We start from the raw sequence: 230,766 nt of genomic DNA, 5'->3' as shown, positions 1-230,766 counted from the left end.
CAAATGCGCTGCGATTTGTGATTGCTAGAGCCCACATATGGATCTTCAATGACTGGAAGAGTCATTCTTTCATTAAAAAAAAACAAAAAAGGAAACCAAGGCCCCACTTGGGAGTTAGGACCTCTCAGACGAAGCAGCACGACCCACGAGCCGAGGATTGTCCAAGAGGACTTGGGGTGGATACACCACGATGTAAGCCTTAAGAGTCTGTACTCCGCAGGGAATGAAGAAAAAACCACAAAGAAGGCGATTATAGATTCAGCCCGCAAAACCATTATAAGTTTATGGGATTTATTCACTGTGGCAATACACCGAACACTTGGCGGTTGCACTGGTTGCATAAATAAAACAGGCCAAGTAATCTTATCGACTCATCCCAGTTGTAGACTTGTAGTTTCATGTACAATGAATGAAATATGCTATTATCAGTACGGCTGGATCCCCACCGTGCAATGGGGACCAAAACGTTTGTTGGTTTGGGATCCACTTACCGTACGAGTGGGATAGTGGGTTCCCAGCCGTCTTATCATTTTATTGTCCACTTGGCCTTAAGTCCCATCTCCCGAGTCAAACCATGGAGAACCAAAAGTCTAACAAGGGTGTTAAACATGTCAGAGTAAGCTAAATGGCAGGACAAGAGGGCAAGAGAGCAAGAGATCGCTGCCTGATGGTGTTTATATGTCTCGGTGCAGTACCCATGCAATCAGGGTAAGTAATTTGGATCAACATCTTATGTTCTAATTATTTTTTTTATTTAAGAATTTTAAAAGGGAACGGGTTTCCTACTATGTCAATGTGAGGAGGAATCTGCATACCACACCAAGGGTGAAGTAGAGAATGGTATCATCTACTTGGAGTCCACATGGATCGAAATATGAGAGAATGTATAACTTTGAGCTCCATGGTTTATTGTGTGAGAAGATGTATGAAGAAATCTATACTCGGACGTTGTATGCTTTTTTTTCCTATTTTAGAATTAAGTTAATTTGCTTTGTTTCTCAAAAAAATAAAATTAATAAGGTCAATTTTTTTTTATTTAATTTTTGTGGTCTGACTAATAAGGTCAACTTACTCCAATGGGTGTTATGCAAAAGAAGGATCTCATATAATGTTTGCATTTTAGTGCAAATATAATATCTAAAAAAAATAAAGACTCATTAAGATATAATATATAGCATTAATTTTTTTGGGGGGTACGGAGAAGATATAATAGCATTAAGTTGCATAAGTATATGTGTCCAATAATAATTGTCCTTAATATAAATAATATCATAATAACTAGTAATATAATTGAATACATAAAATAATTAGTGGTAAATATGTATTATATGTTATAGCTTGTGCACTAGAAAACCAAGTTATTTTTCATAAAAAATTAGTATTGTTTGAGAACATTATATTATTGATAATGTATCAATTTAATATTCAAATCCATATATTTATTCTGAATATCATAGATTAGACTTACGTCCATGAAAAATATCTTTTATCGTAAGGTGAGGATACTCAATCACTCATTCTAACAATCTTGTGAGATGATATTAAATTTGTGTAAAATGCCATTTTTAGAAAAAATATGAGTTTGGAAACTTCTGTTTAGAATGATCTTCTTTATCATGAATACCTATTTTCATTTCTCTACACCTACAAATAATTGAAGAGCACCTTAAATCTACCTATATATTAGTTGAGCTCACTTAAAAGGATCAAGACTTGCAGCTAAATGTATCCCATATAAGCATTTATGAGTACAAATCAGTATAATGCATTAATCAAATGATCTCTAAATGTTCAATCTTTGCATTGCAATTTGAAGCTTTTGGAAGGTCTATTGAATTTTCTTTTCAACTTTTGAACCTATAAGAAACATAGTTGATTGAGATTTTATGATTCTCAAGCTAAACGACCCATCTAACAGTGGTGTTTTTTTAAATAAAGCACCAAACTATGTTATTGATGACATTCGAGAACTGAGTTCTTCTTTAGTTTCAATAACTTTTCTTTTTGTTTCACGGACTATGAACTCTGTTGCTAATGTCCTGGCAAGGAAGGTCCTGTCTATCATGTGTATGACAGATTAACCAATTTTCACTCTGTGGCTTGACAACCTTTGCTCGTCCGATGCCATTGGTTGTACACATGTCTTCCATTAGTAAAGCTTTTCTTTACCCAAAAAAAAAAATAAAAAAGATAAACATATAAGAATATGTTGCGAGTCATAAATGCATCAGACCATGCTATTTATTTGACAAGCATATTGACGAGTTAAAGAACTTTAGAACCCATGCTAGGTATAGTTCACGTATATACAAAATAATGGCAATGAAGATGATTTAGGGTTCTAATACACAAAGGAGTTGTGTCCATGTTTACTTACCACACATCGTCTCCATCTTGCTACATAACACCAATTCCAATTCCTTTCTCTTTTAATTGAAATTAGTATAATAAATGTACTTGGCTCCACATATGCTTTCTCATAGTTCCATCTTAATATTTCTTTTATGATTCTTAAAGGAAATATTAATTCATTTATTTGCTTATTGATTAAAGCTAAACAAGCTAACTATTTTAATAACTCGATCATTTTTTTTTACACTTGAAAAAGAGGGGAGGATACTTATATTCATTCCAACATAAAACAATTCAAAACATTCTAAGGGAGAAGTGGAGCATGCAAAACATGTGATATATGTGCCTTAGACTTCAATTTTAAAAGGGCACTAATGGTGGTTTTGAAGTTCCTAGCAATAATTTTCTTAATATGTTTTGATTTTATTTATCATTTTAACCTTTGAATTTATCCCCTTGATCTCTTGTTTAGTGCTCAGGAGCCATATTATTAACATATCATTCATAATAATACTACAATAAATTATCTTTTAATGTTTTATTTAAGTAAATGACTATATCTAGTAACATTTTAAAGAAAATTAATTGCAACTATCTATCATATTTTATCTTATCATTTTAAGTGAATTTATATATTATTAGTTAAAAGAATATTTATTTAAGCAATATGACATTTCTTTCCAATCAATTTGACTATATATTCATAAATTTTAATTTTTATTAGAGGTTAGAGCACCCAAAAAGAATGATGAAAAAGAAAATGTTCTCATGCACCAAACATCTCCAAGTGTATCACTCGCTCTTAATAATAATTGTGTTATCATCAACACAATTAATAATAATTTTACTGGTAATAAAATTTCAATTAGTATTTACCTCAAAATCATCTTAACCAAGTGCCTCTCCTCTAACCATAAAAAAAAAAAGTGCCCCACATGAGTGTAATATCATTTAAATCCACATTCGTCGTCATTATGTGGCAGTTTTATTGGCATTTGCAAATGGTTCCACACATATCCCATGTCACGGATCTGGGTCTTCTTCAATCGTGGCAAGAGCTGGAGGGTCCAGCATTCGAAAACCACCCTACAAACAGGAGATTGGTCATTTCAAGGGGGGGCAGGTGAGACCCACCTGTGAAATGACCAACCCATCCCTGTTTTTGCTGTCATTTAGTGGGGTTGGACCCTCTAGCTCCCACCACCATTTTCCTGTGTCACCCTTTATTTATGGAAAAGATTTCAAGTACAAACATGTGGCAGACTATCATATTGAGAGATGATTGTACACTGAATAGGCAAAAGGTTTGTGCAATGATTACCGTGCACACAGTCGTCCGATGGAATAGAGGAGGGTGCACCAGATTCTCAACTCCAGCTAATAGCTTTGTGCATGATCGAACACCATGCACGGCCGTGCACAAAAATTTCCCCCAAATCAGTATTTTGTAAAATATTGTTAATGATAGAAGATGATAAGCAATAGCTTAACAGTAATTTTAATACATTTCCAACCTTTTGGGTGCTCTATCTATCCAATAGTTAAAAACACATTTTCTAGGTTTTGTCTCATTTAAGAACAAGATGCCTTTTATGAATAAAAGTAATATTTTAACTGATGCTCTTGTTACTGATAAATTATTAATCAAATTTATAGTGGAAGAGATACCAAAGCAGTTGACTTTCTAGTTAGTTCCCATTGATCTCTATCCAAATGTAATGTTGGTGGGGTAAGTGGGCTTCCACTTCTACCAATGGCAGGCAATTATACTCTATTTTACCTCCTAAAGAAGGTATATATTTAGAGAAGTTTCCCCCCCCCCCCTTTATGTGGTACCCCTTTAAGGTAACTTATGCAACAAAAAAGAAAAAACATATAAAATATCAAAGTAGAAACTAGTAGATGAGTCACCATATTATCAATCTACATATTCATCAACACTATTGCTGATGTTGTGATTATTATTATAATTGATCCCCTTAAAATTAATTATCATTTTTGTAAGATACTTTGGTAATGTTTGTTCTAAAATAATATTGGATATATTCATCCCATCAACACTACTGACGATATTGTGATTTTTTATTACAGTTGACCCTGTTAAATTTAAGGTCAAATGTTCTCTGTGCCAGGGATGCAGTCTGCGTCCAAACACACGGGGGTGGGCAAAATGACCACCCTGCCCCCTTGAATGATAGGCCCATGTGTCTGGGCGCAGGCTATGCTGCGGCACATAGAACATCAATCCTAAAATTAATTATTATTTGTATAAGAGACTTTAGTAATGTTTGTTCTAAAATAATATTAGATATAAAAAATTACGAAAACAATGGTTGCATCAAAGGAAGCAACAAAAAGTTGTTTGGATGGAAGGTAACATAGGTCTGTATAGAGAAAGATGCCCTAAAATTATATTTAATGGTGTAGGGGATTATGAAAAAAAGAAAGCAAGAAACATGAGAAAACAAATTTGCCAACAAAAGAAGAAGCAATAAACAGCCAAAAGTTGGTAGGTTTTGAATTTAATCTGTTAATGATTAGTAGTAGTCTAGGTAGCACAATAAATTTTCATTAAAACAACTAGTTCCTGCATCTTAATAGAATTTGAACTTCACAACTTCTGGTGGATATTTTGGTTCCCATCAGGCATGCAAATTGAAGCATGAAGCATGATAAATATGTAAAACTACAGTATTCAATATAAATCACTTTCTTGTTGTTGGACTCAGCTCTCACGATTTCAAATTGATCCTATTTTAAGTGGATGTATACTATGGATTTTTTCTATTCCTCATTTGAATTAGAATATAGAAGTACGAAAAAAAATTTCTGAGCTGTCGGGGCAGGGTATGCTAGCACTTTTGTCTGTGTCTCTCTCTCTCTCTCCTCTGCAAATGAAATTACCTCACTATCCTCCTTTGTATAATACCATTTTACCGTATCTCGTTGGTTTGCTCCTATCCTACCTGCTCCGACAACTCTCTCTTATATAAATAAAACTCCTATAATACCCAATTGCTCTCCCGTCATCTAAATTTTTTATTATTATTTTGGTGAATAAAAATATATTAAAAAAATAGAAAATGATACATCAGTCATGATGTCAAGACCAGTGAAGAATCCCAAAAGAAAGAAAGAAAATCTCCCAAAGATGAAACATAACTCCAACTACAAGCTGGAATAACAAATTAACTCAAAATTTTGAATTTGTAATCCACAGCTTTAATTATTATTAGTCTTGGGTATTAGAGCACTAAGAGTTCATATATAACTCCAATGATCCTCACTTCATCCAACTTAGATGAATATTAAATTCTCAATAATCCAAACAAATGCTAAACTTATTGTTTCCATTTTTATCAACTGAAAAATGCCTTCAATTAATATAAAGAGAGTTGAACAAGAAAATCAATATGCACATCTACTAACGGAAGTTCATCAATGAAAAATGCCTTCTATAGTGAAAATTTGATTTTTTTTATTTATGTTTTTTGGATAGGTTAACTCCAAGAAGAGTTGATCTCATAACTTCTTAATTGTGAGGTAATGGTCCTTGCCAACTGAGTTACACTTTAGGATTGAAGATTCATCATGATTACATATGCCGGATATCATTTTTTTAGTGACATAAGTCCCTTATAGAACAAGGAAATCAACATGCACATCTCCCACCTGAAATGCCTAACCAGAAGAAAATTTGGCACTCCAATGTGTGGCATCCATCAATTAGTCGTAGTAAACAAAAAAAGGTCTCTCTCTCTCTCTCTCTTCCTTTCTTTCTCTCTCCCTCTTCCTTTCGAATGAAATGATATCTTGCTTCTCTCTTGTGTAGAAAACCATTCTATCATGCTTCATTAGTGAGTTTCTCTATATCGTTTGCTCAGAGAACTTTCTCCCTAAAAAAATATTAGGTTTATATTTGAAATTGTGATAGATGTCATCACATTTTGTGACATTAATTAGTAAAACCTTTTTTGGGCCCATGAAAATGATGGCATCCATGGGTGAAGTCACAACTTTCTTTTTTATTTCCATTGACTCTAAAAATGGACTACCATAGAGGGAAGGCGTTATACATCAGCACCAGCTGGTCTAGGCATACAAAAGGACCCAGTTTTGTTAGTCTACCCTATATACACCTTTTACCAGTATTCTAAAGGTACTTTTAGAAGAGCAAATGAAAAAGAAAACCCACCATTACCCTAATACAGATTATAAAAAATTATGGGAAAAAGATCTCTGTCCGGGAGTGTGGCCTACTCTAGCACTCCCATGAGTCTATCTCTCTCCTTCCTATGTGAAAAGACACCTCTGTCCTTTTGTTTTAATCAAGAGAGATAGACACACGGAGATGCCTTGACATAGAGCACACTCCCGCATTGCAAAACCTGCTTCCCAAAAATTATATAACACAACCGAATCTATGATCCAGGAAATTTACACAATCCATGCCAACATGGCCACGGAAACTCATTGAAAAGAAATTAAAGAACCCATTAACAAGATCAAACTAAACAACGAAAGATGAAAGATAAATTCGAATTACACTAATCACAAAATCCAAAACCAGAAGATGAAAACTGTACAACTTAGAGGGACTTTATAGTTCACACCCCCGGCCCCCCTTCTTCATCCACAACCATTGGATGATGTGATCTTCATGCCGTTCGCATGTAATGGTATCTCTCAATCAAGTCAATGAGTACACAAGAGGGATGTCTCATAATCCGTGTACAAAGTGACCCACATGATTAGGAAGGAGAGAGAGAAAGAGATTGTGTGTGAAAGTGATGTACATCTGTAGGAAGAAGTGGCAAGAACCAACACCTCATAATTTAACGCTCCTATTCACTTTAAGAGTACTACTGATAGGTCTTTCACTCTTTATTGAGTTTTCTTAATTCAACTTCTAATCAAATTTTTTGTAATACATACCATTTAGGAACAAACTTATTTCAATTTGTACTTGAAAAAGAAAAAGAAAAAGAAAAAAAAAATGAACAGGAGAGCAAGAGAATGGCAGTCTGAGACTTGAGAGCAAGGTTTTTTCACCCAAAAAAAAAAAGAAAAAAAAAGAGTAAAGACCAAGAGCAGGCTAGCTACCGCTCAATGCACGATAGCCACGCGAAAGCACTTGTAGTTATTGATCAATAGAAATGTTCTCTTTAAGGTGTTTAGAACAATTAATCAATAGAATTGTGTTCTTTAAGGGTTTTAAAACAATATTTTGCAAATATCTTGAATATTGGTTAATTGTCTTGAGCTTTGCTCATGGCAATCCTTCTCAATTCCCTCAATTGGGTTCTAAAGCATAGCAAATGAAGATATTTTCATTATATACTTCCTTGGTTTATGAACGTTGTGTGCTAGTCTCCCACCCCTCCCCCTCTCTCCCTCAAACTTAACTTCTTCAAGGGAAAAATACTTGGGTGTCAACAATATGTGATTTGCACGCCCACACCTCAGATTCTAGCCATATGTGACTGACACTGATTCTCTCTTTCCTTCCTGATCACATGGGTCCCATGTTGATGAAATCATTTCCTAAGCCATGATTGATGTGACATGAGAAATTCCTCCCACATTAGCAGTGCCGGAACCTTCTCCCTTTGTTAAACTATCAAAGGCTCTAGTCATTAATAATAAAGGAAAGAACACACTATTTGGTTTTGTGTGGTGCACGGCTCCTGCATCTACACATAAAACTACACAAAATGATTGGCACACCTTGGGGATTTTTATCTATCCATGGAGATACAATGACCACTTTGTGCGGCCCAATGTCTAGGGACAGGAGTGGCACATCGCACACGACAGGGTAGTGTTCTTTTCCCCTATTAATAAATATCTTGCATGTTTCATGGGTCAGGATAGATTATGCTATCCAATATTTAATGGGGTTTGACTCATCAGATGTTGAGTGTCACCAACTTCCCATTTGCTAGTGTAATAGTGATTAAAAAAAATGACAGAGATCTCACAACCTTTTTATATGTAAAGATTCACTGTAAATTTTAAAATAATTGATAAAAATGCCTTAAAAGCGAGGTTAAAATAAATAAATTTTATAGAAATGATATTAGAGCACTACCAAAGGGTTCCCTACAATGGCCTTCAAAAGTCTGTAAATAAATTCCATGGCCCTTGTGTATTTTTTAAGAGGGCAGTTGTTAGGAGTTTTATCAAGAAACCCTTCATGGTAGTGGCAGTTTCTCATTTGGAACTCATCTTTTACCAATTTCTATAAGTTTGCTGAAATTTGATCAATGAAGCACATTTAAGGTTCTCTATCACATAGACCTAAGGGTGTTAATGATCGGTTCAGTCTGGTTTTGATTAGATTTTTTTTTTAAAATTTCATATGTATTGAGTCTGACCAAAACCAGACCAATAAAGGGTCGGTCTATAAAATCCAAATTGAAACCAATAGTCTTCTAGCAGTCTCTTATTGGTTTCTTTTAACAGTCTTTTATTGGTTTATTATGGGTCCATTCGATCGGTATTGTCAGTCAGTCCGATCAATTTCAGTTTGTTGCCGATAACCCAAAATTGAAACTGAACCGATAAAAATTCGGTCCTATTTTTTTGGTTCGGTCTTGTCTATCATTATCCAAGCTATATTGGGTACCCTCTTCTCCCCGAGTAAATGATTTAAGGGGCGCTGTTCTCTGTGCCTTAGCACAGCCTGCGCCCAGGCACATGGGGGTGGGCGCAATGACCACCCTGCCCCTGCACAAGCTGCCCATGTACATGAGTACACGCTGCGCTGAGACACAGAGAACATTCTCCCATGATTTAATGACAAAACTCATAAACAAAGAAACAGTGTAAATATGAAAGTAATGAGAGGATAGGTATTTTAGTTCCCTTGAGTCACTCATGAACCAAAAAGACTAAACAGACTAAAGAGTCTCCAACAATACTGACGATATATAAAATGATGTCAGGATTCATGAATCACAGGACCATTTCCACCAAAATGTGGCTTTTCATGGACGCTAAAATCACATAAACTGCTGTCATTTGTGTGAGGGAAACAAGAAATGCTCTCACACTAAGAAATGGGGTGGTTTATGAACATCACCAACCACCCTTCCATTTTGCACGTGGGTTTTTTGAATGTGAAAATGAAAACTGAATTATCAAAAGATTAAGGAAATCTTCAAATTTCAACTTCGCGATGCAAATGGCAATGATTTTTCCTTGTTGGAGGGTTTAACTCAAAATCTTAAGGTATTAGCTGGAAAGAGCTATTCAAGTATACATAGACACCACAGATCTGAACAAATCGTGGTAACTATATGACTCTTTACACTTTCCATGTGTAAACTGAAATGAGATGTTGTCGTACATGTGAAAAAATAACACGGAGGAAAAAAATATATTAAGGGGAAAAAGTTTCCGCATGCCTAGTGTTGATTTCTATACATCATGTCATATGTTCTTTTAACGTGAAAGAGTGATGTGGTAATTCCAAGCGCTAAATTACTAGGGCATAACGTGGATCAGCCACTCTATTGTAATTATGTCACCTGTGCATACTTTTAGTCATTCTAGATTTTTTGATTTCTTGTTTGAAATTTGACATGTGAGCAAGGGGTCTTGGGATCCACTTGTTTATAGAGTTTTTTCTTTATTTGAACTTTGAATTTTGATGTGGAAGTAACTTAAAAAAGGGTCATTCTTATTGAAAATTTGCATCAGGTGGGGCAAGTCCCCGCTCACCCATGAGTAATAAAAGTCTATGATCTACCTACCACTACATTCGCCCATAATCCTTGTGATCTCATGAAAAATTTTCTCCTCAATCATTAACTTAAGGGATGAAGTTTTCCACGACGCCAGTGTATTATGATCACTCTCTCACATGGGTTTTTTTTTATTATTTTTTTCTCCTACCCTAATTATGTGGGCCCCATATAAATTATACCATTCTCCACGCCGCAATTGACCCCCACACCACACCACACCACACTGTCTTCATGTGGAATCCTTCTCTTTAACTTGTTCAACCCTTGATTTTAGTTTTGATTTCATTCATATCAATGTAAAATGGGCAAAATTGAAAAGGAGGGACATACTTTTCAAGAGTTTGTCTCATTAGAATTAAAAATATCTCATCGAAACAAATGGAGCCTCCTTATGAAAGATCCAAAGTCCAAAACTCCAACTATTCTTTGTTTTTGGCAATCAAACAATAAAACTGTCAGTGCCCAACTTTATCAAGTCTGGGTCACCCGTTCCTCCAATATCAACTACGACCTTGCTTTTGTTAGCAACCTAAAATCAAATAAGGGAAAGTTAGTATTCCTCTTGTACATAAATTTCTTTTACAATTAAGTCAGCTATTTTTTTTTTAACAATCTGGATTCCTTAGTCTAAAAAATATTTAGGGGTTTTTTTTCACGTACCTCTCCTGAGGTTTGTCTTATTTATGAAAATATTTTTCAGTTTTAGAAAATTCTGCGTGTCCCCCCTGAGGTTCTTAAAAGTGAATACCCACCCCTATTTCGTTAATTTATGTCTAATAGTGTTAAAAACAAGTGGTGAACTGATAAAAATGCCCTTCTAAGAAAAAAAAATCTGTAACTCATCTTCTCCAAATTGTTTGGGGAAGATGAGTTGTAGGTTTTTTTTAAAAATTTTTCTTGTAAGGGCATTTTTATCAATTCACCTCTTGATTTTAACACTGTTAGACCTAGACTAACAAAATGGAGGTAATCTGTTAACTGTTAGGAACCTCAAGGGGGCATGTATTTTTATTTCTTTTTAATTTATTTTTTTTTCTCAAATAATGAATAAGAAGCACTTGTAGCTCAACACACAAGGGAGTATGATCTATAGATCAGTTTAAGGCTTCGGCCTTTGGTATTGTGGGTTCGACTCCCACTAGGTGCATATTTTTTTTTATTCTTTTTAGATTCATTGTTCTTGGGGGTCACTAACTTAAGTCCACATATGGTTTTCCTTCTCTCAAATCCAATTCAAAATTATTTTCCCATAAAAAAATAAACCAACAAGGAAAGCTTCGATTTCGGGTTCTTATCCATTTCTTTAACTGGTTTGTTATTGGATTAGTTTGGATTTCGATATGTATATGTATACCAACTCATACGATAAAAAAGTGGCAACTTTTTTTTTGTCAATAAAGTAATTTATTGTATTGAAATTGATCTGATACGATCAATCCATATCAAAATCGAAGGTGACCGATAGCAACACCGATACCGTGAACTAAAACCTTGATGGTGAGGGGTTCTGTCTGTTTCACAACTTGACAATCCTTTTCTCCAATATCATGTTGGATAAGGGGATCATGATTCCTGATATTGCAATACTGAGTTTTAAATATCCTTGGTTGCGTTTGTGTTAATACAAAGTCCAGCTTTACAAAGTCAGCTTTTTTATTTTTCTTTAGCCCAAAAGTCTCAATCAAGAATAATTGCAAATATAGAAAAAAAAGGGTTAAAAAACCAAAAAGAAGTTTAGCTTTAGAACTACTTAGTGCTGCAACCAGCAATGGTGGATAAGGGGGCTTTCCCAGTTCCCACCTATATAAATAATTGGGTGTTTCATGGTTGCTGCACTTGCTGGTGCCTGGTGTGGGGCTCTCTGTTATCATTTGTTTCTGGAGTAACAAAAGGCTTTGTTCACATTCAGCTACTCATCATTGTCCTCATAAAACAACCTTTCTATATATGATCATTTTCTGATACATGTTGCCGTGGCCGGTGGCCGGTGGCCGGTGGCCGGTGGCCGGTGGCTCGTGGGCAAGTCAAGAAAAACCTTTATACTTTATACTTAAATATCAATTCCGATGCTAATTCATTCTTGATCTCTAAAGTTCAAGGCTATTCTGGCCGATTCCACTTACTTGAACCATGCATCCTAAGTGGTTAAAAAAACACAACTCATTTGGGGCTGGGCTTTACTAGCAACCCATGTATGGAAGTGGGCTTCCTTTTCTTGATTTGTTAAGGTTCATTTGGGTTGAAAGTTGAAAGAACTTTATCTACCTTTAAATCATTCCATATTTGGTTATTAAATCTTACTTTACTTTGCATCCATTTTCCTTTGATTTAAAATGTAAAATAAATATGGGTGGGTGGTAGCAACAGGTACGTCGAAAAAACTTATTTTCACGTTTTTTGACGTTAACCGTACATTTGGCATGAAGCAATCTAAGCCATCAATTGATTTTCTTCTTGTCACCAGTTCTTAATTTTTTCGGTGACAGTTTTATAGCCATTATCGTTGCTCGCCCTCGGCCCTTCCCTGCCTCTTTCTCTCGCTCTCTCTCCTCCGTCGTTGCAAACCCACAGCACCTTGCTCTATCTCGCCAATTTCCCATTCTCTATTAAAGTACGGAAAATTGTTATAATGAAGTTCTTGTATGCAGCGAGCCAGAGAGAGATACTTTTTTGGGCTTACGCATTGGGGGAATTTCTCCCTATATTTTGCAGGCTCCGACACATACTTGGTTCCTCTTAGTTTCCATAAGATTTTGAACAAGTTGAAGGCCGTCACCAGGGCTTAAACATCAGCCCTTAAGCCATTCTGTGGGCTCCCTTCTGCAAGTGAAGAGCTGATAACGTTGATTCATTTTGATCTTCCATCAATCCAACCCACCCTACATTTGCGCCTCCAGACTATACTCCTCATCAACGCCAAGATCGAAAGAGTTTGGCAGCAAATTTGCTATGTTGTCGTCATCATTATCAATGCAGTTCGCTGATGAAGCTCGCCTCTTCCTGATGTTGGTAAAGCTAGTAGTCACCGAACCATGTAGAGGTCTTCACCAACTCCCACCACTCTGCAGAAAAAGCCTCTACTTGGCGGAAGGCTGTTGGAGGCATTGGAACGAAGAAAGAGGCATCTGGGTTTAGCGTTAATGTTCATCCAGAAGCTAACTGACCAAATTACCATTATCACAGAGACTACACCTTGGTCCAGTAAGAATCTCACGAAATTAGGCTTCGAAAAAATAACCATCAATAATTTTCGAATACTACCTATTCCATATGCAGTCATCTCCTAAAGACCCAAGCATATATCAAAAAGCTTGCAGCTCTCACTAAGAAATCACAGTCCTTCATACTCTAAAAACGAATAGAATAAGAGAATCAAAATCAAGGAAGAAAACCATATCGACAAGAAGCAAAAAAAATGAAGTACAAATCTAATAAAAAGCGATGACATTAGGGAAAAAAAAACTCGATTGATGAAGAAGGCAAAAGGAGAGAGAGAGGCTGCCGGGTTTGCAATGGAGAGGAGAGAACAGAGAAGAGAAGAGAGGGCAGGGCAGGGCGGGAGATGGAGAGGTACGGAGAGTGGAGAAAGATCACCGCAGCCGGTTTTAGGTAAATAGTACAACGACTGAGATTTGAAGAGACTAAATCAACAGATATCAATTGAAGAACGTCCTGTCAAGCTATTATTACGTACGTACCGCCACCTTTTAGTCAATAAATATTACATGTAAAATGTATCTTTACTAGATATGGTAAGAAATTTAAGTAGTTTATACAATCACATGGGGAAATGATTAAAAAAGTTCATTTTTTAAGTATGAAAATTTCACTTCCCTTCCCTTTAATTCCCCTTGCAACCAAACGGAGCCTTTCTATAAAAAAAATATAGGAAAAAATTCTCTAAGTTCTCTATTAGGGAGTGTGGCCTATGCCAGCACTCCCATGAGTCTATCTCTCTCCTCCCCATGTGAAAAGACATCTCTACCCCCTTGTTTTGAGGAGGAGAGAGATAGACACATGCGCCACACTCCCGGACAGAGAACTACTTCCCCAAAAATATATATATATTTGGGTTGAAACTCCAAAATTTTGATGATAATAGTAGTGGGCCTAGGCTTCACTCGCAACCCATACAAAGGGCTGGGCCTATTCATCGGGATCAATGTTTTGTGCATGTTGAGATGTTGAGAGTTATAAAGGTAGTCCCACCATGGTTTTGAAAAATGGTATCAAATTGGCCACCCAATCGTTGGTGTCGATTGTGCCTGATACCAATACCTACTTGATCTTGTATCAGTGGAATGATTCTAAGTTGGGGTAAATCTGTCCAAAAATTGATTTTTTAATCGAAACATGAGAACAAAGTCATCTGTTTCAACTTTCAACCCAATATGGTAGACTGTATTGGTATTGATGCTGATCCTAATACTTGTTTTTTAAAATCGTGAGTTCCATAGCGGTTAAGTTCGGTCTGTTGAGCGTTAGCAGTGTTTGAGGTTTATTTGTTGTCATTGTTGGCAACTGTACATTAGTGATGTTGGAAGTGTAAGAAATGAATTTGGAATAGTTGCATATGTTTTTGGTATGATTTTGATGCCCAAGGGCATTTGGTAATTCTACTCGGGCCTTAATTGGGTCCCTTTGTTGATGGATTGATTGGTTTCATGGTGGTTGCAATGGTTCAGCATGGGATTTTATTGAAATGACATGTATTTTAGTGTTTAAAAGTGAGTGGGGCCCACTAGGGCCTGATGAAGTGGCAGCATTTGTTTGGATGATGTGGCAAAATATTAAGGCCACATGACCTTTTGAAGCAGTGGCAAGGCCACTTGGGGAGAAGAGGTTTGAAAATTTACGGTGAAAGCAGCACCTGGGCAGCATCAAGGGCCCTAGGGCCCTTCACGTGGGCGGCACATGGCCACACAGGCCCATGGTGCATGGGCAGCAAAAGGCCATCAAGGGCTAGGCATGTAGCAGCCGCAGCAGCAAGGGGCATGGCCCCCACGAGCACTGGGCAGCATGCCCGCAAAGGCCCTCGTGCGCGCGGCTGGCCATGCCAGGCTATTGCTTAGCTTGGCGTGATTCTCATGCCTTACAAATTTTTTAAGGCTTTTTCCCTATGGGAACTTTGGGCCTGCCTCTCTAAATAATAGAAATCCATTTGTTAACACTAGTTCTTTTTTTTTTTTTTTCTGAAAATGAATCGGGATAGGAAAAATTGTTGAGAAATAAAAAAAGAAAAAGAAAAAAAGAAGTTACAATTCGAACCTTCTTTGTACCCTAAATAACAAGAAGAACCAAAATAGGAAAAGTTGATGAGAAATAAGGGGGAAAAAAAAGTTACAATTTGAAACTCTTTAATGAACATATGGTTAATTTGATGGGCAAAATAGTAGGTTCAAATAAAACACCACTTCCAATGCAACTTCAACCACCACCACTGATGTTGGTACTAACGCCTCCATGCTACTACCACCTCCTCTACGATCGTCAGCACCATCACCACCACCTCCACGATCGCCACCACCATCACCACCACTGCAATGACATTTTTTAAAATTTATAAAAGTTCAATAAACAAAAATTTTTGTGCATAATAAATGTGTTTCTATTTGTCTCTTGGCCTAGAAATCAAAATTACTATGTGTTATCGATCGTATTTTTTTTTTTTTTGTCAAAAAATTCAGACCAATAACAAAAATATAGAAAATCATTTCTAGAATAAAAACAAGGCCTAGAAGCAAAAGTGTTCATGTAGGCCCTTTATGTACCAATTTCCTACAAACAATGAAAGATTCAATTTGGGTTATAATTTGCAAAAGTCGGCAGGGGCAAAAAGTAAAATTGAAAACGCGGTGGGAGCCGTATGCAAATTGCACGGGGCTGCGTGCAAATTTAAGAATTTGATCGATTTGAAGTGAATGGGTCGGATTAGCCACGTAGAGTGTGATTCCGATCGAATGGATTCCATTAATGGGACTGCGTCAGATCCAGGAGCGATTTTATTGGTTGAGTGGAAATGAACCTCAGTAAGCCGCGATTTATTGAACGCTTGTTTGGATCGAGTTTGCCATGGTGACATCCAGCTCATCAGCATTAAAGGGACTTTCAATTCTGAATTTCAAACGTCAATAAATATCTAAGGCTCTTGTTACCTCAGGCTCAGTGTATTGCAGCGTATGATAAGCATTAAAGTTGCTTTCGACGTTTGAATTTTAATTGCCATCAATAAATATCCAAGGTTGTTACCTCAGTGTATTCCACCGTACTATTTACCTTTTTTCAAGATGCCATTGATTAAAATATGATTGGTCGTGTAAGTTATTCTTCCATGTGCAATGTCACATCTAACAACTGTATCAGGGCTGAATCTTATTCTATGGAGCGTCAGTGTAATAACTTGGGTCTGATAGATTCTATTTTATTAATTGTTACTCATTGATCTTCGCATGTTAGAGATAATAACATCTAGTGGCTATAATGATTAAAGCCGCCGGAAATCCTGAAGATCCGACGACTCCTGTGACAGCAGATAGTGTAGTGATGCGTGGAGTGTAATTACTTTAAGGGGCGTTGTTCTCTGTGCTGCAACGCAGGCTGTGCCCAGGCACATGGGCCTAGCCTGCCACTCAGGGGGCAGGGTGGTCATTGCGCCCACCCCCATGTGCCTGGGCAAAACCTGTGCTACGGCACAGAGAACAACGCCCCTTACTTTAAATACTGAGTTTCTATTTGTCACTGAAATGGTCTAAAATTACAAAATACCCCTCAACTTATGTTGGCCATAACTTGTTCATTTCAACTCGGATTTGGGTGTTCCAAGTTGCATCTTCACATTAGATGTGCTTGAAGGAACTCGTGTGCTCAAGAATGCGTTTTGTGAGGGTTTTTTATGTTAAATGTTTTTAGGTGTTTGGATGGACTTGAAGATGGCTTGAGATCATCATTTTGAAAGGTCTATGAGCATTGCTTTAATTTGAGCTATGGGGATGACATTGAGCTTGTATCTTCAAGTGGCTAGTATACTTAGATGAATTCCCTCTGACCCTCTTTTGTAGATGAGGTTGTGTAATGATGATATATGCCTAGTGAATCACATTGGGATTGAGATTCTAATTTCCACCACTTTATTGCATTGTAATATCTTTGTGAGTAGTTGGTTAATAAAAAGCCTAGAACGATTAGGTATTCACAGTTGGGGTTGTGAGTGTTTAGGATAGTTGCCCTTCGTCTTTGTACGATCAAGGATGCGAAACCATTTATGTTGCTGCAACATTAGAGAGTACTCGTGCAAATGTGAAAGCCAACATGGGTATTGCACCGTGGATGTAGGTTTATTGTTGAACCATGTATATTTGTGTGTTGTGATTTATTTCTTGTATCTTGTGAAGTGTCGTGGTGGGTGCAGAGTGGGTGTGTTACTTCCAGTTGGTTTAACCAATTTTAGTGGAAGGCAAAATACACACAAATTATTGTTGGCAAATATATAGAGTGTCCCAACCAGTGCTGTTTTCAGGTTATTTGAATCAGCTCTTGGTAGCCCGTTGTGTGTATTTGAGTTGTGGTGACCATCAATAGTGTTTTTTTAAAACGTTTTTTAGTGACTATTGATTCACCCCATCTCAATAGTGAAGCCTAGTACAAAAGGCCTTTGGTGACTTCATATACTTGGGAAGTTCTCTCTATTTAATGCCTTTTAAGTCTTGGGTTAGACCCTCCAACAGTGCAGACCAATATAAAACTCTGAGTAGTTCACTCATCAAAGCTGTAACAATCGGCAATAAGCTTATAGTTTTCAACAATAGATTAACACTGAGATTTCTATCATTCTTTCTTCTACCCTCCAATTAGAAAGATTTGTTTCAACCAATCACGCAAAGGGCAACTCCTCCTCCTCCTCCTGACTACAATACCATCTATTTAAAGCTCTCCTTCCTTGTTACATAATAAAGACTACTACTTCTCTCTCCTACTTGCAAATACTTTCTCCCATGGCCTTGTGGTATCTTCTTCACCTCTCCCTTCTCTCTTTCTCTCTCTCAGGTAAGTTTCAAATCCTTCTTTATCAACTTCTGTGGGATATCAATAATTTTCTGTTTCATATATTGTTTTTGAGTTTCAATTCTGGTTTCTGATGCAGGTACCCGAGCAGCTGTTTTCACATTAAAGAACAATTGCAGGACCACAATATGGCCCGGCATCCAACCAAGCTCTGGTAAACCTGTCCTAAACAATGGTGGATTAGAGGTAAAACAAGGGCAATCTGTGAATATCTCTGCACCGATCGGGTGGTCAGGCCGTTTCTGGGGTCGACGTGGATGCTCTTTCGATGATTTCGGCGAAGGAACCTGTCTTACAGGGGACTGTGGGGGTGTCTTGCAATGTGCTGGTGCCGGGGGAGTGCCACCAACCACACTTGCAGAATTCACCCTTGATAGTCCAATGGATTTCTATGATGTCAGCCTTGTCGACGGCTATGACCTTCCGGTCTCAATTGTTCCCGTCGATGGTGGTTCCGGCGAATGTAAGCCAACCAAATGCGTCTCAGACCTGAACCGGAACTGCCCTAGAAGTCTGCAAGTGAGGAACAAGAAAGAGGTGGTTGCATGTAAGAGTGCATGCATGGCTTTCAACACCCCTCAGTACTGTTGCACAGGGGAATTTGGGTCTCCAAATACATGCAAGCCAAGTAATTACTCCATGGCCTTCAAGGCCTCTTGCCCAACTGCATACAGCTACGCATATGATGATGCCACCAGCACTTTTACATGCAAGGGAGCTAACTATTTCATCACATTTTGCTAATTCCATAGCTTTCTTTTTGGGTATACTATAGTATGAACTGAGAATATGAAATACATATATTTCATATCTGGCTCCGTTTGTTTCTATGTAAAATTTTATCTGAAAATTTGTACGTGATAAATGATTTTACTTTCTAAATGTAAAATTTTATATGTTGAAATTTTTTTCATTTTCTAGAGTCATATCATGAAGATGTTTAAATATACTCTTACCTATTGAAAGCCAACGAATCTACAATCGCACGGGTGGGGGGGAGACAAATGGTGCCTTAATATGGCACAAATATGACCAAGAGAATCAAACTCATGACTTCTTGGAAGCTAAGCACTTCAGCTAGTAAGCCTCCAATCAACTGGGCTAGCGACTGTTCAATCATATCCTACATTCCTATCACAACGCAACCCTCCTTTTTTAACTCCAAGTAGAAAACCTCTTCCCGTGATAAGATGGATTAAAGAAACAACTAACCATTTAGCATAACAGCGAGAAAAATAAGAAAAATTGACAGCCAAAAAAAAATATTTGGAGTCTTCAATCACATGGTTGATCCTGCAATCCTTTCTTCCAACTGTTATGATTTAAAAAGTGGTAATTTTTTGTCTCTTAAGAATGGAGTTTTATATTGGGAACTAAAAACCTTGATAGTGGGGGGCTTCTGTCTCTTTATACCACTTGACAACCCTTTCCTCCAATGTCATGTTTGGATAAGCGGATCCTGATATTTGCAATTAGCAATTTACATGTATTTTCCTTAAAGTTAGGTTTAATTACAAGAAACCCTCTGTTGTTTGAATAATTATATTCGTATCCACGAAGGTTGACGGTGTTAGTTTTGAGAAGTAAAAGACAACTTTGCCTCTTCTTTCTTCTTTTTTCGATCTTCTTCCTCCTCCTGCAACTGCTGCCGATCCCACCTCTCATCCCTGCCACCACCTCTATTGTGGGTTCCACGGGGCTTGATCCAATATGTGTATTGAGTAGGAGTTCGCTATTTAATTTGTGCACAAGTCTTCAATCTCCATTGTTGGCTCCCACAGAATCTCACCAGGAAGAATGATGGAGCTCTGTATCGAGGAGCAGAACAAAGCTCAACCCTGAAGGGTTTTTGTGCTCTTCATTCTGGGTTTCTTCATGGTGCTCAAGTCAGCCTCAGCTTTTGTAAGATGGATTTACATCTACTTCACTCTGCATCTTAATTTTGCTGGCCCTAAAATAGGAACCAGCTCCAGCACGCATTAGACAGCTGAACGCGCTGAAGAGGATCTAATGTTTAAAGACCCAACCGGGTGGCCGGAGAAGAAAGAGATGAGATGGAAGATGAGGTTAGAACGATGGATAGTTGAGGAGATGAGTTTGGGTTTTATAATGTATGGGTAAAAAGGTAAAACTACACTAATGAAGGATAATATGGTCATTTATGAATTTTTTGTTTCAATTTAACAGATTGGGATTATTTGTAACTCCCACCATAGTCCAGGCCTCCAGGGGAGGTACATGTAATTGTTCAAACAACAAGGGTTGCTTCTTGTTATTGGACCAAACTACAGGAAAGGAAAGGTACATGTAAATTGCTCTGAGTTTCAAATCCTTGGTTGCATTTGTGTTAATCCAAAGTCAGGTTTTTTGTTTTGTTTTGTTTTGTTTTGTTTTGTTCAGCCCAAAAGTCTCATTCAAGAATAATTGCAAAAATAGAAAAAGGTTTCAATACCAAAGAGAAATTTAGCTCTAGAACTGCTTAGTGCTGCAGCCAGCAATGGAGGCTAAAGAGGCTTTCCCAGTTCCCACTTTTCACCTATAAATAATTGGGGAGTAAATTGCACTAACCTTTCCTGATCTTTCTGACAATTACATAAACCTCCCCTGCATTTTTGATTGGATGATTTACTCATAATTGGGTGTTTCATTGTTGTTGGTGTCTGGTGTGGACTCTCTGTCATCACTTTTTGCTGAGTGACAAAAGGCTTTGTTCACATTCAGCTACTGATTATTGTCCTCGTAAAACAACCTTTCTATATATGAAGCTTTTCTAATACATGTTGGCATGGCCAGTGGTGTGTGAACAAGTGAAGAAAAACCGTTATACTTTATACCTATATATATCGATGCCAATGTTGTTCGATTCAAATCAGCTAATTTGTTCTGAATTTCTAGGGTTCAAGGCTATTCCGGCCGATTCCATTTACTTGAATCATGCACCCAAATGCTTAAATGTATGTATCTCTGTATAATAATTGTTATACGTGAGGATTTCAAGCTTCACTGATCCTAAAATAATAAAGGATGGAGATCAGGGTAGTAACTAGTAAAGCAGATCCTCCTTTTATTATTTACACAGTATGTAATGAGAGCCTAAGACTCTCCAATTATTTAAGCTCCTCTGGATCTGGGCTTTAGTAGCAAACCCATGTATTGTTGCGGGTTTCATTTTCTTTACATTTGGGTTGAAACTCCAAAAATTTGATGGTAATAGTAGTGGGCCTAGGCTTTAGTAGCAACCCATATAAAGGGCTGGGCCTATTCATGGGGATCTATGTCCTCTACATGTTGAGGTGTTGAGAATTATAGAGGTAGTCCCACCATGTATTCGAAAAACGAGATCGAATTGGCCACACCATTGGTGTTGTTCGTGGGAATGATATGGTTGTGCCTGATACCAATACCTGTTTCATCCTGTATTAGGGGAATGGTTCTAAGTTGGGGCAAATCTGTTCAAAAAAACTATTGTTTTTTAATTGAAATATGAGGACAAAAAATCGAGAATGGATCATCTGCATATACGTGCAGGTGAACGTACACCTCTGAACCAATCATATGTTTATCTTGTTTTCATAAATATCCTTCCTTCCATTGTAAACGGCAAAAATAGGACAGTTGGTTTGCCTGTTTCAACCCAATATAACCGATCAGTATCATAAGTGTAACAAGGGTTAAGTTCAGTCCTTGGTGGCTTCATAACAGTGCAGAATATAAAACTCTGGGCAGTTCACTCATCAAAGCTGTAACAATCGGCAATAAGCTTATAGTTTTCAACAATAGCAAAACACTAAGATTTCTATCAATTCTGTCTTCTACCCTCCAATTAGAAAGACTTGTTTCAACCATTCACGCAAAGGGTAACTCCTCCTCCTTCACTGACTACCATCTATTTAAACCTCTCATCCATCCTTGTTAGAGAACAGACACTCCTCTGTCATACTTGAGAAGGCCTTCTCCCATGGCCTTGTGGTATCTTCTTCACCTCTCCTTTCTCTCTTTCTCTGTCTCAGGTAAGTTTCAATTCCAACCTCTTTCCTCTATCAACTTCTGTGGGATATCATTTTCTGTTTCATATATTGTTTTTGAGTTACTATTCTGTTTTCTGATGCAGGTGCCCAAGCAGCTGTTTTCACATTAAAGAACAATTGCAGGACCACAATATGGCCCGGCATCCAATCAGGCTCTGGTAAACCTGTCCTAAGCAATGGTGGGTTAGAGCTAAAACCAGGGCAATCTGTGAGTATCAATGCACCGGCCGGGTGGACGGGCCGTTTCTGGGGTCGGCGTGGATGCTTTTTCGATGATTCCGGCAAAGGAACCTGTCTTACCGGGGACTGTGGCGGTGTTTTGCAATGGGCTGGTGCCAGGGGAGTGCCACCAACAACACTTGCAGAATTCACCCTTGATAGCCCAATGGATTTCTATGATGTTAGCCTTGTCGATGGCTATGACCTTCCGGTCTCAATAGTACCCGTCGGTGGTGGTTCCGGCGCTTGTAAACCAACCAAATGCATCTCAGACCTGAACCAGAGCTGCCCTAGAGGCCTGCAAGTGAGGAACAAGAGGGAGAAGGTGTTTGCATGCATGGCTTTCAACACCTGTACTGTTGCACAGGGGAATTTGGGTCTCCAAATACATGCAAGCCAAGTAATTACTCCAAGGCATTCAAGGCCTCTTGCCCAACTGCATACAGCTACGCATATGATGATGCCACAAGCACTTTTACATGCAAGGGAGCTAACTATTTCATCACATTTTGTTAATTCCATACCCCCTTTTTGGGTATATTTTGGTATGAAATACATATAGTTCATATTTGTATCCAGATCGTCTACAGCCTGCTGCCCGTAGCGGTCATAGCAGCGCACTAATGAGGCGAGGCATAATGACCACCTTACCCCCACTCGGATAAGGCGCTCGGACAGGGGTAAGGCGATCATTACGCCTCACCTCATTAGTGCACTGCCATGGCCGCTACGGGCAGGCAGGCCGTAGATGATCAGGATCCTTCATATTTCACAGCTTGGCATAAGGGTGTCTTGGTCGGTTTGGTATGTTACCGGGCCTACCTGAAACCAAACCATGAATGAAGTTCCCGTTTCGGTCTGATTTCTTATCGGTTTGTAATCGGGCTACTATTGGGTTCACTCAGATTCGGTTTTGGTTTTACATGTAAACATAAGGAAATCAATGGAAAATTTCAGCTTTCTTTTCTTGAGGGGGGGGGGGTTTCAGTTTCTTATCAGGTTGCCGATCCGCCTTGGTTTTTTATCACATTCGGTAGGTCTGATTTGATTTCAATTTCTAATGCCCTAAACCAAACCGATAACGTACATTCAGTTTGGTCCAAGCTAAGCCGGTTGTTTCATCTGGTCCAACTAGTTAGGGGTAAACTTTGCCACCCTTAGTTTGCAGATGAATAAGAAAGCCTCAGAAAATTAAATTTGCTTAACCTATTCAACTGTTTTTATTAGTGGTAAGTCTGGTAGTTATGACTTCGATTTCCCGCTGGGTTTTTGGTGGTTCATGGTAGTTGTATATTTGTATTAGTTTGTAAGACTAATTGCAAGAGGAATGATTATGAATTCATGATAATATTATATCTTCATGCAAGTGACAAATGTGAACCTTAATATATATTGGACTGATATTTGTTGCACATCTGTGATCTAGATTTTCAAACAAATTTCAGTATTTCACCAACCAAAGACCTACCTGTTGGGCAATCAGAAGCTTCCTAGTCTTCGTTGAAACTCGTCTTCCATGCTTACCATAGACAGATTAGCACGGAAATTGCATAAGATGTTTTCTCACACCTGATGAGGCATCTTTTTCTGTTTTGAGTCATGGCTGTCGAGGAGCCTTTTCCCTCAAAAGGGTCATCCCAAAGAAAGGGGTTAAAGGCTTAAAAAGCCATCAAAAAGGCCACATTCCAGCACAGGGAAAGGCACTAAAAAATGGGCATGAATTACTTAATTCATGAAGACATAGTTTAGCAAAATTTCAACTTGAGGCATGCATGTTCCAAGTTTGAAACATAGTTCAGAAACATTTGGTAATGCACAGGTTCTTGATCAGAGTTCTTCAATTGCTGATGGATCCTGGAAACTTAAAAAATGAGGAAGACATTATGTATGCTATACTAACCACATATCACTCAAGAGCAGTGAATTTTAGGTGCCAAACAAGGTGATGGCATGATCCAGGCTCTCAATTTCTCTCCCACTCAAAATACTTTCTTGGTCACGCAGAATCTTTTAAATGAACAAAGTTCAGAGACAGATCCTTACTGAAACGGTTTCCTTCCATCCCCAGTAAAATGCTGTATAACAGATATATATAATCATCAAATTTTATCAATTCCTACCATAGAAAACCTCCTAAATGGAATATTTTGGATGCTAGACCCAGGATCCAAAACTCATACAACCTCCCTGTTCATAGATAACATTTCTAGTATAAATTTCCTAACTAGTAGTCTTCTCAGAGTTCACCATATCAACCTTTACAACCCATTCAGTCATGTGCAGAAAGCTCACAGTTTGCATCACCATTGCACGGGCAGCAGATGGGGTTTACTAGCACTTGTATTGATAGATTTGATGACAAAGAGGCATAACCATTAGATCCATCACATTGCTGCAGAGACAAAATTGGAGACAATCATTTTTGTCCACATCCCTTCCAGGTGGAAACATCAACTGTCAAATATTATTTGCTGCAACCCAATTTGTTCAGCAGCTACCTAATAGGAACACTAAGAATCCATTAAGATTCAAGAACAATATTGATGGGTATTTTTACACAAACTTAAATCGGACCAACAGCCAATCTGTTCAACAGGATGTAAACTACTTGAGAAAAATCAGTCCCATTAGTGTTCATGCTGCAAAAGCCTGAAGCCAGTATCTTATGAATGGAATGATATTGAAGACCATGATTTCCATTAGATCCATCACATTGCTGCAGAGACAAAATTGGAGACAATCATTTTTGTCCACATTAGCCAGTTTCTCACTTTCCCTTCAAGGTGGAAACATCAACTGTCAAATATTATTTGCTGCAACCCAATATGTTCAGCAGCTACCTAATAGGAACACTAAGAGTCCATTAAGATTCAAGAACAATATTGATGGGTATTTTTACACAAACTTAAATCGGACCAACAGCCAATCTGTTCAACAGGATGTAAATTACTTAAGAAAAATCAGTCCCGTTAGTGTTCATGCTGCAAAAGCCTGAAGCCAGCATCTTATGAATGGAATGATATTGAAGACCATGATTTTCATGAACTATATCATGAAACCAAGCACTATCTCAATGGAAAGGAAAAGCCACAAAAGAAACAAAAATAGCGCAAAAGATCACCTATTTTTATTGAATGATGTTAAAAATCATACATGGCCTAAGAATTTCTCAAGTGATGAAGAGGAAATGCCCCTATTTACATTGTTACAAAATAATGTCTACTAGTAGTCCTAAGTCAAGACCCTCAGCCCATGACATTGAGAAGCAGAACCTGCCTACTAACGCTACAGAAGACCTTCAGCAGAAGACATTAATGGCCTAAAACAAATCAGAAGAAGAAAAAAATCTTATCTACCCAATAGATCAACTTCAAAGGCTAAAGTAGAAGATCATCAGAAGATGATCATAGCCCTTCTCTCACCTCCCCAGCTTCCTTCCCTTCCCTGCCCATGCTCTATTCAGTCATCTCATTGACATTAATGTGTGCACCTTCTTTTGTCTTTCCAGCTTTCTTGCGCTGCGGGAACATTCATGTTTCCTGAATTCTTCTATCACAACCTTCTCAACTTGCTCAATGGAGTCGAGAAGCTTCTTCTGTGGGGTGATGAAATCAGATCCTTCCGCATTCTTGCTATCAAAGTTCTGCAGAACCATTGATTGGTGACTACTAGAAGGCATGCAGGGCTTCACAGCTTTTTCTGGGTTTGGAGTTTGCAGATTTGAATTGTGCTCGAGGGGAGCAGGCAAAGGGGTGTGGAGTTGAGCGGGCTCAGGCTCTATATGATGGGACCTCCTCTCAATGGCCTAAAGGAACAACAAAAGCAAGCTCTGTTTTAGATCCACAAGGGACAGTAAAGAGAGAACGAACAGACTCATGAATTTGGATCATAGCTACACTTCTGTGAAATACCCATCTAGTTTTTGCACAAGATTACACTTCATAATCTTATCCAAAGAATTTGGTAGAAAAAGATCAACAGTTCTTCCCGAGATTAGTGAAGGACCAAATCTAGATTTTACAGCAACAGATCCAGATTACCATGAAATTGAAGCAAGAAACCCAGAAAGGCAGAGGAATCCAATAGAAGGCAAAGAAAAATAAATGGCGGTTCATTTGAAGAATTACAAGAAACCTAATTAAACCTTCCACTCTAAAATCGAACAGAAACTGAGAGAGAACTTACTAGCACAATCTCTGTGATGTCACGAAGAGGCCTCCTCGGGTACCAAGAAGGCAACGGACTATTATTCGTGGCACGACCGCGGCCTCGCTGAGCTGACCCTCCTCTACGGCCTCGTTGAACTTTGTTTGCGGTTGGCCCTCGCCGCCGGGTGGAAGCAAACAAATTCCTACCATCAGTGGTCCTTGATGATGAGACGAACAAATTCCTCCCATCAGGCCTTGAAGGCGAAGCAGTAAACCCCCTCTGTGGTCCGGTATCTTGTGGGATACCTGCACCCCATCGACGAGTAACGAATAGCAACTCGATCGGGTCCGGCCTTACTATTCTGTCTCTGGGTTCCGGCATTATTCTCGTGACCTGAAAAATGGAAGAAAATCATCATAACAACAGATTAACAAAAGAATCCACTCGGTTCTCCGACGACCCAAGAATCAGATTTCCGTAAACAGATTAGAACCGATTGCTGAAGAGAAAGAGAAGATTGAATTGATGTTACCTTTCAGGTATTGGGAATTCAGGGATCTACTTCCTTTGGAGGAGAGGAGAAGAGGGTTTCAAATTCAGCGTTACAGAGCCTCTCTGCATTGGAAGAAGCGGAAGAGCTAAAAAATGACCTCCGTTGTGAGAGGCTCGCTCAGTGGCGAATTGATGAGATTTAAAATTTCAAAAAAAAGAAGCGGCCAAAATCTTGAAACTTCAAAAAAAAAACACATGAAAAAGTTGAGCTTAGCTTACTTAATCATGGTTAAACATAAAAGCATTTCGCTGACCAATCTTTCCACCCGAGGATCGATAAGCTAGATTGATTGGCCGATCTATGCTAAGGATCAAACCTGCTATGTCCTCTTTTTTCATGCAGACACAAGGGTCTCAATATGTTGGTTCGATCCGGTCTGGTTGGTTTGAACTAATTTTGGTCTAATATCGGACCAAACCATTAAGCTGAATTTTCGATTTTGGTTAGTTTAGACTTTGGTCTGGGTTTTAATTAACTTTTTATCGGGTTATTATCAGTTCGATACTGATTTCATTCTAGTTTGAACTAATTTTGGTCTAATACCGGCCCTAACCATTAAGCTGAATTTCGATTTTGGTTAATTTAGACTTTGGTCTGGGTTTTTATTAATTTATTTTTATCGGGTTATTATTGGTCCGTTATGGATTTGTGTCTCACCTATTGAAGCCGAAGCAATTCAGGAAGTGGTGCTCTTGGCTCGTAACTTTCAGACTACTTCTATGGTTGTATCTTCTGGTTGTCTACCTATTATCATAGCTCTTAATGGGGTTGATTAGTCCCTTGACTGGGCTACAAGGGCTACTGTCGATGATATTGTCTCACTTTCTAGTTTCTTTTCCTTCGGATACTTTTTTCCTTATATATCTTGCAACTATGGTAGGGAGGCTCACTTTGTGGCAAAGGGTGACTATCTCATGATTGTTGCCATCCCCCCTCCCCCCCATCCTTTTCCTTATATATCTTGCAACTATGGTAGGGAGGCTCACTTTGTGGCAAAGGGTGATTGTTGCCATCCCCCCCCCCCCCCCATCCTTTTCCTTTTCAACTGCATTTGTTATGCACTTTAGCTTGATTTCACATTCTAGAATGAAACAAAGTAGTTGTTTTTATCATCCTAGAATGCCAAATCAACCTAGAATGCATTAAAAAAATGCATACCAAAAGCAACAGAAGTGAAGAGTGCTCTTTTGAAGATTTATAAAAAGAATTCAACTCACACTTTTGGTCCAAACTTGTTTTCCTTTCTGATAGAGATATTATTTTTAGTAGACAATGAAGAACACAATAGTAAATTCAATACATGATTGGTTATGGCTAAGATGGGATTAAAACTTTACATGTGGCTAATTCAATGGTTGAGTACTCATCCAACAATTGGTTTGACTATATCAATCCTCCACATGGCTCCTAGTGGTGGACTATGAAGGAAAGGTTTCTCTTCACATGTTGTTGAAAAGCTTTTTTCTGTTATAATAATACATTCGTGTTTAGTTTATAATATTACAGGGAAGTGGTTCTTTGTCCGGAAGCATGACCTACGCCAGTGTTCCCTATGTCTATCTCTCTCCTCCCCCAAACAAAGAACAGAGATGTATTTTTACATGAGAAGGAGAGAGATAGACACATGGGAGCACTAGCATAGGCCACACACCTAAACAAAGTTCTCCAATAATATATTATAGGGAGAGGGATTGCTATGACGCTAGAGTACAATTTTTCACTAATGAGAGGGTGAGAAATCGAATCATCCACTAGGGAGTGGGTTTTAATGAAGAGAGTGTGTGTGAGGTCCTCAGGTGGGATGTTAGTCTTTTTCCTATATTATAATAGGCAAAACTTGTTTGCGCAGCCCACATCTTTTTCTTGGGTGGGAGGGGATGGAAAATTATCTCCTCCAGACTGTCTGGCCAATTCCTCAGTTCCTCTAATAGGGGGTGGTGGACCCCACCCGAGCAGAGTGTTTGGGCAGGGGTAGGGTGGTCATTTCAGCCCCCCCCCCCCCCCCCCTTGTTAGAGGAACTGGGGAACTGGGCCGGACAAGGAACTGGAGGTGATAAAGATCAGGGAGGGGATACCAAGACAGCACCACCCTATGGAATTTTTATCCTCTCAAATGCAGTGCACTGGGACCAACGGTGGCCAAGAACATGTTCTTGGATTTTAAAGGTGAATAGGTGCACTGCCCATCGTTGAATGCACTTTAAGGTGCACCGCACTTGAGAGGGTAGAGATCCCAGCCCTATGTATTAAAACCTTACATATCAGTTGCAATATTTTTTTTTTTGTTGAAATGTCAATTACAACTTATTAGAGCTTTAATCTCTCTCTCTCCTTCGTACCAAAAAAAAATCTCTCTCTCTCTCCTTTGTACCATAATTGCATGGACTTATTTCTATTACGTTTTACTTGTGCCCCTCCTCCTCTTCAATGGATTTTGGATTCTAAAGGTTCTGAGCAATCCTGCTGTTCTGCAAAGTGAACCAGACCAGCACAGAGGTATTTGAAAATATGCAAGATTTTTGATCGAGGAGATACTTCCAGTAAATTACTTTATTCATGTCTTACCAAAAAAAAAAAAAAATTACTTTATTCATGCTCTGCTCAATTCTTTTTCTAATCTCTGAACTGTAATTTTCTTTTTCTATTTCCTGTAGCTGTTATATTTTTCCTTTTCTGTTTTTTTGGGAATTGGGGGGGTGGGGGTGTTGTTAATACTTCTTTATTGTAATTCTTCAAAAATTTCATTATCTGACTTTGTTCTCTTTTATTCTTAACCATTCTTTGTTTATTTATCGATCCTATTCTATTTTTGAACTCCATTTGCTAGTTCTAGTCATCCCCCCTTGGATTATAGGTTACAACCAATACAACTTGTAGAATCAATATAGAGTTCAGTTCCATTATAGCAATTGCCAATAAACTAAAACCTCTTATGATACTATGACTCCATTTCTGAACTTAGTTTGTGAATTTTTGTCAGTTGTCACCAGTAAAACCAATAGAAGAACTCAGTTATTTTAGCCATATGCCATTGAACAAATAATATCTTATAATAATATTGTGGCTTTTTGTTCGTCAATGCAATCGAATTTCATTATGATATGAATACAGATTAATTTTATTGAGATTTGTTTGTCTATTATTATGTGAAAGTATGACTTCCTTTCTTGGAAGATGTAGGTTTAGAGTATTCTAGTTCAATATTTTCTCTAAAAACGTAATACAAGAAATCATGTTCTCCAGAAAATGAAGCCATACCGAAGGCAGTGGAGAAAGCAAAGCATGATGGAGCTGGGAGGAAATAGCAGTTTTAAGGGACAACATGAAAGTATATGGTCACTGCTGCTTTTGACTGTACTTTGCTACCATGACATATTAATGCTTCTTATTATAATATCTTGTATTGAAAGCTATATTATTCTTGAATTCTTTCTAGATCATTGTCCAACCAAAATGAAGAGCCAAACCCAACTAGAAGACTGAATGTTTCTCCTCATTTCTATAGTCAAGAACTGATCATATGATTCTAAATTGCTGCCCTTCTTCTATTTCTAATCTTTGGATCTCCTACAATCTCTTGTACAATTACAAACCAAGGCTTACAGAATAAGATCAGAAGAACCTTACTAACAAAGAACCAGAAATTTCTCCAAACCATTTGTTCAAGCCCTATAGATAGTGAAACTCACTCAGTAGCATAGGCTCAAATAGTTAACACAGAGTTAAATAATAAGCTCATTTTCTCATCGTTTTCTTTCTCTTGTTCTCCATTGGAGAAGGAAGTTCTCTTGAACTATTGCAATCCATCCCTGCATTTATTACATGTATGCCAAATCAAAGTCCTATTACCTCTCTCTCTCTCTCTCTTACAGTTAAGGACTATATATGGAAGCTCTTCCTACATGGGTCATGCAGGAAACCGGCCCACACTTATAATATAAAAGCATGTTTAGAACTATATGACCATGTATAAGATAGAAAGCACAAGGGACAGAAAAAACACAGACAAATTAAGCTGAAAATTGAATCACATAAAAGAAAAAATTGCACAACATACTATGACGACAGGGGTTTCTTCTCCACATTTAAGGTGGATAAAATGTTCTATTAAATGCGAAGTGATCTTTTATGCATAAACTCTTGCTGAACATTTGCCTTACACAAGATGCTAAAACTTTTCTTAGTTTGAACTGTCGCTCAAAGTTGGTACTTTTTCCCACGAAATGGAATATGGAATAGATTATTTAGAAGTTAATTGTTAGAGGGAAGGGTGTTATGGTTGAGCTCATCTTAGGGACTTAACTGTGGTAGAAATGAAACATGGGACCATGAATGCATCACAAGCATGCAAACTGAGTACACAGTGATATGAGATTATGTGCTAATACCTAAAACTTCGAAACCCAATGTGAAAGGCTCTATGCTGCATTCATCATAGTGGTGTTGTACTACATGCACTTGGCAGATGTAAGGTGTCTATATTTTGTATTTGATCCATACTCACCATTTCAGTCATCCAAAGAAACTTAGCACTGGAACCCACAAAAGAAGGTGCAAATACTGATCCAATATTTTCATCATATTCCCCTGAAATTCTTTTCCATGAAAGCATTCCTTACTTTATTTCAATCTTGTAAACTGCTTACTTTATTTCAACCTTGTAAATATATAGTTTTATGTTCTTGCGTGGCATAATGCAATTAGCGGAGATCAGGATGTGTTCTCATGGGTGAAGATATCATAATAAGAAACATGATTATTCTCTCTCTGTCTCATCTTGAAACATTAAACTCTAGTTTCAAATTGACTTTCAGTGGTATCACATTTCTCTAGATGGATTAATTTTTTTGTGTTCAGCTGTTTTTTTTTCAGACAATCAGTGTATAGTTCACTTGCAATGGCATGCGTCAAGAACTAGAATGTTTATAAGACCGATGAACTAGAAAAATGATAATATAGTAGATTGGGATCCACTGTTAGTGCTAAAATTGCACCTAGATCTATGCTAATATCATTAATATTAATGTACGGCTAAATAAAGGTAATATAATAATGGGAAAAAAAAATTTCTTAGCAGCCCACTAAGAATAGGTATCTCATGATGGCACACTTCATTTCTGCAACGTGGAAAGTGATATGCCAATTACAATCATTAGACATTTGGGAAATGGTCTGGATAAGCCACGTGTCAACTTTCAGACTCAAATTCAATAAAATAACCTCCCCAAGTATGTTTATGTATCCTTATATTTTTCAGCTGTCCCTGTATTGGCAAGCACCCTCATGGCAGTCGCAGACTTTCTCTGTTTCCTCTTTTCTGTTTACCTTTCTCTCTATTATATTTTCACTTTCACCCCTCGTCTTGATGACCGGACAAAATGATAGAAAGTCAGGTGAGAGACTGTGATAACTATGCTACTTCCCTAAGTTGCTATCATAATGGTTGGCATCCCCGCAGATTGAATTATCTTAGACTAATCTACTCATGCTAGGTTTGGTCTTGAAAATCTAAAAAGGCAGCCAGCCCCATTTACAAGTAACATACATGTCAACATGGTTGCTTAGAGGCATCTGATAGGATACAGAATATTCCTTGACTAACATTGTCTCCTACTTCAACAAAATAACAATGGTTCTCATGGTATCAGGTTACAATACAATCTTTTACAATTGTCTCCTACTTCAACAGAATAACAATAGTTATTATGGTATCAGGTTACGATACAATCTTTTACAGAGCGCAAGCACACAGACATGCAAGAGAGAGAGAGTGCTTGTTTTCATAATTTAAGGTAATGGCCAACAAAGCAGAAGCATTCTAGATGCCAAAGCTTTAAACTGAGAATTTGACATACATCACTTGGACTTTTAGCTGTTACAGTATCACACCAAGTTACACCAATCCTTCAACTTACAAGAAAGAGAGAGCTGGAAAAAGATGACTTGACATACCAAATGGCATGACTCATTCTCTCCTAAAATATGATAAACAAGAAGAGGGAAAAAACATGGAAAATATAACAAAAAAATTCCAAAAAAAAGAAGTGTATGAAAGCTCAGGAGAGTTATGGATGATTCTCACCGTAAGTTTTGGAAAAAGAAGTGTAAACCTAATAAGAGGCACAGCACGTGAATTTCCTTTCACTGGATTCTGGCTCCTGGCCGGGCACAACAATCTTTGTTCCCTTGAGAAGTGCTGAATTCCCTCCAGATTCTGGTTCATCATTTGCAATTAGAGCCTTCTTGCTGATGATCCTGTATATCTCTGTAAGGACGGTCAGGAAAGCTGTCTCAACATTGGTAGCCTCAAGGGCTGATGTCTCCATAAAGAAGAGGTTCTCCCTCTGGGCAAACTCTTTGGCATCCTCAGTAGGGACAGCTCTAAGGGATCCAAGATCAGACTTGTTGCCAATGAGGATAATGACAATGTTCTTATCAGCATGGCCTCTAAGTTCCTCCAGCCATCTTGTCACATGATCAAATGATTGACGCTTGGTAATGTCATAAACTAGCATTGCCCCAACCGCTCCTCGGTAGTATGCACTTGTCACTGCACGGTACCTGAAACCACCACCATGGCCTGTTTAAGCAAATAAAACTAAATAAAGAATGCTACACAAAAAATCAATTTATTTGATAAGATCGAAAGAAAACAGACAACAAAGTAATAGAATATATATTTCACTGTGGGAGGATGGCAGAAACTTGAAACCACTCAGTTTGTGCATGAGTATGGTAAAACAGTAAGCATTTCATGGACATGTCTTCTAACAACTCAACAATAAAAAGGGTGCTAAACTTCTTATATTTCGGGGAATAACATTGATGCACTTGCCTTAGCCTGGCTGGACCGACATGAACCACTTTGGAAGCCCAAACCAAGGACTGGTCCTAAACTGGTTTTCTGTTTTGGCAAGGGCTGGTAGTTCATTTAGGATGCAATATTTAGTTTAGTTTATTTTATTTCATGGGTAGATTACGTAGGAGCTTCTTAGTTAGTTTCCTTTTCCTAGATATGGTTTATGTTTGGTAGTTTCCTCTTTGGGTTGTTTCTACTTTAGTTAGGTTTCTATTCCTATGCAAGACTATTTTCTATTTATTCATTGTAATCGTAGGAGAACACAGATTTGAAAATTTGGGAATGAATTGAAAGTTGAGTTTGAAGTGCCCGTGTGGCTGTGGCTTGTGCGATCTCCTTCTCCCCCCCCCCCCCTCTCCTTTCTTCTTATGTGATTTCCTCTTTCCTCCTGCAACTCTAATTCTTCCAGATTTCCCCTCTTCTCCTAACCGGCCCTCCACCAAACATATTCATAAAGTTCAAAAAAACAATGCTTGGAACAATAAACAAAAAACATTTCCAAGTATATTTTTTGTGTAAATCTATTGGAAAAGACCAAAGAAATTATATTTCTCAATCATTTTCCTACTCCTGGCAATTCCTTATTTGATTCTAAATTTTTTTTTAAAGTGGAACAACTATTGTCAATCACCCTAAGATTTAATTCTTCCCTCTCATAATTATTGGAAGAGAACAACCCTCATGGGAGTAATGAGAAGGAGAGACATTAATGAAAGGAAGAAATGAACAAAAGGAAGCCAAAGGGGTAAAATCAGTTGCAGTTTATTAGGAAGTTTGGTAGAGGGTTGGAGGGAGAAGGGTTTCTCGAAAAGAAATCTGGTGGATAAATAACCCTATAGTTGGTTATATAAAGATGATAATCCAATGGATTAATACGATAGACTAAGATTAAATAAACAACCAGTTACACATTAAAAAGAGATAAAAATAATTGCACAGGGTGATGAGGGTGCAGTTGTGGAGAGCAAGATACGAAATTGGTATTCAAGAACCCAAGGAAAAAATTAAATACAGAAAAGAAGATTACATAAGAGAAATAGAAAGAGATAAAAGAGAGAGGAGAAGTTCTATCAAGGTTGTTGGCCAGGGTTTCACATGGCTGGCACAGAGCACCATAAACTCAAACATTATTTCATTGACACTGTACCATATTTGTGGATTATATCTCTATTTGTAATTATAACTAACCACTAATATGACTGAACAGGAGAAAAAATAATTCAATTAGCCCTAGTTCTTAATGACTAAAGACTCATGGCGTTGCAAGTTTTGATAAGGCTCATCGAGTTGTACTTATGGACACCAGTATAGAGTGGATCAACAACATGATCTGTTAAGGGAAGTAGACCAACCAAAATGCAATAAAAGGTCTTTTCTTACACAGCCCCCTCTCCAAGAAGACTTAAGACTTTTCTTCGCACCAACTGCAACGTGGATGAGTTCCTTGACCATTCCCAGGCATGATTCCATGTACAAATATCTCATAAGTAACATTTCCTTTGCCAAGGACTCTATTGTGGTTATAAACATATTACAAGCCTTGATCAAGAACTGTTCCTTTCAGCTGTTACTATTCTGTGCTTCAACAATTCCAGTTGGGGTCCCACACCAGCAGATCTAAAAATTCAGAAATATTTACCTTTTCCAGGCTACACTATCAAAGGAAAAGGTATTTGGGGAGCCTCCCACTACTTGGGCTCCTCTTCTATTTGTATGTAAAATTATACTTCCAACACAGTTGAACTGCTTTTCCTATGATTGGTAATCAAGTAGAAAAAACAGAATTAAAAGTCAACTAGATTTTTAAACAAGTGTACTAACCTCAGAACACAGACCATAGTTTAGCCTACATCCCCAACTGCAGCAAAAGCGAAGGTTGGTTTTATCATACAACCATAAGCAATCGAGATTAGTTTCCTTCACTAAATTAATTCATTCAAAAAATTCCAGGGTGTGAGGGCGTTGTATTTATAACCGGCTCTACTCTGTAACTTTTACGTCCTTGAACAAGGTCATGATCATCAAATTTTTCATGATTACACAAACAAGGACATATCAAAAACGAAATTTTAAACTTATAATACGAAAAGCAGGAATTCAGTGTATATCGCAGCTGTTCAACCGATTCCATACCCCTAAATAAAAGAAGATAAATAGATGAAAAAAAGGCGCACCTTTCCTGTCCAGCAGTATCCCATATCTGTGCCTTGACAGTTTTGTGATCAATAACAAGCGTTCTCGTCTGGAATTCAACACCAATCGTCGCTTTTGAATCCAAACTAAATTCGTTCCTAGAAAACCGAGCAAGAAGCTGGGATTTTCCGACTGCCGAATCTCCAATCAAGACTACTTTGAACACGTAATCAATCTTCTGATTGAAATCTCCTCCATACAAATTCGACATCTCTCCCTATCTATCTCAAATCAAATCAACCCCCTCAACCTAGTCTTTAAATTCAAACAAAATGAGAGAATAAAAAAAAAGGACCAAAATCTTTGATAAATTAAACTAGAGAGGGATCGAGCGGGGAGACCGAACGTGATCTAAAGCTCCAATTGCTTTGGACAGAAGAGATTGAGAGAGGTAAAGAATTGTCATGAGGTTGTTTCAGTCAGATAGAAAGAGAGTGAAAGATAGAAGGCTTTCAGTGAAGAGATGGAAAGTACAGAGAAAGAGAGAAGAAACAGAGGGTTTTTCACATGGTTTAGTATTGTTAGAAGTTGGGACATGGAGGAACAGCTTGACCTGCTTTCCTTTCCCAGAGAGAGAAAGAATGAGAGAGTGGGAGCCGCGTCAGAGGAGACCAACGGCCTGTAGCCCTTAACTGTTTCTCACGCGCGCTTTACTTCTCTACAAAGAAATCCTATGGTGTTTTTGGGTATACCGTAATTTAGAGAGTGAACGGTTCAGATGACGGACATAGAGATCAGAATATCTAATATTTTTCCATGAGACCAACAACTGCTTAGCTCAGTTGGTGGGTGCACTTCATGCCCATGTTCACTAAGAGGTCTTGAGTTCGAGACTCTTGGCTGGTATCTTATCCCTCTCCGGTTCGATCCCCCCATTCTATCAAATATATATGTAAAGCTCCCAATTACCAAAAAAAATATTTTTCCGCAAGGCTTAGATGGATATATAGATCACCACATGATTAGACTCTTCAACTTTGTACTCTATTGTGGTTGAATCTCTAATATTGCGACAATCATTCATGATATTGTGTTGGGGTTGGATATGTCTTGTATCATGCGAGTTTACATAAGCGGTGAAAAGCAACAGCACAGAATGTAATCATCTTCGAATTCAATCTTCTACACTATTGGGTCGGTATTGTAATTGGGACGGGTTTTGGGTTCATTACATGTACGGGGGTAGAATTATAATTATATGGGGATTAGAGTTTTGGGCTTCTTTATATGTATTGTCTCTGTGTGAAAACTTTGGTCACAAGCAAATGGAAGCATTTTGTGAGGTGGAGAGTGGTGTAGAGGGATCTTTATCTGCTCATTTCTTGGGCAGGTTCATTTTCCCCAAGTTTCTCTAATAGAGGTGCCAAAAATGACCACCCTACCCCTACCTAAACACACTGCCCGGGTGCGGTCCACTCCCCTCTATTAGAGGAACTTGGGGAAATGGAGCAAGCAGGAACAATGATGTTATGGATTATCCAAACCAAATCGATCGAACTCATTAACAGCACGATATTTAAAAATCGAATTAACCCTAAACCGTATTGGACCAAAGCCAAAACGATAAAAAACTGAAAATTCTTAACAGTTTGGTTTGATTCACTCATTTTTGGACCAAAATCGAATCAACCCGATCAAAACCGAGCTGAACCGACCATTTGACACCCCCTACTCGGGAGACCAACTCTTTCCATCTCTACCCCCAACAGCTAACAAAATCTTCTTCGAAGTTTGAGGAACAAGATTTTAATAGGGTGAATTAGAACAACTATAATAATAATAAGGGTTAAATACGTATATCCCTAAAATAGACCCAATATTCCTCATGCACCCCTAAGGTTATGACAAGTCCACACCCACCCCTTCAAAACTCCAGGTACAACTCCCTACTTTTCAACCTAAAGTCATTTAAGTCCATGTCATCGTTAATAGGCGTTAAATGCTAAAAACTTTTTTTTGATTGGCCAAACTACCCTTTCTTCAAACCACTCCTAAAATTTAAAAAGACCTTATTGCCCTGACCTATTTGTTCATAATTTGAAAAGACCTTTTGCTCTCCCCTATATCTTATTGGATTTGGCTCTTGTCCTGTAGTGGCGGGAGCTGGAGTGTCCAGCCCATGGAAACCACCTAAAAACAGGGGGTGGGGTGGTACCTGGGACCCACCTATGACATGACCACCCCACCCCTGTTTTTACTGTCGTTTAGCTGGGCTGACCACTCCAGCTCCGGCCACTGCAGGACAGGAGCCAAATCCATTTCTTCTCTGCTTCTCCTTCTCTGCTCCTCAAAATAATGCTAGCAACATTAAAATGCATTACTGCCAACTAGCAAAGCCAAGATGAATTCAAAAAATTTCCAAGTGATTCATGTGCACATGTACAGGGAAAGAAACCAGTAAAAGAACCACCGTCCAAACCATCCACCTAAACCCTTTAATCCATTCATGTGCTACTTGTCCAGCTCCTAAAGGACCCCTCCATCTTCTTTGATTTTCTTGTCTATCCACATTTCTACCAACATCCCGGCACCAACTCCAGCAACACAGATTGCTCCTCCATAGACGGCAATGACAGAGGGTATGGATCTTCGGGGAAAGAAATAGTAGTTTGGGACTTGCCTTATTTTCTTGGGGAGCCGTTTCTTCACAACTGGTCCACCGCTAGATCCATCAATTGAACCACCACCCACAGTTTTCCAATCCACACCCTTTAGTAAGAACACTGATTAAGGTTAATTTCGTGTTTCTCCAGCGAAGGCACCGCGAATTTCTACACGAGACCCTTCGGATCTCCCACACTGGTCGAGGAATCCAAATTCCTACCGCCAATGACACCGATTACCGCCACTCAGCACAGAACAAACCAGAGGAAATGATGAAACCACTTAACCCCATATCGATAGAGCAACCCAAAGGGCCAAGTTTCAGCGTAGAAGATGGACACATGGTGAAACGGGCCAACTGGGAAAGCCCCAACTGTTGAGTTCGATCTCCACCATTACTGAACTTTTTGGCACGAGATTTTGGTCGAGAGTAGGGTTTTCATGTGTGAATTGGTTTTGTCAAAGTAACGGTAGTTCTTCCGCCCTTGCTGTTTGTGGGTTCGGTGGTGGCGGCGGTGTTGGAGGTGGGTTTGGTGGTGGAGCTGGTGGACGAGCTGGGAAAGGAATTGTAAGTTGCAGGTTCTTGGTGTCGTCGTCTCCGACGAGTTGGAGGTCGTCGATCGGGAAAGGAAAAGGGAAAGGGAAAAAGGGCGATTTGGGTATTTTACTTATTTTAACTTATGTCGTTTTTATGTTTTAACTTAAAGCCATTTTGGTAATTTAACCCTCGAAAGAGTATAATTGTACATTACCTTATTCACGTTAGCATTTTACACTAGAAATTAACGGCGTTAATTTAAATGACTTTAGGTTGAAAAGTAAAGCTAAAAGCGTGTATGTAAAATTTTCAGGGGGTTGCATGCAGAATTATCAGAACCTTAGGGGCATGAGGAATATTGGGTGTATTTTAAGGGTATGTGTATTTAACCTTAAAATTAATTGTTTGATGAATAAAATTGCCATAAATGGGACTCAATGTGAAATGAAAAAACACATGATTGGTGTGTTATAGAGTAGGCCTAGGGCTGCAACAGGGTCGGGTTGGGTCGGGCTTTTTGAAACCCTAGCCCAACCCTAATTCCCCTTATCTAGGCCCAAACCTGCCTTGACCTTGACTCAGGGTTTTAAAACCCTGACCCTGACGGGCCAAGCCCAACCCAAGCCCCGCTTTGATTGGCCGATTGGGCAGAGCCAGGCCGGGTTGGCCCTGACCCTGAATTATGATGCTTCTTTTTTCTCCTTTGTTGAATGAAAAAAGAGAAAAGGGTTTAAGAAATTAAGAATGCTCTATCCGAAGCTGATTCCATGAAAATAAAATGGAACTTCTCTTGGAGAAATCATGTGAATGGTTTGGAGTCTTGTAATTAGAACAACTTTAAATGAGAGAGAACCAGACCAGAGAAAGCATCCCAGCCTGTCCTCTTTTCAGATTTTGAAGGGTGAACCTTTCAAGTGACTAGGAGGTGTGAAGTATCTAGCATCGGTCGGTCGGTTACTAGTATTTCATCAGGCTAAAATTAATCTGACTAACCTGATTGTAAACAAGCAATCTCAAAACCAAAGCACATTAAACATTCAATAAAAATATCACAAGGAACAACAAGAAATGCCAATCCAGTTGCAAGGGTTGGAATGAGAAGCTCTACAATTGTTGATAAAGACAGTAAGAGAAAGCAGACAACAAAGAAGAAAACGAAATGTTCTTCGACATCTCCCTGGCCGGTGCCAATGTTCTATTTTTCTCTCTCTACAATGCTTCTAAAATTCTAAAGTCACGAATAATACGCCAGATTTCCAACAATATGCAGCCTGGAAAGTGGAAACAAAGAAAACAAGTCAAATACATTAATTACAACTGAAAAAATAGATAAGAATGTGAAAGGAATGGCGAGAAAGACTTACCAGTTAAATTAGAGAGGGTTGCAGAAATTGCAGTAGCTGCGAGCAACAACTCCGTCAAGTCGTCAATGTCAAGGGTTCGATTGAGAAGGTGTGGAGGTGTAGAGACGATGCCAACAGGGAAAATGAGAATATAAAAGGGGTTGGTGCATTTTTAGGATTAGATTGGAATATTGTTGGGGTTTAGCGACTAGGGTTTGGGTATTTTAGGAACAATGCATGTAATTTAAGGGCAATTGAGTAAATAGGTTGAAGACAAGCTGTAAGCGGGAGTAGTATTTTATCCTATAATGGGTAATTTAAAATTCAAATGCGAATTGAGGCCATAATGGGGGTAATTTAAAATTCAAAAGCTATCTAAAGGGTTTGTGAGTTGTGAATTTTATTTCGCTTTTTTTTTTTTTTTTAAATAATATTAAAAACTGAGTGAATGTATTTGTTGGTGAAAAATCCAATACCTACACACAAGGGCACATCACACGTGGTGGAGGTAACGCGGACGTGCCAGAGCCTGTGACGCAGGTCCAAACGGAACTGGAAACGACCTGTCCAGGCTTCCAACCAAGACGAAACAACCTGTTCCAACTTTTGACCAGGACGTAACGCCCTGCTCCATCTCCCAGCCAGGACGAAACGACCTGTTCTAACTTCCAGTCAAGCCGAAACAGCTTGTTCTAACTGGCAAAACGACCTATTCTAAGAGGCCAGAAACCGCCTATTCTGACTTCTAACCAGGACGAAAAGGGGATCTTTTCGTGCCTGAGTAGCTCTAAGGTCTTATGGGTGAAAGAAAATTGCGATGGACGAAGCAAAGGAAGAAGATTGAAAATCAAAGTTGCTTACTTGCAGTCTGTATCTGATTGGAGTCAGTACAACTTGTGAAATCCGACAATGATGAGGTTTACAACTTGGTATTTACACTACAACTATTCTATGACCAAATCGCATAATATCCCAAAAAACGGATTTGATGAAGCTTCCACAACTCTGTCAGCCATGGATTGATGGAGCTTGCAATTTGATGTTAATGGTTGTCTTCTGAAACACGGGCCAAAAGACAAGATTGCTTGAGTTATTCGCCAAGCATCTTCCAAAAACGGATTTGATGAAGCTTCACAATTCTGCTAGCCACGGACTGATGAAGTTTGCAACTTGATGATGATGGTTGCCTTCTGAAACACGGGTCAAAAGATAAGATTGCTGGAGTTATTTTCCAAGCAAGACCTACTTGAATGCCCCTTGAAACACGAGCCAATGAGACATCGGTGGCTGAAAGCCAACTCCAACGAAAATTACAAGACAAGATAAGAGATCTACATCTTGAAAGATAAAAAATGAATAAAGATAATAGAGTGTTGTGTAGTTGATTGTGTCATTCTTCGTATTATCTTCTTTTATAATAGCTCCCTTGGCGGTTGTGGTAGTTCCAACTACTCCTATGATGTGTCCAAGTGGCTGACCACCATCTCTTGTACCACCTTCCCACTTTGTCATTCAAAAAAGAGAACCTCTTTGATGGCAACGTGCAATGCACGGCCTTAAGGCATCCATAACCGAAATAATTTTTATAAGTAAAAATGGGGTGTAACAGTGCCCCTCACAATCCCATTTGAACGAGGCCACACGAGTTCGAATGGAATTGTGGATATGCCTTTATATTCTCAAATTCGACCTACTGACCGAAATACGATGCCGCTGTCACTACTCGCTCGATCACCTTTTTTTTTTTTTTTTTTGGTTTGAGACCGATTAAACATCACCATTCATTCACATACTATCACTACCATCCCAGTTATTAATCCAAGTATAAACCGAGAAACCGATCCTACCCTGTAGACGTTTCACATTTAACCGGCCATGTTCGGCTAGAGAGACCAAGGCCGTGCCAATTTTATAGACCGAAATAGAATTCGTTCGGTCTATATTCTCCTATGTGGGCGTGCCAATTGGTAATGCCTAATATTGGTTCAGCCTGACCAAGCAAGGGGCGTGATTTAACAAAACTAAATCACCACGACACCATAAGCATTCCTTCAATTCTAAGTCCCCAAGAAAAGGCATGACTCGGTCTAGTTTCGTTGGCCCACAGAGCCTTATTTTGTTATCAATAGATAATAGGGAAAATTACTTGGACACCCCCTGTACTATGGCCTAATTATTTAATTTCTCCAACGTTTGAAACAATTACTTGAACACCCCTTGTAGTTTACCATTTCTTTCAAGTAGGTCAAATCCGTTAGTTTACTCAGTTAAATTTTTGGTAATGCCTAAACTACCCTTAAAGGGTAGTGAAGTGACCCTTTTACCCTCTTCTTCTTCTCCTCCTTACAACCCACCGATTTCATATTCAAACCCTAAAAGATTTAAGAAAATTTTTTTTTCTTAACCAAATTTCAAATCAAAATAACCCAAAACCCTTATTCAATTTGAGATTCAAACCCTAAAATAATCCAAAACCCTTAATCGACTTCAAATTCAAACCCTAATAAATCTCTTTCATGGTTGATTCAGGTACAAAAAAAAAAAAAGCTGAGATGCCGCTACCTTTGTTGCCTAGAAAACAATCAACAAACTTTGGACATCTTCTTCTTCCTTTATTTTTTATTGTTAAGGGCTGAAAAAAATATTTAAACAACACATTGATTGCCGGTTCTTGAAGCAGCAGCCATGGCTGCCCTTTTTTTTTTTTTTAATATGTGCATACATATATTTTCTGTTTTCTGTTGGATATTCGAAGACCCGAATCTCAGCCATCATACATCCAATAGGACTGAGATTTGGAGGGTTGTTCCTGCCCCACTCAAGAAGCACTCAGACCTGCCTTTGAAGGCCTGTTGAACACAGATCTATTTGATCTGGAATTTTCTCTTGGGATTCATATCGGCTCACTGGTTTTAGGATTTTCTCTGCTGCAATCTCAAGGTGCAACTTCTCTGCAAGTATTCTTTTGATCAGGCCCATATTCGAAGGGTTTATTCTTTCTCTAGAGAGCTCCACTCGATCCAGGTTAAAGTTCTATTTGGCTGGCTGGTTTAAGCCCTAGTTTAAACCTTCTAATTCTGATTCTCTTCCTATTTTGGTGGACTGTTAATCGATATCTCTCTGCTGGTTCTTTGGATTTGCTATTTTGCGTGATCTTTTGGGGTTTGGCGAAGAGAGTGAGAGAAAGATTCTGTCGTCGTCATAACGAAAATAATGGTTTGGGTTTTTTTTTAATGGCCGACGGTAGGATATTCTGGGTTGCTTGTAATAAGAAGAAGAAGGGTAATTTAGTAATTTAATCACTATTTTCTTTTTTTAATGGCTGGCGGTAGGATATTCTGGGTTGTTTGCAATAAGAAGAAGAAGGGTTATTTGGTAATTTATTCATTCTTTTCTTGTGAATAGGTGATAAGGATAAAATGGACATTTTCAATTAAAAACTAACAGTAGACTAACACCGTCAGGTTTCGGGGGCTGTCAAGTAATTGTTTCAAACGTTGGTAATCGTAAGTAATTAGGCCATAGTACAGGGGGTGTCCAAGTAATTTTCTCTATATATAATAACAAATGAGGTCACCCGACTTGAATTGATAGTCATTATAATCGAAATATTCATGGACGATTTCAAAAAAGGGACCCTCTTTGATGGTGATATCCATAATTGAAATAATTTTTATAAGTAGAAATGGGGTGTAACAGTATTATATGTTCTTGTTTTTTTTTGGTACGAAGCGTATTAAACGTTCACTGTGAAATTGGCAAAGAAATAAAACCAAACAACATCCCAATTATCAAATATAAATCACTCTATAAAATTGAAATAGAAATCATACCAAATCATCTCTTAGGCTATATTTGGTATTATTTCTATTTCAATTTTGGATTGATTTCATGAAATAGTCAACAAATAGATTTTTGGTCAAGAAAGTGAAATTGTATTTCATTGAAAATAGGTGTAAAAATCAAACCAAACAATTTCCAAGATAAAAATCACCCCTTGAAATTGAAATAGAAATCATACCAAATCAGGCCTAAGTATGGAAAACGTCTCTTCGGAGACATCGGATAAAATAGTTCACATGCACCGAGCAACATAGTAACACACTCAACACTAACATATTCACACAGAGAGAGAGAGAGAGAGAGAGAGAGAGAGAGAGTGTGTGTGTGTGTGTACAAAAACCATTTATGTTTTTTGTTGTTCGCTTAGGTATAGTTCAGAAGTTAGTGTATTAAAAATAGTGTACCTAGTGCATGAGGCTCCCGTTATTGCAAGGTATGGAGAGAGTTATAATGTACGCAGCCTTACCTGTGACCACTTGGTCACAAATGGAGCAACCTTACCGTTACACCAAGCCTCGCATCTCAAACCCATGAGGCTGTGACCACTCCGGAAGTTTGTGTGTACTATAAGATAAAATATGATATAATTCTATTATAACACAGACCGGATCAAGAGAATTTGAATCACAAATTCTTGGTTTATGGCTTGTTCTTTCTACTCGCTCAAAGGCTCGTTCTCGTCAGACAAAGAAAGGTGTTTTGTATGGTCACTCCTCCATGACACTAGAGTTGGATTAGTCATTACACTTTTGAGTGGATCAAACTATGAGATAAAAAAAACCAAAATCTCTCTTTTGGGCAATATTGGCAAAGGTTCATTCTCGTCAGACAAAGAAAGGTGTCTTGCGATCGATCCTCCATGACGTTAGAGTTGGATTACTCATTACACTTTTGAGTGGCTCAAACTATGAGATAAAATAGTGACAATCTCTCTTTTGGGTAATATTGGCAAAATGATGATGTTTTTAAGACGTTTCCGCATGACCCAAACTTGGGCTGATCTATGTTTTTTTGGTAACACGTTATAAGTGTTAATCAAAGACGTGAAACATAGATGGATAAAATGGGCATAGTCATCAAGGCATCGCCATGGCCAAGGCGGTTTTATAGAATCATTATCCTCTACGGTTTGCTGACCGATGCGGTTCCCTAGTTCCTCTCACAAGAGGGGATGTGGGACCCACTTGAGGTAGCTGACCAACACTTTGCCTCGGGTGGGATCCACTCCCCTCTTGTGAGAGGAACTAGGAAACTGCACCGGTCAGCAAACCATAGAGGAAAAAAATTCCGGTTTTACAAGAGCAAGGCAAGTGGGCGTCTTATGCTCCTTTTTTTTTCTGTATTTTTATTTTTTTTATGTTGTTTAAGTTATTTTAATTGCCATAATTTTATTGCTTTTATGGTTTTGGTTCCATGCTCTGACAAGCATGGAATCATGTCTTAAAAAATAGGAAAAACAAAACCTAAATCGATCTCACCTGTCTCATCGTCTCACTCTCACCCATAACCTTTTTTTATTTTTGGTAAAAACTCTCACCCATAACCCATTTGACCGAAAAGAGAAGAAAAAAAAGAGATTCTGCGAAAGAGATAGAAGCAGCGGCGACTCACGAGTCACGACTGTCGCGACCTCACTTCCCTCTCAGTCCCAGAAGGTTCCACCGGCGTCCGGCGACTCCGGCGAGGCCGCGACAACTCCAGCCTTGTACCTTGTAAGTATTGTGTTTTTTTTTTTTTTTTTTTTTTCCGTTCTTCCTTCTAAACCTAAACCCCTTCTAACTTCTCCACTCTCCATCGACGTCTCCATCTCCAGCGGTCCAGCCTCAACCTCCACCGGCGTCCGGCGAGGCGGCGACATCTCCAGCCTTGTAAGTATTGTCTGTTTTTTTCTTCTTTTTTTCCTTCTAAATCTAAACCCCTTCTAGCCGCTCCACTCTCCACTCTCCACTCTCCACTCTCCACTAGTGTCTCCAGCCTTGTATGTTCTTTTGTTTGTTTCTATAGAAGACTGGGGAGTAACAAACAGTTCTTTTGTCTTCAGTCAATCTTGTCTTTCTTTATTTATTTATTTATTTATTTATTTATTTTTTATAGAATTAAATGATTTCTTTATTGGATTAATTCAATTCTTTATTAGATTAAAATGAAGTAATCACAACTTGTAAATATTTCATATTTATGAATGGTTTTGAACTTTTGATTGGGCCGCCCTCTTGATTACATTTGGATGGACTTTGGAGAGGTCTTTTCTTTTCATTTTTAATTTTTGTATTTACTGACTCTATATCATTATATATAATCAAGGTCAAGAGAAAGAGGCAAAATCAGGGTTAAAATTAGGATCGGACTGAGTCCGAGGTCTCAATCCCGACCTGTCCGACCCTGACTCAGGGTCATGAATTTCTGGCTCTAACCTGTCCTCGGCCGTGTTCGAACTCAGGGCGGGTTCGGGCCGATATGGCCAAACTTGCATCCCTTAGTAGGCCAATTGAAACTAAGCACACGGATCGTGTGCTTTTGGGCGGGGTGGTTGAGTTTGATTTCCATCCATTTGTTGAATTGGTTAGAAGGGCGGGGGTTTTAGGTTTTAAGTTTTAACCAAGCCATGTGAAAACCTCATCTTGGGCATCATCTCCTTCCTCTCTTCTTTACCCCTCCAACCATACCATTAATCACTTTCATTTTCGGCAAATTTTAGGTTTACTCCCTTTATTTTTTTAATTTTATTTCATTTGCTAATAATATAACTTTCCCATTTTGATTGTTGATTGAGTTGTTTTGTATAGGTTATGGCAGACGAACGTAAGCAAATACTAGAGGCTTTGGAGGTACTTCGTCAGGATTTCGTTGCCTCTAATACGATTATGCATGAGGGCATGAACAACATTACAGACGTTCTGGATGAGATTTTTGTGCAGATGGATTCCATTGAATTTAATAGGTATGCAAGAACTCATAATTCCCAGGCTAACCCGGAGACAACTATTGAATGGCTGAGAAACAAAAATGGAGACCTTCCACCAGATGCTCCTCTCACGAAGAATGATGTGATGTTCAACATCAAAGGACCCAAAATCAATTCACTTATGGCATTCTACAATTTAAGGGTTCAGGGAAAGGTTGAAGATAGGCATTGTGTACTTGCACAGTTCTTAGGCTTACAATTTGAAGCTTAAAATTGTTTTCTAATTTCTATGTTTAAGACTTCAATTTGGCACATTACATTTGATTCTATGACAATTTGTATTTTCTGAAACGTTTATACCATACATATTGCTGATCCTTTCTATTTTCTGAAACATTTATTTGGGTCTGAAATTTTTGCAATTTATGATTTGTAAAATCCATTATCATAAGTCTAGCTCATTGGGTAAAAGAGAATTGTTTCTTTTATGGCTTGATTTACTTGTATGTGTGCCTCAATGTGAGCATCTGTGGATTTTTCCAAATGTCCTATTTGATGGAATTAGGTGCCTGCTATTTACTTGATCTATCCTTCCTGATGAAAATTTGATTGATGAGAATTTGTCAAATTGGACATTCATAAGTATAGTAAGAAAAAACATTGACTATAGCTCGGTGATTGATCTTTTTGGTTTTGAAATTTATACATAGACAGTGGAACTTAGATTTTTGTTGTTCCTCATGATTTGATATGTTGCTGAATTTTGAACTGTGCTCCAAAACTCTATTGGGCTGATACTTGATATGTGAGCAAGGACCTATGGGTCTACCTGTCCACATAAAAATTTTTTTTTTTTTTTTGGGGGGAGGGGGGGCGGAACAGATACTGAAGTTCATGGCTGCTAGCATTGCTTTGAGAATCAAGATGATGGGAAGGGGGAAATTAGAGAAAGGAAAGGAAACCAAATGCAAGTAATAATGTCTGATCATGCAGTGGCTTGAGTAGTTGCTTTGCTGCTTTAATGTGCTTGTGCAGACTATTGTGTTGCTTGCTAATGTTCATCAAATGAGTGATCTCCCTTTGAAGACCAATTATCTGTTTTTTCTCGGCTCATCTGCTCTCTAAGACTGTTGCGTTGCTTGCTAATGTTCACCAAAAGAGTGGTCTTCTTTTTGCTATACAAATGAGTGGTTTTCCGTTTTGAAAAGCAATTATCTGTTTTATATCAGCTATTCTGCCCTCTAAGAGTGTTGCGTTGCTTGCTAGTGTTCATCAAATGAGTGATCTTCCCGTTTGGAAGACCAATTATCTGTTTTATGTCAGCTCTTCTACTCTCTAGGAATGTTAGTGGTAATAATCATGATCTTCCCAATTTTTGTGATATTCCCATGGTTTCAAAAAATGGGATTCAAACTGGCTTAGTAGAGATTGAATCCTATTTCTTTTGATTTTGTACAACAAAAACTGGATTGATCAAAGTAGGAAAATTTCATTTTCTGGTACTTTCTTTTACCATCAAAACAAAAACCTTATCTCATGGTTCTAATTTTGTGATATTCCCATGGTTTCAAAAAATCGGATTCATACTGGCAATTGCTGTTGCATTTCTATGGTCTTATTACATTATCACCATGGAAACTGATACCATGTTCTTACCGATATATTTTGTTTGAGGAAGAATATTTGCGAATTCTAAGGACTTATAATTATTCAATGGAAGAAGCTGGAAGCAAAAAATACTGGTTTCAATATTGGCGTTAAGACTTGCAATTTAAAGACTCAAAAAGCAAAATGAGTCCCACAACAGTCGGGAAATATTGTAATTTCCTGTCAGATTGTTCATACTTCATAGTCATATTTCATTAGTTTATTTAAAAAAGAATCTTAATTTGAGTGGTGTAGTTTATGCCTTACCACCAAAGCAAAAGTGTTGAGAACTCACTTGCTTGGTATTTCAAACATGTTAGATGTGAAGGGTTCTATACTCCTTTTTGGCCAATTCTGACTGATTTGAATCTGAATTTATGGACACCAATTTGATGCCTGTTTCTGAGTTTTTAAACATTGGTTGTACTCTGTAACTTGGAGGAACAAACTGCTAATTAGATAGAGGTTTATTGGTATTCCCCAACCCTTGTTTTTGTGAGGCATCTCTCTTGCACTAGTTTCCACTGAAGTTACAAATTTTCTGACCCTGGTTGCTAGGTTTTGGTACTTGGTCAAGCGTACAAAATAAAAACTCAACCCATGCTGTCCAAGTCTTAAAGCTTATTTTGGTTGCAAATATCTAATTCCCAGTTATGGCTTTTAAGTTGGTTACTTGAATTGTGAAGTAGTGTTGGTAACTAGAATTGTTAAGGTGTGTTAAACTGACTTGTAAATGTAGCTATCTGTCATAGGACTCAGGCTTCTTTGGCAATGTTTGTGAGACGCTAATGTTTAATTTTCCTGCCTTTCCCTTTGTGGACAGACCCTTCCTTATTTGCTTTAGAAGGTTTAACAATTTAAGGCTAGTAAAACAACAGATCTTACTCGGTTGCAGCTAAATGGCTACAGATGATTGTTAGGGCAGGTATACATGTGGCAACAGTCTTCCCCAACCCTAGTGATTGTTTGAGAGGGGGGTTGGGGGGTTGGGTTTCTACAACAACATCCAAGCCTTGTCCTAACTTAATGGGATCGGCTACATGGAACCTATAAGAGATAATAGAAAGATAAAAAGTATATTATAGCTATTAATAGTGGTTTTGCTGCGAATTCTACAGAAATGATAGTCCAAGTCCAAGTCCAAGCTCATGATCCAATCCTAAGGTGTAACTTTGAATCTTGGGATCGGAAAACCTATACATAGGTCATGGGGATAGGGTTACAAAAATATTTTTCTAACATTAGTTGGAGTGTTTTTTCACTCAATCTCACTATGTAAAATATTATTCATTTATTTTGGGGTAAATTTTACCTCTCTCTATCTCTCACCCCCCATGGGTGGTTGGGAAGAACCACCATGCCCTTTCCATCCCACCCCGCCCATTGGTCAAGGCTGCCCGCTTACCTGAAGCGCAAGGCTGCCTGCTTACTTGAAGCGGGTGGCATCCTTTGTCTAATGTCAAAATTGGGAAATAGTAAGAATCACTAGGTTTTCTTTGTATCAGACTACCAAATTGAATAGTGATACTCAGGATTTGTTGTAGAAGATGTTTATAGGAACTCCAAGTACGTTCTGTATTAGATCAATTAAAATTGAGGGTTATGTACTTATGTTATCACTCCACCCCAGTGCAACCAAACAAGATAGAACCCAGCCCAAACGCATACATTTTAAAACCTGGGCTGGCTCGGATATAAAAGCCCAAGAAGCATTTTAGCCCAAGTCAATACAAATATAAAAGCCCATCAATTTGCAGCCCATATTAAAATTAGAGATAGATGGGTATTCTAATCAGCAATGACAGGTTGCTAAGTCAGGGAAGAACGTACCAGGGGGAACACTGGATCTGTTTGTCTCACGTTACCATTAATGAAGATGATGCAAACTGAGCCCAAGTTCAGTGTATGTTGTTCAATGCCCATCAAATCAGTTTGTTTATTTGTATTTTTGTGCTCTAAGGCTAAGGCTAAGGCTAGTGGTATCTTTTTCCTGTTCAAACCGGTCGAATCAACTGAAAGTGATCGAGATTCAAACCCTTATCGGTTTGGTTTTGTTTTGGTTTTTTATGAAACCGGTAGAAACCAAAACCAAAAGGAACCGACCAAAAAACTGAAAAAAATTTGATTAAAAAATCATTTCCATTATGTTTATATGAAAAATCAAAACCAAACCAATAACTTCCCGATAACGGAGCGAGCCATTAAGCCAATCTGATAAAAAAACAAAACAAATTTAAACTGATCGAAATGAACTTTGGTTTCACGATTTTGTTTCGGTTTGATACAATACCAACTTGAAAATTTATTCAACTCAACTAAACCGGATTGAACCGATCGATTGACACTTTTAGATTAGACTATAAATTATAAAAAATCTAGATAATGTGTGAGACGATAGGTTTTAGCAATTGGTAACAGAGCAGAAACAATCATATCGACAGATTCATATCCATATCAGCTATTATTGACACTGATACCTGATCGATACGCTATCAGTGCCGATACCATGTGACATAGAAACGTCTCACTCACTGAGTTGAGCTTATGGGAATGAACCTCTCACAGACTCACACAGTCACACTCTCGTCTGTCCACCACAGAATCACATTCTCTCTCTCTCTCTCTCTCCTTTGTCACTGAATGGGCCCCATCATGGCTTCTATCCCTCTCAGGGTGACGAATGAAAGCAGTTTTAGCTTTCGTGGACATCAGAAGTCCATTGCGGGAGAACTGGGGCAGAGAATGACGTCAGCATCGACGTGGCACTCACTTCCATGCTTATTTTGTAGGCTGTGGGCCACTCGACCCATTTCCACTAGGGAAGTTGGACCCGTGTGACCCGTGAGTTGGGTCCAGCTACGAACAGTTTACCTTCTCCGTGACAGTTCAGTTTCGGACTTGAGAAGTGGTTGAGCTTTTATTCCATATACATGTCGGACGTAAAAGCCTTTTCCTCTTCAATGAGTATGGTGGAAATGAATGCTCTCATCAATGTTTGGTTCTTAAAAAGCTAAACCCAGCTAGTAGTGTTGTGTTCTAAGAATTGAGATCATAGATAAAGGGCTCGTATTGGTCGATACGTATCGATATTCTCGAGTATTGTCGATATTTGATATCGATATGAATCAAGAGTATCGGGTAAAAAATGAATCGTTTTTTAATTTATACACGACTGAACAAAGTTTTTTTTTGACATTCCCATTTTAACTAACTACGATTAGAATTGATAGATACTGAATTTCTAGGGTTAAGGACACATTTTGTCTGGTGCCGATCGATCCAAATCGATTTGATTCCAAATCAAAATTAAAATCAAAATCGATAGAGATTTGATTTCCTATTCTCGAGCATTATCATTCGAGAATGCAAAGTCGACCTAGAATGTATTCCATAAATGTATACCAAACACCGTCAAAGTGTCCCCAATTCTGTAGTTTTAAATCCTGCCAGCAGCTAGGTTCATTTTTGGGTCCTGAATTTGGAAAAGAACCCAATTTTGAATGGCTGGAAACCCAGAAGTTGACTCAGTATCAGCTTTTAGCAGTCGATGTATTTGTCTAATCTAATCTAATGTCTTCCTCTTCCCCACCTACTGCCTCCTACTGGGCCACTATTCTCTTTTGGTTTCTTGCCTCCTCAGAACCAAAACCAGAAGAGTATACCTAAAGAAGCAGAAATTATTTTTATGGTTTTCCTTTTGTCATTTTATAGATAATGGAATTGTGAGTGGTCCATTTAAGTGGATCTATATGCCATGCTGGAGGAATTTGGCCATCTCAAGAGGGAATTCTCTTTGTTCAAGTCTCAAGATGTGCTTCAAAATATGGTTTTACTTTTGAAATTCCAAAACCCTAATCGAATTATTGGTTATGCAGGTGATTACTTGTTGAGATTGAATATATATGATCATGAAGACAAAATAAAGTAAACAATCACACACAACATGATAGACTTAACGTAGTTTGACACAAAAGCCTCTATATTTACCTTATAGAACTACAAGATTTTTTTACTAAGTCAAAAATATACTCTCCAGGACTCTGCACCTCATAATGTGATTTTCCTTATTTGTGTCAAGGACTCAATGGTCTTTTCACAGAGATAATATATAGGAAACTTTAAAAACCCTAATCCCCACATAATTACAATTTTACCCTAAAAATATATTGGACCCCAAACCCACCTATACATATATAAACCTAATAATAATTATGTAATTTTTGTCTTTCTCTTTTAGTGAATTTTATTATCTACAAAGGTGGAAAAAAACTTGAGTATTCCATCACACATGGTGAAGAAAGAACCTCTGAATTGATGAGATCTGACCTTACGATTGGACTGAGAAAGGGTAATTTAGGCCTTAAAAAAATGTATGATAATAAGAATTAATGATAACATTCATTATTTTGAGAGTCCAATCATAACGTGAAATCACCTTGAATGAAGAGGTTCTTATGAAAAATTTTCTCAAAAAAAAGAACAGTTTTATTAGAGTAACCAGAGGAACTTCATTGTCACAATTCAACACCAAAAAAAAATTCAATACTGAACGCCTTACCTTGTCTTTTTGTTAGAAAAGAGACTAATTGGATCCATTTAATTGAATGACAACAATATTTCACGACATTTGTTATAGAAGCAATTGAAATTGTATAAAACAACTATTTTACTAATATGCAATACAAAATATGAAAAAATCACCTTCAATTTTAAAATTTTTGGATGTCATTTTGTCAAAATCGGATGGTTGGATTCTTTCCATCACTCAAAACGCTCAAATGTACTTCCTTTATTAAATATAATTCATAAAAAAGAGAAAATACAAAATCTCGAACCAAAAGTAGCTGATTTTTATTAGAAAGAAATTTTTTTTGTTGTTGTAACAGCATATGCAACACCATAATACAACTGATGTCATCTTATGGATGTTTTTCAGTTATTAATCATGTCATATACATCTAAGGCTATGTTTACTATGTATACTCGGAATAGATTCTAGGTCTACAACGCATTTTGAAACCCGATTCTTCTATATTTTCACATTTCGGAATAGATTTTAGACCCAAAATCTATTCTGAAAATACATAAATATAGCTTAAGTGAATGCTTTCTATTTTCAACCGAAATATAATCTGTGTACTAAGGTGTGAAGATGCTAAAGTTTATTTCACAAGTTTTAACCAGCATGGAACAAATAAAGGCTGATTAAGACATGGCCTGAGGGCCTTAGGTTATAATTGTCATTTGGAAGAGACAAGTTTGAACATTTCTGTCAATGGGATTGGCAGTGAAAAGTAAAATAATTCTCATGTCTATATATGGAAAATAGAAACCCAACAAGCATTGGAATTTGGAAGCATAGGATAAAGCTAAAAAGTTCCATTAACTCCAACCCTCATTGGACCCCCACCTCCCTCCATTAAATATAAACTCAAGGTTAAGTTACTTTCAACTGTCCCCTTCAGTCCCATTGAGGCATTAAGCAATTGAAAACCCCACCATCCACTGTCATGGTTTTAGTGCACGGTATCGGAACAGGTATCGATAACACACAAAACTGATATGATATCATTATGGTATCGGTCTGGATCGACTGTATCAGACAAAATTACTCTTAAAATTTTTTTAAAAAATGAGTTTTTTAAAACTATTTTACCCTTTGTCCGTACTGCATCATCGATATGGTATTGATACGGTATCGACATCGGTGACTGACAAAACCGATACGTATTGTCTGATACGAGCGATACGATACCGATACTTAAAACCATGTCCACTTTAGTTTTTTTTTTTTTCCAAACCCAGTATAAGATGAAACAAATTTTGGAGGGGCAATGCCTAAGAGATGCATCCCACAAGCCTATCCATTCAATTTCAATTTCTTTCTCCTTCATGGGACCATAAAATTAATTATTAGATTCCCCCAAAATCGAAAACAATTTGTGAAAATGATTTTAGTTTAAGTTATTATGAGGTATTATTAAATCAACACAAATATTTGTCATGAGGTTAGTTAGATAGTGCCAAAAATTTTGTTGACAAAGAAATCCCAAGGTTATGAAGAGTGATGTTGGGAATTAATCATAGATTGAGTTCTAGCTAAGAAAGTGACAAATTATGGCAAATTATGGAGAGTGACGTTGGGAATTAATCATATATTGGAAACTCTTTGATCTTGGATTGACTTCATGTACCTGTTGGGTCTTATCATTAAATAATTTAAGTTTTTGGTCGGTTGGATACTTCAACAAGTATGTACCAATATATATATGGATAAAAGTTTTCTGGGGGACACAAGGGCCACGCCTAGACATAGTTGGGGAAAAAATGACTGCGTGACCACTTCACTCCCCACAAAGAATGCTCCCTAGGGAAATAAAACTGCCTAGGAGGGTGGCCATCGCCAACACTCCCATGAGTCTATCACTCTCCTCCCCATATGAAAAGACACCTCTATCCCCTTGTTTTGAGGACAAAAATAGACATACGGAAGTACTAGTGTTGGCCACATTCCTGGACAAAAAACTACTTCCTATATAGGAAAATCTTACTATATAAGCGAAAGTTTTCCTTCACCATGCAATGACGGTTCACCATACCATCCTAGAGTTCACAAACCCCTACAGGGTTTTAGTATGTTCCCTAAAATACTATCCCAATACCCTCCTGTGCACATGTGAAGCCCCGCAATGAATGAAAATCCATTCACTGTGGCTTAAGAAAAACACGGTCTTATTATATATGTACATTTAAGAGTATGAGTTAGACTCTTAGAGTGAATTAAAATATCAATAATTTCAGGTCATTTAAAAAAATATCTAATGGTAAGAATTGCCTTATCATTTTGTTAAATGGTGAAAACTAGGTGGATTGTTCCGTATTATAGCAATTGACATCCCCTAAGGTGTCAAATAATTTGCATTGTAATTTTTCTTATATTGTAGCCAACTTCTTCTTAAAACTCAGATAAAATCTTGTCATTTCACAAATGTATTCGAAATGTGTGTAAGACAACAATAACTCTTAAAAATAATATAATTGTGAGTTATTTTTTAATTATTTTGAAAACCCACCTCATTAAAAAGAAATTTTAAAAATAAGGCAAGAAATAATAAAAAAAGAGTTACTTATTGTAAATACAGCTAGTGTCATTCAGAGAGATGCTAATAGTATGAAAGAGAGACTTAAACTAAAGGAAGAGGAAAGCTTGTGGGATACTACCAGCGATTATTTATGGAGGGATTGACGTATTAAATGAGACGCATACGTGGTGGTTGTTTGAATGTCCAAATGAACTCACCCATAACTACTTCATTGGGAAAACAAGGAAATGCAACAAAGAAAACAACTCGACGTCAAACTGTTAAAATTGGAAAGCAAAACTAAATTCTATAGCATTTCATGCTCTACTGGTAATTGGTGGCTGCAGGAAGGAGAGAGAGAGAGAGAGAGAGAGAGAGAGAGAGAGAGGTTTGTTTTGTGGGGATTTAAGAATCCCAATCGATCATACACGTGCCCATATAGACTTGGAACACCATAAACTGTGAATCATAATTAACATACCTTGTTTTAATGGCAGTTGTCGATCCTCAAGCTTTTCCTTCCCTTTAGTCTTCCACAGCCTTTTCACTCTTTCTCCCGTGAGTAGGAATATAAAATAAATAAAAAAATGACGGTTGTGAGGACTTTAAGGTTGAATATATAATATTCTCCCTGACCCTAACCACACTCTCACAATGTGTTAGGTCAGATATACCCCTGACTTAAACCTAGAGTGAATTATCAATATTTACTTTATAGGCTCAATAAAGATAAAATACAGAGAGACAGAGAGAGATACTGCGTCTTCTTCTATGTGCTTTTGTGTGTCTCTGTGTATGTCTAATGTATCCTGTCTGGGTTTAAATAGGGTCCTGATTTGGTTCGATTCTGTAGAATCAGATTATTTGTTTACCCTTCCCATCCCACAGTAGCCTCAAAGTAGAAACATTGCGTGCTCATTGACCTATTTTGTGGGCTTGGACACTTCATTTTATCCCCATTTGTGAGGAACCACAGAACCAATATGGACTCCTTTTACTATGTTATAAGAGCATGGATTTAGGTATTGATATCATATCTGTATCAATGGTAAAAAACCCTGATCGGTATCGGTATCAGTATCAACGGTGACCAATACCGGGTGCCCTACCGTGCACTAAAATCCTGTATAAGAGTGCATTGATTCCAATCTGACGTTGAAAAAATGACCCACTTACAAGGGCCTTATATGAATCATATTTCCTCTCCTAATGAGTATGGATCATTATTAGGTATTTGACTATTGACTAACTATTGAGCACTTGAAAGATCAAGCCAGATACTCTGGGCACGTGAGTTCTATTTCTATATGCTCCTTATGTGTTGGGCGATAAAGAAACAATTAAAAAAAAAGGTATAGTTAACGTGAGAATGTTGACTATAACCTTGATTAAAGAAAAAGTTGCAGAAAAGATGTTTAATGTGGCTTAAACATTTGCAGAGGCGGCATTAGAGTACAGTGGTAGGAAAAAGTTGTCTCACCAAGTATTCAAAACACAGAATTGAGGCCGATTAACCGGAATTGGTTTAAAAAAATCTTAGAATCAGCCCTCAAATCTAAAACTCAATGCTTATAAGGTTTTTGACTTAGAATCACCCTGTCAAATCATAAATCCTTTGAAAATTGGTCATGAGAAAATTTTGCAATTCTTGGCTTCTTTCTTGATATTGTTGAATAACCTAAGCTTGATAATTAACATGTCCTTAATTAGTTTGAATGAGGAATCATTCATTTAGCCCACCCCATTCAGTTGGAAAAGGCTTAGTTGAAGTACCTTGAATTGAGTGTATTTCTTATGTGAATAGTGGAGGTACTCTCTGGTCTGGCTCTGCTCTTTCTACTCTTTTGAGAAATGAGAATTGATATAAAGAGGTTCTACTCCTCACTAAGCCAGTAAATGCATACAAAGGTATTTTGCCAAACATGTGCTATACAGTTCTATCTTTGTCTTTTATGGCGTCATCGGTAACTTTTGTTAGCCTAGTGGACATGGATCTTTTTCTGCAGAAGAGATGCATAGCAGCCCCCCCCCCCCCCCCCACATCCACCCATCCATAGTCTCTTCTTCTTCCTCCTCTGATGTTGTCCTACAAAGAAGAGTCAGCTTTGTTCACTATCTCCTCTGCCATACATTCTTCTTTTATTTACTGTACAGAAGCAAGTCACACCACAGGACTTGAGTAAGGCTTCTGCTTACTCGAACAGCTACAGTTAGCTTGATTATCCGTGAGCTTCTGCAAGAGAAATGGAAATTGTTAAGGGAAGACCAAAAAATATATATATCTTTAGTGAGAAGGGGTTTTAAACTTATGATGGAAATTATTGTCCTCCTTACCTTGACCTGTTTTTGGAGTTCTTTTATGTAATCCACAGCCAAGTCTAACATGTCTGCTGTGTTGGTTTGCTGCCAAGAAGAAAATGTGTCTTTGAGGCCTTCAGCTTCAACAACATAAAAAGCATAATTTGTTTTAGAGGGAAGTGATGTCTGAAAAAGTTTTACCTTCTCCATGTTGGGGACAAGCTCCTGCAATTTCCTCATTCTTTCACTAATCCGAGTTCTTCTCACCTGCAATGGGGGATAATAAACCCACCAAGCAATATAATATCCTCACTGATATATTGAATTTGAAACCAAGATTAATAAATATACTAAAAGCTTTTAAAAATTTACCCTCTCTGCGATGCTCCGTGGGTGAGTGGCACAACCCCGCTTGGCTCGGATCTTACAAGGAACAGAGTCTTGGAAAAAACTTTTCCATGGCAGCAATCTCGGTGGAAGTCTTTGGCAAACTTAAATGATGGGTCAAACCAGGTGGGCGGTTCCCTGCTTCTCCATTCTGAGAAATAATACATGGCATCAGGGAAACGTTAAAGGAAAATGAAGAAGTACTCAATCCATGCAAAATTAATCAAAAAGCATTAATAGTTCTACCCGAGTCTCCGATGGGTTTAAACCAGAAAGCATCTTTCCATTATTAACTCTAACTCTTTTCAGGCCAGAGAAATTCTCCGAAACAAGTGCAGAATCATCCCAAGAACCCATCGGGAAGCTCGGGATGTAACATCGGCTGTTTCCCAAGCTCCCATCATCCAGGCTATTAGCTCCGATGCTTTCGTTTCCAATTTCAGAGATTTGAGACATTAGCCCCGAGGAAGAAGGTGGCCCAGATGAGAAATTTATCTGATTCTTCAACCTGCTCGTTGCTGGAGCTGCTTCTCTATTAGCAGAATTCCCCGCTCTGAAATTCCCCAGTCCTCTCATCAAGCCGTAGCCTGCTATTTGCTAAGAAGTTCTCAGTAATTCATTGTTTAAACTATTAAACATGAGTTCATGACTGAAATTTTAAATGCCCTAAAAACTTGATCTATTGCTAAAGTGTAAATTTCTTACGGGATTTGCATAAAGCAATAGATACTTCGACTGGGTTTAAGAAAATTGTCTGAAATTAATTAAGGAAATATAAAAGGATGAGTTGAGAAGAAGTGAAAAGCTGTACCGTTTTCCACGTTTAGGTGAGAAAAAAGCCCAGCGGGAGAGCTGCTATGCCTGATAAGATTGGAGTTGGCCTTCATCTGAGAAGGATTCTTGTGTTCCATGGTCATCGAATTCACCATCCCGTAAGAGTTATCCATGGTGGCTGAGCTCTGACTAGGCAGAGAAGCCGGTAACGCAGCTTGATAAAGCATCTGTCTAACTGGAGGGTACCCATTCTGCTGAGGAACAACCTCTGTTTCGTGCTCCATCGATGCCATGAACTGAGATTCCCTCTGATTAATTGCTCTGGTGGTCGGTGTCGATACTGCTGGAGACTTATCACCTATCTCACGAAGATCAGGTGAAGGAGAGCCAACGCCACCACCACCACAAGACATGAACCTTGCAAACATGCTCTCTGCCTCGGGACTCGACGAATGGGGCTGGAGGAATTCCTCGGATCCTCCTTCCCCCTCACCGCTGCTACCGTCCACGTAATTTTCAAGCAAAGAGCTCGGGGCAGAGCGCAACCGCATAGGACCGGAATTCAGCTGCTGCTGTTGATGGCGATGGTGGGGTTCCGAAGCCATGGTTTCTCTGTTCTTATGTTGCAGTTTTGCTTCCGAATGCTTGAAGGTCGAAGGAAACAAAAGACTAATGTCTTTCGAGGATGCTAGAGACGCATACATCCCCTGATCGGGAAATGGGAAAAAAAAAAAAAAAAAAAAACCCTAAATCGTAAATGGAAGAAAATAATCACAAGTGATATGATTCAGGTGAAACTGGCAAATTCTGCTCTCTTCTTCAACTTTCTATCAACAGAAGAGCTCTCGAACACGTCAACATAGTTAGAACTCCAAGCCTCAAGCTGCTTCAGACGGATCGAACGCTAAATCAACTCACTATATGTAACAGAATCCAATTAAACTCTACCTCAACCGAAAACTGGAATCCTCCCCATTTCCGCCTCTTCGCCATTGGAGCACCAACAGAAAAGCACTATCACCCCAACTACCACCCTTTCCAAAAGCTACGTAATCTTTCTCCTGAGCTCCAATAATTCAGTCACGAATCGAGAAAAAGTAGAAGCGCTTAAACTGGAAAAAAAGCCACCTTACTCCCCACCTCCCTTCCCCCCAACCCACCACTAAAAACAGCACAATCTAAACCTCCAAAAGAAACAGAGAAGAAATCTGAAATCTCTGCAGTCCAAGCTTTCTATTCCCGAAATCCAAATCACTGTGAGGAACTAAAGCTAAGAAGTAAAGTTCAAAGCACAAAGCGGAATAGAAGAGAAAGAGATAGAGAGAGAGAAACATATAACAAAGAAAAGGCAAATAAGGCAGAGAAAGAAACCAATCCCTTTCTTTTCCTCTCTGTATTTCTACAAAGCACCGAAATCAAGCAAACATTTTAGAGCCTTTAGCATCCACAGAAAGGTCGCTGCTGTATCTGTTCATGGCAGCAAGAGAGCTTGATAAAGATGAGAGAGAGAGACAGAAGGATTGGGGATTTTAGCTTTTCTTCTCTGCTAAAGTGGAGCCAATGGAGACAGAGCAGTATAGCTGAGGAAAGCCGCAATCTTCGCCACACGGGCCAGGGTCTAAATATTTATTCAGCTTAGCTTACCAAAATGGACGGATGATTGTTTAATATTACGAAGATACCATAGTCATGGAATTGGAGCGAATAAGATTGATTGGACAATCCTATTACTTGTTGTTTTGACCACAATGCCCTCAAAACATGTAGGGCTTTAATGGGGTGTACGCAGTCGAGAAAATATGGATCATGGATGCTTCCTTAGCTTCTGGCCCAACCGAAGCGAAGCGAAGCGATTGCTCCTCCTCGGAAGTTAGTATGTTGTCGGCTACACGGGTAGCAGGGATTTAAATTACTCTATCGGATGTTGATACCGATACGTGGCTATCGCATCAGTTCAATGTTAGTATTAAGTCCAGTCGAAATCAATATCGATACCGATACACTAACATGATACTGTGTTTTAGATCTGTGAGGGGGTGCCAATCGGTAGGGCTTGGTCGGTTTTGGTAGAGCCTAATCGGTCCTTACCAATTTAAGGCCCTACAATACTTCAACCGTTCAAGTAATCGGGTCTCGTAAGCTTGAGCATGGATATGTTTCTATTCAATTGATTGGTCACCAGTTTAGAATTGGGTTAATTGACTAATCAGACTATAATTGGGTTTAAATAGGCAAATCGGACTATAAATGGTCTATTAACGATCGGTCTAGGTTGAGTGACTGTCAGGCTAGTACCTTGCACCGGAACGCCTGATATTAATGGATTAGTAATTGAGTCCGAACTTTAAATAACCAATTAGACCGGTCTTGAGTTTCAACTGATCGATTCAGGTCAAGCCTACCGATGTGAACCAGTTTTTGACTCCCCTAACGGGTAGGTAGGTTATGACGAGGTATCTGCCGTAAAGTGTAATTGAGGATCACGATTTTAATCATGTATAATTAAAGTTACTTTGATTAGCAGTGATTATGATACTTAAAGAAGGTAGTCAAATAGATACTTAAAGAAGGTAGTCAAATAGAGTAGATTCAAATTTAAGGTGAATCCTGTCATTTTTTTGAGAGAGAAAATAAAAATTATTTTCCTAAAAGGCGATTGAAATTTAGGGCTCATAAGAATTAAAATCTGTAAGTTTAGAATTTATTTATTTTTGTTTAAACATCACAAAATATAAATTATAATTACAAAATTTCAATAAAAAAATTTGCAAAAATACCTTCGTGGGTCCTCATGTCGAATTTCTAATTTATATCGTGTGAGAGAAAAGAAATTAGAAGTCATTGAATAACCCAAAAAAAAAAAGAAGGAAAATTTAACACAAAAGAATGAATAACCCAAGAAAGAGAAATTATGGGGGATTATATGTTTTGAAAGACTTTCGATGAAATGCCATCCAAACTTGAGAAACAGTCATTGATTATGTGAATTTAAAAAATCTGAAGCATAATACTCAGTTTATATTAAACTATGCAAATGTTTACAAAAATTTTATTTATACTAATCCCTATTTATTTTTGGTTAACTAGTTAGGGTAGAAGATAAATTTCATCATTTCTCAAACTTAGTTGAGTATACTACAGAAGCTATTTTTCTCAAATGAACATTTTCAAAAAGTTATTATAATAGCACCTATATTCTTCTTCTTAAATGAGGTCTAGGGGTAGGAGTGTTAATCAGTCAGTCCGGACCAGTTTCGGTGGGGTTTAATCGATCCTCCCTATTTTTGGATCCCTCATAGTGACTGCCTCATTTAAGTAATCGGTCCTCATAGGTTAGGCAAGGTCTTATTTATAAACAGTTGGTCAAGTACCAGTCTATAAACGGGCTAGAAACGGACTTAACGTGCCTATGAGTGGGTTCATACTAAGTGGTCCTCAATCAACGTATGCAAGTTTGGTCCAAATAGATCCTAATGATATTCAAATCTTAGGAATGGAACAAGAACTTATTTGAGAGAATGTTCTTCACTGGACTAATGGCTAAATAAATAAAGGGCAATTGTTCTCTGCCTGGGAGCACAGGCTACGTCCAGACACATGGAGTGGCCATTTAGAGGGGCGGGATGGTCATTTCACCCACCCCCATGTGTCTAGGCGCATCCTGCAGCCCCGACACAGTGAACATTTGGCCATAAATAAATCTCGTGCATTTGGAGCTCTATAGGTCTCAATCTCAATGGACATACATATGATGGCATTTCGAACAATATAAATGACTTTGATACTGGTGCAAGAATAGAATTGATACCCCTACCTACGGGTGTCAAATTCCAGTTCAAGCTACTTGGACCAATCGAAATTGATTAGAAAAATGAATAGAGCGGAATGTTTACTGATTCGGCTTCAGTTTGGGTATTTTAGAAATCAATAAAAATAAAAATCGATTTGAAGGGCCGAAATGAAAATCAAACCCCAAAAGGAGAAAAACTATTAAAACAAAATTTTCAATATAAGATATTGAGACCCTTCTTTACATTAGTGACAAGGGTGGGGACAATTTTGACTATTTATGAGAAAATATAAAATAGATAAGGAGTGTCAATTGGTCGGGTTCGGACACTTTTGGTTGGGCTTAATCAATCGGTCCCCATCAAGTTAAACTCCCGCACTATTTCCGCTTGTTTAGGTGATCGACCTTTGTAGGCCAAGCATGGACGTGTTTCTATTTAATTCGTCGATTACTGGTCCATAATCAAGTTCAAGGTAATTGAGTTAATTGGGCTATAATAGGGCTTTACACGGACTAACTACCTAATTGGGCTATAAATGGTCCCTAAACGGTTATAATCTAGCTAGATTGACTTAAACAGGCTATAATCAAGGTACAAATGCTCGGTAATCAATCGATCAAAATATTCAATCACTATCGATTGGGCAACCATGGGACCACTACCTCTATGGCTCTACCTTGCATTAAGACAACCTGATTATTAAGCAGTCAGTGCTTAAACCCAACACGTTTAATAATCGAACCAAGCCAATCACGGACTTCAACCGGTAAAGGCCAACTTTTAATACCCCTAAAATTGATGTCCTTTTCACTCCTCAACTTTACACCCACCCCAGCAAAAGAAACTTTGAGCCTACTCAGATAAGTGTTTGAATCAAAATAGCCTTAAAAAATGATTGGTGTCAACCTCGCTATAAATAGACCTTAGACAACATTATTTCTTAATCTTTATTAATAACTGTATGTTTGAGACTTTGAGTGACCAATAATAGCCCAACTCTAATTTACCACTAGGTAAGAGAGAGAGAGGCTATGTAATCTAATTAGGGAAAATTTTGTCTTTCAACCATAAAGGAATTATATATCCATTTAGGAATTGAAGACTTTTTATTTTGGGAAAATAACATGATTAGCTATTTTTGGATTTTCATTTACAAAACTGTCCACTCTATGTTTGAGTTAACAAAAATAAACAAAAACAACTCCTTCCTTCCTCGAGAGTTCGCCAGTTCCCCTCTAAAAAAATCTCTTTTTTTGCCTTTGTTACTTGGGATAGCAGAGAATGGTGGTGGCTGGGACAAGGGTAGGGTTGCAGGGAACGGAGGATGCCTGGACAAAAAGGCAATGACAAGGGTAAAAATGTCTAAAAAAATAAATGTGGGAGGGAGAGACACTATTTTGTCCAATTTTGTAAACCTTAACTTGTTTTTATCTATTTTTGTTAACTCAAATATAGGGTGGACAGTTTTGTAAATGAAAACCCAGAAGTAACTAATCTTGTAATTTTTCCTTTTATTTTTCATTAAAGTTTAAAGTACAACTTTGGTGGTGGGGCATTTAATAGGAGCACACCCATATCGATGGATCAGTGCAGTCTTGTTGAGTGGCGACTTGAATGAACTATTGTTTTTTACTGTGTGGAGGCAAATCAAGAGCCGTCCCGCCAGTACTGCAGAGGATTTTAATACGGCAAATCCAAGTTAGTTAATGAAATCAATTATAGTGGCAAAACTTTCTTTGGGAGCTCAGCCAACCTAGAATTTATAGAACCAGAACCCCATGAGAGATACTTTATTTCTTGCGAGAGTTTGATTTACTCAATCAAAAGCAGAGATTTTTTTTCATAAAAAAAAAAACCAGAGATTTTACCCCCCCCCCCTCAAAAAAAATAAAAGAGAAATATGATAATGATTCAAGTTCTTGTAGGAGAACTATACACATGCGTCAGATGACGCACAGAAGGAATTCAAGAAAGTATTCTCGTATGAGAACCTGATCTAGCCTCGAGATATATTTGTTTGCTTGGAGGCTTTATAATTTCTTCTAAATTTTTTGAACATCGCTGAAGCTAGCCCTTTCTGTTCTTACATATCTTCATGTTAAGGAACTCTTTCAACAAGAAATTGAAGCTCATTACCTTGAGAAAGAAGTGTCCAAATACTATGAGAATGATTCTCGTATGAGAACCATTCTCATATGCCTAACGATGGTACACAGATGGAATTCAAAAGAGTTAGTGGATTCCATCTAGGCATACGAGAGTCTAATCCAGCCTCAACACCATCTTGTAAGAGTATGGCAGATTTCTCGACTTCATTGCTTCCGTGTAACTCTTGTATTTCATTCTATATCTGTATTGTTTTAGTATCAGGTACAACGGATAACATATATTAATACTAGTGATATTGAAAGTATCAGTCGATACAATACCGACACCTTGATCCATGGCGCCGAAGAGTAGTGTACGCAAGAGCAACACAGCCAACATATCATTCACACGTGTAAGCTTTGTTCTGATGCCCTAATGGTCAAACTTGATCTCTAAAAGTACTTTAATTTGTTCTCCTGGCAGAATGAAATTCTAAGAAATGGTTTGAAAGTCGTCGATCAAATTTGGGTTTAAATTGTTTTTTTGGCGAGTGTTAAATGCAAGACTACCGGTCAAGGTTACTCTTTTCAAATGGCTTCCGATCGACCCCTATTGTGCCCTCTATGGGAACTGTGTGGAATCATACTAGCACATATTTCTTTCATGCAATTGGGTTAAACATATTTGGGTTGCTGGTCCGTTGGGATTGAGAATTGAGTTTTTATCTCAGACCTCTCTACAAAATCTCTGCACCTCTTTTTTGCTCAAATACAAGTTGGATAAACCTACTCTGAATTGGTTTTTTGAAATTTTCATTATTACCTGCTACTTTATATGGTCTATTAGGAACAAAGTTGTATATGGTTTGGAGAAAGCAAATCCGATCTGGGTCATGAAGAATATAAACTTATGGATATCAGATTTAGCTTTATCCCCTCCCTCAATTGCCTCTCAGGATGTTTATCCTCCAGTTGAGGAGATCCTTAGCTTAAATATCTATTCTCATTTGCCTACTTTTGACTTTCCTGTTTTGATCAGTGTAGGATATCAGGTCACTGGAGTTGATTCTGCTGGATGGTCTTACCTTCTTCTACTGGATGGAAAGCTTATTTTGATTGCTGCAGGTCCCCATGTATCGTTCTATGATATGGAACCAGAGCTATTCAGTATCTGTACAGGGCTTCAGCATGCTCGTCGGTTAGGGTTGAAGGTGAACGAAGTAGGGTGCTCAAATTAGCGGATTGCCGATCTTCTTCCATCTCCATTTACTAATCCTTGGCCCTGGCCATTACTTAAACTTCTTTTAGGCATCAACCTTATAGGTCAAGTTATGAACTTTAGATTTAAGAGGGATCCGTTTTGTTCGGTGGTCGGTTCTAACCTAGCTAAAATGGCTCAGCAATCAAACATGGCATTTGTATATTCCTATCTTAATTTGTAATTTATTTTGCTTTTTTTATCATTAAAAAAAAAAAAATTTGGGTTTAGCAGAACTGGTTTGACGCTTTAACTAGAAGCGAGAAAACAAGAAATTTAAATACTAAATTAGTTTAAGATTTGATGCCAACTTAACTTTACATAAATGAAGGGAAAGTTTAAGATTCATGTTTAAGAGCAAAAAAGATATTTTCATGAAAGACAAATTTTTTGTCTTGCTAGATTTTTATTTCTACTTCTTTTTTTTTTTTTTTAATGGTTATTATGGATGAGTTGTGAGAAAATGAGGAGGTTACTTGAGCCATCACCAATTTAAAAGACGACGTTCACATTGTGGTTTTGTTCTATCTTTTAAGTCAAAAACATCATTTATCAATCTACGTACAAAGAAGGGAAAAAACTATTTAATTCTTTTTTTTTTTTGGTAGAAAAGGAGCTGATATTATGTAATATTAAAAAACAGTAAGATGATTACAATATGAGATATCTCTTCCCCCTAGCATCATCTTGAACTAATACAGAAAGAGCCGAAGGGAGAGAGTCACAACAAATGGAAATTTCCACGGAAGAACCCACCAAAGATGCCAAGAAATCGGCACATCCGTTAATCTCTCAAATCTGGTGCGCAAAGGTTTGAAAGGGACATGATCTTGGGATCACCACTAAGGTTCGTGGAAGCGGAATCAGAAACAAGATCATCTTCTGTCGATTTTGATTTGGTCAGAATCCATCAAGAATTGGCCAAAATCGGCCTAAACCCTAGAAATCGGCCGATGCATGAGGTAGTACTTAGTTCAGTATGATTCTCTCTTTCATATCATCAGATGTGTTATTGTCTGTGTTGAAATGTTGGGGGTTATAGATGTATATAGCTCACATCGGTTAAATTCAATCCTTGGTGCCCTCATATACTTGTATACATAGTTATCTTCACCTAAAGCCTTAAGATTTTGGATTAGACCTTTCAACATGGTATCAAAGCGAGTTCTAAGCCGCAGTCTAGGTCTTCATCAATTCAAGTGAAAAATAATTGGATCTTAAATGGTGGGTGAAAGAAAACTTTGTCCTATTGAATTCCCCCCACCAAATCGTTAGATGTGTTTTTCATTTAAGATCCAATTATTTTTCCACTTGAATTGATGAAGATCTATTAAAAATAGTTGTTTTTGTGCCTAAGAATGCGAAATCGACCTAGAATGCATACCAAACACAACCTTAGTGTTCTAGAAGGCCAATCATATCAAACTGGGTGACAAAAAACTTTCATCTTTATAATATGGGTGCATCCATGACAAGTTAACTAGTTTATAAATAATTAATAACAAAAAAAAAAAAAAACTAGTTTAGAAATAATGCGAGGGTTAGATGGTGAGGGTAAGGGTGTCAAACCAAAACTGTTTATCAAAACTAAATCGAGCCGTTTACACCAAAACCATTTAATAATGGTTCAATTTTAGTTTTAAAATTGGAACCGTGTAGTTAAACGGTTTAAAAAACCGAATCAAACTATCTAAACCAAAACAAATATTAGTAATATGTAATGGCAATAATTAACCATTAGTGCCTTCATACAATAAGTTGTTGCTAAATTTGAACACAATGAGAATCAAACATGGATTTGTAGAAGTGTATATGTGGAATTTATCATTGGGTTGGATTTATTCAAATACATTAATATAATAGTATTCAATGTTTCTAAGAATATTTTGGCTTTTCTATGAATTCGAATCATGTCCTTTTCAATGTGGCTTGTTGAGTACATCCAACAAGCATTAAATTCAGTGTAAGACAGGTTAGAAGCCAAGTATCTAAAACCTTGACCGAAGCCATCTGGGCCTGCAAAACGAAATAGTTTACTATGAATGGTTTTGGTTTCAATAATTGAAACCGTTTAATAAATTATTCGATTTTTTATTTCACGTACAAATTTTTTAATCGCATCAATTACACCGAAACCAAATCGTTTAACACCCTTAGGTGGAAGTGTACATTTTCCAGGCCAATGGCATCCCAATGGTCTGATCAGAATGGCAAGTTTGGAAGGAATGTGGGAGGGGTAATTTTGTTAATTTGAGGAAGATTTAATCGTAATCCTATGTACAGTCTAGTCCAGAGGCATTTCCGTAAATTTAGATAAAAATGGGGTCACTTTCGAATTCGTAATTCCCATGCCATCTCCCTTTCGATGGCATTTTCTTAATATCAAAGCCAATAAGATGGTGTTAATTGAATGTCGAATCAGATGCCGTTAACCCCGTTACATTTCTGTTGGAAGTTGGAACCAGGTACTGATCCTTTGGATAAGGCAATAAGCTGCTGCTAATGCATAAGATTTGGCAGCAAAAGATGCTTGATTGCACCGTTTAAATCCCGTGAACATCAACTCACGGAGTATCAGATTCCGTTGCTTACCCGTCTTCTCACGGTAAACCGTTAGATCATATTGTTCATTTTAAGTAATTTAAAAAGTAAAATTGTGGTTATATTTTTTACGGAAGGAGTTTTCTGTCCAGGAGTGTAGTCTATGTCAGCACTCCTATGTGTCTGTCTGTCTTCTCATCAAAATAAGGAGGCAGATGTGTCTTTTCAAAAAGGGAGAAGAGAGAGATAGACTCATGGGAGTGCTGGTGTAGGCCACACTCTCGAGTAGAGTTCTTTTTCCTTATTTTTTATTTGGGCAAGAGATTATTATCTGGTCATGTAGCGCCTACATTAGCGTGGGTGCCAATGAGAACATACATAGGAACATCAATATGTACATGGCTTTTGATTTCAAAGGGGGTAGAGCGATAATTTTATGCGCTCCTTTGTCAATGCACACAGCCCACGTGACCAGATAGCGTTCTTTTCCCCTTTCAAGTATTCCAAAGGAGAAATGACATAATTGATTTCATATGTTGAATAAAATGGAGTACACCTTTGGGGCAAATTTCTGCTCCTGTTTTCTCGTAATAAATTCCGTTTTGCTTATGATAAAAAATTAAAAAAAAATGGAGTTTTTTGTGTGACAATGGTAAATATTAAAGAAAAAAAATGTGACAAAACAAGATTTGGATAAATAAATATGGAAAAAGAAGCAGTCCTTACGCCATCTCACATGGGGCACTGAAATGACCTTCCCACCCCTCCCTTTGGATGTCTATGTGCATGCTCCCATTGGCCCTTGCACTAGCGAATGGCTATGCAGCAACCCCCTTCCCAATAAATAAATAAACAATAGGAAATGATTCTAGCAAAACAACATAGAGAAGCACACCAATGAAGTACAACAGATTGATTTTATACACAGGAGGGTAGCAGGGTCATTTCATGTAAGGAAAGAGAGAGGATCTTAGGTACCCATATTGGTCTCAGCCGATACTAATATTGATAGTTATATTGATCGGTCATATTGGGCTGGATTGGACCATTTTGCCCCTCAAAATATCGAGAGAGAGAGAGAGAGAGAGAGAGAGAGAGAGATTAGGTGTCTATATTGGTCTCAACCGATACTGATATTGAAAGCTATATTGATCGGTCATATTGGGTTGGATTGGATCATTTTGCCCCTCAAAATATCGACGCGTTACGCTTTTTTGGACCATTTACCATATACTGATAACATCACTATAGTATTAGTATCGTATTGGTATCATATAATGATTATTCCAATACATATCAATCGATACGAAGCAATCCGATAGTGATACTTTGAATCATGAGAGGTTGCTAACGTACCCTCCCCTAGTGACTCAGAGAGTCTTTTTCCTATAAATAAAAAAGGGCGTATTCAATGCAGCTACAAGGCTCCCGTCACAACGGGATTTGAAGATGACCATAATATATGCAACCTTACCCCTACTTTCGTAGAAAAGCATAGCATAGCATCCATGGAGCATACCATCTATCCAACAGTTAAATCAGCCATAGCATCCTAATTCCTATAAGTGGCTCATATGAGCTTAGAAAAATATGCATTATGTTCTTAACCATGAAATATTCTCCCCAAAAAAAAAAAATCTCTCTTCCTCACTTTCATATATCTAAAACCGTACTTATAGCTGAAAACAAGAATATTTCTGTAACTTTTCTAGGAAACCTCTAGAAAAATATTAAAAAAAAATAAAAAAAACTTACAATATTCTGGTGTTGACTTCTGAAGTTAACGAAATGATAGACTTCGAATATGCATCTCTTTCTTGGCAATGAAGACTTAGACGAAGGGGAAGAGAATGAAGAACAAATACAAAATAGAAGAATCCATTATCCAAAATTTTGGGAAGAGAATGAAGAATAAATATATAAAAAGAAGAATCCATTATCCAAAATTTCTCAAGTAAGATCAGATATGTACAATTTCAAGGAATATAGGATTATTCTTTAGATGGTAGTGGGTTGTTAGTGTCATCTAAGTCTTTGGACAATCATTTTATAATAATAATTATTTATAATTAAACCGTAAAGAGAGTTGAATTCATGACCTCTTAATTGTAAGGTGTTGGATCTGACCAACTGAATTACCCTTTACTTTGCCAATCACCTAAGAGAGTCTGTGGTCTAGAGGTTTGGAGCTTTGCTTTCATTATGATTCCATTTTGAAGCATCTTTCCTCCCCCCCCCCCCCCTCCCCTCCCCTCCCCTCCCCTCCCCCCTTCCCCCTCCCACTCCCAATCCCAATCCCAATCCCAAAATTTAGCATGATTTGATGAGTATTATTTGAGGTTCATTTGGTAGTTTAGTCGTTTAACATTTAAACCATGTGGTAAATTGTAGCCCAAAAGCATTGTATCTTGTAAAATAATGAAAAACCAATTTTGATAAAGATTTAGAGACCTAACGATACAAGAAAAAAAGATTCAATGGTGGGCCATATGACGGAGTTTGCTTCTCATTCGTTAAATGATGAATAATTGAGCCCAAATCTATGCAATGGGTAAAATTACCACATCAACTTTCCATGAATGAAAAGTCTATTTTTAGTGTACATTTGAGATACCTATAAAATTTTTACACAAAAGTGTTAATAAAGAGTTGCTCTATCTATCTTCTCATGGTGGATATGAATTAGTTGTCTAGAGATACTATTTAGGCTTGTCGGCTCATCGCAAAAAACTTTTGCATCTTTCTTTTGCCATGAAAATTTCAAAAAAATGATTTTATTCCAAGATACCAAACAAATGCATCTTTAAGGGGAAACTACAAATATTCCATGAACAGATGCCCATGGTGGTTTTCAATCACTTGCATTTTTTTTTGAAAGGTCCCTTGCATCTTTATGCTAATATATATGCCTCCATAAGAGTAACCAAAAGATGTAAAATGTCTCATATATTATTCTTAAGATAAAAGGAGAAAAGGAAAAGAGGGGATCAATGATAAGGTATAAATCTAATAGCTCAGCCTGTCAGTGTAATGTGATTTTCTGCTACTGACATTTCTTGATTCCTGACCAGACATCATTGAAAGGATCCCAAAAATAAAAAAGGAAAAAAAAAACACTTTTGTTGACTATCAATATATTCCATGATTCCATGGTTCTTTATTCACAAGACAATACTCAAAAATCAGAAGTTCATCACAAAAATCCTAGTAAATTCAAAGTATGTTTGGTATACATTGTTAGAATGTATTTTAAGTCAATTTCGCATTTTTAGGCGATAAAAACAACAATTTTTATCATTCGGGAGTACGAAATTGACTTAGAATACATCTCAAGAATGCATACCAAACACTGCCTCAGTGACTCTGACTTAAGATAAAGAAATTTTTGTGTCTCTCAATTTTGTTACTGAATATATTTTTTTTATCCTCTACTAATATAAACTTGGGAAAATGGATTCTGTTAGGAATTGCCCCCCCCCCCCCCATTTAATGACAAAAACCCCATGTTCAGTAACAGAGAATAGGGCAAAATGACTGCACTCCCGAACAGAAAACTCTTCCTCAATAAATTTTCACCTCTACTTCTCCCTTGGCTTTGTAAAATATCCAGATTACTCCAAAATGGCACATTTTCCTTTTTTATTTTATTTTATTTTAAAATTTACCTTTTAAGTATATATTAAGATGACCGAATTATGTTTTCCCTTAATAATTTGTCACTTCCTCTGTTCTATTTACTCAGAGTCAGAGCTGTGTAGTCCAAAAAATATGATGAGACCCTCAATGCCGTCGTTGCTTCTTTCCGTTCTTTCCACTCTCCAATCTGTTCCAAGTCTTAGAACATGTGAATAAAGCTCTTACTCGCTTGCGCAATCTCAAGACTGATTGGTTCTTTGGACTTCCAATATAAAATGGCAACAATTTGAACCTGACGCTCTAATTTGCATCAAAGACAAGAGTTTGATTCTTTTGAATGAATGGGAACTTTCATTTCTGTTTCTCTTTGGGATTAAGTTTTCCTTCCACAGGATCAAATCATCAATGAGAATTATGAACAACTGTTCTACAATTTCAACCACAAAAAGAAAAACAACTGTTCTACAATCATTCTCTTTCAATCAAAATTAATAAATGGGAGATAGAAGTCCACACCAGTGTGCACATTACTGTGCACGTCCTCTCATATCCCATTTGTGGATCCTACACACACTTCTCACATTAAACGTACTGACTGAACGATTCAATCACCCACACTCTCATTGGTGGGAAACTACACTCTGGCATTGTAACAATCCCTCTCCCTTAATAGATAAAGAATCCTCATTCATTCTTTTTGGATTTGATCCATCTCTCTTCTACTAATCCCCTCTACGGCCCTAAGTGATTTTGTGTGTTTGTGAATATGTACTCACATACAAGAACACAATGGTCAATATTCACAACGAAAAAGGAAGCATACGTCATTCTCGTGCAGATTTCAATAAATAGTGAGACCCACATCGAGACTTTCTTTCCAATTCTGACCATGTGTGTCCCATATGAATGATATCATTCTCTAGATGTTTGTTGGTGTGGCTTTCTTTCCTTTTTCGGCATATCCAATACCCATTACTAAAACCATCAGTCGAATAGGGATTTTCTTTCTCATGCTTGAAGTGATTCATCTTTTGTTGTTTTGTTACCACTTCTGGGAAAAAATAATATGTGTGGACCCAATTGTAACTTAAAATCAATGTTCAGGGGATTCTCTTGTCCTGTGAGGAGCCTTTTGTTTCCTCTAGCTAATTGTTTATGTCTACTTTTTATTTCTGAGATCTACAATAGATTTTGTAATATTCCCCTTGGATTTCGTCGTCAAATTCTCAATGGTTGAAGTTGATAAGGATTCCATGGCTGGGAAGTCATGGTAGACCCATATGCTTATGAGACTGGTATTCAGCAGATCTATTTTCTTCGTTTTTTATATGGTACATAGCATGGACAAGATCGAAAGGCAATCTTGAATAGTTAAATGGCACTTATGTTCTGCCATCTGCAAGGCTATCGGTATCGGTGGCCGTATCGATCATCATCAATACTGATATGGATTCGGCCATATCAGGTCTGAATCGAGTAAAACTTCAAAAACCCAATCCATTTTTAACTGATACTCTCTAAACTGTATCAGTATTGATATGACCGATACGTTACTAATACCTTGATCCATCTTCATCCATGACACCATACGAAGTAATGATTTTTCACTCACAATTGGCGAGGACAGAGAAATCCTTAGGCCATATGTCAAATATGATTGCCTGTTTTGTTAAGAAGCCATCATGTACAAGGCTTTTCACCTTATTTGTTCAATCCCAAATCCGATTTGAGCTTTTAAACCTGAATACCCTCAAAAAATTAAGGTGCAAACAAAACTGCGCGGTAACAACTTCATATGAAAACAGAAATGATACCCAGAAAAGGGAAGCTATTTGTACCATACCCTTCTTCTTACAACCCTTGGAAGAAGCCAACCACACCCGTCCATCCATATACAGATTGGGCGATCCAGCCAGACATAGGCATATCTTAATCGACCTGCTCCAAGTTCCAGCCTTCCATAGGAAGTGGAGACAAGGGTTTTAAAACTGGGAATTGGGGACGGAAACAATCGATGAATCAAGAAAAACCCTAATTCACAATCCGATTCACCGATTTTTCAAGTCCTGTTGGAAGCCTAAGTATTTTCACAGAAGCACCAGAAAGAGTAATTCCGATATCCAACAAAGCCTGCCTGATAACTGTCAAGATGATCGGGTGTTCTCAATTGAGCTTTTAGATGGCTAACTGGGCATGTTTCACACACACTTAGGAACCAATCAAAGCTCGTGGTTACGAACTGAGAATAGATTCCGAAATCCAACTTAGCAGTGAAGTCAAGGGCTGTGTATGGTTTGGTATGGCATTCCAGAAAAGATTCTGGGTCTGAAATGAAACCCAATTCTCCTCTATTTCTCGCTTAAAAATGCATTCCAGACCCAAGAATCAATTCCAAGAATGCATACCAAAGACATCCTTAAAATTCCAATATCCAAATATATTCTCAGATTTATATTCACACCGTCTCATATATAATATAACAGCAGGGAAATAACTTGGGCAGGATAGCCTAAGACCCAACCAACAATCCAAACCCAAGGTCAACATATACCAGAGGAAAAGGGCAATGAGATCGAGTCAGCAGCAGCTCAGCATCACTGCTTCATTTTGTAGCAAAAGCATAACAATCTTTTTGATTGAAAAAAAAAATGGCTAAAAATATTGTTCGCTTACAAATATCAATCCGATTTTCTGAACTTCCAAACGAAAAATCTTACAATGCATTTAGTCCCTCAAGAAAGGCTACATTTTGACCTGATGAAGATGTCGGATGTCCTGAGACAGCTCTCTAGTAGTATGCTTTCCGGGGATTGTTCTACAAGAAAAAAGCATTGCAAAATTCTATACACTTATCTGACAGTACAAGCTTGGAGTCCTGGAAAAAGTTGATATTTCGAATAAAAAAGAATAAAGAAAGAGGGAGGTCTTACCAGAGGGTTGGGTCTGTAACGGTATCCAAGCATCATCCGTTTCTTGTACTGCTCATAAATATCATCCTCAGGGGTGACCTCACCAGGCTGCGAAGCTCCAACTCCTAAATTGTCCTTCTTTACATTTCCAGCCATGACAGGATCTGCACGACCACTTCTAGAGCTCCCTAAACCCTCACCTGCAATTGTCACATTCAGGTTAATGACGAATGCACCAGATTCTCTCTCTTGACATCTAGCCAAAACGTGCAAACCGAGGATTAATAAACTAAAAACCAACAAGATGTTCATTTATGTATTAATTGCTATGCAAGAAAGCCTACACAAATGACAATTGAAGAAAAAGAATGACTAAATCAAAAAATGGCAGTGAGAACCCAGGTGTCAGAGATTCTAACTTGGGAAGTCGTGTGCACATGCCTGTGTTAGTATCATTGATACCTAATGAGAGACTGGGTAAAAATTTATATTTACAACAAACCATATAGGAGGAGAAAATGACATGGTGTGTGCTACATGCTCAAGTAACCCAAATAAACAAAGGAAAGACAAAAAAATTTGTGGTGTCACTCAAGGAAAAATAGAATCAGAATCCAATACGCCAGCAATGTAGATAATTCATCCATTTCGAGAGAAGGAAAGAGAGACAATTCAGCTCTAGTGAACAAGGGAATTGCAAGAGACTGGTGCTGATACATATGTATTACTTACATCTTGAAAAATGTGCAAGCAAGTATATGTTTTCTTCAGATTAAATGACATGCATGGACACCAAATAAGGGCTTTTTTCAAATTGAGAGAGAGAGAGAGAGAGAACATGCTTTCAATTACTTGCTTAAAAATGTGTTGAACTAAGACTTGTTACAGACTTGATTCAAAGTGCATAATTGCATCTCAGCATTAAAATACCATAGATACACATTCCAGTGTATTGATTTCATCAAAGCCTTATCTTCATCCTTGAAAGTTCCATTTAGAGAGAAAGAAAGAGAGACGACTCAGCTCTAGTGACAAGGGAATTGCAAGAGACCTTGTGGAGCTAATACATACGTATTACTTTACATGTTGAAAAGTGCAAGCAAGTATATGTTTTCTTCAGAATAAATGATAGGCATGGACTCTAAATAAGGGTTTTTTTCAAATTTATAAGAAAAAAGAGATCCATTTCAATAATCAATAACTTCCTTAAAAATGTGTTGAACTAAGACCTAGTAACAGACTCAATTCAAAGTACATAATTGCATCTCAAAATTAAAATAACATAGATACACATTCCAGCATATCGCATTTCATTGAAGCCATACCTTCTTTCCAGCCCATTTTGGATAGAAGTCTATGCCCAACATTGTCAGCTTGAATTTTAGCCTTTTCCGCAGCCTCTCTAGTAGCCTTCTGACAAGCAGCATCGTTGCAGCTACTCAAGAACTTCTCAAGCTCTTCTGGTGGTATATAATCTCCCATGTGATGTCCCTTTTTGACAGGAGCTGCCATAATGAAAATGTCAAAGGAACCATAATTAAACAGAAATTGATAGGGTTTTTTAGAACATATAGGTAAGAAAATTTCCACATCGGCAGCAGCCTTGGATCATTTTTAGCTAATAAAAAACAGAATGAATAAGATCTAGACCTTGAAGGGAAGCAGGAGGTGGCATCTCATCTTTTGACTGTTTAGGCTGTCTCCTTCGCTCCTCTTGTGCAGCCTTCTTCACATAGAATTCCATAATTGCAATAGGATCTGCAGCTGGTGGTGCACTGGATTCACCTACAAATCCGCAAAATAACAAAGATGATTGTCTTCTTATAGTCTCTCTGAGATTCAGGCTTGAAGAACTAAAAATTAAGTATCATGATGATTGTCTTTTCTTTTTTCTTTTTTTGGGGGGGGGGGGGGGGTAGGAGAACTGGTCCATTTTGCCAAAAAAATTTAGGCTCCGTTTGTCTCCATATAAAAAAAAATTTGCAAGTAAAATCTTAAATATTGCCCTGTTTGTTCCCACGTAAAAGAGGTGGGAAATATATTATTTTTCCAGCAAAATGGGATAACCAGCCATTTGTTCCACATAAAATGTGAAAAATTACATTGAGAAATAAGATTCATGCAAAAATTTACTTCGAAACGAACAGGTCTAAAAAAAATTCAATGTTTCCATCAGGCAGAACTGAGGCCAACCTGGATACAAGATTGTATATACAGTGTCTGTTTGGCCTTGTAAAGAACTTGTTATTCAGGCACATGTTCATTTCCAATTCAAAATCCAGAGAATGCAACAAAGATAAAATCTCCATCATCCATTCATATGCAACATTTTGGCTGCCCTCTCAAAAGCTAAGTCACTTCTTCCTCTCACAAGATGGTTGTGCAGAGAATTTTGATTGAGAACCCTTTTTTTCCTGAATGATTGAGAGCCCAATTAACAACTCCAGGCCTACAACTGAAAGGAGTTATTTGGTGGCTGCCCCAAAGAGTTCTTTGAAGTTGAACTTTAATGATTGCATGGTACTTGGTGCTCATTCAGATTCTATTGGGGAAGGTGAGTCATCTATTCCTTATTCATAGTTTTGAACTTCTCTCTCAAGGAGACTTTTGAAGGCATTGTTCCTGAAGGAGATCCTGTGAGTGTTCTGGGTAGGTAACTGAGCTATGACTAGGCCTGGGACCTATAAAGTTAAATGCAGATTGCAGAAAACACATGATTTCCTTAGCAAATATCTCATCCAGTGGACCAGTGGCGGCTGAATCAGCAGCCAACTTTGCAGATGATGAGCCTTCTAAACAAGGAGTAATCCACATATTGAATCTAGAATTCCTTTATGAGGATTTAATATTGCTGATTCTTAGTGGTTGTAGCTCTTTTATAGTTTTGGGAGGCACTAGGCCTTGCCTTTGCTAGGAAGTACCTACTACAGTTCTTTGTTTACTCAAACCAAAACAATTAAAAAAAAAACAAGGTATTGTACAAGACGTATACCTTGGGAGTTGGTTCTCCCCATTGAAGCTGCCTGAGTTGATGATACTGAAGAGCTTGTTTCATCATTGGCTTCATATAATGCTGAGGCTGGTATTTGATAATTAGAATGTTGCTGAGGAGGCCTCTGAGAACCACTTGATCCTCTTGAAGAAGAGCTTGCACTGGCTGGAATTAGATTGACAAAGTTACAATTAAAAAGTCAAAGAGAAAAGGCTAATAAATCAAAGTTACCAATTAAAGTAAAAGAGAGAAGGCGAATAAATATCAGATCTCGGCAAAATTAATGAGAGTCGGCATATAAATGAAAGGTAAATAGATGCTCAGTTTCAAGATCATGTTGCATTAACTTATAAATTCCACAACATGAATAATGACGGCACACTAGTCTGAAGGAAAAAAGAAAATAAACATGTCAATTCTGTAAGAGTACATCACTCTATGCAAAGGCCTCCAAGGGTCAGCTTCCACTGTGAATGGGAGGACAATAGTGCATGTCCCCACAAATTTAAGCATGTGCCTTACTGCAGGAAGACATGTCTGAGTTCAAACAGCTAGAAACATTCACAGAACTCCCAACATTAAATCCCGATTAATTGTATTAAGATATCAACTTGCCTTGGTCTTAAAAAAACCTCATACCCATCCATTTCCAGATCTCCATTCAACTAGGAAATTTTCCAGGAGACCAGTCAGGCTACCACTATTATCCACACCAATAAGACACCATGGTACTAATAGATCTTATAAATATCCATTTATAGATTGCTATTCAACTCCAGATGTCCACTATGGCAGATATAAACTTCTAACAGGTACTCAGATAACTACCACATTCCATTTTATCAATGCAATTACACAATCTTCAAATGAGTATGTAATCAAGAAACCATCTAAATTAAGGAGAGCCTAATTTTATAGAAGTTAAAACACCAACCATTGTGTGATGCTTCAGAATCTACATTCTGTGGAAGAGCCTTCTCCTCCTCAACAAGTCGATACTCATAGTATTTGTAATCCGGACAAGTAACATCATATAGAAACCTACAAATGGTAAATAAAACAAATACATTATGGACAAATGAAAATTCAAGATTAGAAAAATAACATATTGGGTATCGCTTCGCACACACTAAACAGGAATAAGATACAAAACTAGAGGCAATCAGGAAAATAAAATTAAATCCCTCACCCAAAAAAGTAAATAAAACAAATAAGAAAAGGAAGTTTTCAACAGAAATAAAGTATCCACAAATTCACTACATCAACCCAAATAACACTTCCAGAATATGCTTCTGACAACGTAAAATAGGAACTAATAGAAGGGATTAAAAATAAAAAAAACTCAGCCAAGACTGACACCATCTGCTCAGTGGTTGGCAAGACAATGTCTTGCAATTCCACTTTTCCATTCTATATCTCAGGTTAACTCATAATTACTAATGTTTCCTCCCAGCTCAACCCAATTCTTTTCCAGCTCTTCCCTTGTACACCTACCATTACCAACTTTAGCTATATCAATTATTTGAAGTTACCATAAGTTGTCTTTGTTCACTAACAAAAGCATCCAATTGACCTTCTGGCTTCCATCATCTTTTGACTTGCTGGTGCTGCTCCCAAGTGCACTCAGATGCATCTGTCTCTTATTCTGTCACGCTAGCATTCATTACTTCATATATTTCTACCAAACAACTTATATTCGCAAACAAGAAAACAGAGAGTAGCACATTAGGATTTGAAAATCCAGAATCAAATCCGTATACTTGACGTAAATATCCATCAGATACAAGACAAATTCAAATATTGGATATGCTAATTCCAGATATTAGCATATCCACTTCAAAATCGATCCATTTCCATCCAAGACAAGTTTGGCTGCCAACATTCCAACTAACTCTGCACCAATGACAAAAACCACTCCCAAGTATCCGACTACTTACAAAAGAAGGATCAAGGATTAACTTGCTTTCAAAACTAAAAAAAGAAGGAAAGAAGAAATCAACAAACATTTGATGATTAACTTCACTTTCACCACCTATGTTTCAACTAATTTCTACAACTACTATGGAAATGCACGTTAACGTTAAACTCGAAATTAACCACACACCTATTTGTGACCGTAACCACAAGTATGAAGAATCAAGTCCTCAGCAAGGCATTTCCTTCAACAGTGACTTGATTTAGAAATCAAAAGCAATTAAAGATAGTACTGAAGACACAATAACCGCAAAAGGAACAACAACAACATCCAAGCCTTATCCCAACTTAATGGGGTCGGCTACATGGATCCTATAAGAGGAAAAAGGTAAAAAGAAGTAAAAAAGGAGGTGGGGGGGGAAACAACATCGACACAAATCTCTAAGGTATCGACCCTTCTTAACTACGTACCGCTTCTTAACTGCCCAACATTCTGCACTAGGTCTCAAAGAGGGGTGGATACAAACAACGGCAACACACAACAAAGACCAACTAAATGGGGTCGACCGCATGGATCTTTGATCTCCAATCAGCTCTATTAGAGGTCATACTCAGGGCAAGGCCTAAGCTAAGCATGTCTTTCTTCACCACTTCTCCTAAGGTTATCTTGGGCCTGCCTCTAGTTCTTTTGGTTCCCTCAATCAGGATCATGTCGCTCCCCTCCGGACTGGAGCCCCGGAAGGCTTCCGTTGGACATGGCCATACCATCTCAAACGATTCTCTCTAAGTTTATCATGGGTAAAATTGCAAGATGAAGTTATAGAACCATGCAGCATATAGTGACAAGCATGAATACAGTAAGTTCAAGCATAATTTCCAATACAAACAACAAGGAGATTTTACACAGTGACCATTAAAAATACAAATAAGGTAGATGATAAGAGCAGCAATAGAAGAATTATCTTGTAGCATTCAGGGATTAAACACATAATCATAGGAAACTTACTTAAAAGGTGTATCTCCAGGATTTCTTTGACGAGTAATGTGCTCAAACTGCCTTCCATTTTTGGCTACAAAACTTGCTAATTTGTCTGCAACTTTCTTCACTCCAGGATCGCTTGGGGAAGGTGGTGCTGCATGTCACTTAAAGAACTGATTAATACCAAGAGCATGAACAGGGGAATGCAAATTACTCTTGTAGCAGGGTGTGCCACATTTTCCAATTCTTTCATTCAACATCTCTTTCCACCAAGGTCGATAGAGACTTAAGACATAAGCTGCATTCATGAGACAAGAAATGTTCAAGAATGTTCTGTTTTCACCATTCATCACTTTATGAACAGAGAAGGCATAAATTCCCAGCTGGGTTGAGGAAAACACTTTCCCAGGTGAAAAGGTAGTCTCGAAGCGAAAAAAACATAATGAGGGTAAACATTCTTGTGCTAACATAAAATAGCCCAAAATTATCAAAACTATGATTGATATGCCCCTTATATTAATATAGATGTCTACGATCGTCAAGCTTGGAGTCAGGACTAGCCATAGCCATTGAGGTTTTGTTTAGTTGAGTGGTAGGCAGAGGGGTTCATGCAAAGCAGAAAGCCCCCCTTCCTACTTTTTCATCTCACCAGTCTATAAAGAGGTACTTGCATACTAACCACTAAGCATTTTACCTCAGTTTTAACCCATGCGCTTTCACAAGAATCACTCCACTTCCATGAAAACCAAACACATCCCAGGTTGCAACCACCTGAACAATCATTCTGACACCTTCCTAAAGCACTCCACCCCACAGCAGATCACAACCTAAATAAGATAATAGCAGCCATGAAAATATATATTCATGTCTCCTGATGCAGATATATGAGAAAAGATGGCATTATTTTAGTGCAAATATGCCTTGGGTTGGGTACCTATACATTGGGCTTTTGTTTCTAAGGGTTTTCTATGTAATAGCCACTTTAATGAACTTAAAATAAGGGTAGGACTTAGGAATGCGGGATTTAACTTATAGGAGTCGTTAAGTCTTTTATTAGTCAATTAAGTAGCTAATTTGATTACTAGTTGGTTTAGGAAATTTTTAGTCATGTTAGGAGTCATATTTTAAGACTTAAGAGTCTACACACACACACACACACACACTATATATATATATATATATATATATATATAAATATATATAGCCTGCCCTTCAGGCACACGAATTGATGAAATAAAGGTTTCAGTTTCTTGAATTTTTGGCTCTATGGATTCAGTACTTATGCCTGTGGATTGTGGTGTTACTTGGTGGATTCCAAGTGAAGACTGATGTGGATTTCTTAGTGGAATAGTGGATTCTCTTTGCGGGCTTTGGTGGGCTCACAGCCTGTTATGTGGATTCTTAACCTGTTTTATCTTTCTATCTCTGTTCTATCATTCAAGCAAACTTCAGCTTTTAAACTTTCCAAGTGACGGTAGTTCTATAACTCAGGATCCAACTATCAGAATTGGATCAAAATTTGAAGACTTCTCCCTGTTGGAGTGACCCTTCGATTACTGTTACTATTTCCAACGATTGGGCAAATCTCCCACTGGATTTTCCCTGGATCGGGATTAGTCTTCATAAATTTCTTAGGAAACCCTTCAAAGCCTCTCTTGTTCCCATCTTGGAGGTGCTTCCTGGAAAAGTTTTAACCATTAGAACGACAAGCTTTGCTTCTTACTTGATTTCCCATGCAGCCAATAACTATGAATCAAACATGGGTTGCTGTTTAATAAGTTGACAAGCATTGACAACATTAAAATTTTCTTAAAACAAATCACAGTTTCATGAACATTTTGTAACTGAGACCAAACATAATGCAGAGATTAAAAACCGCTTTGTAATACACACGAGCAAACACAGTGCATGCAAATAATGAGAGATAAGCAAAGATCACTCACCAAGGGAAAATGAAAAACATTAATAGAATTATCAGAAAACTTCATACTAGAATGAACTCCTAAGAGCTTCAATGCAAGTTTGCAAGAAGATAAAATTGAACTTGAGACGGACTTGCAAGTAGGTCATCTGAATGCAAAATATTTACACATAAAATCTATTATCCAGAGCTAAATAGCACAACAGCCTCATTACTATAGAAGAAGCTTCCAGAAATATAAACATATAGTGCTGACTTGCCCATGCATTTCATTATAATCAGTGGATACATACCTAGTACAGAAGCAACATCAATCATTATGCACGAAAAGAAGGATGTCTATTGGATAACGAAAGCCAACCTAGTTAGACGCTCAGAGGAATGGAATTTTTTATCCAACAGTAAATAAGGTTGCTCCATTGCAACCTTGTGGTTGCGGGTTGAAGTCCGGAAACAGCCTATCTAGAAAGCGGGTGTAAGGCTGCGTACATTATGGCCATCCCCAAACCCAGCAATGGCGAGAGCCTCATGCACTAAGTACACCCTTTAGTAAATTTGGAATCTAAACAATTCTTTACTTTTGCAATAGAGAGAAAGCACAATAGGGAGAGCACAATGGAGAAAGAACCAAAATGCACTCAAAGAAGATAAAGGTATGTATTCAAGCAGTTATTACCAACATCCCCTTTACATGGCAATGGAACAGATGCATTAGGTTGATCCAACTTCTGCCGCTTTGGCGGTCCATCTACTGACCCATTTTCTGCATCCCCTTCATCTTCATCCTCATCAGCACCCAACTTAACAGGGGCTGCCGCAAGTTTAGATTTCTGTTTCAAGCTGAATGCAAGTTTGCCACCTGAAGCAGCAGGGACAGCCTTGCGTGTCTCAGGTGCTTTTGAATCCATGCCTGTTTTATAAATGGAAGGATTGGCCCTCATAGTCCCAGATGTATTTATGCTTGACTTAGACTCCTCCAATCCAGCTTCCTTTTCTTTCTCTTGTTGAAGTTGTTTAAACCTTTCCATGAATGAACCATCATTAACAAAGAGGCTAGAAGCTACTCCTTTCTTCATTGTGAAAAAAACCAAGTGCTTTACAGCCCCCTTTAATGGGCAACTGGTGTTTGGACAAGAAAGCCTTCCAAACTGCTTATGCCTTGAAACAAAACTTCATATGCTGAATTTCGTAATTGAGAGCAGACTGCATTCCTTAATCTTCAAATCAGAAAAAGACTAACTTGAAAGCATTAGAATAATGATGCGTACAGTCGCTCAAGTTAAATAACAAATAAAGGGTTAAAAATGAAAACACTGATCAAGTGATGCAAAAGAACCCAAAGGCAAATAGGACCCACTCCAAGGGTCAGAAATTTTCTAATACAACCAACCGAAAGGGGGAATGATTCTATGCCAAAAGACGCAGGAATCAGCCAGAGTACAATTAATGAATTGTAATGTAGAAGTAAGGAACTCGATATTTCTACATTGGATAGACTACAAATTGTCAACGACCAAACATAAAGCACAAAGCACATATAAAAACTGTGCATGGTTTATTAAATTTCAAATTGTTTCCAAAACTCCAATAGATCCAAAAGCAGCACACCAAAAGAAAAACAAATAATAACCACAAATCAAAGTATTCTGATTGATTTTCTTGAACTATGAAGGTGATTAAATAAAAAAGAACCGCAATGAATCGTAATTTGATACAAAGGAACATGGTATGGACTTTTTTTTTTCCTGAAGAAAATGGGTACAATAAAACAATGACATGGCTTAACACCTGCTCTCGTAACAAAAGGCTGCTTGGCTTCTAGGGGCTAAGAACAGAGAGAAGGGAAAACCCTCCAAACTGTTCTAGCACAAACTCGATTTTATGATTTGATCCTATCATCCTCCGAGGTATCGAAATTTCATTATGCCAAAGGGAGGTTAAACAAAAGCCTAAAATCAATGAAGCTTCGCCAATTTTCTTTAAGGAGGAGAGTAAAACTGACGGAAACAAAACCCAAGAGAACCCACAAGCCTGCAGGCAACGCCAGCCGACCACCACCAAGAACTCTAAATCAATCCCATATCAAATTAGAGGAAGGAGCGAGCAAAACATGTAATCAATAACAAAGGAATAGAATTTCAGCCCTTAAAAAACCTTTCTGAAACCCTAATCGGTTTGAAGGAACTGCAAATTTTTTTTATAACCAGTGAATCATAGAGTAAACCCTAATTCCGAAAACTAGATAGATCAAACAAGATATCAGCTTTAACAGAATTCAATTGAAAATCTCTCCTCCATACCTATTTTGTGAATGGTTTAAACGAATAACCAAATCTCAGATCGCCGATTTTGCCCTAAACAGACATGGGGAATTGAGAAATGCTAGAGCTCCCACGTCAAGAACAGAACGTATTAACGGATCGTCCTGCTCGCAGGATAGAATCAGGGGAAGAAGGTCGAGTCATTTACATCTGCCTTACCATGGAAGGGTGCGGCTCTTATGCGTTGACGCATTGTCATCTTCATTCGGTTTAATACACCGAAACAACAGAACATGATGGTGTAGCTTTATGGATTAATCTAAACCGCTCAATACGTGGGCCATCTCATGAATCTGATAGCTTTAGTCCGTCGATTAATCAATTTGAGCCGTTCATGGATACCTTTCCATTTCTCTGAGGCTTGGCTTTGACTGATTAGCCGAAGTATGTCGGTGTAGTATATTCCTTTCAGGTCTTTCAGGTTCCATTGGTACACCAACAAACCTTCTTGTTAGTGGTGCAACTCGTCCGGTTGGGCCGGGGCCGGGCCGGGTGTGTGGCAAAATCATGATTTCAAAAATCGGAATCAGATTTGTTGAATTGGTCGATTTAAATCATAATCAATCATGTTCGATCCTGATTAATCGATTGTTCTAGAACGGCTGATTTAGAGTTTTTGGGACTGATTCCGTTAAGATTATCCGTAGGGACCAATTTGACCCTTGATTCAGAGTTAAAAATCCTTAGTGCAAGCCTAGGCTAGGTTGGCAATACATACCTCACACCAAACCAATGGCTTTAAGATTTGGCAAAATCTCAACTAAACTTTGAAAAAGAATAAGGGATTGACTTTCTTCCCGTTCCATGGTTGGGCAAAAATGGCCCCTCTCTCTCCTCCCCGGTAGTGGTGGATTCTCTTGTAGTTGATAGCTAAAGTCCCAATGGGCAGATAGATAGGATAGGACCCGAAAAAACAAAAACAAAAAATCTTGTGAGGATACATGTCTTTCTGCTTCCATAAATGCCCATCCATGGTGTCACTCAAAATTTAAAAAAGACATGTGTTGTCATGTAACCATACGTGAAGAGTTGCTACTCTCCACGCACTAGGAGTTGATCCAGACATAGAAATATTTGAGTACTTGAAATTTCAACCAAAACTTTGAAATAATTACGAGGGAGAGAGTTCTCTGAGCAAGCGACATAAAGAGCTCACCAATGAGGAGCCATGAAATGATTTCATACATAGGGGTAGACAGCCCATTTCATGTATGGAGAAGATAGAGAGAGGGTGAAGAGTAGGATCATTATCGTCTCATGTTCCTTGTCTGGTACAGTGGTCCAGTTCCTCTCATAGGGGGCGACAGGAAATGACGATCTAACCCCCTATCCGAATACACTGCCCGAGGGAGGTTAAAACGTCATTTCCACCTCCCTATGAGAGGAACTGGATCACTATATCGAGCAGAGAACAGGACGGGAACAAAATTCTGAAGTGTACCCTTCATCTTTGGTTATGAGTATCTTTTCCCTCATTATAATATGGGTCTGGTTTTTGTGTATGATTGTATATGTGCATAACTCGCGCTTTGGCCCTTCGTCTTTAAAAATAAAAACTAAGAGAGTTAAATACGTGGAGAAAGTTTTCCTTCACTATGCGATGAAGGCTCACCACACCATCCTAGGGTTCACAAACTCTTACAGGGTTTTAGTATGTTCCCAAGAATACCATCACACGGCGCATTTGAAGTCCCACGGTGAATGGATTCTCTGTGGCTCAAGGAAAACTTGGTCCTAAATTCATTGTCTGATATTGTTTAGTCCCATTTTCTCAATTCTACCCTTAGAAGCCAACTTATGGGCAATGGAAATAACATCCATTCTCTTCCTTTGAGCATTAATATGATCAAAGGATTTCATCAACATAGTAACATCTACCAAAATATTAGACACTTCCTATGGCCAACCAACCTTCTTGAGTACCTTGCGTGAGCCACTCAACTACTTTTTGCAATCTGTCCAGATGCCCAGCCCTGCTCCTTTGCTCTCTGCAACCCTTGTAGCATTCCCCATATGTCTGGTTCTTGTGACGTTCCTAAAAGACCATGGTCCATTGAAGCAGTAACAAAGTGGGACAGACACAAAAGGATTGATGCCTAGCCTACAGTTTGCGAACATTGCTCATAACTACCATCACAAGTGATAATCCCTAGTAATCCTCTAGGGACATAATAGTATCATGAAAAAGGACCAATCACAGGATACTCAGAATGATCAATCGTTGTAGGCAATAGCTTTAGATGAGGATTGGGTTTAGTATTCTGGAGTAGAACATCATTCCTGCAAATCCAAATGAAGTAGAAGGATATAGCCATCACTGAAATAAGAGTTTGTTTGTCCTTCTTTAGGATGGAGGGATCAGATATAAAGGAAGCAACCAAATCATAAATCGACAGAGCAGAAAAGGCCTCAATCCTAAAATTTAGTGGCCCCGCAGCAAATATTCTTTTTGTAAAATTATATGAGAGATAAATGGCACCCTGTTTTACTGCATTCTTAAAGAAACAAGAGTATGGATCTACATTTAGGAAACATAGTAACTTATCTTTTGTAGTTATAGCATTGACAAGAAATTTTCATCAAAACAAAACAAATTTAGGTTGGATCTTGAGGTTCCAAATAAAATTCCAGACTTTCCTGCTACTGTTATCATTCACAATATTAGAGAATCAGGTATACTAAAATTAGGAAGAAAGGGTATCCACGGATCCTTCCAAATATCAATGAGATGACCATTACCCAATCTTCTACAAATCATGTCTTAGCAAGGGTACAACTTTTACAATACTACTCCAACCAGCAGAACCACGTTTCACTAGAAAGATTATGAAACAAGTCCCTTATTAGGGAAATATTTCCTTCTCAATACCTTAACCCACAAAAGATCTGGTTGGGTAAGGATTCGCCACGCCAATTTAAGAATTAGCACAAAGTTATGAATAGATAACCGTCTAAAGCCTAGGCCACCCAATGATTTTGGTTTGCATAAAACCATCCACCCAATAAAACCATTTCCTCTTATTATCATCTTCCCCTCTCCATATTTTAGCAGAGATTAGAGTCAAGCTTCAAACATAATCTTGGGGGCATAATGAAACTTGACATCCAATAAGTTGGTATAGAACTGAGAAAAGGTTTTTTTAGTATCGATCGTCCAGCCTGGAATAAAAGAGGAATCTTCCAGATTCAACAGCATGGGGGGCCATGACCACAGTACTAGGTTCTCTATGTTAGTGATAGAAATGATGTGCCCAATAGCCTATACAGTACAATGAAGTTACAAAGATTTCTGGGAGCTTTCCATTTCTTCTGCTGAGGTGAAGAAAACTGACTTAGTTGGATGGTCCCTCACAGTCAAGCTTAGTACATCAGGCCTTGCATAGTGCCCGACCACATCAAAATCAAACTTTGCCCGTACTATTTCTCCAAGATCTGCATATCATTTGAACCAAAATATGAGACCTTCATTGATCACAACAATTGAAAAAAGAAAACAACATGAAGGTTCTTCACATCAACAACCCAACCCCCCCAAAAACAAAATCTTGATACTGGTAGGGTTTAAGATGGTCCACCAACCCCAACAATTTGTTGTGAACCAAGTTGTTAAGGGCCTAATCTGAAACATTGCCAGCAGTCCTAGGGCTTTTGGTATATTGCTAGGTTCCTAATATTTATTTGGGTTCAGAGGCACAGAGAGTCATGAGTTCACAGTCACAGCTGGAAATTGAGAGGGTAATCTGGATTAAGTGAGAGCAGACATAAGACGGAAATCCAGAAGGGATCTATTTAAACAAAAGGCAAGAATGAGTGATATGAACGTCAGCACTAGAGCATGTGGACTGTTAAAACCCCAAGAGGTTAAGGACCTAACTTCATGTTTTGATCAGTCCTAGGGATTTTGCATTGGTTAGGTTCTTACAACATGCTTGCCAAGGGAAAACCAGCCAAGATGCATAATTTACAGGGTCTCTAAAGGGACATCATTAAAGCAAATCATCTTGATCAGATTATCCTAAGCACCTTATCCAAAGAAGTTTTTCTTGGGAACTCGATCCAGTGATGTACCGTAAATCACTGGAGGTTAAGATCATTCAGTGTATAAGCCTTCAGCGTAGGAGAAACTTTGAAAGGGATCAGCCAGAGGCTGGTGTTCTATAGTAGTATAGTACACACCCCAAGGTCTAAAGTATTCACATGCATCCTTTTGTTACAATCTGATAAGTAACTACCCTAAACAAATAAAATTTGATAAATTCACATTTAAGAGGTTTAAGTACCAATTAAATTGATTTCTTCTTTTCTTTTTCCCTTCATTGGGGTGCAGTGACTTGCATTAAATTCACCTCGAGGAGTCGAGGTATCTATTGAAAAGTGAAGTCTTCCCACAAAGTCTAAGTATACTTCATCTCTCCCCTTTTTCCCCTTCAATATTTATTTTGGGGTAGGGGGAGGGGGAGATAATTGATGGTTTTGTTGATCCCACCTTACTTGTGTAGTTTAAGACAGGCCTATGCTGAAGTACTTGCAATCAATGAGGGCCTGTATTTGCTTAAGATAACACCTTGGCTGGGAGTGAATTCTACAGTTGCTTGAGTATAACTTCCATCAGTATCTTATTACTAATCTAATATGTTAATTTAACATGTATTGACAAAATCATAAGATTCGAATACATTTCCCGTTGCAATAATCTCTGACATTTCCAGTACATCCACATGTATCCAAGACATGGTTCTTGAAACTGACTTATGATACTTTTATCCACACTGATACTTTAAAGTTAAAACCTTAAAAGTATGCATTAGTATCCTATGCTAGGTTACAGTCCAATATGTATCAGTTTTTCCAGCCAGTTAATTTGACATTGACAGTGATAGGATAATAAAAATTTCGTAAAAAAACTGGCGGAGTGTCAAAAGCATCAGTACTGATGATATCATTGAGTTACGATACATAAGAATAACACTTCATACATAAGCAAAGCATCCAAGAGAGGGGCTGTAATAGTTAAAGCCCATCCTATTTTAATTTTTTTAACACTCGCTTCCTTTCCGTTCAACTCTTAAGAGTTTTCTACAGCGTTCTTCTCCAAATGACCAATGCTTGTGGTCAGGGTTGGATTACATTGAATTTGAGGTACCAACACAGAAATAAACAAGGTTGGTTTTTCACCCTTTAGGTTCACATTTATTACTTGTTTTAGTCCATTAAGTCACTGGAGGATCATACTCCCATAGATAATGTAGTGCTAAAGTAGTAATAATAAGTGGATTCTAATGTATGCTCTGGATCCATTCAATGAAATGCTTATCCATTTCACAGGTGGCTTAAGCATCCTACCTTACTACTAGTAAGCACATACTTTGACATGACATCATGATAGGTTACTTCAAATTATTTTTGAGAACCTTTTTTAACCCCTAACTTAAAAAACATTTGGGAATAAGACAAGGGGCAATCAAAAGAGGTGTCAAGTTCTAAATACACCTATAGAGGTGTCATTTAGATGGTCCCTATATATATATATAGAATTGTAAGTCATTTGTCTTGATTGAAGGCAGGAGGAAAGTGACTGTACCTAGATCAGCTGAGATGAGGGCCTCCCCTTCATAATTTGGTCCTGCCAAAACTGCACCTGATGGTGAAATAATGACACTTCCCCCAGCACATACAACAGAATTTAGTGAGAGTTCTTCATCTCTATTCACAAATACATAATCAGGTGGAGGTGGGGTAGTCCTTCCTTTGGCAGAACTGGTTTGCAGCGAGAACAAAGCATCTACCCTCAAGAGCGATGTGTGTCATGGATGCTTGCCATACATCTCTCGCTTCAGCATTAGGTGCGCAATAGATTTCAACACCTAAAGAAATATGGATCTTGTGAGATTAGTGAATAAGAAAGGGCTTCAAGATTTTTTCTTTATTTTTTAAATAGCAACAAACTCCAAAAAAATTAAAAAATAGTTGTTGTTCCAACTAGTAGAAAAGCAAAATTGCTTTAAAATGCATGAGAATGATTCATCAAGGTCAGAAAAACATGGAAATCCAAAACTCTGTATCCTAAAGTGAACATCTTTGACTTGACATTTACTAGTGTTACTGGGCTTTAAATGCAAACAACTTTCATACAAGAAGAGCATTAAAAAGAAGGCATCCACGTGTCTCACCGCTGCCCCAACCCAGCAGTGCAATAAATATGTGCAAAAGACCTATCAAATTTCTGTGTCACAATGGCCAAAAGTTGAATTGGTCGGACAAGTATCTAATACAACCCATTCTGTTTGGACTGTTTGGCATATCCCCATTATTGCAATGATTTCACACCACAAGCAGTACCATTTGGGTTGGATCTTACACAAGAGTTATATGGGTCAAATTATAGACCACTAGATCCTCCAAATCAGAACTGCCAAGTGGTTGTTCTCAACCACTATGCATGTGCACCATGTGTGTTCAAATGCAGAGGATGTTCTCAACAAAGAATATTAATCTACAAACAGAGATAAGTTTAATCCTACTCAACAACATGGAAAGTATCAAAAAACACAATTGCATCTACCAAACAGGTGAAAAAAGAATTTTTTTTTAAAAAAAATCAGAAAAAGTACATCTTCAGAAACAAATTTGCTTGGAAAGGAAAGATACAATAGCACAAAATGTAAAATTCTAATGCCAGAATGTTTTACCTTTAGCATACATTGCTGTTCTTAGTAGAGGCATTCTATTTTCCCAGCAAATGGCGGCACCTATCTTTCCAATAGGAGTCTGATACACAGGAAGAGTTGATCCATCTCCAGGCCCCCATATTACACGTTCCAATCCTGTTGGCACAAGTTTACGGTGTTTTCCAAGGTAATTCCCAAGGGAATCCAGAAAGAGAACCGTGCAACAGAGTGTGTATCCATCTCTCTCTATCACACCCATTACTATTTAAACTTTATACTTTCCAGAAATGGATGCTAATCTCTCAACTTCAGGACCTGAATATACAAATTCATCACCAAAACTGTATATGAATGACAATATAATCTATACTCAAGTACCAGCCTGATGCTACCCACCTAGGCTCAATGAGTTACACTTTCACCATCTTTCATTAGATCAATGCAACAGTTTAGAAAGGATGCTAGCATTAAAATATAAGTTTGTGAGGCTTTGGGAGAGGTAGACCAAATGGATTCACCAAGTAGGGAATCACAACATATAATTTGATGCGGGGTTCATCAGTTTCCATGAAAGTTCCTCAATACAAAGAGAACTGAAAGCCATATCTATTGCACCAATTCCAATGAGAATGGGAGTCACTGCAGATATTTGATAGCATACTTATTGCAAGCAAGGATCGAGATCTCGGTTTTGGACCTGGTTTCAGGCTTGACGTGCTGGATCTCATTTCAAGGTTTCGACGCTGGGTTTCGTCCATGGACCTCCCTGGGTCGAACCTTGGGTTTCAACCAGAAGTTTCGACCTTGGGTTTCATTTCAGCCAACGCCTGAAACCAAGACAACTCGAAGATTTTGGTCAGTTTCAATGGAGATTTAGTTCCATGATTGCAAGTGATTGTTTATATTCACAAATCATCAAGGACTTTACAAAGTTATGGTGCAAGATAAACATGGAAAGATTTGCAACAGCTAAACTGTAACTTTTGTATTCTTTTTTTTATTTTTATTTTCAATAAGTAGAACTGCTCTTTTCATTTTCTTCTTTCTTCTGGGGGGATAAGCAGGGAATCCTAGGGCTCTATAGAGATTATCATATATAAATCCTTATTTACATCCTGTAATATTTATAACCATTAGTAATGATGTCATTTTAAGAAGATAATATATCTCATACCATAGAGCTGACATACCCATCTTGCTATTCTTTTTTCCAGTATAAGGAAAGGATTAAGAGGAGAAAAATATCACCTGATAGCATGGAAGAGGATATGTTCACATTAATGAATTGGGGGAGGGAGTAGAGCATGGTTTTGCTTCATGAAGTATAAATAAGGTGCTTCCAGGTAAATGGCCATTGAGATATACTACAATAATGGTGATACACGAAGAAGGGCAATGTCAGGTAAAAATGGGTGTACGAATATGGAGTATGCCGACGATGATATCCCCAGTGCTCACATGATTAGTATATGGAGAAGTAACCTTAAAATATTAGTAGAGTTCATGAAAACAGTATGTCCACAAGTGTCTACATGCTTTCATCAATACCAGATGGAAAGTATTTTATTCATTTCCTGAAGTTAAAAGCGTCAAAATTTTTGGCTTCCAACTTTCTTAAGGAACTTAAATGACTGTGAGCTGCAACTGTTGATATGTTCTTCAACAAGATCGGATGGATATGCTTTGCTTCAGAGCAACTAGACACAAAAAGGTTTGGACATGCAACTTCAGAGAAATCTTTTCTATCAGATTCGCCTCCTGCTGCTCTAGTAGCTTCAGAACTACTTATTTCTCAGTTAGGTCATCAGACCCTCCAAATCCTCCCAAATAAAACTTGTTAAGGAACCTAGTAACCTACTGCTTAAAAGTGGCCTGGCATTGATGAGTTACTAAAAGAAAGAGTAGCATCTATAGAAAAATGTATACATGCATTACATAAAAAATAAAGAGAGGGAAACATTTTAATCATCCAGATCCATTTGGTGACTTCTCCGGACATTCTTGTAGTTCATTGTACATCCTACAGATTTAGTGAATATGTTTTCAGGTAACATGTGATGCCTTTTCACCAAAATAGAGAATTTATATCAATTCATTTCAGTATGATGCAATCTATCTACTGAGGAATATTTAACCTTTCTTGGCCGTGACTCTTAGAATATCTTTGGCATTTCAACAGATATACTACCAAAATTTGGGTGGACGGCCAAAAAGGAAAATAATCCGAAGGATGACCTTTTTCTGTATGTTGGAAATTATGGAAGTAGATTTGATGAACTTTCAAAAGTAGATTCACTTCTTGATCTTCATCATTATGTCTACTTTTCCTCTAGGCTGCTTCTTCACAATGTTGTGTATGATTGAGGCTTGGGAGTCTTTTCCTAGCCCCCAATGGTATAGAGATAAGCATGAAGCCCATGAAGAGGGGATTCTACACTTTTTTTTTTCTTTCTTTGCACTCATTGGAAAAACTTCATTCACAAAAAAGAAAGAATGGGAGATAAAGACCAGAAAAGGTAGGCACTTCAACTTCATTGACACTAGCACAGCCATCCATAGACATGTTGTTTATTACAAAGGCAGCCTTCTTACAGAGCCCAGGGCACGGACCTTCAACTCCTGTAGAGTATAACAATGTAACCATAATAGGATTAAAAAATTTAGAGAAAAAAAAAGTATCTCAGTGCACGAGACTCCTGCTACTGCAGGATCTGGGGGCAAATGTACACATCCTTAACCTCGCTCCGCAGAGAGGCTGTTTCAATGTTTTGAACCCGCCACCTGATGTTTGTAATAGTGCAACTAAACCGTTGCACCAAGGCTCGCCCACTCATTATCAGATTCTATATCTTCTATAAAAAAACACTAAGACATCCCATTTTCAACAATAACTCATAACAGCATTTCTAAAAGGGGGGGGGGGGGTAACAGGGGAGCTTTGGATTCACTAAATCCAGCAACACATTCTCATGCAAAAAGGTCAGAAACCACCATTTCATGGTTCCTGCCAAAATATCACCTGTGCCGAAACACAGCAGAAAATATATTTCTATACACTTATGCAGATAAATATCCTAGAATTGCCTACAGAGTTAAACTTTAAATCCTTAACCATATAAATGAATCCATTAAGAACGTAATTGTTATCATTTGATAATGCTGAATGGAATCACCAATATCTTTGGTGAACCCATTAGATATGGGTCTTGATCCTCTAAACAAATGAGCCACATGTTGGCCAAACAACGGTCCAGGGATCAAACCATGGTTCCCTAGGGAGACCAAGATATTTATCTTTAGGGTTTTGCACGCTGGGTTAGCCCATGGTGTCCCATGGGTGCCCCATTTTAATTTTAGGGTTTCCCATGGTCGCCCATGGGAACCCCAGTGCATCCCTATTAGGGTTTCTCCTTCCCTATTGCATTCCATAAAATTAATTATCACAATAGGGACGGAGAAATTTGTCTCTAGTCCATCACATGGCAAGAGGGATCCATCCCATACTCGAATGCGCAGCGAAATTAATCGATTCGAGTTTCTTTCGCATCCCATAAATATTAATAATCAATGAGCGAGAAGGAATTAATAAAGAACTGCTAACCTGGTGAGCCTCAAGCATTGCTCCTCCAATAGACAGTGGTTCTTCCTCCATAAGCGCTCCAAGCAAACAGTCCAACCTCCAATGGTGCTACCAAGGTTCTACACGCCAATCCCGGATGCCCTCAAACTCCTCGCCACAGATCTAGGGTTTCACAAACCCTAACTCTCAAACACAGTGAGAAAAGCAAGAAGAAGAAGAGAGATCACAAGAGGGAGAGAGAGAAACCAAAAACGTAGGAGAGAGAGTGTATCTGCTCCAAAAACGTGGAGAGCTTCTCCTTACGCTTTTTATGGTCCCCTATTTATAATAATAGGGTTTAATTAAATCCTAGATAGATTTAATAGAGCCCTAGTGAGAGTCGACTCTCTCTCTCTCTCGATCGCGTTCTGTTTAAACTCAAAGTGCTACATAGGTGAAGAAGCGAGAATCTAATAGGGAAAGTATTAATTAGATTCTTTATTTAATTATTAATGGATAATTACAATTAGCACCAAATCCATTAATTAAATAAAGAGCCAATTAAATTAGCAAATTCCAAATAACTCCCTATATGATAACAATTTATCATATACAACCCCCACTACTCAACACCATCATTATGGAATCTAGGGCATGTACACATGTCTTGCCAAACCCCAATCCATAGTACATGTCCATATAAGAGCGTATGTGCATCCGATCGGGTCCCGCAAAACTCGATAAAACACTTTATTTGAAATAACTATAAATAATGTATCATTTTATGTAAAATAAAATTTGCAAAACCATTTCCAAAACGGCTCGATCCAGTTACGATCCGACCATGCACGAGCAGTCTCTATCTTGGTGTTCCCCAATCGGGCGTGGTGACCGTGTTGGATAACTCCTTCACTCACAAAGTGTTCACGCATTCCCGAACACCGACTTTGACTCGCTTGAGTCTCGGTCATTGATGAACCAAAGAATGCGATCACACTGCGGTGGGAGGTTCCCTCAGTGCGGTGTCGGTGACACATGTCTATCCCTTCCTACATCCGGCGAATACATGAGGAATCGACAAAGTAGATTCTTCGCCAATGCACACATCAAACATGTGAGCACTCGCATTCGTCACGACATCACATGTCTAGGCATACCCAATCTGACGACCATATGATAAGGTGCCACCCAAACCCTAGTCGTGACTACCATTTTAAGTATAACTTACGGACACATAATGCTTAAAAAGTTTATATCGCATGTGACAATATTAAACTAAAATGTATAAATGTTCAATACAAAGGTGAACCGGGTTGAACCGGACCGAATCGGGTTTGATGGACACACACTTGTCCAACACCACATGGTGAGATGTTGACAACATACACCATGAAGCAGGTCATGTAACTTCATATCAAGGATTAAGATTCCCTTTCTCTTATATTTGGTTCTTTTAACCCCATCTACATCACTTTTCATGAAAATTTCAATTTATACAGTAACTGAAATCTTAACCTTCTCGAGAAGTGGTAACAAGTCATTCTGAGTTTGACTTGTTGTAGACACCACATTTTGACACCTTGGAAGTGCGTCCTGGCAATGATGGTAAAGTTCGTAACTCGTGTGGTGACTGAATGGCAAGAATTACCAAATTACCCCTACCCCACCTTTTGTAACCAACTGTCCCAAATAGAGCTTAAACCCCTAACATAGCCGTATTTAACCATTTTAAGTCCACATTTGAAGTTTCACCCAAATCCAACACCTTTGTGAAAATGATCGTTTTGCCCCTGGCACGATTCTCGGTATCTATACCACCCGATTTAGTCTGAAACACTTTGGATGACCTCATTTGGTCATATTAAGCTTTCACGTAAAGTTTCGGCCAAATCGGGTAATTTTTGTGGAAAATGACCGCTTTACCCCTGACATGGTTCTTGGTACCCGAGCCACCCGATGTGACCTGAAACCATTTGGATAACTTTATTTGGTCATATTGTGCTTACACGTAAAATTTCATGTAATTCTGGTATCATTTGGACCTTGATCGGCGTGAAACACCACTTATGTGTTTTTCTCGATATCCGTGCCATTTTTAGGAAAAATCAGGCCATATCTGCCACACGGATGGAAAGTACATGTTGAGACCTTCGCGGCGATATGTGGTGCATCAAAATCAGCCATTCGGTTTTAAAGATATTAGCATTTGAACTTGGGCCTTTAAAATGGAATCTTTAAATGGTTTATTAAAAAAAAAAAAAAAAAAAAAGGTGGGGCAAACTGAGTTGACCCGAACCGAGTCAACCCAGTCTGACCCGGCCCAGCTGGACTATCGGTAGGGGACAAACCCCCACCATTTAGGCTGAGCCACACAAGGCCCATCACCCATGCCCAGGCTGCACAGCAAGCCTAGGCACAGCAAGCCTAGCCACACGCAAGCCAGCCCATCACTCCTTATCCTAGCCATTAATGCACCAGGGGTCTTTGAGACCTTTCCTCGAACACTTTTTTCCTATAAATAGGAGGTGTTTTAGATAGATTAGGGACGGAGGAAAATTAGTGAAAAATTACCTTCACGTAGTCCTTGATCCCCTCTTTCCATCCATGGTTTTCTTATCCATAGGTTATGCTCCATTACTGATATAAAATTCCGTAAATACCCCTTCTTCACCACTCTTGCCATTCGGAGCAAGTAGAGGCTTTTGGAGGTTTCCGGTGATACTTACGGTCAAAAAAAGGTTACTCAACTGAGCCCAGGCACTTCCACGCTTCAAGGGTATTTTTCCATATTTTTTACTTATTTCTAAGTATTTGTTTTGATTTTCTTTACAACAAAGGTTGTTTTTCAGTTATAAAAATGTTAAAAATAATTCAAGAGTGATAAAAATATGAAATTTTCAGGGATGATGCCTGTCACTATGTTTGACATTCATTAATTTGCTCAAGCTCCAAATCATTTTTTTGTGACATTTTTGCCCCTATAAAGGTTTTCGGATTATGTAAAATCTGAACATGTGGGTGGGTATTTGGACAAAAGTGTTATGACCATGTTAAAGATCATGTTTTGATTAGTGGGAATGGGCTCTGGTTTGATCCAATTCGGATCTGTGATGGGGATTTTGTATTTTTCTTTGTTTTCCCTTCTTTTTTAGCATTTCAGAAAATATTAAAAATAATATAAATGCATAAAAATTCACAAAAAAATTATGGAATGCATATTTCATCATGCTTGATTTTATGGAATCATTATCCACTGACATGCATGTTTGATAGTTTTTATACATTTCCCACCTCATTTAGGGGTATAAATGTCATTTTTCTAATTATAATGAAAAATTCTGGAAAAATAGGAAAAAATGTTTTTATGCATGACATGCTGTTTTAGAATGGTTTAGGATGTTTTCATATGCATACGTGACCATCATGCTTGATAGATATGCATACAAAGTCATTTGCGCCCTCTAGGGGCATTTTGGTAATTTACCAAACGTGAGCCTAGGCTATCATTCTGGAAATATCATTTGGTGTGCTCAGTCATCTTAGGATGTTTAACATCACTTTCAATGCCTATAATGATTCTAAGTGTCTTTTGACACTTTTGCCATTTTTCCCTTAGGGGCATTTTGGTCATTTTGTGACCAAACCTTGCTTAGGACCCCGGAAAGGCTCCTGTTACTTTTGCCGCATGTTTTAACATTTAATAAACATGTTTTAAGCATAAGTCAGCATTTTCATGAATTATCATGCATTTTCTACATGTTTGCCATAACAGGGGCATTTTGGTAATTTTTACCACCCCACATTTCCTTGCCATTTCATGTGCTCTTGATGATCCAAATGCATGATGTTAATGTTATTTAATCATGTTTTGCTTAGTTACAGCATTTAAATATGATTTCATGCCTTTGTACATATTTTGGCCCTCTAGTGGCATTTTCGTAATTTTGGCTATTTTGGCCTATAAGCTGTTTTGTTTATCAATATAATTGTCCTTCTTCATGATATAATTAGACTTGGTTTTCTTTTTTACAGTCAACCATGTTTTAGACCATGGAGTTAGGCTTTCTAATTTAGGTAAAATCCATTAATTAGCTTAACTAGGATGCATAATGTACATAACTATCTAGCCTAGTGATAGTAATCAGGATTAAAACATTCATCTTAATTAGCCTAACTAGGTTCATAAATTTCAATTAAGATAATAAAAAATCTTTAAAAAAAAAATAGTTTAATTAGGTACATAATATGTATAAAACAACAGTACACAACAGAGTTTGGTCTAGGAAGACCGGCCGTCGGCCGAGCGGTTGCTGGGTGCCTAACACCTTCCCAGCCCGTAACTTGACACTTACCCAGAGATTTGGGGCAGACCATCCATTGAGTCATTGGAGTTACTTTAGCGCCCCTTCTGCGAAGGAGGGGCACCATTCATGGGTCCTAGACCCTAAATCTAGGTGGCGACTCCCATTTTCCCATTTTCTTTCTTTCCCCCTGGGTGCATGCTCAGCGACCCTCCGTCAACTGCACCTACACTTGTCAGCCGATTTATCAAGCGAAAAGTGACTTAATCAGTACAACAACCCTTCAATTGGGTAGAGGATTCATCATTTATCACCTTAATTTACCTCTCACAAATCTAGATGCGTGTTCTATTTCATCTTCCAATTTTGATTCACAATGGTTAAAACACAGTACCATCCCCCTACTCTCCAACAATACTTTAAGGTCTAAAACCTCCAACATCAACCCAATTAAGATCCCTTATTTGCCCATATGTAATCTTCACTAACCTTCACCAGATCAATCAATCCCCTTGAACAAGATAATTTGACACAGAAACAACACACTAGCAGAAACTGGTTGCCATCTTCATCGGCTTCATAATTCAATGCTGGATTTCTTCTGTATTCTAGTGGATTAGTGTTTAGTATATGCATTCTGAGCTTGAGTTAGCATTTGGCTAACATGTAAAGAAGGTATAAAGTTTAACCAAGTCTTCTTTCCAGTTTAAAATGTCTACAAGATTAAAAGGGAGTAGTATTGTGGGAGAGGTGAAGTAAAGGATTTCACCAGGCACATCAATGGCTGAAGCATGATACTTCTGGAAATCCTCTTTGCCCTTGGCGGTGCGATAACCAAATGTGACACCAAAGTTGGATCCACGCGGATAACCACCAATAAACGCTTCAGGAAACACAATTAATTGCGAACCAGATGAGGCAGCATCTGCAATCAATCTTTCTGCCTTATCTGCTCATAAGTTAAATGAAAACGAAATGTCACTGTAATTCAGGATCGATCCAAACTTATCTCTTCATAACGTAGTAGTGTTCATGATCTTCCAAAACCCTATAAAACGTCATAACGAAAATTCTAGGGGAAAAAAAATTTTAGTACCTAAAGTGGCGGGAGTGTCGTAGAATATTGTTGAGGCCTGCCTGAACAACGGTGGCTCGAACCATTGGTGCATTAGAATCGACGCCCATGTCAACATCGCCAGCGAAGGGTGCTCCGATCGTTGGAGATGGGACCGGAACCAGAGCCATTGCTCTCTGTTCCTTACCTTCTGGTAGTGTAGTTTCTAATTATTTACTGAATCTAACCTACTCCACAAAATAGAGAAATTCAAATTAGGGGGGTCATTTTTAATATTTTTCATGGAAGGGGCTTGTTCATGAAAAGTGTCTCTCTCTATTCATGAAACACAAGGGCTCCACCAAATTTCTCTTTGCTCTTTCTTAAAGCAAATCAAATCTGAAACCCTTTAGAACTACATCCCCAACCTTGCAAGGCGGATAATTAAAAATCGAAATCCCAAGATCATCTGATTTTTCTGAAATTAGTTCACTCTCTTAGTCTATCTTGCTCCCTCTCATTCACTCTCTTCTCTCTCTCGCAAACATTGTCGAAGAACATGGAGGGGAGAGATTGTTGGATAAGATGAAGGTGAGAAATTGCTTAAGACGGAGAAAGAGATCTGGAAAAAGGGTGAAAATCACCGGAAAACATCGAGAGAAGTCGTCGGAGAATGTAAACGGGAAATCGCTGGGAATATGCATGGGAACCAGACGTTTTTTAAGGAATCGGAATCGGAATCGCAATCGCATGAGTAGAATTGCCTTTACGGATCACGGTTCCTTTCGATTCGAATCCTGTGATTTGGATCAACCGATTCAATCGACGATCTGGATCTGAATCGGACATGATCGGAATATATTTTGGAGCGACGAATTCTTACCTTCTTGTGGGATTTTGGGAGTGGACCCAGCAGGACCGGGTTGACACCGATTGACACCGATTGACAGTTTAAAAATTTTGATTTAGATCTAAATCATCTAGAATTTCAGGATACCTCCAACTTTTTTTATTTATTTATAAATAAACTACCGAAACATGACTTCGGAATGTTGGGTTTTGGGTTCGATTAATGTGCATTGATTTATTGGGTAAATATTGAACTAGGTCTATTAATTATGGGATTGACTAATCCAATCTGTTGTGGGGTTATGAATTACTATTATATATAGTTGCCCTACGTCTCTGCCGTCTACCATTCGATTAATCGTAACTTTACTCACGCAGCTATACTGGGAAATTATTACGGAAAAACAGGTTTAGGGAAAGAAAAGGACGACTGAAGTAAAGGGAAATGTAAAAAAAATTGCATCAGTAATATTAAATAATCGAAGAAGTATCTTAGGCATCAGTAATATTAAATAATTGAAGAAGTATCTTCTTCATTGAAGGTTCATATATATTTTCATGAATTTTTGCGGGAAAATAAAAATTGAAGAAAACTGTAAACAACCATGGAAATTTATGACTATAATTGTAGGGTTGTCCTTACTCCTTATAAATTTGGCACTCTTCATTAAATTTGGCATTTATCAACCGGCCTTGAACAATGCCCAACTACGTCAAAATCAAAATTCGCCAAGAAAATGGGTAGATAATGTTTCTACACCACTCGTGCATAACTCTTTACTCTATTGGAAAGCAAGAAAGATTACAAAAGGCTCCATTTAAAAGTTCCAGCTCCCTAGACATGAAAACTATGAGAAATAATCATCAGATTCCACCAACTGCAATTCAATGGTTTGTTGAATGTATGCATTTTTAGAATTGACTAGCTAATAACTTCCATCGCAATCAAGTTAAAGAGAAAACATACAAATACGACTTGGATAAAAGACATTGTTTGAGCAAACATTAAAAAATACGAAGAAACAAAATACAGCAAAAAAAGACAGAGATTTAACGTGGTTCACACACTAATATAATGTGCTACGTCCACGGTCGATGCTGAAGATGATTCACAATGTAATGGAAGAAAAGTACAATGGAGATCTCTTATGAACACCAAAAATTGCAGCAAAACCACTCCCCAAAAACCCTAGCTCGAAAATCCTCAAAGCTCATCCGTTTTACTTTCTTACACAACAAGACAATAAAATATATAAATACTCCTTAAAGATGGGCCGATCTATCGAGTCGGCCCAAGCCTTCCACTATCATCACAGACCTCAGAGAAAATCTCATTCGGGTCGCCATAAAAATTGTTGGAGCGGGTCAATCTTCGAAAAGGGTACAAGATCGAATTCAAGACACACATAACAGACACAATCCCCAACATCAAGGTTATTATGAATCCATGATCCTTGCTATTTGTTCAAAGCATTATAAAAAAAATAGAGAGCAGGAATTCAGCACTGATAACAACATCGCCATATCACCAGTAAAATTCCAAAGGGGCGCTTGGTCAGAAATCCCAAATTCAATTTGGATAAGAGGCCTGGAGTTGCTGAACCCGCAAATAACACCACTCTTTTTAGCCACTAATACTTTGCTGCCACAGTTTGCCTTGCTCTTCCACAGGACCACAACCATCTATCAACAAGTGCGCAGGATTTCCATCTCTTATTAAAGTATAAAACAGTAAAATCAACATCATTAACTTAAAGACAAAAGATACAGAACAAGACTGAAACTCTACCTTCAGCTTCCCTTGAATGTATTATGAAGGCTTGAAACTTTATGTTCATATCCAAAAAAATCATTCATCATCAATCAAGAACAAAACTCAATCACCAACCCCAATTTCAATGAAGATAAAGAGGCACGAAGTTGTTAAACTCAGACATAATGCCATTCTGTTTAGCTATTATGATTTGTTGCCACAACTTGCCTTGCTCTTCCGTCGGTGCCATAGTTACCTGTCAAGAAGGGCAGTAGATGGTTTATAACTTCATTTCCATTTTTCATTTGCAAAACTGGATAATTTATCAACTGCAAAACATTGCATATAGTGAAATTGGTATATAAAATCTTAAAACTCAAAAGACAAATAAATCTATCATCATTTCTGACAAAATGACAAAAGCATTGTCCTTAAATAAATGATACAAGTTAGAGAACAAGCCTGAGACTCTCACCTCCAACTTCACTTCAAATGTAATATGAACGGTTGTAACTACATGTTCAGATAATTATTTCATCATCAAATAGCTACTTGTTCACTTTGCCTAGTGATTTCCATGTCGATATTATGTCAAACCTACACATATTATCATCACTCAACAAATAAGAAAACAAATACTCTGTTTAAGTCAATATATGAGCCAAAAAAAAAAAAGTAAATTTACTATAGAGACATAAAGATTGCAGGGATATGTGAATTCTGCGTCTCTCATGAATTCATAACAATCCAAATAAATTGATTTTGAGAAACTAAGCAGTATGTGTAATCAACCAACTTAAATGAACACAAATATATTGCATAACATAATACAAAATTAAGGAAGATCAAATATTTTAGATGAAAACAGGGAACAAGTAGCATTTAGCCAGATAAGTGGGCAAAATGAACATTCAAGGACCTAAAATCCAAGAAATCCAATATAAATCTAACCTTTTTATTTGATATAATGACATAAGTGCACACTCAACCTTTAAACATAATGTGCAAACTCTATACAATATTTTCAACCAAGAGGTAACTCGTTCAGCCTTATTAGAATTTGAGTCCAGTCAATATAACGAATATACTTACCGAAAAAAATAATATATAACGAATATACTACTGTCTCCTAGTTGAATTCAATGCAAACCGAAAAGCTTATCATCATATTTTACCCACTGTTGCAAAACAAATATTCTTTAATTTTAACTGAAGTTAGGGAGAATTGTGCTTGATTTCATTGCATTGGAGCGCCACATATTTCAAAGCCAACTGAAGTTGCATTTTCTGAATATTGAAGTGCAGGGTTGAATCAAATTTGCATGAGTTCCATCGGGTAGCTTTGATTCATAGGAGCTATAGCTAAAAAATTGAAGATGCAATTACGCTTTGCTAATTTAGCCTGGTAGTCATACCCTAGACCTGATATGCATTCCCATTTGCACGTCTAATGCTCTAAAAAGTAAACACCATCTTACATATCCCAACATCCCTTGGACATAAAAATAAAGAAGAAGAAATCTTAGTGGATACCTTAACAAGGGTCAGAAAAGGATGTTTTGCAAATTTCAACATTTGGGCTGGTGTCACTGTCACTGCCAATACACAGATGAGATAAATTTAGAGTCAAAATGCTATTAATAATATAGGCCTTGCTCTTTCATGCAACTAAATAAAAGGTATATAGTCTTAACCAAAAATAAAATAAAATAAAATAGAAGGTATATAGTTGTCTCTTTCACCTATAAAAAGTAAATGAAGTTGCCCCACTAAAAACGCAATGAATATAACAAGGGGAAAAGAACGCTACTTGGTTGCGTGGCACCTACGCCCAAACACAGGAGCATGTGAAAGTACTGCCTTGTCCCTCATGAAATAAAAAAAAACCGCATCTATGTTGATGCCCTTGTGTGCACTCTCATTGGCCCCCTGCACTGGTGCAAGCGCTACACGACCAAATAACAATCTCTTGCCCATATAATAATTTCAATTGTTCACTTGATCATGCAAATAGCTCTCTATAAGATCTGCAACCAGCACCTCTGTATTAGGGGGCTTTGGATTATCCCGCTACTCAAAGAAGAAAAATTTACCGGAATATTAATCCTAGCAGCTCACCCACTTAGACCAAGCAAACCTTGAACTTGTTGAGTAGTTTTGTTGACTGGTTAAGCTTAAACTGATGATCCAGTAGGCTTGGGCCAATATTCAGAATAATGAGAGACACATCTGCTGCAGGTGTCTTGTCATTAGAATAGTCAGATTGCTTTTTTTATTTTATTTTATCATCATCTTCATTTTTAACTGGATTAGATGACCATTGATTTGGAAGATCAAAAAGTGGGTGAAACATTATCAAACGATGGTACCACTGTAAAATAATTTTCTTTATCAGATGATATAGATATGGGTTATGAAATCCAGACAGGAAAATGATGAGAACAAAATTTTCCAAGAAAAAGGAAAGGGGGCTAGGAAGAGAGAGATATTGAAAGAGCACTCTTTGATTGAAAAAAGAGAACTCTAAAAAGTAAATGCATGCAGAATATATATTCACGTTCAAACCATAATCTTCATTTCTATTTTTCGAAGTACGGGGAAAAATCTTACCCAACTCCTTTAAATTTTCCCACTATTTGGATGGGAAGAGGACAATGCATCACAAGGAATGGACTTGTTCCAATAATTCTGGTTCCTTGCACATTTCTCAACTGCAAATTAAAAGCAGAAGGCACAGACGTTAAAGAAGCAACTGTTTCCCAAAACTAAAACGTGTTTAAAAAAAAGAAGAGCCAGGGAGAGAGAGAGAGAGAGAGAGAACCGGACCTGAAGAAGATCAGAGGTGTAATTTGTTTTTGGATGTCCCTTAGGTATCTTTAAGATTCCTTGAAATAAAGAGGCTTGAACCTTAGGGAGCAGCTCAGTTGACATGAATGAAGGGTACGTGAGTAGTAGACGTTAGGAAATTCCTAAGAAGACAGATTAGGACAATTTGAAATCTGAAGTACACCACGAGATGCGAGGTGCTGAATCCCTTCAGGCAGGGATGACAAATTATAGCAATCCCAAATCTTAAGCTCTTCAAGCGATGAGAAACTTCCCAACCTCTTCGGTAACGTCTTCAGAGCTGGACATTCAAAAATTTTCAGCTTTTTAAGTGCAGTGAGGTGCTGAATTTCTTTTGGTAGAGACGACAAATTAGAGCAATTCCTAATCAGGAGCTGTTCAAGTGATGAAAGACTTCCCAAGCCCACCGGTAATGTTACCAAGCCTGGACATCCGCCAATTTGTAGCAGTTTCAATGTAATAAGGTGTCGAATTCCTTCCTGTAAAGATGTCAACTTCTCACAATCTAAAACTGTAAACTCAGAAAGTGACTTGAGATGATCAAAGAAGCAGTCTGCAAATCTCAACAGATTCGGACAGTTACTGATGGTTAGCCTTTCTAATGTTGCTGGAGCAGGGCAATCAGGCAGAGATGCCAATCTTTCAAGATGTTCGATTCTCAATGTTTGAAGAGAGGTTAGATGGCTTATTCCTCCCCCCGAAAGAATTGGCACTCTTGTTAGCTTATTGCAACGACTGAAAGTCAAGTGGGTGAGACTAGGAAACATCGAAGACAGCCAATGCAAATGATTGTTGCTATGTTGTGCTTCTGTTGCTTCTACTGAGATTGTCCATCTCTCCAGATTTGGTGTAGAGTAGAGATAAAGTTTTTCTAGCGATGGAAATAATACCAATGGTTTTCCTTCTCCTTCTCCTCCTCCTCCATTATTGTTTCCCAACATCTCCACTTTATTGCATATGGACTCCACAACATCTAAATGCGTTAATTGGAGATTTCTAAGGCAAGGGAATTCGCCAATTAGTGGCAAACATTTGAGATTATAACAATTACAGAGGTCAAGTTCCATTAGATGCGGGAGCAGGGAAGAAGAGAGCATCCAACGTGGCATCTCGATGCCTACGTAATTTATAATTTTAAACTCCTTAAGATTTGGGTGCGGCTGGAGATTCCCCAACACTTGAATCCCTCGTTTTATGTCTTCTAGACATCCTTGCCCTCTATAATCGAATTTCCCCTTTTTCCAATCCAATTTCAAAGATTGAAGCTCCGACTTTTCCTTCAAGTTTGCTTCCTCTGCATCTCTAGCATCTCTTACATTTTCAAGCCTTCGGATGACTAATTTTCCTCGAAGCTGGTTTAGGCCATGCAACTCCCCAAGTCCAGCCTTCTTCCTTCCCCCTGCCGCCACAGCGAAATATCCCAAAGTTTGAAGAGAAGACAACTGCCCCAACCCACGTGGCATGTATCGTATATTTAGACCCTCATCCAACTCAAGATGTCTAAGGCTAACCAATTTTGTCATATCTCTGGGCCACTGTTTAAATTCCCCACAACCCCCAAGTCTTAATGTTTGCAGATTATATAACCTACAAATAGAATTAGGGAGTGCTTTGAATGAATTGCCGGAGAGGTCAACGTACCTTAATTGTTGCAGCTGGTAACCTATGGACTTCGGCACATGTTTGATTTTTAAATTTCTTAACTGTAACACTCGCAAGCCTTGCAAAGGTGAAATGAATCCAACACTAATTCCCAACTTACCATAATCATCATCATCGTGATGCCAATAAAGTGTCCGTAACTTTTGGGGCTTGTCATTCAAGGGTATCACCAGAGTTTGATGATTTAATGTGTCAGCCTTCTTAACATGAGAAACGATGTGTCGCCGGACTCCCCCTTGATGAGATATTATGTGATTACTACAACTACTACTACTACTACTATCTCCTGAGTAGTCGTAGTAGTAATCTTCTACCTTCGACCCTGCGACCCATCGTGCAAGATTATGCACCAGGTCATGCATTTTGCAAACCCACTTTTTCCTGCCAAAACGATCTACTTCTCTTAGCTCTTGGAAGAATGATCTCCATAACAATTCCCTGAAATACCTATTCCCAATGTCTTCTAATGTAGAGTGACTTCCCCCTCCTCTATTTGGTGGTGGTGGTTGGATGAACCCATGTGCCATCCATTGATGGATCAAATCATCAACATCTATTTCATGATCTTGTGGGAAAATAGAACAATAGGCAAAGCATTGCTTCAAATGGGATGGCAAGTGGTTGTAGCTTATCCTTAGAGCAGGTAAAATTTCTTGTTCAGGTTCGTTTTCGCGTTCACATAGCTTCCAAATTTCAGTATCTAAGACATCCAACCACTCCTTTTTGTTTCTTGTATGGCACAATAAACTTCCTAGTGCTTTTGCAGCCAAAGGCACTCCTCCACATTTTTTCACTATATCCCTCCCAATCTCCACTAACTCAGGATGATTGTTGTTTGCTTCTTCTCCTTTCCCGAATGCCCGTCCATTGAATAATGATTCACAATCCTTTTCATTTAACCCTTTCAAAGGGTACAATAATTTAATCGGTTCCATGATTTTTGCAACCTTTTCACTGCGGGTGGTTACCAAGATCATACTTCCCCTTGATGCCCCATCATCTATTAATAGATTTCTTAAACTCTCCCATTCACTTTTTTGTTCATTCCATACATCATCTAGGACAAGTAGATATCTCTTCCCAGAGAGTTTTTCCCTAAGTTCAGATACTGCTTTATTTTTCAGAGTTTTAAAATCAAATGAGACACAACCCACATTCTCGACTCAAAATGAGTCTTCACCCTTTCATCATTATAAACAAACTGAGCTAGTGTTGTCTTCCCTAAACCCCCAATCCCAATTATGGCAATAACCATCACATTATCCTCTTCATTACCACCACCTACGGTTAACAATTTAATTACATCTTCTTTTTCCTTATCTCTACCCAAGACCTCAGATTCAATTACAAAAGGGTAGGTACCAGGCCTCCTATCGTCATCATTGACGTCCCTATCCACCCTTTGAAATTGAGCAAACACAACATCCGCTCGAATACGATCAAACCTCTCCATAATATCCTTTATTTTATGACCCATTTTCAAACTAAATTCAAGTGGATTTGAACTTGAACAGTATCTGCGTACCTCTTTTGCTACCATGTTGTTCGGAAGCTCCACTTTCTGTCGTAAGGCTTCTGTTGCGAACTCATCCAACAGATCTTCAGCATCATAAGCTACATCTTTAAGCTTTCTCAACCAATCTTTGACCGCATGGTTCATCGCACCCTTCGTCTCTGCGTCCAATAATATGGCATTGATTGCGGATAAAGAGTCCTTGAGTTTACTCAGTTCCTTTTTCGCTCCTGATGCTAGTCCAATCTCTTGGACAACAAGAGGAGTGCCCAAAGCCACTAAGATTTCGATTATAAGTCCAGAAACGATTGCTTCTGCCATCCTTAATTTCTTGGTTAGGAAGGTCAAAGATCGAACTCCTGGACTTACAACAACGGCAGGAAGACAATAGTAGGAGATGGAGGATTAGAAATTATATGGGACAATTGTATTAAAGAGATAGAATAGAGCTCACAAATTGGGAATTTGTAGAATAGAGGGAGAGAGATCAAAATGGGGCAATTATTGTCCGGTTCCTCTACACTGGTAGAAGGGCACCCACGCAGACGCGTCTTTCTTGGCAGTCAATCGCTTGGTGGTAGAGGTGTTTCTCCGGCTTCTTTTGATTAAAAAAAATAATAATAATAAAATAATTAAAGAATCTTTTGTAAGATGGGAAATACTGAGTAGGGGTTGAAAAACTGTGGAGATCGAAGAAATTTGTAAATAACCATGGAAAATTCAACCCAAAATACAGCTATTGATATACCTTTATTAAATTAGCCATTCAATAGCATGGGGTAGACTTTGACTTTTGGGATCTTTCTGGTTTCGATCAGTTTTCATGAAAGTTCCTCAATACAATTGTAATGCATATATATTGCACCAATTCCAATGATAATGGTTAACTTTTTGGGATTGATGTGTGGTTACACTTTCATAAAAAAATTAAAAAAAACTCCAATGAGAATGGGAGTCACTGCAGATATTTGATAACAAGGATCGAGATCTCGGTTTTGGACCTGATTTTGGATCTAGTTTTGGATCTGGTTTTGGGAAGACATGCTGAATCTTGTTTCGAGGTTTCGACATTGGGTTTCATCCATATTTCGATCCTGTGTTTTGTTTTGATCAAGGCCAGAAACTGAGACAATTCGAAGATTTTGATCAGTTTTGACAGAGATTTAGTTCCATGATTGCAAGTGATTGTTTAATTTCACAAATCATCAAGGACTTTACAAAGTTATGGTGCAAGATAAACATGATAAGATTTACATCAGGTAAACTGTAACTTTTGTAATATTTTTTTGGGAAAAAGTTTTCTGTCCGGGAGTGTGGCCTACGCCTACACTCCCATGAGTCTATCTCTCTCCTCCCCATGTGAAAAGATACTTCTGCCCCCTTTTTTAAGGATGAGAGAGATAGACACATGGGAGTGCTGGTGTAGGCTACACTCCCGTACAGAAAACTGCCTCCCTATTTTTTTTTGTATTTTGAATAAGTAGAACTTCTCTCTTCTTTTTCTTCTTTCTTCTGGGGGGATAAGCAGGGAATCCTAGGGCCCTATAGAATAAATCCTTTATTTACATCCTGTAATATTTATAACCACTAGAACCATCAGGTTGTATACCAGTTACTTTATGGGAGAAATCTACAAGCTAGGAACAACCTTACCTCTACAAATTGTGTGTAAAATAAGGCAAGGCCATCGGCCATTCTACAGGACTCCTTAAAATGCCTTCATAATAATCAGAAGAGGCAACCCAACACAGGGTCAATTACAGGCTTACAGAAAAGCTTGCCATACTCTACAAAATCTAATCATCTTGAGTACATCCAAAGAAGGATATATAGGATTTGAATACAATTATGAAAGAATTACTTATCATTAGTAATGATGTCATTTTAAGAAGATAATATATCTCATACCATGGAGCTCACATACCCATCTTGCTATTCTTTTTTCCAGTATAAGGAAAGGATTAAGAGAAGAAAAATATCACCTGATAGCATGGAAGAAGATATGTTCACATTAATGAATTGGGGGAGGGAGTAGACCATTGGTTTTGCTTCATGAAGTATAAATAAGGTACTTCCAGGGAAATGGCCGAGGGTGGGCCTTGGTGCAACGGTAAGGTTGCTCCATTGTGATCAAGTGGTCACGGGTTCGAGCCTGGAAACAGTCTCTCTGCAAAAGCAGGGGTAAGACTGTGTACATTATGACCCTCCCCAGACCCCACAGTGGCGGATAAAAATGGGTGTAGGAATATGGAGTATGACGACGACGAGATCCCCAGTGCTCACATGATTAGTATATGCAGTAGTAACCTTAAAGTGTTAGTAGAGTTCATGAAAGCAGTATGTCCACAAGTGTCTATATGCTTTGATCAAGACCGGATGGATATGCTTTGCTTGAGAGCAACTAGACACAAAAAGGTTTGGACATTCAACTTTAGAGAAATCTTTTCTTATCAGATTCTCCTCCTGCTGCTCTAGTAGCTTCAGAACTACTTACTTCTCAGTTAGGTCATCAGACCCTCCAAATCCTCCCAAATAAAGTTTGTTAAGGAACCTAGTAATCTACTGCTTAAAAAGTGGCCTGGCATGAGTTACTAAAAGAAAGAGTAGCCTTTTCACCAAAACAGAGAATTTATATAAATTCATTTCAGTATGATGCAACCAATCTACTGAGGAATATTTAACCTTTCTTGGCCGTGGCTCTTAGAATATCTTTGGCAGTTCATCAGATATACTACCGAAATTTGGGTGGAGAAAGTTTCAGGTGGGATATCTTGGCTTTTTCGATTTGATGCACTTTCAAAAATAGATTCACTTCTTCATCTTCATAATTACATCTACTTTTCCTCTAGGCTGCTTCTTGACAATGTTGTGTAAGATTGAGGCGTGGGAGTCTTTTTCTAACCCCCAATGGCATAGAGATAAGGGATAAAAATCCTCTGCAGTAACGGTGGGTGTGCGGTGCCCATCCTGTAGCACGGCAGAGGCCATGTGTGCCATGTGTCCCCTGCTGTGCCGCAGGATGTGCACCACACACCCGGCGGTACTGCAGAGGATCCTGGTCCAGAGATAAGCATGAAGCCCATTAAGATGGGATTCTACACCTTTTTTTGTACTTTGCACTCATTGGAAAAAATTTACTTCATTCACAAAAAAGAAAACAAAGGGAGATAAAAGGCCAGAAAAGGTAGGCACTTCAACTTCATTGAAACTAGCACAGCTATCCATATACATGTTGTTTATTACAAAGGGGGCCTTCTTACTGGGCCCAGGGCATGGACCTTCAACTCCTGTAGATTATAACAACGTAACCATTATAAGATCCAAAATATTTAGAAAAAAAAGAGTGTCCCAGTGCACCAGACTCCTGCTACTGCAGGATGCTGCAGTAGGGGCAGATGTACGCAGCCTTACCCTGGCTCCGCGGAGAGGTTGTTTCCATGTTTTGAACCCACCACCAGATGTTTGCTATAGTGCAACTAAACCGTTGCACCAAGGCTCCCCCACTCAGTATCAAATTCTATATCTTCTAACAAAAAAACACTAAGACATCCCATTTGCGACAATAATTCATAACAGCATTTCTAAAGAGGGGGGTGGGGGTGTAACAGAGGAGCCTTGGATTCATTAAATCCAGCAACACATTCTCATGCAAAAAGGACAGAAACCACCATTTCATGGTTCCTGCCAAGATATCATCTGTGCCGAAACTCAGCAGGAAAGATTTCTATACACTGATGCAGATAATATCCTAGAATTGCCTGCAGAGTTAAACTTTAAATCCTTAACCATAGAAATGAATCCATTAAAAACATAGTTGTTATCATTTTCTAATGCTGACTGGAGTCACCAATATCTTTGGTGAACCCATTAGATATGGGTCTTGATCCTCAACAAATGAGACAAGGGTGTAATCAACAGAAATTAGAAGGAAGGGTAGACAAGGGTGTAATCAAGGGACCCCCTGTTCATGAAACACAAGGGCTTTCTGGAGCTTTTCTGCTTTCACCAGGAAAATGGGTAGATGAATGTTTCCATTTTTTGAATTGACTAGCTAATAACCTCCATCACCATCAAGTCAAAGAGAAAACATAGAGATACAATTTGAATAAAAGACATTGTTTGCAAAATATGAAGAAACAAAACAGAGCAAAAATGACACAGAGACTTAACGTGGTTCACACACAGATATGATGTGCTACGTCCACGGGTGAAGCTAAAGATGATTCACTATGTAATGGAAGAAAAGTACAGTGGAGATCTCTCAAAAACGCCAAAAGTTGAAGCAAAACCACTCCTCAAAAAACCCTAGCTCGAAAATCCCCAAATCACACTTGTTTTTCTTTCTTACACAACAAGACAATAAAATATATAAATACTCCTCCAAGATGGGTCGATCCAGAAAAGATCGACAAAAAAAAGTCAGAGTGGGCCAATCTTCGAAACAGGAACAACAAGACACACATAACAGACATCAATCCTCAACATCTCTGGCACCAAACAAGGTTATTGTGAGTCCTTGCAATCCATGATCCTTGCTATTTTGTTCAAAGAATGATAAAAAATAGAGAGCAGGAATTCAGCACTGATAACAACATCGCCATATCACCAGTAAAATTTCAAATTCAATTTGGATAAGAGGCTTGGAGTTATGTCACAGCTTGCCCTGCTCTTCCCCCGCACCACAACCTCTATCAACAAGTGTGCAGGAACATGTCAAAAGGTAGACATATCTATTACAATCTCTTATAAAACAAAAAAAATCAACATTATTAAACTAAAGACAAAAGATACAGGACAAGACTGAAACTCTACCTTCAGCTTCACTTGAATGCATTATGAAGGCTTGTAACTTTATGTTCATATCCAAAAAATCATTCATCATCAATCAAGAACAAAGGTCAGTCAACAACCCCATAATGCCATTCTGTTTAGCTATTCAGATTTGCTGCCACAACTTGCCTCAGTCTTCCGTAGGCACCATATTTATCAGTCAAGAAAGGCAGTAACTGGTTTATATCTTCATTTCCCTTTTTCACTTGCAAAGCTGGATAATTTATCACATATAGTGAAATTGGTATATAAAATCTTAAAACTCAGAAGGCAAATAAATCTATCATCATTTCTTAAAAAATGACAAAAGCATTGTCATTAAATAAATGATACAAGTTAGAGAACAAGCCTGAGACTCTCACCTTCAACTTCACTTCAAATGTTATAGGAAGGGTTGTAACTACATGTTCAGATAATTATTTCAACATCAAGTAGCTAGTTGTTCACTTTGCCTTGTGATTTCCATGTCGATATTATGTCAAACCTATGCATATTATCATCACTCAACAAATAAGAAAACAATTACTCTGGTTAAGTCAATATATGAGAAAAAAGTATTTTAACTATAGAGACATAAAGGTTCCAGGGATATGTGAATTCTGCGTCTCCCATGAATTCGTAACAATCCAAATAAATTGATTTTGAGAAACTAAGCAGTATGTATAATCAACCAACTTAAATGAACACAAATACATTGCATAACATAATATAAAATCAAGAAAGATTGAGTATTTTAGATGAAGACAGCGAACAAGTAGCATTTAGCCAGATAAGTGGGCAAAATGAACAAACAAGGAGCTAAATTCAAGAAATCCAACTGAAGTTATGGAGAATAGTGCATGACTTCATTGCATTGGAGCTCAATATAATTCAAAGCCAACTGAAGTCACATTTTCCGAATATTGAAATGCAGGGTTGAATCAAATTTGCATGGGTTCCATCGGGTAGCTTTGATTTATAGGAGCTATAGCAAAAAAATTGAAGATGCAATTATGCTTTGCTATTTTAGCCTGGTAGTCATACCCTAGACCTGGTATTCATTTCCATTTGCACGTCTAATGCTGTAAAAGGTAAGCACCATCTTACATATCCCAACATCCTTTGGAAAAAAACATAAAGAAGGAAGAAGAAATCTTAGTGGATACCTTAACAAGAGTCAGAAAAGGATGTTTTGCAAATTTCAACATTTGGGCTGGTGTCACTGCCAATACACAGATGAGATAAATTCAGAGTCAGAGTGCTATTAATAATATAGGCCTTGCTCTTTCATGCAACTAAATAGAAGGTATATAGTTGTCTCTTTCACCTATTCTTAAAAAGTAAATGAAGTTGCCCCACTAAAAACACAATAAATATAATAAGGGGAAAAGAACGCTACCTGGTTGCGTGGCTCCTACGCCCAAACACAGGAGTGTGTGAAAGTACTGCCCTGCCCCTCATGGAATAAAAAATTACATCTATGTTGATGCCCTTGCATGCACTCTCATTGGACCCCTGCACTTGTGCAGGCGCTACACGACCAAGCAACGATCTCTTGCCCATATAATAATTTCAATTGTTCATGAATCATACTCAAACTAAACAGCAAGGCTTGATCATGCAAATAGCTCTCTATAGGATCTGCAACTAGCACCTCTGTACTAGGGCTTTGGATTATCTCGCACCTCAGGAGATAAATCTACCGAAATTTTAATCCTTGCTCACCCACTTAGACCAAGCAAGTCCTGAACTTGTTGAGTAGTTTTGTTGAGTGGTTAAGCTTAAACTGATGATCGAGTAGGCTTGGGCCAAGATTCAAATTATTGATGAAACATCTGCTGCAGGTGTCCTGTCATTAGAATAGTCAGATTGCTTTTTATTAGACATATCATCTCCATTTGTAACTGGATTAAATGAACAATGATTTGGAAGATTAAAAAGTGGGTGAAAATTTATCAAAGTATGGTACCACTGTAAAATAATTTTCATTATGGATATGATTATGAAATTCATAAGACTTCTTTTTTTTTTTGGGGGGGGGTAACCAAATTCATGAGACTTCAATAATATTTGTAACTGGAGATCAGATTTGCCCCTTGATTTTCAGTACGAATCAATTTTAAATATTACTTGGGTCTAGGACTACGAAAATGATAGAGCAGATTGGGGTTGTAATGATTTGCAATGTATGAAAAAAAAAATCAACTAATAAATAATTTTGAAGAAAATTTATAGAAAATAAAAGTGAACAGTATATAGAAGACTATGTTTGGATGAGTAAATGCACAAGGTTTGGAATACGATGGCTGCGATGTGGTGGATGACGCTGCCACATCTCCCAAATGCATCTAAATGCAAATAAGGAAATTGCTTTAAATTTTTAAAATTAATCAATTACAACTAAAACAATATAGGGTAAAAAAAAATTAAACTGAGAAGCCAAATCCAAGAGTTTTGTGAAACTTCATAACTAAAGGAAGAGATATGGCATTAAAAACAACTTAATAAGGCTAAAAAAAGCAAAATTAGAATTTTCAAAAGAAAATGGTTAGTAGGACTTGTAAAGAAAAGGACACTCTTAGCAATAATCAAGTCAAAGAACAACATTTTAGTATAAATAACAAAAGATGTTTGAGCTAAATCTGAAATCCAGTCAAGAAAATGATGAGAACAAAATTTTCCAAGAAAAAAGGAAATGACCTAAGGAAACGAAATGGAGATAGGAAGAGAGAGATAATGAAAGAGCACTCTTTGATTGAAAATACAAAACTCTAAGAAGCAATATTCACATTCAAACCATAATCTTGATTTCTATTTTTCAAAGTAGGAAGGAAAAAAAAATTCTTACCCAACTCCTTTAAATTTTCCCACTATTTGGATGGGAAGAGGACAACGCATCACAAGTTATGGACTTGTTCCAATAATTCTGGTTCCTTGAACTTTTCTGTTATGCAAATTAGAAGCAAAGGGCAAAGAAGTTAAAGAAGCAACTATTTCCCAAAACTAAAACGCGGTTAAAAAAAAAAAAAAGAGCGGGGAGAGAGAGAGAGAGAGAGGGAGAGAGAACCGGACCTGGAAGATGAGAGGTGTAATTTGTTTTTGCACGTCCCTTCGTATCTTTAAGATTCCTTGAAATAAAGAGACTTAAACCTCAGGGAGTAGCTGATCAGTACATTCTACGATAATCTTTTTGGAAGAGACCTTAGGAAATGCCTCCAAGACAGTTTAGGACAATTTGAAATCCCAAGTACACCACGAGATTCGAGTTGCTGAATCCCTATTGGCAAAGATGATAAATTAGAGCAATCCTCAATCAAGAGCATTTTAAGTGCAGTCAAGTGTTGAATTCCTTCGGGCAGAGACGATAAATTAGAGCAATCGTCAATCCAGAGCTCTTCAAGGGATGAGAGACTTCCCAAGCCCTCCGGTAACGTCTTCAGACCTGGACAGCTTATAATTTTCAGAGTATTTAGTGCAGTGAGGTGCTGAATCCCTTCTCGTAGAGACGATAAATTAGAGCAACCCCAAATCGTAAGCTTTTCAAGCGATGAGAGACTTCCCAAGCCCTCCGGTAACGTCTTCAGACCTGGACATATCTCAATTTCCAGCTTTTTAAGTGCAGTCAGGTGCTGAATTCCTTCTGGCAGAGACGATAAATTAGAGCAATCCTGAATCCCAAGCTCTTCAAGTGATGAAAGACTTCCCAAGCCCTCCGGTAACGTCTTTAGACCTGGACATGTCTGAATTTCCAGCTTTTTAAGTGCAGTCAGGTGCTGAATCCCTTCTGGCAGAGACGATAAATTAGAGCAACCCCAAATCTCAAGCTTTTCAAGTGATGAAAGAATTCCCAAACCCACCGGTAATGTTGTCAAGGCTGAACAGTCGATAATTCGTAGCAGTTTCAATTTAATAAGGTGTCGAATCCCTTCCGGTAAAGATGTCAACTTCTCACAACCTGAAACTCTAAGCTCAGAAAGTGACTTGAGATGCTCAATGAAGCAGTCTGAAAATCTCACCAGATTAGGACAGTCACTGATGTTTAGCCTTTCTAGTGTTGCTGGAGCAGGGCAATCAAGCAGAGACGCCAATATATTTTCAGGACCATCGATTCTCAATGTTTGAAGAGAGGTTAGATGGTTTATTCCTCCCACCGAAAGAATTGGCACTGTTGTCAGCTTATTGCAAAAGCTGAAAGTCAAGTGGGTGAGACGAGGAAAACTCGAAGATAGCAAATGCAAATTATTATTTTGTGCTTCTTCTTCTTCTGCCGCTGCTGCTACCGATTCTTCTTCTCCTTCGTGCTTCTCCTCTTCCTCAGTTAATCCCGTCATCGTTGCCGCTTCTACTGAGATTGTCCATCTCTCCAGATTTGGCATATTTATTAGATCAAGTTTTTCTAGCGATGGAAATAGTACCAATGGTTTTCCTTCTCCTCCTCCATTATTGTTTCCCATCATCTCCACCACTTTATTGCATATTGACTCCACGGATTTCAAACTATCTAATTGGAGATTCTTAAGGCAAGGGAATTCGCCAATTAGTGGCAAACATTTAAGATTATAACAACGCCAGAGCTTAAGTTCCGTTAGATGTGGGAGCAGGGAAGAAGAGAGCGTCCAAAGTGGCATCTCGATGCCTACGTAATATTTAATTACCAACTCCTTAAGATTTGGGTGCGGCTGGAGATTCTCCAACACTCGAATCCGTCGTTTTTCGTCTTCTAGACATCTTCCCCTTCCACTATGGCTTTCCCAATTCAATTCCAAAGATTGAAGCTCCGACTTGTCGTTCAAGTTTGCTTCCTCGGCATCTATGGCATCTCTCACCTCTCCAAGCCTTCGGATGACTAGTTTTCCTCGAAGCTCGTGGTTTAGGCCATGCAACTCCCCAATCCCAGCAGCAGCAGCCTTTTTCCTTTCCCCCGCCGCCACGACAACGAAATATTCCAAAGTCTGAAGAGAAGACAACTGCCGCAACCCACGTGGCATGTATTGTATCCTTTCACACTTCCGCAACTCAAGATGTCTAAGGCTAACCAATTTTGTCACATCCCTGGGCCACTTTCTAAAGCAACGACAACCCCCAAGTCTTAATGCTTGCAGATTATATGACCTACAAATAGAATTAGGAAGTGCTCTGAAAGGATTCTCGGAGAGGTCAAGGTACCTTAATTGTTGCAGCTGGTAACCTATGCAATTCGGCACTTTCCTCATTCCTAAGCATCTCAACTGTAACACTCGCAAGCCTTGCAAAGGTGAGACGAATCCAGCACTAATTTCCAACTTACCATAATGATAATATTGATCATCATGATGATGCAAGTAAAGTGTCCGTAACTTTTGGGGCTTGTCAAAGGGTATCAGAGTTTCATGATTTAACGTCTCATCCTTGTCAAAATGAAACACCATGTGTCGCCTGACTCCCCCCTGATGAGATATAATGTGATTACTACAACTATTACTACTACTATTTCCTGAGTTGTAGTAGTAATCTTCTACCTCCGACCCTGCGACCCATCGTGCAAGATTATGCACCAGGTCATGCATTTTGCATACCCGCTTTTTCATGCCAAAATCATATTCTTCTTATCTTAGCTCTTGGAAGAATGATCTCCATAGCAATTCCGTGAAATACCTATTCCCAATGTCTTCTAATGTAGAGTGACTTCCTCCTCCTCCTCTAGTTGGTGGTGGTGGTTGGATGAACCCATGTGCCATCCATTGATGGATCAAATCATCAACATCTATTTGATGATCTTCTGGGAAAATAGAGCAATAGGCAAAGCATTGCTTCAAATGGGATGGCAAATGGTCGTAGCTTATCCTTAGAGCAGGTAGGATTTTTCGTTCGGGTTCGCTTTCGCGTTCACATAGCTTCCAAATTTCTGTCTCTAGGACATCCAGCCATTCCTTTTCGTCTCTTGTATGGCACAACAAACTTCCGAGTGCCTTTGCAGCCAAAGGCACTCCTCCACACTTTTTCACTATATCCTTCCCAATCTTCACTAGCTTAGGATGATTGTTTGCTGCTGCTTCGTTGTTTTCTTTCCCAAATGCCCGCTCATTGAATAATGATTCACAAACATTATCATTTAACCCTTGCAAATGGTAAAATAATGATTTACTCGGTTGCATGATTGATGCAACCTTTTCACTACGGGTGGTTACCAAGATCATACTTCCCCATGCCCCTCCTACTAACAGTTCTCTTAAACTCTCCCATTTACCAGGATTATTTTCGTTCCAGACATCATCTAGGACAAGCAAGTATCGCTTTCCAGATAATTTTTGCACGAGTTTTGTCTTTGCATCAATTTCCCCTGGTTTTTCTATGACTTTTGACTTTGCATCAATTTCCCCGGTTTTTTCTATGAGTTTTGACTTTGAATCAATTTCCCCGACCGGTAAACCACCAGAGTTATCATCATTAGGTAGGGATTCTAAAATTTTCTTAGCAAGATGGTCAACATCAAATTCAAATGAGACAGACACCCACATTCTCAACTCAAAATGAGTCTTCACTCTTTGATCGGTATAAACATACTGAGCAAATGTTGTCTTCCCTAAACCCCCAATCCCAATTATGGGAATCACCATCACTTTCATCAGTACTTCATTAATACTGCCACCTGATGATGATGATGATGAAGAAGTTAACAAGTTTACTACATCATCTTTTTCCTTATCTCTACCCAAGACCTCAGATTCAATTACAGAAGGGTCGGTACCAGACCTCCTATCATCATCATTGATGTCTCCCCCATCCACCCATTGATTTGTAAATTGAAATCCAGCAAACACAACATCCATTCTGATATGATCTAACCTCTCCTTAATATCCTTTATTTTATGACCCATTCTCGAACTAAGCACAAGTGGATTTGAACTTGAAAAGTATCTGCGTACCTGTTTTGCTACCATGTTGTTTGGAAGCTCCATTTTCTGTCGCAAGGCTTCTGTTGCCAATTCATCCACCAAATCTTCAGCATCATAAACTACATCTTTAAGCCTTCCCAACCAATTTTTGACCCTATGACTCGTGGCACCCTTCGTGTCTGCGTCCAATAATATGGCATTGATTGTGGATAAAGAGTCTTTGAGCTTACTCAGTTCCTTTTTTGCTCCTGATGCTAGTCCGATCTCTTGGACAAGGAGAGTGCCCAAGACCTCTATGATTTTGCTTGCAAGATTAAAAAGAATTGCGTCCGCCATCCTTTTCTTGGTTAGAAAGGGCAAAGAACTCCCGGACTTAATTGCAACAACGGCAGGAAGTAAGAAAATAGTAGGAGACGGAGGAGTGGAAATTGTATATAAGAAGAGATAGTAGATAGAGCTCACAACTGGATATTTATAAAATGAGTGGTCACAATGGAGGCAATGAAATGGCAATTTTGTTAAATAAAAATTACAAAAAACAAGAAAGAGATAAACAAAAGCCATTCGCCGGAGAAAAACAACAAAGTGAAATAATTACGCAGTACTGAGTAGGGACACACAAACTGAAATAATTAAAAGCATCTTTTGTGAGATATAGGGACAACTCCCTCTCACATTGTATGCCCAATTTCAACTAAACTTTAATCTGATGATCTCAGCAGCAGAAGTATAGTTCCTGGAAAAAAAAGAGCAAAGGAAGAGATCGAGCCGAAGAAAAGTTTAATTGGTGACCCTCACCACCAAGAAAAAAGTGAAGTTCCTGGATAAAAGAGACTCATCAATCAAGAATTTAGTTCGTTTCCATGGAGTCCAGCACGCCCAGATGCTGCCAGCCCCGTTGGATTGTCCCACACACATCCCTAGAGGTGTAGCGAGATGTGTGTGGCACAGCTCAACCAACCACTGGATGCTCTTTGACAGCACCCTGGATGCTTGGATGGGTTCCTGGAGACACGATCCTGATCCATCAGTCAATCACCTTAAAAGATCACGGGAATCACGGGGTTGATTCGGAAGAAATATGTGGAAAGAAGTCGTCGGAGATTGTATGAGGTAAAATAGCTAGCTGGGAATATGGTGAAAATTCTTGATAAACCCGAAAGCCCAATTGTGGGACCAATGGGTGGGGATTTGGGAGTAATACTCCAAGTGATAATAATCTCAGCAGCAAAAATAAGGCTGTTTGGAAGCCAAGAAAAGAAGATTGGTTTTCACATTTTGTGATTGTTTTGCTGATAAATTTAAGAAACAAAATTAAAAAATCATAAATATTTCAAAAGTTTCCGTCCTGACGTCAGAATGAGAGTGCACCCACGAACAATCTGTCGTAAAGAAGGAAGCTGGTATGCATATCCAAAGAGAGGTTGGGGGAAAGACTAGAGGAAACTTTTCTCACTGTGAGAAATGGTATGGAAAGTGAAACCCAAGCATCTCAACCTGTAACCAATGCAAGAAGTGTTGATATTATTAGTTACATGAGCCATCAACTAGGTACTAGCTAGGTAGGTTTCATAGTTACAAATTTTGTTTGATATTACTTTGAGAATAAGAATAAAATCTATTTTTCTTGGGGTCGATTCGGAAGAAATATTTGCTTCATGCATGTTTGATCTCCAGACTCTCCACTAGTTTGGATGAGTTTGACGCCTGGAAGTCAAAAGACCAATCGCCTACTTTCACAGTGTTTTCCAATTTTTGTCAAATAGCTTTATTGGTGGGACATTTTAAGTATCTTCTTTTTAAGATTGTTGTATTTTCTTCAATTTGAGTTTCATTTCAGTTGAAATTTGAAAATATAAAAGGGTCTATTGGTTTTTGTGTTGGCACAGGAACTTCTCTTCCTTTTTTTTCTTTTTTTTTTGCACTGAGATCATAATTGTTTTTGTAGTTTCATCAATTAAATTGATGACAGGAGCTAGTAATCTTTTTTCTGCATATTTAACTTCTGCATTTTCTTTTTTCTTGATTTCTGTAATTGCCATTGAATGGGAAGTAAGTAGGTTTGTTGCTTCAATTTTAGTGTTTTTTTTTTTTTTTGGGCGGATGGGGGATTTTTATGGAAAAAGTATTCTCTTTTCTCTTTTAATTATGATATCTGAATTAGACCCTAAATTTTCAGAGGCACAGAAACTGCAACCTTTGAGAAGTGGTTCCCTTTTGCTTGATCATGTTTTAATCATTCAGCTTACTTAAAACAACAAGAGTGAGTCATAAAATGCTTTTGTCAGTAGAGGTTCTTGGTTAAACCAATTCCTATTTGTATTTTGAAAAAGCTCTCTTCCTAGATTAATGATCTTGATTTAAGTCCTTGTTCTGTTTTATACCTTTTAACCAATTTGTTATTTATTTGTCTGGTATGCCATCAACTGCAACATCTCAAACAGGCCATTTGGTTTCTGCTCTTTCACACACAAGACTTGTAATTGCTTTGGATGCCATCTTTGATCTCTCTTTTCAACTTCTTCTTCGAATTCTCTACCTTTCATTGTAGGGTTATTTTACTTTAGGGTTGTAGCTCTGGTAGGTGTGTGAATGGAGAAATGGTGAAAAAGGAATATCTGTTCTTGTTTATTTGTTTATTACTATTAGTGTAAATGGGATCCTTAGTTTATTGATTACCCCAAAGGGGATATATATACACAAGATACAATCTGATCTAACATAGTAACACAATATTGAGGATTACAAGAATATTGGAAGAGATACTGTGTGACCATAATGAGAGCCCAACCGATTTGGTTACTAAGAATATTCGGATTCATATCACATGTGATGACACATGTGATAATAGCCGAGAAAGGTAAGTATATCATCTTGCATGGATCTTTCTCTCAATACACCCCCTCAAGGTGGAGAATCGGGCAACCGAATCTTCAGCTTGTCCCTTAATGACTCAAATCTGGAATGTGCCAAAGGCTTGGTTAATGTATCAGCAAGTTGATTGTGGGATGAAATGAACTGCACCTGGAGTTGTTTCTTAGCCACTCGATCACGAACAAAGTGGAAATCAACCTCCACGTGTTTCATGTGCGCGTTGAATACTGGATTAGCCGACAGGTAAGTAGCCCCTAGATTATCACACCACAAAATTGGAGGGCCAGACAGCAGATGGCCCAGTTCCATCAGTAGAGATTCTAGCCAAATAAGCTCGGCAGACGCAGCTACGAGCGCCTTGTACTCGGGCTCAGTAGAGGACCGAGCCACAGTTCTCTGCTTCCTAGAGACCCAAGAGACAAGGTTCGGGCCCAGAAAAATAGCAAATCCTTCGGTCGACTTCCGGTCGGAACCATCACCGACCCAATCTGCATCGGTGAAGGCTTGTAGTGACTTTGAAGGAGATCTCTCGATTAAAAGACTTGCAGACTGTGTGTTTTTTAAGTAACGAATTATCCTCTTGGTAAGCTGCCAATGTTCCTCTGTTGGTGAATGCATGAACTGAAAAGCACGATTCACCGTAAACGAGACATCTGGTAGTGTCAAGGTAACATACTGTAGTGCACCTACAACCGATCTATACTTGGTTGGGTCAGCCATTGGTGCACCCCCTGAGTCACTGAGTTTGAGAGTGGTAGCCATTGGTGTCCTCACGGGCTTGCAGTCACTCATACCCGTGCGGTTTAATAAATCCGAGATATCCCTGTTCTGCGATAATAAAATGCCCTGAATTGCTATGCTGCTTCACCTCTATGCCAAGAAAGAAATGAAGATCCCCTAGATCTTTGATGGAGAACTCGTTGGATAACCTCTGTAATAAAGAATGGATCATTGACGGATCGCTACCCGTGACAATTATGTCATCAACATAGATAAGTATGTAGCAGACCTGGTCATTGGATCGACGGATGAAGAGAGATGTGTCCGTTCTGGACCCAATGAAACCCAAACCAATCAAAAATGCTGATAATCTGTGAAACCAAGCACGAGGTGCTTGTTTTAGGCCATAGAGTGATCTATGGAGTCGACAGACATAATCTGGGTGCGATGGATCAATAAAACCTTGCGGCTGAGCCATAAACACTTCCTCATCCAAGGAACCATGTAGGAACGCATTCTAGGCGTCCAGCTGTCTGATTGGCCAGTTATTGGAAACTACTATGGATAGTATGCATCTGATGGTTGTCGGCTTTACAACAGGGCTAAACGTCTCACTGTAGTCCAGACCATGTTGTTGGTGGAACCCCTTAGCCACCAGGCGCGCTTTATAGCGCTCTAAAGATCCATCAGCCTTCCGTTTGATTCTATATACCCACTTATTGCCAATAAGATTCATTGCAGCTGTTCGAGGCACAAGGGACCATGTGTCATTCCTTAATAAGGCATTGAATTCCTCTTTCATCGCAGCTCTCCACTCTGACACCTTATTAGCCTGCGAGAAAGAAGATGGCTCAGTAATAACTACATTAGAAATATGGGCTTGAGGCCTAGTTCTTAATGGTGGAGAGGAAGACGAAATGGGTGGGCTAGGACTTGGTGTCTGAAAACCCGTAATGGGTTGGGCTGACATGGGTGTGGCCTGGAGAGAAGGCATTGTTGGGGTACCCATGGACGGTAGTGACACTGGTGATGGTGGTGGTGCATGTGGCTATGGTACTGGTGCACTAGGTGGAGTAAGAGGTGATGAAGCCCAAGGAACTATTGAGCTTGGTGTGGGTGGAATGGTAGGTGCAGTGGACATGCTGGAAAATTGCAAAGAATGTTCATCGAAACGAACATGGCGTGCAATCACCATTTTGTGAGTTGTAAGGTCAAGACATCTGTAGCCCAAATGAGAGGGCCTGTAACCAAGGAAGACACAAGCATTGGACCGGTAATCCATCTTATAATGATTGTATGGTCTTAAATAGGGATAACATAAACACCCAAACACTTTTAAAAAACCATAGTCTGGAGACTTGTGAAAAACCAACTGAAATGGAGAGATGCCATGTGAGACAGAAAATGGCATTCTGTTGATTAGAAAAGCGGCAGTTTCGAAAGTAGAATGCCAATACTTTTGAGGCACAGACCCATGAGCAAACAGGGTGAGACCAGTTTCAACAATATGTCTATGCCGACGCTCAACGGAACCCTGTTGTTCAGGGGTATGTGGGGCAGAAAGTCTATGAATGATTCCAAGCTTAGCAAAATAAGTTGGTAGAGACCGAAATTCCCTCCCCCCCCCCCCCCAGTCAGATTGTAGTGATTTTATTTTTCTCCCAAATAAACGTTCAACCATAGCTTCGAATTTAGGAAAAACCTCAAAAACCTCGGATTTGTGAGTGAATCGATAAAACCATAGGTATTTGGTGTTATCATCCACAAAAATCACATAATAACGATGGTTGGATATTGACGGGGTGGGTGACAGTCCCCACACATCTGTGAAAATTAAATCTAAAGGATAAATACTTCTACTACTAGATAATGGAAGAGAAAGTCGCCTGGCCTTGCCAAGTTGGCAAGCCTTACAAAGTGATTTTAAACCAAAAGAATGAAAACTTAAATTATTTTGTCGAAGCATATGCTGTAAAAGGAGTTGATGTGGGTGCCCAAGACGATTGTGCCAAAGAACAAGAGAACTTCTAATGGCCTAATGCGCAGAAGGAGAGACTGATGGGTGAAGCTGGTAAAGACCATCCTTACTCGGTCCGGACAACAGGGTTTCCTTGGTTACCTGATCCTTCACAAGAAAGTGAGACGGGTGAAACTCAAAGAAGACATTATTATCTTGAGTGAATTTCTGAACAGATAATAAAGATTTATAAATGGAAGGTACGTGTAAAATGTTATGCAAATAAAAAGCACGAGATGAACTGGAAGGAACTGAAGAAGAACCAATATGAGATATTTGTAACCCCTTACCATTACCCACATGCAACTGATCCATACCGTTGTAGTCATCATATTGAGATAAAGCAAAGAGATCTGGAGTTACATGGTGGGATGCACCAGTGTCAGGGTACCAGGGTAGTGCTATTGATGGGTGAAGTGTAGGTAATATGGGCGGATTTGGTTGGGTGTGGGTAGGGTAATAGGCTGTCGGGTTTGGGTAAGAATAATGGGCTGATGGGTTTGGGTTTGCAAATGGATATGTAGATGTAGCAGGAAAGGTTGGTTGTGGATGATAGAAGCATCTGTCTGTAGAATGGTTGGTGCGCCTACAAATCGAACACCAAAAAGGCCATAGCCATTTGGAGGACCACGGCCACACCCAGCATTGCACCCTCCACGCCCCCATCTGCCCCCATGGCCACCACGAGTCAATGGAGAGGAGCTAGGGGAGGGGGAGGTATTGGATCGCTGGACATTATTTGCAGTTATAGGTTGTATAGGAGCAGCATCTTCCGTTAGGGCCAGCTTTTTCAAGGATGTGCCATGCAAAAATTCATGGCTTAACAGCATCGCATGAAGGTCATCATAACCAATAGGATCGGTCCTTGTGAGTAAAGACGAAACCATGGATTTGAATTCAGGTTTCAATCCACGGTAGACATGTAGATTGAAAGCACTTGGGCGCAGAGAGTGACCCGCTGCAGCTAGTTCATCGGCAATGGACTTGGCTCTTTGCAGGAACAGAGAAACAGTTTCATCAGATTTTTGTTCTAAATCTGTGAGTGCCATGTTAAGGGCCATCAATCGGCTCTCAGATGTGGATGAGAAGGCTATTGTCAAGGTGTCCCAAATCTCTTTGCTGGTCCGTTTCCCAACAACCAGCAGGAACACTTCTTCAAATAAGGAGGACACAAGCATACTTCGAATGAGGGAGTCCTGACATCGCCATGCAGCAGCCTCAGTCAGATCATCGATCAGGACATGGTGTGGAACCATCAATGTGTCCAAACAGATTTTGGCCATCCAAGAATGGCTCAACCTGAGTTTGCCAGAAAATAAAATTCTTAGAGGTTAACTTCAATGAAATGTAGTGGTGGGCATGATTCAAGGAAGGAGGAGAGATGGAAGACGAGAAGGGAAGAGGGTTGGGCAAGTCTTGCGTGGCCAGTAGGGCTCCCATTGTTGGAGGAGCTATGGCAGCCAATCATGGCTTAGAGAAAAAAAATCAGAGATTGCTCGTTTGAGCTTTCTTGGCTCTTGATACCATATTAGTGTAAATGGGATCCTTAGTTTATATATTGATTTACCCCAAAGGAGATATACATACACAAGATACAATCTGATCTAACATAGTGACACAATATTGAGGATTACAAGAATATTGGAAGAGATATTGTGTGACCATAATGAGAGCCCAACTGATTGGGTTACTAAAGATATTCGGATTTATATCACATGTGATGACACATGTGATAATAGCCGAGAAAGGTAAGTATATCATCTTGCATGGATCTTTCTCTCAATAATTATTATTCTCATTGTTATTATAATTGTTAATATCTTAATGTTGTCTCTGTGTCTGTCACTCTGTCTACTGCCGTTGCCAGTGTAGTCCATTACTACTTCATTGAGACACCAAAGTTTTGCTTAGTAATGTTATTAACCAATTCAAGCCAGCAATAGAATCAGTCGGTCTGATGTAAAGATGTTAAGTACTTAATTTGCATTTGTAATGTTAAAACTATCAAAGAAATATCATCTTCATTGAAGGATAACATGTATTTTGATGGATTTTTGGAGAAATTTTTTTTTTGAAGAAATATGAAAACAACCATGGAAAATTCATAATTATAATTGTAGAGTTGTCCTTGCCCAAATTAACCACTTACAGCTATAGATACATCTTTATTAAATTTGGCATTCATCAACATGGATGGGAAGCCATGATACTAACTGAGCTCCCAATAATATAAATGACAAAGAGCTTTCCCAAATATGAAAATATATGGAGTGGCCGATGATGCCAAGACTACACTATGACTTCTGGGGCCTTTCTGCTTTCAACGCAGATGTAAAAGAAACAGGTGTGTTTGGGTGGTCCCTCACCACCAAGCTCAATACATCCGGCCTTGAATAATGCCCAACTACATCAAAATCAAACTTTGCACGTGCTATTTCTCCAAGATCTGCAGATCATTTCAACATCAAAATTAACCTTATAATGATAAGAACCATGAAAAAAGAGTGGGTTACTCAAGGAACTACTAAATGCAGGACAGGAAAATGGGTAGATACTGAAAGTTTAGTGTTGTTTTGAGTCATATCAATGCCTTTCACATAGATGAATGCTAAAAGAGGCAAGCATACCTAGATCAGCCGAGATGAGAGCCTCTCCTTCATAATTAGGTCCTGCCAAGACTTGCCCTGATGGCGAAATAATGACACTGCCTCCAGCACAAACAACAGAATCAGGTGAGAGATCTTCATCTGTACCTGCAAACACATATTCCGGTGGAGGTGGGTAATCTTTCCTTCTGCAAAACTGGTTTGCAGATAGAACAAAGCATCCTCCCTCAAGAGCAATATGGGTCATGGATGCTTGCCATACATCCCTTGAATCAGCTGTAGGTGCGCAATATATCTCCAGGCCTAAAAGATAAAAAATGCGGTGAGATTGAGCATCTGAAAGTACTAAAGAAAATGAATCAGTCAGTTCAAACAATTAGAAATGCGGGTCATCTTGCAGTCAAGATAATGGTCTACGGACTTACAGGATCCTTTAATCCCAAACTGGTCTCTTATTCAACCAAACGTCTTACCTATAATTGTCAATGCATTATTCACAATAACTAGCACAAGAGAATAATCCTTATGTAATAGAATCCATGTTTACATGACAAATTACCTATGCCCTATGCACATGTGGAGGACCATGGACCTTAAAGCATCTAATTGTCCGAGCTGCGGTTTGCGTAATTTACCCCTATTTTAGACATCTAAAGGGATGTTATATATCACATTTTTTCAATTATCAAGATAAAATAATGGATTTTCTGTAGCATCCAAGAGAATCAAATTTGGTCTACAAGATCTCCCAAAAGGGAAAAACCAAATGATGAGTTTCCACTACAATGCATGTATACCATTGTGTATAGCAGATGCAGGCTGGAAGATGTGTCAGATGTATGACTCGGCTGTTAAACTGCAAAGTCAACTCACTCCACCATTTAAGACATTATACAGCAACGTTAAGGAAGAATGGATGACGTCTTGCCAAAAATAATATGAATTAAAAAATGAGTAACCTTATCAAAGAAACACTGTATAAGGGAATGTTATCTCAAATATTATAAGTTAATATGTTTACCTTTACCATACATTGCGGTTCTCAATAGAGGCATTCGGTTCTCCCAGCAAATGAGGGCACCTATCTTCCCAATCGGAGTATCAAATACAGGAATCGTAGATCCATCTCCAAAACCCCACATTATACGCTCCAAAGCTGTTGGCATAAGTTTCCTGTGTTTCCCAAGGTACTGCCCCTGAGAATTGAAAAACAGAACTGTGCAGTAGAGTGTGTATCCCTCTCTCTCTATTACACCCATCACTAAATAAACTTTATACTTTCCAGCAATTGCTGCCAGTCGATCAACTTCAGGTCCTGTTTGCAGTTTGCACAAATTCAGCATAACGATAAGTCTATGAATGTCAAGATAATTTAATGTCACAAACACATTATACAGTATAAACATTTTCATCAGATGTAGGCACTGCAACTGTGATGTTTCTCCATGTTAACACAACCTCCACAGAGATGTTTAGGGTGTCTGATTACAACCTAAAGCAAGAGATCGTCAACCTTTATCTAAATCAAACCCTATCATGGCATGTTGCAAAAGAACTGCAACTTGTAGAGACCCATGCCAATCTCTCTCAAAATTGTATTTGATGGATGGAGAGTATTTTCCTTTTCCCATTCTTCACACATTCAGTTTTTTTTTTTTTTAATGATAATTTTATTACATGTGAAAAGAGCTATAAGAAACAAAATACAACACCAACAACGGCCAAGGTCAAGCCCAAAGCCCAAACAAAGGAAAACAGTTAAATACAACAACACAAGGGCAAAGGCCCAAATACCAGAGAATGCTACATAATGGCAATGAGACAAGGAAGCAATGCCCACCTACGTGCACTGGCTCACTAAGTAAATAATTAGCTGGGTCGAACTGGGGGACTAACCTGACCCTACCGAACGAGCCAAACTGAGAGTCCAATACTTGTCCACTGGCCCTTTTGATTCTGTTCTAGACTCATCAATCTTGGCTAGCAAAGGACCCAAGTAGAAAGACTGCCTACTCATCCCCTATCTAGCCAACTCATTAGCAATCAAGTTGGCATTCCTCAATCTCCAAGAAAAAGAATACCTTGCCCTGCAAGGGACCTAGCCTTCTTGATAAGGTAACGATATCTCCAAGGACCCCCTACATGATCCTTCAGCCAAGGAAGATTCACCTTCCCCTATCATCTTGTTCCACCCATTGGCCAAAGCAGTCTCAAGCCCTTTCATAATGGCCTTCAGTTAAATATTGCATTAAGAAGTCACTCATCTTCTTATGTTAAGAGTCCTGCTCATTTATTTTTATTTTCCCCACACCTTGTTTCTCTTTTAAAGTCAAATTTCCTTTACATAACATAATGGACTTTGTATGGGAACCTAATCTTAGTCCCAGAAGGGGGATTGCATTTATCAACATCACCTAGTTGTAGTTAATCATCTGCTGTTTTAGAAGGGATGCTTGTTAACTGAATTTTCCATCCCACCCACCCCCACCCCCACCCCCACCCCCACCCCCACCCCCTAAAAAAAAGCCTGCATTATGATATGTATTGATGGTCGATGCATGCATGTACTATTAGAATGCAAATACCAGTCTTCATTAACGACACTTTCTGTTCATTTCTTGCCACTAATTCACTTAACTTTACTTAAAATTAACCTTTTTGTTAGCAGACACCAAATATTTAGATAAGTCCTTGCACTCTAATCTGCAATTTGCATACAAATAACTTTCAGATTAGAATACAGTTAACTATATGGCTAAGTAGAATTAGATTCCATGGATGGTCTCCCAAGCTTCCATCTCAATTTTACCTAAGAATGATCTCTACTGGCAAATGGTCCTAAAAAGCTTCAAATAATGCACCATACCAAATTGAACACAAACCTATAAAAGGGAAGAAATTCACCTGGTACGTCAATAGCGGCTGCATGATATTTCCGGTAGTCCTCTTTACCCTTGAGCGAACGAGCACCAATAGTGACACCGAAGGTTGAACCCCGAGGATAACCACCAATAAAAGCCTCCGGAAACACAACCAACTGCGACCCCAATGCAGACGCATCTGCAATCAGTCTCTCTGCCTTATCTGCTCATAGAGCAAGGAATATAAACTTTAAATATCAGTAGAAAACGAGTAATCTACTAGAATCCATGGTTTCTCTCCACAGCGCTTATTGTAATGAAAAGAAACAAAAATGAAATTGTCAGCCACGGATGAAGAATCCCAGGTAGTGGGCAAGTAGTAACGAAAACAATAACCCTGAATCTTAACCCTTTCCCGTGAAATAGTGTAGTCAAACTAGAATTCAAGGTTTCTTTCTCCAAATGGGTTAATAATGAAAAAAACATAGATGACTTTGTCTGTCACTGATAAAGCAAACCAACAAGGTGGACAAGTGGTCAATGAAACATAATCTCCACCGTATTTGTGGAAACGACTAATCCAGTAAAATCCATGGTTTCCCCCAAATGGGTTAGTTGACAATTGTCTGCAACTGAAGGAAAAATTCAACATCGATTGGTGGGTAAGAAGCAGTGGAATACCTATAGTAGCAGGAGTGTCGTAGAAGATGGTTGAAGCTTGAACGACTGTGGCACGAACCGTAGGAGAGGCGGAGTCCGCGCCCATATCAACCTCGGCAATGACGGCTCCACTGGAGATAGTAGTTGGAACTAAAGCCATTTGCTTTTGTGCCTCAATGATTCCTCTTTTGCAGTCCGTGGCGACAGAGGGATTATGACAATTTGCCGTTTTTTACCTTCAGATGCTCTTTTAACTTGAATCCTTTCGAGCTTTGATGCGTGCAGCGTGCCTACTGATTGCTGAAGCCTGAGGCGCGGAGATAAGCACCGAGAGCAAATGACGATGGAAGGTCCTTGCTCTGTGTGACAAAAAAAATCTAATAAAAAAACCGAAAGATTCTGTTCCATAGCCGTCGCTTCAGCTATTCGATTGGAGAGAGAGAGAGAGTTGTTCCACTTATCTTGTCTCCTTTCTACACGAAGGGGCGGAGCGCTGGCCACATACATTGTATGAGAGCCATTCTCGTACGCCTTTGGCCACACAGATGGAATTTCAAGTAAACGTTGGCCATATACATAGACGACCTGAATTGATATACGGATTGGATATGAATCGGATGTGATCGGATTGGGATATTATCTATCCGAATATGAATATTTCTAAACAAATACAGATGCAAATTAATTTTGGATTTTTAACTATCCATTTACATCTTTGATTTGTGTAACATAGATCTTCGTCCCTCCAATGGATACAATTCACTTTCAATCCATGTGTTTGAGTTGTTTTAATCTCATAATTCTCATTTTTTAGAACCTATTGAATTACCCTCAAGTTCATTAGTTACTTTATTATTATTAGTTAGATATCTATTCGGATCGAATAATTTTTGTACGAATTATTCGAATAAAAATTCGGATACCCACAAATATGAATACAAATCAAATTCGAATTTTCGAATATCTGTTTATATCCCTATTTAGAATTGGAACAAAAACAAAACAGGTCGTTTAAAATCAAATTCAATCCAACCAAAAGGAATTAGTATGGTTATGGTTTTGAAAAATGAAAATCGTTTCCGTACAATTAAATTTTGATTTTAAAGTTAAGACTATAGGTTGAGTGAAATACAATGGAAATCGAACCAAATGAACCAAACTTTGAATCGAAAACCTGTAAAAGATCCAATGTGAATCAAATAAGTCTAACAGAAATTTCAAAACTGTATAAGAACCGAATACATGAAACTCGAATAAGAACTGAATCAAACCAATTCACTTTTGATTTTAAAATTCTTTCTAAATCTATTCAGTTTCGTCTTGTACAATCTGTATCTTGAATGGAATCGAAAAACCATGGTCAAAGAAGGATTCAGATGGTGTCCATGGGGTTATGAAACAGTGGAGGGTATTATTGATTTCATATTATAGGGAACAGAACATTTATAACCGTTGATGGGTTTTTTGCAAAGGAAACTTTCTCCTATCTGGTTCATCCAGTTTCAACTTTTTTTTTTAAATAACAAAAAAGCTAAAAAATTCCTGACCCTTCAATGCTACATTGTGAACAATGTTTTAAAATTTAGGTTGAACAACTCCATTGATAGACCAACATGCCAATAGAATTGAACTTAAGAAACAAATATTCATTAACAGATCATATATAAAGAAGGGGATGTATAGAAAAGTGTTGTTTGTGAAATTTGAATGTCACCTTCACATCTATTTAGGGTTTAAAAACTTGGAACTGGGATTCAGTTCGGTTCGGTCAAATCCAATTCAGCATCGATCAGGATCAATGAAGAATCGATAAAATCGACCCAAATATGCCTTAATCCTAGTTTTGGAAGGATCACGGCCGAGCCAAATCGACTCGCATTTGGATCAGCCTTGGTCAATTCTGATACAATTCGGCCAATCCAACCCCCATTTTTGAAACCCCCATCTATTACTTACCTTAGGATGGTGATGGGTGGTTACCATCTCCATTCCTAATTTTGAGGGTCTGCTGGTGTGACCAAAGATAGGTTGATACTGTTGGGCTAAGGTTTCAAAAACTCTTGGCGCCCTGCCCCTCCAAGGCCTCAGGCCCTCAACCCATCTGAGCCCCTCCTACCTACCTCAGTAACCTTGTAAAATTGGCAAGCATCTTTCATCTATAATGAGGCTGGTTGGATTAGGCTACACATGCAGTTACCAAAAAGAAAAGGATTATTCTACACATTCACATAGTGAAATTTGTAGTTATGTGGGCATTTTGGGTTGTTGCTGTTGATTTTCTATTGAGAGCCTTAGTAGAAAAACTAACTTATAATAGCAACTTAGTGCTCTTTAATAAAGAAATTACAACTTGAAATTACCAATCCCCTATCATTGACCTAACTAAGCCTATGATGCCATGGTTGTTTGGAAAAGATGCAACAGGTCAGATCTCTTTTATAGAGAGTTCTAATAGCAGATAACTTGCATGGTAACCTCCCACCCTAACTCCTCTTCCCACCTTCATGGCTTCACCTGTTAAGTCATTTTTCATCAGTTTTTTATGGGAAAAATCTTTAGTTTTTGCTCTTCTTTCCCCTTTGCAATTTACCATTTCAATCTTTTTGGTTCATGTTTTAAAACTTGGAAAATCGACTCATTCATTGGCCAGCCAAAAATACATTAAGGAAAACAGCTCTTGGTTTTATTCAAAAACCATGGGAATGACACTGAAAACTTGATTAAATATGCAAATAATCAAAAGGGTCCTCATGACTTTAGTGTTCTATTTTATAGATATATAACATAAGTTCCAATTGATTGGAATAATTTCACATAGGCTAAGTCCAGAATCTTTCTCTGGTACAAAAGATCAAGTGTGATGCATGACACTTCATTCCAGCAATAGCAAAAGATGCATGACAAAATAAGAAAATCTAGTATTACAGTTAAATGTGACTGAAGAAGATGAGACATGTTACATGCATTTTGCTCACCCTGACCATGCCTTTTTTTACCCTAAAATTTTCCAATTTTTCTTTCCCGGCTTGAATCTAATTACATGTGCGATGGTCTTGATCTAACACCCTTCTTCCCAGGAATCTGCAAAGCATCATAATGGCCAAAACCATGATAGAGGACTCTAATAGGATCCTCCTTACCATATTCTTGACCGTACTCAGCAATGGTAATCAGGCCACCAGCATCCTTATCATGCATGTAAACAGTGATTGGCATCCTGAAGTTATCATATCCATCAGTTCTCATAACATTCATCTCCTCAAGTTTCTTATACAAAAGTTAGAAATTGTTTTCACAAAAAGAAAAAAATATTAGATTTGCATGCTTTAAAATCAGTTTGGATTAGTTGAGGTCATCCCCCCCCCCCCTCCAAAAAGAAAGAGAGAAGGTCAGGATGATATTTGTTGACATCTATGTTACATAGGTCCAAATATTTTAGAAATAAAGAAAGGGAAGGACAACAAACTGGCAAATTACTAGGTAATCAGTCCTGACCTGGCCTTATTGGAACAGATCTGTGCAAGCTTTGACCAGAAGGCAACACAGATTTGATATTGTAACCTGTGGTGGGTTTGAGTCAGAGTTGGATTTTCTCTACTCTCGTAATACTCTTCCCGTCTTAAACTAAGTACATTGAATTAGTTAATTATTTTGGAGTTGATAAAGAATCAGAGAGCCCTCATTCTTCAAAGATGGTAACCTTTTCTCCTTTCCACACCTTTTTTTTTAAAATAAAATTCCTTTCCACAAGTGAAGAATGTACAACGCATAGTCAGGATTTAAACCGATGCTAATGAAGACCCACTTTTTCAACACTCCTAAAGAATTATAAAAATGAAAAAAAATAAATAAAGACTTACTTCAGAACATGTGAGGCCATGAATAGCTCAGGTTCACCTCCCCATACATGTGGCTTCCTGATTTGTGAAACATATGTGTCGAAATCTCCTTCCACAAACCTGTTAGCAATTTTGGTTCAATCAAATAAATGCCCATCCAGCAATTATTTTGACACATAACAAGTGAGTCTAGTTCAATCTTCTTTGCATAAGAAAAATGCCACAATTTCAAGCAAACTAATTCTCCAGGGATTTCTGACGCAGGCCAAGCAGATTGCTGGACTCCATAGGGATGCAATATCTAACATACAAGCAACCACTGTCTACTTTCGAAGAACAGCGACTATAATAATTAAAAAAGATAGGATTTTAGCAAACTCACCATTCCGTCTCTTCTCGTCTTTTGACAAACTCATCTGCAACCTGTAAAAGCAGATCAGTTCAAGCAGTTGTAAAAATACTTGCATAATTGGAAATAGTCTAAGTTAGACGCATGAGAAAACTAAAAATCAGTTTCTCTCCAGTTATGAATTCCTATATTTTTCACCGAAATAACTACTAGTCTGAGTTGGCAAGGGCCAGCATTGGTTGAAACTAGTTTCCACATGAGTCGATGCTCACAATTAAAGCAGGATAATGCTGTGCAAATTCCAAATTGTTAAGTATATGAGTGTCTTTGTTGTTGTTTGTTGGTCTTTCCGATCAAGCGTTTACTGCTACATTAAAACCAATTGGTGGTAGTAAGGGAGCAACTTTATTTCCTAATGCAGGGCGGGCGGTTAGTACCAAAGTCGCGAGGAGACGCTGACCTTCTAGGCCCAACAATCACCCCCTCAGTGTTTGCCAGGTGACTCAAACCTGCAACCTTGGCTCTAATACCATTTGATATTCCTAGGTTGACACTAAGAGGGGTGAATCAGTTTCTACAAAAAAAAAAAAATCCTCCAAATTTTCTCCCAACACTCTTTGCAACACACCCACGATATTACCAACAATGACGACACTATATCTATCAACACACAGCACACACAACACAATCCTGTAGTCAATCACACTGATAAAGATATCTCACTTTCGATACACACACGTAGATGCACAAACACTTTCGTATGTACTTCCACCTCGTCACAACAAAGTGGTCAGGTCTACTAGATAGTGCACACCCATCCTATCATCACAATAGCACTCCAATATGTCCAAACAAATTCAAATCACAATGATACAAGGTTTACATGGTTCGGCAGTATGCATTACATCCACAAAGTAATGGTCAAACTGACACCAGCGTTTACTTAGTCACTAGCAATTTTTTACCGCAACAATGTGATGCAGATTCATCACCAAATAGGGCTTGTTTCATTAGAAATAAGTCTAGGGTTGGGTTACATACATGTTGGGCCTTTGATCCCATGGGTTTCCAATGTAATAGGCCACTTTTTTGGGCCTAAAATAGGGGTACATAGGTTGCATACGGGATTAGCCCAATACTTAGTTTTTATTGTGTGTTTTTAATTGAACCGGTTTAAATTGGTTGCATCCAATTGGTTCAATTGGTCTAATTTAAGTGAAGTGATCCTATTGGCTAAGAGGTTCTTATATCCTATTGGCTACTAGGGAATCTTCTTTATTTTAAGTAGTTTAAGTTGTTTTAAGTCATTAGGACTCTATTTTGAGTCTATTTGAGTTTCCTAGTCAGTTTAAGTTGCCTAATAGGTTAGGAATAAGGTTAGGCCATTCCCTTTTAGTGTCTAAGTCTATTTTTGAGTCTTCTATATAAGTTTGTAAGGGAGGCCAGCATTGGACACGAATTTGATTAATGAAAAAGCTTTTGTTTGCTGCCATAGCTGCTGCTCTGCTCTGTTGAGTGAACCTTGTGAGTAATATCAAGGCTATCTTGTGGGTAATATCAAGGTGAAGGGATTGGTGGACTCCGATCGACTCTTTGCATCTTGTAGATCGGGAGGTCCTTCTTCTAGTTCTTCAAAGCTGCTACCATTGAAGATTTAATCTTTCAAGTAAGTAGTTTATTAATTCAGCATTTAACCTTCTTCTTCTAATCCTCTAACCTAAGCTCCATCTACTCCTATTATCATCCCTTCCATTAATCCATAGATCCATTAGAACCCTAAAACCCTAAATCCAATTCTGCCCTAAATTGCAAAATTTTGTAACTCATCCAAACCCTAACTTCTTTATACCAAAATAACCCCCTAGACCTGCCCATTAATACCCTATAAACCTCTTTCCTAAAATCTGCCCCTAAACCCTAGATCTTACAAACAGTCCATTTTCATAAGGCATCCTACCCAAAACCCCAGAATTCCAACCTCAACCAAATTTGATCCAACTTATACCATTAGACTCATAAAATTCTGCACATCATTACCAAATAAAACCCTAAGTCGAAACCCTAACCATAACCCTAATTCTGCCCTAATTAGCCTAAGCTGTCCCAATCGGCCAGCCTTGTTAAGAGATCCTATTACCCTGGTTCCTAGTGGGATTACTCCTACCTAGGACTACATTACAATGGCTCAAGAACACCTTATCCTATTTCAACACTTGCCTACACAAGGTGTGTTTCAGCCACAATAATGACTCAAGAACACCCTCCTATTTCAATCCTTAATGACACAAAGGCTAGGACAACAATCCCCAAACCCTAGACAAGTCCCAACTTGCTAGGTTTACAACATAATATCACAAAATTAAAAATCCCACCAATACATCAATGGTTTAGGATTATCAATATTAACCAAACACTAAACAAACAAAAATAAGGACTTGCGGATGCAGATTACCTCAACCTGTATAATCCCGCTAACAATTGTCTCCCCTAATGTGTAGGAATCAAACTGAATGTGCTAAGATCAACAATGCAACCATCTCAGTCATCAAAAACATGGAAGCAGCAACAACATATAATCTTCTATTCACAATGATAGCAGCTATGTACTTCGAGTTCTTTAACCAATCACTACCTTCTCAGACAAGGTGAGACTGTTCCCAGAATAATATGGCAACAACAATATCAACAATCAAAGAGAGTGTTTGATCTTCAATTTACAGAGCAGTAGTAGAACTCAAATAACCCAGGCAGCAATATATCACTTCAATAGCACCCACACAATCATATCACTGATTCAAACCGTATTAGAAAATCTGAGTAGTGAACAGTACCTATTCACATATTTCTGATCTATCTTCTAACTGCTCCCTTGTCCTTCTCTCTGTCTGAAATTTGTTTCAGTAATGGAACAGCAGCACCTCTTCCTTCTCAAATCAAAATAACTCCAAGTCTTCAACATCATATCAGAGAATGCATAGCAGAACCATATAAGATCTTCAATTCATGATAGCAGCACGTGCACAATGATCACACTCTTAGATCTCAGAAATCATAGCAGCAACATGATCTTTATGACAATGAACACGTAGCACACAAGCACACTTTAATATGTGTGTGTGTGTTCTTTTTCAATTCTGTTGCACAAACACTGCCCCTTTAATTGCAGCTCTCTTATTCTTCGCCTAACAGCTGTACTTCAACTGCAAGCCACGCATAAAGGATTCTATTCTTCAAGACTCCTCAAATAGTAGGGGTCTTTCGGATCAAGCATTCACCGCGATACAAAAACCAATTGGTGGTAGTGAGGGTGTAAGAGTGCAACTTTATTTCCTTATGCAAGGCGGGGTGGTTAGTCCCAATGTCGCAAGGAGACACTGACCTTCTAGGCCCAACAATTCCCCCCTCAGAGTTTGCCAAGTGGCTCGAGCCTGCGACCTTGGCTCTGATACCAATTATTTTAGTGTAGCGGTAAACGCTTAATCCAAAAGACCAACAATTTGAACCATTGAAACAACCTTGAAACATTTAACATATACAAGAACTGCTCAATTGTCAAGTCATCTTATTATACTGCCAACTACCTGTGTGAGTGTGTTGCTCAATTAACCATGTTGACAACAATGACAACAACCATGGCCATGGCTCCAACATTGTTTGATAGTCATGGCTCAAAACTCATGTACATCTAATCACTGCTCTCACCCAAAAAAATGGGAGGTCAGAGCACCATCCAGTGTAGTCAAGGCAATTTCTAAGCATTGCATAAGCTTGATTACTTTAATTGTAAAATGAGAAAGTTGTTAATTTATGTTATATTCTGGGGTTTTTTTTTTTATAGGTAGGCCTAACGAGACTTGAACTCATGACCTCTAAATTGTAAGGTGTTGGTTCTTTGTCAATTGAGATACCCCCCTTGGAGTAAAAACCATGGTTCGAAATTTCGGTCAAAACAACTAAGATTTCAAGGGGGGGGAGAAATTGGTTTCAACAAAGGTCAACATGAAATGCAGGTCAACTCACTAGGTATGCATAATTTCAACCGATATTTCGTAGTTTCAGCCAAAATTTTGCAGTCGACTCGGTTTCGGTATTTTATGATTGGAACAATACAAAACAGTACATATAAAAGCATTCTTCTGAGCGAAATGAGTTGACAATTTCAATTCATTTCCTGAGTTTCGAGTGGTTTCAGCTTTTATATGGGAAAACTCAAAAAAAAAGAAAAAAGAAGAGAAAGTATAAAGCAGGGTAAGGTGTACACGACCAACCTAGGGTACAAAACTAAACTACCATTTTGGGTGTATTTTTTTACAATCCAAAGGTTCAAATATGCTTAGAGATGCTTAATTAAGGTTCCTAAAATATGGCCATTTGACCACTGAAATGGCCAGCCAAAACATGCAAAGTTCCGGGCGAATTTTCATTGAAGCCCGAAATATTGTGGTTACGACCCTAATGAAAACCGAAATCTCGAACCTTGATAATAACTAATTGGCACAAGGAGGTAGCTCAGTCGGCAAGGACCAACACCTCACAATTAAGGGGTCATGAATCCAACAGTCTTCAAGGTCTACCTATAAAAATAAAAATAAAAGGTGCATGCACTGTATGTGCAAGACAAAAGAATGTGGAGTTGGTGGTGGTGGGTGGGTTCCCCCCCCCCCCCCAAAAAAAAAAAAAAAATAAAAGTAAATATATGTATAGTATCCAATATGTCGGGAAAGACAATGAATTTAGTAGGCAAAATTTGGTCTCTAAGTCTATTAGGCAGCCCACCCTTATAACATAGAGTCACATTACTGTCAAAATTGGCTGTATAATTGAACAATCGGTATCAAAGTAAAACCTACTTGAGTTGCTGATCTCATCAGAAAAGGCAAAACCAGTGGCAACACCAAACATTCAAAAGATACCAGCTTGCTTAGATAGGTTAATTTCACTGTCATGAGATGAAAGCTCACAGGTTTACATCCTCACATGGTGATCCACTAACAACCCACTTAGTACTTATACTGTTATACAAATGAATATCAGTACAAAAATTGATTTATTATGATAATAGTGAAGGGCATAGAAAAACATACTCTGGCTCGCAATTCATCTGCTAATTCTTTCTGAAGGCTCTCACTAGGAGATGGTTTACCAGATCGTAGACAAGCACCATGTGCCACTGAGCGGAACAAACATCTCCCATCTCCAGGAATGCCTGCAGCAAACAAAAGATAAATCAATTAAATCCACCACTGATAAAGGCAAGAAAAGAAAATATTTGCTCACCTGTGATGGAATAGTCCATGTAAACTTTCTTCCCATGTGAAGAAGTGGTCACAGAAGACTCATAATCATCCTCGTGATCCTTCTTCCTTTTGGCCACTGCAGCATATATTGGGTTGGAACTTGAAAAGAAAACCAGCAAGCCAAAAATCAGGCCTGCAGAGGTACCTCCTTGCTGCGGAGATGTGGGTCTGAAATTCCACCTGACTTTGGCACACATTTCTCGTCTTGGCACCAAAAGCCTTAAACAAATGTTTTGACATGGTGATGAAATCCCTAGACATGACATCTTCCGTCCTGAAGAATTTGCTGAGCTTTTGATAGTTAATGGATGCCAGTTTCTCCTCCATTTGGAGAAGCTAGATGAAAGAGAGTTTCCCCTCAGTGCTTGGGAACAAAAGTTCGCAGAGATGGTCAAACCAGCATATCTAGGTTTGGAGTGACCGCCATGGAAATAAAAACAGCATGTGTTTGATTGTGATTGAGACACCATAGCATAAACTTGAGCAGTCTTTTGCTTTCCAGCATACCTACTAAGGTAGACAACATGTTTCACGCATGTAGTGATAGGAGAACAACTTATCATGATGACATAGCAAGAAGTATAAGCAGCTCTTCAGAACTGATCACATCAAATAGACAACTAATCAACAAGTGTACATAAATTCATGTCCCACATATACAATCATGAAACTTTCTAACTGATCTCATTCCAGAATACATACTCATGCATGAATATCCATTCAGACAAAACATATACAAATTCTAATCATGACTGTCACCATGTTTTCCTAACTGGTTTTGTCATTCTTTTTGGTATGCGAACACACATTACACCCCCCCCCCGCACACACACACACACCATTTCCCCGTCCTCGCTCAACATCTCTCCCTATCTCAAATGTATCACACATTGAAAGTGCTATTATTCATGTATACACTCTTACTAACAAATCATTGAAACTTATAAATTTTTCTGTTTGTACATTTAGTCTGCCCAATGATAACTCAAGCCATACATGCATACACATATACATAAATACAGTTTTCCTTTCAATTCTCCCTTCAAAACCCTTAGGTCAATCAGACCTGGGTACTATGTAGTCATATATAGATATGAAATAAATCAAACAAATTCACCTTTTGCTCCCCTGCTAATCAACCTATTTAAATTCAGAGAGACGAGGTATAATTTTTCACATGGTTAGGATCATCGGGTCCTCCACATTCATCCTGTATATAAACAATATGGCTACAGGGGAAGAAAAAAACATGGATGCAATTCACCAAAAAAAAAAAAACATGAATGCATGTACCAAATGTAGATTGCAGAATTCAGTAAATTAAAATTTTATGAAGATTCATAGATGTTCCAAAATCAGAGAACCACACAGGAAATTTAACAGCAACACAAACTTTTGAATCGGAACATATTGAAAATAAATGATAAAGAATACAGGGGAAAATATGACGGGAAATGGAACATAACCTGTTCTACAAATGGCACGGAGAAACAATAACAGGGTGAATGAAAAAAAATAGCTGAAAGAACGAGGGGAAAAAAAGCATAAGAAATAGAGTCTAGCGAGATAAGTTAGAGATTCGAAGAGAGAAGTAGAAGGATCTGAAGGAACCAATACCTGATATCCTTGAGTATAAATAAAGAAAATTTCGAGTTGGATACTTCAATAAGTCCTCTACTCTTTCTCTGTATGGTTATTCGCTTCGATCTGTGTTGCTGAAGGAAAGAAATCTCCGATTCAGGTGTTCTTCGAGAAGCCAGAAGTCATTCATGGACACTTCTCGACGTTGGTTGTTGGGGTTTTTTTGTTTTTTTAATTGGGGTGGGGTTGGGGGTGTGTAAAAGGACCAGGGTCCTCTGCACTATCGGCAGGGCGACAATGCACATCCGACTACACAGCAGAGGCCAGTTGGCACACATGGCACACATAGCCTCTGCTGTGCTGCCGGATATGCACCGCCGCCCCATCGGCGCTGCGAAGGATTTTAATACTGTGTAAAATCTTCAATCCGCCTTCTACACAGCTGGGCCGAGCAGAGAACAGCCCAGCCCAATAGTGTAATATTGGGCCAGCATAGACCGGACCAGGGCTATGCTCGGGCAGGTTCAGGTCAACTTGAACTTTTGGGGATGATATTTTCTGTCCGGGAGCATGGCCTACGCCAGTGCCCCATATGTCTCTTCCTCCTCTCCCAATAGGGTGTAGAGAAGTCATTTCATTTGGGAGGAGAGAGATAGACACTAGGGGACACTGGTACAGACCATGCTCAGGTATAGAAAACATTTTTTCTTTTAAATATTTGAGATTTTGTAATGTGTCAAAATTCAAATTATAACATAAAGGATAAGCTTACCACGCCACCAATGTGCGAAAAATCTCTCATGCCACACTAATGGTAATGCACGTGGAGAATGGTATCATCCACAATTCCACATAAGACCCACATGATCGAGATAAAAGAAATAAAATGATAAATAAATACATAAAATAAACCATGTAAGGGTTTGATGCATGTTTTTAATAAAATATTCTTTGAGCTGACCGCAAAGGGTACACTAGCACCTTCTCTAACTCTCTCCTTACATGAAATGACCTATTTGCCTTCATGGATGAAAAAACCATCTCGTCGTTCTTCACCGGTGTGCTTCTCTGTGCCACTTGCTTACCCTCTCCCTTATATTTTAATGTTTAAAATTTATTATACTTTCTAAATAAAAAAGATTTGATTGTAAAATAAAGTAAAAAACTATTAATAATATTTGAAATATGATGAAATTAATTAAGCAATCATATGAGGTCATGATTACTAAAGTTCCTACTAAAAAGGAATGTTGGGTTGTGGTGTTGCAGAGAAGAGGATGCTGAGATGCATATGTGGGAAACTAGGAAGGATAAAGGAAGGAATGACCACATTAGAGTTGGGGTGGGAGTAACTCCAAATTCATGATAAACTTGGAAGAGTCATTTGAGGTGGCATGGTCATGTTCAACGAAAGCCTTCGGATGCCCTAGTTCGGAGGAGTGACCTAATTCAAATTGAGGGAGTCAAAAGAACGAGGGGTAGACCTAAGATTACCACGGGAGAAGTGACGAATGAAGACTAGCTTAGCTTAGGCCTTGTTCTTGACATGATTTCTAATAGAGCCGAGTGGAGAGCAAAGATCCATATTGACAACCTCATTTAGTTGGACTTTAATGTTGTGATATTGTTGTTGTTGTAATAAATCCCAAATCGATGCCTAGATGTTGGACAGTTAAGAGGTGATACATAGCTAAGAAGGGTTGATGCCCTAGAGTTTGTGTTGTTGTTGTGTGCCCCTTCCTTTTAATTCTTCTATATTAATTTATTTTTCTCTACTAGGATCCATGTATCTGACCCCATTAAGTTGGGAAAAGGTTGTGTTGTTAATCACTTTAAGGGTGATCCCTTAGTGAATAGTGTTTGCAAGTTCAACTTTGTTGTCGTTGTCTACTGTATTTGGTAAGAGAGGAATGCAAGAGCTTTTCAACAACAAGCCAATTCTCCAGAGGGTGTGCTTCATCACATTGTCTTGGATACTCAAGGCAAGTTTTCTGATCTTCCATATCTGGCTCTTGACAACAAAAATAATAGAGAATTTTTTTATAAATGGGGTATCCGGGTAACCTATTCACGACCTATGGCAACCACCTATACTTGGCCTCCCCCTCCCGGCCTCCCCTTGGCTGGGTTGCTTTAAACTGTGATGGATCAGTGAAGAATGAGATGGGTGGATATGGGGCCATTGGTAGAGATAACTTGGGCAAACCAGTTTTTGCTCTAGCGGATGGTGTGAAGGAGACCAATGTGGTTAATGTTGAACTTCATGCAATCAAGTGTGGATTGTTAAAAGCAAGAGCGATGGAGCTATCCCAAGTTCAGGTTCGCTTGGACTCCCTTGTGGCTATTCAAATGATTGTGGGTCGATATCAGATCACGTGGGATGCTCTATGGTTGATTGAGGAGATACGTGAGTTGTGAGTGTAGGGATTTGAGAATCCCAATCGATCATACGCGTGCCCATATAGACTTGAAACACCATAAATTGAGAATCATAAATAACATACCTTGTTTTAATGGCGGCTGTAGTCGATCCCCAAGCTTTTCCTTCCCTTTAGCCTTCCACAGCCTTTTCACTCTTTCTCCCGTGAGTAGGAATACAAAAATAACAAGTAACAGCTGTGGGGACCTTAGGGTTGATTATATAATATTCTCCCTGACCCTAATCACACTCCCACAATGTGTAAGGTCAGATATACCCCAGACTTAAACCTAGAGTGAATTATCAATATTTACCTTATGGGCCCAATAAAGATAAAATACATTAATGAAGCCCAAAACCCAACAATTTCCCACTTGGACAAAATTAATACACATATCTTTATTGGAATTGGCCAAAACCCCATTTTCACTCAAAATTACTTTGATTCTTATTAATACCCACTTGTGTCGAACGACATCAGAAGATATGCCTCAATATACGGCATACAACTTTCTGTCATTACAGCCACAAACGATCTATTAACTCGAATCGCTTTGGGTAAACATATTAACAAGGAAACAAGAGCATAACAAGTGATCAGCAACTAAATGCTCATTTCCTCGTAGGTCCTCTACCTTGAAAATCCTCACAGGTAGTACACTTTGACATTAACTCATACTTGGGCTAAACCACCATGAACTGGAGTTAACACCATACTTTGGCTTACCGCCCATGGCTTATCTGCCAATCTTAAAGAACTTTGGCTTTAAACTGCCTATGGCTAATTGCCACTTCATTATCTTTGGCTAAATATTGCCTATGGCTAAATGCCATTGTGTTACCTTTGACTAAATACCGCCATCGTAAAAACCTTGGCTAAACATCGCCATTGTGTACATATAAGACATGTCATACAATAATATACAAAGAAACCATAACCAATAAATGCATCAAGATGGCAGGAAATAAAGAAATCACTGGTCAAATAAAGAGTTAAAATAACAGTCAAAAGGGGAGCAACAAACTCCCACAAAACGACATATCATGAACATAATAGTCATAATTGTCAAAACAATACAGACTCCCACTAAACCTCGGGAATCACACTGCCATCACCCAAACAAACATGACAAGTACTATGTTGTTCTATACCTCCATGAATCTAGGGACTTTTGCTTGTACTATACTAGTTGGTCTCCTGAAAATATGACCTCAGAGAAAAACCCTGCTGAATGAAACCCTAGAAAAAGATTCAGTCACCAACTGCACAATAGTGACGTAAACACCATCGACCTCTCCCTTAGTCACCTCTTCTCGGACAGGAAAATACTTTGTCCCTACTCGCCTTGAACTGTTTGCCTTTCGATGTTCTTTTGGGTAGACAACTGCAGAACTCTTGTCTTACCACCACCACAAGGGTTTAGGGACAGAGTTAGCAACCTTTAGTTCTGCAGTGAAAAGCCTAACCAAACAGCCCGCTCGATCGCCTCAAAATCGTCATCACGCTTCTTACATGGTGGGTAGAGCAACAACAGTCTAATATCGGTCTGCTTTACACCTTTCCATTTTTCTATAGAACTCCTCCAACCACCAAGTTGACACCACCAGAGATCAATTCCATGTCATCAGTTCAACCATTGGAGTCTGAATCTGATTATCCGGCTACACCAAGTCAGTCATCTCTCTCGTGGACTAGCCCAAAATCTCTGGCACTCAGTAAGTACCGCACCACCTTCTTAGCTGCGGTTCAAAGACCCAGTCCTACATCAGACTGAAAAGCTCCCAAGAATGCTAACTACGAATGCAATATCAAGATGAGTGCACACCTGTGCATACATCAACCTGACCACAGCTGAAGCATGAGGCCTGTCCTTCATGGAATCACTCTCAAGAAACTCCTTTGAACACTATTCCTCGTTCAAGTTGTCCCCCTTGTGGATAAGTGCATCCTCCCACATCATTGGATAAGTCAAACCTCAACAAGATCTTGTTAATATAAGCTCTCTGTGGTAACCTAAGACAGTCTTCCTTTCCACACGACTTACCATCACTTACCACGAAACCAAGTACATAGGTGTACTTTTATTTCTATGTCTTTCAATTCATGATCGCAGGAAATAAACTGTTTGGTCTCCCAAAATAGGTTAAGATCACTGTCGGCTAGCAGTATATCATCTACATAGGGCACACAGAAGATGAACCTACCCCTAGTAGTTTTCTGGTGGATGCAATTGCCAATTGCTCACGCTTAACAGAACCATACGAAGTCATAATCTGCAGCATGTTTTAGTTCTTACAGTGATTCCGACATCTTATGAATTCGATAGCCCTTCCTTTTCCTCCTCAAAACACTTATGCTGAGGCATGTGAACTCACTCTACCTGATCATTGCAGTTCAACTTACTAGGTTGGTGGTGGCTTACCAGTTTTCCTACACATGTGACTCCACGGTTTGGGTGCTACAATAATGAGTCTAAAAGATAGAAAGGCTTCCTTGTAATCAAACCCTTTCCTTCTCAGTGGAAAACTTCGGTACTGTCTTGTATTGTGGTGTTCTGCCTTCCCCTGAAGGCCAATATTGGTTTTAAAACAAACAGCTTTGATGCAACAACCTTGTACCCTTAAGGAAACTCAATTAATTTTCAAACACCATTTCATCCTAAACCCTTCCAACCATCTCACAAACGCAGACACTTTACCCTCAACCTTAAGAGAGTTTGCACAAGTGATCTTATTAATTCTACTCTCTGAGCTTGAGTGTCAAATCTATGACCCTACGATCTTACGAAATATCCTGCTATCACCCACCTTGGATTGTAAAATTTGAGAGGATAGGTTCTCAGGTAGTCCTTGGTTGTGTCAGATGGGGTATTTTAATTTACTTGTTCGAAAACTATAGTTTAAAATATCATACGTACCCCAAAATCTCAACCTAAACTTAGGATTTTCTAATTTACTTCCTTCTCAAGTGTTGACTAGCATCACCACTACTTTCGTGACACTTCCAAGCACTGTGGGACTAATTTTTTTTCTGAAAGTTACCATCTTTCCCTTGATGCAGTCAACACACTTCCCTAATACTTTAAAGGCTAAGTATCAATAATACCTTCCTCTATAGGCCCGTCCTAACCTCTGTCTGGCTAGGTTATCTATTTGCGCAAGTCCTAGTATAATCTGTGACTGATTAAACTATGGGAGAGAATAACAATTTATGCAATCATCAATTATATGATCAAAACAAATAAAAGAACCAACTGATGAGGATAGCCAACTTTATTAAAAAAAAAATATAAATCCTTATCCAAGTAAAACAAAATTCTCCTGAATTTAAACAAAACTACATGTTTTAATAAAAACAAAACAATAAAAGAAACATGAACAGAATGGTTTAAAAGTTCTCAATGGCTCCTATATGGTTTCTATATTTTCATATCCTCATCTCTCACTAAGACCTTCACCTCCCATTCACCCCTTGATCATGAAACAAAAACTCATATTCTGAGGGCTGTGGTGAATGGTCACGAGACCTGGGAGTGTAGAATGGTGATTCTGGTCTATCTACTTCCTCAGAGTCGGCCTCATCTCTTGGTGGGGACCTCGGAGTATAGTAAGGTGAGTCCGACTTATCCACTACGTCAGAGAGGATTTTCTAAATTGGTCCGCACCCAGGTGGCCAATCCCTCATTATCAATGGTCTCGGCATTTTGGGTCCTTTAAAAATCGCTGCATGTGCCCTCATGATAGCCCTATATGTTCGTGCACTCAAGCGCGTCTTCTTACTTCCTACTCGAGTGCGATTTCCAGTGTGCTGGGAAGAATCTAAGGCACAGGTATTACAGTTTTGCATCTTGAAATTATCATCTACAATCGACTTTTCTTTGGTGGGTGGCATCCTGTCAAACAGAATATCAAATCAATAACTAGCATTTGCCACACCCATAACTTCAATAATTATCCAGTGTCAAGACTGTGTCGGTTATAACAAAACAAATTAGCGTAATAGCCAAGGATTTTAGTCTAGTGTACATTCATAACCTATACTTCCTAAGATGCAGTGGTCCACATTCATTGCCTAGACCTTACTCAGTCAGGATAGCGTACACAAGTTCTAGTCACTACTAAATAGATAAACGCGCACTATTGCCCATGGGAGCATAACTAGGATGTGTAACAAACACCCCATAAAAGACAAGCTGATGCTGAAAGCCACATAATTTACGAGCAACACAATCCGAGCATATCTTCCCCTCTCTGGGCATAAGATGTGTTTAAGCTTTCATTAAGCCGTACTTCCCATAAAACCAAAAGTGACCACATTAGTCCTATCACTTTTGGGCATAAAGAGCCCCAGGGTGCTTATCCTTCCTATACTTGCATATGCATGCCTAATCTCTTTAAACTTGGGTAGCAACTCTCCTAAGCATGTACTACCAACTTTGCTGCCATGGCCGAACTGCAAAGGAAATTGATGTGCCACTGTGGTGGTCATCGCCTCATTCCTCTATAGTTTCCATAAATGAAAAACCACAGCTAATCACCTATAGTAATGAACTTTCTTACAAGCACGTGCAGTATAGTATATTTTCTAGCACCTTAACTAATTCTTATGTATAAGGTTTTTCATGCACAATCAATACCTTTCGCTAATTTAAGTATTGGGTATTGTTAATACCCATAACCTAAGGTCCATGCTAGTTTATAATGAACTAGTTTATAAAACCAGAAGAGTATCAACCGGAACTACATTTCTAACCTTTGGATTTTGAAATGCACTGGTCCTCTTCACACTCTGCTGGTTATACAATACAATGTATCAGCACATAGCCGAGAGTGTCAACCGAATCTACATCCCTAACCTTTGGGTTTTGAAATGTACTGGTCCACTCAATACTTTGCAATTACCGCGGAACAGTACCAACCTATGAAAGAGCTGTCACCTTTGGGTAAACAATTATTCCTAGGCTAGTCTCTCCCTATGTGTGTGTGTTTATTATTTTGGTCTTGGATGATGCTACCTTTGGGTGAGCATCACCACTCTTTGCTGCTCTTAGAATAAACCTTAAGTTATTGGGCATTCTAATAAAATTAGATTTTACCACTTTGGTGGATTCCATCTGACCTTATTAGAGTACCCAATTACTCATGATGCAGCCATGGGATGTTTGTAAATTCAAACAATTCAATACATGAATATTATCACACTCAACAATTCCTTAAAGAAAAACTATTGTTCTGCATTGTATCAGGTTACACTATTGCAAATGTATGCCTCATAAATGATAGAAATAAAAATGCAGGTACATACCTTTCAAAAATTGTAAAAACACAGAAATTGCTCACTGCGGGTCCTAGATGTCACATTTGAAGCAAGTGAGGCATACCATTGCGTAGCCCTCGAAAAAACAAGCATAGCGAAAAAAAACAGGGACCTCAAGCTCCCTCTCACGCGCGGTTTGAATCCGGCTCGTGATATCACACACAACCGATCAAACCAGTCAAGCTGACCGGTTCAACCAAATCGGGTCAATTGTTGGGTCAAAATTTGGGTCGGGTGACCTGCTCAAACCAGGTTTGGGTCTCGTGCCTGGGTTAACCCGTATTTCTCGAGTCGGGTTACCTCTTGGATCGGATCCCGATCGACTCATATGGATCGTGCCTGAACTGATCCAGCTGGGTCGGGCTCGATCTGGCCCATCTAGGTCGGGCCTGGTCTGCCCCACTTGGGTCGGGCTGAGTTTGACTGAGTCATGACCTGCCAGCTCACCGGGTGGACTCAGAAACCCTATCGAGTCAACCCGGCGATGAATCGTCTGCCGCCATCTCACCAAAACGGTTTTTTTTTTTTTAAACGAGAAATTAGGCTCGTGAGATTCACGCGCTTTTTCTGGCAGCGCGTACGGGTGCGTGGAGACGTTTCCAGTGAAACGGCTTGCATGGTCATGACCGCCTTGACCTCCTCTTCTATTCCATATAAAAATTTTAAAATTTTGGTGGTCGTACACCACCGGCAGCCACCATACAAGGTCGATCCAAAACCCGAAAAACCTTAAAAATTCGTTTCAAGCAAGAACATGGATTCCAGATCCATATGGGTTGGCTCTGATGCCACTTGTAGGGATTTGAGAATCCTAATCGATCATACACGTACCCATATAGACTTGGAACATCATAAACTGAGAATCATAAATAACATACCTTGTTTTAATGGCGATTGTAGTCGATCCCCAAGCTTTTCCTTCCCTTTAGCCTTCCACAGCCTTTTCACTCTTTCTCCCGTGAGTAGGAATACAAAAATAACAAGTGACAGCTGTGGGGACCTTAGGGTTGAATATATAATATTCTCCTTGATCCTAACCACACTCTCACAATGTATAAGGTCAGATATACCCCTGACTTAAACCTATAGTGAATTATCACTATTTACCTTATGGGCCCAATAAAGATAAAATACATTAATGAAGCCCAAAACCCAATAGTGAGACTCCTTTCGTAGCTGCACCTTCATACACCATGTGAGGGAAATCAACAGTTGTGTTGACTTCCTGGCAAGGTTTACATACTTTTCTCAGGAATTCCATTCTTGTTTATAGAGCCTTTCTGAACTAATTCGGAATGATGCCACTGGGAAGAGGTATTTTAGATTGTAATCTCTTTACTAAACCACTATTAATATAAGCTCCCTTTTAACAAAAAAAGAAAAAAAACCATGGGCACTTTGCCATCAAGTTTAGTACTACTAGATTCAAAGTCCAAACTCAACTCCAACTGTCCTTCATTTGTTGATGTGCATGTTCTTGTAATCAAGGTTTTAGGAATCGGTATCAAATGGCTGTATTGACAAATCCATATTGGTAGAGGCGAACACCATTATCGAAACTTTGTCAATAACGAATTGGTGATACAATATGGCTAGAGGGTAAAATGATCAAAATCAATATTGTTATTTGTATCTTTGGGGGCGAAAACGTTTGGTATGGCATAGTATTGATTTCGGCTTTGGAACTCGTCGATACTCGATCTGATATCGTGAATTAAAACGTTGCTTGTAATCCTTATCCAATGGATTACTTGGTTGAGATCTCCATGTCCCCACCTATGTTATTTATAAATCACTTTCTCTATTTTCACCACATATTTATAAGGACAAAGTTCTCCGCTACCCAATTTTAAGAAATAATCTCTTCATCCAAGGTGATTTGATGCTATGATTGAATCCATAGAATAGTGAAATGTCATCATTAGTTCCCCCTATATATGGAGGTCCAAGTATCTTGTGGGTTAAGAATTTCTCTCTTCATCACGGGTGAAGGAAAACTTGATATTGTTGTAATAACTAATAAGTAGCAATGAAATGAGATACAGATTTATCCTTCACCAATGGTAAGAGAGGTTTGGAGTTGAAAGAAGTTTGGTGTTCCAACAAGGCGCTGCCTGGACTTCTTCCAACTCCCTCTCAGTCTCTGTGGTTTTTTGAAGTCCTAACCTATTTTTTACAGATTTTGGATAGGTCCAAAGACATTAATTTTCGGCCTATGCTGAATAATTTTTACTAACTTGGCTGTAATCGATGGCTCATCAAACTAATCTGAATAAATTACCATGTATCTATGAACAATGTTAAAATTTGCCATCGTTTTAATATATATTTTCTCTTTTTCCATAACAAAATAAATGGCCACCAACTGAAATCACTTATATATATTGATGCGTTACGAACTCGTCTATTGTAACAAACAACCTTGAAGATGTTAGGAGAAAACGGTGTGGCTGAGTCATGCCACCGATACAATCTATGTAATGAGAATAAACCCTTCAATACAAAATAGTCCATAATCCAACCGTTAGATGCTCTCGCACGTCCTCCCATTGGTTCACCTTTTGATGCAGCCCACGCAGCCTGTTAGCAAACCCCTTCCTAAAATTTGAGAAAGCAAATAAGTTCTTCACACAGGCCTAATATGAAAGTGGGCCATCGTAAACCAATGGTTCGATATAATAAGCATTGCTACTTTCTTGATTGATTGATCGTCACATGCTCTTCTCTGTGTTTCAAAACCAAAAGCAGATCTGTCTTAGCGGAGTACTATATCTACTATTTTCGGGTGAGAAAGGAACTTTAATGTTCTCCATTAGGCATTTTATAGATCGGTTTTGCTCTCAGATACGACCTTCAACAGTGAATTCAAAACAAATAGTTGGGGAAACACTTGTTTCCTCTCAGAACGAGCTCGAGATCGATCGGTTTCACCATAGGAATCCCTTTTAACAAGATTTTTATTCTCATAAGGTCAACATAGAAAGTTTCTTATAACTGCATAGATCACGCTGTTCGATCTGACAGAATATGAAACTCGTCGCTGATGGAACTTGCAATAGTACGGTTCGGCCTTCAGATTGCAGTCCGTAATGTAAATGAGGCGGATTAGGATTTTTGAGTCTGTCGATCGATCTGAAACTGTTTCCCACTCCCTTTTCCTGGCTTAGAAAGAGTTGGAATTGAAGAGATTTTGCTTGGATCTTTAGATTTTTGGCTGAAGATCGCTGTGCACGGCGCTGTACATTAATTACACTAAGGAAGATCTTGCTCATTTGCTTAACGTGTTCCTAGAATCTCGCCAATACGCACTGAGCTGGTTAGGGTGATTTCTTCGAGTTCAAACTTCATATTCGGATTGTGTATTTGACTGTTCAAGGTCTTCCAAGTGAGATTTCTGTTGTTGTAGTAGGTTTATAGACTTGCGGTATAGCCGGAAGCTGAATCATATTAAGCAGTAGGCTGCTTGATTGCAATTTGAGTGCCTGTTCACTCGGCTTGGAGTTTGTGTTGCTTAGTGACTTGGCTTGGCATAGAGTTCGATTTTGACAATGCAGGGTTTCAGAGCCAAAAGCAGAATAGCAGTTCTGATTATTACAGCGGCATGGATTGGTCTTGCTGCTCTATACGGTTTGTTGAAACCCGTTCCAAATGGTTGTAACATGACTTACATGTATCCTACATACATTCCTATTTCTACTCCTGCAAACGTTTCTTCCGCAAAATATGGATTGTTCTTGTATCACGAAGGATGGAAAAAGATTGATTTTAAGGAGCATCTCCAGAAGCTTAATGGCGTTCCTGTTCTTTTTATTCCAGGAAATGGTGGAAGCTACAAACAGGCAAGGTCCTTCTCTATTAGTCCCGTTATTTGGGTTTTCATGCGTGGTGGCATTCTCTTGCTACCTAGATTTTTCTATTCAATTTTTAATCATCTTGTTGACATTAGAATATAATGAACCTTTTTCCTTTCAACGTGAACTTTCTCAAATGGCACACAGACACTTAAAACTGAGAATTTGATGCTGCATACTTTAATACATACACTTAGAAATAATGATTATAACATTTGCTTCTTAATCATTTCTTCCCTCGTTTCAGAATGTCAAACCTAAATCAGAAGATATTATGTCTAGATATGCTACTGCTTAAATTAGAATTTACAAGTTGCAAGTTGTAAAGATATGCAGTCCAAAGTGAAAGGCAAAAACTGAAATGAGGGCACATTCACAGGATGAACTGAAAATGTGCGAGTCTTAAAAGGACCATGAGAATAAAAAATAGGTACGATGCCAAGAAGCAAGCAACAAACCCTAGAGAACTTTGTGCATTCAATCTCTCTTTAAAAATAGCCTCCTTTATATACCAGTATTTTATATACCTCTAAAGACAATTTGTTTCTAAACAACAGCTCAAAACTTCTATACATTACTAGGATAGCTGTAGTCACCATCTTGATCATTGAATTGAGCATGTTTGTTTAGCTTGTCAATTGACCATTGTGAACACACCGTTTTCATAGGAAGACTTTGACATCAAGTTCAATCTTTTATAATTTTTGAACCATTTTCTTTTCTTCCACCCCTCCGCCAATACCCCCCCCCCCCCCAAAAAAAAAAAGAAAAAAAAGAAGAAGAAGTAAATGATATGCTTTGAACCCATGTTGTAACAGTGGTTTTTGTCTTCCCATTTTTCGTGGGTCAAGTTGATAAAATGAGCTACCCAGTGCATGACGCTCCTGCTACTGCAGGGTCTGGGAGGGGCAAATGTATGCAGCCTTGCTCCCTGCTTCGCAGGAGAGGCTGTTTCCAAGTTTTTAACCCACAACCAACATGTTGTATAGGGCAACTTAACTGTTGTGCCAAGGCTTGCCCACTAAGTAAAAGAAAATATAGGATTCAATGAATTTATTTTTATTGAAGTCATGCTGAACCACTTTGGCATGCTGAAGTTCCTCGTTTACCATTAGACCACATTGGTGATTCACCATAACAACAACCATAACTTTATCCCAACTAAATGGGGTCTGCTACAATCCCTACATGGATCCGAAAGGGCCATGACAATAAAAGATAGAAAAGCCGTAGAAGGAAGTAAAGAAAAAAAAAAGGTGTAAATAAAATAAAATAAAATTACTAAAGGAAAAAGTCTAAGCATTAGTCAAAGCAGCATCCCAGGAACATCCCCCTACGAGGGGTCGGCTGCACGGGTCCTTGACCTCCAAACAACTCTATCCGTGGTCATACGAGCCCTACCATATGCATATCCTTTTTTACCACTTCTCCAATAGTCATTTTAGGTCTGCCCCTACCTCTTTTAGCGGCTCTTACGAAGCTTGTCTTGGATTGGTGCAACTCCCAATTCGGTTCTAATATAAACATTCCTTACTCTATCTCTCTTGGTCTTACCGCACATCCTCCTCAACATCCTCATCTCCGCTACACTCATCTTATCTATATTACTCTTTTTAACTGCCCAACATTCCGCACCATAAGTCATCGCTGATCTGATTACTGTCCTGTAGAATTTCCCCTTAAGCTTAATAGGCATGCGTTTGTCACATAAAACTCCTAATGCTCCTCTCCATTTCAACCATCCTACTTTAATTTTGTGGGAAACATCATCTTCTATATCACCTTCTTTGTTAAAGGTTGACCCTAGGTATTTAAAGCATTCACTTTGTGGTAGCTCTCGCTCCTCAAGTTTCATCACTTCATCATCTCTTCTGGTTTGACTGAAGTTACACATCATATATTCTGTCTTTGTTCTGCTTAGCTTAAAACCTCCTAATTCCAAATTTGATTTCCATAATTCCAGCTTTGCATTTATCCCTTCCACTGTCTCATCTATCAAAACAATATCATCAGTGAATAGCATACACTAAGGGACTTCATCTTGAATATGTCTGGTTAAATCATGCATGATGAGTGCAAACAAATAGGGGCTTAGAGCTGATCCTTGGTGTAGCTCAATTGCAATTGGGACTTCGCCATATTGCATGCATTTTCTTTTGATTTGTGATGGATACTTGTATTAATATAATATGCGAAAACTGAAAATTACAGAAAATTGAATTTATGGATAAAAAAAGCTAAGATTTATGATTTTTTTCTTATGTCACACCATTTTGAGATGCTGAAGTGTCCCATTGTCCAATAGTGTGCCAATTATTCAGTCCAATGCATCTATTTTGTTTTGGTATGGGATTCCATCCCATCAGCATTAAACTATGTGAAACTGGAGAGTGCAGAATTGGGGATGAGGAATACCCTGGAGGAAGAAAAGGCCAAATGTAGAAATGCATGAAACTCAGAAAGTAACTCCAATGATTTTTTCAAAATCCTCCGGCTTGGTTGACAAGACTGACTTGAAAGTTCAACCTAACTTCTTTCTGGCTTAGGTGGAATATGATTTTTCTCCATCATTAAAATCCAGATAGTCAATATGATTGTCTTTGTTAATAGTGTACAGAATGGGGAAAAGAAAAGAGTGAGGGAAAGGATTGACCGGAAAACTTTTCAATGCCAATATTAATAACTGAAGCTTCTATTGAAGTAGTTGACATTAATGCCCCTTGTTACTTTGAAGTTTGAATTGTTGGATCAATATCTTATTTCAAAACAAAAGGTGTTTCTCTGGGTCTACTGTCAACATTTTCAGAAGTTACTAATCAATCATAAAAAAGCCCCTTAAAATTCAAGTTTCTCTCTCTCTCTCTCTCTCTCTCTCCATTGGCCTAAAATTTTCACTCCAATGAAGGGATAAATTCTCTCCTCTATTCATGAGGTGAAATGATTTATTGCATCTCCAAATTATTGCTCTTGTATTCATTAGATAATGCTGCTACTTCCAATTTCTTTTGTAATTAAATTTGACATTGTGAGATCTTCCATTGAATTGCATTGCTAGGAATCTGGTTGATTTCCACATTCTTGTTTTTCTTTTTAATATATATAGTCAATTTAATAAAGAGGAACTGTAAAAGAAGTCAATATAACCTGATACTACTTGTTATGGAGAAAGGGAAAGGTTACATGAACTGAAATAAACTGAATTAAAATTTTTTCATCTGGATACTAGTCACATTTTTTTATGTGTTTGTATGTGTCTGTCTGTGTGTTTAGGTTCACTTAGGAGTGCTGAAGACTTCTCACTCAGAAGTCACAACCTTCTCCACACCACTTCTTAGATATCCATATTTCCACTTTGTGTAGATGAGCACAAGATTTGAAATTGTGTGCCAGTGATTATTCAGACATAGATTGTGGCCTTTAGACATTTGTCACTTTAGTGCCACTTGGTTCGAAAATGGATTCACTTTATTGTTGGCACTTTATTGTTGGAATTTTTATATTAGTTCTTTCAACTTTTGTTCTTCTTCCAGGTACGCTCCTTGGCAGCAGAATCTGATAGGGCTTATCAAGGAGGTCCACTCGAGCGTATGTTTTACAAGGAAGCATCTCCTTTGCCTGATGAGGGAGTAGATAATATGGATGTTAATGGACTTTCATTACCCAACCAGTATTCACGGATGTTGGATTGGTTTGCTGTCGACCTTGAAGAAGAACATTCTGCAATGGATGGTCGGATAATTGAAGAACATACAGAATATGTTGTCCATGCTATTCACAGGGTATCACATTTTATACTACTTCAGCTCTTCTGTGTAGAATCAAATATTGCTTTTCAAATAATTCTTTTTTGTAGCTTGAAGTATCTTAAATATGACATGGATTCAGCTCACAAGTCTTTGTTTGTTTTGTTAAAAAAACCGCCTTGGAAAGAAAATTTTCCTTTCAGTCCCCTCTAAAATGAGATCCAGCACTATAACTCCATAGAGATGAGGGAGGAAATTTGAAGGCCTGGTACTCTAGCATTAATTTTCGTCTTTGTGCCTCTTGATTGTGATATTTTTGGATTTTAAAAAAAATTTATTTTCAAGGATAATGTGAGGTGATTAATTCTGGATGGCTTTCTAGATTTCTCTCCCCTACTTGGACCCATCAAAGTGATGTATGATGGATTGAAAGATCCAAATCCTACATTTATGGTGGGCTGACCCTAGAGAAAATATTATCAAACGGTTGACAATCAAGAGAGAAACTATGGAGAATTAAGGGAAGAATTCTGATTTGCAATTCAAAATTGGAATTAGATAAGAAAAAAAAGGGCAGACATTAGAAATTAAGAGCAGGAATAGAATTAGAACTGAAGCAGAATTTAAATCAGCTTCGGATGTTTATAATTAGATCTGTGCCTGCTTTGTTAAACATGTGTTCCTGTGAACCAGAACTTGTAGAAGTGAAGAGGTACAGGGCTTGAAGGGAAAAGAAACAGAATTTGATTGAGAAGAAGAAAAAATAGTACAGAACAGAGATAACAAGAAAGAAATCAGAGACGGAAGAGAAAATCCGAAAAGAGTGGTGTACTGTTCTGGTGATGTGAACAGTACCTTTTAGAAAGCATTAAAGAAATCGGACCAGTTCCCTATGGGCTCATATGAACTTCTCTAATCTTACTAAACTCGACACTTTTTCATTCCAATCTATGTTAAAAGATAAGCATTACGAGAGTTTTGATAATATTAGTTCCTTATGCCCTAAATTATTAGTTTCTTGTTTTATAAGTAACTACTTACTTATGGATTAAAGTAACCTGACTTATCCATAAGGTATTAGAAACTTCTTCCAAGGCCAAAATTACAAAATGACCCTGTCTAGAATTATTAATTGTAACCATATCCCTGCTTTACTATAACCCTAAACAAACTTAAATACCCTTAACACCTATAATTAGACAAACCTAAAGGCTCTTAACCAGACTCTTATACAAAATAAGGATACCTTGTACAAAAGACCTGAAATGACTACTAATTGCATTCATCCAGTGCAACCAAAATTATTGCAATAAGCTCCAAAAATTCCTCTATGATGCTCTCCCATTTACTTGAGTGAAAAGTGGTTTTGGTGCTCCCTCATCACAAGGTCCAGAATCTAAGTGTTTTTTTTGCCCATAACCAGGCAACATAGTGTCTTTATCTAAAGTGGCCTCTGTCAGTTTTAGTGGCTTGTGCGTTTAGCTGTTAGTTGTTGGTCTTTCGTTTTATACTTTTTTGATTTCACAGTGCAATTATTAGTGTTCCTTTTATGTATCTGTAGCTGTAGATTTTGTTATGGTACTGTCCCAATATAATTAGTTTGGTTCAACTAGACATTAATTTTAGGGCTAATTTAGAGGGTATATATTGTTCCTTGATTGAATAAGTGAAAGAGGAAGGTGTTGCTTCCATTCATTGTAAAAACCTGAAATCTGAAGACACAAGAAGAGGGGGGGGGGGAGAGAGAGAGAGAGAGAGATGTCATCTCTGAACTACCCTACTAGCACCTAATTTGCCCTTCTCGACACATGACAAATTTTTGGTCTTAAACCAAAATGGAAAAACCTGCCTATTACATAACTGGGACCATATGGGGACCAGAAGAGTAGTGGTGGGCTCAGTGTTCCAAAGCCGAGTACTAGTTGGCTATCTTGATTCTTGAGGGAGAGACTATGTACATGGTCAATCAAACTGATTGTAAATCAATTCAACTCAAACAAACCTTATCCCAACTAACTGGGATCGGCTACACAAACCTATTTCAATTCAGCTCTGTTCAAAGCCATATTTGTTGCTAATTAAAGGCTTGATCGGAAATCAACCAGCACCTAAAATTGCAGAGAACTTTCCTAGAAGAGGGGTAAACGAGGATTATTGTGGATATATTTTGCATCTCAAAATTTCTTTCTTGTGTATCCGAACTGGTTTGCCTCCAGAAGATCCTATTCTGTGGTGGTTTTCCATTGCAACTTTCTGTTTTGATTTTGATTGACCTATATTATTATTAGTAATCATCATCATCATCCCTCAGCTATTTATGGTTGGCTATGTGAACTTACAATGCCCTCTAGCTGGGCCTTGGCTAGTCATATTAATTGCATAGTACCTTCTCCCAGCTCCAAATCCATTTCAAATCACATTCATTTTGCAGGTTGATTCTCATTCTAGTTTGAAAGGAAATTCTTTCATTCTGGTTGCTCCATGGCCTCTTACTACTCATAAATGCTAGGTGATTCTAATAACTAGGATTTTTATGGGACATTGGCTCTCACCATGGTGTCTGTAATTGATGCCTAATTTTGCTTCTTCTGGTTGGTCTTTTAGATCCTTTCAATTCTTGGGTTTGTTAGAATGACATGTAAGGGAATGGGTTTGGCTTGGTGGTCATTTCACCAGAGGAGATTTGCAGTTGCAATATCTGTAGTAACTAGTAAATGTTGGACCAGAAATAGGGTTTGTGATATGTTGATTTCCCTTGTAAATGAAAAAATGAATAGCATTCACAACATAGCCCTGAAAAGAGTTAAAAGCCAAAGCGACATGCGTGTTGCTGACCTTATTTAGTTGGGAAAACACTTCGTTGGGTTCATTAATTACTTAAGAGTTAAGAGGCCATTGGGCATGATTCAATTCCTAACATTTAGTTAGTATAATGTCTTTTAACATTTGTAATTATGTGCCCTAAATTGACTCTTGATGTGATTGTTGAAGGATTTTCCTTTTTGCTACATTCTTCTTCTGCTGCTGTTGTTTCTTCATCTGTTTTTTTTTGGTTACTCTGCTTTATCATTCAGAATTGGTTGCTGTGTGCATGTTCTTGTAGATTTTGGATCAGTATAAGGAGTCTCACATTGCTCAATCTAAAGGTGGTGAAACCACTGCGAAGTTGCCTAGAAGTGTGATATTAGTTGGTCACTCCATGGGCGGTTTTGTTGCTAGAGCTGCAATTGTGCATCCACATTTGAGGAAGTCAGCTGTTGAAACTGTTTTGACTCTTTCAAGTCCACACCAGTGAGCTTTATTCCATCTTCATCAATTCTCTCTGATCTCAACTTATTTATCAATCTAGTTTTTGATGAACTTAAACTACTTCATCCAGGTCACCTCCTGTGGCGTTGCAGCCATCCTTGGGTCAATACTTTGCGAGTGTAAATGAGGAATGGAGAAAAGGATACGGGGTTCATACACATGCAGGCAATTGGGTGTCTGAACCTGCACTTTCTCATGTCGTTGTTGTTTCTATTTCTGGTGGCATTCGAGATTACCAGGTTTTTCTTTTTTCCTTGCTCTATTGTGATTAATAAATAGTAGTTTCAATGTGAGAGTTTGTTATAGAATTCATAAATTATTTTCTGGGGTAATGGCAAGGAATCAATGTCATGGAGACTGGAAACTGAAAATCTAAGTTGACTTTACATGCATTTGTAATACAACTAATGAATTATTATAGTAGATGCTAAATTCTGCCCAATCAGGTGACACTAGATGGTTGACCGGGTGAGTTGACAATTATTTTTCCCATCCAAAAGGGTCTTATCATTTAAGAGACAGGATTTTGTAAGTTGCTTTGGATTTTTCTTTTCCTTTTAATAGGTGATTTGTTTAAAACAAGAAAAATAAAAGAAAGGTACAAATGTAACAAAGTCATGCACTAGAACAACAGTTCTTGCGCAAGAAGAAGAAAGAAAGAAGGAGAAGAGTAGTCGAGAAAGGGGAGAAAACTTATTAGAACCAGAAGCTCATGGTTTCGCTAGATAGGGGAACCGTGAGCCATAAGATATATTTGTAATAGAATTTCTGGAGATTACAAGTCAGGACAGAATAAATAATTACAAGAAAAGACACTAAACATAAATACTAAAACAAGAATACCATGCGTATACGATATCAGCAGAGTTCCAATAGTGTATTCCTTTCGTTTTCTATTACTTGACTATATTACCGCTGTAATATTACTTTTTCCTGTGTGTTTTTATGTAAATTGAAACTTTAATCTGTGTCTGTTGTTAACTTTTTCCCAGGTTCGGTCAAAGCTGGAATCTGTTGATGGACTTGTGCCCCCAACTCATGGTTTCATGATAGGTAGTACAAGCATGAAGAATGTATGGCTGTCAATGGAGCACCAGGCTATTCTATGGTGTAATCAATTGGTTGTACAGGTGAGTGGCATTTTTCATTTTCAGAATATGTCTTATTTGGGAGAGAAACTTGTGAAATTTTGAAATCTTTTTGCAGGTTTCACACACACTTCTTAGTTTGGTCGACTCCGAAACAGGTCAACCATATCTTAGCCCTAAAAAAAGACTTGCTGTATTCACTAGTATGCTTCGCAGTGGGATATCACAGAGTTTTAAATGGACGAGGCATTCAAAATCATCTGAGCTTTCCAATCGTGTTATGGATGATAACAAGAAAGATGTTGCTGGTATTGGCCACCCTCCACCTTCCCCACCCCCAGGGCGGTGCATGGAATAATTGTTCTTGTAATTTAACACCTCCAAATATTTTGAATTTATTAATTTTATTTGGAAAACTTATATTGCATATTGTATTGCTTTTTTCCAAGCCACCACTTTTCATGTTATTTATGTTGGCAACCAGGTTTAACGGTCTAAGGGTGTAGAAACAGATTTGAATTAGGTTAATGCTTGGATGATTAGTTTATCCCAAGCACATTGTATTTATAACTATAATGAAATAGTAAAAATAATTACATAAGCAATGTCGGATTAAACCACATAAGAAACTAACAAATAATAAACGAAAAAAGTCCAGAATACCCCACGGTATTCTGGCCCAATATAACTAACACTCCCCCTCAAGTTGGAGCATATATATCATGCATGCCCAACTTGACTAAGATAGGATGAAATAGCTTGCTACTCAATCCCTTAGTGAACACATCAGCTAGCTGATCAGAAGACTTCACAAAGGGAACACAAATGAGGCCAGCTTCAAGCTTCTCCTTGATGAAATGTCGGTCAACCTCCACATGTTTCGTGCGATCATGCTGGACAGGGTTATGAGCAATACTAATAGCCGCTTTATTGTGACAATAAAGCATCATTGGAAGATGGACAGCAACACCAATATCCTGCAATAACCCTCTAAGCCACAGAAGTTCACAAATTCCTTGTGCCATTGCGCGGAATTCGGCTTCAGCACTAGACCTTGCCACAACATTCTGCTTTTTGCTCCGCCAAGTGACAAGGTTTCCACCCACAAAGGAACAGTAGCCAGAGATAGATTTCCTGTCAGGAGAACCTGCCCAATCGGCATCAGTATAGGCTTCAACCTTCAAGTGACCATTGGCAGATAGAAGAATTCCCTTTCCTGGGGCAGACTTCAAGTATCTCAAAATACGACGGACCGCATCCATATGAGAGGAATATGGATCGTGCATGAACTGACTCACCAAACTCACAGCAACTGCAATGTCAGGGCGTATGTGGGAAAGGTAGATTAGTTTGCCTACTAACCGCTGATAGGCACCCTTATCAATCGGCTCACCCTCTTTCTCCCTAAGTTTCGTAGTAGCTTCCATAGGAGTATCTGAAGGATGACAGCCAAGTAGCCCTGTCTCAGTCAATAGATCAAGGACATATTTTCTTTGAGAAAGAAAGATGCCCTTTGAAGATCGAGCAACTTCTATCTCTAGAAAATATTTTAGGGGACCAAGATCTTTGACCTCAAACTCACGGCCAAGAAGAATTTTCAAATCCCTGATTGCAGCATCATCATTACCAGTGATCACAATATCATCCACATAGACTACGAGAAGAGTAACCTTGTCACTAAGTCGTCTGATAAACAAAGTGTGATCAGCATTGCTCTGCGTGTAACCTGCTGAAATCATAGCCTTATGAAATCTGCCAAACCAGGCCCTGGGTGACTGCTTCAAGCCATAAAGGGCACGCTTCAATTTACACACCTTGCCCTTAGTCCTGTCATCAGAGAAACCAGGTGGAATGTCCATATATACCTCCTCCTCAAGCTCCCCATGGAGAAAGGCATTTTTGACATCTAACTGCTGAAGACCCCACCCAAGATTTGCGAGCGACAAGATAATAACACCCTGACAGTGTTGAGCTTTGCCACTGGTGCAAAGGTCTCCTGATAGTCAACTCCATAAGTCTGAGTAAACCCCTTTGCAACCAAACGTGCCTTGTACCTGTCCACTGAACCATCCGCCTTCTGTTTAACTACGAAGACCCATCTACAACCCATTGGTTTTTTCCCTGGAGGAAGAGCCACAAGATCCCACGTATTATTTTTGTGTAGTGCTCTCATTTCTTCCAACATTGTTGTCTTCCACTTTCCATCTGTAGATGCTTCCTGCCAATTTCTAGGAACCGAAACAGAGGAAAGAGAAGATACAAAAGCACGAAAAGAGGGAGAAAGAGAGTTATACGAAACAAAATGAGATATGGGATGTAAAGTGCAAGTCCTAGTACCTTTGCGAAGTGCAATAGGTAGGTCGGAAGGATTACCAGGAGATGTAGGATCGTATGCGGAGCCGCAATTGGATGGGTACTAGTGCTATAGTGGGATGCAAGCGCCTCTTGTGGACCTTCCCCTTGTATAGGTGATCATGTTGGAGTTGTCAACTCTCTTCTGAAATTCACCAATAGTTCTCTGGACCGGAGTCTGCTCCCCCTGAGTAGGAATATTAACAACACTATTGTCTATGGTCTCCCCCTGTAAAGGATTCCCATTAGGTGAGTGAGGAACAGCCAGAGGTTGTTGGGAGGTCTCCAAAGTAGGATGGGCAGCATCCAAGGGTGGATGGGAAGCATCCAAAAAGGGCTGGACAGCAGCCGTGGGTGGTAAAGAGGGCTGGGCAGCCAGAGGCTCCTCAGGTAGAGGAATCTCGAAAGCCACATCTTCACCAGCACTCTCCCCCTGAAGAGGTGGCGAAGAATAATAAGAAAGGGACTCATGGAAAACAACATCCATGCTAACCATGGTACGGCGGGAAGGGGGATGGTAACATTTATATCCTTTCTGGGTTGGAGAATAACCCAAGAAAATACAACAGAGTCCTCGAGGTTCAAGTTTGCTGGGAGATTTAGTGTCTCGAGCATAACACACACAACCAAACACCTTGGGAGGCACAATAAAGGAGGAATTACCAATTAAAACATCAGAGGGGCTACGGGAGTAAAGTACCCGAGATGGCAGCCTATTGATGAGATAGGCTGCGCGTGACAACCGCATCCCCCCAATATTGAGACGGGACATTCCTCGCAAACATTAAGGCTCTGGCCATTTCTAACAAGTGGCGGTTTTTCCTTTCTGTCACACCATTTTGGGCAGGGGTATCAACACAACTAGTCTGATGAATGATGCCATGGTCAGCCAAATATTTTTGAAATTGTGATTCTTTATACTTTGTTCCATTATCACTTCTCAATATTTTGAGAGTAGCCTGGAACTGAGTTTGGACCATTTTATGAAAGTGTTGAAAGCATGAAAAAACTTGATTTTTGGTGTGCAAGAGATAAACCCATGTGTTCCTAGAATGACAATCAATGAAAGATACAAACCACTGATGGCCAGAAATAGAGGGTTTCCGATTAGGGCCCCAAACATCAGAATGCACTAACTCAAAACAAGAAGAACTTCTTTTATTTGAAATAGGATAATTTGAACGTGTCTGTTTGGCCAGAACACACGCCTCACGAAAAAGTCATCCTTAGTATGTAGGGTGACCAAACTAGGAAATAAATGTGCTAAAATTCCTAAAGGGGGGTGACCTAACCGAGAGTGCCACTGGTAGAGTTCAGAAGAGACCATGGAGTTCTGGTGCAGTGGAGAAGGTAATGGTGGTGGAGAGAAGCGACCATCATCAAGCAGGTACAGCCCACCGTGCACTTTACCCAATCCAATCGTCTTCCCAGAGGCCAGATCCTGAAACACACAATGAGAAGGAAAGAAAGTAACTTTGCAGTTAAGATCACGAGTAATACTACTAATGGAAAGAAGGTTAGTAGTAAAATTAGGAATGTGCAAAAGCAGGTTAAGGGAAGGGAGGAGGTGCGATTGATGATTCCCTTTTGAGAGATAGATGAAAGAGAACCATCGCTACCTTGACCTTGTCCTTCCCAGTAGGAGCGTATCGATGAAACAAACTAGAGGAACCGGTCATATGATCTGTAGCCCCAGAATCTATGATCCAAGGATGGGAGGCTACAGAAGCACGATGACCGCCAAAAGGAATACCTGACCAGGCAAAGTGTGAACCTGAATGAGCGGAAGAATTGGCAGTAGCTGATGTAGTAGAGGCAGCAGCAGCGGAAGACCTCAGCATACGTCGGAATGCCTGTAGCTCATCCTAGGATAGACCAGGGTCAGTATTAATAGTCTCAGTCTAATAGGCCTTGGGCTTTGTCTTGGTCTTGGTCTTGGCAGCCCGTTTTGCTTCAAAGTCAGCTGGTTTCCCATGAAGTTTCCAGCACCTCTCCTTGGTGTGATATGGTTTGTGACAGTGCTCACAAACAACAGTCCCTGTAGTAGAATCACCAAGAGAAGCAGTGCCAATAGGTGTAGGAGTAATGGGGGCAGCAGCCTTGAGAGCAGATCTGTCAGTAATAGGAGGATGTAACATGGCAGCCCTACGGTTCTCCTCAGAAGAAACCAATGCATAAGATTGTTCAAGTGTGGGAAAAGGTATATGGCCCAACACTTGAACACGAATGGGATCATACTCCATATTCAAACCAGCTAAAAAATCGTAGACTCTGATCTTGTCCACATGTTTCTTATAAGAGGCAATATCAGCAACTGTAGAGGGGTGAAAATAAGAGTAATGATCCAACTGTTGCCACAGGCTGCGGAGAGAAGCATAGTAGTCCGAAATAGAAAGGTCTCCCTGAGTAGTGTGAAGGACCTTCTTTCGAATTTCATAAACTTGGGCATCATTGCCAAGCTGTCCGTAGGTCTCCTTGCAAGCAGCCCAAATCTGGTCGGCAGTGTCCAGAAGAAGAAAATTATGCTGTAAGGCTGAAGTCATAGAGCCTATGAGGTAGGACATGAGAACACCATTATTGGCCAGCCACTTAGTCTGATCAGGGCCTTTATCACTAGGCTTAACAATAGTGCCATCAATATGGTCAGTGAGGCCACGGCCAGCAATGGCAAAGGAGGCTGATCTAGACCACAGAAGGTAATTTGAGCCATCTAGTTTGATGGGGTTAGGTGGAAAGCTGTGATAATCTGTCTTGTGATTGCCATCATGAACAGAAGTAGCAGTAGAGTTGGTAGAGTCACCCATACCGGCAGCAGAGAAGGCCAAACAATCTTCAAGTAAAGTCCCAAACAAATAGAACCAGCAGCTAAAGAGAACCTTGATCGATTATGGTTTTGAACAAAACCCTAAAGTGATGGAATCGATGGATGAACCTAGGCTGCAATAAATAATATCAAAGTGGCTGAAAGACTGAGGTAGAGAAGTCCTTAATACGAGAAACACATCTGCAGAAAAATTCAGATCCAAAAAACAGGTGCAGCAGCCCAATTTCGATAGAGTTAGGGTTAAAAAACCCTGTAATGATGAGATCGATCTCAAGGTCTTCACACACCAAAAACAGATCTGTAGAAGCTGATATAGCTGTCGAAGGAGCCCTTATAAGTGAAGAAAAAACCTGTAACAAAATCAGCAACAGTGGGCAGCAATAACCCTAAGATCGATAGATGTCAGGGTTTTGAAAAAACCTTGATAATGGAGGAATCGATCTTAAGGAAGTCTTCAATCTTGAGGAATAATTTCTGAACCAATAAAACAACAATTCTGCAGCAGCTTCTGGTCTTCAAAGAGAGGAGAGGAGCCCTTGTATCTGATGTAGAAGCAATCTCCAAGAAGGAACTGAAGAACCAATATCGCAGCAGTGTTGATTGGAGTCTATCGGACAGAATTACAAGTCATAAATGAGGTAATGGGGGCAGCAACTGGATCGCATGATTACCTCATCAGTGCTGCCCTATATGGGAATGAAGAACAAGGGAGAAGAAGGAGAGAACTAGAAGAGAAGAAGATTGAGAGAGAGAAGAAGAACAAAAATCGAGAAAAATTGGTGTCCCTAGTTCGAAATCTGCTCTGATACCATGTAGAAACAGATTTGAATTAGGTTAATGCTTGGATGATTAGTTCATCCCAAGTACATTGTATTTATAACTATAATGAAATAGTAAAAATAATTACATAAGCAATGTGGGATTAAACCACATAAGAAACTAACAAATAATAAAGGAAAAAAGTCCAGAATACCCCACGGTATTCTGGCCCAATATAACTAACAAAGGGAAACTTATTTGTTTTTAAACTTCCATACAGTCATCATGAGAGTGTAAGTCGCAATTAATGGCGTGACAAAAGCAATATGCACTCAGAGATAACTCTGCCTATGTGCACGTTGGCGCTTTGTTGATGTCCTCCGGGGCCTATACCTAACTTTTTTTTGAAGCATTGGCCATGAATTGTTTGCCACTTCCTTGGATGCCATTTTTCTTTTAAAAATTTGATTTTTTCACTCTACTCAGAGTATTCCAAAACATGCTGAGAAGTCAGGTTTCAAATGGTCTTCCTAGGATTCAAAGCATATATATTAGACAAAAGTATGCTGGCTTCTTAACAAATCCAATGTTCTCAATGGGGCTTATCAAAGAGATCTTATGGACTTAAGTGCATAGCAGTTACATTCGTTATCTTCGAGGGAAAGCATGCATTTATAGACGACCATGGTTCCCTTTCTTTTGATTTGATTTGTCCTTTGTCAAACAATTCCTAAAGAAAGGTGATGCAGAGCATCCCCCAGCCAATAGGCCAGCACGCCTATTCTCCAAAAAATACTTGCGCCGGCCAAAGTCCAAGCCCAGCCCATAAATCTCGGCTAGGCTGGCCAGGGCATTTCTGGCCCTGTGGTTCTGTTGATGTGCATCTTGTGGCCTTGCTAGGAAGCTACTAGAATATCTCTTTAGTTCTCTTAGTTTCTAGTGCTTGATTTTTTTTGTTTTCCAAGGCATGTTTATGAACCTTTTCTTATTCCGAAGACTATTAGTTAGTCTTTTCATATTTCCTAGGCTTATTTAAGAGTCCTTTAGAATTTCCTAGTGTGTTTTAGAATTCCAAGAGTTAGTAAATTTTCCTGGTTTATGTTTTCTATGTCTTGGGGGCAGATTTCTATGTCTAGGATTTGTTTTCTATGTATGAGGAATTCCAAAGGGGTTTTGGAATTCTAGGAGTCTCTTTAATGTTATTGTGTTGTATTCAAGATTTCCATCTCTATATAATGCAAGTCCTGGCTGCTCTCAAAGGCAACCATGAATTGAAACAAATTGCTCTCTTTGAGAACTTTTGCTTTTGAGACCCAAGTGGGATCAAGGTTTGAGTCCTTCAATCGTGACCTCGGTGGGACTCCGACGGTTGGGCAATTAGTGGGACTCTAGGCTGGCACCTATATATCTTCATCTTCAACTATCATCATCCATTCCATACAGCCACTTTCCATCAACCTCCATCATACCTACCCATAACCCGCTCAAACCAGATTCAGATCAAAACCCTCTTCCAGATTTGATCTTGGTTTGCTTACCCTCTCGGGTTTGCATCAAAAGGAGTCCACAAGAAGCAGCTGGTTGGAGCACCTAGGTCTCCAACCATCTTCATACACTGAATTGGGGCTCAAACATGCTGCCAGGTTTCAGCCTTTGGGTTCCAAACTACCAGCATTAATCCAGTTGTTGGTTTCAAGTGCAACTTAATAATTATACCCTGAATGTTTTATTTATCTAAACTACTGATTGTCATAAAAGGGAAAAAAAACAGAAGAGTATAATTAATATTCAACACCTAAAAGAGGATTTTCTCTGAGAAAATGATGAAATGGGAATGGATGACTGAGAACTGAATCATCATAAAAGAATAATATCCATACGGTCATTGATAATTTGACTATGGTAGCACCATGACGCATTTCCATTGCACTGGAAATACATGCCTGTACTTCTCTGCTGCTATGCAACACATTTGATATTTGTTTGGCAAGTTTCTTTGAAAGTTTTGGCTGTAATTTTTCACATTGTTATCAGTTATGTTCTCCATAAAGTTTATTTTGTTATGAAAGTTTTAACTCCTAGAGAGGGCCCTGTGTCCTTGGGCACTCATGGCTTATATGAAATGTTAGTAGGATACCGATCTTTGTTCGCATCTGTTGATGAACTAGAATAATTAAGGTGGAAATTCAGAATCTTTTTTGGTGGTTCTTGCAGGGTCTAAGGCACAGATTTTATCCCCTTGTCCACGATATGTTCATTGGAGTGATGATGGCCTTGATAGGGACTTATACATTCAGACAACTACTGTAACTGTTTTGGCAATGGATGGGAGGAGGCGGTGGTTGGATATACAGAAACTGGTAAGTAGGCAAAGTTACATTGTCTTTATAAATATTTAGGTTTGAATTGTGATTTTGTTTTTATTTTGAATTTATCCCTATCATTAGATGCTGAGACTTTTGAGAAATGCTATTTTTCTGTTCATGGGTCATGCTTCAAATAGCTTCCCAAATATCCTGTAGAACTTAATTGCTGAGCCAAGATTTTGTTGTTGATGATTTTAACCTCTATGTTTAGGGATCAAATGGAAAAAGCCACTTCATGTTTGTTACAAACCTTGCTCCATGTTCTGGAGTAAGAGTTCATCTTTGGCCTGAGAAGGGTAAAACAACTTCAGAAACACCACCTAGTAAAGGGGTCCTGGAGGTAACAACAAAGATGGTGAACATTCCAGCTGGACCAGCTCCAAGGCAGGTATGCTCATGATATTCTTTAACAGATGTCCTTCTAAATAAAAATGTAGTTCTAACAGATCTTTGATAAGAGTTCTGCTAACATGGTCCACTGGAGGATGAAAATCATCCTTCCTGTGCCTGAAGGCAAAACATGGCATACAAGATATGGACAAGCTAACCACCCTTTTCGAACTTTGGTCCAACCTTAATTTCCAAAGTTCACTTTCCAATATATCATTCATGATACATAGGAAGATGGAGATCTCATCCTTTAAAGTGTTATTGTATTTTTTTTTCTTCTTTTTAATAGCTCATTATATGAGGTTGCAATATTCCCATTCGTGATGATGTTGGTTTTACTGTTTTAATTCCATTCCAACGGCGGATTTTGTTATAAGCTTAAAAATGCCTGAAAATCTTTTCTAGTTTGTAAAGGTTATTATTCTACTTCTCATAGCATGCTTAGATAGATTATTTCTGTAAGTTCTCATTGATCCAGTATCCACTTAACAGTGTTATCTCAAATGAGCAACATAAGTCCTTTATTGGTATAGATTAATACAACTCAAATTAGATTCTATGGATGCTCAACTGGTAATTGTCCTGACTTCATAAGAGGCTAACTAGTAACCCCAAATGGCTGATAGTTTGATACCATTAAAGCTTTAAACATTGGCATGGATGTTTTCATTGAAATTCGTTTGAAATCTTGGCTCTCATGAAATGAAACAAAATCACCAAATCTTCAGTACAATCTCTAATCAGCAGCTCCTTGTCAACAGAAATCCTGTAAAGGGGCACTTTCAAAAATGAATGTGGCCTTTCCACCTGATATGATATGGTCACCATTCTCCTTGTTGCGCAACAGTGACTCTATGTAAGCCCCACAACTGAATTGTCGCAATTAAAAAATTGTCATTTATTGTTATGTGGGACAAATTAGGGAAGTCTGACCTATCTCCGTGATGTCATACTCTGATATGGAATTGACAAACGTGTAGCAGGTGTGCTGATTTCTACTGCTGAAGATTAATTGTAAACTTAAGCAAACTGCAATGAAATCAGTTGGATACTCTAAGAAATCTCTGACCAACCTAATCTATTGATAAAAGTATTTAGGACTGGGGAATTACAAAGAGGGAGAAGGAAAGAAGATGATTCTGGAAACTAGTGAACAACACAGAGCTGAATACTAAAACTCAAAGTATAATTAGCTGCAGCTGGAAGGGTCCTAAAGATGACTGGTCACCTAGATGTTATGTGGGTCCCCTAGGGATTGAAATTATGGGGTGAGGATGGGTTTTTATCAAGTTAAAAAGTAAGCATGATTTTCGACAGAAATTAAACCATAGTTGAAATAGATATTCTGGAATCCTGGATCTGGAGAACATGTAAAGCAATTTTGTTCAAAATACTGAAATATTTTGATTCTGACAAGTGACACCAACACCAACACCAACAAACTCAGCCTTATCCCAACTTAATGGGGTCGGCTACATGCATCCGACAAAACACAGTAGGGAAAACTAAGGTCTAAACAGAAAGGGGCTGAAGAGATGGGAAAAGAGGGATGAGAAATGAAAAACGGGAAATGACAGATGAAAGATGGAAAATAACAGCAAAATGAAAGATGAAAGTAGATGAAAGTAAGAGGAATGAGGCACAGCCCAACAACTTAGGAGAATCTCATCTAAATGGGGTCCGATCCTAGCCCTGCAACAGGCTCTATCCGAGGTCATTCTTGGTACAAGACCCAAACAATGCATGTCCTTTCTCACAACTTCTCCTATGGTCATTTTTGGCCTGGCCCTTTAGCTCCTTCAATCGGAATCATATCCTGACAAGTGACACCTAAGTATGTTAAATGATTTAGGTTGAAATCTATCTTGGAAGTTGGAACAAAGATCAACAACTGTGCTCGAGATCACCATAATACTTAGATTTCAAGGAAGCCTGCAATCAAAATAGTTGATGCTGTTTAAGTCGAAATCTAGAAACCAAAACAACTAAAACATTTTAGGTTCCACCATGGTGACGTTTCTTGTAGCCATCAATATCTTGGACTGGGTTATTATTTGTCCCGCATAATCTATATTTGGTTTTCCATTCTTAAGGTGTGGAAAGGCAATAGATATGCTTCTTTTCTTTTCTGTCAGCATTTATCATTTATCATTTGTCATTGGACTTATATTTTCTTATGCAGTTGATTATCATTCATCATTCATAATTCACTCTCGAACTTTTACTTTAACAATCAAGAGCTTGGGGGGTGGGGTGGAACTGGTGATCGGTGCTGAAGAATCTTCTGAAGATTAGGAGCTATGGACTTGAATCTTTAACAAAGCATGACCCCAGGATTGGTAGTGTGGATAACTTACAAAGAATCTTCTTCTCTTTCCTCTCCTATGAAAGTCCTATTATAAAAGGGTTCATAAATCTCTGAACTGGATATGACCTCCATTTATGGAACTCGAATTTTAATATCAACCATACAATGCATCTGTTCAAGCAAAATATGGAAGCACATAGAGGAGGTGAGAGAGGACTATGTAACAATATAATACTTATATTAGCACCTTTTGGAATAAAAAATGGCTGCCAACATTCACAATACTCTTAATATTTGATCATCCTTCTTCCCTTACTGCTCAGAATAGAACTTAAGGCTGTGCTTGGGGGAAGGCTCCTCAATTGACAACATTTGCATAAAGCCATGTGAAATGGAAAATGATTGGTTAGAAATCAGGTAAAATGAGTGTCTCATGCTTATTCTACATTTTCTGTTTGTTTTACTAGATTGAACCAGGTGGCCAGACAGAACAAGCACCTCCATCTGCTGTAATTCTACTGGGTCCTGATGATATGCATGCATTTCGATTCCTCACGATCTCAGTTGCTCCTCGCCCGGTATTCATTTCTTTTACCATCTTCTGTGGATCTGTTGGTAAAAATGTTTTGAATCTTTTGATGCAATACTTATCTGATGGACATTTGATGTCTATTGACCCTCTTTTTTCTTTTCCCCCCTCGAATGTCTACCTAGTTTTGCACCTACTGTTCTTAGCTAGAAGATCTCAATTTACATTTTATTTGTTGTGTTTTTTGATAGATCGTGTCATATGTGGTTTAAGAAAAGAAAAGAAGTTACTTGCTTTTGAATAATCTTTTAGGTGATTTTGCTACTTTCATTTCTCGATGTTTTGTCTACTAGGTTGCTCTTTGTTCCTTTATTTTGTTTATGTAGATTGACGTTCATGAAACTTGTGTGATTTCAGGATATCTGGTTTGTTCCATAAAATTTATTGTTTTAGGAAGTTGGCCATACAAATCATTTGGATTTTCTTGAATACTCCTCCCCAACCCCCGGCGCCACAATGGTTTTGTTTGGATTCACCATCTGTGTTTCTATTTTTATACTTCAAAGATATGTTCCTCTTGTTGTTTCTTTTGTAATCCTGTAATCTCCCGTAGTTGAAATTCATGTCGCGATAATTATTTACTGGATATCCTTTGTTGATATGCTTCATAAAATTTTGGTAAAAGTGGAGCGGTTAGTGATTAGCACATGATTCAAATCTGACTTGATCTTTTTGCCAGACTGTGTCAGGTAGACCACCACCAGCCGCTTCCATGGGAGTTGGACAGTTCTTTAATCCAGAAGAAGGGGAGCAAGAGTTATCTGCTTGGTCTATGCTTCGTTCTGCCTTTTCTCAAGAGGTCAAAGTTTTCAAGAAATCATCATTTTGTTTGCTGGGGTTTGAAATTTTGTAAGCATATGTATAATTAGGTTAGTTTAGATTAATGCCTCAGCCAATTGGGGACTATAGTTTTCAAGTACATGCCTTTGGTTGTCATGCAGGAACTTTTGCTGAAGGAGGATCATCCTCTTGCAGTGAATCTTTCATTCTCTGTAAGCTTAGGGCTTTTTCCTGTGGCTTTGTCTGTGAGAACACTAGGCTGTGGAATAAAAAAATCTGGTCTTCCAGATGAAGAAGCTGGTGGTTTGGATCATAGCAGTAAGGAATTCTTTCTACATAGTTCTACTTTGGGTTCTAACTTTCCAACAATATACATCATTTCTTGCTTCCTTTCCCTGTCACTGACAATTTCAGAAATCATGGATACTGCAAGTCTTTGTTGATCATGAATACTCAATTAAATATTGAACCTTTTTCATAATTCAAATGGTTATATTTGGAAAAGAATTGATACCAGTGCAAGTGTCTGGAGCTGACCATGTCTACAACTTTGTTTTTGCCCATCCTAATCATGCATTATAAGTGCCTAAATCAGGTGATGCTGGTGATTAATTTATGTTAAAACTATAAATTATGTGTTGATATAGAGGGTGCTTCTTTTTGAGTTTTGATTAGTGTGCCAAAGATCGTCTCCTTATTGCAAGACTATGCCATATTATGGCAGTCAAGAACCCAGCAGTTTTGAACTCCGGTCCTCAAATAACGAGAAGAAAAATCCTACAGGGGAAAAAAAGGGAAACGTCCCTATCAAATAATAATTTTTATTCAATCAAAATACCAGCAAATAGATTGCTGTTAGGGAGAAGAAAAAGAAGAAGAAGATGAAGAGAAGGGGGAAAATGACACTGCCAAAAACAAGCAGAAACAATAGATCTTTGGCAGTCCCTCTCTCATAGATATAAATAGAATTCAGTTACAACAGAAAGTCAAGAAGACTCCCTAGTCAGTCCTAGAAGGAGTAGAAGTCTAACTAGGAAACAATAGAAAAGAAGAAAGAAACAAATTAATCAACTAACTCAAGACATAACACGATAGGGACACTCCCTGTATCATATTATGTACCCATGCACAATAAATGTACCTCCACGGTACATAGTTACATACCATCTATATTATTGAAATCTAATTACATCCTCCAATAAGATGTATTTATACACTCTCTAACCTTACTCAGATATCTACTAACATAAAATGATAAAAGACTACAGCAAACTTACTAAACATCTTAAAAACAGAAATCTCACAACAGACTAACACTTCTTTTATTGATCATAATTTTCCAAATACAACATGGAATAGCAAGGTCTTGGTCTCGTGGGATAGGAAACTTAATGAACTTTGAAACAACACAAGAATAAGGCAAAACAGACAAGTTTTAACCTTTCAAATATACCTGTAAAGATAAGTGATGGAACATATTCAAATTTCTGAAACTTCGAAATTCAATGTCTTGTCTCTCTTATCTTGTCCAATCGACTCCTCTTTCTCAACCCGAATCTTCAAATCTTCTATCATATCAATGAATACCATAATTGGATTTCTCCAATCAATCTGACCAGATTTTGCACAAATTTGATGCAGTTTAGCCCCCTTTTCTTGAATCATGATCTGCTTTATAGATATATTTGGATTTCCTGTTTATTGTCCTACATCATTTAAGATTTGAGCAGCCACAACTGTGGCCTCCCAAAATTTTTCCCTATACTAGAGCCATTTTTTATGGCTCTTAAAAGCGTTTAACTCATTTGGCCTTTGCTTGCTCTATTTGTATTCAATAAGATATATGCATGAGGATTTCTCTCACACCTGTGCCTGCAAACTCCAGTCATTTACCAAGCAGGGTCTTGTTCATGAGATGCATGGGCTGATGGGCCTATTTCTAAAGCCACCAATACCTTTGGAGTAGCACACCCACTTAGCAGTGCTTGCTTTCATGATTGGATCAATCCCAAGAAAATCTCTGACCAATTGGGAAGCCACTTTCACCAATATGAATTTCCCAACCAATTTGTTAAGATACAGTGCATATGGAAAATAAAAGGAATTGCATTCACCAAACTTGTAATGGACATGCTTCTACATATTTTCAAAGGCTTTCTTGAATCGGTAGTTGTTATATAATTGAATTAGTTTTTCAATGGTCATTGAGGCATGTCTTTGACATTATTTTGAATTTAAGTTTTCTGGCATTAATTGCTGGGATATGAGTAGGTAAATCTAGAAATTAGAATGCAGAGTCCTATCATGTAAAGTTTCTGTTTTCCGTACCATTTTCTTCTTAGGGTTGATGTTATGTTTGATATTTTTAATCAACCCATAGTTACCGCGTTTTAGAGGGTCAAAATTCAAGGCAACACCGCCATGGTGGCAAGGCGCCTGCCATGGAGCCCAAGGCGTCCAAGGCGACCAAGGAGCCTGGACGCCATGGCGACACGGCGACGCCTTGGCGATGCCTTGATAACTATGAATCAACCTGAAGTTTCATAAATCGTACACCCCCTGTAGTTTTAAAAAAATACAAAATTGACAGTCCATTAGCCAAAGCATGTTAAGTGATGACGTGGGTGCTAAAGTGGACATGAAATGTCTGTTTTACCTTTAGATACCCACTAACCTAAGCAGTGGGTGAAGAGATTCCCCCTTCTTCCATCCTCCTTCCCAAATCTCTTCCCTTGTTCTTCCGCTCTTGAGGTTTCTCTTCCGTTTTTATTTGGGGCAAGGATTAGAGACCATTACCGGAAAAGGAGGAGGAGGGAGACTGAGTGTCGGAGTCACTACCAGTACCATCTACAACCGAATTCCCTTTATCTGTTCCAACAGAAGCCATCTCAATTACCTTCCACCCAAACCGAGTCCGGCTGAAATGCCAAGATTACAAACAAAAAACCCTTGGAAAGTGAGAGATAATGAAGATATAGATAAATAGATAGAGAAGTGTTGATTAATTAGTTCATTTACTCACAGAATAGGTGACACATTAACAGGAGAAAACGAATGAGATGCCCAGTGTAATCAGTAATGTAAGTGGGAGAATGGTTATACAGGGAAAATCCAGAAGATGATGATGGGTTCTGTGATCTCTTGAGGAGACAGAATCAATGAAAGAATGAAGCAACTCAAGAAAGAAGAAAAAACGATTTTGGAGGTGTTGTTCGGAAGGTTCAAGATTTGGAGGGAAACAAAAAGCAATAGAAACGACAGATTCTGATGGCCTCTGTTCTACCTTTCCTAAGGACTTCATTGCTCTCAACACTCATACCGCGAATTTTACATAGAAGTGGGCGGAGAAGGAGTTGGGATTCCATGCCCAAAGAGGACGGAGCTCTTGCACGCGGAAGAGAAACCTCAAGAGCGGAAGAACAAGGGAAGAACTTTGGGAAGGAGATGGAAGAAGGGGGAATCTCTTCACCCACTGCTTAGGTTAGTGGGTATCTAAGGGTAAAACAGACATTTCATGTCCACTTTAGCACCCATGTCATCACTTAACATGCTCTGGCTAACGGACTGTTAATTTTGTATTTTTTGAAAACTACAGGGGGTGTACAAGTGCGATTTTTGAAACTTCGGGTTGATTAGTACTTCAGGCAAAGTACAGGGGGTGCGCGCATAATTTTCACTCTTTCTTTTGAATTACGTATCAAAGGCTGAGTCAACATGAGGTCTCTCATGCACCTTCAAGTTTCAACTGTATTATATTATGTTTCTGGTAGTTCTTTTTTCTTATTCCCCCTTCCATTCTACAATCTCTGGTTTTGTGCTAATGATATCTCTTTTTTGGTACTGCAGAGCTCTGCAAACTGCGTTGTTTCCCACCTGTAGCATTTGCTTGGGATACAACATTGGATCTTCACATAATTCCAAATTTGTATTCTGAGACAATTGTTGTGGATTCTGCACCAGCATTTTGGGATTCAACTCAAGGGTCTGACAGGACTACTGTTTTGTTGCTGGTATGAAGTCACTGGGTGGTCATAAGAATAAAATACTTGCAAGAAATCAGTTAGACTTTATTGCTACTGCTTAAATTATATTGTTATTTCTTAACTGGTTGAGGCCTTTATATTTCAGGTAGATCCACATTGTTCATACAAAATCACTGCTGCTGTCTCTGTCAGTGCTTCAGCCAGCAGATTTCTGCTTTTATACTATTCACAGGTGATAATTTATAACAGCCGTACTGCAAATACTGTATCAGCCTTTTCAGTTGCAAGTTTTATTTCTAATTTTCGTACCTTATACTTTCAGCAACTTTTCCTGCAATATTTACTCTAGGGAATCAAAGCCTCTTTCTGAAGATTCATTTTCTAATTTCTAAAACAACAAACTCTTGTACTTGATTTGTTGTTCCTTTATGTGTGAATCCCCCTAAATGGGTGATAATCATCCAAAAAGATTTCATCTTTTAGATTCATTCCTTGTCTTTTACCATCTATAATTTTTATTCAGTTCTCCATGTTCACTTTTAAATTTATGACATTTGGTCCATAACCGGGTAAGTTTCTCATATTAAATGCATAAATTCTCTTCCTGGTGAAAGTTGAGCTTTGAGATGACTACTGCCGCCAGGCACTAAAATAAGAGTACATTCTAATATTGGAAAAATCATAGTGTCTTTATTAATATTTCAATAAACATAAACTCTATCTTGAACATGTGTCATCCCACTAGCCTCCACGCTCCCAAGTGGAATTTGGCCGAACATCACCATAATTGTGCCAGATCACGATGGGGGTTTTGAATTCAGTCCTCAATGTGCACTTTATTATACACTGAGGTAGGTAAATTTCAAAATATCCTTAATAGTTTCTAGAAACCTACATGTTTCTGGAACATTATGTTTTACTTTATTTTTGGAATTCCGAAACTGCCATTATGGAGTCACAGGAAGTATAAGATTATTGCAGATTCACAAAACCCTCAAGTTTTGTGTTAAAGGTATAATCACAGAAGCCTACATGTTTCTGGAACATTATGTTATTTTTGGAATTCCGAAACTGCCATTATGGAGTCACAGGAAGTATAAGATTATTGCAAATTCAAAATTCCCTTAAAGTTTTGTGTTAAAGGTATAATCATGGTTTAAAAACTTGCATTTCGGTCAGACCGAAAAGACCGAAACACACCAAAATGGGTGAAACAGTGCATTTTTTGCTAGACTGTTCAGTTGGCCATTTCCGGCGGAGGGGGGGGTGGGGGAACGGCCATATTAGGCTCCGATACTTCAAGGAAACCTTATTTTAGCATACATAAACATATTTAAACCTTCATATTGCATGAATAGTCACACAAAGTGGTGGTTTGGATTTGCACCCTTGGTTGGCAGTATACGCCGAATCCTATTGTATACTTTGTGTAATATTGCCTATTCTGCACATTGTTTTAGTGCTAGAAGACAGAAAGGGCAACTAAAACAAATAAACAATGCATCATGAATGAAGAAACATATTGGTTGTTATTTATGAAATAGTACAACGTACATATAATATAGACATCTAAGTCCCAACAATACAATACTGTCTGCAAAAGTGCAAATACATGAGTACAAACTACAAAGTGGGGACCCCCTCAGGCCATCCTAATGGCTAATACCACGATCGAGTCCACTCATGAACTGATGGTGCCAACGTGCATTTTCCTCCGACTGTATGACAAATGCAAGCCACATCAGGATCAACACACTCATACTCAGTGACAGACTTGTGCAGTGATGGATTACACAGTGGTGGACAGTAATGCAGTATAGCATACAGATGGCAGTTGTACAGTGGCAGAACAGAGTACAGGGGCAGCTGGTAGGTTGACAGAACAGTGACAGAAGTTGTACAGTGTTATTGTTTTTTCCTGAGTGGGTAATTCATTCACAACTTTCTCGCATCGTTCTCTTTTGCTTCTTCTAACAGAGTCATTATCCATTAGAAAAAGTGAAATCTAGTTACATCTTAATCAACTTCACCTTTTGGTTGAATGGTAACTTGCTTCATGTTACATGCATATTTAGAGTATGATTGCTTTCCTAAATGGTGTAACATTTAAAGCTTGAAGAATTTGTGATTAACTTTTTTTTTCCTTGATAAGTTATTGATGGTTGACTTTTCATGTTACTGGTTTTCTTTCATGCAGATGGTTGGTTTTTCGATAGCTGTTATATTTTTTGCTTTGATGCGACAAGCACGTGCTTGGGAGCTGGATTTGCCTCTTCCCTCCTTGCTGGAAGCTGTGGAATCCAATTTGAGAATGCCATCGTCCTTTCTGCTTCTAGCTGTAGTACCCATTTTGATTTCCTTGTTCATCTCCCTGCTTACTTCGCAGCCATTCCCTCCACTAACCAGCTTCGTTATCGTTTCCATAATTTGCTATTCATTTGCAAATGGAACTGTCATCATGCTGATTTTAATCTCCCAATTTGTCCTATATTTGGTTGCCATTCTACATGTTTTCATCAAGATACGGTGAGTAACACCCTTCATAAGTCTCTGTTCTTTTCTATCTTTTATGTTGTCCTCGAAACAACTGGTAGAACTTCAGTGCCTCAGTTGCCCTAAATTGCTCTTTTTTTTTTTTGAAAACATGAAAATATGGTAATTTTTCTGGACATAATGAAATTATAAATGCATGCCCCTATTTATAGGCGGATGATGTTTCATTCACTGATTCACAGTACTTGGTTGATATTGAACTGATTTTATGTCATTGACTAGGGGTGGGTGGTGTAGATAATCATGTTACCGACCTGTTATGGGGGCAGTGGGGTTTTGGGCTCTTTTTTCCCACTGCCAGATCCTTCAGGTTACATCAAATGATGGTTGATCAAAATCCATATCCAAGAAAACAAAAAAATGGTCAATCTGAGCTTGTGCTTTGTGGAGCTCAGGTTGGTGACAATTATGGACTCTTTGCTTGCTTTGGCTTTAGTTATTTTGGTTCTATTCAACCCATGGTCCAAGATGAAGGTTCTAAGAAAACGCAGCATTAGCATCAAGCATCAAATGTTGAAGTTTTATTTTTGAATATTAAAATATCTAAATGAGCTGAGCCTAATTTATTCCCAATCCAAACAAACCAAGTTAGCTGGAGCTGAGGCTGACATGCAAATTGAGTTTAACTCAGTTTGTTGAGATTTATAAGTAGGGATTATTACAGATTACTCCTCCTGTCTGGTGAAGCACGTGGTAATATTTTGCAGGTGGCAAGTGTGGGATGAAAATTTCCATTTTACATTTCCCCATCGATTCCTTAGGCTTTTCTCCAGTTTCCTTTCATTTAAGGTAAACTCTTTATCTGAAATTCTTGTGGATAATTGTAGCTCTACTTGTTACGTATTTCTGTTAGGAACTTGTGTGTATTTTTCTCTAGCTTGTATGCGTGTTCTGTAGTTGAAGCTTAAACTTGATCACCCGGTTCTTGTTTTCTTTGCTCATCCATCCTATTCTTATGAAACAGGCATTGCGGATTCTCAGAGGCAATACAACTCTTGTTACGGCACTTGTTGCCTCTGCTTTGGTGTGTTTTGTTCATCCGGCATTGGGTCTGCTCATATTGCTTCTATCTCATGCTTTAAATTGTCATACTGCTCTCTGCAGGTATGCCTTAAATGCCTACCGTTTCGTTGTTTTGCACTATTGTAAATTTGTAATGCTCTCATGGCTTGTAAGTAGCAGTCGCAATGTGCCCGTTCTGGTATTGAAGCATGAAGGACAATGCTCGGGTGTGCAACCCACAACTGACTTAATTACAACCTTGTTCTGATTTGCTGGCACAAAACAAGTGTTGGTGGGTTCTAGTGTAGTGGTATGAGGAAAAGGGGGACAAAACAAGTAGCATCAGGTTCGTAGCAGGGTTAATATACTTATACAGCGAGGAAATGTTGCCTATGTTGTTCTTATATCTGGGTACCCAGACTGTTTTACAGGTCTGGGGTGCCCTTTACCTTCAAACTGAAGTCGTTTTATATTACTTGTTAAGGGTGAAAATTATGAAAATGAAATGAGGTAGGGAACCTCATAAAAGCATAAATTTTCTAGTTAAAATCTCATTATGTTTTGTAATGATCTTATTTTGAAAATTTTGGTTACTTAGATTCCGTACTTATAGACCCTATTAAAGGTTTATTACATGTCAGTGTTTAGTGAAGAAAATAGGTGCAGATCTGAAGAAACTGTCTATGGGAATTTGGGGATTAGAAAGAGGATTATTTTGTCCACTAAGACCTGGTTTGTGAACAAAAGTGGCAAGAGCGTTAACGGGTTTTAACAGGGAACCTGTTTGTTTCTGATACCGAGTCATTTGGGCCAAGTCCAGTCTGCTAAAAAACAGTCAGGATTCCTGTTGGCTAATTGTGTTATATTGCTTAGCCCCTAGAAAAATATAAGCAGTGAATTTCCTATAATCATCTTGTACAATATGTGCGGTTGAGCTGAGAATGAATTCCAAGGAGTCACCATGGTTGGGGAGACTCTGTTGTGCTTAAGTCTGGATTGTGCTATTGAAAGTTTACTTTGTTTATTGTGCAATACTTTAGGTATGATTGGGGAATCTTTTATATGTGAATTACTGCCTCCAATCATTTTCTTTCCTTACTGTGTTTGTGTGCACATATTGTATTATTTCTTGAATTTTTTTGACAAGGCAAAGATAATTTGACTAAAGGCCCTCTATGCTTTGCAAGACATCAAAGAAGAAGCCATACAAAAAAATAACCTGCTGGAATTAAAATTATTTCCTGTCTTCCAGTATAAGTTATGAACATGAAAACTCTATACAATATACAAATAGATGTCCAAAGAATGAACGTCTTTAGCTGTGGCAACAACTCTTGAGGCTGGTTCAGCATGCTTTTGAAATGCTTTCTTATTCCTTTCAAGTCAAAGTTCAATTCCAGAGTTTTTTCCCTCTCCTAGATAGTCTCTGATCTTTTCATATCCATAAAAGCATGGGAAAAAGAAGGCATGACCCAGTTTGTCCCAGTCCCCTCGAAAAGAGCTCCCCTACACTCAAAGGAGTATGGACAATCAATTACTAGGTTTTAAACAGTCAGACAGATTCAGCAACTCTTAAGCAGGGAAGGTAGACATTTTGGGAGAGAGTCAGTACAAGTTGAGGGATCAATATTAAGGATGCAATTCTTGGCAGTAGTCCATAGAAAGAATTATTTTCATGGGGATGCCCTTTATCAAAATCAAACTAAGTGAAAATCAGGCATATGTGGAACTTCTTAGGCTTCAATACAAGATTTGACAGAGAAAATACCAAGTTGTTTAAGTCCACACGCTTCTATCATGCTGGCCCTGATGTAATGGTATGTCCTGGAGAAGATGTAGAAGAATTTCATCTGTGGCAGTTCCCAATCATTGAAATTTATGCTAAGGAGGAAACCATAGGCCTGAGTTTCCATTCACACGAGCGTAATCAGCTACTAATGACTGCTTGTTTTGAGCAATCTCAAAAATTTGGGGTTATTTATTTCCTGAAACATTATTGCATTTCTTCAACCTTTTGCAATATTTTCCCTTGGCTCTGTTTGTTTCGGTGTGAAAATTTTCCACGACAAATTTTACTTCATATATGTAAAATTTTACATGTTGAAAAGTTTTCTAATGTTTGTTTCCATAAAAAAAGCAAATGTTGCAACACTTTCCAACATTTAAAATTTTAAATCTAATTTTTTTTTAAGTGAAAATTTTCAACACCGAAACAAACAGAGCCTTAGTTGCAAATCTCGTTTTGAAAATCATTTTTATTTGGTGACCGAAATGAAATTTTATAATATTTTGATAATTTTGTTCATATTTTTCGGTTTAATTTTTTGAAGAATATAATTTAATTTTTGGAAAGAGATAAATCAGTCTATAGCCCAACTCAGCTCAGTCTGATGAGAGATAAATTAGGTCGAGCAAAGCTCACCAAAGCATTGACATTAAACTTGTAATCCATAAGACCAAAACCATTGACTTTAAAAGGAGAAAAAGAAAGGAAGGAAGTTCATCATCAATTCCACCCCATAAAATGGAATTTATTGAAATTTGAAGTTGGAAAAGACACTAATGTTTTTAAAAGTTCTTGGGCCTCTGGCACATTGTTTTTTTTACCGTAAGATGCTTTGGGCACAAGGAGAATTCCATTATGTGCTAGCACAATCTGACCGCATTGGCAGTCTCCTTGTGCCAGCACATAATGGCATTGCTTTGTTAGCCTGGATATGAGGATCAAGGTGAGGTTGGGGGTGACGTCTCAGATCAACTGTCTATCACAGTATAGTCAAGGACCTATTTGCCTCCTGTTAGAGTATCAGATTCCTATAACCAGACCAGAGAAGGAAGAAGGGAAAAAAGAGAAGAAGCACACAAGTTCCAAAGGTGGGAGAGAACCTGCGGTTAGAACTGAATGTTTTTCCGCAGGTCTGTCCTCTTCTATTAATAATAAAAACATAATAAAAAATAGGACAGTAATGCCCCTACAACCAATCGACATTATAAAAGGACTTAAGAACCGATAGAAAGGAAAGAGAAAGATCAAACTGCCTCTAATTCTAATATTTCAGCACTCCCCCTCAAGCTGGAGCATATATATCACCCATTCTCAGCTTGTTACAACAAGAACGAAAACTAGGAGCAAATAGAGACTTGGTAAACACATCAGCTAGCTGATCAGACGAAGAAACAAATGGTGTCTCGATCAACTTCTTCAAAACGGCACTGCGAACAAAGTGGCAGTCCACTTTGTTAGAGCAAAACACCAACCAAACCACGAAAAGAAACAAGAACAGAGCAAGATGACACAGAGATTTAACGTGGTTCACACACCAGTATGGTGTGCTACATCCACGGGCGAAAGCGAAGTTGTTTCACTATGTAAATCGGAGAAAGTTACGATGAAGAACTCTCAAGAACACCCAAAACGGCGCTGCTGCTCTCTCCCTGAAACCCTAAAACAAAAACCCCCAAATCTTACTCTCTTTACAATAAAGCGGATAAAGAACATAAATACTCCTCCATCAGATAGCCACCAAAAATGTCGGAGCGGGTCATTCTTCGAAATGGGTCCAAGAATTCGAGACATATACATAACACACTTCAATAGGTTTGGTCCTCTCATGAAAGACCAGATCACTAGCATTATAGATGGCTGCCTGATTGTCACAATACATCTTTATAGGAGTCAGAACCGGAAAACCCATCTCAAGAAGTAACGACCGAAGCTACATCAACTCAGCAGTAGTATGCACCATAGCCTTATACTCTACTTCAACACTAGACCTGGTAACCGTGGTCTGTTTCTTGCTTCACCATGTAACTAGGTTTCCACCAACAAAAGTACAATACTCTGTGGTAGACAGACGATCACTAGCCGAACCTGCCCAATCTGCATCAGAGTATGCAACTAACTCCATATGTCTATTGGGATGATAAATGAGCCCCTTTCTAGGAGCATCCTTTAAATATCGAAGAACTCGAACAGCTGCATCCCAATGAGACTTACAAGGGGATTGCATGAACTGACTGAGAACCCCAACAACAAATGTTATACCTGGCCTAGTGACAGTCAATTATATTATTTTCCCAATCAAGCTCCTATAGGAGTGTACATCTTTAAGAGGTTCACCATCATTACTCCCAAACTTTTGATTAGGATCCATAGGAATATACACTGGTTTTGCAGTAAGTATATCAGTATCAGTCAAGAGATCTAAAACATGCTTTCTTTGAGATAGGCTGACCCCCTTTTTGCTTCTAATAACCTCAATCTCAAGAAAGTAATGAAGCTGGCCCAAGTCTTTGGTCTGAAAGTGCTGTTGTAAATAATCCTTTGCCTTCTTAATGGCACTCTCATCATTTCCTAAGACAATGATGTCATCTACATAGACAACAAGAACAACCAATTTCTCTCCTTGGTGACGAACAAACACTGAATAGTCTGAAAAACACTAAGAAAAACCATAACCAATCACAATAGTACTAAACTTCTCGAACCACGCTCGAGGGGACCGTTTCAGCCCATAAATAGCCTTGTGCAACCTACACACACGTCCACCATTTTCCCCGAGCAACATACCTTGGAGGTTGCTCCATATAGACCTCTTCAAGTAAGTCACCATAGAGGAAGGCATTTTTAATGTCTAGCTGGAATAATGGCCAATCAAAATTTACAGCCATAGGAATAAGAAGGCAAACAGAATTCAATCGTGCCACAAGAGAGAAAGTTTAAAGTAGTCAACACCACAAGTCGGGTGTATCCCTTAGCTACCAGGCGAGCTTTAAGCCGCTCAACAGAACCATTGGAGTGATACTTAATAGTATACATCCACCTACAGTTCACCAGGTCTTTACCAGGAGGTGAGTCCATCAACTCCCATGTTTGACGAGTCAATAAGGCATCCATTTCCACATCCATGGCTTTCTTCCAAGCAGGAATAGCAAGGGCCTCAATGTGGGTGAGAGGAACGGTATAAGTAGATAGAGAGTGAGCAAAACTATGGTAACAAGATAGAAGATGGGAGAGTCACACAAACTAATCAATGGGATATGCAACTAGGGATTTTTGGGTGCAAGAGCGTTTACCTTTACGAAAGGCAACTGGTAAGTCATCCGGTTCAGCTGGTAAGTCAGGAAGAGCAGGTGAGTTAGGATCCACACCAGAGATCGAGGACGGTACAGGAAGAGATGGAGATGGGCCAATATTATCGGTATGGAGCTGCCCAATATGCCTCTTGCGCCGATACACTTGCAGTGGAGAGGTAGACAGAGGAACAACCATAGGAATGGGTGGAGGGTCAGAGGCAGCTAAGGATCTCCCGACAAAGTGGGTTGATCATAGAAGTAGGATGTACCTTCAAAGAAGGTGACATCAACACTTACAAATTGCCTCCGAGTAATGGGATCATAATACTGATACCCCTTCTGAGTATGGGAGTAACCCAGAAAAACACACTTAGTTGACCTAGGGTCTAACTTATCACCTGGTTGATGGAGATTATGAACAAAGCAAACACATCCAAAAACCCGAGGCAGTAAGTTAAGAGTCGATAAGCCAGGAAATAAAACAGAGAAGGGAGACTTATCGTCAAGCACAGAAGAAGGCATTCGGTTAATTAAGAAACAAGCAGTAAGAACAACATCACACAAAAAATGTTTATGTACTTGCATATGAAGCATAATAGCATAGGCAACCTCAAGTAAATGTCTATTTTTCCGTTCCGCTACCCCATTTTGTTGGGGGGGGGGTATAGGAACATTTGGTTTGGTGAATCATTCCATTGTCAACACAAAAAGAAGAAATTTTGTTTTAAACAAATTCCAAGGCATTATCAGAACAAAAAATTTGAATGGAAGCTTTAAACTGGGTCTTTATTTCATTGAAAAAAGTGTGAAATACATGTAAAAATTCAGAACGATCTTATAAAAGATATAACCATGTAAGCCTAGAATGGTCGTCTACAAATGTGACAAAATACCAAAGGCAATGTCTATTAATTGCACGACAAGGACCCCACACATCTGAATGAACCAAAGAAAATAAAGATGGACTACGGGGTTTATTACGAGATGGATAAGAAGCACGATGATGCTTACCCAACTTGCAGCCCTCACACTCTAACCTATCTAAAGACTTAAACTGCAGAAATAAAAATTTTAACGCAGACAATGACAAATGTCCTAACCGACAATGCCATTGGAACAACGACTCTCCACTAGCAGTAGTTGCAACAGCATAAGCACATGGGGCAGCATCGTAGAGATAATATAGGCCATCTTTCTCACGCCCTCCACCAATCGTCTTCCTCGTGTGAAGATCTTGAAAAAGACAGTGAGAAGGAAAAAATGTTACTGAGCAATTCAAATTTTTAGTGAGTTGGCAAACTGAAAGAAGGCTTGAGGGAAATTGAGGAACATATAAGAAAAAGATAGTGAGAAGGAAAAAATGTTATTGAACAATTCAAATTTTTAATGAGTTGATTAACTGAAAGAAGGGTTAAGAGGAAATTGAGGAACATATAATAAAAAGGGAAAGGTTAGAGTTAAGGCAAACAATACCATGCCCAGTAACTGGTGTAGAAGAGCCATTGGCAAGGATAACAGGTAGAGTATGAGAATTAGATGAAATAGAACTAAAAATAGATGACTTACTAGTCATGTGAGCAGAAGCCCCTGAATCAATAATCCAGGGTCTGGAGTGGTGGAAAGAAAAGCAGGTGTACATGCATGAGCCAACGTGACAACGGAAATAGATGCCCCAGTAGTGGAAATGGATGACTCTAGACTCTTTATGCGGCGCATCAACTGATGAACCTCATCACGAAGAGTGGTGGAGGATTCCCCCCAGGCTGAACCTGATTTTGTATCACTGGATGCAACCATGTCTGTACCATTCAGGAGCTGTATGATTGGCCAAGTGTTGAGCACATTTTGGTTTTCCATGCTCAGACCAGCAAGTCTCAATAGTGTGATTGGATTTCCCACAATAAGAGCACTACCGGGCAGCTTTGTCAATATGCTGCCCATTCAAGCCACGGCCACCAACACCATGTCCTTCCCCTGAACCATGACCTCTGCCACGGCCTCTACTAGTAGTGAATGCTAAGTTTTCCTTGGGGGTGGTGTCTGGTTTGGAACTAAGAGAGCCAATACGCTGCAACCTAAAGTATCATTGAGAGTGGGAACCAATTCACCAGCATGAAGTGACCCTTCACAACCTTCAAATTAGGATTCAACCCAGCCAAAAATTTAGAGACAAAAAACTCATTCCGTTAAGCCTTCAATTTTTCAATATCAGTGGTAAGAGACTGAAAAACATTCAACTCTTCAACAATCCCCTTAAAAGCACTGTAGTACTCCTGAAGAGACTTGTCAGACTGTTGGAATTGGAACAGCTTCTCATAAAGATCATAAATACGGGTCATACTCTTCTCTTGAGAATATGTCTCCTTCAAGTCATCCCACACTCCCTTAGCAGTCGTGTGAAACATGACATTGGCAGCAATATCAGGTTCCATGTTATTCCACTACCAAATCAAAATAATTGCATTCTCCTACACCCAGGTACTGTAGTCCTTTGAGTTTGGAGCTGGAGGAGCAGAAGTAATATAGCTAAGTTTGTCCTCAGCCACAATGTAGAGTTGTAGACACGGACAGCTTGGGTCCAAAGTAGATAATTGGAACTCCCCTTGAGTTTGATGGATGTAATCTGAACATTGACATTATATGTGGGATTCTTTGTATAGCCATTGTAAAAAGTTTGCTTCAAAAATCAATAAAGGCAGCAGCAATCGATCCTTGAAGAGAAAAAACAGGAGCAGCAACAACCACTGACTCCAGTAGTATTTGAATCTTCAACAAGAGCAAGAAGAGACAAACCAGCAGCACAGGCAGAAGACAAACTTGAAAAAGGCAGGCCAAGGGGAGATTGAATTCAGGATTTTGGGGAGGAATATTACCAACTTCAATTACGCAGCATAGGCATGAAATCTGATGTGCAATCAATTACAAGTAGTAATAGGAACCATAGCACCACAATCTTCAATACGCATAACTTAAAAAAAACAGCCACACAAAGGAGATCGATATTTTCAGGGTTTTGCCTGGAATCGATTTTTGCAGTCCTTGGCTGTAGGCGATGTAATCTTCAAATCAGCAATCAAGTGTAGGCAGGGATAAAACACTCCATCAATAGTGAAAGGAGTGGTTTTAACTAATAATAAAAGAAGCAATAGGTGGCTGCACACTACAAGGGAAAATCGTGAAAGAGAGACCAGCAGAAAAATCGTAGAAGGGACTCCAATCTGATTATAGATGCTCTGATACCATGCTAGAACATCAGATTCCTATAACCAGACCAGAGAAGGAAGAAGGGAAAGAAGAGAAGAAGAGAGAAGCACACAAGTTCCAAAGGTGGGAGAGAACCTGCTTCTAGAACTGAATGTTTTACCGCAGGTCTGTCCCTCTTCTATTAATAATAAAAAAATAGGACAGTAATGCCCCTACTACCAACCGACATTATAAAAGGACTTAAGAACCGATAGAAAAGAAAGAGAAAGATCAAACTGCCACTAATTCTAATATTTCAACACCTCCCACAAAGAGTATGTGGCTTGACAGTTGAGGAAGTAGATCTGTCATACTCACGTGGATGTTGCAGATCAGAGGCAGTGTGAGCCCAAAAAGTCGGGATTTGCAGGGGTTGGCTCCAGTTGATATGATTGGCAGTGCTTTTGCCGGAAACAAGCGTAGGCCAGAATGACTTTTGCATTGAATATCTTAAATCTCAGAAACAGCATTCAACCAAATATGAAATAAATTGATATCATGGTGAAAAATCCCCCAATTAATTGATATCATGGTGAAAAATCCCCCAATTATTTCAGAAAAGGCAGAAAGATTCCAGACTTTTCAGAATCTTGAAACATTATTTAAAGAACCCCTATAAGTTACTTTTCATCCCATGGCTGAAACTGAAATTTCCATTTATATTTCTGAAACGGACATGATTTTCACAACTAAGATGTTTCCACTATTTGCCTGTTATATACAGAAATTAACATGTTTCCAGCAATATTTTCGGCATGGGGAAATGAAATGAGCCCTGACATTGTTATTTAAACCCATGTATGAGCCCTGAAAGTGATATTTAAACCTGTGTAAGGATGATTGACATCTATCATTCTACAGGGGACTGAAATATCTGTCTGTGATCAACTCAAAGTTTGTATCCTTTATGCTGTATTTTCTCTCTGCCTCACCTCTGCATATCAGTCTGAACCGCTGATCTGTGTACCATTAGTTCTTTCGGTCTGTTTGCATCATAGTTCTCACGGAGACGGTCAAACTTCTGAGTTATCAAAGAATCTTTTCTGATTTCAATTGCCTTGTTATTATATCTGAATTAGGAAACATGAAAGAAGCATATTGTCACTAAGTGGAATTGTCCACACAAGTCAATTGGTGTTCTGATTATATGGTGACTGATAAGGGTGTAACCATTTCTAAGATCGAAAAAGTTTGCATAAAAATATTAACAACAGACCTAATAAAGATGTATGTACATACTATTTGGGTTGGTTGTATTCTTGCATCCCTATTAAACTTCAGCCCATCATTTAATATCTTGCTTGAAACCTAAGGGGAAGAAAATTTGGTTATTCAGGGCTCTATCTCACCTTTCAATGAGTGAGAATGTGCTTCTGAATCATGACCCCTTATAAACATTATCCTGTCTTTATTTTCTTGGGACAAAGGACCTCTGCACTTCGTTTTTCTATGCTTGCATTATTTCCAGGTTTCTTGCTTGCTGTTTCCATTTGCCACCATAATTGAAATGTCACTCAGACTCATTTTTATGGTGTTTGTGAACAATTCTAAGACAAGAATTTTTTTTTCTTCATATTTCTTGACTTTTATGAATGAGAGATAGGAAGTAGCACAACAAGTTTCTTTTCATATTTCTCGAATGGGATTATTTTATACATTGTAGACTTTAAAAAAAAAAAAAAAAAATGAGTACCAAGTTTCATGACATTTAGCATGCATCTGTTGCTCCCGTTACCATGTTGATCCTAAGTGTTACTGCCGGTTTTGTAACAGTGTTTTGGCGGCTTCATTTCGCAGCCACGCTCGAAGAAAGGAGTTTGATGCCAAAATCAACGGCAATGATGTTTCTGAACAGTTGAATCACAGATCAGGCAGTGGATTCAACCCTCTTCTTCCTCTGGAGGAAAACTTCCCTCACAGTCCACACACTGCAAAAAGCTTCGGTGACACACAATTAGAGATCTTCAACTATTGGCATGGCTTGCTGATGTTGCACCTCCTTGCAGCCCTCATGTTTGTACCGTCGCTTTTGGCTTGGTTGCAGGTAAGGATTTATATGTTCCCTCTTAAAGTGTGAGGTTTACTATAAAGGTCAGTGAAGCACTAAGGATTTAAGATTAAGGACACTTTCTGAGTTCGATTAAACCAAGTTCTTGTATATCCCAGAAGCAACTCAGAAAATCATTTTGGCTTGGGATCAATGTATCTCAATGCAGTTAAACCAAGTTGAATTGCTGAACTCAACACAACTTGGTCAAATCATTTGTCCTGGAATTTTCACGTGTTTTTGATCTTTTTTCCTAGTTTTTCTGCTTGCCTCTACGTCTATTAAATCCATGTCAACTTAAAGGCAATATTACTAGGTTAATCTAGTTTCTCCAATACATTCATGTTTCCATTTGGCCGTTCTATTTTACAATTCGATTCAATCCATTTGTTCGTGGGTCTATGTACTCCAATGCAGACACCTCTAATGAAGGGGGGGGGGGGGGGGGATTGTCAATTTTGAAAACTTATTGTATCTTTCAGATACGAAATTACCTGATTCAGAAAGGAAGAACATACTCCAGTATATTAGTTGCATTTCATAACATGGATTTGATCTGCATTCTATGTTCTGAAAGAGATCGACTATTTGGAAAATGAGCCAAAAATGTGTCTTTTTCAACACATAGTTTGATGATATCTATTTATCTGCATACCCTATGACTTAATGAATAAATCCATCCCATTAACCCATCCCATTAACTCAAATGCTCAAGGACATGAACATTTTGAAATAGGAGTCCCTGGTATTGCTTAGCATCTTTGTATGCATAAACTAGACTTCCACACCTCCCTCACCCCAACTGACTTTAGTTGCCATGCCATGGCAAGAAAATGTTCTTGTGATTTTTGCATTTTCACTACTTGTGTGCCATTCCACTTTTGAGCTTCTAACGCAAGCATGTTGCATCCTCATGCAAATTTAGCCTGTGCTTAACGCTTAACTATATCTCCATTCTCTTGCAGAGATTTGGGATGGGTGAAAGCTTTACGTGGTTCTTGGACTCTGCTCTTTGCATTGGTGTCATCCTCCATGGACTATGCTGGTCAAATCCTGGGTTTAATTCCCTTTCTTTTGCATTTTCAGGCATCTGGGGCCAGGAAGTTGGCCTGAGCTTTATCTACCTTTTTGCTGGATACTATTCATATGTAGTTGGCCTTGCTTTGGTTCCCTACAAAACGTTTTACGCTATGGCTGTCATTGGGGCCATTTCCTTGGCTTTAAGGATCATTGAGAGAAGGAGCAGAGAGAGGGGGGAGGCATATTTTAGCAGCCGGAGGCATTCTCATAGACACTGATGCAGCTTATCTTTCCAAAAGCTATGCAAACCAAACTAGCAAAGCAGGTAGCAGCTCCTCCCATTTGCATTTTCCCTTTTCGTGCTACATGGTGATATAGTGACAGGCACCATGGATACAGCCTGGTTGCCAGAGGTTTTGCAGTTCCGATGTCTTTAGAGACCTGATTTGACAATGTTTATGATGAGTGAGGATGAAGGAAACAGAGGTTCTAATTGTGTGTGTGTGCCCTCATCCGGGCTTGTGAAATTTCATTTCAATTGCCCCCCACCCCCTCAGAATGTAGATATTACATGGAAAGTGTGGGAAAGTTTCAATTATGCCAGTTTCAACACTCATTTAGCCAACATCGATCAGAGTAATGTGGTCTGCAAACAGAAGTTTGGGAGCCACAATGCTACAATTTGCTGCTGCTTAAGTCAACTATATGGTTTGTATTAGGGGTGTCAATGGGTCGGGTTGGGCCGGGCCTGCCTAAACCCTGACCCTGACCCTAGAGGCCTTAACCTAAACCCTGACCCTGACCCAACCCTGGCAGGGCCAAGAAACCCTCAACCCTGACCCGACCACTGCCAGTCGGGTTGGCCCCGATTGACCCCGATTGACCTGTCCCGACTTTAATCTTCTACTAAAGCATAAAAGTTCTTCAATCAAATGAAATATTCTAGCAAATGAATCAAAAGACAGCAAAATAAAACGCTAATTAAACTTATAATTAAACCGATAACTATCAAATTCACACAACAGTTTCATCTAAACAAAAAAAACAAACAAATCCACACAACAAAAACTCATAAAATTGCTCACCGTGAAACCAGAATGAAGAATAAGGAGAAGATGAAGATGGAGACGATTGGGATTAGTGGCGGCCACCTCAAACACTCCACTTGTTGGGTACTCATGGGCTCCAAATGCATACTCCATACCATGTACGCAAGTCCGCAAACCAGACTGAAATCAACACTCCATTCATGTTCACTAAGAAAGTCATTCCCATCCAATTCCTTACCCCAAACCAGATAACCTCTTCAATTTTCACTGAAAATCACCCCATCCATTTGACTTTAAAAAAAAAAAAAAAAAAACCACTGTCGATTCCAACGAAAATGCCCACCACCCCTTTTTCCCTCGAAACTTTGATTAACCCCTTCTAGGGTTCGAGCCGTGAAAAGGAACACAAATAAAAAGAGAAATAGCAAAGAGAAGAGAGCGAGAGACGAGAACCAAGAGAGAGATATGGAAGAAGAAGAACAATCGCACATACCTGGTTGGTCCAAACTCGCCTTGCATCGCTCGTCACCTTCTCCAAACTCCAAAGTCCAAACGAAAACGATTGAGACTAATCCAAAGTCTTCAAGAGTGACATTGCGATCCTTGGAAAAGAGTCGGGGTTTCTTCAAAGGGAAAGAGGAGAGATGGGGATGAATTAAAAGAATTGCTTTTAGGGTTTTCAGTTTTGACGCTTTTGAGTGTTTTCTATTATATATAATATAATTAAATATTGTATATATAAAAGTATATATCTATATATATATTATATATATGCTTATAAAACAATACAGGGTCGGGTAGGGCCGGGCCGGGCTCAACCCGAGGCCTAAACCCGATCCCGACCCGACCCTGACAGGGTCAAGTTATTTCTAAACCCTAACCCGCCCTTCGGGCTGAAAAATCAGGGTCGGGTTAGGGCCGGGCTCAGGGCGGGTTCGGGCCGAGCGGGCTTTTTTGACACCCCTAGTTTGTATAGGGCTTCTAATGTAACCTAAAATTTTCAGTAAGCATATTTCGGCACCAATATTATTTTGACAAATCTCTCTTCAGCAAGGCAGGCACAAAATTCATTCCCTTGGTGCGACCAAAGCCAGGTCAGATCTTTGTCAAATCTGAATGGACTCTACCATTGGTAGCTCTAGAAGTTGACCTGTTTCGGTTAAATTTCCACTAAACATATTCCTGGCATTTTTTTTCTTGAAAACAATTTTAAAAATTGGAACTCGTTAATCCCCTGTTGCTGCTAGTGTCCATAACAACTTTCAAAAGGAAATTATCTCCAGGATGAAATGCCAAAAGAATGAGACTCAAATTTGCCCCTAAAAAAGTAGGCTTGTAAGGTGAGGGAGCCCAAAGCCATATCAACCCCCACTACGTCCTTACGGAACCGATGTGGATTGTAATAGATTATCACATTTTCAAATCAATCCATAAGGGCACACAACGGATCAGGTAGCCCTTTTTAAGAGGTCTACTTCGCTTCAAGGTCTTTGACTGGGAGTAGGTAGCCTCTTTGAGGGACTGATGATTAATTGCTCTAATATTTTAGATATAACTTTAGAAAAACTTGTCCCTAAAAGCTGGCTTGTAAGATGAGGGAGCTTATGGCCATATCAACTCCCATCAAGTTTCTTACATAATCGATCGGGGATAAGTCCCCCAATTCGTTGCCCCTTTCAATTCCTCACATGGGGGCGAAAATGACCACTCTATTTCCTCTCCGAAAACATTGCCCAAGATGAGGTCTATTCCCCGCTATTAGAGGAATTGGAGTTGCCCATGAATTAGAGGTGACAATTATTCTAAGTCCCCCATATGGCTGATTTGGGATGATAACACAGAAATGTAAAACTCTTCCTTTAATTTATTGCTACAAACTGGAGCCATCGAAATCTGCAATTATAGCTAAAAACATTATTTTCAACAACAGATGTATTTGTCTGCTTGTCCCAAAAAATCTCAACCAACAAGTGACATTGTGGACACGGTCGAGATTGCACATCCGCAAAGCAATTCGTTTAAGGCAATTATTTCTTGGATAAATTACATCTGAGGTACTTTGTGTTTGAGATAAGGACACTTTGGGTATCTTGTGAACAAGTTTTCTTCACAAATCAAATCTATTTCCAATCTTACCCCTCCATCTCATCCTCTACCTCCGTCTCCTCATCGTCCGCCCGCACCTCCATGAGTCCGGATCCTCTAGTTTCACCTACCCCTATTTCCATGTGCACCCTACACACAATGGAGCGTGCAAAGACCGCCTTACCCTTGCCCGAATGCCTTGCCCGAGCAGGGGTAAGGCGGCATCCTCTCCAATTCCCTATAGCCCGGCAATGCAGCAGTGCTAGTGTGGATGTTCGACACGTGGTAGCTCAGACATCCAACGGTTCGAACTCATTGACTATGTTGAGCTCAAATCGTTGGATGTCCGAGCTACCATGTGTCGGACATCCACACTAGCATTGTCGCACTGCCAACCTATAGGGAATTGGAGAGGATAATAATCCCACAACTAGGGGTGCAAGTTTGGCACTGTCGGCCCGAACCTGCCCTGGCCCGCCCTGAGCCTAAACAAGGCCTGGGCTGAGATATTTCGCCCTGAGGGCGAGTCAAGACTGAAAAGTTTTGGCCCTGAGTCAGAGTCGGGTTGGGTTAGGGTTGAGGCCTCGGGCTAAGCTTGGCCTAGCCCGACCCTGATTTAAATTATACTATAAAATATATGTTGAAATAATATATACATTATATATGAAGATAATAAGTGAAATAATACATTTTATTATAGTGTTATTTTATGTAAAATTGATAATGTTCTCCCTGATCCATTCCAGTCCATGTATTTCTTTCCCCCTCCCCATCATCAAGGCCAATAAGGGTTAGCCTGGCCCAACCCTAAGGGCAGGTCATGGTTGGATTTTTCTGACTCTGAATCAGGGTCGGATTGGACCTGGGCCCAACTAAGGGGACTTAGGGTTGGGCTAGGGTTCTATAAAGCCCAGTCCAACCCTCCCTTGTTGCAGACTTGCAGCCCTACACAATACATACACACACATACACACACACGAAAGAAAAAGGAAAATGGAAAAAGAAACTAATGATTAATCATCTGAATAAAAAAGCGATTCCAATCGGACGTTATTAAGGCAGCGCGTGCATGAACAGTATCTTATGGAATCAGAATCAGCTACCTTTGTTTACCAACGAAAAGAATTCGCTCTACCTTCGCTTAATCGGAAGGAATACGGTTGTTTACCCACTGCCCTGTTACCTCTTCTGCGACTCCATTACTACTCTCTCTCAGCTTCTGCTGTAAGCTCACTTGTAACAACTTCAAATCGATCGGCCAGTAGTACGGACTATCTACAATGATTCTCTCATCTTCTTCGCTGAATTAGAGCAGAATCGATATGTTTCGATCTTCTCGGGTTTTACAGACCTTGAAGGCTATAACTGTGTTTTGACAGGCTACCATGGCGTGGGAACTGCTTCTTTGGTTGATCTCTTTCTTCGTCTGTATAGCGCTTCTTGCAGTGGTCATTTATCAGGTATGGTTTGAAGTTCTAAGACTCACGACCTAGGCTTCTGCAAAAGATCCTTTTCTTTTGGTTGGGGGTTGGGGGAGGGGTTTGTTCTGAAAGATCTGTTTTCAATTTTACCGTTTAATACAAAATTAATTATCGGTGTGATATTGTTTTTTTGGTTGTGGTTGCTGCCGCTGCCTACATGAACTGTATCTTGTTGAATTTGATTCTTTGATCCTTATCAAGAACTTTATAAATTCTGTAATTTAATAAATTGTTGGTTTTGTCAACGTCAACATTGCGTCGTGAATTTCTTTTGCTGCTAATCTTTTTCTTCCTTCTCTGGGACGCAATATTATACTTATTCGTGTTGATATCTCAGACTTGTTCGATTATTCTTAGTGTGGCTTAAGTTCTCGCTGCATCCTTTTTTTTTTTTTTTTTTGCTCTTTCCCTTCCATGAAGAGATACAGTAGAATCTGTCAAGAATACATGGAATTTGGTACCGTGGAACAACATACCATGAAAGAACGCACTACTTCTTATCATAGTATGGACTGGTGGCTCTGGTTATTTTCATTCTGCATCGTTGTCGTGGTCATTCTTATTATGTTATACTACTGATGTTCTTGCTTTGAATTGATTACCATGCCATGTACCTAACTTACGTGCAGAGATTTATTCACTTAGGATCATTGTAATTGATTTTTCATTGCGTAGATCAGGATATAGCCTTATATTTTTCTATGTTCTCAAAGGAATTTGACTTGACTTTCAAAGGGTGTTTTATATACATTGCGTCCTGTGTAGAAGTGTTCATCTCACATTATGGTCTAGTGGAGTCTAAGGGCTGAACAGGACTCCTGTGGCTGACCTAACATGTTGTGATAAAACTTTGTCGAGCAGACTTGAGTCCTTGTGTTACACAAACTTGTCAACTGCCTAAACATAGCTGTATGCTCACCTTTCTAACTTTCCTTCGTAATTGCTTCCCAAAATTATTTGTAGTGAGAAATATGGTCATTGTCTATTAACTTAAGGGAAAAAAAACTCATTTGAATGGTCCGGCCTTGATTAGTTTATCAAGGCTGCCCATCCCATTGTGCCACATGGAATGATGATGTGGCAATTCTGACTGTTGGATAGCTTATACATGCCTTGGATTAACCACCTGTCAAATTTCAAAGTCTAATTCAATTAAACCTTCTCATGTGTTGGCATGCATACTCATGTATGTCCATGGCACACTTACGGTACTCTAACTACTACTTTCGACTCGCCTGTTGTCATGATTTTGAAACTTCTATTTTTCCACTTGGCAAACTGTGTTTGGGCTGAAATATTACTTGTGAGCAAGGGACCTTGAGGTATACCTGTCAAAATTTGGGCCCTATCGGATCTGCCTCTTGGGAAATATTTGGGCCACCTTTATAAGCTCAAGGCAGGTTGTTCTGATAAGTTTTGGCTGTTTTGCCGATTAACTTTGTATCTAATGCAAAACTTTTACTTGATTCTGTAAGATTTTTTTCATTCCTAGTAATTTTGTTTCCTGTATTTCATAATTTTGAGCAGTGGGTGCTTTATTTTCTTCCATGATATTACATGGAATTAATTGTTTCTATCTTATAATTTCTCAACCGAGAATGGGTTCAGCTGTGGGCTAGGAAGTAGGTGTTCAGTGGAGTGGGTGTGTGGAATTCTTGCTCTGATTTGCCTTTACATCTTGCATTATGTTGTCTCCAAAAAAAGTGTCTTTGTAGTTTTTGTCATGCAGATATGAAGCTCACGTTACTGCTTCTTCAATGAAGTGTTTCTAAAATTTTGAAAATGTTTCTGCAGCTTATATGCTTATCAGATTTGGAGTTCGACTGTATAAATCCTTATGATTCATCATCTCGGATTAATGCGGTGGTTATCCCAGAGTTTATAGCGCAAGGAACATTATGTGCTGTTTACCTCTTGACATGGCATTGGTTCTTGTTTCTTATAACAGCACCAGTTATGTACTATCATATACGATTGTAAGTATTAACTCTTTTCTAAGTTATTAAGCTACTGATTGAATGTGAGATCTTTTTGTTATTTGATTTGTGCAAGGATATAGCTTCAAAACAAATGTTCATAGCGCAGTTTTTTTTTTACTGGACATATTTTAATTGTTTGCCAAATAAATCCTACTGTCACAATCGAACTGTATAAGAAAAAAGTTGAGAAAACAAAATGAGATAGGAAGGGAAGAGGTTAATGTTGACCCCCCCCCCCCCCAATGTTTTTAATGTTTTGACATTTAACCTGAAAGACAAAAATGTCCCTTTGGTTATGCAATATATAACTTGATATGCGACAATCATGGTATTCCACAAAAATTTTCTACACCCCCAAAGCTGGAGCATAGGTATTGAACATGGCCATCTTATGATTCTCTTCATGTAATCTCTGCAAAATGATAGTCCACTTCAATATGTTTCATGTTCTTACTGATGCAATTACACACATGTAGGGGTTATTTTTGTAATTTTCTGCAATTAGATAATGATAGCTGTCGTAGGAGTCTAGGAGATTGAGTCAAGTTCGTACCTCCTAGTTTATTTTCCGTTTTAAAATTCCATCAGGAGTCTTTATTTTCTTTATATACTGGTATTTAACCTACGATTGAGTAGATTGAATGTGGAATGAAAAATTTCGTTGGTGTTGCTGCCAAGAACTGTGAGTGCACAAGTACCACTACTTCTTCTTCCCCGAACTTCTCTTGTTTCAAGTGTCATCTATCCATACTCTCACCTCTTTTCCTTATGCTCACCCCCCCTCCCAAAAAAAAACCCCTTTCCCTTCCATTAATCCTTGTTACTTGTTTATTACCAAAAAAAAAATTCCTTGTTATTTGTTAATGGAATTCTTCTTATTCTCTCTTTACTATTATTATTTTTTTATTTCTTCTTTTTTGCAACTTTTTTCCTACTGAACAGCAAAGTAGTTGGACAATCTCCCCCTTGAGTGATGCAATCTGGTGTTCCAAAAACCCGGTTTGGATCAATGATGGGCCCACCCAAGTGCTAAACAACTCAAAGAATAATATTGATGGTAATTTCTGTAAATATCTCCAAGTTTATAAGGGGAATGGTGAATCTGTAATTAACCAGAAATTGAAAGGGACTGCTTTATCCAAATAGGGAAAAGGACACAAAAGGGATTTGTATTTATTGATCAAGGGTAATCTTGGAATGAACGATAAAATAAGGACAAGATGGAAATGGAATAAGGAAGAAAGGAGGGGTAAAATGGGATTGGAAGAAAGATGGTGACATTTAAAACCACATCGCCATTGTCTTCTTCAACCTCACATTGGAAAGCAAGAGGGCAGTTGTGTTCAGTCAATAGGTCTAATCCAATCAACACGAAATCTTAGGCAAAGAGAGGTAACTGCTGGATCTATTGAATGCAAGCAACAATCGAACCAAACAAGTAGTAATCAAATGAAATGAAACAGCTGAAACTAGTTGTGGCAGAAGAACTAAGGACTGGTTCTGATTTCAGTTTGTAATCTTCAATTCAAGCAAGATTTTCAGCAGAGAAGCTGCATGCAGGGTCACCCTAGGGTGATGAATGGTCTCCCAAAGTTTTAGAGAGACAGAGAAGGGGATGAAGGAGATAGACCTCAAATTTGAGGCTATTACCATAGTACTAAATCTCGCCGTTTCGGTGAGGTCGATACGAAATGCACCATCGAATTGAAAAAGACTATATTTTGGTCGAAATTTCGGCCAGCATTTCACTGAAATATTGGTCTACTGTTAAAAAACCCAGTTATAACAGGGCAGAAACTCGTTGGTCTCAGTCGAAATTTCGACCGAGACCTCACTAGTGTTCTTTTTTCTCCCACTTTCAACTCCAAAGGCTTGTTTTTGCTATTTTGAGGTTCATTCTTCGAATTTTTGTCAACATCGGAAATACTTGGGAAACACTGCATTGAAGCTTCCTAGCACATCGAGCGGGCATTGGCGTGCCCCATCTTTTGGCGGATCACCTACCAGTCCATCGCCATCGGATTGCAGTGCCTCACATTCGCATTCATATGGATATGGGCATTTCGTTGGGGTGGGGGATTATTTTTCCCAGTCAGTGCAGTCACAGGGACGTACTGGATCGTCTTTTGTGGACAACATCTTCTCATACCCTAGTTACCCAACCCACCAGCCTACATGCTACCAACGACATCATATCACAATGGATCAATGGGTAGTCGTGGTTCTTCACAGTTTGGTGACCCATATCCTAGGATAGGTTACTTTCAGTATGTCGATGATCATAGTTGTCATGGCATCGCCATGGCGTCCTGGCGCTGGAGAGGGTTGCATGGCGACCTACGCCATGGCGACCCTCTTTGATTTCTTCTTCCTGTCTCTCTTTCCCTCTTCAATTTCTTCTTCCTGTCTTCGATTTCTTCTTCCCTCTTCGATTTCTTCTTCCCCTCCCTCTTCAATTTCTTTCGATTTCTTCTTTCCCTCTTCGATTTCTTCTTCGATTTCTGAATTTTCTTCTTAAAACTTGAGAAACAATAGATAAAAAATAAAACATGGCTTGAGTATGCATCTATTAACACATTAAAAATAGAGAAAATAAAAAATAAAACATGGACGACATGCTCGCCATGTCGATATATCGACGTGACACCCCTCCACCGACTTGGATCGCCGTGACAACTATGTCGATGATGCAATTTACATGGTAACTGTGGAGGATTATACTCGTTTCTTCTCCCAAATTATGATGTGGCATTCATATGTCCTTCAGTCAGAGAGCAATGCACGTAGACTCCAACGGACCATGAGTAGGGTCGATCCAGGAAGGCACAACAGTTATTACTAGTAGACAGTTGTATTAGGATTTATGAAAGTGTACGTGTGTTTAGTCTATTGACTATTGTAATCTTGGCTATGTACTTAATTCTATGATTATGACTTATGAGTTTAAAGGCTACCATTGACTTTATCTGTGTATGATTTACTTGTTTAAATTGCTTATTATGTCTTCTAGTACTTAGACAATGTGTATTTAACTATTTATGCAACCGGATCTGATCGTATACTGTCAATCAAGGGTACAAGTCCAAAACACCACTTTGAGTGACTATTTTTGTAATATGAACATTTAAATATGTGTATATAGCTTAAAATAGGGTTTTCATGAAGTATCAGGCCTTAATATGGCCTAAAACCCACTAAAATGACCTACTAAAATTGGGCCTGAAAAATACCAATTTCGACAAAATTTTGCCGAAATTTCAGTATCTCGGCCATTTTGGTTTAGGCTGAAAGGCCTGCCGAGACGAGATTTTAAACTATGGCTATTACTACTGTTGGAAAACAGAGTATAGTAAAGAAGATTTAAGAAACTCGGGTAGAAGAGAAGATAAGAAGAAGAATAAAAATGGAAGGAAAAGAAAGGAACTAAGAGGGACTCATCTGATTGGGGAGGAGAGGCTAGATAGAAGGGGAAAGGAAGAAAAGATCACATGGCCGACTTCAGCTCCAACAGTTACAGTACTGCAACTCAACGAAGATTTTTTTTTTTTTCATTCACCTCTCAAAATCCATCGATGGATACAAATAAAATAAAAGATTACATAGAATAAAATCTCTACCAAAAGAGAATGCAAGTATAAAGATATCCTAAGTAGCTAATTAACCCCTACCAACTGGGTTTCCAAACCCTGTCGTGTTGGTCCAACCATGCTTCTGCTACTGCATCAATGAGCAATCGGTTGGGCCTGATATTCTTGGTATAGACTGTCCCTTAATTGGCGATTGAAACCCCAGAATTTCACCCTGAACGAACCCTCGCTGTGATATCAAATTCATATCCCTACCTGGTTTTGATACAGTACTGCCAGAACCAATTGCATAATTTTTTCTTTGTTCCTTTACCTGATTTCCTGGCATATTGTTGGTTATTACTAATAGACTTATGAGTGTAGGATCTTACCTCAAATTTTCACATTGATCAGACTCCTTATGATTGAGTTCCTACATCCAAGAGAGGTTAAGCTACCGCAGGTTTGCTTTGGTCATGAGGTTGAAGACAATCTCTAATAGTATTAGCTAAAACCCTATTGTCTTATTCACATTAATGTCCCTTTAGTCTTAGTTTATTCCCTTCACTAACCCGTTAATGTTGATTTCAAGAAATACTCCCACCTACATGTTTGCTCCCAATTATAACCTTACCTATATTTCTCTGTTGATTCTGAGTTTCAAGATAATTACAGAATTGCCAACAACCCTATAATTTGATTAGTTTTAACAATACGGAGTCGGGCTGTTCTCCTATCCGTATTGAATAGAATATACTGAGCAAAATCTTCTTCATGTAAAACCTGCTCGATTTTGATCGGGAAAATTGTATGGATTTTATGAAACCATGTGCTATGGCTCGAATCCGTAGTCAATCCTATTTCCGATAGGAGCAGTTGACAATTGAATCCCAGTCGCTTGGGTGGGCCCATAGTGATCCAATTTATGGGTTTTGAAACCCAGGACCACATCCCTTGCATAAACTAAATTGCTTGGAATACATAAGATAATTTAACTGTCATAATTTGTGGTTATCGGACCAGCAACTACGAAATCCAATTTCTGTTAAAAGGATTTTATCTAATTATCTCACAAGCTGTTTAAGCTACCAATTAAAACACTCTGATTCAGCATTAAACCTGGTCATCTATGTTCTTCTCGTTACTCCTCCAAGCCATCAGATTTCGACCTGCTATTGTACAATGGCCAGATGAGAGCTGATAGATATTAAGCTCTTCCCACATAGTTTAAATCGAGCCAAAGTAGGCATTTAGAGATTTATCTCCTAGCCCTTGCTCTAGGAGAAAATATTCTCAAACACCTTGTAGGCACAGGAAATATTTCTTTCCATGGAATACACCGTAGCAGTAGTCCAGGGTTGCTTTGCCATGTCAAAAAATGTAATTTCACTTGCTAAGATAGCTCCATGCTAGTCCAAAACCAGGTCATAATCAAATAATCATCTTGTGTCCATTCTTCAGAATTTATCTCAGTACCTTCACTTGAATTGCTAATGGTAAGTTTCAGCTTCACTCTCAGCACCCAAATACACCTTCATCTACCAAGTCCACTTAATTATCACCATCTAAAATAATCGTGTTAATATACTCATTACATCGTGTAAGGAAGAAGAAGACATTTATGTCTCACTTTAACTCGCAGTTATTCACCACAGACCACCGGATACAAACTTGCATCAAGAACACACTGAACCAATTTTTCCTTTTTTGGGGGGAGAATATTTCCAATAGACAAACTGCACAAATATTTTTTTGGGGAGGGGGAATAATAAAAGATGATATTCCCAAAAGACAAACAAAAGAGAGGTAGAACCCCAGAGAGGTCAGTCAAGTATAGATATAAAATACTAAAAACATGACATAGTTACATCAGCTACTCCTTGTTTGGAGCTGTCTGCTAGAATATGTGATTCCTCTTAATGCCATCTCTAGGCTTGTTACACAATTTAAGCCTTTGTTGGAATGAAATGTTCGTCAAATGCAGGGGAGATCTGGCCTGTCTAATTAGGTGTGACTGTGTGAGTACCTCCAAGGGCACTCCGTTCGTCGGTTTATCCATTTAATGAATATTGTGCAGTTTAGCAAGACCTTCACAGATTCGCAGAACAGGAGTGAACCTCCAAAAGACTACTGCTGATATAATAAAAGACAGGGTACTTATTTCATACAGTTTGTCATGCACTGCCAAAGTCTCACATATTTAGGCATATGTCTAAACCTCTTGCGTTAGAAAATCAGATCCTGAATATCTACACCTTATGCGAATGATCCAGTGACAGAAACCTTTTCATTCATTTGGAATAAGAAAGGGCATGATGTATGAGAACTCCCAGAACCCCAACTGTACTAGAATTTGGAACCCCAATTCAAGGAGGATGGCAAAGAAGTAGATTTCAAAATTATGAATATGAGAAGAAGAGAATTTAATGAAATTCAAGAAAGAAATCACCATAAATCACACCCTTGGTGATTAGGTCAAGATAAGGATGTGGTAGAGAGGATGGGGTTCTCGCAAATTTCAGATGGTGCAGCTTTATGCTGTAATTGCAAGTCAACTATTAAAGGTGCTTTTGATTTAATGAAACGAGAATAGAAGAGTGATCAAATGGAGGTAATTTGGATAAAGTTTGCAGAGCTGTGGCTCTGATACCATGAAAGAAAGTCGATTGAGGTAGTTGTGCAATCTTACCCAGTCGTGGGTTGTTGTATTGTATTTATAGTAAGTGATTTACAAGATAGAGTCCAGATGATTGGAGAAGAAGCATTGTAGTTGCGGTCTACAAAAATAAGGGTGATGTCCAGAGTTGCAATAACTATAAAAGCATAAAACTAATGAGTCGTACTACGAAACTTTGGGAGAAGGTTATTGAAGCCCATTAGAGAAGAGAGACTCATATCTTGAAGAATTAATTTGGTTTTATGTCAGGTAGATCCACAACAGAAGCTATCTACCTATTGAGGAGGCTGATGGAAAGATGTAGAGCTAGCAAGAAGGATCTCCATTTGGTCTTTATTGACCTGGAGAAAGCTTATAATAGAGTCCCTAGAGATTTAATCTGGCATGTTCTTGCAAAGAGAGGGATGTCGAGTAAATATATAGATGCAATTAAAGATATGAATGAGGGTGTGGTGACTAGTGTGAGATTTGTGGGAGGCCCAATTACGGTTGGGTTGCATCAAGGATCAGCCCTAAGCCCTTATTTGTTGGTGCTTATCATGGATGAATTAACCAAGAACATCCAAGACAAGGTACCGTGGTGTATGCTCTTTGCTGATGATATCATTTTGGTGGATGAGACAAAAGCGGGGATTAATGCTAAGTTAGAGATGTGAAGATCGACCTTGGAAACAAGAGGCTTTAAGATTAGTCGATCAAAGTCAAAGTATATGATGTGTAACTTTAGTCACACTATGATGGATGATGACATGATGAAAATTGATGAGAGAGAGAAACCACCAAGTGACTATTTCAGATATCTGGGCACTATCAGACCCAAAGAAGGTGACATAGATGATGATGTTTCAAAAAAAATTAAAGTGGGATGGATGAAGTGGAGAGGTGTGATTGGAGTACTGTGTGACCGACACATTCCTTTAAAGCTTAAAGGAAAGTTCTACAAGACTGTTGTCCGACCTGCTATGATATATGGGCCGGAATGTTGGGCAGTTAAGAAGTGCCATATAGCAAAGCTATGTGTTGTAGAGATGAGAATGTTAAGATGGGTGTGCGGCAACTAGTAAGGATAATTTGAGGAATGAACGTATTAGAGTTGATGTGGGAGTTGCCCTGATCAGCGACAAGCTCCAAGAATATTGTTTGAGGTGGTTTGGCCATGTGCAACGGAGACCTGGGGACGCCCCAGTAAGGAGTAATCTGATTCCGACTGAAGGAGCTAAAGAGAGCTAGGGGCAGGCCTAAAATGACCATAGGTGAGATTGTGAAGTATGACCTCAGATAGAGCCTATTGGAGGGCAAGGATCCATGTTGTCAACACCATGTAGCTGAGATTTTCCTGATTTCTTGGGCTATCCTCTGTCCTCTTACTTTCATTTTTCATTTTCCGTTTCTCACTTTTCTCATCTCATTTCTTCATTCCTCTTACTTTCCTTTTCCTTTGTGAGGACCTCAGTTTTCCCTAATTTGGTTTGAAAGGATCCATGTAGCCAACTCCATTTAGTTGGGATAAGGCTGAGTTGTTGTTGGTGTTGTATTTACAAGATAGAGTCCAGGATAGAGATGAGAAATCGGAATAGAGATACACTGGTTAGCGTGAGACTTATCAGGTTCGATCTTAGAAATGTCAGTTGTTACATTATCAGGTGAAGAAGACAGTTGGATTCTTTGCTGGTTTGGTTACAACATGAGATTTTTGTGCCATATTTCCCTTTCATACAACTGAAAAATCCATATCGATGCTAATACATTCCACATATAATTTGCATTCCTTTAAAGATTATTTTTTAAACACTACTGATGTTCTGCTGATGTTTCAGATATATGAGACGACAGCATTTTATCGATGTCACTGAGATCTTTAGATTACTTAATGGCGAGAAAAAACATCGAATGGTCAAGCTTGCATTTTATTTGCTTCTCTTCTTCGTAATCATATACAGGTCTGTTTTCCACTTAATTTTATGTAACTAGCATCCTGTTTTATATGGTGCACATTTATCTGATTCAATGCTCTATCTGGCAACGTTTTCCCTGCTTGTTGTGGCAATGCCAATTAATGCTTATCAGTTAGCTGAAGCTAATTGTATTACTTTGATTGTATGTGAGATATTATGTGCCAGGTTTAATGCCACTAATTACTTGGATTTCTTTTTCCTTATTAAGCATTCTCTTCTGGCACCAAGGTATTGCTATCTTGTATATTGATTAACTCATGGGGACCAAAAGTATCAAAATGTGGTTAGTAGTGAAGTTGCTAGCCATTCTAGCGAGTGCTAACACTCCTTCACGAGAGATGACACTATGCCAAACACCTGGTTAACTACAATCATTTGGAGGGACAGCTTCCAGAAAAAAATAAGGTAAATAAACCTAAACAATCACCAGAAATCTACTATAGTGCCACTCTTTACCACCAGCATAGAGAAATACTAACAGCGGTAATTATACAGCAGAAGACTCATCTTGCAGTATGAAATCATCAACTAGAATCTTCCTTATTCATTAAAAGGGAAATCTTAAACAGGAGACTTGGGCTGTATTTGGTAACGTTTCTGTTCTAGGAACGCTGTTCTTTGTCAGAAACGTTTTTTCCTGTTTCTGTGCTAGAAGACTATTCTTTAGTTGCGAATGAGCATTTGGTAAATCTGTTCCAAAACTGTTCCCGGAACAGAAAAAGAACAATTTGGTGTTTGGTAAAACCTGTTCTGGAACAGTTTCATTAAATTGTTACCAATAATTACTGAAATGCCATTAGCATCAAAATTAACACAATTAATTAGTATATAAATGTCATTTCCATCAATATTTGGCTAACATAATATTACATGCATGCCAATTACATTTCAACTACCTTAAATAATTTTTAAGGGTCACTACATATGCCAAATGGCTAATTAAAAAAATTCATCCATTTACTTTTACATGATTACTTCAACTGAAGTAACCATGAACATTGAATCAAAGACCTTGTTGGATTCGAACCACCATCCCCTTAGAACATGCGTGAGACATGCTCATGTTTTAAGTGCTCTACCAATTTGAGCTAAAGACCCATAATAGTAGATTTTGCTTGAGACGTTTCTCTATATTTCGAATGTATTGTGGTAATATAATAGAGTGGAGGATGATGGTAGCATCTTCGTGAACTTTTTCTCCACAAAAAGGAGGTCTCCTAGCGCAGCACTCATACAATACAAAACCAAGTGCTTAGAAATCAGAATCATAAGAATGAACTTTTCCATCCTGAAACAATTCAGGTGACATATGGCAAGGTGTTTCACGCTTTGCCTGAGGTAGCTAACAGAGATAGATAAGATGGGGGAATGGATTTCACAAAGGTAAAATTATGGGATATAAAAACAGTGACCTATATATAACAGCTAGGTTGGTCAGAAGGGATGGTGTTAGGATTGATGTTTAAGACCTAATAGATATAGATAAGGATGGGTTTTTAGGCATTTGTCCAATTTTTGTTATGGAGAGCCATGGGGTCTTAAGGGAAAGTTGGATTGGTATGCATTTGGACATGGATATGCCTTGAAAAGCGTCATCAACTTCAAAGAAAATGACATTGGCTATCTACACAAAAATCAACTACAATCCCTTCACATAGCATTTAGACACTGTACTCTTAAGTTAAATAAAACTATTCATTTACACTCCCAATCCAAATCAGAATCACAAGCACATAGGTTCATTACAAAAAAAATTGTGCCGTAGAAGCAAGTTTTGGCTCTCAAAAATAGGCTTGCAGAGAAGTTACAAGAGTAGCTGAGTAGGACTCCAAATCAATCTACTAAATAAGAGCCAAGACAGATCCATTCAAGAATAAATATACTTAACTTATAACTACTCCAGGAAAAACAAAATTAACTAAAACATATACAAGATAAACAATCTAAAATCACAGAAGAACAGAAGAACTGTTCTCTGGGAGAGTTACTAAACGTAGCCTTAATGACAAACTTAAAGGAGTCATGTGGTCTTTCAGATTATGGTAGATAACCCCAACTATTAGTCCTAAGAGAGAACCAGACGTCAAATTTCTTAAAAACTGATGTTTCTGGAATTTTTTGTTATAGAGAAAATCATATACTGCCATTCAGAAGATTCCAAGGAAGGTCTCTTACCAATTGTTAATTCACCAAATACAGAGGGACTTCTTTGAGCAGCCTTATGGCATCTCTACTTGCTGGTAGATAGCAGTTTCTGTGTACGATTTTCAGTTTGAGGAGAGAATGAGGTAGCAGAGGATTGCACCATGTGTAATATGCAGTATTAGATTCGAAAAGCAATATGAGAGTACAAGTGTTATCAGAACAAAGTTTTTTAGATAGATCAAAAATATCAGCTGATGGATCTAATACTCTGGTTTTTATTCCTGAAAACCAGATATAATTATGAGTATATAAATTATAGGAGAAAGAACGCTACCTGGGCACGTGCAGTGCACTGCCCCTGTGCCCAGACCCAGGGACGGGTGAAATGACCGCCACGTCTCCATGGAAAGGTGCAGTTTCCCGGGGGTGCGGCGGTCATTTCATGCACCCCCGTGTCTGGCGCAGGGGCAGCATACTGCACACACCCAGGTAGCGTTTTTTTCTTTACCATAAATTATAATAAATCAATGGAAGCTCCGAAAATCAGTTTGATTTTTATTTTGGTAGAAAGTCGTTAGGGTTTCTTCCTACATCGATTCGACTTGTTGCTTTTATAGTTTCTCAAGATATGCAAGCATTCACTTTATTGGTGATTTGGTACTGCATTATGGTCATGTTTTGTTAAGGTATTTGAGCCTTTTCGGCTACTTGCCCCTACAATTTGGTGTATTTTTATTGTTAGTATGCTTGTATTTATGCCCCGTTTTTTCGGTGCATGTCTATAGTTTGGGAACCAGATCTTGCAGACACTGGCTTTGTTATTGTTCTCTTCTCATGCTATCGAAAGGAATATCATGAAGGATCTGTCTTCTATATAAATACACAAACACAGTTACACGTGGAACACAAAGATGCAAGCTCAATACACACAAACAAGCATAGATTCATAAGGAACTCTAATTAAGATTTAGTCCTAATCATTTCTCTTTTTCATCGTCTTTGAAGACTCTAAATTATTGATTCTTTGCAGGCTTGTAGCAACTGCTGTTATGGCCCTTATTGATGATAATGATGAGCCACGTGTGCATGAATATCGGGTATTTTAAAACCCCTTGCACTAATAGTGTGGTGGCTTCCACTTTAAGTCCTGCTTTACAATACGTCACCCAATATGATGTGATCTTCCACTAATTTGACGACCTGTTGATGCACATTGACTAGAAGTTCGCGCAAGGGGTGAAGCCTCTGAATTTGCCTTAGAGAGGCTACTGTTAGGTGGCTGAATTTTCTCGTAGTATTATTTAAATAGTACTCATATAGTCATATGCAGAATTGGTTCTTGTTTTATTTTTTCTCCAAAGTACTTTTCCTGTTCTCTCCCCTGCTCATTTCCCTAAACATCCCCCTTCCCCCCCAAAAAAGAAGAAAGAATGGTGGAATGTAAGTATTACTAAAATATTTGGATTTCTTTGCTGCTTGCCGTTTGTCATTTGTGTATACCCTACTATAAGGAAAGAAAGATTTGCTAGTTTTTTAATTTTCCTGTCTTCCTAGTTTCTGCCTACTGCTTTATCCCAGGAAGATTGCCCTTGCTGCCCCATGTCTCCTTGCTTTCCAACATTTTTTAGTTTCAATTGAATGGAATATGACCAAAGAAGATTTCTACTACATCTGTCACAAAGTGTTATCTGTTTCCTCTTTTTCTTATGTTTCTGTTCCGAATCGTCACCCCACAATCTGCAATCTGCATAGATATCAAGTTTAGGGTATCTTGGTGTGAACTTGGATGAGTCTCCATAATATAAATCGGAGTTGAATTTGGTTTGGGAAAACTGCTGAAGAAGGTTAGTCATCTGAAATTCAATACTGATTTTTCCACTATTGTTGTAGACTGCACTATGGATACACTAATTGCACCTCCATGACCAGTTGATGCTGATTGCTGGAATCATACTTATTTATTGTTGGTCGAAACTGCTATATTATCGTGTCTTGATTCCTGTATCTTGTTTTCATATGTGATGGTTTAACACATGAAATTACAAATACTGAAGTTGAAGTGAGAATCATCGAGAATTCTTTGTTCATTTGTGTGAGCTGACAGAATCAAGTAACCTATCCTTCTCTGACAGTCTGACACTCATAGAAGTGCTTTGGGAGAAAGAAATATCCTGTTCCCAATCTTGCAAGCTCTTAGCTTCAAAATTCCAGCTTTAGTTGAGTTATACTTCCAATACTTAATTTCTAGAATTTGACTCTTGTTCAGCTCCATATCTTTTGATTATACCTGTTTGGGTTTTGGATGCTTGTATGAGGAATATCATACAAGTCTTGAAACTCAGGAAGGCTTCTTTATTTTTGGTAAATGGAAGCCTAATTCTTATTGATAGATGGTGTTCTCTCTTTCAATCTTTGGAATCATGTTATAAAGGTGGGAGAATCTACAGTCCTTGAATTAAAATGCTTTAGAGCACACTTCTCAAGGGAAACAAATTCACAGCAGGGGACTTTTCTTTTATGGTCAAGAACCGTCTTTGAATTACCAAACCGGTACGGATTTCCTAGGAGGATTGCATTCGCAATATTCATGTGAAATAAAACATATACTGGTGGGGTATTCCAAATCCTAACTAGGTTTATAATTTTTGACATGGAAGAATATTCTTGCCCAACAGGGATGAATCTGGAATGCTTAAAACTACGTTAAGGAGTGACCTTGGTATGCATTTACAGAATGAGGCTCCTTGAGGGGGAAAATTATCCTCTCCAATTCCTTCAAGTGTGGCAGTGCGGCAGTGCTAAGTGGAGATATTGACACTTGGTAGCTGGTGCATTTGACGGTCCATATCAATGAGTTTGAATCGTTGGATGCGGCAGCTGCCAAGTGTCAACATCTCCACCTAGCACTGCTGCACTATAGGAATTGGAGAGGATAATAATCCCCTTGAGGGACGGTGTGGGAGTTGTACATTTTTACACCTTGAAGCTACTATATAAATCTCAGCATCAGACACCAGATTGGACGCCATGGATCCTGAGATGTACCATGCATCGGACCAAGTGGCCAACCTATGCGCATCTGATATGCTTTTATTATATTTCGATTCGAATTGATTGGAATCACCTGAAGTAAGCAAAATCTTAGAAATTAAAATCGGGAAGAAGCAAGGATTTCCATTGATTTATGATATTTTGGAGTGTTTTTTTTAATTTATTCAAAAGACCTGTATATCTTGATACAAGAGATCTTTAATGATTTTCTGCTATTTTACTGATTATTAGAATAAAAGAAAGAAGAGAAAAAACCTCTTATCGATCTATTCCCAAGCAAAGTTAATAATTGAAGGAGAAAGTTTCCTTCACCACCTCATCATAAGGTTCATAAACCTCTATAGGATTTTAGTATAAATCTCAAAATACCCTCATGATATCGTCTCATGCCCATCCTTCAACCTTTGGCGAATGGAATCCATTCGCTGTGACCGAAGGAAAACTTAGTCAATAATTGAATCAATAAATAATTTTAACGTAAATAATGGGAAACCCTTTGAATGTTTTTTTTTCCTTCCCCATGATTAGACAAACACGGTTATGCAACATCACATGTGGATCTGGCTCTCCTCTAGCCATGGTGGGAGCTGGAGGATCCACCCCAGCAAAACCAGGGGGTGTGACCAATACCCCCCTTGTTTTACTGGGCTGAACCCTCCAGCTCTCGCCGCGACTCGAGGAGCTAAAGTGCTTCACTTGGCAAAAGTTTTCCTTCACCGGTACCCACAAGTGAAGTGACCTTATGATAGACTCATATAATCACACTCACCTTTATTGTTCACGAGGTTGAAATTCTTTTTTTTTGGGAAAAAGATCTCTGTCCGGGAGTGTGGCCTACACTAGCACTCCCATAAGTCTATCTCTCTCCTCCCCATGTGAAAAGACATCTCTGCCACCTTGATTTAGAGAGGAGAGAGATAGACTAATGGGAGTGCAGGCGTAGGCCACACTCCCGTACAAAAAACTGCTTCCCTTCTTTTTTTTATCCATCCAATGTTATCGATCCTCTTGATGAAGGAATTCCTCCTACACCTTCAGCAGAAGGAAAATTAATTCCATAAAAACTACAGTTTTTTGGGTCATGTCGAGTTGACAACCAACCACCATGGCATCACATGTAAAGTAAATCTATCGATAACATGACTTGGCTTACATATATATTCTATAGGGAAAACTTTGTCAGGGAGTGTAGCCTACGCCAGCACTCCCATGAGTCTCTCTCTCTCTCTTCTCCCTATATAGAAAGGCATTTCTGCCTTCTTATTTTAAGGAGAAAAGAGATAGACACATGGGAGTGCTTGCGTAGGCCACACTCTTCTAGACAAAAAACTGCTTTCCCATATTCTATATTATAAGTTCATGTGTATAACCTTTTTTCCTATAATGGTAAAGCATTAAAATTCTTGAAGAATAAAGGGTGAGACATTGTATTATTGTAACGATAATTGATGACTCTACAATTAAATTAAGGGTTTTCTCAATATCTTATTGGAAAAAGATTCTCTAAGCCGCCAAAAATTCTTTGTTTATCTCTCTCCTCCTCACATAAAATGGCCTCGCTACCCCTACATATGATATCATTTGGATGCACCTTAGTTTTTTTTGGTGGGAAGATGCACCTTATTAGAGCACTCCCTTGTGCTGCATGCTTGCTCAAAGAACCCATATCTTATGTGGGGAAGGGATTCATGCACGGCAGGGAAGGAACCATCGATTATTTCGTAAATAGGAGGGTGGTTATGGTATTTCAACGAGTACCATTGTCTCCATCCAATGGCTTTGTGCGCAACTGTGCACCATGCACGGTCATGCAAGAAATCTTTTGTATATCTTATTTAACCTCAAAAAGGTATATTTAATATATTAAATGAAAGGCATGATCTGAGCATTGAAGATAGAACAAATAACTCATGCCGAAACCGCGGGAATCCGCCGAACAGTTGCAAACAAGAAATTAATGAGAGTGGAACCGGATGTGCTTGGGGCTGTGTCCTTGTGGGCCTTGAAGAGTCATGGGCCAAGAGGCCCACTATGAATTTATTAAAAGAGATTTTTTTTTGTATCCAATTAGATTCTTAAATGGATTTTGGGAAGGGATTTCACAGTTCCACGTGGGATGCCCAGAAAATGTCGTTCAATGAACCTAAAAACCTTCCACGTTATCCCAACTTGATAAGCTCACAACCTATGTCGGGCGTTACGCCATCATACCAGCAATGCCCTGCCACGTGTTACTTGCATTCATCTCCACATGCCTCTCTCTCTCTCTCAATCAATCAAAACACACTCTTGAAATCACACAAAAAAAAACACCACTGATTATAAACTTGGAATTAGGTTAGGGTCCATGCTGATTTCAATTTGGATCAAAATAGGATCCTTAAAATATGAAAACCTAGCGATCTAGTTGAAAACCCTAGAATCGGGGCCACAGAATGACCAGAGCAAGGATAAGTATGATCCGAATTGATTCCAATTTTACTTACCCAAAAAAAAAAAAAATTTTGATTCCAATTTTTAAAACAATAACTCAAAGTCTCAAGGAGAATATTGTTAATGTTAGATAGATAGATTGAAAAGGGAAAAAAAATCACAATCACTAAAAACTTTCGTCTCAGAGTCTGAAGGGGAATATTTTCATCCCCTCAAGTGCAATTTATTGTCCAGTGCACGGTACACAACACTTAAGAATCCAAATATCCAATCATAGAAACTTGGGCATTGACATCTTTTATCCTGTAAAGTATTAAATGGACGGTTAGATTCTCAAGTATAATGACCACACTTTTGAGGATAAATTTCCCCAATAACGGCTGGATCAATCCCTTCAAGGTTGTTTTTTTTTTTTTTATGTGGTAAAAATCAATTCCCTCAAGGCCTCAACATTTTTATTCTAGTTTTAAATATGACTGCGTTCCCTTCACCAACTATGAAGAGAGAATCTCTTCATCCACTGATTCTCATGGTTGAAAAGAACCTCCAAGAATAATGCTAAGAGTGTTTTGAATATTATAAAGGTAAATGAAATAATGACACTCTAATGTTTATACTCTTTAACCAAAAAAAAAAAATGTCTAGACTCTCTTCACTTGAGGTGGAAAAATCAAAATCGACTTCTTAAAAAGTGTTATTGATTGGATTAAGCGGTTTTTGATGGGTGGTCCATATTGTAGAATATAATATTATTTGGATCAGGATTATCTTGGGGAGTGACAGTCTCTGAGTCAACTGGAACAGTGGTAAAAGTCTATTAACTTCCAAGGATTTCTCATTATCCAATGAAGATGGTGTTTGATTGGTGTTAGGTAATGAGATACATATTATGATCACATGTCTCACACATGCCTTAGCCTAAGGGAAGATCTGTTCACTGATTTGATTGGAATCTCAGCTTAACCATGGCCCTACTCTCTCTCTCTCTCTCTCTCTCTCTCTCTTTTGCTTATTTTATAGTTTAACCCTCTTTTTATCTCTTTTCTCCTCATATGAAATGATCCTTTTGTTCTTAACCTATGAATCCATCCATCGTATCTCTTTAGTGTTTTTTCCTATGTTGATTGCTCAAGAATCTTCTCTTATAATTTATTTATTTTGATTAATATTAGGGTTTTTTTTCTAGCCATTATACTTAGTGAAATATAATATTTTACTATTTTTCATATGTTAATATATGGGTTAATCCATGTAATAGAGGACTAGGCAAGCATTTCATTAGCACAATTTTAACTTAAACAGAGGAGTAGAAGTAGCTAAAATTACAAAAGATTTCATTTTGTATTGTATATTCATTTTCATTTGATGACATTATGGTAATTTTACTAAAATTTTGAATCAGAGTTTGTGCAAATTTTCGTGTTTACTTTAAACTTAAATTTAGAAATTGAGATGTATTTGGAGTTTTTTTATCACCTAGACTAACCCATGTAGTGTCAAGTGGCAAATAGTGAAGTGTTATATTGCACTAGGCATAGTGATGCTTAGAAAGACCATATTATTAATGATTTTATATATTGGCAATGATTATATCCACATGAATGAACTAGCTTGGAGAAGCGTCTCTTGGCATGATTGTAGCTGCCGATGTATTAAAGTGCTGACTTAAGTTCAAGAAGAGGTTGCATGTTCGACTCTCCCCCATCGGAAGTGTACATCTTGTTATTACTCCCTTCTTCCCCATTGGCTGCTCTTCTTTGAGTTGGAAACCGCCTTAGTGACCTATTGCCCTCCATAAGAGATGATAAGAGAGACAAAAAAAAAAAAAAAAAAAAAAAAAGCTAGTGTCCTCACCCGATCAAATCATTCGATTAGAAAATGTACCTAAGGGTATTTATGTAAATAACTAAGTGGTCGATGCAGTTATTGAGATACCCTCCTGGATACTCTTTATTGTTCATGGAATTGAAGGGATGAATCAGCCACAGGTGAGGAGATCATTTTCCTTCGTGGACGGAGTTTGGTCACAAGCAAACAGTGACAAAATAAACCGCACTAATTCACGTGGTTTGTTTTCCTTGATTCACTCAAGTGGTCTCAACATTTGAGAGAGAGGAATCTTCAAAATCACTTCACTTACGCTGTTGACGGCTGTTCACATGACGTGTGTCATGGGGATGTGAGTCCTACATTTAATTAATTTATTTTTTATCCATTACGTTACACATGTCATGTGAACACCACAAGTGAATTAAAAAATAAAGGGTTATTTCTAAATGTCCTCCGGTTAAACTTATAGTTGCCCCTTTGAATTTTCATTAATTTCACGTGCACCCTGCTTTCCAAACTAAGTACCAATCTAGTCTCTCCCGTTAGTGAGAGACATTATGTTATAATGGATCCTAGTTTTTGAAAATTTATGGACCATTCTGCCCCTTGATAAGGTAGAATGACCAAAGTGCCCCTTCAAAAAAAAAAAAAAACCCTGCAACTCATCTTCCCCAAATCAATTTGTGGAAGATAAGTTGCAGGTATCCTTGTAGGGAACACCATGGAACTAATCCTGAGTCACTCTCTTTCCTTTCCCTCTTCCATTTGCTTTAGGTTTTAACCCATTTGTATCTGTGTTTCTAGCTTTTGTTTTTAACTCTCCGATCGATCAGCTTTATTTCTGGTCAGAATCTAGGGTTTGTTAATTGTTACCGTCTTCACAACTGCAGTTTAAGTTGAAAGAGTAATAACTAATGGGATTTTATGCTGCTTTGATTAGGTTAAAAAATTCCCGATTTGTGAGATGGAATTGTCATTCACGCAAGGTCGCTGGAACTACGAACGATGGGGTGGATTTGATCCTGTATCGAGCGCAAATGCGAAACCTCCCGGAGTTGAGTTGTGGGCTGTCTTCGATGTCCCTAAGATCAGGTTGATTCAACCTGGAAAAATCTGACCCACACCTTCTCGGGTCTCTTCTGTGTTTCGATTAACTTCTATGTCCGCACAATTTCCTCCCCATCTCCTTCTTCTCCGCCCGGGTTTCCTCTTCTTCTTCCTAATCTTCTTCTATTTTTCTTGCCCCACATTTCTTTGCACCACAGCCGACAATGGATTCCAGAGAGCTTGAAAAAAAAATGATGGCAGCCAATGGATTCTGATTCTGTGTTGGGTTTGGAAAAATGGAAATAAAAGAAAAGAAATAGGGATCCGATGGTTATTGGGAGGGAAAATGGAAAAGGAAATCAAAGATATGATGGGATCAGAAATGATATATTAGTTGAGGATGGGTGTGGTCATGGCTGGAATTCAGATTGGGGTTTTGTTTAGACAAGGATGTGGGTTAGATTAGAAGTGAAAAGAAATGGAGAGGAGAATCGGTGATGGTGGGATGAGGGTTTTTAGAATGAAAATGATAAAAAAAAAATACAGAAAAAAGAATAGGGATGAAAGGAGAAATAGGGGTTAGTAGAGATGATGGCGGTTTTAGCAGAGATGGGTTTTGAGAGATGGTCGGTGATGGGGTTTCGGAAATGGAAGATGTATTTGCTTTTGGGCTTGGAATCATCTACTGCTTATGCTTCTCCACATTGGAGCTTTCGACCATTCTCGGGTACCCTTAGATATGGTGCTCTGCCACGGGAGGTTGTTTTTACTAAGAACCTAACTCCCTGGTTGAAGTTGCTCCCTTGTCGAGATAAAGCTAGGCTTGCTGTTCTAATGGACAGACCTTCTATCTATAGCCTGCAACTCATCTTTCCCCAATCAATTTGGGGAAGATGAGTTGCAGATGTTTTTTTTTTTCTTCTTGAAGGGGCATTTTGGTCATTCTATCCTATCAAGGGGCAGAATGGTCCATAAATTTTCAAAAACTAGGATAGGTTATAACATAACGTCTCTAACTAACGGGGGGGATTATATTAATACTTAGTTTGGAAAGTAGGGGTGCAAGTGAAATTAATGAAAATTTAAGAGGGCAATTATAAGTTTGACCATTTTTGGGGGGGCATTTGGAAATAACCCAAAAATAAATTTGCAATTGTTATTTAATGATTGAGTCACTCAATTGGATAATTGAAAGCAATAATTCTTTAAAGGGATAAGGAACAGTCTAGCACCCAGGGAGTGCACAGGGGGCATAATTCAGGCTTTTGTACACACATCCTGATGGTTGATTGGGTGTATATCGGGATGTGTACGGCAATTAGTTATCAGAATGTGTGCGACATCATTATCAAAAAAAAAAAAGAATGTGTGTGGCATGGTGCAGCCGTTGGATGCCTCCTGAACATTTCCTGGGTGTTGGGTTCTCTGAAGAGGAGCCGGATCCTTGAGAGTGTGGCCGACGCCAGTACTCCCATGAATCTATCTCTCTCCCTCTCATATAAAAGGATACCTCTACTGCTTGTTTTTAAGAGGGGAGAAAGAGACACATGGAAGTGCAAAAGTAAGCCACAGTCACAAATTACTTCTCCAGAGAATGAACTAGATATCTGAAACATTAAAAACCTATCTTACATCGTCCATGGGGTAAGGGAAGACCCGATAGTTGCGAGATCTACCTGCCTACCTGCCCCTCTCTCTCTCTCTTATACACACACAAACAAAGATTTCCAACATTGCGTGATGGAGGCATGTGAATGTAGACATAGGTAAAGCAAAGAAGAAAACCAAAGCCTTAAATTCAGGATTACGAGTGATTGATATGCATGGATGATACATGTATGGATTGCGTTCAAACTACGGCATGCATTGCTCTGCTTTAACAGATCAAGTTTTCCATTTTCGAGCAACCAACAGCATCAGCTGCCATCTGCTGCTGTCTTACTCTTCCACTGACTTCTTCTTCATCCCTTACTTAAAGGAGCAAGATCGCTGACTGGTACGCATAGAGCCTGCACAAAGACACATGAGCATGCAAATTTACCGCTTCGATCCTGTTTTCATTAAATAAAACATCTCATCTATATTGATTCCCCTATACATGCTCTCATTGGCCTCCACACTGGTGCATAGACCATACGATCAGGCAGGTCACCCTTTGTTTAATTCTGTGGTCTGAACTTAGGCATCTCAAGGACTCAAAGTTTGGCAATGAAAACATTTCCATTAAATAGTTAGTTCACTTTTTTTATTTATAACCCATTAATATTTGTCATCAAAAGAACCCAACATAAAGACAGTAGCTAGAAATGCCTAACTGATCTGTTTGGTATGTTTTTGTTTTTCCCATCTTTCTATAATTTAATTTTCGCAATAAGCGGATACATCAGCACCACATTTTCTTTACTCTAAATGAAAATAAATATGGATTGTTTAAAGTTTAAACCCCAAAAGGAAAATCTATATTTAGTTTTAGTTAATTCAGTAATAATTTCTTAAAGCAGTGTTTACTTAAGCTGCGTTTATTTTACTGTAAAATATTTTATATGATATATAGAAAATTAATATAAATTTATATAGGATTCGAAAAAAGGAAATGGCAAGTTGGGCAACAACGTTTATTTCAAATTTAAAATACTTGTTTCTGGCAATAGTGATGATATCTTGATTATTGATACGAATCGTTATTCTCTCCCATTACTACACGGTGCAGTAATGTATCGTGCGGCGACTACAGAGGTCATGTGCACCATATGGGATCTTGTTATACCCGTACCCCGGGATATAATTAAATATCATTTCTTCTCGTGACGTGTAGATACCGCTGCCATGTATGCTGGTGACCGTTCTCCATGATGGTCAAACCTAGCTACAAAATCGTTGACCACAAGACGGGTTTGCTGTGGAGGAAAGATTCCTCAACCGCCGTGGGGAAAGTTCGTGGACGGCGACTTCGTCGACTACCCTCCAAGTACCAGCCCGGGAAGCGAGGAGTTCAGGAGAGAGCATCCCGACCGTCACCTCACGGATATTTCGCTCGGTGATGAGCTTAGCGCTGCCGTGGCAAAGTGTCGGGGTCATGGGTAATAAACCATGACAGGGGGAAAAGTAAGTTCTAGCCTCAAGTCTTATTAATTATTCTTCCCTTGGTAACCTCGAGTGCGGGTCCGGGCTTGAACCGCTCGAGCTATTTCATGAGAGAAGGGAATAATTTAAGTTCGGGTCCCGCGTACCTTTAGGAAGTACATTGGGGACTTATACCCATCTCATATGAGCCCATCTAAGAATGGGCTTTTCCTTAATTAAGGTTGTGGGCAGGCCCATTTAACCTATTGGCCCAATGATGGGTTATTCCATCCACTTACCCACATAGGACTAATGGGTTGACCCATTAGGCCTCATGACCCATTTGACTAAGGGTACCCATAGACCCATTTATTATAAAAAGAGAGGAGGAGGGGAGAGAACATTACTTCTTCTTCAACATCCTCTTCTACCCTAAATCGTGGAGGAGAGAAAGAGGAGAGAAAGAGGAGAGAAAGAGAAGGAGGAAGGAGAGAGAGCTTGGAGGAAGGTGGAGACCCCATCTCTTGGGCGAAATTGTGGAGCTCTCATCTTGGGGGTAGGTAAGCTTCTTCCTTCTTCTATTTTGGATTTCAAAAAGGGGTTGGGTAATGGGAGAGATTGACCTAGATCTCTCTTGGAACCTAGGGTGTAGATGGAGCTTTAAAGCCAAGCTATGGTGGAGTTAGTTCACTCCATTATGAGCTCTAATGTGAGGGTTCTCATTGCCATTTGGGGGATTTAAGGTTGGACCCTAAGGAGCTTAGGATAGAGTTTTCTAGAAGTCCTTGTGCCTTAAAAACCACTTAAAATGGGGTCCTTGGAGGGGAATCCTTGGATTTTGGACCTGAAGGTGTGAGGGTTACATGTGATTTCGGACTGCAAGAAACCCCTCGAAACTACCTTCCCGAGAAGGATTCTGTGAAGGTCGGATTTACACTCGGATTGAGCTTTTCAAACCACATCCGCATCCGACCTTGGCAAAAATTGTCCCGAGCCCCTGTGAAGCTCGGATTTACACTTGGATTCAGTTTTTGAAACCACATCCGCATCCGACCTTGACTAAAACTGTCCCGGTTTCCTAGGATTTACATGTGGTTGCGGAATTTGGGCATGAAACCACTCCCCCAACCACTTCGTCTCGAAACCTTATACTTAAGTGTTTATGGGAGATCTTTTGGGGATCCGTTCCTTTCGCTCGTTTAACCTTATTCCACTCTTTGTATAGGTTAAAATATTCACTTTGTGGCTTATTGCTTGATCGAGGCGACAAGCGATAAACCGGGTGCTTGGCGTATACGTTGTGAGTGGGTTTGGTTGTTTGGGCTTGTTATTACTATTGCACTATATATTATGTACTCATTATAATTAATAAGCATATGTGCATATTGCATAATTTTATATCTATGTGTTATAATGTTGATTGATAATGTTGTATCTTGATGGGTCTCTGGTGGGTACCGTGTAACTCCGAACTCTATAAACATTTATGAAGAAATTATGTTGAATGTCATGTTGAATCGTATGCGCCGTGTCGTCTTGTCGGTAACCGGGCACTAAACCGGATGAAAAGTTGATGCGCCGGATTACTTCTCGGGACGATAGGACTTGCATGTAGTATATTTGTGGCTAGGATTTCACACCCTTATGCTACGACCCTTACCAACAGGGGTTTAGGTGTTGGGTAATCGACACGGATTCGTGGAGGTGGGAGAGGCCACCATGGTAGTATTGGTTATCGTGGGTCCGCCACCGAGTGGTCTTGGAGGCTTCGATCGGCGTAGGTCCCACGTGACAATTGAGGTTTCATTGTGGCGATAAGTTAAGTGACCCACAGTGTCTCCCGAGTTGTCACAGAGCATATGCCATTGACTTAGTTGTTTGTTAGGTGGAAAAATGGACTTAACATGTGCATGCATCATTGGACTATATGAATTGCGTGTTTGTGCATTCCCATCCCCTCACTGCTCAGTGGAGCTAACCCCCTCGTCGCACGTTTTTAGATTATGGTGCGGTGACGGATATCTCGCGGGACTTGGAGTTCACCCTCGGGATACGATGAGATCCGGAGGAGGAACCGGAGGCCGTGTTTGAGGAACATGGCGACGGTGTCCTTGCGATGATTGTGCCTACGGGCCGTGAGGATATTCGGGACTCGATCCCTTTTGATTACTTTTGAGGCTAAGGCCTATGGTGAAATACTTACTGTAATACCATTTTGATAGTTATTAGATGATCATTGGAAATGTAACTAATTACTGTATTTATCATCTAGCTTTGAACATCTTGTAACTATTCGATTTATACGCTCCGCAATACTACTCGATCCTTGGAATGTAATATTCCTCTTTTCGCATTCGATATTATATTGTGTTAATATTGGATATGATCGTGCGTTGGGACAACGTGTCGGTGATCCGGCGGTTTAGTAGGATGACACGCGTCGTCCTAGTCACCCTTTATATGATATTATATTCCTTATGCGGAATAGGGCGTGACAGTGGTATCGAGCGAGATGCTCTGCACCAGCCACAGTCTAGCGGAATTGTGATTTACTCGACACAATAGGTTGCTAAAATAAAAGCTTCTAACAATGCATAATTGGAATGTGTGCGAATGCTAGGGAGAAGACTAGCTTAGGGAGAAAGCCGAAGACAATAGCAATTAATAGGCACAACAGTGGAAGGAAAAGACATGTGTGTTCAGCTGTTAATACATTTCCATAAGCCAAACGAGTGATTACAACAAAATTCAGCTGAACTGTAGACTTCAAATTCTTACAACCAAGAAAAAGAAAAAAATAAATTTGCTGCATGGTAAGACAAAAGCTAGGGGTCCATTGAGAGCATGGTGGGAATGGACAGGAGGTCTACTGCTCCATCTCATCATCACTACTGGGCTCGTCCTCTGTGCCCTCATCATGGAGGTAGGAGTGCAAGTCCTCCATCTGCGCTCGAGGCTCTCCATGCGTCGTCGATGCATCGAGCCTAGTGTTCACTCCTTCAAACCCCTGAGCCATGTTGGTGCTCATCGGCCCAGAGTTGCAAGAATCCTATCGATGTCGACCCACTAGGAGCAAGTGGGATGAAGAGGCCGCATGCACACCGGGCGAGGAGGAGGCTCCGCACTGAGGCTCGGGCCCGTGACCCTCTCTGCTGGGACCAATGGCTCCCCATCACTATATGCATCCATCGCATGCATCCTCGCCATGCGTTACGATCTAGAGGTGGATCTTCGGTTAAGTCTTGATCCTCCTCACTCAGGTCAACTCCAAAATGCTGGAAAATAGTGGTGAGCAACCTCCCATAGGGTAAATCTAAGTTCCTCCCGGGATTTCGCCCGCATGATCCATGGTCCGCATGATAATGTAGGGCGGCGGATGGGAATGCCTTTGTAGAGGTGATAGGCCACATAGCCTACGAAGATGGAAGGCATGGTGCGGTGACCGGCTATAGGCACGATGTTGTCTTTGCACAATCCGCTCGATCCAGGAGAATTGGCAAAAGAAGTCTCGGCACTTTCTTCTCGAATGCCCCACGTGTAAGCTCCCTGTATAACTCCCTGTATGCCTCTCTCCGAGAAAGGAGTAGGATTCTTCCATGGTGCGCAGAGGTCTTCTCTCCCCGATAGCTACATTGAGGATGCCCGCCAACCGTGCCTCCGTGAAGGATATGGTGACTCCCTTGACATAAGAGAGGATCCGTAATCTCGCGTGCCTAGGTTCTCGGTGTGCAGTTGGCGTAGAAGTGACGAACGAGCTTGGGATAGAATGGCTCGGAAGGTTGAGGAGGTTGGACCACCCCGTGCTTCAAATCTCGGCCCTACCTTGTAGGCCTTGAGGTCTTCCAAGTACCACATCTCTTCCCTCCAAGATATTCTTAAAGCGAAAGTGGTCTTGGTACATCTCCTGTTTCTCTAGGTCTTGGAACCATTGCGTATCCAAAGCAACTGGGGCAGCTTGTTCGGCCCGTGCACGCCTTGTTCTAGGAGCCATTTAGATTCCCTAACCTGCAACCAAGGAAGGCCAAGAATACAGAAACACATTAAGTCCATGCTTGGATATTAAGGTCTAAGCAAATATACAATGAAAAGAAACAAGGAATTAGAACCTAGACCTTGATTTCTACAACAGATTAACCAAATTACAGCAGGGAATGTACTAGGAAAAATTTGTTGTGAATGGTCTAAGGAGTTAGGGAAAAGGGGAATGCATGGCCAACATGTAGATGCAATCATAGAGGATAAAAGTACATGGCCACATTTATGCTTAGAGAGCATTATACAAGCAATTAGTTCAAACAAAGTTGGACTGAATTGAAAAAAAAAATTATACTATGAAACCCAAAGAGGAAATTTTCAGAATTTGGTTGGAAGTTGAATGATATAGTACACAATATATATACATGGCCATAGTACACCTAACACATGAAGTTTATACTAAATACCTAGTTCAAGCAATATATAGAGCTAAATTGTGGTAAATAATGCTTGAATCTCTAAAAAGAAAATTCAGATGTGATTCTTGAAGTTCCAATTTGCAAGAAATAAATAAGTAATGGCTTGAGACAACCCCAAATGATATACACCAAGCCTACCTAGCAAAACCGAACTTGAATTGGGCAAAAAGACATAGAATTTCGGTTAGGGTTTGGGGATTTCTCCAAAATCCAACCCAAACCCTTGGTGATGGTGCAAGATTGGGGAAATGCCCCAACTAGGTTGCATATGAAGGGAAACGAAGGTAGGATGGACAATAATCCATCTATTTAGCTAGGAGAAAACAAAAAAACCCAAATCTTGTAAACCGAAATGGATTTTGGGGTTTCTCCATAATAGAAGTCGAAAGGAGAAAGAGATAGATCGATAGAGAGGGAAGAGGGCATACTGAACTCGATCGGATCTGTTGTGCGTGGATTGAGTGCCAAAAATCCACCTAGAAGGGAGAGGGAGCAAGGAACGAGTGCGGTTTTGGGTTCTCCGGAGCGTAGGGGTGTTTGGAAAAAGGAATTTGGGTTTTGAAAGAGAGTTCGAGTGAGAAATTCGCTTTTGGGCCATGCGGTTTTACACTGGATGCAAGATTTTGAATCCATGTGAATCCGCGGATTCCGAGACCAGCCTTTGGTCTGTGAAGGTCGGATTTACACTTCGGATGCGGCCTAGTGAAACCGCATGTAAATCGACCGGCCGGAAAGGGTTTTTGACCTGTTTTGCTTAACCAACTTGTTTCTAATGTTTATTACCCTCATTATTGCTTCCCTTACCCTCGTGTAACCTATGTTTACCTTTGCAAATCGATTTTTGATTGGTTTGCTTAATATTGCTATTGTGCCTATAATCGTGGTGTTGGTCAGCCAGGTGTGAACCATGGTTAATACACGGTCAAATGCCAACCGTTCTCCGCTAGGAAGAGGCCGGTGAGGCTTAGAATACGGTTCTACCGTAGCACCGCCAATTAGTAATAATGCGGATGTCGCCGCGTTGTTGAGCAATAGGTTGCAATCCATGGAACGAGAGCATAGGGAGGCGCAACAAGAGCAGCGCCAATTTATGCAAAACATGACTGCTATGTTCCAAGCCTTTGTTAGGGAAAGGCAGCCGATGCCTCCTCTGTGCAAGTCAATCCTCCCCACCGCCCGTGGGTTCCGTTGTACCTAGTGTTCCTCGGCTCAAGCCACTTGCGGAATTCCTTTGACACAAGAGGTGCCAGCACCTATTCTACCTTCCACTTCGTGGCTCCTTCGGTCCAAGCGGTGACTCGGCTTGGGTGGATCTTGCTAGGTTATCGGAGAGATTTCGAAACATCGTCCTCCAACCTTCTACAAGATGGCCCATGATTCCTTTTTCCGGCAACATTTATAAGGGATCTTGAGAGAATCTTTGAAGTGATACATGCAATGACACGGACAAGATCCGGTGTGCTACCTACCGGCTCCGGGGTGATTCGATGCGTGGTGGCTCTCCTCTAAAGACCATTTTTGGGCAACTCACCCGAGAGGCAACTTGGGCTCAATTCAAGGAAGTCTTCTTCAAAAATTTCTTCCCTCAAAACTTCCGTGATAGGAAGGAGTCGAGTTTATGAGCTTCTTTCAAGGATCCAAATCGGTCCTTGAGTACCGGCAAGCTTTTGAGGAGCTGTTTTACTTCGCCCGTACACATGAAGGCCGAGAATGTGAAGGCTAGGAAGTTTGAGAAGGGGCTTAGACCTAGCATTAGTATTCGTGGTGCTACACAAGTACCCTACTTACGCCGAGACGGTCCAGGCCGCTAAGGTGATTGAGGACCAGAGAGAGAGAGAATTACAGGCCATTCAGTGGTAAAGGCCCATGACCTCTCACGAACCTAGGGGATCCACAAAATTCCAAAGGAGAGGATCTTACACTACTACTTTTCCGGTCCATCCGGAGGTCGGATGCGGTGCAAGCACCCAGGCCTACATCAACTCCTCACTATGGTTCCCGAGACTCTTATATGTTACAATTGCAAGGAGTCCGGGCATATGGTTCGAGACTGTCCTCATCCGCGGATGATAGGTCCTCAGTGCGGCTACGAAGGCACCCCAAGCCAAGGCGATTGTGCGTTCTCTTCTTCTGCTCCGGCCCATAGATCTCAAGGTCGGTGTATTCTCAGACAAATGAAGAGGCCAGGCCGATCCAGTGTTATTACGGTAATGCACTCTACTCTTAAGATGTGCATATAATAGCTTTTGTTTCTATGATTGGTTGTCATTTGCTTGTCGGTGTCGTTCTTGTTTGCTCTCACG

At 38.8% G+C, this 230,766-nt stretch overlaps 11 protein-coding genes, 1 long non-coding RNA gene and 3 pseudogenes across 16 annotated transcripts; 5 read left to right on the top strand and 10 right to left on the bottom strand.

Annotated features, from left to right (window-relative positions):
* Positions 1-18,077: 18,077 nt before the first annotated feature.
* Positions 18,078-18,961, top strand: LOC122641669 (pathogenesis-related thaumatin-like protein 3.5). Its single transcript, XM_043834956.1, has 2 exons — positions 18,078-18,146; positions 18,244-18,961. Exons 1-2 carry the CDS (start codon positions 18,095-18,097, stop codon positions 18,906-18,908), a joined length of 717 nt encoding a protein of 238 aa, XP_043690891.1. The 5' UTR covers positions 18,078-18,094; the 3' UTR covers positions 18,909-18,961.
* A 3,158-nt stretch (positions 18,962-22,119) lies between these two features.
* On the top strand, positions 22,120-22,957 carry LOC122641670 (annotated as a pseudogene).
* Positions 22,958-25,528: 2,571 nt separating this feature from the next.
* On the bottom strand, positions 25,529-27,008 carry LOC122644001 (protein POLYCHOME-like). The gene is made up of 2 exons (XM_043837589.1): positions 26,597-27,008; positions 25,529-26,216 (listed from the first exon to the last, which is right to left on the bottom strand). Exons 1-2 carry the CDS (start codon positions 26,939-26,941, stop codon positions 25,875-25,877), a joined length of 687 nt encoding a protein of 228 aa, XP_043693524.1. The 5' UTR covers positions 26,942-27,008; the 3' UTR covers positions 25,529-25,874.
* A 6,125-nt stretch (positions 27,009-33,133) lies between these two features.
* Positions 33,134-50,373, bottom strand: LOC122642898 (ras-related protein RABA4c-like). 2 transcript variants are annotated; one of them, XM_043836517.1, is made up of 3 exons: positions 50,358-50,373; positions 36,147-36,390; positions 33,134-33,674 (listed from the first exon to the last, which is right to left on the bottom strand). In XM_043836517.1, the coding sequence occupies exons 2-3, from the start codon at positions 36,374-36,376 to the stop codon at positions 33,224-33,226; spliced, it is 681 nt and encodes a 226-aa protein (XP_043692452.1). In that variant the 5' UTR covers positions 36,377-36,390; positions 50,358-50,373; the 3' UTR covers positions 33,134-33,223. The 2 variants fall into 2 exon arrangements, with proteins under 2 accessions (XP_043692452.1, XP_043692451.1); XM_043836516.1 differs by lacking the exon at positions 50,358-50,373 and having other exon boundaries at positions 36,147-36,450.
* Positions 50,374-56,470: 6,097 nt separating this feature from the next.
* Positions 56,471-84,415, top strand: LOC122642899. Its single transcript, XR_006330125.1, has 2 exons — positions 56,471-56,515; positions 84,240-84,415. It is a non-coding gene; the product is annotated as an uncharacterized LOC122642899 (long non-coding RNA).
* On the bottom strand, positions 57,986-76,281 carry LOC122642896 (annotated as a pseudogene).
* On the bottom strand, positions 75,511-84,938 carry LOC122642897 (SURP and G-patch domain-containing protein 1-like protein). Its single transcript, XM_043836515.1, has 8 exons — positions 84,291-84,938; positions 81,721-81,847; positions 79,735-79,841; positions 78,801-78,965; positions 77,459-77,593; positions 77,134-77,313; positions 75,830-76,008; positions 75,511-75,714 (listed from the first exon to the last, which is right to left on the bottom strand). Exons 1-8 carry the CDS (start codon positions 84,688-84,690, stop codon positions 75,688-75,690), a joined length of 1,320 nt encoding a protein of 439 aa, XP_043692450.1. The 5' UTR covers positions 84,691-84,938; the 3' UTR covers positions 75,511-75,687.
* Positions 84,939-89,082: 4,144 nt separating this feature from the next.
* On the bottom strand, positions 89,083-101,764 carry LOC122642542 (annotated as a pseudogene).
* Positions 101,765-107,088: 5,324 nt separating this feature from the next.
* On the bottom strand, positions 107,089-109,563 carry LOC122643824 (disease resistance protein RGA2-like). Its single transcript, XM_043837400.1, has one exon. The coding sequence runs from the start codon at positions 109,561-109,563 to the stop codon at positions 107,089-107,091; it is 2,475 nt and encodes an 824-aa protein (XP_043693335.1).
* An 8,562-nt stretch (positions 109,564-118,125) lies between these two features.
* LOC122643823 (putative disease resistance protein RGA3) lies at positions 118,126-120,358 on the bottom strand. The gene has a single exon (XM_043837399.1). It carries the CDS (start codon positions 120,356-120,358, stop codon positions 118,127-118,129), a length of 2,232 nt encoding a protein of 743 aa, XP_043693334.1. The 3' UTR covers position 118,126.
* A 177-nt stretch (positions 120,359-120,535) lies between these two features.
* Positions 120,536-122,161, bottom strand: LOC122643822 (putative disease resistance protein RGA3). Its single transcript, XM_043837398.1, has one exon. The coding sequence runs from the start codon at positions 122,159-122,161 to the stop codon at positions 120,536-120,538; it is 1,626 nt and encodes a 541-aa protein (XP_043693333.1).
* A 7,423-nt stretch (positions 122,162-129,584) lies between these two features.
* LOC122642544 (bifunctional nitrilase/nitrile hydratase NIT4B) lies at positions 129,585-133,797 on the bottom strand. The gene is made up of 5 exons (XM_043836049.1): positions 133,585-133,797; positions 132,947-133,126; positions 131,064-131,357; positions 130,064-130,345; positions 129,585-129,882 (listed from the first exon to the last, which is right to left on the bottom strand). The coding sequence occupies exons 1-5, from the start codon at positions 133,721-133,723 to the stop codon at positions 129,731-129,733; spliced, it is 1,047 nt and encodes a 348-aa protein (XP_043691984.1). The 5' UTR covers positions 133,724-133,797; the 3' UTR covers positions 129,585-129,730.
* A 2,702-nt stretch (positions 133,798-136,499) lies between these two features.
* LOC122644238 (OVARIAN TUMOR DOMAIN-containing deubiquitinating enzyme 4-like) lies at positions 136,500-144,834 on the bottom strand. 3 transcript variants are annotated; one of them, XM_043837866.1, is made up of 7 exons: positions 144,666-144,834; positions 143,427-143,647; positions 143,029-143,384; positions 142,836-142,957; positions 137,785-137,825; positions 137,424-137,522; positions 136,526-136,780 (listed from the first exon to the last, which is right to left on the bottom strand). In XM_043837866.1, exons 2-7 carry the CDS (start codon positions 143,609-143,611, stop codon positions 136,600-136,602), a joined length of 984 nt encoding a protein of 327 aa, XP_043693801.1. In that variant the 5' UTR covers positions 143,612-143,647; positions 144,666-144,834; the 3' UTR covers positions 136,526-136,599. The 3 variants fall into 3 exon arrangements, with proteins under 3 accessions (XP_043693802.1, XP_043693801.1, XP_043693800.1); XM_043837865.1 differs by having other exon boundaries at positions 143,029-143,647; XM_043837867.1 differs by lacking the exon at positions 137,424-137,522 and having other exon boundaries at positions 136,500-136,780; positions 143,029-143,647.
* A 10,261-nt stretch (positions 144,835-155,095) lies between these two features.
* LOC122642133 lies at positions 155,096-196,273 on the top strand. Of its 2 annotated transcripts, none has more exons than XM_043835553.1 (18): positions 155,096-156,204; positions 159,747-159,995; positions 163,063-163,250; positions 163,339-163,507; positions 164,261-164,398; positions 164,475-164,664; positions 172,506-172,651; positions 172,869-173,045; positions 175,823-175,933; positions 176,624-176,743; positions 176,886-177,042; positions 180,571-180,734; positions 180,853-180,939; positions 182,905-183,233; positions 183,968-184,049; positions 184,225-184,364; positions 194,379-194,625; positions 195,594-196,273. In XM_043835553.1, the coding sequence occupies exons 1-18, from the start codon at positions 155,914-155,916 to the stop codon at positions 195,924-195,926; spliced, it is 3,318 nt and encodes a 1,105-aa protein (XP_043691488.1). In that variant the 5' UTR covers positions 155,096-155,913; the 3' UTR covers positions 195,927-196,273. The 2 variants fall into 2 exon arrangements, with proteins under 2 accessions (XP_043691488.1, XP_043691487.1); XM_043835552.1 differs by having other exon boundaries at positions 155,097-156,204; positions 194,355-194,625.
* A 3,734-nt stretch (positions 196,274-200,007) lies between these two features.
* On the top strand, positions 200,008-214,132 carry LOC122641339 (protein cornichon homolog 1-like). The gene is made up of 4 exons (XM_043834551.1): positions 200,008-200,242; positions 202,058-202,239; positions 210,303-210,425; positions 213,616-214,132. Exons 1-4 carry the CDS (start codon positions 200,168-200,170, stop codon positions 213,689-213,691), a joined length of 456 nt encoding a protein of 151 aa, XP_043690486.1. The 5' UTR covers positions 200,008-200,167; the 3' UTR covers positions 213,692-214,132.
* The last annotated feature ends 16,634 nt before the right edge of the window (positions 214,133-230,766 follow it).

This window comes from Telopea speciosissima, chromosome 10 (genome assembly GCF_018873765.1).
Source record: "Telopea speciosissima isolate NSW1024214 ecotype Mountain lineage chromosome 10, Tspe_v1, whole genome shotgun sequence".
Classification (NCBI taxonomy): Eukaryota; Viridiplantae; Streptophyta; class Magnoliopsida; order Proteales; family Proteaceae; genus Telopea; species Telopea speciosissima.
This window is presented reverse-complemented; position numbering and strand designations above follow the sequence as displayed.

Bases quoted from the DNA above. Each gene is read 5' to 3' on its own strand.
- LOC122641669 (XM_043834956.1), top strand. From the start codon at position 18,095: ATGGCCTTGTGGTATCTTCTTCACCTCTCCCTTCTCTCTTTCTCTCTC. The intron at 18,147-18,243 runs GTAAGTTTCAAA...TTTCTGATGCAG, and splicing joins TCTCTCTTTCTCTCTCTCAG to GTACCCGAGCAGCTGTTTTC.
- LOC122644001 (XM_043837589.1), bottom strand. From the start codon at position 26,941: ATGCCGGAACCCAGAGACAGAATAGTAAGGCCGGACCCGATCGAGTTG. The intron at 26,217-26,596 runs GTAAGTTCTCTC...TTGTTCCTTTAG, and splicing joins ACATCACAGAGATTGTGCTA to GCCATTGAGAGGAGGTCCCA.
- LOC122642898 (XM_043836517.1), bottom strand. From the start codon at position 36,376: ATGTCGAATTTGTATGGAGGAGATTTCAATCAGAAGATTGATTACGTG. The intron at 33,675-36,146 runs GTGCGCCTTTTT...TGGTGGTTTCAG, and splicing joins GATACTGCTGGACAGGAAAG to GTACCGTGCAGTGACAAGTG.
- LOC122642897 (XM_043836515.1), bottom strand. From the start codon at position 84,690: ATGAAGAAAGGAGTAGCTTCTAGCCTCTTTGTTAATGATGGTTCATTC. The intron at 81,848-84,290 runs GTAATAACTGCT...AGTGACATGCAG, and splicing joins GCCATGTAAAGGGGATGTTG to CACCACCTTCCCCAAGCGAT. The intron at 77,594-78,800 runs GTATACGTCTTG...GCGGATTTGTAG, and splicing joins GGGGAGAACCAACTCCCAAG to GTGAATCCAGTGCACCACCA.
- LOC122643824 (XM_043837400.1), bottom strand. From the start codon at position 109,563: ATGGAACCGATTAAATTATTGTACCCTTTGAAAGGGTTAAATGAAAAG.
- LOC122643823 (XM_043837399.1), bottom strand. From the start codon at position 120,358: ATGGTGTTTCATTTTGACAAGGATGAGACGTTAAATCATGAAACTCTG.
- LOC122643822 (XM_043837398.1), bottom strand. From the start codon at position 122,161: ATGGCGGACGCAATTCTTTTTAATCTTGCAAGCAAAATCATAGAGGTC.
- LOC122642544 (XM_043836049.1), bottom strand. From the start codon at position 133,723: ATGGCTTTAGTTCCAACTACTATCTCCAGTGGAGCCGTCATTGCCGAG. The intron at 133,127-133,584 runs GTATTCCACTGC...CTCTATGAGCAG, and splicing joins CGACACTCCTGCTACTATAG to ATAAGGCAGAGAGACTGATT. The intron at 130,346-131,063 runs GTAAACATATTA...TTTATCTTTTAG, and splicing joins AACCGCAATGTATGGTAAAG to GCCTGGAGATATATTGCGCA.
- LOC122644238 (XM_043837865.1), bottom strand. From the start codon at position 143,611: ATGATAAGTTGTTCTCCTATCACTACATGCGTGAAACATGTTGTCTAC. The intron at 137,826-142,835 runs GTATGTTTTTCT...CTGCTTTTACAG, and splicing joins CAGATGAATTGCGAGCCAGA to GTTGCAGATGAGTTTGTCAA. The intron at 136,781-137,423 runs GTAAGTCTTTAT...TGATAACTTCAG, and splicing joins ATGGCCTCACATGTTCTGAA to GATGCCAATCACTGTTTACA.
- LOC122642133 (XM_043835552.1), top strand. From the start codon at position 155,914: ATGCAGGGTTTCAGAGCCAAAAGCAGAATAGCAGTTCTGATTATTACA. The intron at 156,205-159,746 runs GCAAGGTCCTTC...TTCTTCTTCCAG, and splicing joins ATGGTGGAAGCTACAAACAG to GTACGCTCCTTGGCAGCAGA. The intron at 163,508-164,260 runs GTTTTTCTTTTT...ACTTTTTCCCAG, and splicing joins GTGGCATTCGAGATTACCAG to GTTCGGTCAAAGCTGGAATC.
- LOC122641339 (XM_043834551.1), top strand. From the start codon at position 200,168: ATGGCGTGGGAACTGCTTCTTTGGTTGATCTCTTTCTTCGTCTGTATA. The intron at 200,243-202,057 runs GTATGGTTTGAA...ATGTTTCTGCAG, and splicing joins TTGCAGTGGTCATTTATCAG to CTTATATGCTTATCAGATTT. The intron at 210,426-213,615 runs GTCTGTTTTCCA...GATTCTTTGCAG, and splicing joins TTCTTCGTAATCATATACAG to GCTTGTAGCAACTGCTGTTA.